The sequence below is a fragment of the Rattus norvegicus genome, chromosome 7 (genome assembly GCF_036323735.1).
Source record: "Rattus norvegicus strain BN/NHsdMcwi chromosome 7, GRCr8, whole genome shotgun sequence".
NCBI lineage: Eukaryota > Metazoa > Chordata > Mammalia > Rodentia > Muridae > Rattus > Rattus norvegicus.
The window spans coordinates 102,707,787-102,996,144 of NC_086025.1; the positions used below are offsets into that span (position 1 = coordinate 102,707,787).

Below are 288,358 nucleotides of genomic sequence, written 5' to 3' on the forward strand. Positions count from 1 at the left end.
TGGAGATAGCATGGACTTGCAGACAAGAAGTCCTAAGTTGTCCCATTTCTGCTCCTGGCCTTCTATGTCATTTCATCTTTGATCTGTGTCTTCCATAGGCTGGGAAATAAGATGCTTCCAGGTGCTCCTCAGTGCCTGGCATGTGTTCCTCTATGGCTTGCTCAGTGGATTAAAAATCAATGAAGGACGGAAGTTTATTTGGTTGATGGTGGAGAGAGGTAGGATTGATAACAGGGATACTCAGAGCCATAATCATTGGAAGGGAAAGAGCAGCCTTTTGGTTCACGTGGATTTCAGTTATACTCAAATGAAGTGGACTTTGAAAATGTGATTGCCTTTCTAAACTTGACATATAATCATACATGTAGATGTACATGACAAAGTATTAAGTAATTCAACACTATTTCTCACACAAACTTCTGGGTAAGCTCTGCAATATGATGCTTCTCCTGAGCACAAGAAAAGAATACCCTGCGTCTAAGTCTTCTCACCTCTACCTCCTTGAACATTCTCTATATAATAGCTCCAAGACATTTCTTTTTATACTACATGCGCAAACTAGTTGTCAGTATCGCTGTGTTTAAAACTATCAGAGCTCAGAACAAATCATCCTGGTATAAATTTGTTGGACATGAAATGTATGTTGATGGAGTAAAAGCTTACAGATCTTCAACCTCTTACATGAGGAATGTGCGAGCAATTGTGAGTATGTCTCTTGTATGGCTAAATAATGACAAGCTGTCGCTTTCTTTTTGAAAGATGAGCTCTAGTATATAAATTATGTGTATGAGTACATGTCTATGTGTGATGTGTGATGTGTGATGTGTGGGTAGGTACCTGAAAAGCCTAGAAGAGGGCATAAGGTCACCTAGAGTTGGAATTATAGGGAATTGTGAGCCACCTGACATGGCTGCTGTGAATCTAACTTGTCTTCTGGAAGAGAAAGCGTGGTAGGTTAGCCTAATGCTGCTTTTATTCTAATGCTAATTTGTCCCACCCCCACCCCAAGACTGGTGCCCCAGAGAGGAAAGAGTGCATACATAAGGTGCTGAGTGACCCCACCCCAGTTAATTTGTGATTGGTAAATATAGACGCCAATAGCCAGTAGCTCGGCAGAAAAGAGATAGGTGGGGTTGAGTTTTTGAGGGCTTGGAAGAAGAACGAGTAGGAGGGAGAAAGAGAGCTTCCATGAGCCGAACCATAAAAACATGGCCGTGTAGGCTGGCCAACTGGAGTTAAGAGCAGTACAGATAGAACATAGGAAATAGTAAATAATAACTCTGGATTATTGATAGGAAAGGAAATTCTAACAACATGGAGTGTAGGCAGCTGCTCAGCCATTGTGCTGTCTAAGGCTATTTAAAATTTACAGGCTGTGAGTGTGTCTCTCATCCTGGAACTCAATAATCAAGGCAGGGTAGATGTTCCAGGCCCGGATTTTAATAATCCATTACTACAAGAAGGAGCAGAACATACCCTTAACTGATGAATTATCTCTCTTTCCCCCAAGTTCTTTTTCTCATTGAACAAGGAGAAGTTGAGCTGGTGGCTACCTCACACCATTACCTCTACTCACTTGGGTTCATGGTCCAGGGATGCATGTTACTATAAAAGGAAGTTGAACACCAGCCCACTGTAAATCCTCTGGCCTACAATGGTCACCTGCCTGTATGATATGCTGGTACAATAGTGGCATAAAACCCAACTGTCATCTAATGAGATTTAAGGATCTCCATGAGATCAAAATGAATGGCTGACTGCTCAGCAGGTCAAAAACCTGAAACTAAATAGGCCATGGACCTAGGGGAAAACCAAATATTCCTGTTGCGCTAAAGGAACATAGCAATAAAATTACTCTTAATGACATTCTGCTGTATGCATAAATCAGCTGGGGATAATAAACAGCTTCACTTTATGTGGTGGTTTGCATGAGAATGGCCTCCACGGGATCATGTTTTATGAATGTTCAGTCCATGGTTAGAGGAACTGGTTTGGAAGAAATAGGAAGCATGGATTTGTTGGAAGATGTGTATCACCGGGTGGGGGGGGGGGGTCTTTGAGATTTCAAAAACCCACAGCATTACAACATAGTTCGGTCTCTCTGTCCCTCCTTCTCCCTGTCCCTCTCCCTGTCCCTCTCCCTGTCCCTCTTCCTCTCTGCCTCATGCTTATGAATAAAGATGCATGTTCTTAGCCACCGCTTAATGTCATGGTTATGGTCTCTGCACAACAATAGACCTGTAACTAAGACACGTTTTCAAAATGGATGCCATTGTCAGAGGAGGCACAGTACATCAGTGTGCACTTGAGAGGGACCCTGGAGTGACAAGGAGATCGTGGCATGTGTAGATACAGCTCAGGTGTACAATTATTGGGAACACTTGGACAATGAGTCAAGAAGACGTAACAGTTATTCTTGAAAGAGGTCTCATCATTTAAGCTAGCACCTCATAGACCTGAAAGCTGAGTAAACTTTGACCTAAATTTCTTTATCTGTGAAATAGAAGCCATGCATTCTTGATATTCTTGATATCACACACACACACACACACACACACACACACACACACACACACACACACACATGCATAGGGGGTAGGCCCCGAACCTGATTCCAATCTTTTGGCCTCTTTGCATATCCTCAGCTTGCTTATCAGAAGTGCGCCCTAATTCTTGCTCGAGAAAATGTGCCTTCTTCAGGGAAAGTACTTAATTCAGAGATTATTCAGACACTGCTTCCAGCTGTGAGGAAAGCATGCAATTCACTAGCAACAGAATCACTGGGATCATTTTTCTCTCCTTGTTCTCCCTTGCCTCTCATCCAGTGTTGTCAGGACTTGCCAATTTAGCAAGTCTGCAGCCCTGTGCAGCACACAAAAGGAGACAAAGGGGGAAAATGAATGAAAGACAAAAAGAAAGAAAGAAAGAAAGAAAGAAAGAAAGAAAGAAAGAAAGAAAGAAAGGTAGTGAGAAAAGAAGGGAGTAGGTGTTATTTCAGACCCTACAGGCATCTGAGAGTAAAGGTGGCCTGATTTTTTTTTCCAGATGAGATCAAAGGTCTGTAGTAATTCAGAATAGTCCTGGAAGATGTGGACAAAATCTTCCAGCAGGATTTGGCTTCATAGGTAGAAAAAGCCTCAGGAGAAATAGTAGAGGTAATGGGGTCAGAGTACGTAATCCAAGCTGAGGGATCCATTGTTGGCTAAGTTACCCCATCCTCAAGGACTTCTTTCCCTTCTTCTACCACCCCTCCAAATGGAGAACAGGTGGAAACCTGTTACGGACTGTATCAGTTACTTCTCTCACTGCTGTGACAAAATCACCAGAGGCAGCTTAAGATAGAAGAGATTCTTTTGGCTCACAGTTTGAAAGTGCAGTCCACCATGATAGGGAAGGCGTGGCAGTTGGAGGATGGGACAGCTTGTCACATTTCATGCTCTGTGAGGAAGCAGAGACAGATGGATGTCCCTGTGCACTTTCTCATTTGAATGGAGGCCAGGACTGCAACCCATGAAACGGTATCTACACCTTTAGGATCAAAGTTCCCATCTCAGCTAATTCAATGTAGAAAATACTTCACAGACATACTCCAAGACTTGCCTCTTAGTAGATTCTAGAGCCCATTAAGTTGACAATTCATATTGATCATCACATAAAATCATTTGAGGAGTGATTAGAGAAGTTACAGAAAAGGCTCCAGCCACACCCAAGTGTTTCACCTATCTGGCATTGCTAGGTCTCTGGTGTGACTGAGTGGTGATGTGCAAGCATTCAAGGTTGAGAGGTAGTCTATTGTAGTTGTGCACAGTCTGGGAATTGGGAATTGCCAGATTTGATGACTGCTTACACCTGAAGCAAATGGAGAGTCAGAGGGCAGCCATCTTTTGTTAATGCTGTTTATTGTGAAGGTTACTGCTTAGTATGCACAGGAGTTATTTTGTTTACAGAGAAGAGCTAGAGAGATGGCCCAGTGGGTAAGTGTCTGCTACTTAGGTGAAAGGGCCTGAGTTTTGTTTCCATAACTCTGCAAAGGAAACATCCTTGGTAGATCTCTCTCTCTCTCTCTCTCTCTCTCTCTCTCTCTCTCTCTCTCTCTCTCTCTCCCTCCCTCCCTCCCTCCCTCCCTCCCCCTTCCTCCCTTCTTCCCCATCCACCCATCCATCCATCCATCTATCTATCTATCTATCTATCTATCTATCTATCTATCTATCTATCTATTTATCTATCTAATCTATGTATCTATCTAGCTAATCTGTCTATCTAATCTATGTATCTATCTAATCTATGTATCTATCTAATCTATGTATCTATCTATCTATCTATCTAATCTATGTATCTATCTAGCTAATCTGTCTATCTAATCTATGTATCTATCTAATCTATGTATCTATCTAATCTATGTATCTATCTATCTATCTATCTATCTATCTATCTATCCATCCATCCATCCATCCATCTAGGATCGCTTACAGCCCAGGATAGCTTAATCTTACCATGTAGCTAAGGTTTGTCTTGAATTCTTGATCTGCCTGTTTGTACTGGAGTGCTTCTGGGATAATTGGTGTGCTCTCCCATATTCCAGTATCATTCTTTATCATTAACTCTGGATTTATCTTTTGAGAAAATCGAGTCTCGGTGAGAAATGTTACTGTGTTCTTTTACTCACATAACAAAATAGAAAGTCGTCACTGTTGAAGACATGCATTCCCTTTAGGTTGTTCTAAGTGCTAGTCTTGTACGCTTCCATTATGTTTCACACTAATCTTATGAGATTGGCACTTACAAATTGATACTTTATTTAATTTCAGCCCATAATAACACTGTGAGGATGACATTCACAGATCTGTTTTATAGACACTAGGTCTGTGGCATACGGAGGTTAAATAAGTCACTTCTTTAAGTTTATAGAGCTAGTTGTTGGCCTCTCTGTCTCCTCCAGTAGACTATAAGCTTTATGAAGGCAGAAACCCTGTTCCAAAGTCTGAAACAGTAAAGGGTAAGAAATGTGCACACTCTATACTGGGGTAAAACAGAAATAAACATTGAGAGAAAGAGTGCATAGAGGGGTTTTAGACCTAGTAAGAATTTTTTTTCCTGAATCAAGGGGCACCTGATTTTTTTATCTTTGAAAATAATTTTTTAGTGATTTATTATTTGTAAGGGGATTGATGGTTTGCCTACACTCATGTCTGCGTGGGGGTGTCAGATCCCCTGAAACTGGAGTTACAGACAGTTATGAGGTGCCATGTAGGTGCCGAGAATTGAAACTGCGTCCTCCAGAAGGGCAGCCATCTCTTTAGTCCCAGTGGCCACCTGATTTAAAGCATACTTTTTACTTGAGATTCTGGCTAAGGCTCTTTAGTCTTAGTAACTGTGTGTGTGTGTGTGTGTGTGTGTGTGTGTGAAGACAAATGGTCATGTGCACATTCACGTGTCAATGCATGCATGCCCACATTCTCGCATGTGTGCATGTGACAGAATGATCGGCTGACATTGTGAAAGCTCATTTAATATGTCTTATTTAGTTCTCCACCAAACTAGAAATGGAGATTATAGGTTGTACATATGCCTGGTATGTGCAAAGCCCCATGCTCTTTCCTTAGCTACCAAAAAGAGGAAACTTGAAACTCTCTAAGAAAAGAGGATAAGGAAAGAAAACAATGCAAAATAGGTTAATAGTGTCTTATGAATACTAAATCTTGATGATACTGTACATTATTACATTAGGAGATGCCCATCCAACTTATTGATGGTATATTCCACAAACACCAGGCTCTGTGTGGCTGCAGTGACATTAGAATAGGAAGGACCAAATCCTGCAGTCTGTTACTGGTTGAATAAAGAATCTGACCTTCATCTGAACCAACAGTGTGGGAGACGCTATAGAGCTTTAAGGGAGGAAAAAAAATAGACTTGCATTTTTAAAGATCAGTGTGGTGCAGCATGGGCAGTTGTTGAGAGGAATGCCAGAGATCATAGAATCAGAGAGAAAAGTGGACGATGAGATAGAAAGGGAGGGCTGGGGCAGGGACGGGGGAGTCCAGGGACTCTGAGAAGGAAAAAACCACAGGAATTGCAGACAAAGCTACCGGGGGTGTAGAGAAAGAGCAAGGCTTCCAGACCTCTGGAATAATAGAGGAATCATTCAAAGGAATAGAGAATCCCAAGAGAGGACAAAATTAGAGCTATTTGCTAGGGAAAGGACAACTGTTTCAGTAGACATAGGAACACAAAAGCAAGAACACAGCAGTTCCTTAATCGGAGACTCACTTGATTTAAGGACTCTTGGGCTAATTGAGGGGCCTGTTATAAAAGCAAATTTGACATCTTGGAGAAACCACCCAATGACTAACAATCTTTTCTGTGTGCAGTGTCGGATCCTCAGTTCGTTCTGAAGACCTGGCCAGAAGGCACATCCCCTGCACTGGGTTTCCCCTGCATGTTCTGTGAAATGAAATGCCCCCTTCAATTACAACAGGTTCCTCAGCACAAGTGGCCTTATTGCTTTGGTGTGTAACATTTTATTCCTCTCTGTATTTTAGAAAACCCAGAAAACAAATATTCATCACAGGAGCAAATTTATATAGATTTTAAAATACATATTTTGTACAGTTATTTGGTTTCGTAAGCAGCTGGGGTGGTTTGAATGAGAAATGCATCTTATAATCCTGGGCACCTGAACACTTGGTCCCCAGATGGTACTGCCGTTGGGGGAGGCTTAGGTGGTGCAGCACTGCTGGGCCAAGGACGACACTGGGGGCAGGCTTTGAGAGTAAAAAGCCAGAGCTCCTTCTAGTATGCTGTTTGCGGCTACAGTAAAGGATATGAGATCTCAGCCATGCCTGCTGCTTACTGCTATGCTTCTTAGCCCTCATGGACTCTTATCCCCCTGGAACCATAAGTCCAAATAAACTCTTTCTTCTGTATGTTGTTTAGGTTGTGGTATTGTACCATAGTCTCAGAATGTGACTAATACAACAGCCTGATTTTTGAAAGGTACTCATGAATTTACTACCACATCTGTCATTGGCTAAGACACTTCCTGTATGCAGGTGATTTAATGTGGGACTGTAATGGCCTAGGATTAAGAAGGGAGCATGGAGGACAGTATCAATCCTGAATACCTCAGATGAGGACAGCAGGAGTTGGCTCTCTACTCCCCCCCACCCTTGTGCCAGAAAGCCAACTGTCCCACCATCAACTGTAGTAAGAACTTATTATCTGACAGTTATCAGTTATCAGACTCTGCCTTTCTTGTTTGAACTCATAAGGTCCCTGTTGTGTCTCCTCCACTCCCACCCCCAGCCCCACCCCTGCCTTCCAGCCCCTGAGTATGCAGATGAGACATCTTCCAACACCCCCTATCCTGGTCAATTACACATGGCCACATAAGCCTTGCCCCAAAGACCCTGGTCACTTTCCCAGGGACATTAATACCCCTTACCCCTACTCCCATTGAACAGAGTCTGTTCTCCAAAGCTGTCCTCAGGTGTGTGCTTGTTGCCTGTGCACTCACTGATAAATACACCCCTAAGTTTCTCTCCTTCCACTCCAGTCCTGTGCACAATGGACCAGACTACCCCAAGACAAAGAAATGGACACGGCCAGCAATTTAAGTGCACAAAATTGCTCTATCTTGGTATTCCTACGAGGGAGACGTTAACACTGAGGAAATGGAGGCATAATGAGGCTCTGTCCTTGCTGAATTGTATCATAGCTTGGAGTTGAGAAGCCAAGCTCCAAAGTCTATGTTTCTACTGTGCCTCAGAAACACCTTAGGCATGATATCAGTGCATCACCAAGGGCTCAAAGCTTGAATCTTGGTTGGTGATGCCAGGAGACGGTGGGACCTGTATAACATGGGGCCTGGTGGAAGATCTTTAGATCTTTATCGGCCCTGTCTTCAAAAAGGTTAAAGCTATGTCCATGAGAACCCCGGGTACTGAGAAGGTTGCTAAGAAAGAGGAAGAAGAACTCTGCTCTAGTCTCTGGATCCTTTGAATTGTTTCTCTTCCGTGCACTCCCATCAACTCACCTTCTATGAAACCCTTATCATAGACTGAACTGACAGGACAATCAGATCTTGAAATTCCATCTTTAAAACTCCAAGCTAAGTAAACCTCCTTCTGTACAAAGTACTTAGCCTCAGTTATATAGTATAGAAACTGTAAACAGACTGAATTAGGCCCTCGGTATTGGCTTTTTGTCTTAAAGCAGAAAGGCAGAGTCTTCTTCTCCATAAGCAAGGTTAGGAGAAATCAAAAGCAAAGAAACATTTGGACATTATTTTTCTAACATAGTGATGCTGCATTAGCTAATGATCACCTATGGAATAGGTTTCAAAAAGTAACTCTTCCCTAGACTTCTTCATTCTTCACAGTTTTGTAATGAAAGACAAGGAGACTCCCTTCTTTTGCTGAGTGGATGTTCTGTGGTTGAAGGGACAGTTGATATGGGAATCACTGACCCCATTTCACAGTTGAAAAGGAGAAACAACTTGATTAGTTCCATTACATGTTGGTAATCCATGAGAAAGAGTTTCATTTGCAACCTGCAAAGTCCACTGCTCTTCTATAATGAGGGGGTATTGTTGGGGCCATTTGTTGTTGTTTGTTTGTTTGTCTATGAAAGAGAATGTCAAATCATTCCTAGGCCATGGAATGCTACACAGTAAATTTGAGGGACTTGTATCGATAAATCACTGCTTGATTTTTGATGACCTTAATCTTTTTCTTGGACATAGTTTTTAGTTGACTTCAACATTCAAGGGAGGGCAGTATTGCACACCAGTATCAAATATAAACAAAATAAAACAAAACAAAAACTAAAACCAACCAACTGATAAAAAGATCACCTGATCAAAATTTGTTTACTGAATTGGTCTTATTCTCTTTAACTCACTGTGTACCTGGCCATGTTGTAAACCATTCACTGTGTGGCAAGTCGTATTGTAAAGCACTCACTATGTGTCATATTGTGTTTTCAAATATTAACTAATTTTATCTTCACAATAATCCAATGAGGTAGGTGCTCGCCTTTGATGTTTGGGAGTCTGCAGGCTACTTAACCATTTAGTTTCTTAGGACCTTATCCAAAAACAGAGGAAAAATCACCCCACTACTTGAAATGGTTGTGTGAATGAAGTGAGGCACTAACCATGAGAAGTATTTGGGATAGTGTACAGCATTCAACATCTGCCCTTAGAAGCACAACACTGAACAACACACAGATACAGTTCAATTCCCTTCTTCCTACAAGTAGTCAAGGGAGAGGAGCCAATGAGTTCTAACAGTGGGGATTTAGAACCTGAAGAGACTAACTCCAGTAGCTAAACAGGAACCCCAGTGGAGGGATAAGGACACCATCCACCTACAAATTTTTCAACCCAAAATTGGCCCTGTCTAAAACAAATGCAAGGACAAAGTTGGAGTAGAGACTGGAAGAATGGTTGTCAGTGACCCATCCAACTTGGGATTCATCCCTGGAACCAATCCCTGACACTATTACTGATGCTATATTGCACTTGTAGGAAGGAGCCTAGCATAGGTGTCCTCTGAGAGGCTTTACCCAGCAGTTGACTGAGCCAGATGCAGATACTCACAGCCAAACATTTGATGGAGGTTGGCAATCCCTATGAAAGAGTTAGGGGAAAGTTAGAAGGCCCTGAGTGTAATGGCACCCACAGAAGAAGATCAACAGTGTCTACTTACCCATGGGAGCTCCCAAAGACTGAGATACCAACCAAAGAGCATATGTGAGCTGTCCCAAGGCCCGAAGAACATATATGCAGCAGAGGGCTGCCCTGTCGGGTCTCAGTAGATGTGCCTTAATCCTATAGAGACTTGATGCACCAGGGTAGGGGGATAGCCAGGGGATCCTCTCAGAAGTAAAAGGGAGATGGGGGATGAATCCTGAGAGGGGGGGCTGGGAAGGGGCAACATTTGTGAGATAAATATATAAATAAATTTTTATTAAAAAAAGTTAAAGGAGTGATCAGCACCAAGGGTGTGGACAGCACCCTGTTGGCCTTTTCCAGAGCAGGTATGGGTACAGTAGAGTCCAGGAGTAAGGGCTTGTTAGTCGTTGGGAGAGTAAACCCACAGGAATCACAGTTTCATACTTTGCCTAAGAAATACAGGGCCACTTAGCAAGAGCATACCTTAAGAAGCCAGCTTCTGCATGCCAATGTGACTTTGACAGTTATTTGGCACACTGAGCTCTTTTCAACAGGACCAGGCACACAGTGAGTTCTTTGCAAAGGATTCTTTAGATAAAGAGGATAATGCCAATTCAGTAAACAAATTTTGCTCAGTCGGTTCTTTGTTTGTTAGCTGTCTTCAGTCACATCTTTGTTGAAGGCTTTGTTCTACCTCTGTAGCTGGCAGATTTAGTTTTCTTTGCCTCACTGTTAGAGGCAGGATGGCCAGGTTTTCTGCTGATATCCCAGACTGCCTTCTTCCTGTTCAGTTTCTTTCTCCCCACCTTAACCTTGTAAATAACCTCTTTGTAAAATCCTGTTACAGCCCTTTTTGAGTACACAATTTCTTTCCTCTCAGGACTCTAATAAATTGAAAGGGAGTATAAGAAAAAAGAAAATAGAAAACTCACTGTGTGATAACATGGTAAGAGAAAACACTACACTATTACAATGGACATTTTCTGTGTGAGGACATAAGCTAAATCTGTGGGCACCTGTTCGTCTTATCCCTTCATTTGGGCTGTGAAGTGATTACATTAGTTGCCTTACAGTGAGACTTAGGTTTTAAGCACCCTTTTGAGAGCAAACCAGGTTATGCCTATATAATATTGAGGTTGACAGTGCATCTGTTCCTGCTTGATGATAAATGGGGACAGACTAAAGAGACAGGACATTAAAAGTCAGTGTCAGTAGAAGGTCTCAAAGCTGAATCTGATCCCATACAGTCATCTCTGATGCCTGTAAAAAAAATGACAACCCTCAATGGGCAGCACGCATTTGCCTTCTCTGGGTATTCGCTCAGTGGCTAGAAGCACAATCTCACCAGACAATAATTCCAACCCCAGTTTTTACTACATTCCTATAAAGCAGGTACCTCCTGCCTGCACTATATCCACAAAAGTCTGTTCCTCCACAGTCCTCACAGAAAGGGGGTCCATTCCTCCTCCCCTCTTATCCCACATACACTGATCCCAAGAGCTGTACTCAGATAAATTTTAAGATGAAAAGCCCTAAGGGGACTGATTTTCTTTAAATAGTGGAAACTACAAGAAACTATTGTTTTACATTTTGAAGATTGTGAGCCCCCCTTGGAGACTATCTGAGAGCTTGATTGTAGTAGTTCAGTGAGAGTAGTAGTATCAGCAATTGGCATAGCTGGGACGATTGCAGGTACAACCTCTTTGGAGGTGGTCAGTTGCTCACTTAGTATTCACCATCTCTTTTTCCTTACTAAAGGACTCCAGTTTTGTTGGTGATGGCAGTGTACCCACGTGTATGGGTTATTTTTTGCCAACTTAGCAAAAGGGGGAGTTATCGGGAAGGAGGAACCTCAGTTGAAATAATACTTCAGCAGACTGTCCTGAAGGCTAGTGTGGGGGAGGGCACATTTTTCTCATTATTGATTGATGATGATGTGGGGGACCCCAGACCACTGAAGGCAGTGTAATCCTTGGCTAGGCCAGGAGGTCCATGGCTGTAGAAGAAAGCAGACTGAGCAAGCCATGGAGAAGCCAGGAAATAGCACACCTCTACGGTTGCCTTGACTTTCCTCAGTGATGGCTATGATGTAGAATTGTAAGACAAATATAATCCTTCCAGCCCAAGTTATTTTGGTCAGTGATTTATCACAACAGAGAACCCTAACTAGAACATCTAACCCTAACCCTAACCCTAACCCTAACCCTAACCCTAACCCTAACCCTAACCAAGAAAGTACTGTGCCTGTCAACGGCCCCCTGCAAACAAGAATGCTTACTGAGGTATGCATCTTTAATGACACTTCATAGGGCTTCAGGAGAGCATCTCATCAGCAGGAAAGGGTGAGCAACTGCTAACCATTTTCTCCTTGGCCCTTCCTCAGTCCTTATTCCTGTCTGGGATGAGGTCATGATGCCCGAAGTAGAAGAGGATCAAATCTATCAGGCCTAGGATGGCGAAGGAAAGGAACTTAGCACATCAGTGGCATCTTGTAGCTGCCGCGCCAGCTGTACACACTACACGTTGGGACTTTGTGAGGGATGAGACAAAGCACATTTATTTGGTTAGGTACTGACAGCAGGGCTTTGATTCTGGATCACGTCCTGTCACTCTGCACTGTCCAATGTCAAAGCCATTGTCCACAGGTACATGGCTAATTAGCACATGAATGGGTGTTGTTAGTAGTAAGGAATTACTTATAATGCTATTCAATCAATTGAGTTTAAATTTTAAAATGGTGTAGCCCACGCTCCCATAAATTACAACTTTGTATTTTTTTGTTAATCATTGAAATTTTTGAATTGAATTATGATGTGCTGTGGAGGCAAAATATTAGATTCTAGAGATGTTACCAAAAAAAGAGTATTAAAGTCCATCAATATTTTTAGATTATTGATTACAATATTGAAATACATTCCAAATATATTGGGTTGAATAAATGACTTTGTCGTTTGTTTCTTTTTACATTGTTGGCTTCTAAACATTAAAGCTATGCACACAGCTCATATTACCCATCCCCCCAACATGGGACAGTGACGTTCTACTGAGGTGTGTGTCATGTGCCCATGGGTCCTGGGGTCACCACCTCACATTTATCTCATGAGGATCATAGAGTAACTTTTTTTTTTTTTGGTTCTTTTTTTCGGAGCTGGGGACCGAACCCAGGGCCTTGCGCTTCCTAGGTAAGCACTCTAACCACTGAGCTAAATCCCCAGCCCCTATAGAGTAACTTTTTGTAGAGAATTACCTTTCCTTCCTTTTCCTAAAGAAGCCTGAAGAAGCTGCTTTATCCCAAAGTCCCTAGCTGACTAGGGGGAGGCTGCTGGCTGTGTTTGGCTCTTTAGCAGGTGGATTCAACCAGTATGTGCTCCTGGGAGCTCAGCATGTATAACTGTACAAAGATCATTAAGCTTTGAACATTGGAATGGTGATTGATTGCAGACCAGTCTCCAGTAAGTGTAGCTAGAGAGCCCAAGTAGGACCCACTGAAAAGATACTATCAGCTCGAGGAATCTGGCGTACTGCTGTATGCCAACTGTCATCTGAGGCAGAATGAAGTTGATTAAGGATGTCCTGCCTCGTCCTCCATTAACAACAAGCAGGGGTTTGGGGAGAATATATCAACCTGGTATAACTCCCAGCAAAGTAGGGGTGACAACTCAGATGTGTGTGAACTAGCAGCGTACTGTAGAGAAAGCAAAGAATGAAATGTTGGCCACACATAGCTTCTCTTAAAGTTACTGTCACGAAGTCTACTTTTGTTCTGAAATATTTTCCCTGGGAATTCAGTGTTCTTACATGAATATACAACTTCATGTCTGCTCGTTCTCACAACCATTTTTAATAAACTTATCTCATCTTGCTTTAACTACAGAAAAAATTACAAGCCTGTATTCCTTTAAAAAAATAGTTTATTTTAGTTTTGATTACCTGTATATATGTATATATGTGAGTGTTGGTATGTGTGGATGAGTGCAGATGCCGGGCAAGTGGAGACCCCAAGAGGGTATCAGATGTCCTGCAACTAGAGTTATAAATAGTAATGAGCCCCCGACTTGGGTGCTGGCAACAGGACTCAGGTCTTCTGCAAGAGCTTCAAGTGTTCTTAACTGCTGAGCCATCTCTTTAGCCCCCAGCACATCCTATATGATGTGCAGTATATTGGACTTTAAAAATGTCATCACCTTACCAGCTTGTTATGCAAGTATAGATAGTCTGATGCTGCCAAAAAAATATTTTATTTCTGATTATTTTTTTTACCAAACTCAATATGTGCAGTTTTACTGAGCCCTCTACCCGCCAAAAAACCCACCATGCAGACAAAATTGTTTTGTGTGTATCTTTATGCATCCCAACATGAAACAGTGAGCTAGGAGATAGACGTGGATGTTTTTACTATCATGGCAGTAATGTTTTACATTTCAGCTGTGTTTTTCAAACCGGAGCATCTTACAAAGCGCCAGAGTGGGTGATAACTTTGTGCGCTCCACCACCACATATCACATTTTAGAACAGCATGTGAAAGATACAGGGCGGCTCCCACATCCAGGGAAATAACAAAACCCATTTCCACCATGACTAGCTCAGAGAACGCATGGCATTTTCCAAGGTCTTCTCTGTGAGTCTTATTGGTCCCATTGGATCTCAATCAAATAGGAGGAAAACAATTGCTACTTGTAACATTTTCCAGGCTTAGAATAGAGACAGGTCCTGATAAGGTCAAGTGGCTTTTCTGCACACACCTGGCTGTTATATCGAGGACCCTGGACATGTTGATTCTTGTTCCTTTGTTTACTTCCTTTGTGTGCCTACCTTTAAACACAGGAAGCCTTCTCTATGCCTGTTTCTCTGCTTTTCTGTGCGTTGTTTTTGTTTTTGGTTTTTTTTTTATTTTTCTTGCTGTTGTTGTCCCCTCCCCCATTTCATTATCTTCTTCCTCTTTCATTTCTTCACATTAGAACCCCCATCTATTACTTTCCTTCTCAGGCTGACATTACAGTCCTCCTTGGAGTTCCTTTCAGTGGAGGTCAAAACCCAAGTGGCTGTCATACAATAACTTTCCAGGGAATGTACTTCCGAATTTCTCCACGAGGGGGTGTGTGCACAATATCTGTGGCATCTTCCCTGCTGAACAGAGGTAGGATGGATGGTTTTGCTGCAGTAAAGTGAAATGTGCAAGAGGACCTGGACTTGCTATCCACCAGACAGAAAGAGGACAGACTTGCATGGAAAGCATGTGAATACAGAGCGAGCAGGCTAGGTGTCTCTGGGTATGTGAATGATTGAGCTGGAAAAGCTTGATTTTCCTGTCTTTGGACTGAGTGGAACAGAAATGATAGATTATCTGAGTGTGCACATCCGTGTATATGTGCATGTGCACATGTGTTTCTCTCTTTTTGTACATTTTATGTTCACGTGTGTATGCATGGGGACGTGAGAAAATGTATCTAATACTCCTTCCAGCTTCTGGACTATTGTAACTTTCTTAGCCTCACTTACTTGATGTCTGAGCTTCCTTCCTCTGCACTGAATATGCAAGGCCTCATGGAGTCACTCCTGATCTGTGGATGTGCTCTGTATTCTTGAGGGCCTCTGCCTTCCAAAGTTTCTCCTACCCTTCCAGTCACAGTCTACTGGAGTCGTTGACCAGAGTGGATCTTCTTGGTGACTTTTGCTGTAACAGGGTCATGATGGATTTCTAGGTGAGGCTATGCCATCTTTTGGTGTCCTCCTTACATGACAAAGCCATCGTCTCAAAGATTTGAGTAACAGTGATGTTAAGAGAACGGCTTTGTTAGGAGGAGGGATCGCTGAACAAATGACTGCTTGCATTGAACTGACTGCTCAACCAGACACTGGGCTAAGGAGCTGAGAAGGCTCCAAGGACAGCGAAGACAAAGACTCAGTGTGGTGAGCAAGAACAAGAGCATAAATAACGCTGCTGCCGAGAGGAGGAGGAGTCGGAAAACATTAACACTGTGTCTATGAGGAGGTTAGTGAGGGATAAATCTTAACTGACCCTGAAAGATGGGCGTCACCCTTTCCCTGTGCTCAGAGATAGTGCTTGCTGGGGCGAGATTGGTAGCTAGTAAGCAAGGGATCTGGGGGTCCAGAATGAGCCCTGATTCGGACTTTTCCACTCATGAGAATGTAGCATAGGGCTCACATCTCTTACACGTTCAAAGGGAGGTTTGCAATGCGGGCAGCAATCTTTAGAAGAAAACCAGCTCGCAGACACAGACTGTGTGTGGGGTGTGTGCCCTGATGATGTCTAGCACAGCAGCAGTGTCTGACTCACTGGAGCTAATGTCAGAGGCCAAGGATATATCATCTGTCTCTTCCTGGGAGAGAAGGGCTGGAAGTCAGTGGAGATTATAAAATGACAGCCGTCCCTCTGGGGTTGCAGAGACACGGCTGTGCTCCTCGGGTAGCCTGGGATGATGGGAAATACTCCTTACCTCTTTGGGACTGAGAGTCAAATCACTGACTTGGATCTGAGGAAAAGGTAGTTCTGGTTCCTTATGCCAGCCTAGGGACTCCAGGGAGTGTAGACAGGGTCTGTGGAGTCTTGGGTAACGTCAACAGTGACATTGTGCCCTTGCCCAGAGGTGCCGTTGGAGAAGGCCTCTTCGCCTCTACATCCAGAGCAGTCTCAGCACACAGAAGCAGAGTATTCTGAAGATATCTCTGGCTTAGAATCCCAAGGACCTGAACTTGTATCACTGCCTGCTGACGTTTGCAGAAAAGCTGTAACTTTCTCCAAGACCCGAGTCTTTTATTTTCTAAAGGTTTTGAAATTTCGAGACCACAGGATGGTGGGTTCATGAACAGCAGAGTAGGTAGCAAGACATGGCAGTGCCCTGTACTGGTCCAGCCAGACTGGAGGGTGGGGATGAGTTTCTGAGCCTCTTATAGGAACATCAGTCTTCTCCCCTGGAGGACCCGACATGGGCACTCACAGGGCTGGGCACCTGCCCTCTTGGAAGGCTTTGTGAGGAGGAGGGTCCCAAGCAGACGCTTCAGCATCTCTGTTGTCGGCCTCATGGTATACAGTCCTCCTCCCCAGCTGCTGGTGGGACATCTGTGCCAAAAACTCCAGTGGGGGTGGGACAGAGATCTAATCAGTCTCAGATCACTACCTGGGAAGGGTTGGGTGTGGGAAGGGTTTAGAATAGGAGGGCCTGGGATCTCAGATTGCTAGTGGTGGCACAGGTGGCAAAGTATAAAATTACTCAGCCTCGGAGATTTCTTGATGAGTAAATGGTGATAAACGGAATCTCTCCTGCAGGTATCAAGAGGACGATGGATAAAGCTGCCGGAGCAGCTTGGCACTTAGTAAATGCTTATAATAAAGATAATTAGTAAGTGCTTAATAAAGATAATTAGTAACTGCTTAATAAAGATATTCATCAGTGAAAGTTTAGACTACTACCGAGGCAGAAAATGGAAGACACAGTGCAAGGAGGCTGTTTTACCAGGTCCTCTGTCTACCTCTCCTCCTCAGGAGTGGTTGTCAGAGAACCACTGGAATTCAAGTCTAGGGAGACTAGAGCAAAAGGCACATGCTTCCATTTAGACATCAAGAACTTCCCCAACTTCCCCAACTGCCTTGAAGGATGGCTGACATTACCTAGGTGTTGGGGGTCCAGACGTGAGGCTCAGATTTGGGGCACAATGCACAAACAAACCAGCATGGGGCTCAGGGTCAGAAGCAGGATCTATCTACCCTTATGAGCTTACTCTGCTGGGGTTGTGCACCGAGTCCAGCATCGAGGACCACACAGATGGTGTTGCCTGCTGCCTTTTGAAGCTTCTGCTTCAGAGAGCCGCCATTCGAGGGAGACTGCCACAGAACAGTCTGGCTTTCATTTTGTGCCGGGATGCTGGTGAAATAGTACATTCTCATGACCTTACTAAGAAATGATTTTTTCTTATCTCCATGTGATAGGTGAAGAAACTGAGGCACAGATGACCTAAGTTTGCTAAAGGGTCACAACTAGTTAACCATTGTGTTTTACTGCCTCTTGCCCTTTCCATCCGAAAGAGAGACATGGGGGAGGTTGTTGCAGGAGGCTCTGGAGTCGCACCACCTTACCTGCAACCAAGTATATGCAAGGCTGGAACAAGGGATCAGATGCTTGGAGGATTCCTTCAGGAAACTTTTCTGGTGCGAAATCACCCCACAATCGTCCCAGACACCAGGTGTTGCAGACTTCTCCCTCAGACAAATTTGCAATTCTCCATGATAGCCCTAGGCTACCAAAAGCAGAATTGTGGTTCTGTGAATGGCTTTAGAGTTCAGGGAGAGGGAAAATGAAACAAGGCTTTTCTGGGAAAGTCTTTAGTACTGTCAAGGGACCCAGGTTATCAAGGTTGGGATGATGATATCCTCTGAGAGGAGGAGACTCAGAAGTCCTTGGCCTAGTGTGGGACACTTATTTCACAGACCTCAAAAGATCTACGAGGAGACTAGGAGAGCATTTGCTGGGGTTTGGTTGGGTGACTCGAGGGCGACAGAAGACATCACCACTTATGTGTGGTGTGGTAGGTTCCCTACTGGAGAGAGTTTAGAGGGGCTCATTCATCCATGTCCAGACACCGCCATGTAAGGAGAAGGGCAACCGGGAGCAAGTCTTGGAAGACAAAGACAGTCTGAAGGGCAGGCGCTTTTATGTAACCGACCTCTGCGCCAAGGGTCTCAGGAGGCTGGCGTTTCAAGTCCGGTCCGGCGCTATTTTCGTACAAATAGCAGCGGACAGCAAAGCGACCTAAGTTAGGCAAGTCCGCGGAGCTTTGGCGAACCAGGAGCCTGGTCTCCCTGCCGGTTCCCAGAGCCCAGCCTGATGAACTTGGGTTCCAAAGGCTCTGCCCTTGTCCCTCCTCCCTAGGACGGGTGACCTTGGACGCGCCACTTGACCTGTGAGCCTCAGTTTCCCAGACTGCACGTACAAGGCAGTGCTGGACGGCTTAGAGGTGCTCATCGGGGAGCCCGGGATGGAGACCCCAGGTCCGGGGACTAGAAGCGCCCCTACAATATCCCCGCCGCGGGTCCGCGCAGTCCCAGTGCCCCCACGAGGCGGCGCGCGCCAGGCGGTCGGCACAGCGCGCAGGCGCGGCGGGCGGGGCGGGGAGGGCGCGGGGCACTGCGCGGAGGCTCAGAGCGCGCGAGGCGGCGCGCGGGGCGGGTCGCAGCAGAGCCAGGCACGGTCGCCGCCAGCGGGCTAGTCCGGCCAGCGCTCCTCGGCTTCCCCGCCCGCTCCTTTAGCTCATCCCGCCGCCGTGCAGCCCGCGGCCCGCAGCGCGGTGATCTGGGGCTCCACGGGGCCGGGCTGAGCGGCCGCCGCCCGCCCCGAGCCGCCACCGCCGCCCGGCCGCCCGCCCGGCTTGGCCGCCGAGGCGCCTGGCGGGGTCCGCGCCGCCGCGGGCGGGCGGCTCGGGCTGCGGGGCGGCTGGCGCGCGCGCGCCTCGGGGCGGAGAAGCGGGCCCGGCGGCCGGCGAGCATGGAGGAGAAGTACCTGCCGGAGCTGATGGCGGAGAAGGACTCTCTGGACCCCTCCTTCACGCACGCCCTGCGCTTGGTGAACCGAGGTGAGCGCGCCGGCCGTTAACGGCACCCGAGTAGCCGGCTCCGGGGAGGAGGGAGGAGGCCCGACATCTGCATGGGACTGGAGGCGCTTCCGTGGGGACCCTGGTGGACCCAGGGGAAACTTCTGGGTGGAGGGCAGCGAGAGTGTAGGAGTCTGTGTCTAGACCGATCTTGGGTGAGCCCACCAGGGAGAGAGAGTGGGGCACCCTGGGACCAGGGGTGTTCGGGTGTCCAAGGAGCTAGAAGAAAGTGCTGCAGGGATACCGATGAGCTTGAGCGGATCGGCTGCGCAGGAGATGAAGGGAACAGGTGCTTGGGTTGTTAGTGAAGTTTGGGGACCTTGGAAGAGGTTTAGGGTCAGCTCCTTCAAGCACGATAAAGGGGAGGACTCCAGCGGCCCCGAGGGAGGAGCCCAGTCCCTCTCCCACGGTTTTTCTGTGTGTGCCTAGGCGGCCGCTGGCTGGGCAGTTTGCCGTTCCTGGGGGCGGGCACTCATGCCAGCCTGGCTGGCAGGCAGGCGGCCCTTGGAGGTCTCAGTTTGGGAGAGGAGGCCCGCCAGAGAGCCAGTTCTTGCTCGCCCTTTCTCTTTTTGAGACAAGCTGGGCGGGTGACCCTCATTGGTGTCAGGCTTAGGGTTGAACACATTGCCAAAGGAACCACCGCCTGTGCCATTTTTCACACTCCTCCAACCAGCGCGGGTGGAAAAGGAACCGGGAAGTGCCAAGGACAGGGACATTGGGGTTTATGGAGGCACGCCTACCCAAGGCAGTATTCTTCTGGTTTACTTCTCCTCTGGCTTCCTGAATCATCTGTTGGGATGGAAGGTAAATGAAGCTTGCCTTCCCCCAATCTATCTGCTACACCCGGGTCCAGCATGTTTCCCAGAAAGATGGTTAGGGAACCTCTGGTCTTTTTTTTTTTTTTTTTTTCTTTCTTCTTACTTCTTTTTTAGGGATATGGCAGAGACATCATCTGGTCAGATCTGTATCCTTTTTATGAATCACTTTGTGTAGTGGATCCTATGGTATGCTGTTCACAGTGCTGGTCCTGACTCTTATTGTTGGGAGAGAAAGATGAGGCAGACATATTCTATTTGTGTGTAGACACCTATGTTTTAGAACCACGACCCCTGCTCCTTGCCTGTTGTATACAGTTGTCAGGAGCAGGCTGTTGTCCTTTGTGCGGGTGGTGGAGAGACTTACCTTCTCCAAGAATTTAAGCTTCTTTCAATTGTTGAACAGAGATATGTTCGCCAGCCTCTCCCGTTAATGGCATGCTTATTTTGATTTCTTTCATGTAACGGGGCTTGTGAAAAAGTAATGGGCGTTCACTCTTAAATTGGCGAAAAAGAATTTTAAGTTTTACTGCCTGGTTCCTCTGAACAGTCTTGTAGTTAGGTCCCTGCAGTTAGGTTACAATTGTACTCCCCACTCCCTGTGATTTACGTGTATCATTTGCTGCTTGCCCGGGCTGTCGTCTCTGTAAGAAAATTCTTTGTACGTTGTGTGAGATCAGTGGCTTAGAAATGGTGTGGACTGTGAAACCAAGTACAGTTTTCCTGGTGAAGAGACTAAATCAAACTTGGGTTCTCCTCCACCAGGGAAACTGGTTTGAAAAGATAATGAGTTCTTTTAAAAGTCCGGCTTGTTTTCCCGTACTGTGTTGTCGTAGCCGAGTGCTGTTAAGATGTCCACAATTCTGTCGGTTCCTGTGTGTCTGCTGGGGGTAATGGTGGCCTGGGAGGTGTTTTCCGGACTTGTTTGGCTTTAACTTGGTTGCCTTGCTTTTCATCAGGACGGTAATTCTTGTGAGAAGTGCATTTCTTACTGGTGAAGGAAACGCTGCTGCTAGGATGCTCCCGTTACTGCGGGTTCTTACATGACTTGAGATGGAGCCTGGTATCCAGGACACAGTGCTCTGTCATTTAAAATATTAATTATGGTCTGTTACGTAACTCCTAACATTACAAGTGCCTTTAAAAAAAAAAAAAACAACCATCAGGTCTAAAGTCAGCATTCGGGTGAATTTTGGCAAAGTTTCATTTGAAATCTGATAGCTACCCTCTCACTGGTCATATGAAAGTGTTGTTATTCTTATTTTGCTGTGTAATTTTTGCTCCAAGAAAAGCCTTTTTAGAGTTATGCTGGAATCTCCCACAGGTGGGAATGGTCGGTACGGAGATGAACCTTTACCATGTGTGGTGTGTGGCACGTAAGAGACACTCTGCAGCTCCTGTCTCAGAGGCTGATGGTCCTTAGGGTTTTGCACAGTTTGCAAAGTTTCCACAGCACTTGAGCACTTGCTGTCTAGTTCTATCCTCATACTTCCAGGCCTGCAGGCAAGACAATCAGTGCTTTCTGAGAGGCTACTGGGACCCCTACTGCGCATCAGCCTGTAGGTATTGAGAATTAATTTGAACTCACATCTTCTGTCTTGAATGGCATTCTTCTTTCTATATGTGACTTGCGCCCCCCCCCAAAAGTTGAAATGAACTCTTCTTGAGTATCAATTTAAACCACTATTGAAATCAATACAGTGAGTATGATTGTACATGGTTAATTTAATATGAGAGGGAAGTACTATGTCCTTTAAAAAGATTGACACTGTTGTAAGAGACAAGGGGCTCTTTCTGCATTTTGAAGAAGCAGACCTCCATTGTAGACTTCGGAAGGATTTAGTTCCCCAGCCAAGGCACCTGTGAATTAAAGCCCTCCCGTGACCAGTATTTTAGTTTAGTAATCAGCACCGTACCATAATGAGACAGATTATAAATGAGACATAGTTATTTCAGAATGCGGTATTCATAAACATCGATCTGCGCCCTGGCTGAGTTATCGCTGTTGCTACAGTCTTTAAGTAAGGACTGGAGCAGATAGCCCTCAGGTGAGACCTCGGCTAGTGCGGGTGCACGGCTGCCTTTTGTCCAGGTTCATGATGGACATGAGTTACCCAGGTGACTTTTAATTTCCAAAGGAAGCTGCTTCTCTCTCGTTGCCCCAGTGTAAAATTTCATTCGACAACAAAAGTAAGGCTAGTGCTTAATTGGCATTGAAGACAAAAGAAGTCAGGCTTGGTAAGAAAGGAAAGAAATTGGCCTTGGCGTTCGCTCACTGTGCCCTGCTTGGTCCCCCAGTCATGCCTACAATGGGAACTGCTGTGCTTCTTGTTATGGAGGTCAGTTAGACTACAGGGGTGGTGCTTGCCCTGTGTTACATTTGCCAGAAAGAGATATTCCGACCTATAAAATCCCTCTCCAGGATGTCTTTCTTGTGTCATGATTTAATCTCACATTTTGGTTTGGATGGCTCGCTGTTCAAGTCTGTCCAAGGCATAACCCCGTGTTTTTAATTATCTAATAATGTAAAGATTGGTGGCTATTCTCAGCCAAGTTATATTTAGTTGTTGTTGGTTACAGGAGGAAGCAGAGTGAAGTGAGGCTGTCTGTGAGCCCACACTGATAAGCCCTTTGTTGCTATTTCAAAATAATGGTTTTCGTGTGCCCTCAGCTTCTCAAATATTAGGGCTTTTTGCGTTATTTAAGCAAAAAGGTGTGAGCCTATGTATGTGCAGAAAGAGAGTCATTAGCCCGTAGTTCCTTGTACTGAACAAAACTCCATGGTGAAGCTTCCGTTTTGGGGAGTCCCTTTTGGAAAATCGTTTGGCTCTGGTTGAGTGCGCTCTGACCTGCACAGAGAGGGCTCAGCACGGAGATTAGCAGAGTGCTGTCTAGGCGTGGCACCCATATTCTTCCGAGTGAGCTTCCCTACCTCATCCAGAAGAGGCTGCCATTAGTTCTTGTTTGTTTGTTTCTCTTCTGGTTGTGAGTATTTGGGTTTACATTTGTAGGACATGGATGTAGTGACTCAGTTTGAGGTCAGTGACTTCTGAATTTTGTGCAATGCCTCACAGAGAGATACAGTGTTCTGGCACTTGGACCCTTGGGGACTAAAAGTGCCAGGCTTTTTGTGCTGACTGCTGGAGAAGAGGTGAGGAACCAGAAGCCCCGTATTCTACTTTAGGAGAGAATGAGTTTCAGGTTTATAGATGTCTTCTTTCCTCAGAACTCAGTCCCCAGCTGTTCTTTGGAGATACAGAGTGATCCGAGGTTCGGATGAACTGGAATAATGTTTCTGAGAGCCTTCTGTCCCAGGTGATGCTTGTATTTTAATTACTGCCAGCACCGCAGGGATGGAGAGGTCTTTGGGCCAGGATTTCAGTTGTAGAACCTGTCTGAAATAGCACACTTCGAGGGCGTCAGAGAGAAGCCAAAAGTAGGTTGTCCGGTTTGCCAGACTACTCTGTTCTGACCCTCGGAGGTCTGGGAAGTGAGGTTGCTGTCCAGTGTTGGCTAGCAACAAGCGCAGACTCGGAAAGCCTCGCCTCCTGATGTGCAGTTCCTTGTCTTGCTCCCTGACCACATTGGGTTGAAAGATGCATTGTCTATTTTTACTCGTCTCCCTGCAGGTTTCCTCTCCCCACCGAAGGGCAGAGCTCATTGCCTTTTTCTTATCTGCAGTGATGCCCACCTCCTCCCTGGTGTGATGCTGGGGTTTAGTTCTCTTTACTCACTGGAAGAGTGGACCTGTCTTACCTGTCCTCCTGCCTTCACTGGGCTGGGGATTCAGAGCCACTGAGAACTCTGCTCCTATCCTCTGTAGACCACCAGGCCTGAGGTGTGGGGATGAGGTCTCTGATGTGCACACTGATGAGGAAGGAGGGAAGATTCCAAGTGAAATGGGGTGTTAAAACCAGCAGGAGAGCATGCCAGGATCCTAAGTGTGGAGGAACAGTAGGGGTCTTTTTCAGGAGATAATGAGATGTTGTTGTCAGATCTGTTTAGAATCAGATGTTTACTTACTTTTTTTCTTTCCTGGGGAACTTGTTAAGCCAGTGCACTCCAGTGCAATCAGTCTTCCTTCTGAAATCCATAATGGGATTTTTTTCTAAATAAATAGAGTCAAACAAGAATCAATAGAATCCTTAAAGCTCATGACACAAGTCTTATAAATCTTACCTGAAGGAGTTAATTTGCAATTCCAGGTACCAGCCAGAAACTTTCTTTCCTTCCTTTCCTCCCTCACTCCCTCCCTTCCCTCCCTCTCTTCCCTTACTCCCTCCCTTCCCTCCCTCTCTTCCCTCACTCCCTCCCTTCCCTCCCTCTCTTCCCTCTCTCCCTCCCTTCTTCCCTCCTTCCTTCCCCCCCTTTTTTTTCTTTTTTTAGACAGGGTTTCACTATGTAGCCCTGAGTGGCCTAGAACTCACAATGTAGACCATGCTGGCCTCGTGTTCATAGAGATCTGCCTGCCTGCCTGCCTGCCTTACTTACTGAGGGCTAGGATTAAAGGTTTATACCACTGGGGCCAGGCTTAGCCAGAAACAGGAAGTCAGAGAATAACTGAGCTGCTCTGAATGCCAGCTTCAACTCGGGTATGCAGAGATCCCTTTACCACTCGACTTCTGTCCCACTGAAGGGAGAGAGAATGGCATACATATTTATTAAAACAGTAAGCAGGGTGTTCTTAGCTCTGGGACAGTGCTTACAAATGGTCAGAATACAAGCAACCACATGGAGGGCCTCTTGGTGCCAGGTGCTTCCAGGGCACTCTCTCTGACCCACACAGGATCTTGCCAGGTTGGTAGTTTTATCTCTGTCTTGCCTTGTGTGTGTGTGTTCTGTAATGAGGCATCTCAGGCTCCAAAATGGAAAGGAGGTGGCGCTGTAGTCAGATTGGAACTCTTCAATGCTTAGAAAGGATACTTTAAGAAAGGATCTAAAAGGCCGTTACTCAGCGTTGTTCTTAAATGAAAGTTTTATTATGGTAGAAGCCCATTGGGAATTTCAGTTGGTGATGATGAATTTTTAAAAGAGGTGTCTGAAAATGTGCTTTAGCAGAAAGGCCACCCACTGTGTCCTGAGCTTTCCAGCAACACTAGTGCCTTGATGGCTGTTCAGCATGAGGAGTCTGACATGTGTATGCATGCCGGGAGTCAGAGAAAGCAGGACAATGTGGCCTAGAAAGAGCACAAGTGAAATCTTCTCTCAGGTCCTGCCGGGTGAAGGAGTCCTGTAGAACTTGCAGACAGAGCTTTCTGTTTTTAATTCTTGGTCACCAAGGAATCAACTGGTTCAGTGTGTATTAGATTCTTACTTAGTTTGTGGTATAATGAGAAAGTCCTTTTTCTTTTTTTTTTTTTTTTTTTTTTTTTTTTTTTTTTTTTTTTTTTTTTCTTTTTTCTTTTTTTTTATTAACTTGAGTATTTCTTATATACATTTCGAGTGTTATTCCCTTTCCCGGTTTCCGGGCAAACATCCCCCTCCCCCCTCCCCTTCCTTATGGGTGTTCCCCTCCCAACCCTCCCCCCATTGCCGCCCTCCCCCCATAGACTAGTTCACTGGGGGTTCAGTCTTAGCAGGACCCAGAGCTTCCCCTTCCACTGGTGCTCTTACTAGGATATTCATTGCTACCTATGGGGTCAGAGTCCAGGGTCAGTCCATGTATAGTCTTTAGGTAGTGGCTTAGTCCCTGGAAGCTCTGGTTGCTTGGCATTGTTGTACTTTTGGGGTCTCGAGTCCCTTCAAGCTCTTCCAGTTCTTTCTCTGATTCCTTCAATAGGGGACCTATTCTCAGTTCAGTGGTTTGCTGCTGGCATTCGCCTCTGTATTTGCTGTATTCTGGCTGTGTCTCTCAGGAGCGATCTACATCCGGCTCCTGTCGGTCTGCACTTCTTTGCTTCATCCATCTTGTCTAATTGGGTGGCTGTATATGTATGGGCCACATGTGGGGCAGGCTCTGAATGGGTGTTCGTTCAGTCTCTGTTTTAATCTTTGCCTCTCCCTTCCCTGCCAAGGGTATTCTTTTTCCTCATTTAAAGAAGGAGTGAAGCATTCACATTTTGATCATCCGTCTTGAGTTTCGTTTGTTCTAGGGATCTAGGGTAATTCAAGCATTTGGGCTAATAGCCACTTATCAATGAGTGCATACCATGTATGTCTTTCTGTGATTGGGTTAGCTCACTCAGGATGATATTTTCCAGTTCCAACCATTTGCCTACGAATTTCATAAACTCGTTGTTTTTGATAGCTGAGTAATATTCCATTGTGTAGATGTACCACATTTTCTGTATCCATTCCTCTGTTGAAGGGCATCTGGGTTCTTTCCATTTTCTGGCTATTATAAATAAGGCTGCGATGAACATAGTGGAGCACGTGTCTCTTTTATATGTTGAGGCATCTTTTGGGTATATGCCCAAGAGAGGTATAGCTGGATCCTCAGGCAGTTCAATGTCCAATTTTCTGAGGAACCTCCAGACTGATTTCCAGAATGGTTTTACCAGTCTGCAATCCCACCAACAATGGAGGAGTGTTCCTCTTTCTCCACATCCTCGCCAGCATCTGCTGTCACCTGAGTTTTTGATCTTAGCCAATCGCACTGGTGTGAGGTGAAATCTCAGGGTTGTTTTGATTTGCATTTCCCTTATGACTAAAGATGTTGAACATTTCTTTAGGTGTTTCTCCGCCATTCGGCATTCCTCAGCTGTGAATTCTTTGTTTAGCTCTGAACCCCATTTTTTAATAGGGTTATTTGTTTCCCTGCGGTCTAACTTCTTGAGTTCTTTGTATATTTTGGATATAAGGCCTCTATCTGTTGTAGGATTGGTAAAGATCTTTTCCCAATCTGTTGGTTGCCGTTTTGTCCTAACCACAGTGTCCTTTGCCTTACAGAAGCTTTGCAGTTTTATGAGATCCCATTTGTCGATTCTTGATCTTAGAGCATAAGCCATTGGTGTTTTGTTCAGGAAATTTTTTCCAGTGCCCATGTGTTCCAGATGCTTCCCTAGTTTTTCTTCTATTAGTTTGAGTGTGTCTGGTTTGATGTGGAGGTCCTTGATCCACTTGGACTTAAGCTTTGTACAGGGTGATAAGCATGGATCGATCTGCATTCTTCTACATGTTGCCCTCCAGTTGAACCAGCACCATTTGCTGAAAATGCTATCTTTTTTCCATTTGATGGTTTTGGCTCCTTTGTCAAAAATCAAGTGACCATAGGTGTGTGGGTTCATTTCTGGGTCTTCAATTCTATTCCATTGGTCTATCTGTCTGTCTCTGTACCAATACCATGCAGTTTTTATCACTATTGCTCTGTAATACTGCTTGAGTTCAGGGATAGTGATTCCCCCTGAAGTCCTTTTATTGTTGAGGATAGCTTTAGCTATCCTGGGTTTTTTGTTATTCCAGATGAATTTGCAAATTGTTCTGTCTAACTCTTTGAAGAATTGGATTGGTATTTTGATGGGGATTGCATTGAATCTGTAGATTGCTTTTGGTAAAATGGCCATTTTTACTATATTAATCCTGCCAATCCATGAGCATGGGAGATCTTTCCATCTTCTGAGGTCTTCTTCAATTTCTTTCCTCAGTGTCTTGAAGTTCTTATTGTACAGATCTTTTACTTGCTTGGTTAAAGTCACACCGAGGTACTTTATATTATTTGGGTCTATTATGAAGGGTGTCGTTTCCCTAATTTCTTTCTCGGCTTGTTTCTCTTTTGTATAGAGGAAGGCAACTGATTTATTTGAGTTAATTTTATACCCAGCCACTTTGCTGAAGTTGTTTATCAGCTTTAGTAGTTCTCTGGTGGAACTTTTGGGATCACTTAAATATACTATCATGTCATCTGCAAATAGTGATATTTTGACCTCTTCTTTTCCGATCTGTATCCCTTTGATCTCCTTTTGTTGTCTGATTGCTCTGGCTAGAACTTCAAGAACTATATTGAATAAGTAGGGAGAGAGTGGGCAGCCTTGTCTAGTCCCTGATTTTAGTGGGATTGCTTCAAGTTTCTCTCCATTTAGTTTAATGTTAGCAACTGGTTTGCTGTATATGGCTTTTACTATGTTTAGGTATGGGCCTTGAATTCCTATTCTTTCTAGGACTTTTATCATGAAGGGGTGTTGAATTTTGTCAAATGCTTTCTCAGCATCTAATGAAATGATCATGTGGTTCTGTTCTTTCAGTTTGTTTATATAATGGATCACGTTGATGGTTTTCCGTATATTAAACCATCCCTGCATGCCTGGGATGAAGCCTACTTGATCATGATGGATGATTGTTTTGATGTGCTCTTGAATTCGGTTTGCCAGAATTTTATTGAGTATTTTTGCGTCGATATTCATAAGGGAAATTGGTCTGAAGTTCTCTTTCTTTGTTGTGTCTTTGTGTGGTTTAGGTATAAGAGTAATTGTGGCTTCGTAGAAGGAATTCGGTAGGGCTCCATCTGTTTCAATTTTGTGGAATAGTTTGGATAATATTGGTATGAGGTCTTCTATGAAGGTTTGATAGAATTCTGCACTAAACCCGTCTGGACCTGGGCTCTTTTTGGTTGGGAGACCTTTAATGACTGCTTCTATTTCCTTAGGAGTTATGGGGTTGTTTAACTGGTTTATCTGTTCCTGATTTAACTTCGATACCTGGTATCTGTCTAGGAAATTGTCCATTTCCTGAAGATTTTCAAATTTTGTTGAATATAGGTTTTTATAGTAAGATCTGATGATTTTTTGAATTTCCTCCGAATCTGTAGTTATGTCTCCCTTTTCATTTCTGATTTTGTTAATTTGGACACACTCTCTGTGTCCTCTCGTTAGTCTGGCTAAGGGTTTATCTATCTTGTTGATTTTCTCAAAGAACCAACTTTTGGTTCTGTTGATTCTTTCTATGGTCCTTTTTGTTTCTACTTGGTTGATTTCAGCTCTGAGTTTGATTATTTCCTGCCTTCTACTCCTCCTGGGTGTATTTGCTTCTTTTTGTTCTAGAGCTTTTAGGTGTGCTGTCAAGCTGCTGACATATGCTCTTTCCTGTTTCTTTCTGCAGGCACTCAGCGCTATGAGTTTTCCTCTTAGCACAGCTTTCATTGTGTCCCATAAGTTTGAGTATGTTGTATCTTCATTTTCATTAAATTCTAAAAAGTTTTTAATTTCTTTCTTTATTTCTTCCTTGACCAGGTTATCATTGAGTAGAGCATTGTTCAATTTCCACGTATATGTGGGCATTCTTCCCTTATTAATATTGAAGACCAGTTTTAGGCCGTGGTGGTCCGATAGCACGCATGGGATTATTTCTATCTTTCTGTACCTGTTGAGGCCCATTTTTTGACCAATTATATGGTCAATTTTGGAGAAAGTACCATGAGGAGCTGAGAAGAAGGTATATCCTTTTGCTTTAGGATAGAATGTTCTATAAATATCCGTTAAGTCCATTTGGCTCATGACTTCTCTTAGTCTGTCTACATCACTGTTTAATTTCTGTTTCCATGATCTGTCCATTGATGAGAGTGGGGTGTTGAAATCTCCCACTATTATTGTGTGAGGTGCAATGTGTGTTTTGAGCTTTAGTAAGGTTTCTTTTACGTATGTAGGTGCCCTTGTATTTGGGGCATAGATATTTAGGATTGAGAGTTCATCTTGGTTGATTTTTCCTTTGATGAATATGAAGTGTCCTTCCTTATCTTTTTTGATGACTTTTAGTTGGAAATTGATTTTATTTGATATTAGAATGGCTACTCCAGCTTGCTTCTTCTGACCATTTGCTTGGAAAGTTGTTTTCCAGCCTTTCACTCTGAGGTAGTGTCTGTCTTTGTCTCTGAGGTGTGTTTCCTGTAGGCAGCAGAATGCAGGGTCCTCGTTGCGTATCCAGTTTGTTAATCTATGTCTTTTTATTGGGGAGTTGAGGCCATTGATATTGAGAGATATTAAGGAATAGTGATTATTGCTTCCCGTTATATTCATATTTGGATGTGAGGTTATGTTTGTGTGCTTTCATTCTCTTTGTTTTGTTGCCTAGACGATTAGTTTCTTGCTTCTTCTAGGGTATAGCTTGCCTCCTTATGTTGGGCTTTACCATTTATTATCCTTTGTAGTGCTGGATTTGTAGAAAGATATTGTGTAAATTTGGTTTTGTCATGGAATATCTTGGTTTCTCCATCAATGTTAATTGAGAGTTTTGCTGGATACAGTAACCTGGGCTGGCATTTGTGTTCTCTTAGTGTCTGTATGACATCAGTCCAGGATCTTCTGGCCTTCATAGTTTCTGGCGAGAAGTCTGGTGTGATTCTGATAGGTCTCCCTTTATATGTTACTTGACCTTTTTCCCTTACTGCTTTTAATATTCTTTCTTTATTTTGTGCGTTTGGTGTTTTGACAATTATGTGACGGGAGGTGTTTCTTTTCTGGTCCAATCTATTTGGAGTTCTGTAGGCTTCTTGTATGTCTATGGGTATCTCTTTTTTTAGGTTAGGGAAGTTTTCTTCTATGATTTTGTTGAAGATATTTACTGGTCCTTTGAGCTGGGAGTCTTCACTCTCTTCTATACCTATTATCCTTAGGTTTGATCTTCTCATTGAGTCCTGGATTTCCTGTATGTTTTGGACCAGTAGCTTTTTCCGCTTTACATTATCTTTGACAGTTGAGTCAATGATTTCTATGGAATCTTCTGCTCCTGAGATTCTCTCTTCCATCTCTTGTATTCTGTTGGTGAAGCTTGTATCTACAGCTCCTTGTCTCTTCTTTTGGTTTTCTATATCCAGGGTTGTTTCCATGTGTTCTTTCTTGATTGCTTCTATTTCCATTTTTAATTCCTTCAACTGTTTGATTGTGTTTTCCTGGAATTCATTCAGGGATTTTTGTGATTCCTCTCTGTAGGCTTTTACTTGTTTATTAATGTTTTCCTGTGCTTCCCTAAGTGTGTTCATGTCTTTCTTGAAGTCCTCCAGCATCATGATCAAATATGATTTTGAAACTAGATCTTGCTTTTCTGGTGTGTTTGGATATTCCATGTTTGTTTTGGTGGGAGAATTGGGCTCCGATGATGGCATGTAGTCTTGGTTTCTGTTGCTTGGGTTCCTGCGCTTGCCTCTCGCCATCAGATTATCTCTAGTGTTACTTTGTTCTGCTGTTTCTGACAGTGGCTAGACTGTCCTATAAGCCTGTGTGTCAGGAGTGCTGTAGACCTGTTTTCCTTTCTTTCAGTCAGTTATGGGGACAGAGTGTTCTGCTTTCGGGCGTGTAGTTTTTCCTCTCTACAGGTCTTCAGCTGTTCCTGTGGGCCTGTGTCTTGAGGTCACCAGGCAGCTTTCTTGCAGCAGAAAATTTGGTCTTACCTGTGGTCCCGAGGCTCAGGTTTGCTCGTGGGGTGCTGCCCAGGGGCTCTCTGCAGGGGCAGCAACCAGGAAGACCTGTGCTGCCCCTTCCGGGAGCTTCAGTGCACCAGGGTTCCAGATGGTCTTTGGCTTTTTCCTCTGGCGTCCGAGATGTGTGTGCAGGGAGCAGTCTCTTCTGGTTTCCCAGGCTTGTCCGCCTCTCTGAAGGTTTAGCTCTCCCTCCCACGGGATTTGGGTGCAGAGAACTGTTTATCCGGTCTGTTTCCTTCAGGGTCCGGCGGGGTCCTGCCGCTCCTGGGCCCTCCCCCACGGGAGCCCAGAGGCCTTATACAGTTTCCTCTTGGGCCAGGGATGTGGGCAGGGGTGAGCAGTGTTGGTGGTCTCTTCCGCTCTGCAGCCTCAGGAGTGCCCACCTGACCAGGCGGTTGGGTCTCTCTCTCACCGGGTCTGGGAGCAGAGAGCTGCTGCGGGCCGGGATCCGCGGGTGGGGGACTTCCGGTAAACACAGAACGTGCTGGGTCCTAGAGAAATTCTGCTTCCATGTGTCCCAAGCTCACCAGGCAGCTTTCTTGCAGCAGAAAATTTGGTCTTACCTGTAGTCCCGAGGCTCAGGTTTGCTCGTGGGGTGCTGCCCAGGGGCTCTCTGCAGCGGCAGCAACCAGGAAGACCTGTGCCGCCCCTTCCGGGAGCTTCAGTGCACCAGGGTTCCAGATGGTCTTTGGCTTTTTCCTCTGGTGTCCGAGATGTGTGTGCAGGGAGCAGTCTCTTCTGGTTTCCCAGGCTTGTCCGCCTCTCTGAAGGTTTAGCTCTCCCTCCCAAGGGATTTGGGTGCAGAGAACTGTTTATCCGGTCTGTTTCCTTCAGGGTCCGGCGGGGTCCTGCCGCTCCTGGGCCCTCCCCCACGGGAGCCCAGAGGCCTTATACAGTTTCCTCTTGGGCCAGGGATGTGGGCAGGGGTGAGCTGTGTTGGTGGTCTCTTCCGCTCTGCAGCCTCAGGAGTGTCCACCTGACCAGGCGGTTGGGTTTCTCTCTCACCGGGTCTGCGAGAAATCTGTAAATACACAGAGCGAGATCTTTACATCAGCCTCCGTTGTCCTGCCATGGCTTCTCCGCCTCCTCCTCCTCTCTTCCTCAAGTCCTTTTTCTTTAAAGCCAGACTCAAAGAGAAGAAAGGAAGGGAGGGAGGGAGGTAGGGAATGTCAACACACAAGATCATATTCCTACAATCAATAGTCTTGGCTTTCTGGAAGGCAGTGTATTTAAACATATATGCTTTGTAATTACTAATTGTTGCAGCTGCTCTTTGTCAAGGGCCGTTTCTCATTTTCATGCTTTATGTATATTGTTTCATTTAATTCTTCTAACATTGCTAAGAATAAACCATGCTGGGCAGTCTTGGTACACACCTTTGATTCCAGCACTCTTTAAGTTTGAGGCCAGCCTGGTCTCCAGGACATCTAGAGCTACACAGAGAAACGCCATCTCAAAGAAAAAGAAAATTAAAAAAAACAAGCATAGCTCATTTTATAGGTGAGAAAAACATATTAGGAGGGTCAGATAATTATCCAAGGTCACTATGCGTTGCGCCTCTGGTAGTGTGCAAGCAGGCACTGTGACTGCTCTAACTACAGCGCTTAATTAACTGCAAAGCTTTGCACCAGTGATCTGCTGAGCAGTCAAGATTCCATGTGCTATCGAGGGGCAGACTGTGACTATGGCCAATGTGTCGACTGGTGGATGGGGGAATGCCATGTCCTTAGGGAATAGCTACACCTAACAAGGACCAAACTGTGCAGAAAGAGTCCTGTGATTATGCAAGGTGACACCCTTCAGATTTGTCCAATTGCTTAACTTCTCAATGATTGATGGTTTACACACGTGTAATGTAGAACACACAGTAGGTTCTAAATTATTATTGCCTGCTGTTGTGGGCTGGCCCAAGACAGATGTGTAGGAACTGTTGTCACTTTGCAGATACGGTGTGTCTAGTGATAACACACAGATCCTAGCCTTGTTATATATGGTGATCTTAGGATACTAGGATGATTTTAGTTGTCCAGCCCTGGAAGTTCTGGAAGAGAACTCCTGGCTTAGGAAGCTCCTTTGATTCCCATCAGAACCAGTTGATTTAATTATGCTAGTTGACGTACAGCACCCTAAGCCTAAATTTAACAAATGAAGTTCCATAGACCTTTTTATGTACATAGCTTAAAGCGTGTCTGGACAGCGCAGCCTCCCCAGCACAAGAGAGCTTGCTCTGAGTCGGGAGGCTGTAAATTTCCATGGCTTTCACCAATCAGCTTCTGCTGCTATTTTAAGGATTTTTAATGGTGTTCTGGCATATTATTGGTGCTCTTCCTTGGCATGGTAAAGGGCATGGGTGTGGGAGAGCAACCTCTTTGATCTCTCCTCTCAGCATAAATCCTACACTTGGGGTCACTACTGGCTCCAGGTCCCATTGAGAAATTGGAAGAACTGGGGAGGGGCAGTTTTCATTCTCATTTTTCAAGGCGGTTATCCCTGCTCCTGATACATGGCTGTGCTCTGCGTTTTGTCCACTAGATGGCGCTCCACATAGCGGCAGATCGTCTTCTACCCATCTAGCTTAACTCCTGAACTGAAATTAGTGCTGATGCACACGCTTGCCTGTCTTGGGGATTTCATGCGTTCCTACTATTTTTTTCTTCCAATGTAGTATACTTTCTCCAGCATTTCAGGATACAGTGAAGCGTTTTTGTCCATTTCCTGGTGTTTCTGAGTTTCTAAGGAGTGCTGTGCTCAATTGCTACTTTGCTTTTCGTGCATTCCTTTTTAGTCCTAGTATTACTGTGTGACGTTAACATTGTTCATCTCATTCTACAGATACAGTAATGGTGGTCACAGGGTCATCTGACTGAGTCATGAGGCTAACGTAGGGAAGGTCTGGATAGAACACTCAGATACTGGGATGTCTGGCTTGTGGCTATGGACCATTGTTGCAGTCTGTTCCTTCAAGGGGGAGTTACAGTTCTCAGAGTTAGTTTGCACTGGGGCATGTATATCAAAGTCCGAGACACACAGCTAGAGACAGTAAGGAAGGTCTGTGAGCTGGTGTGGGGTTTTCTGCCTGTCTTGTCTTCTGCAGCTATTGACCGGAGTGAGTTAGAGGGCCTGCCAGTGCCAGGTACAGAGCCACAGGATGGTTTAGAAAAACAAACATGGCTTTCCTTTGAAGTGACTTTTAACAGTGCTGAATACTGGGTCACCACATCTAGTGACTGTAAGAATTCCAAAAATCGGTTATCATTGATGCAGATAGTATGTGTTGACATATTTTGAAGTACTAAGTTGAACTGTGGATGTTTGAGTCTACTAAGCTGACCTGGAGCAGTTCTGTCTCTGCTTAGCTCATTCCGTTTCCTTGAGGTGAAGTGACGGTGCTATAATGTGAGGTCTTCTGATGATCTTCTTTGCTCCTCCCGAGTACCTGCTCTATCTGGGTTTTAGACCCCAGCCGTGTCCACTTGACCAGTGCGGAGTGAATGATTACCTGCTTTCTGTGGGAAGGGACTGGATTTTCTCGCTGCCCTCATTTCGCTGTCTCTTACTTTCAGTCCAGTTGTGCCCAGAGAGCATAAACAGAAGTTAACCACTTAGAAAAATCCCTTGCCTTAGCTCCTGCACTGCGTGCAAGCCAGTTAGCCGAAGTGATCCTGGGTCCAACTCAGGCTGTTGTGCAGAACAGGGCAGTTAAGTTTTGTGTCAGCCAAGTTGGGCTCACATCTTAGTGCTGCCCTTGTTGTGTTGTGGCTGTGGCTGAATCAACTCTGTCAGCCTCAGTTTCCTGTCTGCATAATGGTGACTAAACAGGTGTGTGTGCTCTGGGGTGTTCGTGGTGCTTGTGAGAGGCGCTGTGGCAGGCTGGCTGTGTAGAGAGCATAGAGCAAAATGGCTGTTGCTGCTGTCCTTCCCATCACCTTATTGTTATTTTGAAATAAACAAATTATTCCGCTTAATGATCTTTTCGATTTCTTTTGTGTGAATTTGCATGCGTGACTGTGGAATCCGTGGGAAGGCATCAGATTGCTTGAACCTGGTGTAGTGATCTTCCCAGTGTTGGTGCTGGGATCAGAATTTGGGTCCTTAGCAGGAGAAGCAAGAGTTCCTAAGCCCAGAGCTGTCTCCAGCCTCCTCCCTCTCCTTCCCCTTACATCTCATCGAATGTTCGAAACCCAGTCTGGGAGGTGAACATGGCTAACGAGCTGTTTGCAGAGTGGGTTATGTGCTGTGAAGCTCACGCCACTTTTCTCAGGACCAGGTGGCTTCGTGTTAATGAGATATGAAGCAGATGCTGCGTACCTTAGGGTCAGTGACATGGTGCTGGCGGCATCCTACATAACCTCTGACTTTGTTCTGTTGTTCCTCATCTTCCTGTCCCTGCCTTTGATGCTGGCTTGTAGTGATTTATCTGTCTCTTCTTCCTCCAACTTTCAAAGATTTCTTCTGGAACATTTTTACGCTCACACAGACGTTAAAAGGATAGTGCTAAGACTTCATTGCACCCTCTACCTGGATTCACCATTTAGGATTTGCTGTGCTGTCCTTCCTGAGCCTTCTGCTATGTTCATGACTCTGTTGATGGTGAGGTGTCTGTGTCACATGGCGTTGCCCTTTGTGTGTTTAACTTCTCTACCTACTTCCTAACTGGGAGGGGCTTTTCTTGTAGGCAGTTGAAGCTCACATGTGATGCTGCCGTCTCACTCAATTCCCTACCTGTCTTTGCCACTTATTCTATTTTTGCCCTGAGGAGACCAGATCTAGAGCAGCACACACTGCACCCAGCTGCCAGGTTTCCGGTGTTTTGATGGAGACAGCCTTCCTCTATCTCTGAAGACATGCCCGTGTTCATGGAAGAGCATCTGTATCTCTGGGCGCTCTGATTCCCTTGCACCGTTGTGGAAGAGAGAGTGCGTCCTCTGCCTGTGAGAGCACGCGGTGCCAGAGGTCTCACAGCACTGGCGGACAGTTTAGTGACTGCCCAGACCATGCTGGCCTATTCCTGAGAAGTAAACTGTCTCCTTTTGTAATACCTGGTGCTTTTCTTGGGATATACGTTGAGACTGAACGTTCCATTTTTGTTAAACTGACCCTCACGACCTTAGCACCCATTCATATTTTGCACAATGTGAAACATGGCTGTGCGTGGCTACCTTCTCTACTCCAGCTACATTCATTTATTGACATTCTACTGAGAGGGGACATTTCTTTTGCCCTCTCTCTGTCCCCACTCCTTCCCTCTACCTTCCTTTACCTTTATCTCATTTATCTTGTACACTCATGGATTCTTTAAATCAGTGAGTTATAAACCTTTACTGTATAAACTGATGCTTACATTGTCCCACATGTGCTTACTGCGAGCCCTTTCCCTGTACCCTTGGTCCTTTTGCTGGGATTATCACATGTGAGTATAGCTAGTTTGCCATATATCCATGGGCTATATATAACTAGTTGCTCTATATCCATCAATATTTCTTAACCAAAACATATAGAAATATTTGGAAAAAAAGAACCTTTATTAAACAGGTACATTTTTGTTATGTAAGTCCTACACGAGATTGTATAGTATTAGGTACCAGTATGTACTATAGTGATTGCTTAATGGACAGAGAGGACATGACTAGCTTAGTGTGAGCAAGCATTATCCTGTTTTATATACATTATCCTGTTTTATATACATTATCCTGTTTTATATACAGGGATTGAGCATCTGTGGATTTGGGTATTTGGGGCAGCGTCTTATTCCAGGGCTTATTTTATGTCGCCTTATGCTGAAATCAGCCCTGTCCCACACTGTGCCCTGATTTCTTCATGGTGGCATGTTCCTATAAACCATTGCTTCCAGGCCCTTGCTCAGAGGTCTGGGAAGCAGATTTGTGTCTGTAATCCCGTCTCTTGTTTTCATGCTAAACTCAGGCTTTTTCTGGAAAATAGCAAAGGTCAGATAGTTTAAAGTATGCCTTGCTTTAAGCTCCTGTTAGTAGATCAGGAAAGCAGAATGCAGAGTATATAAATGAGCATGTGTGCATTCTCATAAGGCTTTTAAAAACAATCGGGGTGCCCCATTAGTGGGCCAACACCCACCCCAATAATGCTCTTATGCTACAAACTAAGGACCAGATTTGGTAAATGTGTTGTTTTACCCTGTCACCCACAGGAGGGGCATAATAGAAGGTACCTGTGTGAATTTAAAATTGTTAACAGTGTACCGCATCTCCTGCAGACAGCTTAGACAACTCATTTCTCTTATGTAGGTCTTGCAACTTGACAATATACCTGCAAAATGAGTCTTTTAAAACTATCTTACATATATTATTCAGTGTTTTATGTATTATTATATTAGGAAAATAATTTTGTAAACTTATGAGAGTAAGTTTTCGTGGCCTTCTGTGTGTGGAGGGAGATGGGGCATGTGTTAGTGACATTTTTTCGGACAGGATCACTCATTGAAGCTGGAGTTTGCTGAACTGGGTGGCCAGCAGACACGTGGTTCCTTTAGTCTGCTTATCCAGTGCTAGGCCAACACGCATGTTGCTGCAGCTGCTTTTGGTTGGGTGCTGGGCATCCAAACTGAGGTCCTCATGCCTGCATGGCAAACACAAATGAAGCCATTTCCCCAGCCTGACCCTTTTTTAGTAAAGGCCTGGCTAGAAGCAGATCGCAATATGGGTTGTGGGTTATGGCCCTCCTGTGACTTTACAGGACTCTTTAAGTCTCAGCAGAGAGGCAAGATTTTGTGTGTGTGTGTGTGTGTGTGTGTGTGTGTGTGTGTGTGTGTGTGTGTGTGTCAGTCAATTGGATGAAAAAAGAAAATCCCCAAATTATACTTTTTTCTTGTTACAAGATAGACTTTTTCTTTCCTCACAGTTTTCTTAATGGAATATTTGCTTTAATGAATTTATAAAGTGACTTCTTGAGAGCAGTGACAAGAGGGTTTTATCAGGAGTATATTCTGTTATCAGAGGAAGGTATGTCATCCGGAAAGATCACCTGTTGAAGCTCACTGTCCTGGAGTGTGTTTGACACTGCAGTGGAGACCTGGTGGGCACAGCACTCAGAGTAGTTCACTGGGGAGGTGACCGCAGCCACTTCAGTCCCCACGGCTGTGAGCAAACTAGGCCTTTCCTAGGGTCTCGCTAGTTGATTATTTGTATTTACCATTATTCCTAGACATCAGAGGTCAGGTTGAAGCCTGGCTGGGAGGTTTTTTTTCTTCTTCATTGGCCCTCAGGTTTGTCTGGAGCAGCAGGAAGTGTCCTCAGCCCTGTCTTTGGATTGGCTCACAGGTTCTTAACCTACTGCCCTTAGAGACCCTGTTACACCCTCAGAGGTCCGCAGTCTGTTAGTAACTGTTTACTTCTCTTCTGTTTTTACCTGAAAAGCCTGAAGCTGCTCCTCCTAGGGGTCTCTACATCTCCAGACTACTTACACAAGCTGGCAAAAGATTTTCTCTGCTTTTTGACAGAATGCCCACCATTTAGTAGAACCTGAATCAGAATTCCCAAGGTTCAGTTAATTTCTTCAGTTCTGGAGGCAGAGTATGTCTGTGAAGCTCAGGCTGGTATCAGTTCCCTAGGGATCTGAGACTGATCTAGAATTCGGGATCTTTCTGCCGTAGTCTCCCAGTCCTGGAGTTACAGGACTGCACTAACAGGCCAAAATCTTGCTTGTATTTTCACAGTCTGTACAGTGACTTAAAAGCATACGGGGATAAGAATTAAGTATGATTTGCCAGTTGCTAGGTTGTGTTCTGAAAGATTCTGTCCTATAGTCCTTTCCTTTTCTCAGCCCTTGCCAGCTATGCTGTGGACTTGCTTTGGTGATGAGAATCACAGACTTCCCTGTCTTCATCCCTAAATGGTCTTGAGAGAATCTGTGAAATGCTAACACTGTTAGGTCTTTAAGGCAAGCTTCTACCTAGTCTAGTGAGCCAGCAGCATACCTATTCCTGTTCCCTCCTGTAGGGAGGTGGGCATAGAACCCTAGGCTCTAAGATTATGCTTCTCGGGTACTTCTTTGAGTTGCTTAGAAGAGGGTATAAGAGTCTGTGGCTGACCTGTTTCCAGAGCACACAGCGTTACTTCCAGTAAAGAATTTCTAGAGATAGCACTTGTGTGGGGTTGGTGAATTGGTCAGAGGAGAAGTATGGCTTTGCACTGAGGAAATCATAGCCTTCTAGAGGCACTCTAGCTGTCTGGGTGTGTCTTTCCCTAGTCTCCACAGACTAGTGGGTGGGGTCCATCCTTAAGCAGTGGGAGCATGGCAAGGCTGGGCTAAGTGCTGGCACGGAGCTGGCTAATACCTTATCCCTGCTTAAAGAGTTTCCAGCACAGTGGGGAAGCAGCCAAATTAAAAGACATTTATATTGTAGGGTGGTAAGTGTTGTATACTAAAGCAGCCTGGATACCGTGGCCTGCTTAGGAGCAAGTAGTGCATTATTCTAGTCAGGGGAGGGAAGCGGGACTTCAGAGTGACCCTGATGGAGTGCGGAAACATCCTGGGCACTGCTACTACTTGGCCTCTTTGAAGGCTGTAGGCTCCTTGTCTGCTGTGCAGCAGAATGGGCTTATGTCCTCTCTGTCTGTATTCCCAGAGCCCAATGTGGGTCTCTTCTCTAACAGTCATTTTAACTGATCCCACTGTGTCAGTCACAATGGAATTTGGAAGTTCCTTCTCTCAGGAGAACATGAGCACCTTTAGGCAAGGAATGTAACTTCCTGTGCTGTGTTGGGACCTCAGAATTTAGTCTGGAGTGGTGGGCACAGCACAGCTGTGTGTAGCACTGGGGACTAGTTGGTCCCTGTTTTTTCATTTAGGATCCCCTCTTTCAGGTTGCTTTGGTAAGGGGAGGCAGAAGATTATTTTCCTTTTGGGTGTCCAGCAACTAGCCTTCAGGAGATCTGTCATTTCTCAGACAGCCATGTCAGACTTGATCATCTCAACCTTTGTGGGTACATCATGACAGGACAGGGGTGGGCAGAAGGCAGGCCTCTTGTCACGTTTTCCTACCTTCATAAAGAGTATGTGATGCAAATTAAACTTACGAATGTGCTGCTTTTTACATGGGCTATAACGTCTGCTGCCACCGATGGTACTGATCCCAGCAGCTAAAGTGGACTAGAGCACCGTGGTACAGAGCCCAGGGTGTGGGGTGGATCATGGGCTCATTTCCCTAGAAGACTAAACAGCTCCTGGTAGTTTCTTTTCACCTGACTTTGTGTTGGCTCACACCTTGCCAGTTGACTTTATATTTCATGGTAGGCACCACGTAGTATGAATTCTTTGTGGATGCTTTTGATGTGTGTGACTGTATCATCTGTGAATGTGTAGGCCTGGATCTTTAGATCCTTGAACCTGAATCCTACTGCCTGCCTAGGCGTGGCTTCCTGGAGATCTGTGTGGAGTACAGAGGCCACAACCTTTGGCTTAGGAGCCACAAGAGATTAATGCTCCGCTCCTTTTCTTGGGCTTAGGGCTCAGTAGAAAGCTGACCTGGGCGGTGTCTTTTCTGCTGCCTTTCCCATGGGTTGCACTCTGGTTCTCGTTTGCTCAGTTGAGAGAAGCAGTGGCCTGATCCACAGTGGATAGTGTTCTTTCTTACGGCAAGAAGCCACACGAAGAAGCTGTTTAAAAACGGAGTTTGATGAGGAAAGATCGTTTTGTGGACATTATTTATTTATTCATTTAGTCATTCATTTGGTCATTTATTTATTTATTATCTAACTATCTACTTATTTATTTTGCTTCCCGTGTTGTTTGTACAGAAGCCCTACTGTATGTACTGTGGGCAGAGAAGTAGGTGTGTCAGAGAGTTGATTAGTATGGCTGTGGTTAAGGGAAAGGCAGAAACCCTTCCTTTACTTTACAGACTTGAGTATAGTGTACAATTCTTTTGCCCAAGTGAATTTTTGCTTCCTAGTGAATTAGTGGATGTGAGGAGACTAGCTACGACAGTCTTATAACTCAGGTAATGCACTTTAAATGAAAGTGGATTTCTATTTGAATGATCTGTAAGAGGCTCTTTTCCAGAATGTGTTTTGATCTGTCCTAACATGTCAATAATAAAGCTTTCCAATCAAATTGATTGGGCTTCTTTATATGAAGAGAAAATGTTGGTTTCAACAGATAGTCGATAGTCCATGGATATACATAGAGAAGTAGTATAGTTTCTGTTTAAAAACAAACTCACAGCAGATTTCAAACCATATATTGCCCTGAAACCTGCTTTGCTTCACTTTGTATTGCTGTAGCAAAATACCTGAAGCCAGTTCTCTTATGAAGAGGTTTATATGGTTCAGGACTTTATTGGCTGGAGAGTTCCAGGAGCGTGGCCCCCGATGCAGTGGTGTGGAACTCACGGCTGCATCCGTGAGGCAGAGAAGTGGAAGGGAAGCCCACTGCACAGAGGAGGAGCCAAACATCTAGGCAGCCTGTGGTATGGCTCGTTCTTAAAGAACTAGTCTAGACCTAAACCACTTTAGTGAGGTAGTGTCAGTGCACAAATGGGGTGGTTCTCCCTATGACCTATTTACTTTCAGAGGGTTGACCACTAAGGACCAAATTTTCACAGCACGATGTTTACAGGAGAAGCAAAATGTAACCTACAGCAAAACCTACTGGAGTTGCTTGAAGGTGGAAAAGTGCTCTGGGAAGTCGTGCAGAAAGAACTTCTTGCTTAGAGTCTGAAAATTGTGCTTCGGCGTGAATTGGCTCGTCCTCAGACCTGGTGTATTTCTGTGCTTGGTGTCTTAGCATCTCGACTTAGCACTGTTGCTGCAGTGTCACTGAGTACATCTGTGGTTTAACATCCCCTGAGTTATTTATGGACAGAACATGGAGTTGTCACAGTTAAGATCACTCCTTCACTGTAGTTCTGTAAAACCAATGTCCTTAAGAGATTTATTTTAATGAAAGGTGCGACTATATAGAGGAAGCAAAATTGTTTTCTGATTTGTTTTTCAGTTTTCAGATCTCCCAATCTGAAAAACTGGTCGTGTGTTTCTTTTCTATGGCCATTGTGACAAGTTACTATAAACACCGTGGCTTCGTTACCTCCCGGTCCTGAGATTGCTGTGGGTGCTGCTAAGTATTCTGGATGCTCTGTAGAGAATCTAGCTCTTCTCTTCTGACCTCTGGAAATTAGCCACGGAGTGCGCTTGTGGCTCCTTCCTGTGTCTGCAGAGGCAGCACCATGAGGCCATCATCTCTGTTTCCTTTTTCATTTGTGAGGCCTTTGTGGTTGTACTGGGCTCGCCAGGGTGATCTCTCCACTTTAAGGCCAGCTTAAGCCTCTCTCCAGCTGTTCTCCACACTACTTAATAATTGTGGGCTCGGGGAGTAAGGATGCAGATGTGTTTGGAGGAAGCCAATTTTCTGTCTACCACAGAGCGTTGGGCTGTGCAGCAGGAAATGAACGTTTATGGGGTGTCTGGAGTATCTGCAGCGGGCTTTAGAGATTTCACGTACACTGATTATCTCGTATTTGTGCACCAGGATCTTGGAGACATCTAATGAGTTGTCACTGCTACAGAATAACTACGAAAGCTGGGCTTTTAAAGCTGAGTTCCTGCTCCATGTCAGGGTGTGCTGGGAGATTGCCAGACTGCATTTGTCCAGTTCCCAGACCATCTTCTGAGATGGATGACATAAATCCTGACCTACCAGTGGGAAAGCAGGATCTCACAGGGGTGTGACTGTCCTAAAGTTGCATGGCTGGCTTGAAACTGAAGAGTGCCAGTGGAAGGCAGGCTGATTTCCAAACTCACTTGCTTACAGTCAAAATACCGTGAGGAAGAAGGAAAGGTTTTACAGAGTTAATTTCTCTTCCTTTCCACTTCATATAGAGGCCTTATTTGAATAATACTCAGAGTAACTGCCAGGGTGATTGCCACAGATTTGCATGCCAGGCTGACCAGTAGCTAACTGACTGACTTGGCAGATCCCTGCCTCCCTTTCCCCGTGTCTCTCCCTTTCAGCTCTGTGTCCATTGCACACCGCACCTTCCTTATTAAGGCTTATCTTTGTGCTTCCGTTTGACTACTACTTGTGTTTTCTCCTGAAGTAGTTTCTTCTAATCCTGCTCCTCTGCAGTCTGTGAGGTGGAAAGCATTGTTCTTTGTCGTCAACGGAAAGCTCACCTGTGAGTTGGCGGACGATAGCAGAGCGTCAGAAAGGCTTGGTTTGCCAAGGTTGCTAAGCACAGTGGAGGGACAAGACATCAGTTTGTGCCCATTTGCTTCCTAAGACCTTTTGGCTTCCCACATACTTGGGTGACTAAGATAGAAAAATAGAGCCAGAAGGAAAAAGGGAAATGCCATGTAGAGAGGTAGCTGCAGAAATGGTAAAGGTGGTGCCACTTGCCCTGTGAATTGCCCCAGGAGAAAACAATCCTGCATGCACTGCTGAGGACCTGGGGGAAAATGGTCTTCTTGTCCAGTCCCAAGTAGATAGCTCTGGGCTATCCCATAATAAGAACTAAAGCTTAAATGTCAGTGGTAGCTCCCACCGACCCTCTGTACAAGTTTAGGATCTATTTTCCAGACCGTTACTGTGTCTAGTCTTTGCAAGAGTCTCCTGCAGAGGGTACCGATGCCCCCATTTTAGAGAGAAAGCCACTGAGCCCGTGCGATGTTAGTGTAAGTGAAAAGCATATCGTTTCTGGAGTGGAAGACCTGTGTTCGTTTTGCTGTTCTATGTATCCTCTTTCAGCATAGTCAACATTACTGCTTTAGAGCAATTTCATAAGACTCAGGGAACTGTAGAGAGAGAAAGAGTACCGAAGGAACAGAAGCACATGCGATTTAAAGTAGGTAAAATGTGCTTGGCCCATACCACCCTGGATGTGCGCCAAGAGCTGGCAGCAGCGAGGACTCAGTTCTATGCATTTTTACCCGTCGTGCCTTGTTCTTGCGCTTAGTCATGTTGGGGCTGTTTCCTCCTTCCACGGTGTTTTTAGACATCCAACCTCTTTCCTCTGTCTCTGCCTCCTTACTGTTGAAAGAAGGGAAACCGTAGTGTGTTTTCTCTGTGGAAGTGCTGTGTGTGCTAATTAAACACGCTGCACCTGGCCCATGTTTGGAACTTGCTAATTACAGTTATGAACTCCTGCTCCACATTAAACATATGGTACAATGGTCAGGCCCGTCTGAAAATACCTTCTTAAAGCAATAATTATTATAGTCGCATTGTTGTACAACCTCAGACCTGGAGCCCAATGGATGGCAGCGAAGTGCTTCAGCTGCCATTAGTACCCGTGTTGTGGTTTGAAGCTCCCAGGGTCGAATGAAGTAGTCCTTAGGTTGTGGTAGAGTTAGCTGCTGTTGTGGTAGCTGTGGTGGGGAGAATGTGGCATTTTCTGTGCTTTGGAATCCTGGTCACTGATTAGCCTTTGGAAACTGATGGTCTAAAGAATATGGAGGAGTGGCCTGCATGGTTCCCATGGTTCCTTGCTTTTTTGTAAGGAAGGTTTTGGTAGAAAAGTATGCTGCTTCTGGTCTATTTCTGTCACTGTCTGCTTTCCTGCTGCCCCTCAGCCAAGCTTCCTTCAGGCCTCTCAGAACCCGAGGCCTTGATGTTTGAACACAATTGGAAGAAGCTCCTTCTCTCCTGATCCAGAGACTGCTTCTGGGTTCAGAACGATATGAGACATATTGTAGAGTATGAGCAGAAAATTCCATTTTGTTAGAATGCCACTTGGGAATGTCCACTGGTTTTGGAAGATGGTGTCGATGTAGGGATTAGAATTGGATCTGAGGTTTAGCCTGTCTCATTGCCCTGCTTCTTAGCTGTGTGTCCCGGAGCAAGTAACCACCTTGCCCTGAATTTCTTCATTTGGTTCACTATAAAGGTAGCCACCTTATAGGACTCTTGGAGAAGAGTAAATGTGCTAACATGTGTAAAACATTGTTGCCTGAATGGCAGCAACATTCAGTAAGTGTTATCTGTGGCTGTTATTATTTTACTAGTGTTGATTTGTTAATGTTGACTGTTAGGATCATAATTGTGACTAAGGTATAATAGTACTTGGCCTTAGAAAAGTAGTCTGTCTGGCATATATGGGAGAACTACACAGTCTTGCCAGTGTTGTACATAAAGCACCTCTCCTCCTCAGTTACCCACTTTACTCAGTTCCTGTGCCTTTTAGAGAATGCTTCTTTGTCATTCGACAAGACCCACCAATGTGCATATGTAGCTGAGAGTTAACACCATGTAAACAGAATCTTTTCAGCTACTCCCTTGTGATGGTTATTCAATGAACAATGCAGAATGAATGAACACTAGAGAGAAAATGGTCAGAGAAGGAGAAAAGGTGTAAAAAGGGAACTAAGGTCATCAAGATGTCTGGATGGAATTGTGCTGGGTGCTGGAAGAGCTGTTGTGGGATGTAACTCAGGGTGGGTTTGTTTGCAGGGAGCCTTCACAAGAATGGTGTGCTTGAGATGGGCATTTAAGGCTTGATGAGACTTAAGGAACGGGAGAGGATTCCAGGACATCCGGTGTCATGGGACTGAAATAGACAGCTGAGGAGTTTGGCACTATGAGGCCTTTGCAATTAGGTGGGAAGGATTGTTTTTAACGTCAGTGCCCTTTGCCTTACAGCCGGGCTGAGGAAATTATATCTTTAAAAACCAGTGTTCAGAATTTCGGCTTCAACTTATTTTCAGAAATTGTTACTGTGTGTGCAAATGAATAGATTCATGTGCATTTCCTTATATCATGTAGAATGCCAGGTTGCAGAAAATAACTCTATAGCATATGGGTATATTCATATGAAAGTTGCTTATGTATTTCCAAGCTGCATTTTTATTTGGTTACATATATTTGATATGCATATCTTATGCATATGGATCTCTGTCTCTTATCTATGTATCATCTGTCTGTTTCTCCCTCCCCCTCTCCTCTGTCTCTGTCTCTGTCTCTGTCTCCTATCTGATGTCACTTGATTACTTTCCAATACTGATTTTGTTTGTGATAGGGAGGCTATCAAAACACTGGTCTCAGAAACAGAATATTCAAAAGGCAGATCATTTTGCTATAGATCATGTAATTTTTGCCAAATTATGAAGCAAATAGCTTTATCAGGTAGACTTGGTTGGGTGTAAGAGAGACCATGTTTCTTTCAGTTAATGAGCTGGTAAGATAGCTTTGTAATTGGGAGCAGTTGTTAAGGCTTGGCAGAGTAGTTTAGAGATGCCTACTCTAGATTTATCGTACTAAGAAAAATGCTTTCTAGTGGGGCTTAATTTATGCCCTTATCTGTCTGTATTAGCGTTTGGCTTCAGCATCCATGGATTCGAGAAGCCCACGGATGGCTAATCTCAGCTTTGTTTCAGACACCCTTGAGAAAAGTTTTGTCATCCTTCACAGTCAAGGTGTGTGGGAAACAGACAAACTAAGGAAGCAGCACTATTAAGACATATAACAGGTCATATTATCTAAATAATTACTACATTATGTATATTGTTAATATATATTGACAGTGTTGTTATATACTGATGGCAAATTCTCTATTTGATTGGAGTCTACTTATTATGAGGTCCAATAAGAACCAGTGTTGAGGTTGTGGCTGTAGAGACTATATGTAGCAGTGTAACGGAGGTGGAGAGAAGGCATGTCTTGATCATTGTGGCTTCAGCACTTAGCGAGCTCCTCATCATAGTTGATGCTGCAGGACTATCCTTTGTATGCTCCAAACTGTAGTGTGATGATGATGTCTGTTTAAAACCTGTCACAGTCTAGCCAGTGACATGTTCAGAGGCCTTCCCTTTGGTGATTCTGTCCAACTCCTCCCCGTGTGTGTGTGTGTGTGTGTGTGTGTGTGTGTGTGTGTGTGTCTTGTTTCCCATGCTCAGTTCTAGGCTCAAGAAGACTGTGTTGGGTTTGTGTCTGTCATAGTGCTGGCCAGATGAAGGGGGTCAGGCTGTCAAGCTGTCAGGCTGGTGTAGACTGAGTTTCCAGACTGTACGCTGCTCCATCCTTTGCAGCTTTGGGCATTGGTGTTGAAGGCATCAGTGCAGTTGAGCAGAACTTACAGTGTACTTCCTCCTTGCTGGTTTTCTGGCCACTTAAGCCTCCGTGCTCTAAGTTGTCCATGCTCAGGCCAGTCCTCTCTTTATACTTGGGCCAGAATGAAGTCAGGAAAAGTCAGATGCAGGCTCAGGCTCCTTTCTGTTTGTTTCTTTTCTGCTGAGAGATGTAAGTGTCTTTTCTTACAGAGATTACATTTTAATTACTCTGAACTCAAGTTTTAGGTGCAGAGGTTAACATTTTCTTGTTCTGGATGGCCCCTCTCTCCCTACCCCAGGGATAAGGAATGCTCTGTTGTACCTGGAGAAAGCAAAGCTTTCGAGCTTTTTGCTGACAGAGAAGGCTTTGTGTCTGCAGGTGGAAGTGAGAAGTTTAAGGCTAAGGACTGGCTCATTTTTCTAGCTGTAAAGACTAAATAAGACCATGGCAGGGAGTGCTTAAAGACATGTCTGTGATTTAACGGTGAGGTCTGGAATTCATGAAGGGAGTGTGGCCCAGGAACAGTACTTCCAATCTCCCAAACTTAGTGGCAGATCAGGGGGTGAGAGTCGGCAAGATTTCCCCCCAAATGTGGTCTCCATTTGTAGGTGTTTGTTTTATTGAAATGTTATTTCTTAACTGTGGGTAGAATTATTTTTTATTTTATTGATTGATTAGACAGACAGACAGACAGACAGAACTATCTGAGTGTGTAATAGTTGAACTGTATCTGCACATCAGCTAAGCAGCTCAGAGATCTGGGCTAGTGGTTTTGGGGTTTTGTTTGCTTTATTCTTTGACGCTTGTTTCATTTCCTCTTAGTTGTGTTTCCATACAGAGTGTTCCAGAATTTTCTCTATTGTCCTTGGATGTTTGGGGCTCTGTGGTGCTGACCTCATTCACTTGGTAGTATAAATTCTGTTCCTCTCACCTCTTCCTCTTCCCTTCTTTTCCTTCTTTTTCTTCTTCATTTCTTTCCCTTCCTCCCCTCCCCATCTTGTCCCTTTCTGTTATCCCTAGACTGAGAGCAATTCTAAGAATACCTTACACCTTGCTCAGTGTTGTCTTCCAGTGTTTTAAGTTTTCCTGAAGTTTAATCTTATTTTATCAGCTTGTTTCTTGATCGGGGTTTACATTTGCTGCCTTTCAGTTTCTTCAGGTGACTCTTAGTTTGTGGATTTAGACCTAACAAAAATAGTAAAGTAACACAGTTCCTCTAGTGGCTACAGACTATGAAGTTTGTTCTATCCATTTTTTTTCTTTTTGACCAATGATTATTTGAAAGTGTTGTTTGTATCTTCTGTGTGTTTAAAGAATGTCCTACAATTCACTATGGACTTATAGTTTAATTCCAATGAGGTCACAGACAATGCTTTGTATGAGGTCAGTGTTTTGAGTCTGCCTAGGATTTCTGCATGGCTCAGGCATTCTTTGCTTTGGTGACTGCGCTTGATGCTATGAAAACACTATGTATTGCTTTGGTCGTGAGGATTCTAGAAATGTCAGTTTACCAGGTTGGTTGATGGTACTGTCAGTCAGTCTGTGTCTGCTTCTCTCTCTCTCTCTCTCTCTCTCTCTCCCCCCCCCCTCTCCCTCTCTCTCTCTCTCTCTCTCTCTCTCTCTCTCTCACACACACACACACACACACACACACACACACACACACAAGATATGACTACATAAAGCAGGTTACCTTGAAGCTCTTGATCCTCCTCCTTCAGCTCCTTTGAGTACTGGAACTGTAGACATGTGTTGTCATGTCTGCCTTAAAAATATTACTCGACATTCAAATTTACATAGAACTTCAATTACAGTGAACACAAATAAAGTTTTATTGGACCAGAAACATAACATTGACATACACATTGTAGCTGTCCTCTGAAGAAACCATATGGCTGTTCAAACACGGTCTCCTACTGTTACAGAAAGATCATAACCCATGTTCTGAGTCAAATTATTTCTAGCAACACTCCTAGAGAGTGAGTCACTGAGCTTTTCTGTCAGCACTGGATGTATAGCAGCAGTCTGCCATGCCACAGCTCTGTGAAATGTGGTTGGGAACCGGAAAGAGATTAGGAGACCAAATATTTTGGTTCTCATAAATACTTAAGGAAAGGTTATTTATTCTGTTTTTCCTTAGTTTCTAGGCTGATCTCTACATGTCTGCATGACTAAATAATACAGAAAATGTGGATTTCTAGTGTGGGATGATGTTTACAACCTCCTTGCCCCTGCCCCCACCCCCAGCCCTCATAGGGACTTCTCTTTGGATTTTAAAAAAAATTTCTTGTTTTTGAGGCTTCTGTCCATAATAGGATTTATAAGATCATTTTCTCATTTTTATAAAATAATTAAAGAAGGGTTGGCTGGCAGAACAGAGACTGGGGTTTGACTAGCCAGCCAGGTACAGGGCGACACAGCTTCTCTGGCAGGTGAGACTGCTGTGTGCACCTGTAAGTTGCTAACACATTTAACTCAGCATCCTGGGGTTTTTAATCTTGGGATTTCGGTTTCTTTTCTAATTGTGCTCATGCATGCATGTGTTTGTGTCCGGCTCAGAGAGAGAGAGAGTGGGGAGATCCATTTTGTGCACTAAAGGCGCTTTTGTCATATATGCAAGACCAAGGTCTGGGCAACAGAGGTTATCTTGGACCGTGGCGATGGTTGATAGCTGGAGAAGTGGATCCATAAAACAGGAACTGTGTGTGGGCCAAAGTGTGAAGCTCTGGAGGCCTCACAGACCCTCAGGCAGGACAGGCCTGCCGGCCAGAATGGAGGTTTCTGAAGTAAAGATGAGGAGGATCCTGAGGGTGAGGGTGAGCATGACGAAGGGGACGGTGCTTTTCGAGCCTTTTCCTGCGTTGACATTTTGAACTGATTCTGTTCGTAGGTTAAACTTCGGTTCCTTTAGCAGACACCACACAGTGGCACCAAAGCACGCAGAGCTAATTTTATTTGTCACTTCCAGATGCTTTGAGCTTCCAAAGCAGAAAGCAGGCTTCACCTAAGAATGACCTTGCTGGAGCTGGAGCCACTGTGGATGTTACTGAATGTCACCCCTTGCACAGACATTGACACAGCACTCTTTGTGACTGAAAGAAGCCAGCATACAGTGTTTCTGGATGCCATAGAAGAAAATTGTCTCAAGAAAACTATCTGAGAGAGAGTTGATAAGCGTTCATGAGAAGAGAAGGCCTCTTCCAATGCATAGACCTTCTGTGTGATCGGGTGTCCGGGTGAACAGCACAGCCTGTGGGGTGGGCAGCACTTACTCCAATTTGTAGTTTTGTGCTGAACTTTATGAGTCTTAAAGTAAAATCCATTTTACATTTCCTTAGACTGCACTTCAGATACTCTACTCATGTATCCCCAGAGCTAATGTACTCAGAGAGAGCTCTATGGTAAGAGCTATGATGTAGTGAAGAAAACTTACAGCAGGAAGGAGTGTAAGATCATTTTTCCACTTCAGGGTGGTTCTTGTGTATGATCAGGGTCAAGGTTGTCAGTGTGTGTCTAAGTGTGGGAGCACTGTGTCATGGACTCTCCTACATTGAAGTGCCCTCGGATCTGTAGCAAACACTAGTTAAGTGTAGCTCAGTTGTAAGATGCTTCACAGCATGTACAAGTTCCTGCGTTCTACATTGGCTTAGATCCTCATGGTTGTCCTTTTTAGTCATTTAAATATAGTGAGCCCTGTAGAGCTGTTTTCAAATGTTAAACCTTGTTACCTCCCTGAAGTGCTCCATGCTCTGAACTCATGTATTTAGATCTCCTAAGATTCTTTTGATATCTGTGTGGTACCTTTTCATCCAAAATCGTAAGGACTAATTAGGTGGATAGGTATAAGCTTGAAGGGTTTTTTTTCTCTCTCCTTCCTTCCTTCCTTCCTTCCTTCCTTCCTTCCTTCCTTCCTTCCTTCTCTCTCTCTTTCTCTCTCTCTCTCTCTCTCTTTCTCTCTTTCTTTCTTTCTTTCTTTCTCTCTCTTTCTCTTTCTCTCTTTCTTTCTCTCTTTCTCTCTCTTTCTTTCTTTCTTTCTTTCTTTCTTTCTTTCTTTCTTTCTTTCTTTCTTTCTTTCCTTTCTCCTTTTTGAAGAAAAGGTTTAACAGGTTTTTGTACCAGACTTATAAAATGGGCTTTTCATTTGTGTTTTCTCTCTGTTTTGTGATAGTCTGTGTCGAATTGATAGTGTTCTCCCTTCTAGGATTGGTAGAATCACCCATGTAGGCCTGTAGGCCTCAACTTTTCCAGAGTGCTTGATCGTGACCATAGCCTTATGTTAACAGTAGCTCTCCATGCATCTCTTACTTCTTGAGTAGCTTTTGACAATTTGTGGGGTTTGTGCCATTTGCTGTCTGAGCTGAATTATCAAATTTATTGGTATGACAACATTCTTTTTTCTTTTCTAAATTAACATAAGATGGGTGCTGGCATTCTTTACCTGATGTTAATAATTATGCATTTATTCTTTTTATTGAATAGAAATCTTCATTTTTGTCTTCTCTTTTTTATTTTTTATTTTTCATTTTTCAAATTAGGGTCTACGCAGCTTAAGTTGGCCTGGAGTTTACTATGTAGAATAGGCTGGCCTTGAATTTATGGTCATTCCTCTTAAGCCTTCCAAGTGCTGGGATTAAAGGTGTGATTCACCATACCCTTTGTTGAGATCTCTCTCTCTCTCTCTCTCTCTCTCTCCCTCTCCCTCTCCCTCTCTCTCTCTCTCTCTCTCTCTCTCTCTCTCTCTCTCTCTCTCTCTGTCTCTGGATGTGTGGGTACCTGTGGAGGCTGGAAGAGGGCATCTGATCCTCTGGAGCTGCTGGAACTTAGGCAGTTGTGAGCCACCTCACATGGGTGCTGAGAATCAAATTCCAGTCTTCTACATAAACAGCAAGCCTGTGCGTGCGTGTGAATGTGTTCGTGTGAATGTGTGTATGTGTGCATGTGTGTGCGCAGGTAGATGGTATAGACACAGAGGAGTGGGTAAGTGAATGGATCCTGGTAAGATGGTGAATTGGAGATGAGGAGAGCTCCTGAGCAGACTCTCTCTGTGTAAGTATCAAGGTTCGGGTAGAACCTGGAGATTCAAGTCATTCTTTACTTAAACTCCACATGCCATGATACTAATGTTGTCTGTTTCTAAATAATAAACCACCCCAATCTAAGTGGCTCAGAACCCTGTGTGTTATCTCACATAGTTCTGTGGTGAATGGGTTCTGCCCTAGAGATTCTTCCTTGGATTCCTTGTGGCTGTCAGACCAGTTGGGCTTGTTCCCAGCAGCACTTCACGGACCAGGCTGCTACATACATGCTCTCTAGGTAGGAGCTCATTGGCTGACATTGTGGCAGTCATTGCCATCAGAAGCTTTGCTGTGACTGGCACTACATCACAGCACAGTTCTGTGTTTCTTCATTTGCTCCCTGCTGTTGGGGCTCTAAAGTGAGTCTAGACGGAAGAGCATCCAGGTGCTGTCTCCTGGGGGAGTAACAGAAAGATTAGGACCACCATCACTGTTCAGACCATGATGAGTGCAAAGTGGGGTTCAGGAATTAGCAATGACTGCCCTTTGGAGTGCAGGTGCTGTTGGGTTTGGATGCTGACTCCTTCTGTGGCTCTGAGCACCTCTTGGGCCTTCAGAGTCAGCTCAGCTGTCGACCCACAAGCTTGACTAGAGACCTTAGTATTCTAGGGGGTCTGACACCCTATCTGACCTCTGCAAGAGAGGGCACACACATGGTGAATAGACATGCATGCAAAGCAAAGCATTCATACAATAAAGGTAAAAATATAAAATTAAAAACAAAAGAAGGGGGTTTCTTACAAGAAGGTGTTGTCTATGACCTCAGCAGCTTTGCCTTTTCATTTAAATCATCAATCATCATCATCATCATCATCATCATCATCATCTTGTTTTGTTTCTTTTTTGAAACCCTATTATTATTGAGACAGGCTCTCTCTTTATAGTCCTAGCTGTCCTGGAACTCACTCTGTACACCAGACTGGCTTCAAACTCAGAGATCCTCTGCCTTTTCTCTTCTTTGTCATGAGTTTTTGAGGGTGCTGTCAAGGCTTCTGGGGGCTGTGAAGGTTTGCTTTCTGCATGCATTCAAACTTACTGTCTTTTAACACCACATCTCTCGCCAATCAGAAGTGACATTCCTGAAAGCTCTTTGTCTAGGCTGGAGGAGTGAGCCACAGGGAGACTTAAGAACCCATAAAGTAAGCAGCCAAATGAAGAAGGCATTTTAGTGTTGCTATTCAAGTAACAGCTGTTCACCAGCACCCGCCCATCAGTGTCTGCTCAGCAGGTGCTCTTAAGCAGTGAGCTCTCCTGTCAGTAACCAGTCCAGTAAGTATCCTCACTCAACCTGTCTGTAAGCACATCATAGCATCAGTAATAGTGTCAGGCCATGGTGCCCACACCCCCATGAGGTAGATCCCAGGTTGGGGGGAGAGACTTGAGGCCCCAGGGCAGGGGGATGCTAGAGAGTCGGGGAGGGGGGTACACTCTTGGAGGCAAGTGGGGAAGAGGAATGAGGTGAGAGACTGTGTGAGGGGGACTTGGGCAATGGCTGGAATGTAAATAAATTAAAGAAAAAAAAAAGGAAACCACCACTGCTTCTCTTTTTTTCTCAGTAATCCTGGAGGTTTGCACATGCTAGGTCAACACTTAGTACACATGCAGATTATTTGTTCTCCACTTTAAAAATGGAGAAAATGATAATCAAATGAGCAAGTTGCATATTTGAGGTCATAAAGGTAGAAGCTGGAAATTCCTTTTGTGCTATTCCATCTGACTCCCCAAAATATATCATTCTGCTGATAGCAGGGTCACCATCTTGTGTCCTGCCCTCTGCACTGAGTTTCCTAGTGTGGTGGTGTTACGTCCTCCCCATCCGTCATGCTGCCTGTGGGGACTCAGTGATTTGAATCCTAAGAGCAGGCTGCATATGACAGGAAAGGCAGCTTCAGATGGCACAAACACAGACAAACACCCTGTATTGTGCTGCTGTGAGGGACTGAAGCCTGGATCCTGTCAGAGCCAAAACCTAGTCCCTGTCGTAAAGAGAAGATGAGATTTATTCTAGAGCCACACTTAAGTGGTCATGGCCCAGGAACACTGATGTGGTTTACTACAAATTCTGTGCTCCAACAAGAAGGCACTTTCATGAAGTTTTATAGTTTAACACAACTAAGAAAATGTCAGGTCAAGGTATGTTTAAAATCCATTGGTAGGTACATCAGAGAGGTGATGACAGCAAGATGGAGGGGGAGGGGCTGCCCTGTGGACTCGGATGCTCCTGATATACTTACTAGCTTTTGGGTTGGTGGAAACTAAGAGATCTGCTAAGTTAATAGGTGCCAAACGGTTTTATGTATTAGTCATGGGGCATTAGTTCTGCCACAGAGGAGGGTGAGGAATGGCTATTTAGGGGCTAAAGCTAGCCCAAGATAAGGTAATTGGCCTCCAGACCTGAAACATCCCAACTTCTCCACATCCCTGTGGTTCTAATCAGTCAGCCAGTCTTTGGAGACACAGCTTCTTTTCAGGAATTCTCCCTGACAGTCCATCAGACTTTCTTTGGGGAAACTAGAAACAATTTTAGTCATCACTAAGGTACCCCTTAGCAGAGGCCTCCAGAGCTGTCCTAATCCTGCACCCAGGCCTGCTCAGGTCAAGCTCTTGTGTTGAAAGCCTGGCAGCACCTCACAGATTTCTGTCTCCTCCTTTAACACGGAAGTGAACTGTTAAGAAGCCCATCTGATGATGTGTTTGTAGCTCAGTGTACCTGAGCTCACAACACTGATTGCCCTTCACTATAATTGTCTCTCAATGTCTGACTTCCCTACTTTAAGTTATGTGGTACAAACTATGTCTCGTCTCTGGGAGGACTCTGCAGCCTCTTAGCTCCAGCCTTGCCAGGCGTGTAGTAAGTAGGCATGTAAACATGGCTGCCAGCTGATGGTCACAGCTTCATTGCCTTATAAGGTTCATAACTAAGTGCTCATAGGGCACTCATGTACTCAGTGAGAAGCGGAGGACGGGGATTAAGACGTAAACCTGCTGTCCAGCTCATGTGAGAGAGAGAAAGTGAGCAAATACATCCTGGTGCATCCTGCCCAGATCAGTCTAGGGCCGCTGTCTAGACAGAACTTGTAGTAGCGTTTAACTATCACTGTGTGTGTGTGTGTGTGTGTGTGTGTACACGTGAGTGTGTGAATGTGTTTGTGCCTGTGTGGGCATGTGAATGTGTACCTGTGAGTGTGTGTGAATGTGTGCCTGTGTGTGTACATGCCAGTGTGTGTGCATTCAAGTGTGTGTGTACCTGAGGGTGTGTGCGTGTAAGTGAGTAGGTGGGTGCTAAGTGGTGTCTATTGCACTGGTTCTGCCCACTGTTCTCTTGAAACTGACTGGGTAAGGGATTTCTCTGACTCCACAAACACAGGCCGTTTGGTTACTGGTCCTAGAGGGCTGGCATCAGATGAGAAAGGAGAAGAGGTTAGAAGGCAACTTGTGTGTCGCAGTTGTGGTTGAGATGTGTAGGCTTGTTCAGGGCCTTCTTGCCCCCTTGTTTCTTAGTGTGTTACTTCAAAGAGCATACATGAAATGTCAAGACCGTAATAATCAGTAATACCTGCTATGGCTCGCGTGTATCAGCTCCTGTTTCAGATCATTACAGTGGTTTGCACATTATCATCTACACTCGTATTGCTAAAGAGGGAGGCAGGGTTTAAGTAACTTGGCAAGAGCCGTGGGGCAGCTGAGGGGCTGAGACTTAAACTGCATCTTATCTGCTCCTATACCAACTTTTCCAACACATGCTAATGCATTACAACTGCTGGGCTCTGTGCTGTTTTTATCCCGTGAAGTGAAGTTACAGACTCTTTCCACCTGAAGGTTGCTCTCAGTATAATCTGTCTCTCTCCCTGTCCCTCCCCCTCTCCCTCTCCCTCCCCCTCTCCCTCTCCCTCTTCCCCTCTCCCTCTCCGTCTCCGTCTCCGTCTCCGTCTCCGTCTCCGTCTCCGTCTCCGTCTCCGTCTCCGTCTCCCCTCAGATGTAGTATAGCTGGCAGGCCACACTTTGGTTAGGGCTTATCACCTGCACATCTCCGTTCCTCCTTTTATTGCAATTGTTTTGATGTCCTTAATTTCCACTCTGGAAACATCAGAGTGTTTTCAACACATTTATCTTATTTACTTTATCTTTCTGAGATTTAACCTTGCCAGGAGGAGAGACAGTTGCTGTGGATTTTTATTTGATCAAAGAGACTTTTTTATTATGTAGAAATGAAAAAAAAAATCCCTTTTATGGAGTCCTTATCCCCTCTGCTAACCCTAAATTGAAATGAAATAGAAAAAAAATTGTTTTGTTGCATTTAAGATAAAGCCTACCGTTAGTAGTTTTTAGCAGCTAAGGTTAACCTTTGGGATTTTAATATTACTTTTTTACAGAAAACCATTTTTGTACTTTTTGAGATAATAGCATCTGACGTGACTATAGGTGGTGTGCTGCTGAGGACAGAAATGTCACATCAGTGATCAGTCTTAAGCCTGCCAATTCCAGAAGAGGTGGGCAGAGAGTACAGAGGCCATTCTGGGACGCTCAGTCACTGTGAGGCCATATTTGCCAAGATCTGGCAGTTTGGCTACATCTGCTAAATAAATGGATGCTTACTATGTGGAGGATATCTGCTTTCTCTGAGCCTCTCTCGTGGTCCTTCCTCTGTTTCCTGAAGTGGTTTGCATTGGTTACATAAGCTAGAACTTCATTCATTAGCAGGCCAAGAGGTCTGAGGTTGATAGAAGATTAAGGAAAAGGTTTGAAGCTGAGGAGGTCTCCTAGAAAAGCAGCTGTCGGGGTTGGGGATTTAGCTCAGTGGTAGAGCGCTTGCCTAGCAAGCGCAAGGCCCTGGGTTTGGTCCCCAGCTCCAAAAAAAAGAAAAGAAAAGAAAAAAAAAAGAAAGAAAAGCAGGTGTCTGGGCAGAGGGCACACACCCACCTGCCCTCTTTTCAGGAGGCAGCTTTCAGGGAACTATGGGCTCGTCCTCATAGATAGAGCCAGGATGCTCATCAATGCCTAGGGATGAAGAGTGAACCGTAGCGAGGTCACTTAGCTAGTTCGTGGCTGAAATGGAAAAGGATTGCACATCTTAGGATTGCTTAAGGTGCCGTTGTGATCAGTATTCAGTGCTTGCTTCACTAATGTCTACCAGAACTTGCTGTCTAAGGCAGATCTTCCAGATTACCAGAAATATTACAAGGCACACACGGTAAGTGGCTTTGAAGGATGAGTCAAATGGTCAGCTGGGCAGTAGTAGAAACTTGGAGTAAGTTTATCATGCTTGGATTAGACATTCTCACTGAATGTGGTAGCCACGGCCCTGATCAAAAGCTTTCATTGGGAAGATGCAGAGCCCTGATGAGCAAGAAAGGGCCACTCTTTCTTTGTCACCTTCAAGGTTAATTGAGCCTGTGTGTTAGCATAGTTGAAATGTTTGTCTTCTCTTCAGTAGGTGCTCAGTAAAGATGGCTTCTCACTGCCTTCTGCCCTTCAGCTACGTCTGGCAGTTATGGCTGAACAGGCATTTAATTTATACAACAAAAGCAAAGCTGGTTGATTCTGGACTCTTTGTCTTTCATTCTATAGGTGTTTTTCTTAAAATGTAGGGCCTTTGAACATGGTAGTGTCGAATCCAGAATCCATAAAGGCATAAGCCTTGGCCTGCACATTGGAAAGCCCCAGTCACCTGGGGAAGCTTGTGTTAGGCAGTTGTTTCTTTAGTGTGATGATGCTGAGCTGTGGAAACCATTTCCTGAAGTGCTGAATGCATTTGAAAGAAGTAGTAGAGCCAACAGAGTTGAGAGGAAGAAATATGTTCTTAACCCACCAAACAGAAAGATTTATAATTGTGTTATCAGTTGTCCAAAAATACCTTTTAAATAATAAATTTCCAGGTTCAGTAGGGAACTGCTCTGAAGTGGATCAGGTCCTCCAATCACCAAAGTAGCCATAGTAGGAGAAGCTGGGATAGGAGATTCTACAACAGCTGTTTGAGAAAAAGGATACCTGACCTTGATAGACTTTAGAGGGAGGGGTCTCGGAGTTTAGCAGTAGTGAAGGTTCAAGGTAGGATTCAAGGTGTGGCTGATTCCCTCAGATAGGCACAGCCTCTGTGGCTCAACAAAGTGCATATTGCTGTTTGCTCCTGTGAGAAAGTTGAAGGGGGACAGTGTGGAAGAGCTCTTGGTTTTGATCTGTTGCTGGTGGCTCTTCTGAGACAGGCTCCTGTGGAAGCCATCCTCACATCAGCCTGCTGAGCAGAGAAATTACAGGCACGCGCCATCACACCCAACCCAGCCTAGGTGCTCTTCCCCCTTTTGCTCCAGTCTTTGCCATTTTGTGGGTTCTTCTTTTTCCACCCTTCTCCACCCCTTTTCCAGACTTCAACCCTCTAACACTAGGTAGGAGAGCAAAAGGGATAGAAAGTAAAGAGGGCAACTTCGTCTTTAGACTAACTACTTCCTGTTGACTAGGGGCAAGGGTCAAATTCCTTGGGCAAGTTTGATCTTAGGCTTCAGGATATCTAATTTCTTCTTTGTGCACTACTTAACTGGAGACCAATAACCCACCTACCTGTGGGGGCTGGGTATCATTTATATACCCTCTGAAAAGTCCCCAGAGTTCCAAATGTCATATAATCACAGAGACTATCACCCGCTGCCAGAGACAGTCTTACACAGCTCCAGATCCCCACACCTGGGATTAAAATGAAAGCACATTCTTATCTTTTTTTTTCTTTTAAGAAACCAAAATGCCAAAACTGTCACTGCATGTAATGAAAATTTCTTCCCTGTCCTCTTTAACCTCAGTCTGCCTATCTCTAAAGCAAGCTTGTAGTCACAGACACACACGCTGTGGTACTGTTTGGTGGCCTTCTCACCCTGTAGTCTTTCGTCCTCTGCAGCCTTATAGTTAGTATTCAAACACGGAATGTATGAATTCTTCACTGCAGTCCGTACAAGCACATCTCAAACGTGCAGAATGTCCTTAGACCGTTTCAGTGGTTAATGATTTCATGAGTTGTAGAGGATCTCAAAACCCCCTTTCTCCACCTAGACAAGTACCTCCCTAGATATCCTAAGCCATACTATAGAAGAATGTTTAGGCTAAACATTGGTGGGCCTTCCCATCTGTCTATAACTTGCCCCACCTTTCAGTTTTATCATTAGACACTAGATACTATGCCCTCTTACCTGTACCTTACATTTTTAAATTTGATTTTGATAGTTGTGTGTATGTAATGCATGCTGACTGCTTTCAGACACCCTCTTCTATCTACAGTCTGTCAGCCCCCCTCTTTTCCTAGAAGTCCCTTTCCCACACGGGGATGTTTAAGCTTTGGTTTTGGACCCACTGGGTTTTACCGTGGACATCGGCAAGACAATGGGTGCGGATCTGTTCACTGGAGTTTGGTGGGCTCTCTAGTCACTATGCAAATAAAGATGGCGATGACTCCCCTTCCTTCCTGCATCCATTAACAGCCAGTAGTGCCCCAGGTAGAGATAGGACTTCATTAGACCCCAATCTGCTCTTCCCAGAGCTTCTGGGAGACCTGGATTGCAATGTCGTAGGCGTATCCAGGAAGTAGAGTCCATAGCCCTCTTCACTATCGTCTGACTCTTACAGTTTTTCCTTTGCTTTTATGGTTCCTGGGCATTAGGGGTTGTAATATGGATGTCCAGCTTAGGACTGAGCACACAGCAGTCACCGATTCTTGGCACCCTGAGCAGCCTCTCCCTTTACCTGTATTTGCTGTAAATAGAAGCTTTTTCATCAAGGCCAACAGCAGCACTAATCTATGTGTATAAAGCATAAATGTTTAAAAGGCACTTGTACAACACAAGCATTCAGCAGAATAGCAGTAGTAATAGGTAGCCTGTAGGGTCCGTGATCTTCCCAGCTATGGATTTTTGACCAGGATTACAGTATCAGGTATGTATTCCTAACTCTAGTGCAGGGCTCTGATCTAGAAAGCAGTAGGTTGCCTTGACAACAGATGTGTTCCTGTTACACCACTGTGGCATAGTGGTGTCATAAAATGCAAGGTCCAGAGCTGCATAAACCAGTGCTATCTTTTCTCCCTTAGCAGCCTAGAGATCTCCCTGCAATGATGAGGGAGCTTTGAGATCAGTTCCAGCTTGGTTTCTCTGTATCCCACAGTCAAAGTGTGTGACATCTTCAGCAGTGGGTCTTACCGTCATCTTGGGGGCAGCCAAGAACACTGGCATTCCAGTACTGACCAGTAACTCATAACAAAAAAGGCATTTCCTACATCATGTTGGCATTTTCATTTGGTCATGAGAAGCATGAGTGCAAAAGGTGGAGATGGTTATGTAGGTTTCTAGGTGTGGTACCATTAGTCTTCAGGACTCTAAAGCCAGCAGTATTCCTGAGAGTGAAGGTGACTAGATGCCACCTGTCTGATGGCTTGTTTTTGTATTAAGAGCCAATTTGGAATTTGAAGCCACTTTTTTATACTTAAGTCATCTAAATTAAAGTCTTCTTTCCATATTATTAATGTATGCTCGCTTATTGCTTGTGTCAAAACAGAGATAGCTGTGCTTATCTGGAGGCTGTAGGTTAATAGGCAGTTCTGAGACGATATAAGCAAAACGGATGACTAAACAGCTCCGTCAAGCATTCACTTAGGGCTAGTTTTTGCGTTTTCCTCTAAACAACTTAATTTTACATTCAGCTTTGCCCATGTTTTGGCCTCATTTGTTCCCAGGCTTGGGATCTTAGAGTTTAAAGGACTTGGCTGGTCCCAGGGCTTGGATGTGATACCTGCAGTACAGTTCCATTGTCAGGAGTATAATTAACAATATGATTTATCCATCCACTGCCTTCTGCTAGTCACAACACAGTTTGTAAACTTAATTAGTTCTTGGAATAGCAAATGTTTTGGAGATGATAAACATTTTCTCTCTGAATAATGTGTTGAATGGCTATATATTCATAGACGTGTACTTGGCGCTCTGCACACTAGGAAGCTGGTAGGTATACTTCACAGGGTAAGCATCACCTGCAGCGGTGTAGTCTCAGATTATATTTTCTTCCTGTGCCTTTCACGGGGGGAAATCAGAAATTAGAATTTAGCCTTCAAGAATATTCATTCTGGTTCCATTCCATAGAGAACGTCTATGTTAATCTATGTCACTACGTAGATCGTATTTTCTTGAACACCAATAGAGACCGTTATGATATATCCTGGGTAGGAGGGGCAGTGACCCAACACAGTAGTAAGACAGTCTCCTGGTTACCCTCGGCACTTCACTTTCAAAGATGGAGATAGCCGAGGCTTAGGACTTTAGCAGGAAAGGACTCTGCAGCTTCTAGAGATGCCATAAAAATATCCTGTGTGACAGGGACATGTGCTGGACCTTTGCGTTAGCACCTCATTACCATTGATAAGTCACAAATCTTAAAAATAAAAGGAAATTATTTGGCTTTTCAAGAAGTATTGGGCTAGAAGAATCAAATCGGGTCTTTGATGTCATGAGAGCAGTAGGAAGGCAAAAATGCCTAGGAGGAAACCAGCGCTCATACATTCAAAAGATGCCTGCTGGGCGGAGAAGAGCAGACGGGGATTTCTTCAGGTCAGTACAATGAGACTTGATGACCAGAAAAGAATAGCCAAGATCGGAATTAACGAAATAGAAGTCGCTTGTCACTTCACTTCACAGGCAGACCTTGTCCCTTATTAAGCCCCTGATGCCTTACAGCTGGAGCTACTCTTTGTTGTTGAGCAGGGAGCCTCAAGTTCTCTGTTTTTTTAGCTAGCTGAAAGACCATATGCATTTGGGGGATCTTATAGAAATCTCATTCACTTCCTTTTCCTGCATAGCGCCAGTTTGAAAATGCGTAACCCCTAGTTGGGATAAGCCTAGATAGCCGACCGCTCTCTCCAGAGTTTCCCTGTGCCTTAGGATGCAGCTACCTTTATTTTCCTTCATTTGTGTTTTACTGGATTGCTTTCATCCTGCTCCTAACCCCGACCGCACAAATAATGACAACTCTTACTGTTGGGTAGCAGAGGGCGTGTTCCTTTCTATTTTATTTGTAGTCCCAGCATTTACAGGTGACCTGAAACTCTCCAGGCCATACCTACACACCCTTAGAAATCTATGACTGTTTTCCTCGGAGGACTCAGTCTTGCCCTTGGAGAGCTGTTCCTAGATCCTAGGATAACAAATAATGAGTCTTGGTTCCAGCTCCAGAACATTCTCTTTAAATCACTTCCTTTTGTTCTCACGACTTGCTGCAGTCGCCATGACTTGCTGCAGTCCCCGTAACTTGCTGCAGTCCCCATGACTTGCTGCAGTCCCCATGACTTGCTGCAGTCGCCATGACTTGCTGCAGTCCCCATGACTTGCTGCAGTCGCCATGACTTGCTGCAGTCCCCATGACTTGCTGCAGTCCCCGTAACTTGCTGCAGTCCCCGTGGCTTCAGTATTCTCCAGCTTCACACACCCAGAGCCTTCACACACCCAACCAATCCTTTCTGGTAGATCCTTTCAACGGAAGCAACTGGCATACTATCTACTTGGCTAGATCGTGATTAATAAACCCCTTGGACAATTCTTCAGGTAGTGGAAAGCATCCAGGAGTCAGCAGGCTGGAGTATTAGACGGCAAACACCATGCCAGAGGTTCCAGGGAGCCTCTGCAGTCCCTCACCCATGAGCACTGTAGAGGAGACATGGTTATGGGAAGGCAGATTGAGCTGGAGCCAGAAGATAGGGTTTACTGCTCACTGTTCTGCAACATGGCGCAGCTCGGTGGGTATATGTGGTCCTTCCTTCTCCCCAGAGTCATTGGCCACTGGCCCATGAGGGCTAAGGGAGCAGCATTGACAAACAGGGCTTTGGACGGCCTGTGAGTATGATGGAAATGACTTATCTCCTGGACCAGTTTTTAGAGAGGCAGCTCAATTTTATTTGAGGTAAATTATGTGTATATAAAACTTGGGGAGCAGGTAGGAATATCGAGGGTAGGCAAAGGTCATTGTCTGAAGAAGGCTGAAGGTATCATGGGGAGGCACTCCAGGAATCTCAGGTGCTTGCTGAATGAGAGTTGGATCTATAACTTCCCTAAAGGCTGCGTGACATTCCTCAGGTAGACAGTGTAGGGGTTTGGGGCTCTCTAGACAAGGTCAGAGAAGCCCTGCTGGCAAAGGGAGTCAGCCATTTTTGCACTGAGCTCAGTGCTTCCCAGTAACTTCAGCCTTCTCCATCCTTGCTAGCCGGACACAACAGGTATGAACTAAGACATACCTGTTTAATAACTGTCACTGGTCTATTTGGGGAACAGAGAGGAGTGACTTGTCCTCTGTTACTCTCAATCTTGGCTACTGTTTACTGGTTATCAAGCCTCACGTGCTACCCGGAGCAGTACGGTTGTTCATTGGTTCTCATCAACTCAACAGGTGTCCTTTGATGCATGCTTTCTGTGCTCCAAGTACAGGAGGTGGTTTTTTTCTTACGAAGATGAATGGCTCAGTTTTAAGTCTCTAGGAGCTAGTCAGTGAGACAGACTGTGAAAATGCGTGTAAATCTCAAGGTTGAAAGGAACCTTTATGTCCAGCTTGCTGTCAGATGATTGACGCTTTCCAGAACAGTGTTGAAAGGATGTACTAGCCTGGGCGTTTGGTGAACTTAAACATTTTAAAGTAGCCCCTTCTAGATTAGCCAAGTGCTGTTACATGTTAGACTCTGCAGGCCTGTAAATGGAGTTGATGCCCTTCTCCCTCTCAGTCCTGATTCTCCCACGCATCGTACTGTTTGTACTTAATCAACAGTACTTGTGTAAGTCTTGATCTCCTTGGATTGTGCACACTTACTGTAAGCCCTTGGAGCAATTTCAGTATCTTGGCATTGCTGACTCCCTCTCCCCTATTCTTGCCTGTTCTGTTGAACCTTTTTAGGCTTTTCCCCCTAATCATTTTCCTCTCTTAATGAAATAGTGAGACCTCAGCTATATTGTGCATTGGCCTTTGTGTTTTGGCTTTAGTGACCCAGCAGCTGTAGGCGGTGAACAGGGCACCTGCTCTAAAAGCACACCTTTGGGTCCCGGGCCCTGTTGGTTTTGGGGTGTTTATCTTAGTCCCTGGCTCATAGATCATCAGTTTGTACTTAGCATAGCAAACAGACAACAGGCCACAGTTAGTCACTGTTAGCTTGGGGCACTAAAAGCTCCGTATTTACTCTGGTTCTGAATCACTCGCCCAGACAGGCCATTGTAAGTAACGGGTGAGTCACACATTCAGCCTGAGAGTAGATTTGGCAAGTGAAACCTCTGGGTTGACATTCACGGAACTAAATCCTTTAAGGCTGAAAGACATAGTGAAAACTAATTGAGTGTCATTTTGCCCTGGCAATGCTGTTTCCTTTGTAAGATCCCCAGACAAGCCTCATGTACAGCTCAGTTTAGCATATGAAGATTTGTACCTTTTAACTTGACAGCCTGGTTGTCTGCTGTCAGTGGAGGCAGGCAGTGTACAACATGTGTCTGGAGGACCAGTAGAAGGGAGAGCTCTCTCCGGCTTTAGGATACAGTTGGGGCTGCTCATTCTCAACAGCTGTATACATCTGTACCTAGGTGGACCGTGTCCTCCGAGGCTGTGACTATTAAAGTATGTGCTAAGTGATTTTTCATAAGTATGGTAACTTTCTGTTACATTTATTAAATCAAATCCGAGGGACAGAATGCAGTTTGTACTGCAGTTTTGCTATTACGTATTTTATATTTCGGTAATTTTCAGGTGACTTAGATGAGTGGGATGATGTGTGTTTGGCACCAGTGTGCTTTGCAGCATTAAGGTGTGTTGGAAGGTTATGTATGTTGGGCAGGGTGGGGCGGGAGAGGGATTAGCTCTTAAAGGTCCCTTGGTGCCTTTTTGCTCTCTCTGCATGTTCCCTTTGGAATCTGGTCCTAGCGGAGGATCGTTATCTTTATCTTTAGAGTTCAGTTTTAAATAAAAGCTCCCTCTCCAGATAACATCATACAAAAGTGCTACTTAGTCTCCCGAGCTTCTTTTCAAATGTTTATTTGCCTTTACCCTCGGACAGATTATAGACCTGACCTAACCATGTGCGCTAACGAGATGATAAGTTCTGCTCTGATTTTATTTTGAATTCAGCCACTGTATGTGTTATTGTCCATCTAGCCAATAGAAAAATGCTCATTTGTAATATTATTAGATACGAATGTAATAGAGAGTAAAATGCTTGTGCGATATGGTTGTTATAGAATGTTATTAGTGCGGTCATATTTCTATCTCCACGTGTGATAATGCCAGCAGGAGAAATGAGAAAGACATTGAATCTTCACACAAAAGGAAATGGGTTTTATAATGAGTGTGGTCTGAACAGAACTAATCTCTTTCGTGGATCATTACTCCACCTAATCATAAAACTTTTTTTAATTCAGATCCTTGCAGGGTTCTAATTGGTGACCTCGGAGCCTGATAATTGTTTAAGATAGCTGGATCTTTGCAGAGTACTTAATGGTGTTTGCAATTAAAAGTGAGAAATGTGCTTTAACCCTGAGGCACAAGTAAAAGGTAGATTTTCCTTTTCTCAGACTTTAGTGGTAATTCTTGCTTTCTCCTGTAAGTTATTGACTTAAATCCTTACCAGCTCGAATTAACCAAACACAGCCTGTGGGCTTCCTGACTGACAAATGCTTTGGGTTTACTGAAGACAGTCTTCGGAGCAATCAAGGGCGGGGTTGTTGTGTTTAGGGGACAAGTTGTCATTTTCCAGTAGCTCCATCTGTCTGCTTGTCCTTTTCTGGTGGTTCTTTAAATCACTGAGTCAACTCCTACTACTTGATTCATTCGACAAATACTAATTGTAGACCTTCCTTTTGGTAGTCTTGGACATGAAGGTAGGTTTGAAGAAGAGAAATGTGCCTGAGTTCAATATTAGTACCAATAAAATTGTATGTGACCATAAGCCCGGCCACTCACCATCCCTCTCCTTGTGCACAGCTGGGACTGCAGTCCTCTCCTCAGCTGTCCTCCTCTCCTGCTGCTGCTTGGCTTCGTAAACAGCCAGTGGATGCAGACACCTCTGCTTTTTCCTCGGCAATAAACTTAGTCCATTTTGTTTGCTTACTGCTTGGAAGATTTTGTTTTGTCTCAAAGCCATCACATTGGCAGAGTAGTATTTTGTGAAACAGAAGAATTTTGACTCAGACAATCCCACAGGCAAACTTCAGCTCTGCAGTTTGAGGAGAAGGGAAGAGATAGTTTCTGTTCTGAGCAGTTTATAAGGACTTAAAAAAAATCCTGTATTGTTTAGGATATAGTAATTGCTGAATTAGTTAGATTGCTTCTACTATTAGGGTCCCTCATTTATCTGTACTGTTTAGCCATTGTTTCAAAATTGCAACAACCATTTTTTTTAATAACTTAGGGTTTGAGGGCCAGAACATGGTAACTTCTGAAGGAAAATAATTAGATTTCATTGGTGCAGTGAGCAGTGTATTTTTCTTTACTCTGTTGTGTGTGTGTGTGTGTGTGTGTGTGTGTGTGTGTGTGTGTTTCTGTCTGTCTGTCTAACTGTATATAATTGAGAAGAAGTTAAGGAGACAATACAAACAATGCAAAGACAAGTGCTGGCAGTGGTACAGAAGCTGTTCACACTCTTGAGGAAAATGTGAATAAAGAGTGAATAGAGATCTGAGCTACAGCTAGGGCTGCCATTGAGACCCGCATCCGTACAAGGGAAGTGCAGGCAGTAAGCAGAAGAGATGTCTACCTCCATGTTTCTCCTGGCACTACACACAGTAGTCAAGGTATGGGGTCAGCTGTGCATTAGCAGATGAAAATGAAAAATACACAAACTGCATCATGGAATGATGACTCAGGGAATACCCTCCAGCTGCTTATATGTGAATCGTGTATTAATTGCTGTGATGCCTCTAATGTTGGTACAGTTAGGGTTATATCTTTGGGGGAATTTAAAAATCTCCTGGAAAGCACAAGGAGAGTTTTATTAGCAGTCAGACAGGGTGGGGGTGCGGTCACACACAGGGCAGGGAAGTTAAAAATCCCACCATTCACCAGGAAGAATGGAGATGGAGGGAAAAAACATGTGTTTTAAGTTGGGCCTGGTGGTCAGAGAAACAGCTAGGAAGCCCAGAGTGTCACAGAAAGGAAGATTAGCAGTGCCTGGCCTGGAATCTGTGTTCAGAGAACTCTCAGGGCCAGGCCTCTTCTGTCCTAGGGCAAAGAATTGCACAAGGGACACGTGGCTGACTGCAGTAGAAGCAGAGGCAGCTTATCAAGATAGGGGAGGCAGAGTGTGGTGACAGTTAGTTCCATGCTACCGAGACAGAAAGGCAGCTGTGAGTTCAAGGCCAGCCTGGGCTATATATGGCACTTCAGGCCAGTCAGAACACACAGAATGGGGATTCTTTACTGAACGTAGGAAAGGACCTCAAAAATACTAGTTAGGACAGCCAAAAGCCCTCTCTCATTTTTGTCCTGTTCCTCAGATGAAGCCAAGACTGTTCTGACTAGTCTTGATGTTTCAGTCTCAGTCTCTACTCCTTTGCCACAACTGCATAATGCCATGGTGAGTGTCCCCAAGTGTAATAATCCAAAGTACCTTTCTTTTGTACTCACGGTAAAAATCACTCCTGAACAGTAATCATGACAGAGGAAGGAGAGAGACTGGGAGTCACACAGCCCCGCAGTGAGGTCTCAGGCCTGGGATGCTCAGGGTATCTTAGGCACTTTCTCCTGGGCATTAATGATTCTTCCTATCTTGTGGCATTATCTCAGGTATCGCTTGCCCGGGAAGTATTCTATAAATACATTTAGTGCCCAGTAGCTGTACTTGGCCTTCTTAATTACCCATAAGACGTGCAGTTAATAATTCATTCTCTTTTTCCGTTAGACAAATGTGTCTGTCATATCCTTATGTGTAGACTTTAACCTTCTGTATCTTCTCTAAAAATCTTTGTTCCGATTTATGAATATTGTGTTTCCAAGAGTACTTACTACTTAGAGTGTCGCTTTTTTCTCTATTAACAGTATGTTTGCGTGTGTTTATGATGAGCTTGTGCATCTTGACCAGGCAGTGACAGGTGTCTACTCTGCCATCATCTTTTTCTTATCATGAACACTATTTGCAAGATTATGAGCTAAATGAGTCAATGGAGGTTAGGCAGATTTTAGCATATTCAAGCCTGGTTTGGATGCAAGAGGGGTTCCTGTAGGCCTGTATTACTTAATTAAAATTATGTGTAATGAAAACATTTATGGAGCTGGAAGTTAAAGTTTTCTTTTCAGAGCTGCAGGTGCAGTAGCCCTGTAGTAATCTTCAAATACGATTTCTGATGGGTGGGGATGATGGCCGCTCATCTTTTAAGATCACTCTTAAATCCCACCTGGGTTGTTACTTTAAACTGGCTCTCTGAATGTCAGACACGCACTTCATTCTCCTTACATGAATTCCTCATTTTAGTATAGATTTTTTGATTAACGTTTTGGTTAAAAGCATTGGTTGGGGTGATTTGAAAGGCTGCATTTCACACTGTTCTTCTTTGTGTAGGCTGATCTGCATTAGCAGAGGCCCAGTTAATTTCACTGTAGTTCTTTGTGATGCTGGCTGATCTGTATTGTTCTCTCATAGGCCTCAGAATTCTTAACACAATACCTTTTAAAAACGACAAAGTCGTGACATTTAGAAGAACATTTCATCAGGGGCTACCACCTCCTTACACACTTGCACAGCTCATTCCAATCTATTTAAAACATCTATTCAGCCATGTAGAAACCATGCATGGAGCCTTTCCTGAGTGTCTTAGCTTGGGTTTTACTGCTGTGAAGAGACACCATGACCAAGGCAACTCTTATAAGGATAGCATTTAATTGGGGCTGGCTTACAGGTTCAGAGGTTCAATCCATTATCATCAAGGCAGGAGCCTGGCAGCATCCAGGCAGGCATGGTGCTGGAGGAGCTGAGAGTTCTACATCTTAGGCCAAAGGCAAACAGGTAGCTGGGGAGAAGGTCTTAAAGCCCATGCCCACAGTGACACACTTCCTCTAACAAGGACACACCTATTCTAACTGGGCCACACTTCTAGTAGTACCACTCCCTGGCCCAGCCATCACATTGTGCTAGAGGCTGGAGCACTGGAAAGGGAAAGGAACAGAGTTGTCTGTTTTCCATAGGGGGAGCTGAAGACTGTGAACATGGAGGACAGTGATACATTGTCTACAGACCTGGGATCGGGGAATGTTTTAACATTAGAGTTGGATACAGAACTGTGTTTTTTGTGTTGTTCAAGAACTATAAAGTTAAACTTGAAAAGAAATGCTATTCTTCAAGAGCTTCCTGTCTCAGGGGCCACTTTATTTGGCAAATATGAACTACTTAGGTTAAAGTTGCCTGTGTCGTGTTTTGTCATAACTTTTGAAGTGTTTTGTCATTCAGTCCTCATGTTGACCCTGTAGGATAGGTTCTGTGATCTCTTTTTTTCTTCCCTTTCCTGATGGTTAATCAGTGACACAGAGATAGTGACACCTGCCTCTTTTAGTGCCGTGGCTTATTCTGTTGATTTGTCTTCATATACTGTAAGGAACTTTGCCAGTAGAGGAATCTTTCTTTGCCTTTTCATTTGGGTTTGAGTCTTGATCAATTCTTGATGCCACACAGAATTCCTTTAGATTCACTTTTAAACCTCACAGGCAGTCACTGTCATTGAAGTTTTATCATTCCAAGCTTCTCCTGACAGGGAAACAGCACTTCTCACATGGAAGCCTCATTGCATCAGAGGAAAGGCTGAGGGAGGAGCAGATGTGTCTATATTCACAGGGCCTGGGGACACTTGGGGGTTACAGCTCTGAGAACACTGTTACATCTCATTTCAAAGGGGACAGAAATGTTAGTTATTGACAGTAGCTGATGTTGTGAGGTAAGTGCACTAGGGAACCCACAGATACTGGTAAAGCTGAATGAATAGGACATGCGTATTGCTGACTCTTGGCTGTGTGGGGAACTTGCCCAAATATTTTAGCCTCAAGCCTCACTGCTCTGTCTTCCAGCCACAAAAAGAACAGACTGGTTGTTTCATTATAGTTTTCTAGAGGCAGAACTACAGAAGCCAAAGGCAGGGTTAGTATATTTAGGGTCTTTTACATTGAGGAACTTTCCTGGAACCATTGATTTAGCCTTCCTGTTTTGGCAGGTGTTATAGTGGACATGCTGGGGTTCAAGGCCTGAATGATGCTTCTAAAACAACATGAGTTCTGCTAAGGTCCAGGGGCCTGTGGCTCTTGAGATATGGCAGAAACAGGCTGGTGAAGTAAAGAAGTACATATGTCACATGACAGCAAGGCTGAACATTGAGAGCACTGTAGTGAGTTACACACACAAATCCCAACAGGATGCTCTTGTGTGATTGCATGTGTGAGACAGTAGAGAAAAGGGCCTGTGTGGAATTGTTGTCAGACAGGTGTAGCGTTTCGTCTTTGCCAGAGGAAGAAAAGTTTATGTGTTGTGTAACAGTGTGAGTGTGCTTCACACGATTGAGCCGGACACTCACAAGTGGAATACTTAAATAGGATAAAATCCACGTGTGTTCTTTAAAGAGAAAAAGAAAAGGCTTGGCTTCCATTGTTAGGTCATCTGCATTGGAATCCTGATTCCCCCCTTCATTAGTCTGCTTTCGGCAGGCTCTCTAAGCATGGGTGTCCTGCTCTGTACAATGATGTAGGAGATGAAAAGTTCTAGATGGAAAGAGAACCCACAGTCAGATGCATGATGAATCATTGATCCCTAAGTCATAATAATCAATTGCCATTGCTCAGATCGATTTCCCGCCACTTCATGATTGCTCCTTGCCTTTACTTTGTGGCACTGTGTGTACTGAGCCCAAAGAGAGCTGTGTTAGAAGGGGCCCTCAGACCTTTTCCAGATTGCCAGAGTCCTTTCTTACATGTCTGTTGCATTCTGCCTTCTTTGCCTGTCCCTCAGAGGCGGGTGTGTCCTCCGGGGTCTTGTCACACTCATAACCATTCGCTTTCTGCTCCCGATGTAAGATGGGCAGCAGGGAGAAGGATCATCTGAGTATTTGACCTCTCTGTTCTTCTCCCTGTGTGTGCCTGAATTCAGCTGCCTCTCCCTGCAGAAGCTCCTCTCTGATGCTTCTCTCATATAACCTCTTCCTGTCTCCCCTAGCCTGTCTCCCACAGTTCCAAGTTTTACTCCTGATCCTTCCCTGCCCTTGTGCCCTCATTGGTTAGTCCTTTATTAAACCATTCTGATGACTCTGATTTATCTGTTTCTTTCTTGAGTCCCATTTTAAAAGGTCAGTTACTAAATAAGAAAGAAGCTCCAGCAAGGCCAAGTTGCAGTGTGGGAGCTTCAAGCTAATGGGTTTTATACAAAAATGTAAGTTCTGAATGTACTCGTGCCAGAACTCATGGCCTCCTTAATACTTGCCTTCCCATCCTATCTTGAAACAACAATCTCTAACCTAGGCTTGTGGATACACACACACACACACACACACACACACACACACACACACACACACACAAGATTCATTGGGCTGGTTCTCCTTCAAAACAAAACAAAGCAAAACATGTGACAGACCCTTGTAGCTGCATGTTAGGGAAGACCTGCATTTCTGAGTTCTGAAATGATCGTGGCAGATTGTAACACACCCAGTCCGAGATGTGGGGAGGACTGAGAACAAGTTGCTGAGGTGCACACTTTGGGATGCTTCCCTGCCTCAGCTGCTTCTTAGTGCACCTGCCTGCCTGGTGATGCTTGGGTATTGAGTCTCTGTAAGTCACCTGCAAGGCCCTCCAGAAGAGTGGGCATGAGGAAGTACTGGCAAACAGTCTGTGGGCTAAGACAGACTTCAAGTACAAAGCAACGGGAGGAATCATTGAGGAATAACGTGTAGGGACGTAGGAACGTAAAGGATGCTTTCCTAGGACGTGGAATTTCAGCTAGACACAGTGAATGGAGTTCAATTATAGGAAACAACTAGACACACAGTACTCCAGTGTGTTCCAGTAGAGGAAACAAGCTGACTGGGCGAGTGGTCCTGGTGGTGCAGCTCAGAGCAGGACAGAAGGGAGGCGGAGGTATCTGTGGGCAGTGATTTCAACAGGACATCCACCATTGGGTTCCACACCTCTCTGAACATTGTGCATAGCTCATTGGCAGCTCTCTGCTCAGTCCTCTGTCCACTCTTAAATGAACCAGAGTCAGCTCCCGTTTGCTACTCATTCTAAGCGTTAGCTACCACCTTTCCATGTCTTTATCCTCTGCATCGCTCAACCTGTCTGCTTTCCACTTTCTATGCCCTGCCCAATCTGGTCTTCTTTGGGATGCTTCCCTGCCTCATCTTAGTGCACCTCCCTGTCTGTTACTGAACTGTCACCATTTCATCTGGATGTGAAGAACCTGGCCGTCCTTGTCACACTTTTACCCTCCTTCCTCTTCTGCATGGAACAAAGGGACCCATCTCCTCACTTTTATCTGTCCATCCTTCTGTGAGAACCTGGGGCCAGCCATCAAGACCTAGCATCTATTTATTGCCTCTGATGTAAGCTTTGGGGACATTGTAAGAGACGCTATGAGACTTAGGACTCTCACAGTGTGCATGAGCCGCCCTGAGTGGTATTTTCACAGCCTACTCCCCTGGCTTAGAGATCCACATTCGACTACCCTTCCTCTCCTGAATCTTCTAAGTATTTTGGGCCTGGATTTTCCAGCTTTTTAAGCAAGCTTACATATTCCAAAGCTGTTAACTGACCCCATTGTGCAGCATTTTGTGCATCATATTAAATTTGTCTCTGCCTCGCTCTCTAAACTGTCCTGGTTCATTGGTATCTCAGAATTAAATAGACTTTAGATAAAAGCTAGTTAGTGTTCTCGGTTTGGGTGACTATAGTTCAGTGGATAGTACTGATTCTCAAAGGATTTTGCATGTAGTTTTCAATCTGTATTTAAGTGAGTTGCACTGCAGGGGAATGGCCCATCACAGTTTCAGTGGAAAACGTCAGGAAAGGACCAAGAGAGCTGTGTTTTAAGAGAGCACAACTTTTACACTCTGAGCCAATGTGCAAGACAAATGTGTGGCCAAAATTTATTTATAATTTTTTTCTAACTTAGAACAATTTTCTAAAACTTTAATTGATAATAATAGTCATATGATTAAAAAATACTAAAAGCTTCCTCTCCATGTCAGCAGGTTACATTTTTTTTTATTTACAGCAGGGAAATCAGGTGATCATGATCACAGCAAGTGCATAATATTAAGTGATAATATAGCTGAGTTTAGAGGTTTTTCTGTTGTAGTTGCACCACACACACACACACACACACACACACACACACACACACACATCATATTTTACAGGATCTCCTGAAAACATCAGACTACTCATAATTACCCAACATACATACATGTAATAAAACCTGTAGATGTTGGCCTGCAGAGATGAGATAGTTCAGAAAACCGATTGCCTTGAAAATGTGAAGGCCAGAGTTCAGATCTCCAGAAACTCGTGTAAGTGCTAGGTAGGTATGGCAGCCCATGTTTAGTTCCAGCCATAGAGGCAGAGATGGCATTCCCAGAGCAGCCTGGCTAAACAAGACTAGCACCATCAGTGAGTTCTGGGTTTGATTGAGACACCTTGCTTCAATAAATAAGTCAGGGAGGAGGCAGACTATGCAGGATGATTTCCTATACTAAACCTCTGTGTGTACATGAATATGTACACCCGCCCACACCTGTGCTCATACTCATGCAGAAGCATACATGCATGCATGCATGCATGTTATACCACTCACACATATAGGAAGAAAATGGGGAAGAATTAATTGTTTTAAAGGAAATTTTAGCTTACTTCACTCATTGACTTCTGTGTCAATGATTATTTCTAGTTATTACATAGCTAATAATGGATGGGATTTATTTTCTTTTATTACCTAAAGCTGAAGTCTTGTATTAGACTTAGTAAGCAACTGACTTGTGACTTATTTTATTGCTGTTTTATTTTTTAATTTTTTCTTTGAGATCTTTAACTATATATACAATTATGATCACATCCTCCTCCAATTCCTCCAGGTTCCCAACATGTCCCTCCCAACTTTATAACCTTTCTCTCTCTTTTTAAAAAAATCCACTAAGTCAAATTAATGTTGCCTGTACGTTCATGGGTGTGGGACATCCACTGGAGTGGTCAGTCTACCAGAGGCCACATCCCCAAGGATGATTCTCCCTCCCCAACTTCTATCACCTGCCCTTGGCTTATCCATTAGGAAGGAGGTTTTATGAGCTCCTCCCCCGTTTTTGTTGAATTCTGACTTGTTTTGTACAGGTAACTACAGCTGCTGTGAGCTCATAAGTGCAATGGTTGTGTCATGTCTAGAAAACTGCATTTTACAGCACTTCTTCCCATCCAGCTTCTTCCGGGCTTTCTGCCTCCTCTCCCAAGAGTCATGGAGAGTCGGGGTGGCGTTTAATAAACATGGTCTATTTTTGGCTGAATGCTCACAGTCTCCTATCTCAATACTCTGCCTCCCAATCCAAAAAAAAGTAAGGCTTTCTGATTGAGGCTGAGAGCAGCCTGGGATTTAGAGGGCAGTTTGACAGATGGCCATTTAGAAAAATCACAGCAGGTTCTACCCTAGGATGTGACTTTCCTCCCAAGTACCTCCTCTCCCCTTTTAGACAAGGATTATAATCCATACCAGGCATAAAGTCCCCTCCTGTAGGGCAGCACAAGTCAGAAAGCAGATGACTACTCTGTGACAGTCACACCCCTTCTGCACAAGTGACATATCTTCCTGGCCCATTGGCACTGCCTCCTGCAAGGTCCATTGCTGGGTAAGACCATTCATATTTTATATCCCAGCAACCTAAGGAGAGCTAGGCAGTAGCGAGAGGGTTTCTTCATAGGATTCATTGATTTCTTCATGTCCTTTGACCAACATGGTGGTGTCTTCAGCACCTGGGTCTTACTTTGTGGTTACTGTTGGTACCAAGAGCAGTGATGTAGCCTGTGCTATTTTATACATCTCTGGGGAGGCGTCTTGTGCCTGGCACTGTTGTTTTTATTTATTAGCCATGTTTTCTGGATTGAATTACTACTTAATAAACAAGCAAACAAACATAAAAGCACATTTTGAAATTGCCCTGCCTTTTTCCAGTAAGTTTCCATAAGGCTTTTTCGTACCCTTAGTCTCATCTCCCTCTCCCCACCCCTTTCATACTCACATCTTTGAACGCTCCCCACTACGTCACCCTCCTCTTTCATAGGTTACTTCTTCTACTTGTTGCTCCAATTACATTTTAATTGGGTTATACAATAGGTTTCCATATACCCTAACTCTAGAGCACCCCAAAGGAGTTAGTGCTTTTTATCGAAGACTAAAAATAATTAATTTATCACACTCTTATTATGCCATTGATCCTGAAATTTTCCACCTTTGGATTTAATTGTGGAAAAATGCCTGAATGTTTCTCACGTTCAGAGTCTTTCCTTTCTCTCTTTCTCCCCTAGCTCTCTAGTTCCCATTGCAGTATTATTGATAGAGTCAGACCTCTACTGTCAGCCAGGCGCCCAGTGACCCTGTTGAGATGGAGTCCGAGTAAGATGTGCATACCCATGCGCTTGTACTTATTGGGGAGAAAGTCCACAGTACCTACTTGTGGGAGCACTTGGCTGTACCTCTTGTACACAACCGAGTACTGTAGACAGTACACAAACTGAGTAAAAACATATGCTATTCCAGTTTCTGAAACTTGCAGCTGGCCGGTGGCAGGCAGTAGGTGTTTGTAGAAGTAGGCTTCACAGCAGAGAGACAGGGGCTCTGGTGAGAGATGCTACCTCTGTTTTGCCTACTTACAGTGATAGAGTTGTCTCTATATGCTCTGTGAGGGCCAGGCCAGGAGAGATTACTTTTCTTGTTCTGCTGCTTCCCCGAGGAAGGATAACCAGTGAGTTTCAGAGGGTTGAACGTTGAAAAGAGATCACCAGATGTAGGATACATTGCTGCAGACAGTCTGTTAACTTGGAGTGGACGGTGCTGTGTGAGAAGGTGGACTGGAGTTGGGGAACCTGCTGACCGCAGGCCATCTATATTTGTCAAACCAACTTAGAACCAATTTTTAAAAATTACAAAAAAATTGAAATAAAACATAATTACATTATTTCCCCCTTCTCTTTCCTCCTTCTACCTTCTCTCTTCTCCTCTTGTTCTTCAGATATGTGTCTTGGAGCCAGTTCCTGATAGTACAAACTCTAGAATGCCAGGCAAGAGCAGTAATTCAGTAGGTACTGGTGCCATGTAACACTGAACCGGGAACAGGACTGGGGATACTATTATTATTATTATTATTATTATTATTATTATTATTATTATTAATTTGTGGTTGTCCATTTTACCTTCATTAGCTGAGGGCTGCCTTGAGAGCCATACTTTGTGCATTTTTCATTTATGAAGATTTCCTTGGTAAAACATGTCTGCCATTACTTGAAACAATCCTGCTAACTTAGCAGTCATCATTTCTGCACTTGAGTTCCTTCCCAGTGGAGCTCACCAGACTCTACACCTGCAGTTCCGAGTCACATGCTTCATGGCTATCTTCTTGCCTCCACAGAAATAGAAAAGTTTCAGAAGGGAGAAGCCAAGGATGAAGAGAAGTACATTGATGTGGTGATAAACAAGAACATGAAGCTGGGACAGAAAGTGTTGATTCCTGTAAAGCAGTTTCCCAAGGTAAGGCGGGCGGGAGCTGGGGACCGCTGTTGCCCTGGGCCCAGCAGCAGACGCTGGACTAAGGGCTCTGGCCTTCACACACGTGAAGCTAATTAAAACTCTTTGGTAAATGGAGTGATTTGAATCCTTTGTTTGACTCCAGGATAAATTGTGAAGTCATAAGAAATATATTTATATCCTACTAGCCCTGTGCATAGCCTGCCTTTCTCTTTGTTTTCCTTGTTTAAAATATAAAATTGAGTGGTTTAGAAGTGAATTGTTGATATGAAATGCATAGAACAACATTGGACGTATGCATGTGAATGCTTGAGAAACCCCCATTGTCATAGACTTTGTTTCAGGTGTCTGTCTGTGGTTTAGACAGACATGCTGTGTTGTCCCCTTCTTTGTATTGTAGTCTTCATTCATTACCCAGTGTCTCAGAGCAAGTTAGATGGTTTTCAGTAGGATGTTGTTGTACATGACTTCATGCAATGCCATTTTATTACAAGGCATTTTACGACAGACATTTCCATTTGTGTGGCCAAAAGCCATGTATTGAAATTAAGCTATGTTCAATTTTTCAAAGAATTCCTCCTCCTCCTCCTCCTCCTCTTCGTTCCTCCTCTCCCTCCCCCTCCACCTCCCCCTCCACCTCCCCCTCCCTCTCCCCTCCCCTTCCCTCTCCCTCTCCCTCTCCCTCTCCCTCTCCCTCTCCCTCTCCCTCTCCCTCCTCTTCCTCCTCCTCCTGTCCCTTTTCCCACAAAATGATGGGATCATAGCTAAAGTATTTGATGGGGCCTTCCTGTGCCACATCTCTTCTTTAGTATGTCCCACTGTCAGGGGTTTATTACTATATGTTGTTGGTATTGCTCTTTTCTTGTGTTGTTAGCTTACATTTCCCTGATGAGTAATAATGTTGTATATTTGTGTCTGCTATTGTAAAGGTCACAACCTTTTTGACCCATTTATCTCTTGGCTACATGTGTTTTGGTGGCTGACTGGTAGGAACTATTTACATGGTTTAGGTACAAGTCCTTTTTTCAGCATGTATTTGGAAATATTTAGCTCAGTCTTTGGCGTACTGTATTTTGGTGGAATCTTACTTTGAGGAGTCTTTAATTTCTCCAGTATTTTGCTTTACAGTTATTTTCTTCAGTAAACTTAAGAAATCTTTATCAATCACAGAAAAATATTAAAATCACTACTAAAATGTAAATACATTCTCCTTTCCTCGTGAGAATTTCTTTTTTTATCATTTTTGCTTTTACATTAAGGGTGGTGGTGTATCTCAAATGGGTTTTGTGAATTGTGTGTAAGGTAGAGGTTAAATGTGTCTTCCAGCAATCCCTTTGTTAGAAACTTACCCCTCAACTTTACTGCCAATCACGTTTAGAGGTGGGACCTTTGGAAGGTGCTAAATTAGACAGTTCATTAATTGCTACATTGATGCAGGTGTTGCTTATAAAAGGAAGATGACACAGTGGGTGCAGTGTTTGTTACTCAGGTGTGAGGTCTTAGGTTCAGATCTCCAGCCCCATGTAAAGGCTGCCATAGCAGCACACTTTGTCTCTTTATCAGTGGTTGAGTAGATACTGGAAGCTAGTCAGTCTAGTCAAAACAATGAGCTATGGATCCCCTAAGAGATCCTGTCTCAAAAACTGAGTGGAAAACAACTGAGGAAGACAACAGACATTGATCACTGCTCAGACAGCCGTGGATATCTGTCTCACACACATACTGACATAAAAGGAGACCGAGGAGGAAGAGAGACCTAAGCTAGTGTGCATGCTCTCTGTGCGGGACGTCTGCATCCATGTTGAATAGTAGCATGAAGTTCCTCAGAATGGTAAGTTGACCATTCTCCAGTAGAAAGCCACAGTACCAAGAAAATTTGGCAGCCCAAATTAGTTTTGAAGAGTTTTCAAAGAGGAGGGGAGAAGGCAGACGGTGGTTGGGTAGGTTTGGAATGTGGATTAACTAAAACAAGATAAAACAAAACAAAAAAACCCCAAAATTGCAAATTCCAGTTCTCTGCTCTTGGATGTCTCAACCTACAGAACTGTTAGCCAATAAACTTCCATTCATTATCGGTTACCTATGTTGAAGTACGTTAGAGCAGCAGAACATGGAATGAGGCAAAAGTCACATCCGTGTTTCCCTCATGAGAGTATTTACTTTTCTCATCAGGACTTGATGCTTTCTGTCCCAGGATTCATTTAGCATTTTTGATGGAAGTCAAATGGCGTGGAAGTGCGGTTTATTGGAGTGCTCTGTTCAAACACATTGAAGTGTTTATGGATCCTAATGCCAGGACCACAGTCTTGTTAACTGAAGCTTTTCATGGAGAGCCATGATTTTAAAATTGCTCTAGTTTTGACCTTCTTTTCCGGGATTACTGACATATTCTGGATCTTTTCAGTTCCATGTACATTTATGAATCCGTTCATGGATCGCTACACAGTGACCTACTCTGCTCTGCTGCACTTGGGTTGTGTCTGTTGATGGCTCGTCCCAGCTCTGCCTGTCCCATGTCTGCGCGTGGAACGGTTGTCCGTTTCTGTAGAGAGGCTCAGATTCTTCTTAGCCGCCCTACTTACCTCCTGATACACTCATCTGTGCCTGTCTGAAGGTTCACAGTCGCTCACTACAGAAGGGGGATCTTTCAGCTCTTTATTGTCTGAGTTTGTAGCCATAGACCATTTTAATCTTTATTGTCTATTTCTTCTTTCTTTTGCTATATTACTAATTTTATTAGTTGTTTGATAGCTCCGTTATGAACTCTAGTTACATAGTCACACTGTATAAGTAGCTTTACTTCTTCCTTATTTGTATTTTTGGTAAAATACTCAACAGGGGCAGTGAAGCAGGAACCCTTTTCTTCTCAAAAAGAAGAAACATGTGCGATTCTATTTTATCTCTCATTGTTGTTTTATGTCTCTTGGTTAAGTTTATAAGAACGGATGAGCATGAACTTTTCATTTTCCTGCTCTTGCTTCTCCCAGTCAGTCTTTTGTTGAGCACACCTACCTGCCTCTGATGGTTGGGTATAGTCAGGGTAGAACTCAGATGTTCCTGTTGAACGCCCTGCTACCTACTTTTGTCACAGGTGACCTGCTCCATTTTTGTAATGCAGGAAGGTTGCTTAATAGGCAGATTAAGACAGTCTTAAATAATATTAGCTTTTTAAAATGCAAGGAAGTCTATATGATTTTTTTTCATAGATTTGTGAATGGTCAAAACTTGCAGCCTAATTGCCGAGATTCCACAAGTCTAAACTAGTCCTGAAGTTAAAGAATAAGGACGCTTGAGCAGCATGTGGTCTGAGACGCCAGCTGCAGACAGTGCTGAGCCTTGACTTTGCCCCTGACTGTAGTTCAGTTTTCCTCCTGAAGGTTGCTGGCAGTTCTTAAAGCACCAGCCTTTCATCTGATTAAAGGCTGTTATCAGACATCAGTTCATTTTTGACGGGGATTGTGTTGAATTTGCAGATTACTTTCAGTAAAATGGGCATTTTCCCTATGCTAACCCTACCAATCCAGGAGCACGTGTGATTGTTCCGTCTTCTGACATCTTCTTCAGTTTCCTTCTTCAAAGACTTATGCAAGTCTTTCACTTGCTTGGTTAGAGTTATCTCAAGATGGTTTACATTATTTGTGACTGTTATGAAGGGTGTTTCTGATTTCTTTCTCAGTCTGTCATTTGTATATAGGAGGACTACTGACTTTTTGAGGATATCTTTTATCCAGGCACTTTGCTGAAGATGTTCATCAGCTATCGGAGGTCTGTGGTAGAACTTTGATGTTACTTATGTACACTATCATATCATCTGCAATAGTGATCCTTTGACTTTCCTTTCCAATTTGTATCCCCTTCAGTTTTCTTACTGCTCTAGCTAGAACTCCAAGTACTATATTGAATAGATGAAGAGAGTGGACAGCCTTTTCTTGTTACTGATTTTAATGGGATTGTTTTGATTTTCTCTCTATTTCATTTGCTGTTGGCTCTCAGCTTGCTGTAAATTGCCTTTATTATTATGTTTAGGTGTGCTCATTTTATCAAGACTTTTACTGTGAAGGGGTGTTGGATTTGGTCAAAGGCTTTTTCAGCATCTAATGAGATGATCATGTGTTTTTTTTTCTTCTTTCAGTTCATTTATATGGTGGATTACATTGCTGGATTTTCATATGTTGGACCACCCCTGAGTTTCTGGGGTGATGCCCACTTGATCATGGTGGATGATGCTTTTTATGTGTTCTTGGATTTTGTTTGCTCGTATTTTATTGAGTATTTTTGCATCAATGTTCATGATGGAAATTGGTCTGTAATTCTTTCTCTGCTGAATATTTGTGTGGTTTGCCAATCAGGGTGACTGTGGCCTCAAAATAAATTTGGCAATTCTCCTTCTGTTTCTGTTTTATGGAATAATTTGAGGCATATTAACATTAGGTTAATAGCTTTCTTTGAAAGTCTTGTAGAATTCTGCCCTAAAATTGTAACTGGGCTTTTATGTTTGTTTGGGAAACTTTTAATGAATGATTCTATTTCCGTACAGGCTATAGGTCTATTTAAATGTTTGTGTGTGTGTGTGTGTGTGTGTGTGTGTGTGTGTGTGTGTGTGTGAGAGAGAGAGAGAGAGAGAGAGAGAGAGAGAGAGAGAGAGATGGAAACTCTTAATGCGTGTACATGGAGTTCAGAGGACAACCATAGGTGTGGGTCCTGGCCGGTCACCTTGTTCGAGACAGGCTGGCTCCCTTTTGAGTGGTCAAGGCTGCTTACTCCAGTGCATAGGCTTCTGGGGAATTTGTCTCTGCTTCCCATGTCGGGTTTGCTGATGGAGGCTGCTGTACTCAGCCTGACTTGGTTTCTGAGGGTAGGCCAGGTTTCCAACCCTACAAGTGTTACTTTATGCCATTGTGTGCACTTAAAGCCAGTGCTGGAATTCTTGGTCTTTTACTTCTGAAGTCATTTTCATCTCATCGTATTAGGCTGGACTCTCGTATTGTGGTGAAGAATTGTATTGTCTGTCATGTTGAGTAATTTTGGATTGTATCCTGGATACTGTAAATGGCAGCTCTCTGTTTGTTACGGTTCTCTGAAGGACACTGGTGCCTGCTTGGTAGCTAACTGACTAGATTGTATTCAGTCTGTAAACTGGAAATGAGTTGGGTTCTTTTGTTCACTTTGCTTCACATCAAATGCCAGAGACTAGTGTTTAGGGGCAGTCTAAGGTCTTGGCACATCGTCTGTTCTAACCCTTCCTGGGCTCCTTCCTTTGCATTTCAGTACCATGGTTGCCTCAGACCTTGCTTCTCGGGTGTAAAAGCTCTGAACTTAGAACATTTGTGCCCTGCTGTTTGTTTCAGGTCTTGACTGTATTTCAGAATCTGCCTGTTTTCTGTCACTGTTCAGGGCTCACAATAGTTGACTTTGGTATTTTGTTCAGACTTGGACAGTTTATGGTTGATACCTATAGGTGTCAGATTGTGATCATCTTTACTCAAAAACATAGATAGATACGTTTTTATATAAATAGAAAGCGAGTTTTGACCACTGCATGGACAAATTACTGAGCAGAAATGGTGCAAGCAATCCTTTTGCATGGATTCTTTGTGCCCACTGCGCAGTAGATGGAAAGAGGAGCAGACGTAGCAACTCACTTAATATTCCAAGATTAGATATCCTGGAATATGATAACTAATCGGAAATCGATACTTTGTTGTATATAAGTTCTTATGTGAAGTAGTAATACATGAATATGGTATCTCAGAGTCTCAAATATTCAAGTATTAGGTGTGAGCTGGGAAGACATGTAACTTCTGTGACTAACAGATCCGAGCACACCGCATTTGTTCACAGTGCCGGGGGCAGGCTGTTTAACTCCATCAGAATCACCTAGCCACCAACTTCAGGCTTTGCATGAGTGTCCATATGTGCTGTAGAAGCCCTCCTGCTAGTGGCAACTTCCTGTCAACTGGAGGAATGTAGAGGACTGACCCATGGGAGTCGCTCTGGGGGCAGCACAGTTCCTTGTGGAGTTGGTGCTGGCCGTGGGCCTTGAGCTGCTGCAGCAAGAGAAACCCCTGTGCAGAGTTCTCGTTAATGAGGAGGCTTCGGCTAACTCATCATTCTCTCCTGCTCACTGGTCTGATGTTTGATGTTTGAGCCTCTTTTCTGAGCCACATTTGTTGCTGGTAAAATGACAGTGATTAGGATTCCGTTATTGGTCTTAAGCTCAGTTGAGTGGAGAATCCAGGTGACCATTTAATGCTCAGAACACACCTGTGGCTTTAGCAGGACAGGAGGGTCATTTTGACACATGTAAGGAATGCTGCTTTGAGGAGGTTATCTCTTGGCAGAGGTCAGCTGGTCAGGATTACAAGTAGTAAGAAAGGTGAACATTTGGTGTTTCCTCCCAACGTGAGGACATGCTGTGTAGGTCAGATGCATTTGGGAAATCATGAGCCATTATATTTGATTAGGAAGATAAATTCAACAAGATCTGCCGATTTTAATAGGAGACGTGAAAGAATTGGTCACTGAGATTTACTTAAGCTAGTGGAACTGCATGCTCTTCTAGACTAGAGGGACTTTTGAGCTGTCTTAGAGGATGTGGGGTTCTGTGTTAGGAAGGAGGGCAGATGTAGTCTCATGTTGAAGAAAAAGCTGAGGGCTATGTCAAAAGATGGAGTTATAATGTTGAGTCACTCATGTCTTCATGTGCGGTTCTCTGGCTACGCAGTTGGCTGTGCCTGGCAAGGTATTCTGCTGGAGCCTGAGATGGCAGAGTGCTCGGCTTGTCTAGATTGTTCTCTGTATTCAGATGCATACACCTGTGGGAAAGTAGTTTGGCTTGAGGATCAGGCACAGTTCAAGATAAACAACAAAATTGAGGGATTATAATAATATGTCCTGCAAAAGCTACGTAAACTCATGAATGGTTTACTTCTAGAATGTTTTTTCATTACTAATTTTTGATTTGGGCCAGCTCTGGATTAATGGAATCTTCAGAATAAGACATAAAAAAGAGCGGAAACTCTTTATTTCCCTCCACTTTGGAATATTAAATAAATTTTTTCTAGCAGTTGTTAGCACGGAAAGATAAATAGCAATTCAAAAATATTTATTCTTTATTCTTGTCTCCCATATTACATCCTCATTGCAGCTTTCCCTTCATCATCCCATCCCAGCATCTGGCCCCCATGCCCCAGCCATTCCTCCATTTCCCTTCAGAAAAGTTCAGGCCTTCCAGGGATATCAACCGACATGGCATATCAAATTGCTAAAGACTGGTCACCTCCAAAAAGGAAATTCTTAATTTATTAATTTCGTGACTGTCTTAAACATCTCTTGGTATTCTAACATAGTCATTGCAATTTCTGGTTTAAAAAACCTTATTAAAAATCTGTGGTATTGTGTGTTGGCAGGGCAAGGTGGTTGCTGTTGTCACAGGTGAGCATGGGCTAAGGATCTTTGAGATGAGAGAGCCATAAACCGCCTCTGCTCTGTGTGGCAGTTAAGCTTCCTGTCTTTCTTTCTCCCTTGGAGCATGTTACAGGCAGTCTCAACCTCGTCTTCTCAGTGGCTCACGCAGTGGAAGTTGTTGGTTTAGTTTCTCCAGCTGGTGGATGTATGACATGTCAGTACATTAAAAGTTGCCTTTTCTGTAGCCCCGGGTTGATTTTCAAAGACAGCCCTCTCCCCAGAGGACCCTTTGCTTTAGTTTCACATTGATGATTTACCTGCAGAAATAGATAGGATGGCAATGCTTGGTTATCTCTGCTCCTTTAAATGAGAGTTGATTTACTTGTGGGGAACAGTGCAGTTTTTAGGAATTTAAGTTTTTGGACATGATGAGGCACCCCAGGCCTGAGCAGGCACTCCATGGTCCTCCACCCCTGCTCAGGATTCCTATGGAGGAGTTAGAGAAAGGACTGAAGGAGCTGCAACCCCATAGGGAGAACAACAATATCAACCAACCAGACACCCCAGAGCTTCCAGGGACTAAACCACCAACCAAAGAGTACACATGGGGGGACCCATGGCTCCAGCCTCATATGCAACAGAGGATGGCCTTGTCCAGCATCAGTGGGAGGAGAAGCCCTTGGTTCTGTGAAGGCTTGTTTTCTCAGTGTAGGGTAATGTCAGGGTGTTGAGGTAGGAGTGGTGGGTGGGAGGGGGGAGCATCCTCATAGAAGTAAGGGGAGGGGGTATGGGAGAGGGGAGAAACAGGAGAGGGGATAACATTTGAAATGTCAATATGTAAACTATCCAATAAAAATAAATGAATTAATTAATTTTTAAAAATGCATGGGACTGCAGTGTTGGGATCACATCCAACTAATTCACTGTCACTTTAAGCATCTGTCATTTCTTCCGCCCTCCCTTCTAACTATTTTGGCTCATCCATTGATAATTATATCACCTTGCTATGCAGATGATTGCATAGACTATTTCCTCCTGGTTAACCAGTGCTAACCAGGAATGTTAACCAGTGCTAGCATTTCCTTTCTTGCCTTTTCCCTACTCATCTCTTTTAGATTCCACACAGATAATGCCAGAGATTTGTGTCTCTGTAACTGGCTTATTTTATTGGGTATAAATCTCTTCATGCTCACCAATGTGATGTGGCTTTTTTTTTAATGCTTCACTGTATATATTTCCCATTTTTAAAATCCTCCGTTCATCGATGGGCATGTGGGTTATTTCTATACCATGGCAGTCATGGCTGAGGCAGTGAATGTGGAACGCACGCTTCTCATTAAGATGCTGATTCCGTCTTTATCCGTATTAGAATTTGTAGGGCTCTGATGAAATGCCCAGCGCCTAGGGCTGTAGGGAGAGGATTTGGGACACAGCTGCAGAGATTTCCATCCATCCTGATGCGCACAACAGGCAGAGCAGCTCACACTGTGGGGCCTAGAAGCAGAGACAAGGAGAGGTGGACAAGGAGAGGTAGAAAGTATACCTGAACCACAAGCCTCTGCTTTCCACTGTAATTTCTACCATGAACTAAACCTGAACACGCACCAAAGCAAGTAATTACTCCCTGACTACACAACGTAAGGCACACGGAGTGCTTTATGATGAGAAGCTTGTTTGCAGATGGAGAGAAACTTGTGTTAGGAACTAGTGCGGCTTTGTCTTGTGTGCACCTCTTGTGCTCATTAGCTCTTGGCATGTGAGCGTTTCTGTAAATATCCCAGCAAACACCTTGTTGGCTGCTCCATGTGCACGTACCATGGGCAGGCTTAATGGCCTTAACTGAACGGCACAGGTACTCTTGGCTGTTTGCATCTTTTCTTGTGGCTTTGCTTTTCTTCATTTCAGTGAACAGTGAGTCCTCCAGTCAAAGTCTATATCAGTGTCTGTGCCCAAGGGCATGGTTTTTGCCGACTCAGTATCACTTCATTAACCGCCATCTCACCCACCCCTCAAGTACCAGGCATTTGCTGCCTACCTTGACCTCCCCTTTATCTTTCCCTCTGTATTTTCTTGTCAGAATTTGTTTGCGAATGCTGCCGTCTCTCAGCTTCGCTCTTCTAAGAGCCTCTTGATCCGTATCAATTTCTCGCCTTTGATTTTAAATCCTGCAATTAATCCTCTGCATCTTTAATCAGATGGGTATCATCTCCGATTTTTTGGATTAAAAATTTCTAGCCATCTTCCATCTTCTGCTGGCAAATACAACATTGACTAAATAGTGATGAAGAAATATAAGGTAGAATTCTCTAAAGTGTGTGTCGCATGCACGTTACTGTCCACATCTTTGCTCCCTGCTCTTATAATCAGGCGAAGTTACTTGTAGGCTCCATTGATTTTCTTTACTTTGATTCTATACCATTCATAAGCACAGGGATATAGTCGGCCACCAATAATAGTTATAGTTACTAGGGAAATTAAGACACTTAAATAATAACAGTTATTGGTAGCTTAATTATATTGCCATAATCTCTGTAGTAAAGAAACTTACATAACCTGTTGACTAATATTAAGTATTTACTGAGAAGCCATTATGCAGGAAAGATAGAAAACAAAAGTGAGTTATACTTTAGCCCAAGAGAATTTATAATTTTATCAGTGGAAGGCATTCATTTAACCAAATAATATAGGCTAAAGGGTGAATTCTTGTAAAAGAGGCAGTGGGCCAGGATATGAAAAAGTGATGGGAGGTGTTTGGACAGAGAGTTGAGGTACAGTGGTGTGTGATAAGAGTTTCCTCACTAGAGACTACCTCTGTGTCTAGTTTCTGCCTGAGTCCCACCTGCTTTGTTACCACTGATTCTTCAACCAATGCTGGAATAGCAATGACCTTTTAATGTATAGAGGTAAATGTTTATGTTTATAACCCTTCATCCATGGAAGGTGAAGGGCCAGGGCGTGCATGAAGTGGTGATAAGCAGGTGTTTATGGTGGCCATCCCCACGCAGTGTACCTGATGGACCTGCTTGCATAGTCTCTTAAATTCATTTGCAATGTGTACTTTAAACTGTGTTCAAATATTTAAAAATTACCTGAACCTTCTTATTCTTGAATGTAGTTCAGCCTCGCCTTTAGAGAATATATTTACATTGTCTGATACTGTAGCTTAATTGTTTTATATTTTCCTGGGATATATATTCACTTTAAGAATTTTAAATACACATTAAGATTTTATAAGATCCTCAGGAAGAAGACACTCTCGGCTTGTTAGCACCAGTAGTCCATAAACCTGCTTCCTCTTTCAGTTTCTGTGGTGTATTCTATTCTTGATGGTATTTAAAGTCTCAGTTGTTACTGACAGAACCGGAGTTTTAATTGTGGCTGTATTTTCCACTCAATTTTGGGTTCATGAAATGTTGCTTGCCTCTTGTAAGCAAGGTTTTGTTCTCAGCTATTGTCAAAGTACAAAGATGAGTGAGACAGGGCCGTTAAACTCAGAGAGACTGCTACCCTGTCCCCAATTTGAGCAAGCAAAGCAAGTAGGCAGGGTCAGCCTTCCAAGTCTTAGAAAACACCATGTGTTTGAGGCGGTTAAGTCTGCCTAGTGGATGGCTAGTTATGGCTGCCTGGTCAGTTCCATGTGTGAAGGTGAAGGAAGCATGCTAGACTGTGCCACGTGACTCCAAACCTGCAGACATGTGCTTTGTCTGTCCTCATGGGGTTCCTGTACTAATAGCATGAGCAGGACGACTCAGTCAGAGGTCAGGCTTGAAGAACTGACAGTACGCTTTTCTACACTAACTGTCCAGCCCACTCTTGTAAGTGAAGTCCAAGACGCACAGCCAAAGCACAGTCAGTGAAACCAGTGCGGACCGTGGTTCCCAGTAGCCAGCAAGCATTGGCTTGTGAGCAGAGGGAATAAGGCATCCCAGAAGTGAATGTGTTTACCCCAATGGACCTGGCTATTGCATCAGGCTCTGCCAGCATCTCTTGCCTCCTACTTTCAAGGTTTTTTGTCTTTTATGAGATCCATGTGGAAAAATGGGTTTTTTCCCCTAGCAGTGTTGGGAGGTAGGGCTTTTAAAAAGGTGATGAGATCTTTAGCAAACAGTGAATTCTGGCTGGATTGCAGGTTAGGTTAGTACCAGGGGAGTCTGGCTCTTTGTATAACTGGGATTCACCTTATGCTGGTTCTTCCTGTCTGCTATCCTTCTGTGTTCTTACAGCGTCGGTTTGCAGTAAGGGGCCCTTTTCATGTTCAGCTGCCTTATCTCAAACATCCAGCATCCAGAACCTCCATCCTTTGAAAACCACCCAGTCTCAGACCATTAGCAACAGCAAATGGTCCAGCTGCCCCTTTTCCTCCTTTATAACTTTTTGAATTGTGAGCAAATAAATAGAATGGCTATTGTTCGACACTGTTAAATTTGTAGTAGTTTGAATGTAGCACATTTGAGCCAGATAATAGTAAAATAGAACCCTCCCAGTTTGTTTAGTGAAGTCATTAAGGCTAGGCAAAAACTGATTCCCACCTAAGCTTGTACACTTTCTTCTTAACTTCTATGTCTTGGAAAAGGTTTCAATATCTATCATAGAATAGAGCCTCATATTGTATGTAAGTGTGTTGGATCAAATTATTTAGTTCCATTTAAAATATACTGGGGCTACAGAGATGTCTTAGTGGATAAGAATATTTGCTGTTCTTCCTGAGACTTGAGTTCTGGTCCCAGTACCCATGTCTGGTGGTTCACAACTACCTATTCCAATCCTAATGGACCAAAGGGCATCAGATCTAGCAAGTGCTAGTAGAGGTGACCGCTGTGAGGAAACACACCAGAAACTTCTCAGTGCCAGTTAGCTCCTGAGCCGGTCCCTTTGATTAGCTTCAGGTCACCAAGTGGTTATGCTTCTGCTCGACTCTGGTGACCCTCAGCTCTTTATACTAGTGCTCCTTTCTAATGCTAACTTCATATAGTTATGTATAATGATGTTGTAGAACGGCCGAGGGATTGTTGAAGAAGAGACAGGGCTCAAGGTTACAAAAGCACCTGAAGAACTGATACAGATGCTTGGACAAGGGGGGCAGATAAGCACTGCTGAGGACGCACACAGAGCAGGGAAGGGGAGATGGACGTGTGTTTGGATTGTCTGCTTTATTCTCCTAACACAGGCCTATCATACTCTGTGCCTTTAAGTCTTTTTATTCAAGTTTTGAAATTACAGTGTGTGTGTGTGTGTGTGTGTGTGTGTGTGTGTGTGTGTGTGTGTGTGGTGTTAGTACATGCAATTGTAAAGGTCAAAAGAAAGATTTTGGAACTCTGTTCATTCCTTCTATGTATATCTAGAGAATTGACCACAGGTTGAGAAAGATATGGCTTTTCAGCATAAACAACAAAAGGCAGATATTCAGGTCAGATTCTCCTTTACAGGATCTTCCACCCATCCTTGGTCTAGTGTGTTCGGGTGTGAATTTTATGATAAGGTCAGTGACGTCTGACTATGTGTTGTATATAGGTGACCATGCTTTCCTTGTGTGGACACTGTAGCCATCCATCTAGAATGTGGTTTGTTTTAGGCAAAAGATGGCTGTCTGCTGCCACAAGCAATATGTAGAGTTAGTTATTCTCTTAGAACGTGGCTCAGAGTTGAGCCATTCAAGGCGAGACACAGCCTGGAGACCATTGTTTGATATACCGTGGACAGCTTAGGGCGAGCAGAACTCCTAACTCTGGAGGCACACTTACCGTATTGAAAATGTTGGTTGTTTTGTGCTGTCAGTGATCAAGCCTAAGGCCTTTTATGTGGTAGGCAAATGCTGACCCTCTGAGCATCAGTCCCAGTGACAGGACCTTCTGGTTTTGAAATTCTTTTTTAAAGTTCTTGTCCAAGTGAGTGTTTGTATGTTTTGCATCTTTGCTGATATAGATGTAGCTTTCCCAACATAAACAGCAAGAGATAGGTAGGTGCCCAGGTTCCTGGTCCTCAGATTATTACATGATTGCTTTAGGGTTGTGTGGTTGTAAAATTATATTAGGGGCTGTCTTTTACCCCCACTAGATCCGGCACCACAGTGCCCCAAGATATCTGCTAGATATCTTGCCAGAAACACACATCCCAACTCCGTGGCAGCCCAGTGTCTCTGCTGCCACACTGTCTCCCAAAGTCAAGTTGCCACAAGAAAGACACACAACGCAGTAACCTCTGATCCAATTGATCCGATATAATTGTCCACCTAAACATACAAAGCCCTGTACACATCCATCCCCTAAGAACAGTCTTAACAACCTGTAAATACACAGAGTGGAATCTTAATGTCGGCCTCCATGTTCTCTCGGCAGCTTCTCTCCTCCTCCAGTCTCCTCCTCTTCCCTCAAACTTTTCTCCCGCCCATCCTTCCTTCTCATCCAGTGACAGGCCTCATTCTATCTTGTACCTGCCTCACTTGTATGACATCATCCCACAGTGTTGGTTTATTTCTAGCAGTGCACGAAGGGTTAAGAAACAGACTGGGCATGGAGATTTTAAGTGTTGTATAAAATAAGTTCTGCAGTACCAAGAGTCCAAGGAAATGTCTTTAAATCATTTGGTTTGCATAGCAAGAAATGTAGGAGTAAGTGGCATTAAAATGTCAAGAGGGTGTTCTAGAAAACTGAATAGCAGCCCTGTAGACAGTCATGGTGCTCCAAGGAGGGCCTAGGCTGCTGCCCATGGCATTGCATTTTCACAACATTCATTCTTTCCATGTATTTGCCATTCTTAAAACATCAAATTCAGATTACTGTGAAAAATTTTGGACAGTGACCAAAATCCAATGGAAATGATTTCTGGACTCCCAGTGATGGGCAGAGGCCTGGCTGGATGTGTCTGTCCTTTGTTCTTCCCGGCAGCAATCACTGACTCGGTTCACCTGTTCCTCCATAATCTCCCTACTGATTCCTGTTGAAGAAGATCCTTTGAGTCTGAGGGCTTGCCTGTTCCCATGCCTTCTGACTAAGGTAAGGGTCTCACAACACAGCCTCTGCCTAATTGTCCCAGAGGCCATCAGTGCTTGCTCTCTGTCTTTCTCTTAGTAAACACCGTCATCATCATACAGACCCCAGTACTGGCAATGGGCTCTGGGCCGCTTTTGTTCTCACTCAACATGAAGTTCTTCCTGAAGGTGATTGATGGGTGTATCTCAGGAGTGACTGACTGCTTTGCACTTGTCCCCAGCTCATCAGGGAATTCTGGATTGAGTATTCTTACCTTTCTTCCCTGTGGGCTCTGGGGATAGAATGATCCTTGAAGAAAATGCCAGTCTTTATAATCCAGTGACTGAATTATACTCTCGCACTATCTCAGATGTCTTTGTGTCACGGCTGTCTGTGTGCCAGGGTTGCTGTCAGGTTAGAGTTTTCCTGGAATAGAGTGTTAATTTGGAGCAAGTACAGCTGTGTTTCCATTTTCAGAGCAGAAATAACTTTCTGTCCAGCTCTTTACAGCCAAGCTGCATGGGCTGTGCTGGGGCATGGTGGCTCCATCTATGCTGATTCTATGAGGAAGGTCTTCACGGCCAATGGTAAACACTAGGACATAGGATCTAAGATCAGTGATACCACTGCGCTCATATCTGAGACCTGCTGCTGGCAACATTCTCTTTCAAAAAGAGCCCTCTCTATTTATGGAAGGAAGGAGGGAAGAGAATATTTCCAGAGAGGCCCAAGTGGTTATGTATGAATGAATATAGCTGGCAGATGATTAGTTAAGGAGAGCCAAAGAAAAATGGACAGACTTAAGCATATTCCAGGTGAACTTGCTAGAAGTTAATCAATCAGTTCCTTAAACAGCATGCTCTATGCACAGGCATTGTAGGTAGAACAGTGCATGCAGGCCTGGCCAGTATTGAGGGCAAAGTCAGTCTGTAGGTTTGAACCACTGAGGTGCAGAGAGGTCGTGCCCTTGCTCTCTGGGGGCTCTGAAGAACACTCTTGAAATTATGATGGCAAAGCACTCTGAGTTCTGTGTGCTGAGGTAGAGTCAGTTACATTCATGTGTTGGGTCAGTCAAGTTTTTTTAAGTACCAATTAAGGGAAACCTTTTAACAGAAGCCCTATATCATGTTCTCAGGATAGTATGTTCTCAGTATAGTATCTAAACTATACTGAGAGATTTGGCTGTAGCTTTCCCCGGGGAAAATTTTCACATCACATGTGTAGAAGGGCAGTTGGCCTTCATCAGGGAAGGTCATGACTACTGCAGTTCATGTCCACTTTCTGTAGGAAAACAGTTACTCATCTCCATATGCCATGCCAGTGGTTGTGGAATGTTGCCTGTTTCCAGTGTGTGTGTGTGTGTGTGTGTGTGTGTGTGTGTGTGTGTGTGTGTGTGTGTAAGTGGCATCTGGAGAAGAATCATTGCTTCTAGAAATGTTTTTAATGCAGATGAACAAATTAAATTATTCAGTACGTGTTGACTTAGTGGAGAAAGGAGTGCTGAAATGCATTAGTTCGTACTCTCTGTCTTGAAAACATAGCTGCTATACTAAAAATTGAACCCTGAATGTAGAAAGGAGAGACTGTGTTTGTAAAAGTCATTGCAGGAGCCCAGAAAGAGACTGTTGCAGTGGGGACGAGTGGATGATGAAAATTTGGAACATAGACAATGCAATTCTATTTAGCTGCCAAGGGAAATACAATCATGAAATTTGCAGGTGAATGGGTAGAACTTAGAACATACTATACTGAGTTTGGTGACCCAGACTCAGAAAGACAAATGCTATGTGTTCTTTCTTATTTATGGATCTTACTCCAAATGTTTAGACTTGAGATGTAACCTGGAATAACTAAGAAGCCAGCAAAATAGAAAGGGACCATGATGAGGGACTGTAAGGATAGAGAATAGTGGGACATGGGTGCCGTGAATGGGAAAGGGGATGCTGTGGTGGGGAACTCCATTTCCCAAACAAACCAGTGTAATTTCTGAATGCATTCTAAGTACTCATCCACATACCTACACATAAGGGGCTCTCACCCTTCACCAAGCAGTCTTTTTTGCAGCACATGGCAGCGGCTAGTGCTATAGAGATCTGCAACTGGTCAAGATGAAGAGAATAAACGACTGTAGAGAGCCCTGTGTCAATTGACTCATCTACATGGTAGCCTCTACTCTTAATGCTTAGGGAACAGGAAGGCAGGAAGGTGGTAAGACGGTAAGACCAGAACACCATCTGGGAGATAGTATTTAATGGGCATGGCAAGGAAGCTGCATCAATGAAATATGAACAAAATGGTTACAGGACCTGAGCAGCGATGGCGCTGGTTAACATGACATTCTTGATGGGGAAAAAAATCTCACAAGGTTCTACCCATAAATGAAGAACTACAGGCAGCTGGGAGAGAAAGACTTAGTCTTCTCCTGTGGTGAACCCGTGGTAGGTTATTCAATCCCTAGCAGACAGAAGTTAACATGGATACATACCAACAGTGTTAAAGAACTTATCAGATTATGTCTGTGTAGATGGATGGATGGGTGGGTGGATGGATGGATGGATGGATGGACGGACAGGTGGACGGACGAGTGGACGGATAGATGGATGGTTATATGGTCAGATGGATGGACAGATGTAACAATAATAGTGTACATGAATTTATGTGGGGTGGATGAGAGAGATGGGTGAAAATTTAAAAAATCAATTTTCAAAAGAAAATTTTGTTACTAGTTAAGCATTTGATTGAAGAAATGAAGGCATCAGCATTATATAAGGAATATGGTTGTACACTCCAAGATGTCAAGTCAGGGAACATAAGAGAAACTTGGAGATCCAGCTCAGGAGATCACTGTCCAAACAATGGAAACGTCTAAAGAGATGATACAGAGAGTGGGTAGCAAGGACAGACAGACACAGGTGGATCAGGATGCTGATGCCTCTACTGAGCTAATTCCATATGAAAGTGAAAACTGCTCAAATTTTTATTGAAGCCAATAAAATTAAAATGCATATGAAAAACTGCCATTTTGATTTTTGAAGTATTAACTGATGTCAGAAAAGTCACTTGGACATAGTTAGATCAACTGCTAATGAACATACCTTCCTTAAAACATCAACAGACATTGTGTAGACCACTAAGACAGCACATGCTGTCCTGAGTAGACTCAGAAATCTTTCCAAACAGAAATAGTGACCTGCTCATTTCTTTTTTGCAGACAGAAATATTAGTAATTTATCTCAATTGCAGGAACGCTTTAGAGACATATACAGCATTTATCATGATAATTTTTTGTACAGGGTGTTTCTTATATGTGTGTTATTGCTAAGTATTTATTGTAAGTAAAAAATGATTGAATCTCACTGAACCACCCAGTCCTCAAAATGACCCTAGAAGCATGGCTCCTACCCTCATGACTGTCTGCTATACAGGAGAGTGAACCAAGCACTTATAGGGCAGAACACTTCTCCAGTGTAAACCATGGCAGCCTAACCTCAGAGGCTGTGTGCTCAGTAACTCACTTCCTCCCTGCTTATTAAATCAGAAACCACAGATACCTTATACATAAATTCCCTGCATTCTTACATCTAGTTATTTTGGAAGAGACTTATTTTGTTGTGATGTATTTTCGATCATGGACTGAGAATTCACTTGGGACAGTCTATTCATCAGGTCAGTAACTAAATCTAAATGCTGACAAAGGAGGAGAACCAGTGTGTCCCGTTCCAGGATCCCTGAATCATTATCTCTGTGCTAATCTTAGCCTTGCTTATAGATAGGAAATTCATAATCACTGAAATGGCTAGTGCAAAACATACCTTTTTAATTTTTACATCTTTGGTACCACTTTATATGGTCGAGAAAATATCACAGCATGATTTATGTAGCAAGAACATAAATACTTGTTACCTATGAGTGGTACTGGGCAGGGTTTGCCAATATTCAAAGCTGATAAACTACTTTTAAGATTTGAATGTTACAAATATGGCCGGTTTGTTTTTCCTAGTTCAACTTTGTGGGGAAGCTTTTGGGTCCACGTGGCAATTCCCTGAAGCGCTTACAAGAAGAAACGTTGACAAAAATGTCCATCCTTGGCAAAGGTTCCATGAGAGACAAGGCAAAGGTAATATTGGCCACAGACAGTGCTGGCCTTGTTGGCCATGTGCTGGTATGTCTGTTATGTCTGTTTGTTGCCTGCTGTGTTAATGCCGGTATCTAAGAGCTAAATAGAAGCTCAGATGGAATTAGAGGAAAATGTCATATGAGGTGATCAATACACATGGATGCTCTGTAGAAGACTGACTTTCTCTGGACAGTTCCTGGCAGATAGTATCTTACCACTTTTAGGTATTTAAGACTCATGTAAAAAAATTAAACAATAGTGATTACATTGTTTATTCTGAATGCAGCCTGTTACCTTTTATAATGAAGAGAAAGAGGAGTTACCTGTAGTTTCCCACCGTTGTGTTTTAAATTAGTTCCTTTGGGACTTTTTTCCTGTATATCTTTTACCCACCTCTATATGCTACACATGAGGATGTATGGGCCGTGGTGGACCACTTATGGCTGTGGTCTAGGATTCTGCTGCCCAGTGGCTGTGCTTGTGAGATGCTTCACAGTACTCAAAGGAGAATGCAGCTTGATCATGCCTTTCTCACAGGACCTTCCAGCCATCAGGTGGTCCATGCTGGGTCTTGGCATACACCTTGACCTCTTTCTCTGCCCTTAATTTGTAATGCTCATTTTATAACATTAAAAAATGACTTAAATGTTTTAATAACTGCTTTGTATCCTAAAAAGAAAATTTATTCTACGTGGTTACCGGTGTTCTATGCCCCATTGTTTTGAGAAGTTAAATGATTGAGTTACTTTTTTGATTAGTTGCTTCTACTTCTGAGGAATTTTTGTTTAACAGTGCCTCCTGCATTGTTCTTGGTTGTCACATCTCTTCCTGTCAGAGATTTGCATTACTGAGAACCAAATCCACATTCCTGAATCAAGCACTCTGAAACATTAGACAATGAGTTTTAGATTTAGATTTAAATGAAGCAAGTCTTGCCTTGTAGCCAAAGTCCATCTGAGTGCAGTTTTTCTAATACAAGAAACCTGCCTCTACTCAGTGCTATTCATAGGAAATACAATAGATGATAACATTTTCCTTGTTGTACATGTCAGGAACTTGGGTCATTATCTGGATCACCCAGCAGAATCAGCTATGCTATTAGGTTAACATTGAGTGAAGCCATGTGTGTCTGCCAGCACCACTAAGGAAAGTAGAAAGCATGGTGTGTACCAGACTCACACAAAGTTGTTTGACCCCAAACACTTCAGGGTAGAAATTCAGAGTGTTGCCAGCATCGGTGTGGAACTAACCCAGCAGACAGGTTAGCTTCACATGTCACCAAACCTGGCTGCTTGGTGTCATTGCTCGGATTCCCTGACACCTCTGTGTTGGCATTAGCTGGGAGTGAAACTGTGTACTAGTCAGTTAGTCAGAAATGATGTGGATCTCGTAAGAAAATTCTCAACACTTGCTGATGCACTAATTCATCGTCTCATAAGGCTGCTTGGCAGTCAGGCAAATGGCAGAAATGCCTGTTAGCAAGGGAGGTTCGGGCAGAAGCCCCGTTAATCCTGAACAGTGTAGAGAACTGAAGAAGTGAGGCCATACAGGTCTCACCCAATTATGAATGCATATACAAACATGGTCATAAAATGTGTCTGGCTGTCCTCTCAGTAAATGGGATCCAGACTATCTCCAGCTTGCTATCAAAGTTTAGCGATCCTTCTAAAGTATTCTGTCTAATCAGGCTGTGGTTGTCCTCTGCTGTTGACAGATTTGGCACCCAACACACGGACAGCAACCAGTCAGCCTCAAGAAGGAGTCTGTATTGTGAAATAATGATTTAAGCCCTGTCACTGTCACTCTGGTGACTCTGTAGACTGAGCAGCACTGAGCTGTCTGGAGAAGGAAGCACCCAGACGTGTGCCACAGTAGTTCCTCATAAATGCCTGTCACTGAGTGTCTCTGCACTTACTGTAAGGCCACCCTGTTTTCAACCTTGGGCCTCTCTCCAGAGTAGTCCCCACCCACTCAGAAATTTTTTTTTCTAAGCACATGGGTCCATGACCAAGTATGCGTGATGATTCTGCATTTAGCTGATCATTCTGTCAAGCTACAGGGTAACTAGGGGAAGGCTAGGGGTCTGGCTGTTATTGTGTGCCTAGGACCTGTTCCTCCAGACTCAGTGAGTAAGCCAGGCTATGCGTTAGTACCAGGGGGGGAAAGTAGCCATGACAAGTACTGTCTCCGGGGAGCAACCTCAGTGGTCCAGGTTCTTATAGCTAGATATGCCTGGTGTGAAAGACTCAGTTTTGTTTTGGCATTTGGATATTTAGAATTATTTGATTCTCTTCCCAAATGTCGCAAAGACAGTCCTCATGTTTTCACTGTTATCTAGACTTCAACCCACTTCTCGTACGAGAGACTGAACCGTGTATCTCTGGGCTGCCTCTAGTGCTTTCTTCTTGCTACAGGGAGGAAAACCTCCACAGGAACTTCTAGCTCTTCTGCGTTAGCTCACTATCAAGTAGCAACAATCAGCTTATGAGGGAAGAAAGGCTTATTTTGGCCCATGGTTTTGTTACACCATTGCTTGTGCATCTGTAGTAAGACAATATATCATGTCTCCCTCATGGCCAGCAAAAGTACTCCCTCATAGTCAGGAAGAGAGAGGGAGAGAGAGAGTGGCAAAGAGACAGAGAAGGGGGTGGAGCATACCTCTAATGACCTGAAGGCCACCTCTCCCAGTCACCTTTCTCAAGATCCCAGTCATGGCAGGCTCCGTGCTATACTCCTTTACAAAGCTCCCTCTTTACCCCAACCCAGCAGCCCCTTCTTCCTCCTCCTCGTCATGTCATGCTTGCTGCCCCCGTCATGTGATTTATCAGTTAACCCTTCAAAAACACCACGAAAAGCAACCACACGTGATTGCTTAAGTAGCAGGTTCCCCTTTAGGTGTGTAGTATCAGTATCCCGTCTGCTGACCTACAGCCAGCTCTTCCTGCCCAAATGCTTGGGTATTGATTACAGTTGATCCTTTTACTAGATTAACTTTAGCCTGCATAAATTCTCGGTTAATCATGTTTGTTTCTAGAGAGAGAGCCCTTTGTGTAAAAACTCCCATTTGAAAAGAAAAAGACATTAAATTCTTACAATGTTCACTCCTCTAGCAAATTTAAAATGAACTCATCTTCATTTACTTGCTAAACTGATGAAGTATGTTGATACCTGCCAGTGGCTGCTTTTCTTGTAACTGCCATGGTGTTCTGGTCTGGGCCTTCAGTTGATGTCGGGCCTCCTGCTGTACCTTTTGCCCACAGCGCACTAGACACTTTTCTAAAGAGTCTTCTGCCTTTAGCAGCCCCAGGAGATGACACCACACTAGGTCTGTCCCATGTGAAAATCCTTCTTGATAAGGTAAACTGCTTGATTGTCAAGCAGTCAGGGTGGGATTTGGTATGTGAGTGTAAAATCCCTGAGTCTGTTTCCCTCCCCGAACAGCACATTGCCTTTGTTAGGAAGCCATGGACAGTTGTTAGAACTCACTCTGAATTGCACAGCAACTAGTCATAAGACAGCCTTCATAACGTAGCTGAGGCTTGGGCCAGAAATGAGAAGTATAAACCAGCCCTTCACACACCATCGGACAAGACGGACATACAGGGTCTGCTCTCTGGCAGTCGCCTGCTAATAAGAGAAAACCAAAAAGAATGAAGCAAACTTGAAAGATTGTTGAATGTTTTGGATTGTGGTGAGTGCTTGGTGTCAGCATGCCTAAAATGGCAGGCATCTGCTGTAGAGAAATGAGCCGGGCACATAGCCAAGTCAAGATCAGAGGTTTGTGCATAGCTGGGGCGGTAATGGGGCAGGCTAGAGCTAACAGGAATCTGCAGGTAGCCAAGGGCAGATGATTCCTTATAGGCAGAGTCAGAGCAGAAGAGACCTTATCCCAGCAGGATAGGATGCCTGTCCAGGGTTCCTGAGAACCCGGGACAACAGGATCAAATCTATAGAATAAAGCCATCCCAGAGTGCTATTTGTTTTAGAGTCTTCCCTCACAAGCACACATCAAATAAGTTTTGTGTAATTTTTGCTTGTTTTTTCCTGCTCTAAATGACACATTTTAAATGTGATTATCTTCTTCAGGAGGAGGAGCTGAGGAAAAGTGGAGAAGCGAAGTACTTTCACCTCAATGACGACCTGCACGTGCTCATTGAAGTGTTCGCGCCCCCAGCGGAAGCTTATGCCCGGATGGGGCATGCCTTGGAAGAGATTAAGAAGTTCCTGATCCCTGTTAGTACCACTCGCTGCTCAGTGACTTGTGTGTTAAGGCTGAGTCTTTAGCCCATTCCTTGATGATCAAGAGCTTCCTGTCTGGCCTACATCGTAGACCTCACAATATTCTCTATGAGAATTCCTCGGCATAATTCCCTGCTTCCATTTAAAACAATGGGATTTTAGACAGATTATATACTGCCACCAGGTTATAAGGCTGAAAAATTGGAAGATCAGAATCACTAATTCAGATTTGGGAGCTCCAATATAAATTCTTACGTGATTCTGAAAATGTCACATAAATTCCGTGCTCTTCCTTAGTCATTAATGTCCTCTATATGCCTGGTCTGTGCTTGGTGTGGGGCATGGACACCTAAATAAGAACATTTTCTGTCCCCTGGAGTAGTTTAGCAGGAAATCAAAACCTTAGTGGGTAGTTAAGTATAGTTTGCAGATTGGATATGCCTGGGACGTCAAGTATTGCCATGAAAGTAATGATTTTAAAGAAATATGTTCCTGCCTTCCTTCTGAAAGATCATTTAAGTATTTGTATGTTAGTGATAAAAAGAGACTTTTTTTTCCAAAAGGAAAAAAAAGTAATAATAAATAATAATAAACTATATATGTTGATTCTATAGACACTTACTATAGAAAAGCTGGCACATCTGCTAGGCAACTGTCCACAGTGAGACTGTCCTTAGACGTCCTCAACTATGCTGGGAGAGTAACATGTACACAATAGATTATGATCATATCTGCTATTAAGAAACCAAATATTATACTTATATTGAAGTTTATTTAAGTATGTTTTTTCACTTAAAAGGTCGTATCATGAGCTATATCCTTAGCCATGTCTAAGAGTAATGCTCACTGTGTGGCAGACATTTGTAAACCATTGATGACAGCCCCTGCCCTCTAGAGTTTGTAGTTTAACGGGCAGGCCAGTAGGAATCATATATTCACATAGGTGACTGAAACTGGGATTATGGCACATGGGGCAGATTCCTTCTTCCATACATAGCTACAGTGGAACTTTCCATCCCATGGCCTTTACAGTCCTCCGTGAGGGGGTAGGGCCTATTTTTCTAACCCATGATCTGGACTGGCTAAAGATATGTCTAAAGCAACGTTACTGGTGTTTCCTGCTGTCTCCTTATGTTTAATAGTATTCTTTCCTTTAAGAATCATTTTGCTTTTGTGATGGTATATGCAGCAATGTTTTTAAACTCTACTTGAGGGGCAGAAGATCTCAGTTACTTCAAGGCCAATCTGGCCTACATACCAAGTTCCAGGCTGGCCAGGGCTACATCCTGTAACGCTGTCTCAGAACAAAGCAAAAGAACCTCATAAGATTCTTTCCATTTAAGTCACTTGGTGATGCTTTTGCACATGGCATGAGCAAAAATATACATTTGAATTTTTCTGTTGTCCTGTTGAATTCCCTAATGGAAGTCTATCTGGGACTCTCAGTTCTGCCCCAGTGATTTACAGTAAGCCTCTCCCAATTGAGTTACATACTTTTCCGTCAAACTTTCAGTGAACTTTGAAGTCTGGGTATATAAATTGTCCAACTTTCTGTTCCTTTCCTCCCTTTCCTAGTTAAAAATTCTTAGTAAGTTGGTTCAGGCACTGTCCTGTTGTAAGTCACATTCTCTCCCCAGTCTCAGTGTGGTAGGCACCCTGGTCTGTTTTCCTGTCTCAGAGTTGTTTTGATTCCTTTGCATTTCCATGTTCACTTTAGTATCAGCTTCCGACTTCTACAATGTTCAACAAGGATTTTGCCAGATGTTTTTTGAATCTGTAGATGAGCTTGGAGTTAACGTTTAACCGGTGTCTTTTATTCTGTGAATATCAAGTACTTCTCATTCTCAAAATCAATAGCTCGACTATTTTGTGGTGGTGAATGCCTTTAATCCCAACCACTTGGGAGGCAGAAGCAAGAGGACCTCTGAGTTCAAGGCCAGCCCGGTCTATGTAGTGAGTTCTAGGAGAGCCAAGGCTATACAGAAAAACCCTGTCTCAAACAAATAAACAAACAAAAAAACAAGACAACAAAAAAAAAGTTTTTTCCATAGCCTGGCACTTACTTTGTAAAATATATTTCCAAATATTAACAAAAGCACTTATGTTTATTTTATGTGTATGAGTGTTTTGCCTGCGTGTGTATCTGTGTACCACAAATGTGGAGTGCCTATAGGAATCAGAAGAGGGTGTTGGATCCTCTGGAACTGCAGTTTGTGAACTTCTTTGTGAGTCTTGGGAATCAAACCCTGGTCCTTTGCAAGAATCAAAAATACTCTTAAAACTGCTGAGTCATTTCCAAATATTTGATATTTTCTGATACTGTTACCAGTGGACCATTTATTTAGAGGTACAATTGATTTTCTTCATATTGATTTTGCTCTGTCTTTTTGGGATATTTTTTACTGTTTTTACATCACAATAAAAAGAGATATTAGGAAGATTAGATAAAACCTAGTTTATTAGGATTCTTTGACATCAGTGTCATGCTGTTACTAAACACCCCTGGCTTCTGTATCAGGGTGCCTGTGATACTTTCCCTGGTGTCCTGTCTTCTTTGCCCTGCTCATCCAATCCTGTGTGTTTTCCTACTAGGATGATCCTGTAGGTTTCCCTCCTCTATTCTACTAATAATAGCTCACCACATGAGTTGATTTTGGTATGGAGAGCCAAGTTTTCGTTTACTCCGTCTTTATATGCTGTCCTCTTGATTTGTTGCATGGTACGGTTTACTGTTAGTTAACGTTTACACGTTGGTAATCCTGAGAGACTGGCTTATAGCAAGTGTTTTTACACTTGTGTCTCTGGTGTTGCTCTCTGCATGATGAAGCTGCCTTACAGGACCTTTTCTTTTAAGCTGGTAGAACTGCCTTTAGTCTTTCTTGCAATGTAGACCTGCTTCTATCTTGATTTCTCTAGAAGTGAGTTTACCTGACCTACATGGAAAAGAGAAGGCTTATAAAAGTTGGCTGACAATTTGTACCCATAATCCTTTGGCTGTGTCTCTGCATGACTCAAAATAAACATGGTGTGGAGGGCGGGGGGCTGCATTTTGCTCCTGTGCATGGCACTTTGTTCTTTTGCTGTGTCTTGTGTTTGGTTTTAAGCAGTTTGTCCATCCCATGCCTGTAAACTTCCGTGACACATGGGATGTTTTCGGTTGTTATTTCTTTGAGTTTTCCATTCTCTTCCTTCCCTCCACCCATTTGGACCTACCCCTAAGTGCATCTTGGCTCCTGTCCTGCTGCCGTGGGTTTGTTTTTCTTCTTCCTTTCTCTCTTTGCCAGGCAGGGATGTTTAAAGGACCTGTTTCAGGTTCCCTGGCTCCACTATTTCAGTTCTGCCGGGCAGCTTCTCCAGCGACATTGCACAGCAGCGATGTCATTTTTCACCTGTCTTTCGCAAGTGTCACATCTGGCTCATGTCTGGGCTCTATCATGGTCTTCTCTGTAGAGCAGTGTGTTGCTGCTTCACTGGACACGGCAGCCTCAGGCTTGCTGGTTTGCTCTTTTATCCCCTAGTAAATTTTACTGCTGTTGATGCTGCTGCTGGCATGGCGGACTTTTACCATTATTCCAGAATAAGAGAGCTTCTCCTCAGCAGAGAAACGGGTTTTTCAGACTCAGGCTGAGGAGGAATGATGGTATTCCCTGCAAGAGTGCCACAGACTTGACTTTTCTAACCTGCAATTCAGCTAGTTTTTCATGAGTGATTTTATTGTGTTTTATTTTACTGTGTGGCTTGAATGCATTCTGAGACTCCTTACATGTTGTCTTTGATCCATTTTTCTTCCATTGTTCTTCTTAAGGAATTCAGAAATGCCATCTCTACTTCTTATTTTATGCTTCTTAAAATGTATGTGATTTTGTGTGTGTGTGTTTTTTTCCTGTGAGCGTATGTCCAGTTTCATGATACTATTTTTATTTCCGCCTTATATTGTTTGTATATTCCAGAGTTTATTTAGCCACTCTTCAAATAATGAGCATTACATTTGTTTCCTATAGATGTTAATGTCAACAAGGATGCTAGGAAAACTTTAAACATAAATATTGTGATATTTTGGTAAATAATTGTGAATAGGAAGTTATTGTCAGAGAAGAAATTGAATTCCAGTGTTACTTTTTATTGTTATGATTGATTTTTTAAAAAATCTTTTGAAGTGTGCGAGTATGTGCTGTGTGACTGCCAGGGGACAACTTGCAAGGGTGAGTTTTCTCCTTCCACCATATGGGTACCAGGGATTGAACTCAGGTCATCCGTCCTGATGGCCGACACCTTTGTTCTTGGAGGCAGCCCACCAGTCAGAGCTTTGGGGTTACTTTTAATGAGTCACTTAAAAACCTTCCCACATTCTCCAGGTTCACATAACAGATTAAACTCACTGTGTAGGAAAGTACACACATGATGGCATGTACATGTGTATAAATACACATACATACATGACTATAATTCTAATGCCCTTTCTAATCTTGACTATTGACAAAGTGTACATGTTTCAATAGTTTTATTTTTCACCTAAAGAGTTAAAGCTTGAGTGAGTATCAGTTGTTCCTATGGTGCATTATACCTGCCCATCTGATATTACAAGATTAAACTACCTAAGACATTCTTAAATTGACTTAAAAAATGCATGGCCATATATTTAATCACTTAATATCTGTGTATTTTGAAATAGTTTTGCCAAGCTTATTTTTAAAGTGGGATCCATTGTAGCATTGAACCTCACGGATATTGATTTTAACTTCAGTTTTTTAAATTTTACTGGTGTCTAAATAGTGCTTCAGCCACAATCTCTTAATCGAATCTATTTTTAGCATCTATAACTGAGTATCACACCTCCTAACAATTTTCTACAGGGAAGTATTAGCATTTTTCTAGCACATTTTATTTAGAATGTGCTTTGCAAATTATTTATTAATCTTCACACATTTTTAGCAAGATGGTTGATAAGATCTTAGCAGTCTTATTTTAGACAGTTTGGAGTGATGGGCCCATGCAGATAACAGCTCTGAGGCACAGAGCCCCAGGTAAGTCAGGGGGAGGGTCTGGGAGCACTAGTCCCACCCACACTCTGAGCTCGCCTGTTAAGGACCACAGCTTTTACTCTGTTGTGTTCTTCTCCTTCAGATGGTTTATTACAGCTTTCTTCTTGACGGTGCCCAAGGGCTTCCTCTAATGCCATGTGCCTACTTAGGTTTTTGCTTGATATTTGGGGAAAGTCAGGAAGAAAAGACGAATTTTTAGTTGTAAATATAGTGTTTCTTTGAGATTTTTAATTCAGGTCATAAATACTTCATCTGAATTCCCTGTCTACACTGAAATGTTTTCATGGTTTCCAGTTTGTTGTCCCCTCATGACTATGAGCCTACGATGCCTCTATCAGTGAGCGCTTCCTTGTAGCCAGACATCATGAGAAGCTCCTGCCTTCACTGTGGCTCTTAAGGCTCCTTCACCTCTATCTCACTGAGAGGGACTCCGTGACTGCCTTCTCCATCCATCTGCTCTGGTCAAGGGTGGCTTTCCTGTTATGGGTCCCCAGACTTCTCACTGGACTATGTGTTAGATCGTAACACAACACAGACCTTGTGTGGTTGTCCTCAGGTGACACCCTGAAACATTCACATTCTCCTGCCCTATTTGCAGTCTGAAAGTTTGTTCTGTGCTTTCCAGAACATAAACCTAAGTGTGAAGTTTGCTCCCAAAATCGTTATGGTGTCTCAGCAACCTTAGTTGTAATTATATTTAAACCACCTTTATGGTAATGGAAGGCTTTGCATGACTTGGCTTCTGCTCCCTAAGACTCCTTATTGTCTTCATAATTTTTCCATATAACACCATTTTTGATTATTTACTTATTTTTTATTGATTCATTCACTCTTTCTTTCATTCATTCATTCATTCATTCATTCATTCATTTTTGTGATAGTCTTACCTGTGTTCCAGGCTAGCCTAGAACTCAGTGAAACCTAGGCTGGTCTTAAAGTCAGGGTGGCCCATCTATCTGCCTTAGCTAGAGTCCCTGGTTTCTGGAATTTAACACTCATCAGTCCATCAGTCTTTTGATCTTCCTCTGTATGGAGCTTTGGGCTACCTCTCTGATAACTGGATCTCCCTTCCCCAGATGGCCCCTCTTAGAGAGACTCCTTTGGCTATTGTACAGCTAAATTATACTTCCTTCTTTGATTATAAATGTTTCTTTTTATTACAAAGCAGTGATGATAACGTTTTATCTGTTTATTCTGTGAGGATCATTACAAAGAGGAAGGAAGCAGGATAGAGTCCTAGTTTCAGAGTTTAATGTGTGGAGAAAAAAGTCCCGATTTTTCAGGAATCCGATTACTTATCAAATTTATAAATCTGGACGTTCCTTGTGTGTACAGAATTGTGGTACAGCATTGTGTCAACCTAGCACAAGTTAGAATTGACTACAACATGGGCCTCTGAACATATCTGTGCTAGGATTATTTTAATAATCGTGATTGTCATAGCTGAGGTGGGTAGACTCACTCACTCATTGTGGGTAGAACTGTTCCTTAGGCGTGAGGTCCCCGAGTTTGTGAAAAGGGTGAGCTAGGCATGCATGCGTGTAACTATGTTCACTGCCTCTCCCTGATATGCATGTGCTGTGATCACCTCCCTCAGGCCTTTCTGTCAGTCAGTAGGTAAATGTTTGGTGGCGATGAGTGAAAAGAGCTGTAAATAACCACGTCTATGTCATAGCTCTGTGGCCTTGTAGCATTGCAGATATCGCAAGTAGAAATTATGCATAAAAAAGGAGAGACAGTAGGTTACCTGTAATTTTAGTCTGGGGGAGGGAACTCATGATTTTCTTTTAAAAAAAAAAACACATTTTCATTTTTCTTTGAATAAATTTTCTATTTTAACTGTTTTCCTAACCTCATTTTCTTCAAAAAAAAAATGCTTGCTTTATATTCTAAGTGCTTTTCTATTGTCAATATCTTTTCTGTGCAGGACTATAATGATGAAATCAGGCAAGCACAGCTCCAGGAATTAACTTATTTGAATGGAGGTTCAGAAAATGCAGATGTCCCAGTGGTTCGAGGGAAATCAACTTTGCGTACGAGAGGTGTAACGACACCAGCAATAACCAGGTAGGTATAATTACTTTCTGTTTTTAAGTTGTCTTGCCATGGCAGCAGATTGAAAGTTGCTGTCATCAGAAGGTAGACATATTTGTCAGTGTGTCTTATAAACCTTTATTCTGATATTCATAGTCAGGGATTGACTTTAATGTGAGAAAAACTGAACCTAAACTTATATACATCCTGTACCACTTCCCAGCTAATAGTAGTTTGGTATACTGTTTTCCTCCCCAGTAGAGATTCAATAATTCCCTGAAATGAAGCTTGGTTTTAGGTCAGTTAGTAGTATAGGTATCATGAGAGGAAGATACCATGTGATCCTATGAGGATACCTTGTGTTTGTATTGACTGTGAGGATACCCTGTGTGTACTGACTGACGGTGAGGATACCCTGTGTGTACTGACTGACGGTGAGGATACCTTATGTGTCTCCTGACTGAGTATACCCTCTGTGTATACTTACTGCTCCATATTGAACTTTCCCCCATCAGTGCTAAGTACAGTGTTAGGCAACAAGAGGCTTTATGAATGCCTCTGCCTTTGTGTGCACTGTCAGACCGGAAGCTGCTGAAGAACTCCTGAGTGGCACACGGACACAAAGTTTTTATTTCTGTCTCTGAATTGTTGACTAGCTTATAATAGGGGAAAAATTGTTCCAAAAAAATTGAGCTGGCTCTTTAAATTGGTGGAGAAATTTTTTGTTGATATAGTTGTTTGGGGGGACAGTGCTTCCCCTCTGTCCTCTAGTTCTAGGGACATCATTTTTAGCTAGTAACTTAAGCTTTTCTGTTAAGCTTGAAACTATATAGAAATATCTCTTTCAGATAGAATATATGTTGGAATTTATAATAGTATTTATTTTCTATTTCCAAGCTCATTTGTGGAATAAAACTTAATTCCGGAGTATGCTAATCCAGTTATTTGTGTGACTGTTGTAAGCCAGGCCTGGGGGCCTGAGGGCCAGGTTCCTTCAGAGAAAGAGAGCTAATAAACATGTCTGTGGATGAGCTGTGAGGCACTGCACTGCTCAACAAATGAGTGTTCCTGCCCACCTTTGGTCTTGCTTGGAATAATTGCTTACTTGCTATAGTTTCCTGTGGTCACCATGACTAATTGTCACAAATCTGGTATCTTTCAGGTAGTTTTTTGTTGTTGTTTTCTGTTTTTTGGGGGGTTTTTTTTTGTTTTTTTTTGTTTTTTTTTTGCTTGTTTGTGTTCCTCACAGAACCAGAAGCTAGATGTCCAAATTCAGTGTCACTAAGCCAAGGATGAGGTTTTGACAAGGAGTCAGTCTTACCCCTGTCTCTTCTGTTCCTGGAGATTGCCAGGGTTTTATGATCTATGGCCCCATCATCACCTGTCGTCCATCTTCACAGTCTCTTCCTCTTGTCATTCCTCTCTGGCTCTCTTGTAGGGGATGTGTAACTGGATGGCAGGTTTTGGTAGCCTATTGTCATCATCCCATCAGGCCTTCTCCCATAATCTGGTTTCTGGGATTCAGGCAGCAGAATAGTGGTCAGCCTGACACTACTCAGCCTACTCCAATTACTGGTTTTGTCTTCACTCGATGGGAGCTAACACATTTGTACTATGTCACATGCAAAACAGTATGTTCGGTAGGTAGTTACGAAAGTCTTCCACCTTGTCCTGTCTATGCCTAGCCACTTCCTGCTGCCTGATGTGGTAACCTTGGTAACAGTGATATTAAACAAGGTATTATACTGACTGTCCTGCTGCCTGTTGCCATGTGGGGCAAGTAATGTGTTTTGTGCAGCATTGTTACAGCACAGATGCAGATTTTCCTTTGTGGACTGGAGGCAGCATGTACAGACAGATAAGAAATGGCCTCCCAGAACAGGCACTGCTGTGCCACCAGACAGATGCTTTGAGATGCAGTCCTGTAACATGTGAGATTGGTTTTATTAGAATATAATGCAGCTAAAACAAATTCCTATAGTCTAGTGGTACGGTAACCATGGTAACAGTGTTACAAACAAGGTGTTATACTGCCTGTCCTGTAAAAGCAGAGCGTGCACAACAATGTACACTAAGTGTACAGTATCTTCTGTCATCTAGTTTAAGCAAGTCTACATCAACTACATCTAACGAGGTCCCGGACTATCCATCATTTAGTGATGAAGGACCACATGTGGATGTAGAAATAAGTATCACCATCCTGGAATATAAGTCTCTAAGTGTTCTTTTCAGTGACACAAAGTGTCTACACAAATTCACATGTCCTGGGATTTTTTATATGTATTCACATATATAATAAATTTTGTTGTTTATCTAATAGCTTTTGCATACCACATTGTCAGGCAGTAACTCAGAATGAGTCTCCATTCTGGAGAATGTCACAATGGAGCATACTCAATACCAGTGCGTGGGAAGTCAGTGTCCCTTAAATCATTGACAGTTTCTAATTCAGAGCGCTTTCCATGAAAGTGTTGATGTTACCAAGAGTAAGAAGAGAAGCACTTTCTTTGCTCTATAGTGTAACAGTTAGAAAAACCTCTTCCTCTTTTCCTGGAAACCATGGTTAAGATGTGTATACTGCCATTTATTTGTTTACTACCTTTTATTTAAAGCTGTCCCCAGTTAGCGGTTAGGACTCAAATTTATCTTGAATTTTCTTTATGGCAAAAGATGAAGAAAGCCTAGGTACTGGCTACACAATATGTAAGTGTGAGAGGTCAGGATACAAAGCTAAACAGAGTAAACCAGTCCCTGGCAACTAGCACTTTCTAGTTCTAAAATGAGGTCAAGGTGTCAGGCCTATAACCTCAGAAGCCAGACTGCTCTGAATGGTAGCTTCTATGCCAGCTAGGGCTACATAGTGAGACCATGTCTCAAAATGGAAACCAACAGTTGTGTTTTTTTTAACTTCTTGTGATGCAGTAATATTTTAATAGCATTACAAGATCTTCAGTGGTTTCCCCAGGAGCTACTTCTTATTACCATGTCTTAGTTCCTCTCGTCTATCAAAATGAATGCATCTTATCTACATTGTCCTTGTTTATTCCCTATCACATGGTGAATTCATTCAGCCCTGTGTTTCATGCAGTAATGTTGACCGGTTAAAACTCTTCTCTTGTTTACATTTTTCTCACCTTGCATGAGTAAGTTGTTACGGCAAGTACATTATGGAGTCACTTTGAAGTCTCAAAGTAGAACACATTGGTTCCTAGAGTCTTCTATTGTTACCTCACTAATACCACGTCGGGATACATTTCAGAATGCATCTGAAGTTAAATCATACAGTAGGATGTAATAAATTGTAATAAAGCATTTCCACTTCATTGCAAAGAAAAGAACTAAGCTTATTCTTTAACACAAGTGATGTCTGTACCCAGAATCTGCCTGTGCACTTCCTCATTCCAACTGGGATTCAGGAAACCCCAGAGAGAGACTGGTAAACAACAAGAATGGAGGGTGTGTGTGCTGTAGACAGCACACCTTGCTCTACATGCGCAAGTGTCAAACCCCTCACCAGTGCCTGCTTCTGTTTCCTAAAAGCCTGTCCTATGTTGGTCATAGGTGGAACCGTAGCATACGTTATGAATCCCTACTTGGCTCTGTGTGTGTGTTTGCAGGCAAGTTTAAGATCTGCCCAAGTCTCAGTTTCTTTGTCCGATGATGAACAAGACAGGGCCCACTCATGTATTGGAGTCACATTTGGTGTCATTCTGGAACAGCATCATTTGTGCGGTCTCCCAGAAATCAAGAGTTTCCCACTATGACAACAATGAAGAAATTAAGCTGTGCCCAGGATATTTCCGACTTGTGCTGTGCGAGCTGCCTAGGTCCATGTTTATTTGCTGTGTTGTGCTTTGTGTTTGTCCTTACTACATCTTAGGGAAATGTAAAACAGTGAATTGTCTGAGATGTCAATGTATGTGAAGAATAACATGCTAGAAAATATGACAGATACTGCTAATTTGACCCTCTTGCTCACAGGGGAAGAGGAGGAGTCACAGCCAGGCCTGTTGCAGTTGGGGTACCACGTGGGACACCGACTCCCCGAGGAGTCCTTTCCACCCGAGGGCCAGTGAGCCGGGGAAGAGGACTTCTCACTCCCAGAGCAAGAGGTGTCCCCCCAACTGGATACAGACCTCCACCGCCACCCCCAACACAGGAGACCTATGGAGAGTATGTAAGTAAAGGTGATAGCTTCGGAGATCAAGTTGGTCAAGTCAGATAATGTGCCGGAGTTGCTTCTCCTGTCCACCTCCCCAGCCTAGCAAGTAGTTGACATTAAAGCCACTTAGCATGGAAATTCAAAAGTATAGGGTCGGTTTCAAGGCAGCTTGAAACTAAGGCAGAATCTCAGCCATGGGGAATTCAACATGGCATCACACAAATAGAGCTATTAAGCTCTTCCATGAGTTGACTAGAACATTCTTTTATATTCCATTTTGGGTTGTGTCTGAATAAGTCAGTCACTTGAAAAGAGATTGCCTAAAAATACGAAGATGGTGTCACCTTTTACTGTATCATTTTAATCTGCTTAGTAAAGCATAACTTTGTAAGAAAGTTCTGTTCCGTCAAAAAAATTAAAATTCCTTATGTTTTTGCATTGATTAGTCTTCTTTACCAGTTGAGATTCTCAGGTATGGCTTGTAGTTAAGGTAAGAGAAAGAAATAGAACTGTAAAAGTGGGACAGAAGGGAAGGGTCTCATTAAGGATGCCAGTGCTTCGAATTCTTGGTATAGCTTCCTTGCTGCCACAGATGGAGGGATTGAGAAGTCAGTAGATGTTCTCACTAAAAGGTAGTCGAGACAGTAGTGGCAGGAATCAGAGTCCAGGGACAGTAGTGGCAGGAATCAGAGTCCAGGGACAGTAGTGGCAGGAATCAGAGTCCAGGGACAGTAGTGGCAGGAATCAGAGTCCAGGGACAGTAGTGGCAGGAATCAGAGGCTCGCAGTGAGCTCTCTCATTCTGCTGTGTTTCTGAGGTACTGGGCATGTCTTTGCACAGTTTCTAAAAGGTTGCAGTTATCTTGGAGTCTCTAGACTCGTGTTTAGTGTCATCTGTGGCTGCTTTGACTTCCACATTCTGGACTGAACAGAAATCCATGAATGTTGCCTTTCTAGGCTTTTGGCCTAGACTGCCCTTCCCATATCATCTGCCTGCTCTTTCTGCTTCTGTGTAGGTCAGCTATTGCAGGAGAACCTCATCAGGGCAACTGCTGAGCTCGTGAGCGTTACAGCTGCTGTTACAGTCGCTTTTCCACATAAACTGAACATGTGGGTGGGCAGGGATGGAAAACACTTGGCTCCTTCGATTTCATGAGAGTCCTTCATTTATAACTCAGCACGCTGTTGTTCCCCATCAGACTCTCCGTTTTGCTATTTGGCCTTGTTCTTTCTCATCTCCTAAAATTGCTGGTTTTCCTGTTTCCTTATGTTCTTATAAAACTGACAGTGATGGCTATGCCTTGAGTTTTTTCACAAATGCTGACCCTTCCACAGGAGTAGGGGCAACAAAGACAAGGAATGCTGTTGACGTTCTTGTAGCTCTATGCCATAGTCACGTTGTTCCCACCTTAGCTTGACTGCTCTTGGATAAACATGGCTGGATGATATTCTAGAAATTGCCAGGCCAGGATTGTGGGGAATCAGATCATGGAATCTATTTCACTATCCATTTGAAATGAGTTTAATTTAACATTTGCTGGTTTCATAAGCACATGTTTAGTTACTGTCACTTTCAGTGTTCTAATTCATCCTTATACTCAATAAAGGACTGCTTGAGAGCCCTCTGTGAGACAGATCCACATTCCCTGCCCCAGTGTGTATATGCTGATCAGCCTAAAAATTAGATGAATAAATCCAAATATTTCTTGCCCAGAGGAAGAAATAAAAGCAAACAGACCCTTATTTTGGTCAGCATGCAGAGGGTGAAAGGGGTGTTGGTTGCCTATAGCTCTGATTTTTGTTCAATTTTTTTGATATTGGGAAAGTAATTGGACCAGTCAAATTAGTGAACTGATAAATATGTTGAATGAATTTACTTTGTTTGCCCTCAACTCCCATGCTAAATATTACTTGATTCATTTTCAGGAGCAAAGATTGGTGCTTTCCAAAGGAGAAAGAAACCTTCATTAATGGTTGAGTCCCCCACTCATACCTGTTCTCGCCAGGACACTTGAAGCTGGAATTTGTATATGGGGCCATTTGCTGCCTCTTGCTGTACCCACACCCCACTGTTGCATTTAAATTACTGACAGCTACTTCCTCTCATTGCTCTCACTTGCCTGGAAGGCATCAGCTAACTCTGCTAACTCCGTGTATGCCTGCTTTTCAGGCCTTTGGCAGGACCAGCAGAATGCAGGAAGCAAGCATTGTCATAGGCCCACACTTTCACCAGGAGACTCCTGCCGTGAAGGGTTCAGACTACAAATGTGATCACTTCATTTCACATCTGTTATTCATTGGAATACATTTTCAGATTAATAGCCAAACTGAAGGACTTTCCCCACTTAACCTAGCGTTTCGTAATCCCTTGACACAGTTAATGTAGAATGCTCGGCAGCTGTCTGCGGTAGGTTGGACATCACCGATGCAGAAAAGGGAAAGGCTTCCTCCACTCACTTATGGGAGCTTCCATTAGCAGCTTCTCAACTGTTCCCTCCGAACCTTATCCTGCTCTCTTGATCCAACTGCAACTTCATGGCCCTCTTCCAGTCATATCATGGTCGTCTCTGACATGTGTCTGGACGCTGGCCATTGTTCTTAACTGTTTGAAATCCTGAGAGCTAGTCAGTGTTTAGTTCTCATCACTGTATGTGTAAGGGTGTGTCATAAAAAATAAACAGCCTTACACTCTCTTCTTCCTCCTCTTCCCCCTCTTTCTCTTCCCATTTCCCCTCCCCTTCCTCCTACTCCTTGCTTCTCTCTTCCCCCTCCTTCCCCTTCTTCCCCCTCCTTCCCCTCCCCCTCCTCCTCCTCCCCTCCCCCTCTTCCTCCTCTTCCCCCTCCTTCCCCTTCTTCCTCCTCCTCCCCTCCCCCTCTTCCTCCTCCTCCCCCTCCTCCCCCTCCCCTCTTCCTCTTCCTCCTCCTCCTCCTCCTCCCCCTCTTCTTCTTCTTCTTCTTCTTCTTCTTCTTCTTCTTCCTCCTCCTCCTCCTCCTCCTCCTCCTCCTCCTCCTCCTCCTCCTCCTCCTCCTCCTTCTTCTTTTCTTCTTCATGGGATAAGCACACTAGAAAATAACAAACTTCAAATCTGGTAGCCCTGAGTGACAGGAAAAGTTGTTATTCATCTTATATCAAGTGGTAAGCAGTTTTATTAGGCCATCTGAAGAGCTGGTCCACTGTGGTGGAGTAACCATGAACCGGCTTGTAAACTCTGGGGAAAGGCTTCTTCCGCCATTCCTGCTCCTTATTTCCAGTACCTGGCATGTGTGGTCCACCAGGGCCCGGACTTTGGCAGTTGCTGCCTCCGTGGAAGGGCGTGGAATGATGCGTTCCATGAGGAAGGCCAGCCTTTAGAACGTTGCAAATGGCAGCTCTCTGCTGAGGGCTCTGGCCTGCAGCTGTTGATGCGGTGTCTCATGAGTTAGCGTTCAGCTATGGAGTACAAATATCTGTTTTCACCTGCCTGGGAGATCATTTGCTTTCATGAGGAGAAGCCATGTCCTCATTAGTTTTTCACTAGCCACTGGCAGTTTCTGGCACACTCTAAGAATTTGTTGGTTAAACAGCACTACCAAGCACGGTAACCTTTCTCTATGGAGGTCACCACTGATGTGATTAAGGGCAGTTTGTGTCCCTTTCTGTTTTTAGCACCTACCTGATTTATGGCACTTTAAGTTGGCAAGGGAAAATGAACAACTATGAAGAAGAAAGGGTGGGAATAAAGATTAAAGAAAACCAATAACCCGAAATAAATTAGAGCCCTTTTTGCTGTTTTAAGGACATCAGACCATCCCTCTGTCTGAGGAGAGTCCTTCAGCAATTCAGAAATGTAAATTCTAAAGGTATCCTTGAGGCTGGGGACTTAGCTTATTTGCACAGCATACATACAGCCTTGGATTTGATTCCTGACACTACAATGAATAAGAATTTTTGAAAGTTCTTAACAGATATTCAGTAAGAAAAAATCTTGATTTCCATAACCCTTGTTTGATGATATTTAAGCAGTCCAGTTTAATTTTTAAAAATTGATTAAGCACTCATTGTTTGTATGGTTATTTCTAGAGTATATATAAGGTGCCGGGGTATCACACAGTTGTTTTATTAACACCTAACCTGATGGAGGAATCCTGGTGTGTGTGTGTGTGTGTGTGTGTGTGTGTGTGTGTGTGTGTGTGTGTGTAAATTTGAAATCCTGGCATACTTGATACTTTGTTGAGAAAGCCTGTCTGAGGACTGGAGAGATGGCTCAGCCATTAAAGGCTAGGCTCACAACCAAAAATATAAGAGAAAGCCTGTCTGAATGCTTGAGACAGTGCATCTTCTTCATAACAAGTGTTATTCTAAAATAGAAAGGCTTTCTTATACAGGCCCAAGAAAGACACAGTTACTGGGCATGTTGTCACTAATTTTGCAATGCAGAGGACTCCTCTGAAGAATGTGGAAAGGGGCTGTCCAGGGATGTCCTGATGAAATTGGGTGGATTTTCCCTAGGTAGAGTGGTGGAGAGTTTGAGCATCTGAAGTGCCTCTGAGCCCAATGTTTTCCTCAGTCATCACAATCACAAAGGGTTCTCTGACTCTTCACCCAGAAGAGTGGCTGCTGTCTGATAGTGTGTGTCTGGGATTACCCTCGCTGAGGTGGAACATACAGGAGCCGCAGGTGGAGCTCACTAGCCATGGTCAGCTCAAAGCCTCCACCTTGAATAGACAGACAAATATTCCAGGAAAGCAAAGTAGTTCACCATTGCTATTTTTTTAAACATGCAGAGAATAGATAATGGGTGTGTTCTCAGTGTTTGAGTAGACCCCGGGGCCTTGCACTCTGCTTCAAGGTAGAAAAATTAGCCATAATTACAGTAACCCCACATCTCTTTTTCTGGAGAACAAGAAGTTCCTTTTTCCCTGTGACACCAACCTATTTCTTATGCCCAAATGATTATATGACTGAAAAGTTAATTAGTCTAACCTCTAGTGTTTTCCCTGTGAGCACTTTAACAATTCCAAGTGTGATCACACAGGAAGACAGGCCTGGCAGAGCCTAACATTCTTGCAGACTGGGGGTGTGCTGCTTTTTGGTTACAGTGAAAGAAAACACACTCGAGGGCAAGCATGCATTCCTGTTGTACTTCGGCAGCTCCCTTATCAATTATCTGCAACCAGCAGACTGCAAAAGGGAAAGGCTTTCTCGGAGCTGCTTTTATAGCAGATTGTCTTCTGTTTGCACAACCTAAGCACAACGCATGCTGAACGCTGCCCTGTTAGCCTCTAGGATTCATCATTAAATGGCACTAGTGTTTGGTATTTCTTATTACATTGAATGAACCCTCTAGTGTTTACTAAAAGTGGCTTAAGATAGTCCATTTTACTTCATTTACAAGGTGGGAGAGTCTGTGAGACCCAGCCAAGACCAGAGAATCAGATAGCACAGTCACAGCCAAGTTAGTCACCTTTGGTACTGGTAGGTGACATCTATAAACTGTCTGGCCGGAAGAAAGGCTTCTGCAAATGGAGATTTAAAAAAAGGAACAAATAAATAAATCCACAGTCAACAGCTCACAAAGCATAGTCAGAGAGCCAGATGCAGGGACGGGGCTAAGTGGCTAAGAGGGGACACAGCAAACAAACTGGAGCCCGGTGTCCTGGAAGACAGACAGCAGCCACTAATGCTCCAGTTCCTGTCACTGGCTCCGAGCTGCTTGTAAGGCCTGTGAAGTAACACCAGGTTAGGCAGACAAGTCACCAAGCTTTTGAAATGACTGGTGATAGTGGGCATGGATCCCCTTGGCCTTGCTCTTCATACAGCAAAGGAAACCAGGGGTAAGCCTTTGCACTGTTCTGTCTTGGCCCTTACCTCACAAGGAAAGTCTTCTGAAATGACCAATCTGCTTTTTCCTTTCTGGTTGTTTTCTTCTGTTCTTTTTATTGTGTGTCTATACAATGTTCACCTCCCCTGCTTGGCTCACTGTATGTGTACTCTATTTTATGGGATAAAGTATTATTCAGTTCCACTATTGAAAACAATAACAGCAATTCAGATCTTCAAAGTCAATTTTTTTGGGGGGGGGGCCTCAGACACTAACAATGCCTAATGAGGACAGAGGCTTCAGTTGGAGTAGGAGACTAAGACTAAAAAAGGCATTAAAGGAAGCCAAGAGCTGTGGAAATGTAATGCCCAGATGCTCAGGTCTGTGTGTGGTTGAGGGGTGCACAGCACAAAGCGGGGCCTGCACACTGACATGCTGTGAACAAAGGGCTGCTGATGGCCCAACAGTCAGCCATGGGACAGGACAGACACTCCGCTTCATCCTGAGGACAATTTCTAAACCAGTTTCTAAACCAGTTTTTCTCCTCTCTGTAGGAGTGACAGTGTATGTATGTATGTATGTATGTATGTATGTATGTATGTATGTATGTATGTATGTGTGTATTATGTATGTATGCATGTATGTAAAATCTGGCTATGAAGGTTTGCATAACCTGTGTCACTGCTGGTCATATCATTCATCATGACTTGAATCCATGCTTGTGACCAGAGGCTTACTTTTTTAAAGCAGAATGGTAACTTATGCCCAAAATAACACATCAGTCACACCAAATAATAAATTGGTAATAAGTCAGCAAGTCAGAGTGGCCAACTTGAACAGCTTAAGAGCTAACTGTGGCTCTTGCCATGTGCGGCCACGTCAGATAGAAACTATATTTAGCCAGAGGCCCATTGCCCACTTAGGACTGGATTTTGAAATGGAAGGGAAAGTGCTACGGGGTAACCTGTGTAACCTGTGCAATCCGTGATAACTTAAGAGAGCTGTGCTCAGTCGAGGTAAACTGTAAGATACCACTTACGGTCCACAGGGTTTGGTGCACCAGGGGATCCACATAAACAGAGCAGAAGTGCAGTCTGACGACAGCAGGAATGTGACCCTGACCAGGCGTCCTCCTCCCAGCACTGATCTGTTGTTTTTATCCTTGTCATGTAGCCTTTCTGGGATGGAGTCTTCTCTATCTGTAGATGCTACTGGTGGAGTAGATGGCAGCTCTGCAGTCTGTCTCCAGGTCTATAACTTGGCCCAGCTTGAGGAGCCCATAACGGGGGTGTTTCCATGGGCACTTGACTTCCTTTAGCAGCCCAAGAGAGGGCTAATGAACTAATTTCATCAGGTAGAAAGCCTGATTCGGAAAACCAAAAGCAAGTATTTTAATGGCAATAGAAACAAGCTGAAGCTGAGTAGCCGTGGATATTGGGAGTATTCAAATGGTTTTGAAAAAAAGGTTATTCGGTTTGTTGTATATGTGCGTACAGTTGCGTGTCAGCAGGCCAGAGGACAATTCACAGAAGTTAGTTCTCTCCTTCCTCTGTGTGGTTCCAGGAACAGAGCTTAGTCTGTCAGACTTGGCAGAGCGCCTTCACTCACAGAGCCTTCATGCTGGCCCCAGAAATCGCTTTAAAAAGTCAGATTTGTTGACTCCTTCATGATGCATAAACTTAAATTGTCTTAGAAATTCATATTATTCTGGTTCTCTGATTCATTTAATTATGATTGATTCACCTTTGAGTCCTGGGCAATGTCTCCTGCTGTCTTAATAAGTTACCGTCACTCAGTGTAGAAGCCTGAGCTGAGAGGTAAAGCTCCCGTGTCAGTTTGCGGGGAATTCCGTGTGCAGTCCTAGAAGTTGGTAAAAATAATGAAGGTCTTAGGTATGTTTCTGTTATCCAGCTCCAGCATGCTTGTTAAATGGAGGAGGAGACTGTCCTGAAATCGCCTTGTATGGCCTGTGTGGTCTTTCCTACTTGAGAAATGGTAAGGGAAGGCTGTGCTCTGTAAATTAAAGGGACAGCAAATGCTCCTGAAGTTGACAGCTCCGAATGGCAGAGCCAAGTGGCCTGATCCCTGCACCTTTCCTCCAGTTCCCAGGAGGTAGTGCGCAGGCATCTGTGTGCTCCAGGGGGATTTGGGTGAGTGGTGAGGGCTGTTGTAAGTTTCACTTGCATAATTATTTATGCTTCTCAGAGGAGCACTCCTGGCTGTGCCTCACCTGGAAAGGAAGGGCAGTGATAGCACCCAGCCATGCCACAGTGACTCCTGAGGGCGAAGGGGGAATGAAGAGCTAGGATTAGGTCCCTAGAGCAAAGCTTTTGTTTTCCATAGTCTCACTCACACAATGCTGTAGGCAAGAAGAAGTAAGAAAATGAGCAGAAGAGTGCAGGAGCCAGAGCTAGAGGCAAACTCATTAAGTGCAGCTGTGCACCTTCTGTTCCAGCTGCTGCCCTCAGGCTTGCTGAGCTGCCACCATAAAGCCAGTGACATCAGCACTCATTTGTGTTTACAGTGAATGGGCTGGTGGTACCTGGAGTAACCTCGTTTGTGAATGGCCACAGAACCAGTAGAGCAGCAAGCTCTCTTCAGTGATTCATGGATTCCATTCCAATTCAGGGACCTACCTATTTGTGTTCTGCAACTGCTTTGAATGAAGCAAGGCAGCTGCCCCTTATGTAGTGTCTGTGAAACCCCGCATATCAGGCATGCGGCTCGAGCATAGTATTTCCTCACAAGATGTCAGCTGTGGCTCAAACCCACTGAGAGTCAGAGATGCTTTTGAGTGGAAGCAAAGGCCCCACAGCCAGCCCCATTCTCTTACCTTATTATGCTCCATTCAAGCTGTCCTCCATGGAAATGGTTTGGAAGATCCCTGGTATCCTCACCTGTCCCTTGGGACACTTTACCTCTTCCTCCTTTGCTAGGAGTGAACTCTTTTGAAATCCCAGGGCAGGGATGCCAGGGCCGTTAGGGAAAGCCAGGCATGTTTGAAATTTACCGGTCACGCCTTAGCACAGACTGGGTGAAGTCAAGGAAGGAAGGCTGTTCCCATTCACACTTACCTGAAGCTTTGGGGTTTTGATTGTTGTCTTATTTGTTTTTTTATTGGTGTTGTTTCCGAGATAGCCTTACTGTGTGTCGCAGGGTGGCCTTCACTCAGAGTCCTGCTCCTCCCTGCCTCCCAAGTGCTATCTATGATCAAAGGTGTGTACCACTGACATGGCTTTACCTAAAACTAATGCTGACAGATTTTGGAACTTTGTGCAGAAGAGGGCTTTACTGCCTTTACCTTCCCCAGTGCAGCCTTTGCTGGATACTGTTGACAGGTAACTAAACCTGTCTGCTTCAGCCCCCTCGTTTTCCATAGTCAGCACTTTGATTAAAGCAGTGCAGATTGTGAGAAGGTTATTTATGAAAGTGGATTTCTTTATAATAACGGGATTTAAAAGCTCAGGGATACCTCATTTAGATAAAAGCACGAATGTTGGATGATTACTTACATTCCCTTTAACAGACGTAAGTAAAGAGCAAGAATCTAGTTTGTGGGAACTCTGTGTCAGGTACCTCACAAGTCAGGCTTCTTCCTAAACTGCCTGAATAGCTGGCTTGTTTCAGGAATGGAAACCAATACAGAATAACTCCGTAGATGAGTCTGCACAGTGGGCAGCCATTGTTTCTCTTATCTCCTTCATGGTCACTCCCTGTGCTAGTATCAGATGAGCCACAGGATGTGTGATCTCCTACAGTACGTACCCCCTCACTTTTATCTGCCTACAACCCGGATTCCTTCAGGTGGTCAGCCTCTTGTGTGGATGCATAGTCATCTTAACACGGATTTGATCTTTCCTGTCTGACAGTTTCCCAGTAAGTTATTGATGGCAGACACAATACCCCTTTTATCATCAGGGCCCAGTGTTTGGGAAAGATTCTGTGTGATTTTTTCTTGATACAGAGAAAGAACACAGTTGACTTTAAGGATAATAATACACATGGCTGACTTGTGTGTAAAGAATAGAGAGCGGAACAAAGACACGGGTTTATAAAGGATGTGGGATTACCCTCAGGGAGGGTAGACCAAAGACACAGGTTTATAAAGGATGTGGGATTACCCTCAGGGAGGGTAGACCAAAGACACAGGTTTATAAAGGATGTGGGATTACCCTCAGGGAGGGTAGACCAAGTACATCTGCTAGTACCCCCGGGATGGGGTAGCCTAGGTTAGCCCAGAGAGAGTTCTCTGGAGACTCCTGTACCCAGAGAAGGCTGTGTTGCACAGACTAGGAGTTTGATGGCAGATGTCACTGATGAAGTTTATTGCCCTCTTTATCCTCTTAGAGGTGTTTTTATGTGATATCGTTTATTTGAGGGTGAGTAGACATGTGGGTTGCATGACAGGACATTACAGAGCTATTGCACTTGGATTTGAATATTTAAAAAACAAAACCATTGGGTAACAGTTTAAAGTGCAACTACATCACATGATGGCTAGTGAAAAGCTCAGGGCAGACAGAGTAGTAAATCAGGGAACCTGGCTTGCCAGGCTCAGCTCCTAGGTATGCTATGGCGATTAGATTATCATATGAAAGGTACTCAGGATTCTATCTGTCGCCCACAATGAAACACCAAGTACATCTGCTGTTGATTCAGGCCGGGTCTTCCTTACCAGCTGAGCCTCATTTTTCAGAAGGGAAGAAAACGAGAACAGTTCATACCAGCCAGAGATAAACAGGGGAAAGGAGGTGATTTCAGGCCTGTGCCAAGATTTGGAATAGTAGGAGTGTGTTCTGCAGTGCTGTGGGAATGCAAATCTGTAGCCTGTGCTTGGAATACTTTTCTACACTGCTTAGAGCACCATCCTCCCCACTGCCAGGACCCGCAGTGCATCTGAAGAGGCTCCCAGCAGAGATACACAAGGGAGTACACCGGGAGGCTCTGTGGGAAACCCATAGGCAAAAACAAGCTAAAGACTGCTGACCCAGGGGGGAGTAGATAAACAACCGGCAGCCAGATCATGCACAACAGTGTTTGAAAGCTGTGGGAGGAAGCAGTGTGTGCCTTATACAGCAGTGTGAATGATTCCCTTATACTGAATGAAAGAAGCCTGGCCCTAAATAATAGTTATTCTGACTCTTCTTTGCATAAAACTCAAGTAACTAGAATCCTCAGATTGTGTTGAAAATCGTGATGAGGACGATAGTAATTGCAAAATGAAGCAGCAGTTCTCAGAGCTGTTGGTTCCAGTTCTTGATCTGGGTGGTCTGTGACCAGCTGAGCCCCCCTCAATGACAGCCTCTAAGCTGAGTACTTCGGGTTCTCATTTTATGACTCACTTTGCTTTTGAGTAAAACATTCAAACATTTGATCAACTTGCAAATTAAGAGAGTTCGACCTGAACTGCCTTTTGAAACAGAACAACTCATTGTCCTCCAGTGTGGGACTGGGTAGTGATCTAAAGGGTTCTTAGTGAGCTATGAAAATTGAGCAAGGAAAATTCTTACAGGACTTTAGAGCCGAATGCGTTCAGGTCCGCCTCTGCATTGCTGGACCAGCAGCACCTTCCTATCTCTGTAGAACTGACAGCACTGGGCCTGCCTTTTGGGCCAGTCATTACTCAGACGGAGTACACGTGGAAGCATGAGTGGGTCCGTAACATCCATCCGTGGCAGCCATGCATTCATTCAGAAAGTATTCCTTGGATGCTTACTTATGACAAACAATGGGAATAAAGCACCTGTACTCAGGAGTACTCATGCATACTGGGCAGACAAGACCTGGTTTAAATACTGGGTATCAGTAAGAATTGGCTCTCCTGCTGGGTTGCTCTGTGTACAACACATGAAGGAAAACTAGCAAACAAAGGAGGGTATTTAAATATATTAAAACTGAAAAAAAGAAAAGAGGGAGAAAGGTGGGGGAGTAAAGAAAGGTACCGGTTCACCACATAGACAAAAATGAGAGACCGAACAGTGAACTCATACTCCTTTCTCAGCCTGTCATTCTCTAAATTACAGAATATAATGATCTGTGTGATTATTCCCTCTGCTGTCTCAGGGGTGGCCCCTGATTGCTATCAGTCCAGATGCACAGGAGCAAAGCCGATCTTGTGTCTAGTGGGTGCCCTAGGATACCGATCTGGCTTTCGTCCTCTGGAACCCGGTTTGAGCAGCTGTGAGCTACTGTTAAATCCTAAGCAAGGTGGCAGAGAGGCTGATGGTATCTTGGAACAAATCAGAGCTTGGGAAGATTGAAGGGCCAACGGGTCTGGGTGAAGCAGGTAGTAAATCCTAGTGAATTAGAGTCCAGAATGTAGTTCCCCCCACAACAACTAAGAGAGTTGCTTTCTTTCATGCAAGAATCTCAGGTGCCCGATGACGGAGGGTTTGGGTTGATTCTGTTCATCAAGTTTTCCAACCGTGCTGGACGCATCATACACATTCAGGATCAGAAGGGAAACCTGTACACATCCATGTAACAGCCCTAAAGAGGCTAAGGCGAAAGGAACACAAGCTTGAGGCCAGCCTGAGCTAAGTAGTGAGTGAGACCCTATACGAACAGTAGGCCTTAGCATGGCACCACTTTAATACACGCTCAGAGAGATTATCTCCCCTCTTTCCTGTCATTATGACATTTCTAGTTTAACAATTTTTTCCCATTTATACTCATACCTTCCCCTTGCTTGTAAGATTTCTAGTTTAACTGTGTCACTATTTCTTGGTTCTGTGTTTTGAGTACCTAGAAAATCGAACCAATGTTCCTCTACTTTTGTTCGGTACAAAGTCAGAAAAAAAAACCACTCTGTTAGTGGCTGGCAGGCATATCTCTAAAGACCGTATCATGGTCTGTACAGAACCACAGTTAATCTTGACCTTCAGTTCTTTATTTACATCATAGTGTTTGCAAAGTGGAAATGCAGACCTTGCATCTCACGCAAGACTTTAAGACTTTCACAGAAGTCAGATTTGGATAGCTTTGATTTTTTTTTTTTCTGACTCAGTGGTTCTAGAGTTAAAAGGGTAAAGTATTTAAACGAACAGCCTTCTTTATTGGGAAAGTACTGTGCCAAACACATTCACCTACTTCTCTTTCTTGGTTAATCTTACACAAACATTGGAAGTAGTGGGAGCTGTGTTTTGTTTCCCACTTTGCAAATGGGAAGGTTGAGGTTCTGAGAGGTTAGTGATAACTCCACAGGTATGCACTCCACCCAGTGCCACAGGTGGATTTGCTATCACATCTGCAAAGGCTGATGGGAACAGCTTCTTGAGTCCCTTCTTATAACCGCAAGGTCAAACAGTTGCCCATGTCATCCCAGGGTTAAAAGTGAGGTTTGATGCAGATGATGTGGGAGGGCTTTTACTTAGGGGTAGCAGTACTTCAGTGTGTGACAAGACCATCTTGCTCCTATGTTCACTGTCATTAAAGATACTGTTGAAGCCACATTGCCAAGGATATTGGTGCCCAGGTCCCAGCTACAATTAATTTGTCAAGTCTTTCTTTATTTGTTTTATAAACTCAGGATATTCATTGTAAACCTTAAATTTGTTCACACTGCATCTGTGTGGAAACTTCTCGCATTTTGAAATGGCCAGTTGTCACCCTAGTTAAAGCGAAGTATTCATAATATAATTATCTCCCTTTACAAAGATGCCACACCGAAGCAGCAGTTTTAATCACTCTCAATTTAAAATGGTTGTCCCAGGTTTAAATATTATGCTTGATTTTACTTGTGACAAAAATAAAGGTATGCCATGCTGTTTCTTCTGTCCTGGAAGATGGCTTCAGAGCAAGTGTTCTTGTTATCTGGACCTATGCCCGGTTGGGAGTGGTACCGGAAGGTTTTCTACCTGTGTCACAGCTCCTTCCCTAGCCTTTTGTCCACTCAGGGGTCACTGTCCAGGTGCTGTTTCTAAGCAGAAACCTCAGATGTGTGCTTAGTGAGGGAGCAAGCTTTCTAGGTGCCAAAGATCTCGTGAGTGCAGGCGACCAGTTCATCCTTGTATGTATTTGAGCAGTTTTTTGATAACACCTTTCTGGCATTCAGAAGTAGACTAGAACTCCAAAGTCCTCATTTGCAGAGCACAGAAGTCTGATACTTAGTGTTCACCAAAAGTGGTGTAAATGCGGTCTGAGTATCAAGATTTTTAGCATTTTAATAAGCTCTGTGCCTGCTTTCTTCTGTAGTGCTGTCTTGCTTCACATTCATCTCAACAAATATTTATTATATTGTCTGCTAATGGGTCATCGACTCCAGTCATTCAGCAGATGTTGCCACATTGCCTGCACAGTGTCAGGTGGGGGAATGGCAGGGTTTGCTCCCCGTTCACACTCTCTTCTGTATGTACTTGGTTATCACCTCTATTTCACCCCTTGTAGGGCCTCTTTCTTCTCTCTCATGATCTCCCGTTTAGTCCTGTGACCTATGTACACATATATAAAGACATTTGTATGCACAGACATGCATAATTTTAAACCTAGTTTTCACATGTAAGAGAACACGAACTCTCTTCCTGAATTCTGGCCTATTTTGTTTAACTTAATGACTAACGGGAGAGGAAAGAACTGGCTTGAGGATATAGAGGAGGGCAGTGGGATACCAATAAGAACAAAGTATGATGCAATGTGAACATGAAGATGGGTTGGGGGATGGGAGAGCAGGAGAGGATCAGTGAGAAGAGAGGAAAGACTGATCCTGCCTCCCAGGAACTTTGTAGACTAGAGAGCAAAACAGAGTCAGTAAAATAATTACAGGTGCCAAATATATGTGAGTTATCACAGATGATGTCAAATATGATGTGAAATGGGATATCAAATACAATATCCCAAAATGATAATTCAGTTTTCAAGCTAACAGCTGAGAAGGCTCCAGAGGAGAGAGCATACGCAGAGGGACCAGCAATGAGAAGCAGACTGCTTCCTGGACCACACAGGGGCCAGTTTGATCTGTATCTTGTAGGAGGCAGCAGAACAGTGGAAGTCGGGAAACAGCAAGCCTGGCTTTGCATTTTAGCTAGGGACTTCTGGAGGAATGTTCAGATGAAGACACACTAAAGAGCCAAGTACAGAGTCCGTGCGCTTTTCCTTTGAAAGACTCTAAATGATCTGAAAGATTCTAAAGGTTCTGATGAACCTAATTATGAGGGGCGGACCTCAGGTTTCATATTGGAATGCAGAGGGAGCCGTGTGTATGAAGTAGGTTGAGGACATAGAAACATTCACTGGCTGATTCACAAGGTGAACCATCCAGCAGGAACAGCTACAGAGATGTGCTCATTATGTCAAATGCTGCCACAATGGATGTTTTGTATGGTTGAAATGTTGTAGCAGAACTGTAGCCACCCACTCGAACTTCAGCCTAGAACGCTGACTAGGCTAAGAGGCAGCAAGGGCAGAGAGAGGAGCCCGTGCAGACACCTGGTGAACTGGCTACCCCGGAGGCACAGAAGTGAGGCAGAGAAGTAGATGCCTACCTGTCATGTCGTGAAAGAGGACCATCTCCAAGGGGGAATGCAGAAGTGTGAGAAATAACACAACCATCTCTAGGGTAAAGAAATCCCTGTGCATCAGAGTAGTGCGGGTGCGGTGTAGTAAGCTCCTGTCTGGCTGGAGTCCTGCAATCCTGCAACACACAGTAGCTTAGATGTGTGGGACCCAACCACGCTCTCTGCATCTTTTCTTTGCTGATTTATTATCCCACTCAATTGCATGTTAAATTGGAGCACATAATGTACCCATTCCTGGTTTGTTTGTTTGTTTGTTTGTTTGAATTCTACTCTACCTACTGAAATATCTGAAAAGGAACATTTTAGTCTAAAAGTACACAAGCAAGAAAAAAAATGAGCAACCAGTTGCTTTGTACACTGGAAGATAAAATTTTAAAAAGAGAGAAAAGACAAGAAGACAGCTAAGTTGTAATATTAAACTGTCAGACAAAACACAGAAAGGCTGGCACACTGGCCCATGCCTCTCTTCCCAGCACTTGGGAGGTAGAGCCAGGAGTTCAAGGTCACTAGATAGTGAGTTTCAGGCCAGCCTGTGCTACTTGAGATAGTCTCAGGAAAAGAAATAGGAGGAAATAATGTTTGCAGAGCTAATGAGGTCCTTCATTCCTCAGCCACCCTTGTTCACTTGCTGGCCCAGCATCCTCTGGTTAATGCTCAACCTTGTTCTCGGTCTGAGAACTCTTATCCCCAGCCTTTCAGGAAAACCAGTAGGAGAGCATGGGAGTCAGTTGGCTGGCTGTTCCTTATTCTGTCATGCTTGTCTTTATGTGCCCCACATTCCCATATGCTGTCCATTGAGCAGATATCAATGCTATGATTGGAAGAAGTACAAAATATACCCCTCATAGCCAAGTCCAATAATGAAATCACGAAAGAGTCGCAGATTCATATTGTGAAATAGAAAACATCTATGTTAGTAATTCAGCGAGCTACCAATTTCATCCTTAAACAGTATTGCAATAACCTGGCAGAATGATTGAGCAAGGATCAAATAGCTATAGAAATAAAATACTTCACTGCATAGCATTTTAGCTAAAATTTTAAGTCATTTATAATCTTAAATATATGTCAAAACTCTTGACTTGAACTACACATTCTTTCCAGACATGGAAAGAATCTATCTAACATGTTAGTGAAGAAGCCATAACCTGTGTAGTTTCCAATGACCTTCTTGCACACGTGGCTTTGTAGGTTTTCCTTCCTTTTCTATAGTATTGCCAGACAGGAATTTTTGCAGCAAAAGGTAATTGTGTTACCCAGAACCCAGATGTGCATTCCTTAATTTGTCGTCCTTGATTCATCTCCTGGCTTCTCATCATCTCATTCCTGCTCTTGGCTTCCCTGGATGCACAGGTCTGTTTCCCGTCCTCCATTGCTGAACATCTTCAGTCCGCTCTGAAGGATTTTAATGACCTTTCTTTGAAAAGGAAAAACTAGCTTTTCTGTACATTAACATTGAGCTTCCTTTCCCCCTTTTAGCTCATCTGGTCTGTCTCACCTCAGCGTCTACCTTTGACATGATGAATTGTAAGGTTTGTTTTCCTTGCTTGTCTGTTGCATTGTATGCGAGCACACCATTAGACATTGGAAGATCTCCACCCACGGAGCTAGCACAGTGCCAGCAACAGGTTAGGAGCTACAAGGAGAGTTCCAGCAATGATTAGCTGGGCTCCTGTTATTAGTTATTTCCAGCTTTAGCTTAGTCCCTGGTCAGAATTCATGTCACTGTTTTGCTATGTCTTTGATAATGAAAATCATCTCAGCATTTGTTTTATGGCTAGTTTGCATTGGCCATTGGAAGATCCAGGCCCAGTTAGTCATTTACTATTAACTCTGAAGAGCATCGTGGCTTGCTTTGTGTTACAGTTTTATTCCTTTTATATGACTTCCCCCCATTTTATATTCATTTCTTCCTTTGAGATAAAACATTCAAATGTATATGCTAATCATATATAATTTACATAAGCCTTAGTTCTGCAAATTGGTAGTATCCATTTATGTTGATATATGTTTTATAAAATCAAAAAAAATTTGAAACAATCTATTTAGATAATTGCGTTTTTTTCTAAATAAAATAAAATGAGTCTGTAAATACTTTTTAAAAGTAAATCCATAATGACCAAGTCAAGGTAGTTAGCGTTTTGATGTCCTTAAATACAACTGTTCCTGCAAAACATATACAGTTATTATAACTATTTCTTTTTAATTTAAAAAATATTGAGGCTAAAGAGATGGTTCAGCAGTTATGAACATTTGCTTCTTTTGTAATGGACTGGAATTCTGTTACCCAAAATCATGTCAGACTGCCTGCACATGTCTGTAACTCCAGCTCCAAGCGATTGTGATGCCCTCTTCTGGCCTCCATGTGCACCTACATTCTCTCTCTCTCTCTCTCTCTCTCTCTCTCTCTCTCTCTCTCTTTCTCTCTCTCTCTCTCTCTCTCTCTCTCTCTCTCACACACACACACACACACACACACACCAGCATACATAAATACATAAATAAAAATAAAATATCTTAAGAGATACGTACATAATGGACTCTGTGCTGTAAGTTCTTTGACTACGTGGTACATATCCCTGCTTCCAGGAATTGGGTGTATACTTAAATTCTCTGAGTACTTGATCCTGATCTTCCAAGACATTGCTCACAGACTATCTACATATTAAAATGTTTAAATTTGATGACTCCAAAGCCACTGTGCAATTACACTGGGAGCATAGAGCCAGTTGTAGGACAAGATACATTGCTTTTGTGGCCTAATTTACTAATGGAGAATGTGTTTGTTTCCATTTATTTAAAAATATTGTTTTCCTTGGCTGTTTTAAAGTTCACAGTCTTTTAGAAACAACAGTGAGAGGCCGAGGCAAGAGGATCTCTTCTGAGTTGGAGACCAACCTTGTCTACACAGAGCCCTGTCTCAAAATGAGTCAATCAGCATGGACTGTGACCTCCACGATGACGGGGTGGATTTCTCTTGTAGTTACCGTCTTTTCCTTGTTGAGTTATGAGTTCTTGATGTACTGGAGAGTAGACCAAATCACATGTGTCATCTATAAATATTTTCTCTCATGCAGTGGATTATCTTTTCGTCTCTTTTAAATAGTGTCCTTGAAAGTTAAAAGCTTTGAATGTTTCGGAACTTCCATTCTCCATATTCCTTAGCTCTGTGCTCTCGCTAGCCTATCAAAGGAATCACTGATCCAAGGTTAGGGGGATGTATTCATGCTTACTTTGTTCTCGGAGTTCTCTATCTGCTCACAAAAGATATGGTTGGTGCATGTCGTGTTGATGTTTGCATATGATGTGTGGTTGGTATTCAATCTTATCTTAGGTACGTGTCTCTCTGGAGGCGTCCCAGCATTATTTATTGAAAAGTCTCCAGCAAGTTATCTTGGTGCTTTAGTTGACAATTGAGTTGCATTTAAATATGAATAGTAATTTCTGACTTTCTTTTTCTGCGATCCTGTCAGTGTTGTATTTCTTTGGTTACTGCAACTATTCATCAAATCCATGGAGTGCGTTCTTTGATCCACTGGCATGAAGGTGGTTTTGTTTTGATTGGATGCATTGCTCCGTAGATGTTCTTTAGAAGTACATATTTACAGTGCCCTTTATGTATATCTAAATGTGACTGCTTTTCGTGTGTCTGCAAGTGACTGATGGCTTCTCACTTCTCTGATGGCTCTTGTTGCTGTCTGCTAAATGAGTATCTACTACTGGTAAACTGGTAAACCCTGTTTATCTGCAAACGTACTCTTTGTCCTGTTCATCAAGGAGAGCTTCATTGGATATCAAATACTGTACCCAGTGCAGGTCAGATGCCAAGAAGTCCCGCCCACCCACTAGCTCTTCTTGCCGAAGCCCCCATTTTCTTTGGAATGTGCTTTCTCGTTGTCTTCTAGGCTCTGACCCTCCTGATAGTCAGGTGCTCCTGTGTCATGAGGTGCGTGTGTTCGGGAGGTTCAGGGTTTGCCTCTGCACTTGTGGTTGTGCATCTCTCCTTTTTTTCCCCCCTTTGGAAATGTTTAAGCTTCTTGGGTATGTAAAGTGTTTTCTTCAAATTGGGGAAGTTTTGAACTTGTTTCTGTGAATAGGTTTCGGCCCCTCCCCCTCCTCTTTCAGCATATCTCATTGTTCACAATCACACAGTTGGTGCCGCCCGTATTCTCTGATCCTAGGTTTTGTTCTCAGAGTATCTATCTGCAAGTTCAGTGACAGCTGTCTAGTGTGCCTGCTGATGAGACCAGTGAAGTTTCTGCTTTAATTACTGATTTTCAAGTCAAGCATTTACCTTGGCTTCTCTGTGTAGGACAGTCTCCACTTAGTGAGGTGATGCCCTCGGGCTTTATCCTAACAGTTTCTTTAGCCCCTTGTCTGTGTTCAGTGTCGGTTGGAGTTCTTGGCATAGCAGACTCCATGTCTCAGCTTCCTCAGAGACAATTTTTATTAGCAGCTATTTGTTCTTATAAAGACACCATATTTCTATGTTTCTTAAACATGTCTCAACTTCTTGTTTTAAACTAGACACAATATATTAATAATTCATCCGCTCTAGGAATCACATTCTTCAAGGATCTGTTATTTGTTTTTGTTTTATGTTTAGGGCTATTCAAAACAAATTCTGTGGAGTCTGTGAGCATCAGATGTTGTCTCTTCAGTCTCCCCCTCCCCCTCCCCCTCCCCCTCCCCCCTCCCCTCCTCCTCCCCCTCCCCCCTCCCCTCCTCCTCCCCCTCCCCCCTCCTCCCCCTCCTCCTCCCCCTCCCCCCTCCCCTCCTCCTCCCCCTCCCCCCTCCTCCCCCTCCCCCTCCCCCCTCCCCTCCTCCTCCTCCCCCTCCCCCCTCCCCTCCTCTTCCCCCTCCCCCCTCCCCTCCTCCTCCTCCCCCTCCCCCCTCCCCTCCTCTTCCCCCTCCCCCTCCTCCCCTCCTCCTCCCCCTCCCCCTCCTCCCCCTCCCCCTCCCCCTCCCCCCTCCTCCCCCTCCCCCTTCTCCTCTTCTTCCACCTTCCTACCTGGGTTCCCCTGGGATTGTTCTGGGTATAATTGACACTCATACCTGACACCCGGCCGGCCACTTTGCTCCTAACTCTCCTTTTGAAGCCCATTTCCTCCTTGTGCTGGATCTCTTGAGGTCAGCCAAAAGAAACAGCTTTGGGCCTAGGTCTTTTCTGAGTCATAGGATGTGGCACTGAGGTGGGTGTGTCCCTCTAGATTCCCAGGAATATGTTGGCCTTTTATGCTTGTCAATAACCCATTTGCCCAGTACTTCTCCACAGTCTCTAGCAGCTAGTATCTGAAACAAGCAGCTCTAACTGTTTTCTTCAGCTAACCCCTCAGGAGGGAGCCTGTAGTAAGGAGAGGACCAAGTCAGGATGAAGAGGGATGAAGACCACTCACTGGGAAGCATCCCTGACAGGGGTTCCACTTGCCTCACTGCACTCCAGTGGCTTCCAGGCTGCTGCAAGTGAAAATACTACATTGCTCTGTTCTTCTCAAGATTTTGCCATGGTTTCTTTGTTGGTGTGTTTGCTTTTAAATAAATATTGATTGACTCTCTGCAGCTCTATGGTTATGTTCCAGTCCTAACAGTGGTGATCTTAATAATTGTTTTCGGTGCTAGCTTGGTTTTTTTTTGTTTGTTTGTTTGTTTGTTTGTTTGGTTGGTTGGTTGGTTGGTTGGTTTGTTGGTTGGTTGGTTTGGGTTTTTCGGTGTTTTGTTTTGTTGGAGTTTCTTGGTCTGGGAGTTTTTTGCTCTGGACTTGTAATTGGACTGAAGCCACACGTGCGCTTCTCCTCACACCAAGGCCAGACTCAGTTTAACATCAACTAGTGCCTTGCAGTGACTGGAGGCAGAGTGCTCTTTCTTTCTACAGGATCTGCTGACTGTGTCTCCTTCTGGTGTGTTTCAGGACTATGACGATGGGTACAGTACAGCATATGATGACCAGAGCTACGACTCCTATGACAACAGCTACAGCACCCCAGCACAAAGGTAAGAGTCAGCCCATGCTGCAGGCCCTATGTCAGCTGGACCCAGGGCCCCTCCACTGAGAGGTGTGACAGTCAGCCAATGGGACTGATTTGACTTGCCGTTTGTTGTTTCTTCTGACTAGAGGATCCGCTTCCAAATAGCACGTGTTACCACAGGTGGATGCTGTCATTCCTCAGTATCCAGATATAAGAACTAAGTTTAATTTTATCTACTCTGAAAATTTGACGTAAGTGGTTAATATCATTTAAGGAAGGATAATGGCTTCAAAACAGGTAACCATTCAGTCCCCAAATTCCCAAATTCCATAGGAACTGTGAGCTTCCTGCCTTTCTAGCGTATGTAATGCCAGCACCTGGCTTGCTATTCACAGAACATTGCATCTTCTTAACAACAATGCTTCTGTCTCCCAGCAGCTTGAAATTCTGTAACTGTAGCAACTTTGTCCAGATCAGGCCCTCCTCACAGTAGATTCTATACAGTAAACACTGGTCCTACAGTGAGTGCAAACCCTAAACATAGACTGTACCTGTTGGAATGGAGCGTCCAGGCATATGCGTGGATATGGTCCCCTCCAGCTGTGAGGGACTACGTGGGTTCTCTTGCCTGTAAACTCTGATGCTGGGTACAGTTTTCATCTTTGCTCACGACATACTGCTGAGTGTATAACCGGTAACAAGTGGCCTGCAGACTTTGGCTGACAAGTGGTCTTTTTCTAAAAGGGGACGCATTGTTCTTCCTGTTCATACCATTAGTACTGGGGAAAATCACTCCCACAGTTTGTTGAAAGTGACAGGCAAAAGCTTCATGAGAATTGTTCGACAGCTCCTCCTGAAGTGTCCTCCTGTAAAGAACAAGGAGTAGTGTTCCAGAAGAAGTCATTTGTCCAAGATAACACCATAAATTGAATGTGGAAATGGGCCTTGAGTCGGATCTTCTAACACAAGGGCTGCTCTTTACAACTAGGCGTGTCTCGGCTTTGTTTTGTAAATGTCCATTTCAGTTTTTGGTATGAAGTGCCCTCGAGAAGCACATGCATCTCCCCCCTCATAACACTGGCTGAGTGTACAGTTTATGTCTGACCCTTTGTTCCTAAGGCCTGCACACACTGTGCCATTAAGAAAGGAGAGCAAATAACAAAGAGATTGATCACTGCTCAGCCACTCAATGGGTGGGAAGGGTTCCTTTCGAGCTTCACTGTACTCTTCAGTCAGTACTAGTCTCTTACATAGCTACTGTATATCACTGTAGAGTCCAGTGCTGCTGTCTCTTTTTGCTTCAGCTGGAAGTGTTCTAGAGAGTGTGCTAGTACTTTTTTATGCCCTTTTGTATACGTACTTCTAGTTAGTACACAGTTTTGTTTATTTAAGAAAAGTTTCATATATTTTGATTATATTCTTTCCAAAGTCCTCCCAAACCCTCAGTGACCTACCCACTTAACTTCATATTCCCTCTCCCTCTCCTCCCTCTCCCTCTCCTTCTCCTCCTTCTCTCTCAAACTGCAGATCAAAACAAACAAAAATTCAGTTAAAAAAAAAAGCAACATGAAACAAAAAGTGCAAGCATATGCTCAAACACGTGCGTGCGCGCACACACACACACACACACACACACACTAAAAACAGACTCCTTTTTGTGTTGGCCAACTATCTGGTTGATAGACTCAGGGACACTGGATTGGGAACTGATTTCCCTTTCCCAGCAGGTATTAATTGCATGATCTTCTTGATATAAAGAAGATTTATATCTGCATGATATAAATAGGACTGTGTGTCCACCTCCCCTCTTTAGTGCTGAGATTGTCTCTGCTTTAAATCGGTCTTCTGTATGCTGCCATGCTGTCTGTGAGTTCATTTGTATAGCAGTCCTTTTGTGTCTGGAGGATACTGTTTTCTAGGAGTCGTCTACCATCTCTGACTCTTACCATCTTTCTACCTCCTCTAACACAGATCCCTGAGCCTAGCTGGGAGGGTTTGATGAAGAGATCCTATTTAGGAATGAGTGTTTCAAAGCCTCTCATTCTCTGAACTTTGTCCATCTTAATCCATATCTACTTAATCTCTGTCTTAATCCATATCTACTGCAAGGAGCTCCTCTGATGAGGGTTGAATGATGCACCAGTCCATAGCTCTAGCCGTATGTCAGTAGGCATCATTTTATTGCTATGTTCCTTGGCAAACAATAGTGGTAGGTGTCCCCTAGGGCCCATGACCTATCGAGTCTCAGGTTCTTGGCCACTTAACCAGTGTCAAGCATTGATTTCATGTCATGCAGTGACTTTGTTTTATTTTTAGTTGATAATATAGTTACATAATTTCTCTTTCCCCCTTCCTTGCTCCAACTCATCCCATACACCCCTTCTTGCTCTCTTTCAAATTGATAGCCTCTTTCTTCATTAATTGTTTTTATATACATATGTGAACATGTCTGTATGTACACACACACACACACACACACACACACACACACACACACACACACACACACACATTTCTGAATATAGCCTGCTCAGTCTAATATTTCTTATATGTTTTCAGGGCTATTAGTTTGGTATAAGATAACCACTTGATGTGCTGTTCCCGGGGAAATGTAGTTTGTTTGTATAGGGTTGAGTCTTCATGGTATTCTTCCCTGTCCCTTCATGTTGGCCTGTCTTCGTTTGACTCATGTTTACATTGTCATGTTGCTGAGATCTTATGGGATTAGCTTCTGACAGTTCAGAAACTCCCTGACCCTCTGGCACTTACACTATTTCCACCGCATCGTCTGCTGTGTAGAAGTTGTTTTGTACATATAGCCCTGTGGGACTAGGCTTCACAGCTCTGCATTTTGATTGATTACAGTTTTCTGTAATAGTCGCCATGTGTTGCTAAGAGAAATTTCCTTGATAAAGGGTGAGAACTACTCTTTATCTTTCGGAATAAGGACAAGTTTTTAGAGTATAGTTAGGGATTATGCTGATTTAATAAAGTAGTGTTTGTAGATTTTTGTAGATTCTTCTCCAAGATCCATGACTTCTCTAGCCCAGGTAGTTTGCTAGGCTTCTAGTGCCAGTCATACTTTCTTTCTTATTAAGTATGTGTTAAGTCCACTTGGAGAGCTGTTGGTGACTGCCAAGGTGTGAGTGGCAGTATTGCACACTTAGGGTTATTATACCATACTGGTCATTAGTGTAGTTTATAGGCATCATATCTGGGTAGCAGTATTGATTGTATATTTCCCTTAGAAGTTTGCATGGCACCTTCTGGTCATTTCTAGTTCTGGTCATTTCCAACTGGCACTGGGTCAGTTCCAGTTCAGGGGCCATTGGGTCACACGGTGGACATTATAGTCAACTAAAAAATGATTGGTTGCTCCCATAACATTGTGCCACTAGTACAACAGTGTATTTTTGTAAGGTTGCTGTAGGTGACAGAGATTGTAACCAGGTGATACTGATGATTGATTATCTTTCTCCTCTGGTGGCAAAATCTTATAGCATCATGAACATTAATGAATAGAAGTAAAGCTTGGTCACCAGCTGGATTTCTCCATTTTCAATGATATGTGTAACTGTTGATAGCAATAAAGCCTTACATCAGGTTATGGAGCGGAACCAATAATTTTGGCAGTAGTCTCTGATATTTTGGGGTTTCCATGGGGATCTTTGACCAGTGAATCAACAAGATGCAACTCATTCTTGACACCAGAAGTTTTACTTGATGGTATAAAATGTCTAGTTGGGGCATTGTCTTTTCTATTATTTGGTGACTATTTTCATTTCTTTCATATATGTATATATTTTAGGAAACACCTGCAGTGTTAGGTTTCCATAGTGGCTTTTCAAAAGGCCATTATTATCAATTCTCACTCCTGTGTTTCCTCCTTTAGCCTGCCCTGCCACTCCCCTTCCCCATTTAAGCTTTGTGTTCTATCTTCTGCCTTACCTCTTTGCTTAACTCTGTGTCCTCGATCCCTTCCTTGAAAGATCCCCTTTCTCCCTGTACCTCCCATCCCTGATTTAGCTACCTAACATCTGTGGTTGTTTATTTTGAAACACATACCTGAAGTTTAAAAACTAACTAATTCACATTTGAGAGAAAATTGCCAATATCTGTCCTTTTAGGTCTGAGTTTCTTTACTCAGGATAATCTTCTCTTTGATAACCTGTAAGTTTCATAATCTTATTTTTCATAACAGTTGAAATAATATTCCATTGTATAAGTATACCACAATATATTTATTCATTCAATGCTTGATTGGTATCTAAGCTGTTTTCCAGTTTCTGGCTATTATGAATAGAGCCCCAGTCAGCGTGGGTGAGAAAAGGTGTAGAGTCTTTGGGGTTATGCCCAAGAGTTGTATAACTGGATCCTGAGGGAGATCTATCTCACCCTCCAGAGGAATCACCATATTGGTTTCCATAGTGGCTCTACAAGTTTACAGTCCCACCAACAATGGATGGATGTTCCCCTTACTCTACATCCTCACCAGAATGAGATGTCATTCGTTTTATTGATCTTGGCCATTCTGACTGGGACAAAATGAAATCTCAAAGTAGCTGTGGTTTCCATTTCATATTGAACATTTAGAAATGTGTTTCTCGGCAGTTTGGTTCGTTTTATCTTCTGAGAACTCTGTCTAGTTCTGTACCTTGTTTTTGAACTGGGTCATTTCCTTGATGTTTAGGTTTTTTGTTTGTTTGGGTGTTTGTGGTTGTTTGTTTTAGTTCTTTATATGTTCCAGATACAAGTATACATGTCTCTTGCATGTTTGGTAAACATCTTTTCACATTCTTTAGGCTACTGCTTGCTTGAACGGTGTTCTTTATTGTTCAGAAGACTTATCATCATAGCATCCCATTTGTTAACTGTTGGTCTTAGTGTGTGTGTGTTATCATTATCCTATTCTTTTTCTGGGCTGGCGAGTTCAAGCTTATTTTCCACTTTCTGTTCTATCAGATCCAGTACATCGGTTTTATATCGACGTCTTTGATCCATTTGGGGTTTTTTTTTTTTTTTTTTTTTTTTTTTTTTTTGGTAAGATAATCAACATTGGCCATCCAATTTGATGGACCCAATTGAACAAATTGTCTTTCTTCCAGTGTGTGTTCTTGGCTTCTTTGTCAAAAATCAGGTGTCCATAGGTCCATAAGCGTTTGCCCTTATATGAGTCTTCAGGGACATTCCATTGATCAACATGTCTGCTTTATGCTAGTACTGTGCAGTCTTTATTACTGTAGCTCTACAGTACAGCTTGACACCAGGGATGGTGATACTTCCAGCAGTCGTTCATTATTCAGTGTTTCTACCTGTGTGGAGTCCATTCATTCATTCATTCATTCATTCATTCTCTCTCTCCATATATATATATATATATATATATATATATATATATATATATATCCTTTCTTAATTTCTTTCTTTTTTAATTCTGTTAAGTACTGTGTTAAAATTTTGATGGAGATTGTACTGTATCTGTATCTGAAGATTTCTTTTGGTGGATGACCATTTCACTGTATTAATTCTGTTGATCCTTGGGCATGTGATATATTTCCATCTTCTGACATATTCTTCAATATCTTACGATTTTTATTATACAAATTTTTTACTTGCTTAGTTAAGAGTTATCTCAGGGCTTTTGCTTTAGTTTTTGTTTTGTTTTGAGGCTATCAAGAAAGGTACTATTTCCCAGATTTCTCAATCTATTTGCTTTTGCCTATAGGAAGGTTGCTGATTTTTTTTGTGTGTGTATTGTTTTTTGTTTGTTCGTTTGTTTTTGTATCCTCCAATTTTGTTAAGTGTGTTTGTTACCTATAAAAGTTTAGAGGTGAAGTTTTTAGGTTCTTCATGTATAAAATCACTTCATGTATAAAATCACGCAATCTGTACAACCTATAAATAAAAATACTTGGACTTTTTCCTTTCCTATTTGAATTTTCGTGACTCCTTCCAGTTATCTTATTGCTCTGGCTAACATTTCACGTCTTTCAATGAATAGGTGTGGAGAGAGTGGAAATCCTTGCTTTGTTCTTGCTCTGAACTTTAATCATGAAAGGGCGTTGGATTGTGTCAAAGGTCTTTTCTCCATCTAATGAGGTAGCTATGTGTAATTCTTTCAGTTTGTTTTATATGGATGTATGTTGAGTCATTCCTGCATATGTGGGATGAAGTCTACTTGATTACGGTAGATATTTTTGATGTATTCTCGGATGTGGTTTGTAAATATTTTATTGAGAATTTTACATATATGTTCATGAGAGAAATTGTTCCATGCTTTTCTTTTCCATTAGTTCTTTGTGTGGTTTTGGTGTTCACGTAACAGTGGCTTTGTAAAAAGAACTAGGGAGCCTTTCTGCAGTTTCTGTTTTTCGGACTAACTTGACAAATATTGGTGATTTTCTTTGACGGTTTGGTAGTCCTGTGACTCCATCTGGCCCTAGGATTCCTTGGGTTGCGAGATTTTTAATGACTGCTTCTATTTCACTAGGGATTATGGACCTGTTTAAATTGTTTGTTCTTTTTGACTTGATTTAATATTGGTAAATGGTATACAATTAAGAAATCACCCATTTGTTTTAGGTTTTCCAGTTCAGTAGAATTCAGACTTTTAAAATGTGTCATTATGTCTCTTGTAATGTCCTGCTTCCTTCTCTAATTTTAATTTAGTTCTTATCTCTCATCATTTGGTTAATTGGGACAAGAGTTTGTCAATACTGGTTTTTTTCCTCCCTCAAAAAAATCAACACTTCATTTTATTGATCCGTGGTTTTTGTTTGTCTATCTTGTCTGTTTACTTGATTTTCTTTCATTGATTTTTCTTCCCCAGTTTGGGTATTTCTTTCCATCTACTCATTTTGATATTATGTTTTCTTGTTTTTGTAGAGATTTCAAGTGTGTCATTGTTACCAATATAAAATCTCTCCAGCTTTTTCTTTAATGTACACATTTAATGCTATGATCTAGTGTCTCACAACTAATTCCCTTGTGTTCTATGGGTTTGGGTAGGCTGTGTTTTCATTTTCATTCCATTCTTAAAAGGTTTTCACTTTCTCTTGCTTCCTGCCCTGTTTTAATGCTGATCCATTCGTGAGTTCATCTACTTTCAACTGTTTCTATTACTGTTTATATCTAGCTTTAATCTATGGGGTCAACTATGATGTGTGGCATTACTTCATTTTCTTGTATATGTTGAGAGTTATATTGTGTCCTAATATGTGGTCAGTTTTGAAGAAGGTTTCATGGGGCTGCTCAGAAGCAAGCATGTTCTTTAATGTTTGGATAGAATGCTCTGTAGTTGTTTTTATAACATTATTATGGGTCCAGCATGTCTCTGTTTAGTTCTTGTCTTGAAGGACCTGCCTGGCAAGAGTGGACTGTCAAAGTCACCGACTATCACTGTGTTAGAGTCAGTATGATTTTACTTTCAGTAGTGTTTCCTTTATGAACTTGGGTGCTTTTATGTTTGATGCATAAATGTTTAGAATCCTAATATCCCTTGGTAGATTTTTTTTAACCTTTGATGAGTATGTACTGACCTCTCTTTTTGAGTAGTTTTAGTGTGCAATTTGTTTTGCTAGGTATTGAAATAGCTATATCTATTTGCTTCTTGGTTCCATTCGTTTGGAATATTTTTTTCATAGTTTTATCCTGAGTTGATGTCTACCTTGATGTTAAGGTGTGTTTCTTGGATGCGGCAGAAGGACAGATCCTATTTTTGCATGAATTCTGTTAGTCTGTGTCTTTTTATTGAGGAACTGAGACCATTAATAATGAGGGTTATCAACAAACAGCATTTATTAATTCCTGGTATTTTGTTGTTATGGTGTGAGATTCCACCCTTTATGACTAACTGTTCTGGGTTACTTACTTACTGTGTCTTCATGGCTATCATTAACCTTCTCTTTAAACTGAAGTTTTCCTTTAATTACCCTCTATAGAGTTGAACTGGTGGACAGATTTGTTTTTATTGTGAAATGTTTTACTTTTTCTCTTGATGTGATTGCTAGCTTGGCTGGTTATAGTAGCTGGGCTGGCATTTGTAGTCTCACAAGCTTGTAGAACATCCAGGCCCTGGCTCCTGGAGTCTCCTTTGAAATTTCTATATGAATTGGCCTTTTTCTCTAGGAACTTCTAATACTCTTTCTTTGTCCTATACATTTGATATTTTTATTTTTATGAGCTGATTTAATACTCTTTCTAGTCTATTTGATGGTCTGTATGTTTCTTGTATCAGGATAGAGGCATCTATTTAGGTTGGGGAACTTTTCTTCTAAGATTTTCTTTAAAATGTTTTTCTGTGCCGTTGACCTGGGTGCTTTTTTTCTTCCACTATCTCTTATTTGGTCTTTTCAAATTTTGTGCATGGAATTTTTTTAAATTTAATTTTATTAGATTTAGCATTTTCTTGTGATGGAACCATCCATTTCTTCTATTTCATCTTCAAGACCTGAAATTTTCTGTTCTATGTCTTGTACTCTATTAGTGAGGCTTGTCTCTGAGGTTTTGGTCTGACAGACTTGAGTTGTTCATTTCCAGTTTTACCCCAGTCTAGGTTTCCTTAGTAATTTCATATTTTGTTTGTTTTGTTAAATTCTATTTTATGTCTTAAATTAATTTTTTATTGAATTGTTTGTGCTTTCATGGTTTTCTTTAAGGGATCTATTCATATCCTCTTTAGGATCCTTGCTGCTTGAAGTCCTTGTCTGTGCTTCAGCTGAATTACTTTTCTCAGAACACATTACAATAGGGCTGTTGTTTCTGAAGGAGACATGTTGCCTTGGTTGTTCATCTTTGTGTCTTTTGACCTGTGATCGAGGCATTTGGAGTTCTGATCTTCGAATTGTTTCTTAGTGTAGATTTGTGGCCAAGATCTGTAGTCTATTGTATTGTTTCTACCACTCTGGGTCCTAGCCAAGTGTCACTATATGTACCTGCTAGAGTCTGGGCCTTAGCTAGTATGGCACCTGTGAGTCCTTGGTAGACAGAGCAGTTCTGTGGGTCAACAAGAGTCACAGAGGCATGGCAATGGGTTAGGAGTAAAGTCTGAAAGGAGCAGAGGGAAGAACTAGGGGGATTCTGGGTCTGCACCAAGAGGCCATGTCCCAAGGGACAGGAAGTGACTTTCCTATGTTTTGATTTTGGTTGTTCATGGGCACCAGTCCCATCCTACACAGTTACCAGTAGGTAATAGAGGAGAAAACACACACATCACTCTTCTTTTTGGTGTACCACCATGCAAGATTCAAGGCCAGATGATCTGTGTTCCTTCAGTTGCCATAAAGACCCAGATTTAAAGCCCCTGCCTGTCCTACTGGGCAATAATGTCACAGTGAGTATCTGGTAAGCAGACAGAATGAAAATCAAGTTACTGAGAGGAGACTCTTAAGTCAAGATTGGTGTTTAAGCATTACATCACTGGCAAGAGTCAGGCCTGGGCTGCTGCAGCTTGTAATCTCATTTTAAATGTGGTGATGCAGAACTATGAAGGGAAAACATCAGTCAGGGATTCTTGGACGTCTGCCATATAATAGGCACTGCTCTTCAAGTTTGATGCCCAAAGACTGTTAACGTAGAATAATCTGTCATTGGAACACTCACTGACTGTAAGGGGGAAAATGTAAATATTTAATTATAAAGTATTATGAGAAGCCTGAGAAGTTTCATGTTTTCATTCAGAAGACTACAGAATTCCAGTTCAGAATTCATGGATATATCTGGGAAAATAAAAGATGAGGACCAGTCCCCCAGATGATAATTAGGGAAGGGACCACATACCAAAGTGATGGGGGCACATGGGACAACAAGCAGAAGCAATGTGTCTTGTGTCAGAAACACTCATAATGGAATACGGATGGAGTATTCTCTCTGGGAGCTGAAACTGAAGACGGGGAAGCAACAGGGAGCCAAGAAAATGACGTGTTTAGACTTAATTTAGAGAAATTAATTAGTCGATAGTATAGAGAAGCTGGATTGGCAGATGCTTCGTGTAGCTAGGGGCAGAATCAGTTAAGAAGCTGCAACACTATAAATTACAAGCCCTTAAGAGTCAGGAAAGACTCGATAAAGCAAACAGCTGACATGGCAGTGCAGCCACCTCTGCAGTAGGGTTTTCAGGGCTACAGCTCACCTCACCCAGAGGAGCAAAGTCCCTGTGAATTGTATGTGTGCAGTGCAGAGGGAGCCAAGAGAAGTACACACTTCTTGAAGAAAACTATGGCTCAGACAATTAAGTCACTTTCCAAATATCATTCACCCCTAAAACTGAAGGCAAACATGCCCATTGGTTTGTCTGACTGGCTGACATCTGATATGCTTATGTAGCCTACTGCTGTACAGTAAATTCAAATGAAATGGCTGTTTTGCAGAGTTGGCTTGAAGAAAAAAAATCTGTGCTCTTATGTCAGTATGCTGGGATGTAACAAAGTAGTACAATACTGTTTTCTCGTGGCTCTGAAACCGAGGCTCAGAGTCAACATGTCAGCGGGTCCTACTCCACCAAAGAGGCCTTCCTCCTTTTGATTGCAGGGTAGCTACCTTTCCCCTGTGTGAGTACATCCTTGGTGTCTCTGTGTATCCAGAATTAGTTTTAGGAGAGCAGTAATCAGATTGGATTAGAAGCTATCCCTAGGCTTCATTTCAACTTAAACTACCTCTTTAAATGTCCTGTCTCCAATCACAGTCATGAATCAGTGGTTTGGGAACCTAGAGTTTCAACATGGGATTTTCGAGGAAGGATACACAAGCTGCCACATACCACAAAGGTACATGATATATGTACAGCATGTGTCTCAGAACTTAAAAACTTAAGTATCCCTGGCATCAAGTCTGTCTCTCCCTTCTCAGTATCCCCTAAAATACTGCTGCATTCAATCTCAAGGTTGAACTTATGCCGTCATTGCATAGGTTCAGAGAGCTCTTGTCTGGAGTCTCAGGGCCTCAAAAGCATGCAGAGTCCTCTTGGCTCCTATTTCACACTCCCTCCACCTTGTTGTGACTTCAGCTGTTCTCCCTAATTGCCATTTGAACATAGATGACTCTCTGGTGTGGCTAAGTGCTTGCCTCAGGAGGCTCCTGTGGGAAAGGCTTGAGCCACAGCTGCTACTACAGCTTTTTTAATTGATGAAAGCCACTTAGGCAGTGGGGCCTCCATGAAGGACATGGATAACTGCAGGTGGGTCTATGGGAGCACCCCAATCCCAGTCTCACTCTCTGCTCCCTGCTTCTATGAGGAAGAATCCTCCTCACAAGCTACTGCTCCCTTATGTTCTGCCTATCCCAGTGCCCCAGGTGATGACTAAAAGCTCTAAAAACAGTTTGCCAAAACAAGCCTTTCTTCCTCCTAAGTTGTTTTGTCAAGAGATTAAAAGCCTAACCCATAAAGCATTGAAAAACCCTAGTATTTAATGCCCTCAGATATCTTAAGGATTGTGTCTTGAAGCATTACTTTATCAGATCTGGATTATCTTAATCAACAAAACCTCACTTAATCACATCTTTAATATACAGGCTAAGACAGCACAATTAAGAATTCAAGTCTTCCAACTTAACTCTAGTTTCCTGCAGCCTATAGCACTTGCTGCTTCTGCTGGTGGTGAGCACTGAGCCTCAGGGCCATGTGGCACCCTATGTCTGTGTCTCAGCTATCTTACCATACACAGTGAAGTTTCTGGGAAAATATTTTTAATACTTCAATAATATTCTTGAACTCTGAAACTCATTCTATGCTACCATTGTAGTTGATTGTTGCTTCCAGGTTTCCTGCTTGGTCTCCTTGTAGAGAAGGTGGGAGTGGGGAGCAGAACTTGACAATGTACCATCCTCTGGAGCTACTACAGCATGAGCTCTAAAAGCCCAACATGTGGCCTCTGCCACCTGAGACTGTTGTAGCAGGCACGTCAGCCTCCAGTAGAAGCTCTATTAAAACCATCAAAAAAGTGGTGAAGGACTTTGACTTGCTGGATGGTCGCCATTTTCTTTCTCTTAGGCAGGGCTACTCTAAGTACTACTGGCTGCCTCTCGCCCTGTTAGGGGCCACACTGCAGAGAATTGGAGAACATCACATATATTAGTGTTTTCAAGCTTCCTCTTTGATGCGTGGTCCACTGCACATGTAACACACAGACACAGAGTGGTTCCAAATTCAAACTGCTTTGATTTCTGATTCAGGGACATTGTCTGAACATTTAGAGACCTGTGCCTGAGAGGTTCAGACTCTGATAGAACTGCACTTCCCTCCTCCCGCCCACACACACACACACACACACACACACACACACACACACACACACCACTTTCAGGCAGTTGATTCAAGCTTTCTAAGCCTCTGTTTATAAGGTAGATGACTGTTTTCCCTGTGGAGGTCTGAGCCATACTGATGTGAGACAAGGAGGTAAATATGTCATTCACTCTGTGCTCTGCTCCAGGACCAGTAGGGAGAACACTAGTGCTGTCTTCCATTCACACCTCCAAGTCACCTCTCATTTCACAGGTGGATGGCTGTAGGAAGCCTGCGTTCAGAAATCTGCAAGGACCCTATAGGTAGGTGTGTCCAAGCCATGAGGGAAGAGCAGGAAGGCCTCACTTAAGACCTCCCATCTGCTCTCCTAGATTTGCCATAATGGAGAGATTGGAAGATGGGTGGGATAGAGCAAGACAAGAGGTGACATCACCACCTGTCATACCTGCTGAGTGAAGGACTCTCTCCAGAAAAGGCTTTAAAGCTTGCTAAGTCCTGACCATCTTCCTCTGTTGTATCACAGTCAAGTGTTTGTCTGGAGGTCTTAGACAGTTGCTTGTTTCTTTCAATGTTAAGCATCTTGTCTTGGAATTAGACACTGTAGTATAAAACAGTGCAGTTCATTTAATTTCACACATTTAACTAGTATGATGTCAGCACAGTTACTAAAGCGAGAAATTTGACTGGTTGTTTTAATTGTCACTTACAGCTCATTGGAAAGTTTTGATTGATCCCTGTGGGTATACAACTTCCAAGTAGCTGTGGTGATGAATATAAGCAGATAATGCATGGCCTTTGCCATTAGACCCTGGCCCTGACCTGACCTGACTTGAGCATCCAGTTTCCTCTGTTTTGCTTCCTGGAAGCCCAGCTCCCAGATGTGATCCCTTCCATTCTGAAGCAAGTCAGATTAGTTTACATCTGACATCTTACCTACACCCTTAGGACAATTTTAGTCTGTATTTCTAAGCAGCTGTGAAGTAGCCAAAGAAATATCTAGCCCTTGTAATAATCACAAATATAAATAAAAGAAAAATTATCTCAAAAGGTACACATGACCTTGAGGGAGTCCAGCAATAGCATGTAACATCTGATGAATTAAATTTCCCACTGTACCCAGGGTTTTAAATACCTTCAAGTACACATTTCGTCTTCTCCCATCTCTTCTACCACAGAGATACTTTAAATTTCTGAGAACGCTATTAATAATGGAATCCCATTGTTGGGCAGTGAACTAAGTCTAGCATTGGTCATGCAAGTTAGTTGTGTATTATTTTGTGTCACGGTGACCTAAACGGTAGACTCTTCCACTTAAGGAATCTGAGGGTTAAGAGGTTTCACAACTATTCTGGGATGGCACAACCAAAGGGACTTAGACTTAGGCTTTTGCCTAACTCTAAAACTTTTATGGAGCCAAGAAAAGTTGTATTGAAAATTGTTGACTTGTTTCATCGCAGATAGGTAGAACTGTTAGAAGCTGAGAGTGCTGGGTGGGGTTTTAAATGGCAGCTGCTATCCTATGTGCCTAGTGTCCACTTTGTGGTGGTTTCCGTCAGTATCTTTAGCACCAAGGCACACCATGATCTCTAGAACTGGCCTGTGAACGTTGAGAATAGTTTGGAACTTTTATTTTGTAAATGCCGTTTAACTTAAGATGTGACCATTTAAGCACCAAGCAAACATTCTTGTATTGATAACAGCTAGTTATGACACCAAGGAGCCCTGTTTAAATACATAGTCTAAAGTTTGTTTACCATGCTTTATAAAATTGTCGCCAAATTTGTTGTTGGTGGTGGTGGGTGATGGTCATAGTGATTGATAGTGGCTGTGTTTGTGATGATGACTATGATTGTGATGTTGGCTGTGATTGTGATGGTGGTGGTGATGGTGGTGATGGTGATGGTGGTGGTGGTGGTGGTGGTGATAGTGGTGGTGGTGGTGGTGGTGATGGTGGTGGTGGTGGTGGTGGTGGTGGTGATGATGGTGGTGGTGGTGATGGTGATGGTGGTGATGGTGGTGATGGTGGTGGTGATGGTGGTGGTGGTGGTGGTGGTGGTGGTGATGGTGGTGGTGGTGATGGTGGTGGTGGTGATGATGGTGGTGGTGGTGGTGGTGATGGTGGTGGTGGTGGTGGTGATGATGGTGGTGGTGATTGATGGTGGTGGTGGTGGTGATGGTGGTGATGGTGGTGGTGATGGTGGTGGTGGTGATGGTGGTGGTGGTGGTGGTGGTGGTGATGGTGGTGGTGATGGTGGTGATGGTGGTGGTGGTGGTGGTGAAGGTATTTGAGGGGATGAGATCCACTGCATGCAGCGTGCCTGGCCCATCACACACACCTCGATACAGCTTAGCCCTTCAGACTTTTTTTTTAAGAAACCAAATTGAACATTAAAACTGTGAACACATACTGTAATACAGTATGAGACATACACTGACCAAAGAGATACCAACTGAAATTATACTCCTGACCAATAGATGACTTGTTCTTAGTGGAATACTCCATAAAAAAAGAAAAGGGGGTGGTGGTAATTAAAAACCTAATAAAAGAAATCAGTGACCCTTGAGAAAGTACAGCAAGGAAGCTTCATCCAGGGCAGTGAATGGATGGACTTCTGCATTGCAGGAGGCAGGCTGGGCTCCACTGTGAACACAGCAGAGAGGATGGAGACATGGGTGAAAGAGTCCTAATAGGTAGAGCAGATCTGTCTGAATCGACTGTCAGTCTGACAGGATGTCTGAAGGGCAGCTGGGAATGAGCAGAGGCCCTCAGCTGTGACTTTAGGGATGCCAAGGAGACTTCGAAGTGCAGAGGGACTGGCAAGGTGGCCAGAAAGCAGAGATGAGGAGGCCCTTTCCCCCGGCAAGGCAGGATCCTGATGACGTCCCCCGAGAGTGGCATAATCTTGTCAGTGAACTGCAAGTGACTGATATGGCGACTCCAGCGCCACAGTTAATAGTGCAGCAATAGTGCAGCAGTTAACGTGAAGCCCGCAGCCCCTGTCAGCGGCCTCCTCCATAGCGTAGCTTAGCAAACATGATGCTTTCGTTGCATTGAAAATGGTCCAAGAAATTCCTAAATGAAACAGAGAAAAGAATGTTCTCCCCATAGTTACATCAAAGGTGTGACGACATTCCTGACAAGCGTTGGTTACCATGATAGGTGCTGTCATGCTTGTCATCCAATTTGCCTGCCTGTCCTACATCTTAGAAGGAAATGCTGGGAACAGTCATCCTGCATCCCTGTCCAGTTCAGTTCGCAGCCCAGTCCTGCTTGCTAGTGCTAAAATGTTAAGTGTGTGGACGGAGAGCATGGCGAGAAGTGTACAGGCTACATGAACAGTGCTCACAGGTGGAATCGTTACACACTTCTTCCATAAGTGTATGGAGACTCTCTAGGGGCAAAGGCAGCCTCGTGGTAATAAATCAATTGCCACTGTCAGTTCACTGTTTAATGTTCTTGAGAATACATGAGATTTATCACCGAGGACTTGTAGAATAGCGGTAGAGTATGAAAACACAGTCCACCGGGGAGATGTACGACATCATTTGGATTTAGCGCTGCCATCTGCTTAATAGTGCTGAGAAAGATTGCAGTCGTACTTATGATCAGCCATTCATAGCAGTGACAGATGCTATGCTGGGTGAGCATACTGGGAAGAAGTTCCTTAGCACTGTGGACTGTGCGGTGAGCCATCTGAGCAGAGCGTGTGTTGGTTTCACACCCCAACTCTAATCCTTGGCTGCACAATCTCCCTGTCTTCTTTCTAATTTTCATACAACCTTAGAATGTGTTTCTATTGATTTATAAAAGAGCTTTCCTAATAAGTTTTACATTCATGTGATCTTTTTAAAGCAAAGTTAATGTTGCCTTGGTTAAAGGCGGGGGGGGGGAGGGGGAATGGTGTGACATAAGTAATGTGGCAGGATGGTTTAAAGAGGAGGGGGGAAGGGAGGGAGAGAGGGAGGGAGGGAGGAAATGAAGGACATTATGCATTCCCAGGACAAGCAGTGGTATGACCCTCTCGAGAGTCACCCATGCACCTATGTAGTCACTTAACTATGTTAACTAATGTTAACTTCCAACTGAACATGAAGGTTTAGTAAAGAAAATAGTGCCTGTGAATTTGTGTAGACCTAGGTTTAATTCTAGCTTCTTTACGCCCTTACCTGTATGAATTTGGCCAGGAAACAGAACTTCTTCGAGTCTTCTCACAAAAGTGTAGCACTAGAACTTCCTTGTGGCTGTGTGTTTAAATGAACTAGTACATGCGGTGTGCGTGGCAGTGCTCTGGTCAGTCACCGTAGCTGCGTGCAGGAGACAGCACACACTGCTGGAACCCCCTCACACCATTTCCTAGAAGGGGAACGACGGGGAGTTCAGCCTGTAGAAACCACTTTTCATGTCCAAAACCTTTGACAGCCTTTCCTCTCGATACAATACCAAGAAATAAGCAGTCTGCATATTCATAGTCCCCTAAGACATGCTTGAAAACTGTCGTGAAGTTAGATTGTTACAGAGCTCTCACGGCTGTCAGTAGGCCTGTGGTCAGAATTTGATGAGTTATAAAAAACAGGTCAGTGCCTGAATTCTTCAAAATGTATTTAAACCTCATTGGTTAAACAGTCTTTGTTGAACTGTTTCTATATTCTTTGGAAAGGGATTTTGCTATCAAGAAAGTTGTATTTATAGGTGTGCCTGGATTTAGAGCACTACAGTGAGCACTCCACGGTAGGAGCTCTATCAGAGAGATGGGGGCAAGGATTTCTGAGAGCATCCAGGTAAAGAGGATTAGATGAAGGACCTAGTTTCCTTCCCACGCGCTCTATTAAGACAGGAAATGATATACTTACTTTCAGTGAGGAATGCAGTCTGGGGTAAAGTCTCTTTGCGACATGTTGGTTTGTGGATGCAAGTGGAAGGGCAACACTTACATTACTTGATATGAAATAATTTATATTTAATAGCTTATCACACAGCTGGTAGCTATTGTTCTGTCCCAGTTATTGTCAATAATTACTTAAGTTTTAAGTAAGTGGGCTATAGTTTTATTTTTGGCATTGTCTTCTGTTAGTGTACCACAGAATATGTTCTCAGCAATGGAGAAGGTCAGGTAGAGCTCTCAGTGAAGCAGAAGTAGTAGAGATAAAAGTGTCCCAGGTAAGACTGAATCAAGACTTTATTGATTAGAAATAGTTGAGTGTTTTACCTGTCTTGCCTAGTATGTCTGCCTGGATTTTAACTGCCGACCTATTCTTTACTCACTGCCTGGGTCAGCTCTGAAATCCGTGCTGTAAGACTAAAAAACGGCAGCTACCTATTAGGACAGTTCCTGTGTGGAAGCAGTGTAGCTTCTGGAAGAATTGGTCAGAGGCTGGTTTCCATATTCAAATTAAAGCATAATTTGACAGGAGGTTTCTCGGACTCAAGAACAACATCTAAGTCCATGTCTGCTGCTATGACCGTCCTCACTGGGAACAGGAAGAAATGGCATGGAAAGTGTGAACACTCCCGTGCTCTCCACCTGGGCTCACAGAGGCCCGTGCAGCAATTACAAAGCTTGTGTCTGAGCAACACCTCTTTCTCATCTTCCAGTTGGGTCTTGGCGTAGGTTAGCTATCTATAAGTTTGTTTCTGTTTTTCTTTAACTTTACAGAACCTTTCCACAAGCAGCCATGGTTGAGGGCCACTCCTGCTGACCAGTAAGCACTGTGTAAATGGGGTGGTGCACATATTGAAAGAACTTGGCACAATCTAACAGAGTTACCTGCCCCCCAAATATAAATTCCTGTCATTTCTCTAGCGTCATCCATTCATTTGTTCATCAGATTGGCACAAGGTTTACTACACCTAAAATTGTTCTGGGTACTAAGGAAGCGTCAATGAGCAAAATGCCTAACACTCTCCACCCTTAAAGCCTAAGTTCTGATGGTAGCAATTATACATGAGTTAGGCATGTTTGACTTTGTTGAGAAGATTGATTTAAGATTGGAAAGCAATTCAAGAGCTTGCCTGAGTGAAAAGCATCTGTGAGAACAGTAGTCTGTGTGAGCGGAGTCCTCTGTGCAAAAGACCAGGAATGCACTGCGTCATGGATTGGGCCATCCAAGTACTGTGAGTTTCTTATTTGAACTCCAAAATCTTCAATAGAAAGTATTACATTTCCCTTTAAGATATTTCTAAGTAATTTGGTCTAAGAACTTTTAAAGACGATGTTACATTCATTTTCTGTCTAAACTAAGTAGCAATGCAATTGAAATAACTTACACATTTCAAACTTTGAAATTAGTCAGGTGGCAGAGGCAGGTGGGTTCTAGTCCAGCCAGGTCTCCACAGAAAGTTCCCGTCCATCCATAGCTACACACTGAGACCCTGTCTCAAAAAGACTTAAAGCTAACCAAAGGCTGTGGGGCTAGAGAGATAGCCTCATGTCCTGCTTTTAGAGAAACCAAGTTCATGAGTACAAGTTCAGTCCCCAGCACCTATGTTGGGTACCTCATAACTGCTTGTAAATCCACTCTCAAGGGATCCAATGCCCTCTTATGGAGAGTGTTGTTTGGACAACCAACATATCATCTGTGGCGGCAACTGTGTTTAGTAAAGCAGTAGCTGCCAAAGGTGTCCAGGCTCTGGTCCCCCAAATTGGCAAGTATGTCACTTCACATTGCAGGTGGGACTGTGTACGTGGGTTACTGTAAAGAATTGAATTGAGCAAATATCTGGGGGGTTATCATAATCACAGCAGAAAGAGAGAATGTGTAGCTGTGGAAGAAAGATAAAGTTGAATCAACGGTGCTGACTTTGAGGGTCAAGGGAGAAGCTACAAACAGATATTGCATGTTGGCTGCTTTGTTTGTAGTGCTCTCCTATGGAAAACACAGACACATCAGCACCCAGACCAAGGACTGCCCTCTGCATCTGTAGCTATTTCTGCATTCCCAGTTGTTTCTCACAAGACATTCAGCCATCAGTTAAATTTGTAAGAAAAGGAAATAATAATAATCAAAAGACTGTTCATTGCCAAGATTGATGTAATTAATCAATAAGTAAGGATATAAAAGGAAATAGCAAATCAGGAGTAAAGGATATTGAATGATACTATGAAACCCTCAGAAAATAAGCTAGAAAGGTGTCCTGACTCCCACTTACAGAAGGATGGCATGACATCAGACTGAATTTTCTCAAAGCCCGATGGGATGGCTGGCAAGCCACCTGACTGGAGTTTCCTCTTGGTATTCTTGCTGGTATCCCATTCCCTATCAGAATTCCCAGTCTGCACCGTGCTCCTACACAGTCTGTCACATGTAGCTGTCTATCCTGTAAGCTCATGCACAGACCACAAATACGGCAAGCACCACACTAGTGATGCTGACATACGTCTGTTCTTTGTAAATACACTTTTTAATCAGTCAGTAACTGTGCTAGCTTCTTCAGCAAACAGTTTTCATTCATCCCAAGTTCCTGAATCTGCCTTTGAGAAAAGAACTTGTGTTTTCCCTCTTTCTGGGATGAGTCATTTCCCAGAAGTCATTCCCCTCTTAATGTTACACTTTCCAGATTTCGTCTGCTGGAAAGAATATGAACACAAATGAGAAACTCATATATAAAAAGAAGTCTTCAACCTGCCCTATCGTGCAGCCATTCCAAACACCTATCGGTTCTCCAGAAAATGTACCAGAATTAATAGGAAGAAAAGTTAACAAAGAGACTTCATACACATTCAACCTTGGTCTCCCTTATACCACAGAGAGCACATGCAGGCCCTCACCTCAACTCCGATGTTGCCCCACAAAAAGGATTTTATGGTTTTGGAACTTGAACACATACTCTATTGTAGGATGATGTCACAGGTGAGGCAGGTACAGGATAGAAGGAGGCCTGTCATTGGAGGAGAAGGAAGGATGGGCGGGAGAGAAGTTTGAAGGAAGAGGAGACTAGGGGAGAGAGGAAGAGACAGGAGGGAGAGAGGGAGAGAAGCCGTGACAGGACAAGATGGCAGGTGATGTTAGGATTCTGCTCTGTGTATTTACAGGTTGTTATTAATGTTCCTAAGGGATGGATGGTACCGGGCTTTGTATGTTTAAGTGGGCAATTATATCTTACCAATTGGGTCAAAGATTATTGTGTTGCGTGTTCTTTGTGAGGGTTTGAGTGTAGAAAAGTGTGCCAAGATATCTAGCAGATATCTTGGACACCTCGGTACAGAGCTAGCGGGGTAAAAGACACCGTTACTCTTTATTAATTTTATATTTTTACAATAACACTCTATTCTTTCTATCGAAGCTCATTCTCAGCCACCTTCTGCTCCTCCAGAACGACTCTCAAACTCTGTTCCATGCTCTCCTCCCCTGAGGCCCACTTGTCACATTCTCCACCTTGCATCTTGTTGTTGCTTCTACCTAGAAAATCCTGTGTGCGGTTTGAGTACTGCGTGCAGCAAGGCCAGTTGTGGGTTCTGACTCTGCCATTGGCTGTGTGAGCACGAGCAGCGTGTGTTCCTCTGAAACCTTATATTTAACTGCTGGGATGGTGGAAGGGTGTGTCTTCTCCTGCACAAGCAGTGCAGTTAGGGAGTGACAGTGAGGTGCAGCCAGTATAAGACAATGTCCACTCTTGTTATTATCACTGGGTCTGTGTCATGATGTGAAAGCACTTTGCTCTCAGGCATCACTGCATGCTGACTGACTAGATCATGTGATATCAGTATTTCCAGGGAGAGAATATTGCTATAATACTGTTGACAGTGTCTCTGAGCAACCTCTCTGCCTCACTTACACTTTGCAGCACTCTCAAGAAAGATGAGCTTTTCCAAACAGTGCTCCTAATGAGAAAGTAGAATTAACTTTGCCTAAATTTGCACAAAGAAAACCGAAACCTGGCTTCTCCATTTACTTCAAAACCTGTCTCATGGTAACTGCTCCCTTGATCTCTTCTTCTGAAGTGGATGCAGTGAGATGGAAAGCACCAGTCTAAGGTGAAGACCTGGTTGTGCAGCTGTCCACCTGGCATTACCTAGCATCACAGTGATGATGCCTGTTCGTGGTCTGTGAAACGCATGGAGTGCACATTGGGAGGCTTCTGTACAGGGGTCACCAGGGTTACCTGGGCAGTGGTGGTCTTACCAACAAAGGATTGTTATCCTTTTACATGTTCGTTTTCTCGTGCTCTAGTTAAAACATAATTTCTCCAATTCTGCGGCGTTATCTGCATCCTTGAAGTAGCAAGTGCAGGACTCTTCTGTTCCCGTAGGAAGGGTGGCTGTGGTCTCTGGGTCAGGACTGAGGCACACCCATACCCTTCTCTCAGATCTTTTGAGCTGTGCTACCATGAATCAGCCCAATTGTTTGTTTGTTTATGAAGCAGACTGGAAAGTACTTCCTGGCTAATGAGAGGACATTTTGAAGCTTGAAGTCTAGGCTTCAGGTGTTCCTATCCATCCCTCTTCTCATCAGGTCAGTCTTCTAGTAGGATGCTTCCTGGAAGCTTCTCCTGTCTCCATGATGACTTCCTGTGTAACAGGAGCCGAGAAGCCGAGGACTGGGCAGAGAGGTTATCACTGGCTCCCATCCACAGCCCTAGCTCACCTGTCAGGAGTCCACTGATCAGGAAGAAGTGCAGCCTAAGAGATGACTCTGGCCACTCTTGGAAATGACAAAAAGTCAGGCCTCAGCAACCACACAGCAGCTTACAACCATCTCTAACGCCAGGAAATTGGTGCCCTCTTTTAGCCCCTGAAGGTACCAGGCACATGTAATACACATATACACATGCAAACAGAATATTCATACTAGTCTAATAAAAATAAATCTTAAAATAAAGAACATGTGCATGTTAGCAGGCAGCCTATCTTATTGGTTTTCTTTCTTGATGTATAAGTGAACTTATTTTATTTGCTAAGATAAAGTGTACTTACAGCAAAGAAATGTATACCTATCTGAAAGAACCAGCTGTGTGCCTGGTTTCATGGGTATGTGACCCAGAGGGGCTGTTTTCTGCACCTTGGAAGTGTCTCTGGCTTTTTCTGTTAGATTTGATCATGAGATTTTTAATTCCAGTAATCTCCTTTGTCAGCTGAAGTGACAGGCCTTCTTTTTAAAGCACTCAGACGTATCACAGATTAGACTGCCGTGATTGATGGTTAAATTAGATGTTAGTGAAAAGCAAGTCAGCGTAACTGGGCTTTTTCCCAACTTGTAGCCTTGCCACGGGCCTTGGATAGATCACTTTGTGTCTCTGAAACTGCTTCCTCATCCTGTGTCAGACTGTAAGTCTTCAGTTAGCATGCTTTCCCCCTCTTTGGCTTCTTTACTACTTGCCAACGCAGACCTTTGTTCTTCCTAGAAAACTTTCCATGTCCCCTACAACTGCTTGAGCAACCTTCCCCTCTCTGATCTGCACCACTCTAGAGTCCCAAGTTTTACATCACCACACTGGGCATACCCACTTGTTTGATCCGTATGAGGGACTGGACATTAGCCACATTTCATTTCAAAGACCAAGTCATGTTTGCTACTGCATCCCCAAGGTTGGCACATAGTAGGTGCCATGTATCAGTTCCACAAGCTTAGAATGAAGAGGATGCTGAAGAGCCATCAAGATCATCTCGCACCGCATAGTGTGGGAGCTGCGTGTGTCTTCAGTGATAGTGTGAAAGGTGTTGCTTTCAAACAGATTTCTACAATGAAATGGCCAAATCACTGGGAATGACCGAGTGTGTAGAAGACCGAGTGCAGTACATCATCTATAACGAGTTCTTCCATGATTACACTGCATTCCACATGTATTAGCTATGTTCCTGTTACTGTCATAAAATACCCTGACGAAAGCAACTTATGGGTTACTTTGACACATGGTTTGGGGGGAAGGCATCATGGCAGCTGACCACAGGACATCCAGTCTGGAAGTAGAGAATGATGGGTGGGGATGCTAGCTTGCCTTTATTCATTCCTGATTCCATTCCGTGGAATGTCTCTGCCTTCATTTACGCCCAGTCTTTTCACTGAGCCTAACAGGATGCCTCACAGCTGTGTCAGCAGGATTGTGGTAATTCTAGATCATATCAGACAGTTGTGGTTACAGCAGGTCCTCCATTAAGATAGGAGCCTTGGACGCAGGCATCTTGATGTGTTCTGAGGCGTGTGTCTTCCAGTGTGTAAACTGGTGCTTTTGTCCCTGTGGTGAACAGAGGAGAGGAAGAATGATTCGGAGGCTCTCTGGGGAGATGAACTTTAAACAGAGAGTGAAACCTTCCAGCAGATGCATTGGAGTGTGTCGCTGTGACAAGTGATCCAAGCTTAATATCTGAGAGTCTGAAAATAATCATTTCTATTCACTGATTTAAGATAGTGTAGCCTGAATGCCCATAGGTAGGCCACATGACCCTCCTAGATCACTTTCTTCTCTCTGATTTGACAAAGTACCAGGCAGCATGTTCATATCATTTATCGTGCAGGTGACACTTAAAGTGTTTCACAGAAGAAAGGGACCGCAGAAGGTAACTGGTATCTTTGATTGGCATTTAAAACATTTTTATTAGACAAAGTGATTATTACATCTGAAATGAGGCTTTACAACCTTAATTATAACAATCGGGTTAGGAACAGCAGCCGGCATTTATTTTGTATATAATGGCAGGCCAGTGAAAGTGCTTTGCATGTGTGAACTCTAATTACCCCACGTCATCATCAGCCTGTCATCTACACCACAGCTGCAGTGGTGGCTTATGAAGCATTACAAGACACTTTCCTTATTTAAGCATCCTTCCTTTCTGTCTTTGATTGAGCATTTCTTATGTCTGAGACACTTGTAAAAGTTGAATCTCCAGTCTGAGCTACCTACTCAGAACGGTGCTGCTTACAACAGGGAGAACAGGATCCGGTCCCAACTGAGACTTTAAGGCAAACCCTGGCATGTTAGCCCTTAGCAGTGCAGGGCTCCGTAACGGTTGCCTTTGTTCCTGAGTGCTTTACACCTAATAATAAAAAACCCTCCAACAGCTGTGTGAAACAGGTGGATGTGAGCTGGACAGGCATTGGTCTAAGGCACAAAGGCACAGGAGTGACCAACATGGACTTTGAAGATTCCAGTGGCTCCGGCAACATGTTCTCTAACCACTTGACAGGCTCATGTCACTTTATCTGTGAAAACCTACTCCTATGCAACTGTAAAGAACAATTTATAGAAAATCTATATGAGATTGGGAAAGGCTGACAGTATCCCTGGAGTCTGGCTACCATGATGGAGTAGTCGTGGGCAGAAACAGCTTTTGGGGTCCCTGTGCCCATACATAAAGTCCTAGGATCTATGCCCTGTGATGTGAGACCAATGCCAGAACATGTCATACCTTGGAGAGTGTATGGGCTAAAACCTGGGGTAGGGAAGGACATCCTGCTGCCATTTGCACCTTGCCTGAGTTAGGACTTTATGCTAGACTTCTGGGCATTCTGGGAAAGGTCTGGAAGGTCAGATGTTACTAACTTGGGGAATATAAGGCTCTGGGCTCAGAGAAATTGAGTAGGCTTTTCATTGACAGGGGTCTTAATCTCATCATGGCTTCACAGTTACCTAGTTTCATTACTCAAAGGACATATTTCTAAGTCTATAAAACCCACATTTTTCTGGTTTGTGAAATAGGAATTGAACCTAAAAGAATTTTTAAGTGTGTGTGTGTGTGTGTGTGTGTGTCTGTGTCTGTGTCTGTGTGAGGGTGTGTGTGTCTGTGTCTGTTTGGATATATTCAGGTGAGTACAGGTGCCCCAGGAAGCCAAAGAAAGTTCAGATCCCTTGGAACTGGAGGCACAGGGAGTTGTGAGCACCTTCACATGGGTTCTAGCGACTGACCCGTGTCTTGTGTTAGTGTAGCAGTATTCTTACTCACTGAGCCACTTCCCCAGCCCTGTTCAGTTTCTAAAGTATTTAGAAATCCTGAATATGATAAGTAAAGCAAATCATTTTGTTTTTCTGGAATAATAACAAGTAAATGGACTTTTTTCATATAAATTCATAGTGTATAAACTGACACTAATGCCATGTTAAAATTTATATTTTAATACCTCTCAGCTTTATAAAATAAATTTACTATTAAATATTTCAACATAATTTTATAATTTTAAAGGCTTTATTTTCATGTAAATTATATGTATGTGTATATATGAATATGTGCACATGAGTGCAGGGACCAATGGAGACTTAAGGCATTGGATCCCCTGGGGTTGGAGTCCCAGGCACTTGTAAGCTACCTGATATGGGAACCAACTCAGGTCCTTTGCAAGAACAGCATGCTCTCTTAACCACTGAATCATCTCTCCAACCAACACACCCTCTGTCTGTCTCTCTCTCTCTGTCTCTCTCTCTGTCTCTGTCTCTCTCTCTCTCTCTCTCTCTCTCTCTCTCTCTCTCTCTCTGTGTGTGTGTGTGTGTGTGTGTTCAGTTACTATGTATTATTGAGAGAGAAGGATTTTTGTTCTCTGTCATTTTTCATTATATTGTAAAATGGGTAAAACAGATTAACTATCACAGGTTTTTAAGTTCCTTATTTCCGAGTGTAAGAGTGAAATTTATAGATATGCTGCCTGCCTAACGTGCCCAAGATACCTACTTCTTATTTTTATTTTGTATCTTAAGAACAGTATGATAAAATTGTCTGACAGTTTCATTGTCCCTCCCATCAGCTCCACGGTGGATATTCTGAACAATGTGATATCTCCCAGCCAGGTTTAACAGTTCTGAAAGGTCTGTAATTCAGGAAACCGGACCTTCAATTTTCCAGACCTGATAGGGTGACTGCTCCTTTCTCTTAGAGACAGGGGGATTTCCTGATTAGACTATAAATTTGTCCTGGCCTTTTAAGTTGAACATTATTTAAATTGCTGGCATACAGTGGAACTGCTGTAGATTCAGTTTTAGACTGTAGAAATAAAGAGAGTTTGCAGTAAAGCAATCTCCAAGGTTCTCTTTCCCCGTGCAGGTATGTTATGCTGATGCTGTACTCTTGTCTGTTACGTGTGCAGAAGCATTATGCCTATAAAAACAATGTGCATTCCCTACTTAGAAAGGACTTCATGGCTCAAAATGCTAATACTGATGTGAGCAGTCAGTGAGTCATAATTATTATCTGTGCGTACGTGCGTGTGTGCATGCGCGCGTGTGTGGTAGAGAGTGTTTTGCTGCTACTGTCTTAATTATTGGTAAAGCACTGTGGTTTTACACACATGGTTTGGTGTAAATGTCAGCAGGGTGGAAAAGACAAATAGCATCTCAAGTTTTTATTATCATGACAACATTTTTACTTCATGAACCCTGGGGGTCCTCAGGACACACGTTGAAAGCTGTGGCTCTGAGCCATTTAAAAGATGTAACAGTAATCTGTAGGAGAGAGATGGATCTTCCCGGGGTCAAGCAGCACAGGGTGGAGCAATTTGTTTAAACTGTGTTATCTGTGTGCGTGCTTCTCAAGAAATGGATCGTCGTCTCATGCTAAGCTGTTGGTGGACAGAAGTGTCTGCTGTGCTTGTCTGTCGCAGGGAGCAGTATGAATGCAAGTGTGAGTCCTCCAGTGTAGAGGAGTATCATTCCCGTTTCACTTGAATACATTTTGCAAACACAGAAGACAGCCTTAAGTATGACAGTGCCATCTCCTCTCCCATACGAGGTGCCATCAGCCCTGTGGTGCAGGGTTCCTGTGGGGAAGCAGGTGAGGAGGAGTCCAGGAGAAGCTGAGAGGCAGCATGGCTGGGGCGAGTAGGCGAATCCAACTTCACTTATAGCCGCTTTCATCAATTGCTACAACCTGGTTTTGTGGCTTTTTATTCAACATCCTCCTGAGGAAATGCCATTAAATATTATGAAAGAACTTTTAGGTAAGGGAGGCTCTTATTGAAAGTAGATTGAAAAAATTTTTTTAGCTATTTACCCTGAAGGAATTTCAGATCTTCACTTACCTGTGATAATAGAAAAATAAGAATACTCCCAAAATTTCATTTGAAGTATTACTTTTCATTTATTCTGCGTTATCTATAGAAATTCATTGTTAGCATAAGGATTAATGGTTCTTGGTAGAATAGAAACACTGAGCAGGGAAGTTGCTCTAGATCAACTGCCTATGTCACATAATAAAAATTTACCAAGTATTGGCTTAAATATTAATTTGATGATAATATATTCAGAAAGATTTTCCTGAAAAAGACAAGTCAAATAATAGGAAAGAATCAGCCTTGTAAGTCTATTCCAAAGATGTAGTGTTAGTCACCAGACCTCGAAAGGGAATTCAGCAGTGCAGCAGTGAAAAGTTGTCAGAACCACAGGAACAAGGAATAGTTACAGAGCTCACTGAGATTCCACTGAGGTACAGACCACCTCTGGTCCCCATGCTCATGTCCAGCTGCAGGTATCCCTGATTTTGGAGTTCTAGTGTATGATGTCGTCGTCGTGGGGAGCAATGCGAATGGCAAGGTTTATGTCATCTGTCACATTGTTGTGATGATCAAACAGTGTGCCTCTTCTCAGACTTTGAGAATTAGGACTTGAGTGAGTAATAAATTGAACAGAATAAAAAGAAAAACACAGACCTAAATCAAAATATGCACCTGTTTCACTCCCTCCCCCCATCCTTCCTAGAGTCTTGTCCCATAAACTGTTAGAAGTTTTAAAAGATTCCCAAGGAAAGAAACAGATAAAACCACAGGGTGGGGCAGGGATGGCAAAATCACATTTAATACAAGGGTACTGTGAAGAAAGAGCAGCTAGGGGAGGGCCCTGACATACAAGGGTACTGTGAGAAAGAGCAGCTAGGGGAGGGCCCTGACATACAAGGGTACTGTGAGAAAGAGCAGCTAGGAGAAGGCCCTGACACAGGCAGCCAGGATTGAGGGAGCCTTCTAGTGCTTCCGAGAGCTGCTTCTGGAAGTTTCCATTGGTGGGTTTCCAGTGCCCACCAATGAAGAGGAGCAGTGTCTGCCCAAGACCATGGGTCTGGTAGCATCATGCTCTAGGAGAACCATGAAACCCTCCTCCCCAAACAGATAAGCAATTTGAATATCCCACTGAATATAATATTCTGACCCCTTTCTACCACAAGAAAGTATTTTAAGTAAGGGTGTGTGAGTGAGTGTGTATGTGTGCGTATATGGGTGTTGCATTGACAGACAAGCAAGTTGAGAATCTGAGAAGCAAGAATTCATGCATTGCCAAAATTTGCAAAGCTTTTTTGAAACACTAGACTCAGCATACTAAAAATGGCATACCTTGAGAGAACAGTTCTCATAGAATGGATGATTTTGTAATTAATATCCATGTGGCTAAGAAGACATGGCCCATAATGGCCAAACCAGCTCTGGAGTGGGATGGAAATGGTAAATCTATAAAAAGCACTAGGAAAAAAAAAGGGTACAGAGGCCAAGAGATGAAGGATTCATTCTTCTGCTTCAGAAGGAACTCGGCAGGACTACCAGAGTAGGAAAGCACAGTAAGGGATGTACGGTTGTCAATGGACAGGATCTAGGATCACCTGGGAAATGGGCCTCTCTGGCATGCTGTCAAGTTATATGAGAAGACTCATCTTAGTGGTAGACAGGGGTCTGAATGTGAAATGCACAAATGGAGCTGCGTACTAGCCTGCATTAATCCCTGTCTCCTGACTGCTCTGATCGTGTTGTCATGATGGACCACACACCCTGAACCAGAACCCATGTGAATCCTTTCTCCCTTAAATTGCCCTTGTCAGTGTATTTCATCACAGCAACACGGGGAAAGGAACTAAGGCAGGAAAAGAATGTTTATAAAGAAGACTTCTAAAAACAAAGATTGTTTTCTACCGGATACAAAGGGCATGACAGCTGCCAAAGATATAGGCTGGCCATGTGTTATATATACAGAAAGGTGGTGAAAAACTGTTAGCAACAAGCAGGCTACCTGCCACTCGGCTGTCCAAAGGGTACCTGCCAGACTCTGTAGTTTTGCAGGTGTGAGGGATGCAGCCTGCTGTGAGCATCAGGCTAACCCAACTGACCTTCCAGCCTCAGTCTTCTCATGGTTATCCTTGCACAGTAGGGTTAACCTGAGACAGATTGACTTTTGAAGAATAAAACAAAATTAATATTGTCTACTTAAGAGGTTTGTGGAGCAGTGTCTGACATCTGATATATATATATATATATATATATATATATATATATATATATATATGTGTGTGTGTGTGTGTGTGTGTGTGTGTATGGAATATATATATATATATATATATATATATATATATATATATATATATATCCATATAGTAGGTAAAAGAGTAGATTCAAGAGTCCAAGAAATACTTTGAAGTCTGACCCCATTCCCCTCTTCCAGCTCCCCTCCCACACTGTTCCCCAGCTCCTCTCAGACAACTGTGTTGAAGTCTTTCCTCTCCCTTCTTACCTCAGAAGAAGAGGCTGTGTGGCACATTCATACCCCCGTGCTGCTGACAGGAGCAGATGTAGCACCTTGTTTCTTTGTCGGAATTTTCAGCTCAGTGTCTAGCACACAAAGATCCCATTTGTGTTCTTTGAATGCCTGAGTCTGCTCAGGATCTAATTTTATTTTGTCAAGATCCTGCTACACTTACAAAGTAACAAGCTTTCTGCCTTTGCTTCTCATCCCGTGAGAAGGAGGAGGAAATAGATGCCTCTGGTTTAGCATTACCACTCATAACATTGTATCTTCCCAGATTGTCTCGGTACATAGTTTTTTCACCTATAATGTTACCATTCATTCATTCACTCACTCAGTATATTAGGCTAATATTAGGTGAGTTGTACTCCTGTGTCCTGGACATTGTTCTGAGGGAAATTGAGCCATATCACCATATCACATATGCATATGAATAGAGCAGACACACAGCCCTTTCTCATGGATCTTGCCTTCTCACCTAACAGAAGAAATGGCGAAGTGTTGTCCAGATCAGTTGGAGTGCTGTGCCCTAGAGTGAGATGAAGGGCAGAGTTGCCATGGTGAGATGGACTGCAGTCTTCCTGCAGCCCTGGCTGGCATGGTACAAGTATACTTGAAGGTGTAGAGCCGCACCGGAGTCTCTAGACTTTTGCTCTCAGCACACTAGACAGATGTGCTCTGGTTAAGACTTAGTGGTACTTGGGTGGGCAGATTGAGGAATGAGTTAAGAGGGCTGATGGAGTATGGAGGTTTTTTTTTAGTTTGGAGTATCTGTTAGAAGTTTAGATGTTAAAAGGCAGTCAGCACATGAATATAAATCTTAGAAGAAACACTGTAAAAGATGGTATAGAATTGAGAGGCTTGGGTGTTTAGATTTTACTTAAAGTGGCTATGGAAAATCATGAAGGGGTTCGTGTACATAAGAGGACTGAACTCAGATGTTCCAACCTGACAGGTCTAAGAGAAGAGTGATTGTCAGGTTTGTGGGCAAGGTGATGCCAGTGGTAGAAAAGAGCCAAGAAGTGCCTTGTTTTCCACAGAGCCAAATGTTTGAGGGGACAGGGGTGAGATGGTTCCAAAGACTGCCATGCCCTACCAGAAACAGAACTACTTTGTGTTTTAATGACATGCTGCTTAGGTGATTCATTAAGGGACAAGAAGAGTGCAGAGGACCTTCAGAGTAAAGGATTACGTATATAGATGCTGAGAGCAGTAGGCCTCAGGGTTGGTGACCTGCTGTGAGATATACTGAAGTGTTTGCACACAAGTGTAGTATTGTAGTTATGCATATGTGTTAGGAGACGTTGCGCTAATAAATAGTGCTTGCCTTTCCTGCCAGCTTCGGCTTCAGGCAGTGAACACATAACATAGGTGACTTCAAGGAAAAGCTGCCCTCAATTTCTCCTCGTGCAGAGTTTCAGAGACTGAGCTAGGGGAAGGATGAGGTGGCTGGAGCAAACGGTCCTTGAGGCCTGCTGACAGGGGTATGTCAACGTTGAGGGCTGCCTTTGCTGATGTAAATATAAGCAAGAGTCTAATAAAATGGCCCAGTGACTCTAAAATAGAAATTAGTGGAAAGGTCTAACCAGGAGGTTTAGGGACAGAGGAAGTTACCGTCGAGCATTCCTTCTTTACTCAAGGGATCTTGATCTGGGAAAAGGGAGGTTGACCTTTTGGAGTCTGTGCTCACTGCATGCTCTACCTGCTTATTCTGGAAAAAGGACAGAAGTGAGAGATTTTAGCCCGTGCCCTGAACTCTCTCAGAGGAGGTCAGAGGAGCATGCCATCTTGTAGCATTCAGGCCTGTTTGTTGACTTGGAGGATGGAAGCAAGAAACATTCTAAAAGTTTTAAGAATGAGTGAGATCATTCCTCGTCAACTGAGTCATAATGGGACGGAGCTGGTATGAGCTAGCCCATCACTGGGGAGGTGACCAGGAGAAGCCCACTCCTGACTTCTCAGCGAGGGAGGCCCTGACCTGCATCTTTAATGATGGAGTGTGGACTGTTCAGACTCACGGGTTTGCTTGTTTGTTTGTCTTGTTTTTTCTCTTTGTTTTTATTAATATTGTAGGTTGGGCCCTTTAATGGGATTTTCTTAGTGTTTGTCTCCCTTCTGCGATGCCATGGCTTTTAGTTTACCCACAGGAAATAGGACACATCTTTTGGTAATAGCAATGTGAGGTACACGGAATGAAACGCTAGGAAAGCAATTCTGACGAAGCTGACAGGAAGGAGAATGGGGCGCAGCTGCTCCAGCTTCACAGCCTGATGACAGTCATGCAATAAATAATCAGAAACCGGGTGAAGTGATAGCAAATGTCAATTTAAAGTTTTCACTTGTCAAAACTAAGATTGTCTTATCACCAAACCAATGCAGGGCCAAATTATGCTGCCTTTTATCTTCCTGATCACTGGAAAATATTCATGACCTGACCGCACCCTGAGTTGTATGTGTGCTCTCCACAGATAAATTCCCAGCCTGTGTGGATGTTCATTACCAGTGATGTTATTTAATGAAGGAGGTGGTTGTTACCCTCTTGGTTTATTAGTCGCAGTGCCTGTCTGTCATGTCTGCTCTGAGGTAACCGATTGGGAGTTGTCTTAGGAAATGAAGTCCTTTCGGTTTTAGAAAACGAAGTCCTTCCGGTTTTTGTGAAGGGCAGTCTGAGTTTATCTGTGTACCAGGTTAAAAATTTTAAGAACCATGAAGTTTATTTGTTTAAAGGAGCCATTATAATATTACCTCTGACTCTAGAAAAGAAAAACAAGACTCATTCAAATTTAGTTCCTTGATGGCATCTTTCATCCATTTATTTGCAACACAATAAAGTAGCTTGACTCATTTGAATTCATGTTCAGTGGCTGTGCCTTGAGGAGCACTGCAGGATCCAGCCAGTCCAGCACTTGGACCTTATACATGACAGTAACTTCACCAGGGACTTTGTAGACAGAGGCCAGAGTTCAGACACAGGGGTCTTGACTGATGTTTGAAGACATTAGCATTGCCTTCAAACCTTTGGCTGATCTGAGTTTCTGCTAAAGAAGAGAAAAAGTGTCATTTAAAGCAATAGCATGTTTTGTAGAAGAGCCTTGTTGGTTCTCTTGCTTGGTGTAGGGTTTTGGGGTCTTTTGTTGTTTTTTGTTTTGTTTCGTCTGTCTCTCTGAATGTAGAGGTCTATCTCTTTGTTCCAGCTAGTTCTTCTTACTGTAATTGTTCAGTGTGCCTCAGGGAAAGTTAGGCCTACAGGAGGAGGAGAGAGAGCAGAAGGCAGAGACAAATAATGCTGTGCGCAGTTACTGGGACTGAGTGGCATGGTCCCCGGGGACCCGTACATCTGGGCTGATTGTGGGGATGGGTCACGTGAACTCTAGGAGAGCAAAGGCATGTGGAAGAGTGAGCACCTGAGGAAAGGAAGGGAGTGGCGTTGGTCCTATACATGGCCGCAGAGCCTTGGTTATAGGAGCTACCACAAGCAAGTATAGCGCCTCAGCTTGTCCAAGGCTCATTGTCAGATGACAGTAAAAGCAGTTTCAGATGAGGTGGGATAGTGCCCACAGAGAAGCTGTCAATAAGTCAGCTGCTCAGGTTGTGTGTATGTGTGTTTCTGTGTATGTCTGTGTGTCTGTCCATGTCTGTGTATGTATATGTCTGTGTATGTATGTGTATATCTGCTTGTCTGTCTCTTGTTTGTCTCTGTGTGTGTATCTTTTTCCACACACTGGTCCCTCCGTGCCTGCTGTCAAAGCCTCTAGTATAGGCCAGGATGAGAGATGATGACAGTAACCAAGGATGGGAGCCAACTTGATTATGAATGGGAGAACTGTGACATTTAGGCTTGGAGGGTGAAAGAGAACTTGTAAGCTGAAGGAGCAGTAACAGGAAGCTGCATCTCAGTGGAACAGCACCTCTCTGCTGAGGTCTGAGGGGAGCCGGGTGTCTTCATGGTACCTATAGATTGTTAGGTGTATTTTACACAAGAAAGGCAACACGGGATGAGGGGTAACTGAGCTGTGCTATTACCAGTGAGGTTTTTAGGCTGGTTCTCTGGCATCCTTACCTGTAACTTGGATTGATAGCTCTCCTACCTTGTCTCAGAGCATGTGTATCTCAGCAGCCCACACAAGATGCCATGCTGTAAAGGTGTGGAATACAAGCTGGGTTCCATTGTGCTTGGAAGCCTCCTGTTTGGCCGTTGGAACTTGAAATTATGAAGGTGCTAGTATCTTGCAAAATTTGTGGGAAAGAAGAAAGACTAAGGGGATAAATGGAACCTAACCTCTTCCTCAGATACATGGCTCAGTAACCCAGTGTCTATGTGTAAAAACAACCAGAACCATCTACACTTCAAATGTGGTGCTACTGTTTTATATAGTTACTGCACAATCTTGGTGATGGCAGGCTCTCCTCACCATCTCAAGGTCATGGTAGACTAGACCCTAGACTTGCCCATCTGTTGGAAAGGCCTTACAACTCCCTGGGATGACTCATCTGCTCTCCCAGTGCACTCTCTCCAAGCACCCAGCGTGAGTTTTTGCCACTCCAATCGTAGTACAGTATGCTGACGAAGAAAAGCAGAAGCTCCCAGGCCTGATTAATAGATGAACAAAGTGCCCTCAACTGTCATAGTACCAAGTTCTGTGGAGAGTATGCCAGAGTCTAAGAAACCATCTCGGTCTTTAGGAAAGACTGGTGCTGGCTGCCTCCTGCCCCATCCTCCACAGCACCTGTTGGGAAGCCAGCCTTTGTTGTTGGCGTATAGTTCTCCGCCAGTCCCTCTGAGGACTCCTGCCTTTCATGCTCTGTGGGGCGGTTGGCCAGATAGATGTGCTTTGAATGGCAGCCTCCAGAGTTAAGAGTAGAGCTTTTGATAGTTAAAAAGTCTGTCTTCTCTCAGCATTCTGTCATGTCAGGAATTGATTCCACTTCAGCCCATTCTACTGTTAGTTTATCTGGTTTTGAGTACTTCGCTGGGTATGATTTCACCCCACAGCAGAAACATCTTGTGCTAACAATGTTTTCTTTTGTTCGTGCAGCGGAGCGGATTACTATGATTACGGGCATGGACTCGGCGAGGAGGCTTATGATTCCTATGGTGAGTGGCCATAGTACAAGAGAGAGAGGGCAAGTGGCCGTGGACAAGCCTTAAAGCTCCTGATTAGAAGACACAGCCACACTTGTTTAAATGACGAATTCATTTTGTGTGTGGACCCTCTTCTTCCTCCTATGTGCTCTGTGTGCGCCTTACTATTTCCAGAGGTTCACGTAATAGTTAAGCAAAACGTGTAAAGACCGCACGCTTAGGTGTTTTGTTTGGGTCGATGGCCATGCTGACCTTCTCACTGTTTTAACGGGTAGGTCGCCAGACCGCAGACACCTGCTGGCACGTGTCTTTGCTTCTTCCTAGAAAAGGAGATGACGCCTTTGAAATAATAGCCCACATGCTTCTTCCTCTCCCATCTTTACATTTTAATTCATTCCCAACCCCAAGACCTCAGAAAAATTATACAAAGAATCATTTCATAAAGGTCATAAAAGCTGAGCCCAGGAGGAGACACGGGGGTTTGTCAGGCTCATTAGGAGGTAACTGTTCTTAGTTCGAGGGAGCCCATAAAGGTGCTGGGCAATCCATGACCAGAGTCTCAATATGCAAAAGGGTGACAGGTTTAATTAACAGAATTGACGGCGGCGGCGACAGAAATGATAGTGAGAAGAGCCCTTGCTGCAGGGCAGAGGGATCAGGGAACAGGAAGCCTCTGTTGGTGGCAGAGCTCCAAGAATGCCTAGTGTCCTGTGCCTTTGAGTCAAGAGCCTGGGAACTTGACTCTGTGACATTTCCCTGACCTTAAATGAAAACCCATTTTCTGATACACTTTGAAGTGCATTTTATATCCCCTGCCAGGGGCTGGGGTGGCCTTATATTGGCCGTTTTTTTAATTTTCTTTTGTTGGTTGCCTTTTTTTTTTTTTTTAATTCATAACGCTTGAGAGAGATGCATGGGTTTAGTGAGTGCTATCTACTTAAGTTCACGTGAGTTTGCCAGAGGGAGTGACGTTGATTGCATGTTTGTATCAGAAGAGGTCATTTTAAGTATTTTTCTCTCACAGTCTTTTAAATTGGTCTCTGGGGACACATGGCTTTTTGATTGCTCTGTGTTACGGCAGGGACTTAACTGTTTGCTGTCTGAGAACTGGGGATACCTCAGAGAGTGTCCTGACACTGGACACTGGTGAAGTTCAGGGGGGCAAAGTAGTAGAGTGTCTATGGCTACTAACAGCTGTCCAGCATGCATGCTGTTCCTGATATGGTGTCACTGAAGGAATCCATGCCAGTGTGCCTCCTGCAGGCCCCGTGTGGAGAACCTGGAAAGAGGCTGCAGCTTTTCTCAGTCTACCATTTCCACTTTGATCTCTGTTTTTTCCTCTTTTTTCTTTGCCCAAATTATCTATTCTGTTTTGTCTTTTCTGTTGAAAGGAATTAGAATGGCCCTTTTTCATTCTCATCAGAGTTTGGTTAAAGGCTGCTGTCGGATTTGCCCCAGCAGGGAATTTTTCTTGTACTTAGTTGTTATTCCTAGCACAGAGGTCATTCTCTTCTCAAGGCCATCTTGTCGCTGATGTCACGATCATTTTGTGTTGTGTTCACAATATTTTTAAGTAAATCATTCTCTTTGTGGTTCTTTTATTAGTTCATCAGAGACATGTATCTCCTGTATGACATTCACCACTGGTTCTGACAGATGAAGCTCCTGGGACCTCATGACAGTGGCCTAATTATGATTCATCTTCCTGATTTTAGGGCAAGAGGACTGGACTAACTCAAGACATAAGGCTCCTTCGGCGAGGACAGCGAAGGGCGTCTACAGAGAGCAGCCATATGGCAGATACTGACTGTACTGTCTGATGTTGTGAAATAGCCAATCTCCACCGTCCTGTATACTGTTCAAAGTAATTGTTTTCTATGACCAATCCCTTTTTAAATAAATCAAAATGCTTAAAATCTGAACGGATGGAACTTAAAGCCACTTTGTTGAAGCATCCACTTGGCAGGGAGAAGAAGGACATGTAAAATTTTGTTATTTGCAGTCTGTATATGAAAGCTAGGTTATGAAAAGGAAAAAAAATAACTTTGATTAACTAGTGTTAAACAAAAAGATAGGTTTACTAAATATGTTAATCCATTCTTTAACATAAGCCTCACCTTTCATTTTAAAGGTTTCCATAGAATTTAGTTATTTTATCTTTCAGCCATATGCTAGTTTTTTTTTCTTTCTTTCTTTCTTTCTTGCCAACTTGCGTGAAAAGGGAGCCAATTACAAGTGCAGACAATGTGGTTTCTTTTGTAACTGAGTCCTGAAATGTTCTGTAGTGTTAGGCAAAGTCTCCTCTTGCTTGATACTAAATAAACTTTTGAAAGAAATTTCGTGTGTGTGAGCAAACGATTTCATGGTTTTTCTATTTAAAAAGTCCTTCATAAATAGCTGTAAACAGGGAAAGGGTTCCTCTAACAGCGCTTGTCATAAAAGGGTCACACTCAGTATTGTACAGCTTCCTTTAAAAGTGGTATAAAATTAAACGTGCCATGGTATACTCACCATAGGTTCCAATGCGGTCTAAAGAGTCCACACGGTATCGAACTGCTCAAGTGGCAAGTTAAACCCATGCAAACCAAACCTGACTTTAAAACTGGTTCTAAAATAACTACTGGATTTTCTGAAAAGGATGTGGTCAGTTTTCATCTTGTCGAGCGTTTTCTCACTAGTGCAACTTTGGATTTTTTATGAGACTTTTGGTACCTTAGTGAACACCTCGCTCCATGCTGGAAGCATAAGCACAGAGCTTTTAAAGACACTCTGACTTGACTAATTGAGGTCGCACTCGCCAAGGCTGAGGATGTGTAACCCTTAAACGGTCTTCATTTTCAAAGGTAAATGAATCAAATAAGATTTTAATCTCACTTAATTTATCTTAATATAACTAATAAAGCCAGGGAGATTACAACTTAGCCAGTGTCATTATCCATTTTAGAAAGGTTTTAACATCACCTAAATTCTCATTTTAAAAAGTTTAATTTGTTTTAGTAATCTAAAAAGCCTTAGTCTAGCCAGTTTAATTGGGGCCAATTCTTCCCTATTAAACAACTGTAAAACATCATAACTAGTTGTGTGTAATACATCTTTTGGTTAATAATTGAGGGCGTTCTTAAAAGTGACAAGGGTTTAATCAAGTTATTTGTTAACCATTTGGCTTAAGTTTTAATTGTAGATTATGTAAAATGTTTATCTTTTATTTTTCGGGGGGCTTCCTTATATTTATTTTGAGTAAACAGATTTCTTCTTTTGTTAGGAAATGTTGACCACCTTGGACTGTCAGAGGAGCTCCGTGTGACTTAGAGCAAACAAAGGTAAGCGCCTTTTGTCCATGATTCAGAGGTGCTGAGGAGAGGAGTTCTTGCTAATGCACTGGGATGAACCCTGGGGCCCCCACCACCTCTTCCCTTGTGACAGCACCCTGAGGTCCAGAGAGACCTCCTGGGGCAGCCAGGAGGCATTCACAGCATGAGTAGGGCAGAGGCTAGAAACAGGAGGCTCAGGCTGTCTCCACCTAGATTCCTAGCATAATTTTCAGTGAGAATAGAACAGTTTAGTGGACAATCTGCAAAGGTTTTTCTGAATCCTTAAGTTAAAGAAAGCAGTCTGTCTGCCAAACTGAATGTTAAATGTGAACCTTTCAGTTTTACACATATGTGTGAAAGCAAAAACTTACAGAAATATATATATATATATATGCAATTTTTCAAAGCCTGACCTTGGAGAACAGTGCTTTGTGCTTCTGAATCTCGAAAATTAGGGCTTTTATAAAATAAAATCAAACCAGGTGTTTCATACAATCTGTTTTTAACTCTGGAGATCTGTAAAGCAGGTATCTGTAAAGGAGTGATGGCATCGTTAATTTGATCTCACTCTGCAGACACACACCACTCAGGTCCTGGGCCACATGCTCTTTCTGATACTTCTCTTTTATGGTGTGATGTTTGAGGGTGTTATTGTGCGGTTTGGTACTTTGTTCTGTTTTCGTATTCTAAGATTCACTGTTATTCTGTGGCCATGGCTGGCCTGGAACTCATAGCCCGCATATACCACCTTGCCTGGCTGGCTGGCCTCAAGTGTTTATATTTAAGCTCTGGCACTCAGCTGTGCACTCTGGGCAAGTGTCCCTTCCTGTCAGTCCCTAGGAAATGATGCAGGCTGCAGTAGTCATGGTTCTCTGTCTTTCAGTAAGTGATCCTACTGTAGGCATTGTTTAACCAGACACTGATACAGTCACATACAGCTCAGTGGTCAGGATTGAATTCACATATCTAATATAGAGAAACATACAAGCTTTTCTTAATAGTCAGAATTAACTAAAATGCTTAAATTGCTCATAGAAAATGAATCTCCGCTCATAGAAAGAAATGAATCTCTTCTAATAGAGCAAAATGATGATATGTATTGTTTGCTGTTTGCCTGGGTTTGTTTTTTAAGTAGGGAAGGAATGTAACATGTCAGTGTCAGAGCTTTGGAGTCCTTTCTTTCTGAAGTATTCTTGGTTAGCAATTGGCAGAGCAAAGAATAAAGGTAGCCTTTTCTTTTTTTGTGGTTTACATAGCAAATAGAGTATTATCATAAAATTCTGTGGGTCAAAACTGTGACACAGGGCTATAGTCAGGGTGTTGGCAATGGTCCATTGTATAAGCTCTGGGAAAACCAACCCCTTCCCTGCAGGCCTTCGTGAAGTAGATGCACTCCCTTGCTCTCTCTGGCTCAGACCCTGTTCTGAGTCTAGAGTGTGTCAGTCCTCGGGTAGGCTTCTTCAATCAGGACTTGTGGGGTAGTCAGACAGGTTACCTGTTACCTATATTTCACTTTTACAGAGTCCGTAGCTCCATCAGTTGGTGAACGGGGATTACTCCAGGAAGTAGGAACTGTTCCTGTCTGTTTTGAGGGCTTCTACTGGCTGCTGCATTAGTAATACTTTGCTTCTCTGCAACCTATGACTTAAGGGAGGCCCTGACAGAGCTGCTTCTACCACAACAAGCAAGATTCAGAGCAGAGCAGAAGCAGGAAGGAGCTAGACACAGTCAGTCCCTGGATGAACAAGCCCCCAGGTCCACACTTCCCCCAACCAGGCTCGCCTTGCAGCATTCCATCATTTGCAGATAGTCTGTTCACAGTTTGAATCTCTCAGTGGATTAAGCTGTTGATTCACCAGAGCCATCCTGAAGTGATAGCCTCCCTCGTGTGCTTTTACTTCTCTCCTGGGCAATTCTCCATGCAGTCTGGCTGATAGAGTCGAGCATCACAGCTACAGGGCGGTCTCTTGGCTGGTCACTCCCTCCCACAAACCTGACTTCCTCTTGTTGCTATAAAGAGTGTCTGTCATGCCTCCATACTATGCTGTGCTCGTGTGCTCTGCTCCTGCCCTGTCTCTTCCTGTGTCCTCCTTCTGTCTCAGGTGATGACATTCCGTAGGATGAGTTCTGTCCTAGATGCAGATTAGCTAGTGGGGTCACAGTGATGTAAAAGATACAGGACCCTTCATTTAAGTCATTTGAAATCTGGTCATTTTAGTCAATCAGTATCCTATGCTCTTTTGCACATCCCTTCAGGACTCAACTCAGTATCCTGTTAACTCTCCCATCATCCTCTCTGAATTCAGCCAGGGTCCCCTCTGCTGGTAATTATATTGCCATCCTCTGCCCTCTCTGAAGAGCTGATTTTGTGATTGTTACTTCATTTCAGTCTTGATGCCGTTGCACAGTAGTTGCAAGCTGTATCAGTGGCCAAGCCTGTGCTTATCACTTCCTGTAAACTATTTCATTGAATTCTAATTACTTTAAGTGTTGCCGTCTGCATTTTATAGAGGCAGCGATGAAGCTTCGGAAGGTGAGGTCATTATGATAGCTCTAAGTCCTCATAATTGATAGAAGCCAGGTTTCCGTACAGATGCTGGGATCTACAGTCTTCAGGTTTTAAATCACTTCCTTTTCCGGTCTCCATGTTACACCGGTCTTGTCGTAGTGAAGGCTTCTTATAATGGGGAGCCGTCTGCTACCTTATATCCCACTGGGCATTCGCCAAACATGTGACTAGCACTGCTCCTCCCTTCCCTACCCCTGCCCCATGTTATTGCATAAGGAGATGCATTGACTTTTCAATGAAAACATCATGTCCCAATCATGTACTTTATTCCAAGTCAAATCACTTTTAGTATTCACGTGGGGTACCTGTCTTCTGAGTATCTGCTTAGCAACAGGTGGAAAGGTTATAGAGACAGAGACAGCTCCTGCCCTTCCAAGTGTCACAGGTCTGCTGTGAAAAATTAGAAAGCCAAGTGCCAACAAGCATGGCCTCGGACACATGCATGTAAGGTGCTTTATAGATGCCAGAAGAGGGATGCAATACCCAGGCAGGGTACTTAGAGAAAGGAAGTTGCCAATAGGGCCACAGGAACAGAACAGAACACGTTATAGGAGTATCCATGACCCAGCATGGTAACCTTGGATGAAACTTCCCCTTGGTAGGGTCACCACCCACGAAATGAACATAACAGAAATGTCTGCCTTCATAGAGCTATGTATCTACAAGGATGCCCAAAACAAGGTCAAAGTTCTTTCATTCTCCTGTTGCTGTGTGTTTGCATAAGACAGTGTGATCCTGGAGGAAATGTCAACCGTGTTGGATGATGAAAGGGAGAGATGAGCTAGGCTGGTAGGTGAGGGACATGGTGCATGTGCAGAAGCTCCCTTCCTGCCTGCTCTGCAGAGACCACACCTCCATGCACTAAATTCCACCCAGAACTCTGTACAAACCTCCTAGAGCCCAGCAAATTTAGCTCAAAACTACATAGAGATACTTATCATGGTGTACAGAGAAAGGTCCCATATAAAACTGATGGCTTTGAAATATATTGAGAAATCCAACTACCTGTAAGTCACTGTTTTCAACAGTCTGTGGTGAATAATAGGGACAGGAAGGAGAGAGCTCATCATTAGCATTAAAGTGGTCCTTTTCATCCTGGCTCTGTGCCCCTGTCTGGGAAAGCTGGAAGTCAGTTTCCCATCCCCTTCCATCGTCTTTATCTAATGGGAAATTACAGTCACTTAAGATGACTCTAATTCCCTGGACTCCTAGGTCAAGGAGCTTACCCCACCTCTAACCCTGACCACCTTCAGGGATCAGCTCCCAGGCTGAATTTATTTTCAGTTCTTCCAGTTAGTCCTCAGCTATGTGTGGATTCCCGTGTGGTCTTGCTGCTGTTTCTTCCTCTGTCTGCAGATGGGGTCACTCCTCACCTGCCCACTGCACTGAAGCCTTGCTGCTGTTCTGCAGACTCCTTACCCCTTGTGACACCTTCCTATCTGTGCCAGTTTCTCCCAGATCTCGAGTTCCCTTGCCCCATTGGTCCAGCTCATAATCTAGCACTGGCTGCCTATCAATTTCAGTAAGACTTGAAGCAGGACACACACAGGAAATCTTCCTCCTTGGCCAATATCTTTGTATCCAGTCACCATTCAGAGACCCTTGGAACATTGTGAATTCTGACACAAATGTTCTGTGACTAGGTGTTTACCCTTCTTTCCACCATCAAAATAATAAACATCTGTGGTACATTTCTTTGGTCTTCTTTTACAAGGTTGTAAAGTGGTGTGAGTGTTTGTGTGTGTGTGTGTGTGTGTGTGAGAGAGAGAGAGAGAGAGAGAGAGAGAGAGAGAGAGAGAGAGAGAGATGGGGGGAGGGCACACTCAGGTAATTCTTTCTCTGTGGGGTGCATGGCATCTGACATCCTGTGAGCTGGGGCCATTGTGAATGAGTGAGGAGAGATAGGAGTCTTGAATTCAGTGTAGATAGCCTTAGGTGTCCTTCTGTATGCCTTATAGGAGGGGTGGAATCCTCCTCACCCCTCATCAGACATGCATTCTCTCCTTCCAGGAGCCTGCTTAACAGATTCCTTTTAAGAGCCAGCATATTGAAAGGCAGGCTTTATACCAAACACACGTGAAGGACCTGGAGCCCCGAACCTCTTGAAGGAAACAGGCTTCACAGTGTCTTTGCCCATCTTCCCCTCTTTTCTCCTTTTCTGGATCCTGCCAGCTTGCCAAAGGCTTCCCTCTAATCTTCAGCCAAAAGAGTGCACTGTTTCTGCCAGAGATTACTGCCTGACAAGACTCAGTCCAGGGCCAATTTTGAGCTCCTGGCTTGATTATGTGGGTTGTCTTGCACCCGCCAGTAAGCTCCCAGGCAGACTTGAGCTAGTACGTTACATTTTATAAACCTGAAGCATTTAAAAGTCATCCGAGAAATGATCTTGATTAAAGGTCGGGAGACCTGCCATATTAAAAGTGTTTAACTCAACGTGTTAATCCTTTGGACCACAGTTTGCATCAGGTTCATCCACGCATCATATGCAGGTGGCCCCAATATGTTTGGGAAATAAAAGATTCAGACCCAGTGGCTGCAGAGGTGGTGCTGAGTGAGGGCGATGTACTGGGTCTGTGGAAGCAGTCAGGGGTTGAAGCTGAAATGGGGTTGTGAAAGTCAGTCATGCAAGTTGGGGGCCTGGGCGGGAGTGGGGGGATGACAGAGACATTGGGGCTGACAGACTGGTGTAGGTGGGAGGTGCAGAAGGCAGTAGGCTGCTTGGTCTTCTTGTGTGGTTTGGGACTTATTAGCTGTTGCTGGAACATGCTAAGTTGCCAGGAGACGTTTGGAGCAAGATGGTCTGGAAAGACCAGAAGGTGCTAGGTGTCTGCAAGCTAAGAACATGCCACTTTGTCCCCTAGCACAGGTGTGTGCAGTTGGAGCATGACACAGGGACCCCACACACACACTGGGGCTGCTGTACTCCTTCTGAATGTCACCTAGGTTTTGAACTAACCATTTTTCTATGGAAATAAGTAGTGTGGTGTTTGTTAATACAGGGGTTATTTAAACACCCAAACGTGTAGTCTCTCATTAGACAAGAATGAAAGGCAAGTGCCCAGGAAAGACCCATGAGAATTTCGCTGTTTATTTCCACAGTTGGTGTGGCATGTGATTGCCTTTCTGAACTCAGCCCTGAACACACAGTGCTCGGAGCCCCAGCAACACCATGCTGTTTATCTCGACATCCTCTCTACTCCACCAATGTTTTCTGCCTTCACTTCAGCCAGCCCCTGCTGCACTGGTTCTCATGTGTGTCCTGTGTGTGCTGGGTGCTCTGGCCTGAAAGCCACCATTTGACCCAGGTGCTACCATTGTTGCTTTGTTGATGTGTACAAACGATCTTCACCTTTTGTCTTTTTCAGGAACTGCTTCTGGGAAGGCTGCTTACGGACGGTCACCTCACCCTCGTGCCTACTCAGCAAATGAACCACCGGCTCTCGAACTTGACAGTCATCAATCGATTATTATTGTTTTGTCCCAGATTTATGGTTTTTGGAATGCTTTTATGAAACTGTGCTTTTTTTTAATTTAGAAGGTTTTTATTTCTTCTTAAAGAAAATTCTATTTTGTTGTGTGAGAAACAAAAACTGATTTGTATTGTAACTAATAAAGGCTCCCCATCAAAATCTCTTCTATTTTAATATAAATGAAGACCAAAAATCTAGTTATTCCTACACAGCGCTATAAAGCTTGCGTACTCAACAGCTTTGTACAACTCTGGCTCCCCACAAGACATCAAGAACGTACACAGACACCATATTGGAGAATGGTTTATCTATCTCTCTTATGGGCCAGTAAATGCTAGAGAGATAGATAGCACAAGAGAGTCCTGTGCTGTCCCAGGTTGTGATAAAGGCCTCTGTAGCGGTACATGGAGCAGAGCAGGGGCTTTGGTGCTGCCTGTGATTGGAAACAGAACACAGAGGTCACAGCGTCTGTGTTGTACACTCGGTTCATTGGCTGCTAGTGCGTTGTGATTTTAATTCTGTGCACCCTGAGAGCATGTGTTTCGTGCTGGAAGCTCACGCGGCGTACTTCCTGATCCTGGAATTTCCAAAGCAGTCTCACACGTCACGGGGGTGTTGCTTTCTGCCGGCATATGTTTCCTAGATGCTTCCTGGGTTTGGGACATTGTGTCAACACAGAATAACTTTGAATAGTTTAACTTTTTCATACCCTTTTATTACGCATCCCCCAAACACAGCTGTCTACTCCTGAAGTTCTGACCTTTATATTTATCACATGTACCGTTTTCCATCTTCCGACTGTGATGTGGCAGTTATGTGCTAGAGAACACACAGCAGTGCCCTACTGCTCACTATAAAAGAGGGTGAGAGCAGCAGCCTAGGGACAAGCTTGGGAAGGCCCTGGCAGTTCGGCATTCCCTTCAGTCCACTTAAACAAGTAGCAACCTCAGACTATCAGGCTATGATAAATGAGACTCTGCGCTCCCTCCTTGCTGACTCAAATGAAGCCCTGGGACTGTGAGCCTTCCAGGTGAACTCTGTCCTATCACCATGATTCCACTATTGATACCTGAACTCTGGCCTGTGACTTTACCACCTTCATTAAACACGTGTGTGCTTACTAAGAACAACTACATGCTGCTAACAACAGGGAAAGCAGAGAACAAACCAGAGGGAACCCACTCTGGAAGGGCTTACATTCTAGTGGAGACAGGCCTCCACCCACAAATGGAAGATCGGGTGGTGGTGGAACTGTGGCAACAGGAGAAAGCCCCACTTCACCAGGACTGGACGAAGAGTAAAACAATGCCCGAGCAGGCCAATAACAAGTAAACAAGAGTTTTACTGAGCAGTGGTGTGTGCAAAGGTCCTGAGGTGGAAGCGGTCCTAGTGCTAGAAAGACAGCTGGGATGCTCATGTAAGAAGTCGAAGAGTAAAGAGACAGTGGAAAAGAATTAAGCTAGGAAGATAGCTAAAGAAGATAGAGCATGGAGGACTAGCTTCGAATTTAATGGGTGCCATTAATGGGGTGAGCAGAAAAGTTGAAGCAAAGATCCAGTGTGTATTACCCCGCCTTGCTAATTATCAGGCAGTGAATTGGGTAGTATTCACAAAATAGGCTAAATCTCAGAAAGACAGTAGAAGGTAAAAGAAAGCCAAAATAATGCAGGCTGGCAGCAGCAGCCAGATTTCAGGAGAATTTTGAGAGGAGAGCCCTGAGGACTTATGATGAGATGGAAGAAATCAGCTGAATGATGCAAAGAATCTGGCCCAAAGCCATTGAGAAGTACTGTCTTCCTGAGCTGGGAATATTGGTGGTAGGAGGAACAGGTGGTGCTTGTTAGAGATGCACATCTGAAGGGGCCAAGCTCAGCTGGAGAGGAAAGCCTAGCAGACAGCCATCAGACAGTTTGATGCTACACTGTGAGGATGAATGTCTGAGAGGAGACCCATGGATCTGTAAGACTTGGAAGTAAGTAAAAGAGCACAGAGTGGAGCTGGTAGGGGCTGAGAGCAAGTGGACTGTGGTACTCCAGGCAAAACGGTCTCAAGGAAAAAGGCTTGTTCCCTCGTGCCAGGTGAGATAGGGAGTCCCAGGAATGGTGGCCATGAGAGTAAAGCAAAAAGCTTAGATTAGATCAAGAAAGAAAAAGAAAAAAAAAAAAAAAGAATGAGTCTATCAGCTCTCAAAGGACTTCACCAAGGCTATAGAGAGCTACAGAGATGAGAGGCTTGGAGCCTTGTGTGGAAAGCAGTTGCAGGGTTGTTTAACCTGGCAACCGGTGAGAGGTCTATGCTCAGGTGTTGGGCTTGACACAAGCAGTACAGGAAAGACATTGGCAAAGGTTGATGCAGGGAGGTGGGGTGAAATTGCACCCAGGTGAGCGAATGCATCCTGTGTCAATAGGGCTCTACACTTGAAGGAGTCTTCAGCCCTGCTGTCTCTTTTGCACTGGCTGTGTATCCAGTCACTTCACAGCGCTTCTTGCATCCTCAGGAACTCTACAGCTTACCACAGCTGTACATCTACACCTTATCTCCCACGTGCCTTTCTGGTGTGGGCCCCTACATGCTTATCTCTCACATAACTTCCTGCTCAGCTAACTATCGGGTAAACAACTTCTGAGTTCCTCTCTACCAGCAGTTGCTTCTTATTTGAGATTTCCCTGATCAGTAGAATAAGTAATTTCAACTATAGTGTAGACATTTGGGATATTGCATTCAAGGAGACAGGATCTCTTAGCTCCTGTTTAGGCTTCACTTTGGAGAAGGAGATATTGGTCCTGCCCAGTTTGTTTTTGGAAGGGACAAAGTAGGGAGAAAGTGGTCCTGGATTCCTACGGTCTTGTTGACATTGCTGGTAAGGAATAGAATTGGGAAATCTGGTTCATGGGAGCCTCTGGTGTGCTCGCAGTGGCAAACTGCATAGCTAGGCAGTAGCACCTGATACGCTCAATGGCATGGAGTAGGTTACCTCAGTCAGGTGAGGACGTCCCAGCTTCCCATAGCATCTTCATTAATGCCGCTAGGGTGGCATTGCTGCCGAGTAAACATGAAATTCACAGCTTTCTGTTCTGCCTGTGCAACCACACACTGCCTCCGTTCAGACTATATGTGTAGGTTGCCACACGGGCTGAGTTTTCTACGCGTCCCTCCTGTCATTTAACCAGCCAGACATGGCACACAAAGGAAATGACAATTGGCATGGCTCACCAGTCTTTCTAGAAGAGGCCTCCAGCCGCCCCTGGCTGCAGCAGCCTTGGATAAGTGCTACACCTGAAACCCATCAGAGTTGAGTAGTCATGGATGGCTTCCTTGACTGACCAGTCCCTGCGGCTTTGGGCACCTCCCTTCAAGTGCTCAACTCAAAATGCCCCATGCTGACTATCTATAAACAGTGGAGGCTGGGAGGTCCGCAGGCTCTTTCTACCCTTCTTCTTAGAAAAGGACAAGAGAACCTGCTCTAACCTGTAGATAAGGACAAATCCCAGTCAATTCCTGATTGTGTTCTCTGGCGCCACACCGGCATTAGGTTCTAGTGTTTGGGTTCTGGATGGACACCAACTTGGCAGGAGAAGTGGACTATCGGACACGATAGATGAACACAGGTGGTTGGTTTCCCTGACCCGGTCTACACCCTGGCCTCTAGTAAGTGCTGTTGGAATGTCGGCAGATTGAGGACAACCAGCTGTCCTTTTGGAAGGGGAAGGTGCCAGGGGAAGTTTCTCAGCATAGAGGGTTCAAAAGAGCTTCTCAATCTAAAAGGGTGACTTACCTTCTCTTTGGCTGAGTTAATTCTCGCAGGCCTTGGGGTCCCCAGCTGACGTCTTCTCATCAGTGGTTCTCAAGTGTGGAAGACCAAAAATAACCTTTCTACGGTTTGGTTTTAAAAGGATCTCAGCAGCTCCCTGTGGTTTTAAAAATAACAGCTACTGGCTTTTCTCCAAGTGCATTTAACTACATTAAACCCTAAAGCCCTATGTTCAAAGTGACAGTCTCATGGAGTTGTGAAAATGGTTGCTTTGGCTATTGCTGTAACAAAAGATTTTCTTGTTATTGGAGGATTCCTGCCTTAATGTGACCAGATTGGCTCAGTCTGGACTGAGCAAGTAGAGGTGCTGGCATGGTGATGTTTTCCATAGGCCCTAGCAGCTTTTCACTCCACTGCTTGGTGGAGATTTACAGCAATCCTTCATGTTGTCTGTGCCTGGGCAGTTTTCTCCGTCCTTTTTCCTAATTGCCACCTGTGCCCCCACTTACCAGTCATTGCCAAAATCTAATCCTATGGGTAAGAAGTTCCCGTCCATTCTACCCACAAAGCCCAGCCTTCTATTGCTCCCCCTGCCCCTAAATGCCTGTCTTGAACATATACCACTCATTTGAAAACTTCAGACTGGCCCACTGTCCTCACTGGAATAAATGCCTAATGTATGAGTTATGAGCTCTAAAGAAAAATTCCAGAACTCAGAAGTAAATGGTAGAATCATTTATGATTCAAGCTCTGGAGTTGGGAACTGGGAACCCTTCCATCCCAGAGTCTCAGCGGAACTCTGAGAAGATTCAACCTGGCTGTGTTTTCCACACCTCTCCCTTTCTTGTCATGTGGGTCCTCCTACAGCCTGCTTCAAAAAACCTTACAACTTGGTAGCAGTTTCCCCAACACAGCTGGTTTAAGAGAAAGACTTTGAGAGAAGGGAAGAGGAGAAAAGCCACAAACATTTCAACCCTATCTTCAGAAGTGACGTTACGTTATCTGTGGTACATGCTACTGGTCAAAAGCCACCCTGGTTGCAGGTAATAGCATGAAGTTATGAACCAGAGGGCATGACAACTAATGCCATCTATAAGCTGGCTTCCAAATGGCCAATCCCATTACACCTTTGTCCTCAGATAGGACAATAGAGCCTGTCTTATACGCTATGGGAAAATTATGGCATGCATACTGTCTTGTAGTAAAATCCTGAGGCACAGTGAGAACTGGGTCTGTATAACTATCACTTAAGTAGTACTTCTCCAATATCCACATGAGATATAGCATGTAGGTATAACCACTCCTTGACATCAGTCCCAATATCTGGTGCTCAGATCCCCAGTGTCTAAGTAAAGTTTCTATTGCTATGACGAAACATCATGACCAAAAAGAAAGTTGAAAAGGAAAGAATGTATTCTGCTTACACTTAACACATTGCTGTTTAACACCAAAGGAAGTCAGGACTAGATCTCAAGCATGGCAGGAAACTGTCAACAGGAACTGATGCAGAGGCCATGGAGGGGTGCTGCTTACTGACTTGTACCCCATGGCTTGCTCAGTCTGCTTTCCTAATAGAAACCAGAACTTTCAAACCAGGGATGGCACCACCTACAATGGATTGGGCCCTCCCATATTGATCAGTAATTGAAAAAAATGCCTTACAGCTGGATTTTGTGGAGGTATTTCAGCATCTGGGACTCCTTCCTCTCTGATGGCTCTAACTTGTATCAAGTTGACACACAAAACCAGCCAGCACCCCCAGCCTCACAGCCCTAACTGAAAGCTATTTCTGTAAGATCCTGTTGGAAGCATCACTTGATGCTCCTCCAGGTCTCCAGTCTTTAATCTGTGTTATCTCTCCTTACCCTGTTTTAGATTGACTTCCCTGGATTTCTAACCACCTCCACACTAAGCTCTTTTGATGCTATTTGTCGCTAGAGTGAAGTTCAAACTCCCTACATTCTGAGAGCCCTCTCCCTTCTTGGCTAACTTCCTTTCCCAGTGACTCTTTAGTCCCCCTCCTGCATTCTATAAGTAGGCCCTCATTGAACTCTTCCTGCTCATACAACCAACTTTACTCCTATCCTAGTTTTCAGGACTTGTTTCCCTTCTTGAGTCTATACTGTTCATGTCTCCAGTTTACACCATCATGAACTCTTTGCTTTTCTTTCAACCTGCTTCCCAAGAGTGTGGCACTGTCCCAAAGTGAGTTATCTCTCCCAAAAGCACTTCCCTTGTTCCTTTCTTATCCCTAGCCTCGCACCTGTGAAACACTGGTCACATCATCCCAACACCCACAATTAGGTCAATGGCATGGTGTTCTAACTGCAGAATATAGCAAACAGAGGAATTTGTGTGTGTTATACTCTTCCTGGGGCCCACAAAAGTGGAGCATTGTCCCTAGACCTACATAAAACTAGTGAGTGTGTGTGTGTGTGTGTGTGTGTGTGTGTGTGTGTGTGTGTGTGTATGATCTGAACTTGAAGAAGGACAGGATGATGCACCATTATCTTTCCCTGAGTCCCCAGTGGCCTAACCTGGAGGTGAGGTTAAGATGTGGTCATATTGACCCTATTTTGTGATCTTTTGGGGGGCATGTTGTTCTCAACCAAAGTGCAAGTTGGGTGCATTTGTAGAGTCACAGCTGACTTTACAAAGTGGAGGTGGTTTCAGCTTCAACAACGGCCACTTCTTCCTCTTTACTGAATTTGTTTCAGCTCCCACCTTTATACCCTCTGGGCCAGTGCTGGAGCTGCTCACAGTGGCTTTCAAAACATCCAGCATGCCTGAATTGTTGGCCATCCACTGGCCACGCTTGATAGTCAGTTTCCATTCTATCCAGGAGACATTTCTGGCCCTTAGGTCCTTCAGGATAATACCTTAAAAGATGGGGAGGAACAATAGGAACACACACAAGTTAAAAAAAATACCTTTGCAAGCCCTGCACTGTCCTGGGCCTGAAGTGGAAAGTTCTACTCAAGAACAACGGTGGCTTCCATGAGAGAAGATTCTGTGAAAGGAAGAATAGGAAAAGTGCCCAGGGGCCATTCTGCAGGGGTACAAGCTGGCCCACAAAGCGCGTTGGCAGCCTAGGAAACTTTGTCATTTTAGAAACTGCTACTCCATCCCTGTAGTGCCTTCCTTTGTCTGTTGTTCCTTGTCTTTAATTCATTGCCTCACCCTGTTATATCTCCCAAAGTCATCCAGCCAAGAGAGTGGTCCAGCTGCAATTGAACTCTAGCACTGCATGGGTCTCTTATTTGTATTTCCCCTGAGGCAGTAGCCTTTAATGGTAAAGGAGGGTGACCACCGTTCATGCCACTCACACTTGTACCATATGACTCACACACCTCCCCATCTTTGCTGGGATTTGCTCTCAATTTCCTTGGCTGCCTTGTGGTGCCCTTACTGACTAAGGACTTGGCTCTCCTGACTCTCTTCATTCCACTGGGATCCTAGCCACATTGGGAGCCAAGCAGTATGCTGGCCTCAGTCTCAGGCACGAGGCAGCCAGAGCCAAGCTCCAGTGGAGCCCAAGAGGTTCTTCTTTTTCTGCCAGTGTTGGACACTGGCTCCCATACAGAATGTGGCTTACCTGGCTCCTGATTTTGTATTTGAGGGCTGGTTCTCAGAAACCAGACTGTTCTAGTTTGTTTTCTGTTACTGTAATAAATATCACAACCTAAAGCAAGTATGGGGTGGAGAGGGTTTAATTGACTTTTGATTCTCGATCACAGCCCATCATTGAGGGAAGTTAGGACAGAAACTCAAGCAGAAACCATGGAAGGAGACTACTGATTGCCTTGCTCCCTGGCTCGTGTTGATGAAGAAGAGGATGGGGGTAAACAGAAGACACTCAGCCTATGGAGGACACATGCAGACACCTGTCTAATCCATGATGGCTTTCTATCTTTAGACGTCTGTCTGTGACCTGCTTTGCAAATAGATGTTTCACAGAATGAGCCATTCTGGTGGGCAGGAGGAAGGATGGTACAGGGGACAGGCAAATCATCAGGGCTGCAGCTTCCTTGTTCTCTAGAAGAACTGACCCTATGTGAAGAGCTGTAGAAAGGCCAGAAAGAGAAGATCATGGGGTGGAGGCCTGGATTCTGTCCCTTCCTGGGACCAGTTTGAGGGCATCATTTGAGCCAAATCAATGTTCTGGGTCTTGTAGAAATTACAGTATCCAAAAGGTAAGGAACCTTGGAATTGCGAAGATAGCTGAGTCTAAAGAGCTTGCTTCTCAAACATGAGAGCTTAGTTCAACTCTCAACACCCACATAAAAAGCCATCTGTCTTAGTCAGGGTTGCATACATCTTAGCCATAACCAAAAAGCAAGTTTGAGAGAAATGTCAGCTTACACATCAACATGGCTGCTCATCACCAAAGGAAGTCAGGACTGGAACTCAAGTAGGTCAGGAATCAGGAGCTGATGCAGAGGCCATGGAAGGATGCTACTTACTGGCTTCCTTCCCCTGGCTTGCTCAGCTCATTTTCTTATAGAACCCGAGACTAGCAGCCCAGGGTTGGCACCACCCACAATGGGCCCTCCCACCCTTGATCACTAATGTGACAATGCTTTACAGTTGCATCTCATAGAGGCATTTCCTCAAGGGAGGCTCCTTCCTCTGTGAAAACTCCAGTTTGTGTCAAGTTGCCATAAAACCAGCCAATACACCATTCATGGTGGCCTGCATTTGTAATCCTGGCACTGGGGAGGCAGACACTGGTGGATCTTGGGGTCAGTATAATCTTAACTCAAGGGTCTTTAAAAGAAGACATTGTGAGAATCAGTGGTGGAGAGAGAAGCCATAAGGAGATAGATGTGTCAGTGCAAGAAGGTTCCATGAGCTAGGGAGCATGGCAGAAACTATAGGGTAGCAGGATGGTGTATTTGCCATTGTGTCTAGAAAGCAGCAGGACACTCACCCTTGGGTTGTAGCTCATGAGACTAATAGTGAAATTATAACTTCCTGAGCTAGATCAAGGTCTGTGCTGTGACAAGCTTGGCTGCGGTAGACACAGATGCACACATCTATGAGGTGTCGGCAGTTCTGGGTATACAGGGAAGAGGCCCATTCTGGAGCTTGGCTGCCCTGCCTTGATGACCCTGCATTCGCTGTGAGCTGTAAAGCCTGGGTGCGCTCTGCCATCTGTCACTCCTAATTTTCTGACCTGGATTTGCAGATAGATTTTTTTTAAGGCTGTTTAAGAGGAACCTCAGCAGGAGATAAATGGTAGGGAGAAGTCAGGACAATTTATTTTTCATTTTCCTAAAATACCAACAACATTTTACATTGAGTGGGAAGAAAGCATGCTGTCTCATTGCCTCTCCAGAGAAATGTATTGTTCTTATTTGTTGCGTAATTGAATTCATAAAAGTTGGTGGACTTTTATCATTTAACTGACTGAATTCTGTGTTTTGTATTCTTTCTCTCTCTCTCTCTCTCTCTCTCTCTCTCTCTCTCTCTCTCTCTCTCTCACACACACACACACACACACACACACAGCTCCACTAAAGGATTGAGGGTGGTTTCTGTCAATGTATATTATAATGCAGAAGGATAGAAAGGAAGGATACGAAAGTGGAAGGAAGGTTATTGAGGTTGAAGAAATGATATTCAGTCAGAAGGTGAGACTGATGGCCACATGCCTGAACCAGGCCCTTGAGCATTCCAGCAGTTAAGATGAAAAAGACAAAGTGAATAAAACTTATTGTCCAGAAGAAATATTCCTCAGAGTGTGCCGAGGAACACAGGGAAACACTCCACCAGCCTAGGGGGAAGGGTTTTCAGGGAGGCGAGGAGTAAAGAATGGGGTAGGAAGGAAAGGAAGCGGTCTTAAAGGAGGTGAGACCTGGGCAATAGCTGGCAGTTAGAGGAGAGTAGGGAGGCCGGAATATCTATCCCAGTAGAGAGTGGGAACTGTGCCTGGTGGGGAGCAAATGTATGTGGTGGCATGGCAGTGCTCACACTGTTGAACAAGGTAAATCCAGGATATGTCAGGCCTCTTGCCATGTCCCAGACCTAGAAGATGCCCTGTGGTCAGTGAGGATCCTCAGGAGTGTAGGCCAGAGCATCAACAGCTCCAGCCATCATGGGCAGTGCTACAAGGCTCTAGCAACTATGCTGGAAGAGCACCCCTTGCAGCTTACCTATAACCTCAGGCCATCTGGTCAACTGAAGGATACCTATGATGGATAAACAATGACAGCACATACCTGTGTAGCTCTGGTTCTCTTGCAGTCAGGGGCTAGCAGCTTTCCTGGACCTTTGGGCCCACAGCCCTATTAAAAGGCCCCAGGGAAGTTGGTACCATGCTAGTAGTCATGAAGTATACATCTATCCCCACCTACTAGCAGCTCTGGATCAAAACTGGATCTGACCAAAGCCCAGAAAAAGTGTTCTTTTGCCTCCATGACATTCTTGGCATGGACCACTTGGTGTCAGGAGGAGGAGAATAAATGTAGACACTATGATTGATGCTCAACCTCAAGACCAAGTCCAATTCAAGATGAGCCCTAAAGCATCAGAGGTCACATCACTCTTGGGGACCTCGGCATCCTTATCTGTAGAATGAACTGCAAAAGAATGAGTTCAGAGTCATATAAGGGCCATATGGGAGAGCAGGTAGGAAAGCCTTAGAGCTGGGCTGGTGAATTGATAACTACTTCCTTGACTGTTTAGCTACCAAGAAGGTAGTGTGGCAGGGGTGGTGTATGTGTGTTCATCAGCCAGAATGAGGCCTTTCATATTAATAAGTTATATCATAGGCTAAGGGAGATGCTAGACTCCTGGTCATTCCTTCCTCCTCCCTGTCTTGGCCCATCCGAGCAAAGCTTTGGAAGTCTGACATTTTGGTTTACTTCTTGAACCATGCTTAGCAATCACTCTTGACCATATGGCTTTTTTACAGGAGTGGATAATCTTCAGGAAGTGGCCCCTTGTTGGAAAGAAAGAGAAAATGGATACTGTTAGAACACCAACAACTACTGCAGAGGAAGATGCTACATTGATCTCCACAGTGTTGACTCCCAAGCTTCTAGTTCCTACCTTGGACATGGAGAACTACAGTTTTTGCATCAGTTCCCTGGCCACCCAGAAGCTAGGAAGAAATGGAAGATTGCTCAAGCCGGGAGGAGTGCCTAGCCTTTCTTCTTGTTGCTTGTGCTCACCCCATTGGTAAGGAATCTTACCAATGTGGATAACTGGTAGAATTGGAGTCCTCAGGTGGAACCAGGGATCTAGAATTCACTCTGGATATACTCCCTCTCCAAGCCTTGAGAGACTAAAGGCTGTAAGAAGCAGTGCACTTTGCAGGACCCACTCTGCCCTGATAGCATCCCCTATCATGTGTCACCAAAGGGCTTTCAGCCACAGTCTCCACTTCCCTCAAGTCCCTCTTCTCCCTCATATTGCCTACATCCTTAACTGTCAGTCTTGTCTTTCTAGTTCCCTCCATCTTGAGCAAAGGCAGCCTCAGTGATGACCCACCCAGGGAAACCCTTAGAAGACAAAATAAAACCTAATAAAGCCTTGTCTCCTCCACCCCAGTGTCACTTTCCAGGTTCTACCCGAGTACATAGTCACACTGGTTCCTGGCTTCTTTTGGCTTTGAGCATGTCTGTGAGCTGATCAAGGTTTGTGTAGCACAGACGTGGAGACTCGGAACCTCTACCATTTCTTATCTTTCTATCAACACCCCATTAGGAGGGTCAAAGAGAAAGAACACCTCACACCTTTAGAGCAGTCTCTTTACTAATCCAGAGCCTCCTTCCAGCTCATGTAGATGCTGAAGTATATCTAAAACAGTGTATCCCAGAGCCTGGTAAGACAGCTTCCTACACAGAGGGGAACAAGGAGATGAAAGGGGCCAGACAGCAGTCAGGGCACTTGCCTTGAGTGACAGACACAAAAAAGGAATGAAAAAAATGCTTTGGAAAAGAGGCTTGTGTCTTCCTTATTTATTTATATGTTTATTCATTTATCATTTATATTCTGTCTACCCCTTAGAAAGGATTTGAGAAGTCTTACAATATTAAAACCCATATAACAGAAACACACACACACACACACACACACACACACACACACAAATCCACTACAAAAGCAAGATCATTTTAAAGAAAGAAAAAGAAAAAAACCTTGTAACCCTAAGGCTGAAGTTGGTTCTGCCTCTGAGCTATTAATCTAGTCCCAAGCTACCTAGAGGTAACTCCAGAGGGGTAGATGGTGCCACTCATGGTTGAAAGGAATAGCTCTGGGACCTGCCCCTTTATTTGGCCATCAGTGCCATGCCTGAAGTTGCCTTCAGAGGCTAGTGGATCACTGAGGAAGATGCTTTATAACAGGCATGAACTGCTTAGTCTAGTACTCCTCAACTGTTGTGATGGGCTGTGGCGGGACATAAGCCCCAGGGGACATGTGACTGCTAATGGTTTACAGACTGGAGTTTGTATATTTGTCTGCCTTGTGAAGATACTTGAGAACAACCTCCAGAGAATCTCTTCAGCAGCAACCAGAGGCACACAGTGGCAGACAAGGGGCTCTGAGAGGAGTGATGTTTGGATTCGGCCTAGGGGCCTCTAACACTTGATGAGAGAAGGAGAGATGGGAACAGCTCTGAAGGCTGGCAGGGACTCCTCATCCCAGGCTGCCCTTAAGAGAGCTGTGGAAAACACAAGTTTCTGACCACAGGTTTTTCAGGTGATAAGGCATCGGGAATGGTTGCCTCTGGTACTTCTGGTGGGCAGAGGAGGAGAAAGAAATGGAGGCTTTGTAAGGCTGCCTCAGAGCCAAGCTCTTGGCATTCTTTCACCATATTACCTTGGAGTGGACAGAGACCCCTCTTGGAAGTGGTTAGGTGCTGGGGGTGGGGATGACACTAAAACCTTACTGAAGCCCCCTGGAGACAGACCTTCTCACGTCCACTCCTGATTCAGCTCCCAGACCAGCATAGTTAAAGTGTTCCATGCTGGCACGACAACACAGCCAGCTGTGCAGGGTGCTCTGAGGCACATCCTGGGTTCTCCATAGAGGGATTCTATTCAGCGGGACTGGGATCAGGCCAGCCATTTATAGCCGAATAGTTAACATGACAACCGGTCTAGCTGTGCTGGAAACCGTCCATGCTGACTCTTCGGTGTGTTTGTCCAGGGAGCAGGAAAACATCTAGTGACAGGAAACTTGTTCTCTCTCCTGCAGTCCAGCCTACTGGCCAGCCCCTAAGCCCCCCCCCCCCCCCCCCGTCTCTCATCTCGATGATTCTGCTCATGGCTACTCAAAAACAGGTTCAAACAAATTAATGCCTTCTCTTCATAGTGTGGGCCTCAGAGGTTGCTTGGCTAGAGAACACTGACTTTTGGCTAAGACTTTGACAAATGTCTGATGTTTGATCATTCATTAACTCCTGGGAATGAATATGTCTTTGCAGGCAGTACAACCTACAGTCTTCTTCTGCCAACAAGGAAACAAGCGTGGTGAGTTTAAGGAACCCGCCAACATTTCATAGCAGAGATAAGCATCTCACTGCAGTCAGTCAGTGAGGTCGTAGCTCTCACAATATTGTCTGTGTTAATGCAGCCTCACCAGCTCATGTTATCTTGCTCCTTTTGTGTGACTGATCTGTTGCCCTCAGTAGTTGGGGTTTCCATCTCAACGCAGTCTAAGTCTCAAAAGAGTCACATAAGGCATAGCCATTATGTGTGTGTATCTGATGCCTAGCGGACATGGCTAAAGATGAAACTGTATGGATGGGACATGGGACATTACCATTGACAACTAACTCTACTGTGAAGGTGAGGTGAAGGCATAGAGAGTGGATTCCTGTCCTTGCTGGATGAAGCAGCCACTGGAATGAGAAACCCCGCCCCCCCTCCACCTCTACATACTATAAATCTTGAAGGACACTCAAGTTTAGAGTCAGGCCATCTGAGAGGTGGTGGGAGGCTAAAGGAACACATTAAGCACAGGTATGGGAAAGCCCTGGGTAGGTCCAGAGCATCAAGGGGTGTATTATGATTTGGGTTCAAGTGGCCCCCAAAGCAATGTGCTGAAGATTTAGTCACCACTGGCAGACAGTGCTCTGTGGAGATCACTAACAGAATGCTCTTGGAAGGCACCATGAGTCAGTGGCTCCCTCTCTTCCCCATCTCTGCATCTCATCTGCTAGAGGATGCCCCATTCTGAGCTCCATGTAGCTGGTTCTCTGACTCAACACAGATCTGACCAACAGGGTCAAAAGTCAATGAGCGAGCCCTCTGAGACCATGAGCCCAGACATGCCCCGCCTCCTTTAGGTTGACAATTTGACTACCTTGCCACCAGAATGGAACACACAATAATCGCCTTTGGCAGAAAATGCATCCCCAAATTCAGATGTATCAATATTACCTGAGTTTATCCTCTCAGGGGTGCTGGGTAGTCTCCAGGGCTTCAGATTTTCTGAGCCTGATGGTGCTGATGTTGCTGGGCCAGAGTCAGAGACAGTCTTAGATGAGGAGTGTATCGGGGCACTCAGCAGATTATACTTCTGTGCTTACTGAGGATGTAAGTCTGGAGAGGGAAGGATGGATGAATAGATTGAGAAGAAGACTGGGAATATGAAGTGTGGTCTTGTTAAGTTCCCCCTACTCCAAGTCACCCTGTCCTGAAACAATGGCCCTGGAGTCAAGTATGCCTCCCTCTCATACAATCACATTGAAACTGGATCCTGGCATTTCAAAATTGCTTGAAGACTGACATGAGAAAAGAGACATGAGAATTTACCCAATGCAGGAAAATTCCTGCTGGTTTTCCTATAGATAAAGGCTGCTGATTCCGTGGAGAGCTGGGTATTAGAACAGCAGTGCAGCAGGTGAGATGGGAGAACTGCTCAGGAGTAAAGAAGGGTAGAGCACTTGGCATTGAAATGTACTCCTGGGGCTTGTCCTAGTGAGGTTGGCCTGCAACGTGCAGAAACAGAGGCTCCATGAGGCCCAAAGACCCTGGTGCTCTTCCCTGGTATCTCACTGATGCTTTGTATGAAGTTGGGTATGTGTTCATTTAGGATTTCAATGGCTCATGTAGACAGGACTGGAAGCTTGGGGCTGTCCTTCCACAATAAGCATGTGTGGACCTGCTAACATGGTGAAATGCTGGCAATTAGTAATTCTTTTGCCAGAAGTACATGGTCGAAAATTAGCAGATTTTTACTGCCCACCCTCAACCTTAAGCCACCCATGAATGATGATTCAGTTATCCGCTGAGGCCTATCTACAATGATGTGGCTGAGGAAGGTCACCTCACATTTTTTGAGCTTGTCTTTTCATGAGTCATGTGTAACTAATTCTGTTTACTTGCAAGACTGATGGGAGAACTGAATGTCACAGCTCTGATGAACACATCTAACACTGCCATGATAACCAAATCAAGAGAAAAGGCAAACACACAAGGGTACTATGCCCAAAGACAGTGCTGGCCTTATTGTGTTGTGTGTATTGTTTTATTTATTTATTTTCATACTTAAAGCAATGGCTGTAAGTCAGGCACCACCCCAAGAGCTTTGAATTTCTTCACCTGGTCCTGATTGTGCTATGTGCCAAGCATAACTCATCCTTTTGCATACAAGGAAGATGCTGGGACCTCTGTTTCACATTCCCATCCCATCTTCCCACCTGCGTATCTCCCTGTCAACCCACAGTCCCACCATCCCTGGCTGATTATGCACTGAAAGGCTGCATGACGCATTCTTTGCCAGAGGTCCAGCTCGGCGTATGCTCAGTGACCAGGAAGGGAGGAGGTGGATGTGCTTTCCCAGCCAGCAACCATTCCTCCCCACCTAGTTCTCTCTGCAGCCACTTTTCCAGCCCCAGCTTATGAAGACACATGAGCTTCATTAGGCTGGGCCCAAGCCCTAATTCATCATCATCCACACACCTTTCAGAAAGCCACATGTGTTCTGAGAAGAGTGGACTTGGTGTCAGGCAGCGCTGTTCTGATTAGAAACAACAAGCAAGACTTAGAATCGATCCGGGCATTGGAGTCTGACTCCTTGCAGAAGTTTCCCAGGCAGTGACTCAGAGGGCGGGATGACCAGGTTGTAATGATGATGGATGATCTAGCCCTTGACTCTGAGCTTGAGGGCGGGGAGTTGGATCAAGGTCTTGAGATCTAGTGAGAGGCTGCCTGAATTTCTTTTCCTCAATCCCACCTGGTGTCCCCACAAAGGACCCCTCAAAGAATGGAAGGGGCACCTTTAACTCTGGGTGACAGGGATAAGCTGGAGGACTTGCACTGATGTACAGCAGTCACCTGTCTATCTGCAACTGGAGGTATGTTGGTCAGTCGTAGATGGTTATAGGCTAGCTTATCAGCAAAGGGCTCCTGTTTAAGAAGAGTTTAAGCTTTAAGAAGGCAATGATGAGGCCTGGATAAGAGTGGGGTACAATTTCCCTCCATTGTCTACAGAGACTAACCTTAGGACCATGCTTATGTGAGTGCACCCTGTCCTTCTTCAGGAACATTGAACATATGATTACCCTTCCAGCTCTCAGTTCCTTTTACTGTTGAAACAGCTCTAGCTTTAGCTAGTTATCCATTTGAGGCCACTAAAACAGATCAATTATATATCAACAGTGACAACTGACAAGTGGTTCTGACAGGATTCAAATCCAGTCACCCATCCAGAAACTCAATCTCTCCAGTTCCTGGAATCTCCAGGGCTTAGTGCTATAGGATACCTGTGGATGGAACAGGTCCTCTACTGTGACAGTGATTACTCAATGATTGTAGCATGAACCCTTTCTGTGTCTACTTGTTTCTTTAGACTATGATCTCCTTTGAGGAAGAAATCATATCTGGGGCTCTTTCCAAGCATTTAGTTCAACTGCCCTCTAAGACTGAGATCTGCTGATGTTATTGTAGTCCTGGGGGAAGAGGTAAGCACTCAACATTTCTTATTAGATTGTATAGGTATGACTGTCCATAAGACTTATGGATACATAAATATAAAGATAAATAGACAAATAGAATGAGATTTATTGGAGAGTTGGCTCAAATAACTATGGAGGCTAATAAAACCCCATGGCATGCCATCTACAAGGTAAAGAACCAAGGAGCCTGGCAGCAGAGTGCAATTTAAATCTGATGTTCTTGGAGCCAGGGAAGTTGCTGACACAACTTTTAGTCCAAGGAGGAAGGCCAAAGGACCCAGTAATAACTATGAGAGGTTTCTGAGCCCAAAGATGGAGACCAAGAGTTCTGTTACCCAACAGCACAAGTGTGTGCGTTCTGGAACACAGAAACAGAGATTACACTTTCCTTTTTTGTTCCTTCTGGGATCCCAGCATACTACTGGTTGGTGCCCAGCCACAGTTTGGATAGATCATCCCTGCTATCTCCAAGTCCTTTCCTATGTTACACTCTAGAAACATGCCCATAGACTACTCACAAATGAGGCGAGCAATTCACAAAACTGTGCCTTAATCCAGCTACCAATAATGAGCCATTTTGCATGACACCCACAGGAAATAATCTTGACAGGACTCTCAGTAATTAAAAGTAAACTAGACGCTTCTTCAAATTATCTGAAGAGGTGAATTCCCTCCTGACCATAGTGGATACACAGGGCCTGGTGCTGGTCACACAAGAACTCAATTTCCATTGCAACTTTCCCAGCACATGGACCACTGTTTCTTTGGTGGATCTGCCCTACATATGCAATCTGCTCATTGGTCACTCAGATATTCCAGTGATAATCTTGGCTGTGATGCAATCAGAAAACTATTGTTTCAGGTCAATGTTTTAATTAATGATGCTCTTAAACTATAAGACTCACAACACCGGTGATCTCATTAGAGTATGTCTTTGTGGTTATTGCATTTTATTATCCTTATTTGTTGTTAATGCTTCATTGTGTCTAATTTAGTTGTATGCATATATGAGTAAATATTGTGCAGTCATTCATCCCTTCATGACAGGGATTTGCTCTGAGAACACATTAGTAGGGGATGTTGTCACTGTGTGAACATCATAGGATATTTATACAAATTAAGATGGCTACAGAGTCACTAGGTGATACAATGGGACTATCATTGTATATGCGGCTCATCATTGGCCAAAATGGGGCCATGCAGAACAGGACTCTATATAAAGGGTTTACTACTATCTGACTTTTCAGGCATTTTTTAGAGGTCCTGAGATAAGCGTCCCATCTACAGGGTGGGGTTCTTCTTTTCTATTTTGTGATGAAATTTGCTGATGTTTTCTAGAAGACACAGAGTTAATACGCAAATGTACATCTCATGTATGATGTGGTTTCTTGGTCTTTTTTTGAGCTTCTTCTTCTCACAATGTGCTTTAGATATAGTAATATGCACGTTCACAGTTCCACAAGCACTTCTTTGCCCTAGATGGGACTCTTCCCTGCCTAACTGTTCTTCCTTATAGCCTTTTCTAACCCTTCAACCATGTGGATTTCATTCTTGTCACCTGGGCAAGTTCAAGCCCTGGAGCCCCTTCCTCATCCTTGCCTGCCATCTGTTGTGGATTGCCTTCTCACTCTTTTACTGCATTCTAGAATATGGAAAGACTGGAAGCTTCAACCTCTGAGTCATTCAGCTTTTCCCTATGCTCCAAACAGTGTGGCTGATCATATGCATATGAATAATGGTTCTCCACCTAGATATGAGCACTCAGATCTATCATTTCTGCAAATATTTAAGGAAGATCTTCACAAAGAACTTGGTCTACTTTTTATAAGTTAAAAATATTCATGCCAGCAGGATAATGCAGACCTGTGAGTAGCATTTCAAAGAAAACAGTAGAAGTTGAGGACAATCATGTTGGACAATTGCACAGCATGTAGGGAAGTGGAAATAGCCTGGCTTTTGTTTGATCAGGAAGATGCACATGTATGTCCAAGAAGAAGGAACTCTAGTTCACTGAAGGACAGAATAGGATGACTCTTTGCTAACGCCAAGAAATATGGTAATATTTGCTCCAATGACACTCTCTCTCTCTCTCTCTCTCTCTCTCTCTCTCTCTCTCTCTCTCTCTCTTCTCTCTCTCTCTTCTCTCTCTCTTCCCCCCCCTCTCTCCCTCTCCTTCCTTTTCAATCTCATCAAAGTCTAATGTCTAATTCATGCTCCTTGACTATACCATATAGTTGAGTTCCCCTACTTTCTGCCCAATATAACTATTACGTGTGTATTGGAGGAAGGGTTGGTAGTGGGACCATTTATTTGCCCTTGTTAATGACTTTTTTATATATCCATTTGGGGGGGAAGGCTTGCCATTTATCTTGGTTCAGATGTTTTTTAGTGTGCCTTCCCCTGAAGGCTCATCCTTCTATAAGCCTTGATTTTCTGTTTGAAAATCTCCAAGCGGTCAGTGGAGCATCCTGTACAAAAGATCATGGTTTGTGCATAGATTAAGACCATGTAGCATTATGGGCATTCCACAAAGTAAGGATTGGGGCTCTGCACCATCTGCTTCTTCTTGGGTGCCCTCCTCTCTTTCTCCTTCTCTCAGGGGAGATGAAGGAAATCCTTTGCAAGTGGCATGTTTTCCTAGGGAGATTGTTACTGCTAAACCTTTGTCAGTATTTTTGTAAGTCATTATTCTTAACAGTATGTGCATTTGACATTCCTCTGAGATGATGTATTTAACTACAATGCATCATTTTCTCTTCTGCAAAAAATTTACTGGGTTCTTACTATATAAATGGGCCATAATGTATTTATCTAAAAAAAAAAAAAAAAAAAAGAAAGAAAATAGAAGCAGGTAATTCTGACTTCCAGAGCTCCCATGAAGATCTATCTTTGGAGCTAAGGACAGTGGCTGTGGAAATCAATGTCCGTTATAGTCTTAAGCTTTTGAATACTTGGTCCCCAGGTAATGGTAGTATTTGGGTAAGTTAAGAACTATGGTATAGGCCTTACTAGAGGAAGTATGTCACAGGGTGGGCTTTGAGAGCTAAAACAGCCCTATCTACTTCCACTTCACTCTCTGCTTTGCCCTCAGGTTCTTTCAACTGCTTCCATACCTGCCACTTGCTGCCATGCTTCTGCTCTGCCATCATAAACTCTTATCTTTCTGGAGCCATAAGCCCAAGGAAAATCCCTCCTCCTAAAGTTCCCTTTATCCTGGTATTTATCATAAGAACAGAAAGGTAACAAATTCAAGTGCCTTTGCCATTGTCATCTGTCTTACCAGAAGCATGCTGGACGCATTTCTTGCCCAACTGGGTAGAGATGGGTATTTCAAAGAAGCTAAGAGGCCGGCTTGAGTCCCCATTGGTGTGAGAAGACCAATAGACACATGTCCTGTCCTTTTACGTCACTGTCTTCCTCAAGCCCTTGCCAGTAGAAACTCAACATCTACGACAACATCAGGCCCTCTGAAACTCATGAATTCTACCCCTTTCTGTCTTTTTTGTTATGAAAATGAAGGTCTGTATGTGTGTTTAAAATAAATACCCCTTGAGTAAATTATTTTAAGTAAATTTGGGTATCTTTTAAAGTCTTAAGTCTATTTATCCTTTGAAATTTGCATACATGTATGTGATTTCCCTTGTGTATATCCACCCTTTATTCCTCTCCTCCAAAATCATTATTTATTTATTTGTTTATCAATTTTAATCATTTGCATTTGTTCATTCTTCTTTTGTCAACTCAGGAGTTGTCTTCTTAATTTTTTGTTCATCTGAATCCAAGTACTGTTTGCTGCCTGAGATCAGCCTCTGGGGGTCCAAAAAACTTACCAGTGGCTGTGCTACTAAGGAAAAGTGGCTCTTCTTCCCTCAAGAGCGAGCCATCAGCTGCCAAAAGTTCCTCAGATTGTGATGGGGCCTTGGGATTCTCCCCTTGCATGTTGCAACTTTTAACTGGCTTGATCTTAAACAAGTCTCATGCAGATAACCACTGCTGCTGTCAGTTCGTGTTGCTACATCATATCCAGAAGACAGCATTCAATAGGACCCTGTCAGTTCATGTGTATAGAGGCCATACGTTATCCAGAAGACAGTATTGAACAGGACCTCTTGCCATCCTCTGGTTCTTACGATCTGTCTGCCTCATCTTCCAGTATCTTCCCCGATTCTTTGGTGTTGGTGGCTGTGACTTTGATGTATGCACCCAACTCTGGCTGTGCACTGTCAATAGCTTATTCTCATCACTTTGGATAGTAATGTGTCTCTGCATTGAGTGCCTGCTGCAATAAGAACTATACATGTAATATTTAAAAGGAGTATAAATGGAGTTACCATGTAATAGGAGACAATGTTTCCCCAGACACTATTGACTATCAAATATAAATTCTAGTTCTGGCTAAGTGAGAGCTCCATAGACCCCCTGAATATTATAGTCTATTGCTATTTCTATTGATTATTCCCAAGAATTTTATGGTAAGACCCTATTGCTGAAGAAAACATATCTAAGTCATGGGACATGAAGAAATCAAACTGGTACTAATCTTTGAAGCAAACAGTGCTTCTCCAAAGAATACCATGGGCAATTGCTCATGCAATGGCTCTGCCTTATCCTTCCCCGTACAATCCTCTCCCATTCAACTCCACTCCACTTAAGGATTTTTGTACTAATCTTCACTATCTCTCCAAGAATACCTCTATGTCTCCCACACAAGCATCCTAAGCAGTCCCCTAAGACCTCTGCAAGTTGTTCTCATGGAAATAAAGTTTAGTATCTGGGTGGTCCCTATATAGTCCCGTTTATGTTAGCAATGGCTTTAGTACATTGTCATTACGCTGACTTGGGATTGGCAGAGACGAATTGGGAGACATGTATCATATCCTAACAGTATCAGAAAAAGACACAACAGCAGAAATGAAACCTGAACATTTGGAAATGTATTTATTAACTTTTTCTTTTGGTTAGCTCTGGTTTTAATTTCTAAACTCCCCCTTGAAATTCCAGTCCAAATGTTAGTTGTATCACACAATATGAAAATAAATAAGGGAGGAAAGTCAATATCCAATCAAAGTTTTGAAGGGACATGGTGCTTTATTTTAAAAATAAATGACAAAAGCCGAAGTAGAGAAAAGAAACAGGAAAACAGGACGGAGCGTTTAGTTTGAGTACTGAGCAAATGTTAATAATGAATAAAGAAAATTGTTAGTACTGATTTATTTCTCACGTTGGAAGAACAGATATAGGGCTTTAACGCAACTTATAATTTTCATGGTGAGTTAACCCAAAATACTGGATTTATAAGTTTAACTGTCTTAATACTGGAATTTTCATATCATTCACACTAATGTATATGAATTTGTGTGATAACTTGATTAATGTCTATTTTTTTCTGTTCATCTGAAAATTCCAAGGAAACAAGAAAGATACCTGTCTTCTCTTTCCTGTAGACAGCAGGATATTTTCTAAGTTATAAAAAAAAGAAAAAAAAAACCTTGTAAAAACGTGTCATTGAAAGAGTATAGAGGGACCGGAAGTGGAGTTATAGGTCACTGGGGCTGTGAATATGGAGTTGACTCTTACGAGGTCAGCACTTGTCAGAACTGCAACATGAACGTGGCAACTCTGAACAAATCAATGTCAGACAGAGTGAGGTCCTTGGTACCAGCATCTCAGGAAGACCTGGGAAGAATTTGCAGGTACTACAAGGCACTTTTTTTGGATAGAAGTCTTGGGGATGTGAGCCTGTAATAGTTCATCCATGGTTGCTCTGGAACTCACATCTATGGTGTTAAGTATAGATCGAAGGATTCAGCCATTGGCTCACATTGAGCCTTACTCTAGTCTACCTTGGGCTCTGAAGTCAAATGAGTATTTTAGGGTTGTTTAGATGTGAATCAAAGGAGATATGCTTTTTTATTTCTACCATTTACTTGCTAATGAATATGGAACAGCCGAGGAGATACCTTGAATGTGGACAAGGTAGCTTCCTTTAACCAAGGCAATTCCACAAGAGGAGTGTCTGAGGGTTTTTTTTTTTTTTTCTATGAAGCGACACTATGACCATGGTAATTCATATAAAGGAAAACATTTCACTGGGAGTGTCTTGTAGTTCAGAGATTTAGTCCATTATCATCATGGAGGGAAGGATGGCAGTGTGCAGGCCGACATGGTTCTGGAGAGGTAGCTGAGAGTTCTACAACTATATTGGCAGATAGCAGAAAGAGAGAGTAAGCCACTGTTCCAGGCTTGAACTTCTAAGACCACAGAGCCTACCCCTCAATGACATACTTTCTCCAACAAAGCTGTACCTACTCTAACAAGGCTATACTTCCTAAAAGTGCCACTCCCTGTGGGCCTATGGGGGTCATTTTATTCAAACCACCACAAGGATTATGAACTTAACAACATGTTCAGCACCTCAGACAGCAAGCAAGGTCTTCAGAACTGAAGGAGCATCTTAGTAGTTTCTAGTACAACTACCACAGACATATTGAGAATACTGGAGCAACAGTGGGAGGAGGAAACATTTTGTTTCCTACTACATGAATTTTGGGGTAGGAGAAGACCTCGTTCTAAGCAGTGTCAGGAATGATTCCTGTTCCTTAGAGACCAGGAACCCACAGGACTTGGGACCATGGATGTCATCTCAAACTTTAATCTATCTTATAAAGAAGGACAGTTTGCTCAGAATCAAAATTATAGCCTTAGGAGGGGGAGGGAAGCTCTTTCAGCAATTTCTCAGCTTCTACAAAACAAGATGACATCATGCTTAAGTGCTCGATTTTCATTCTGAAAATAATAGATGTCTTTTTTTGAAGGTCAGAAAAGTACAGAAATGTAGGGAACTATGTAGTTCCCTCAACAAATCCTGCTGTAGCCCTCCTAACTGGAAATAGTCATGAGAATTTGGGAATGTATTTTCTTCACTTTTAGTGTCTAGGTAGGGATCTTCATTGAATTAGTTAGATCTTAATCCTAATTATATACCCCAGCTATGAACTCTGTTATGTAGTAAACCATTGGTACTGGATGCATGCTATTTTACCAAATGGATATGCCATAAAATTTCTAATCAAACATTTGGATTATTTTCATATTATTCCTATTATAAACAATAATGTCATCATTTTGTGTGTAAATGCCTACAGGTATACAATTAGTTATTTTCTTAGGATGAATTCTAATTACAGAGGAGCTAGACCTAAATAGCTGACATTTCTAAATGTCTAAAGACAGTAGGCATTTCTACTGTCTTTCACTAAAACTTACTTTGAAGGTCTTGATTTGTTCACATGCACAGAAACATGCCAAAGGTACTTTGTTATAGCAACACTAACCAACTAATTCAGGGTCTTCAAAAGTACACCAAAAATAATGATTGAGTCTGGAGACATATGAGAGAGTTTGTGTGCTGCTATGGATTCTAGGGCATGCTTTGGTTCTCTGTACTTGTGGCTGAGGAAGGAGAGGTCATGACTGATGCTGCCTCTATGTTTCTAGGTCACATTTAAGGGGGAAAGCTCAACACTATGGGATTCTGTCTTCATTGAGACTTGCCTGTCAGCCTTCCTTCTTGTCTGTGACCCACCTCATAACACGGAGCTCCAACTCATCAAGGTACAGTAGCATTCCTAAGGAAAAGTGTTTTGGGTACTGACTGTCTAGTTTCTTCCCAAGCTCGACTCATATACACTGAGTATATGAGAAGCTGCTTGTATTGTTTGTAGTCACTATATAAAGGAGGATTTCTCTGGATGTCTAGTGTTACAATTCTGGTGGAGAGAGCTACCCTGAACTCAGAATTACATGGAGACAATCTCCACATCCCTGAAAGAGCTCTGTGCTCATAACTGTGACAGTTGTGTGGATGGGTGTGAGGGTGAAGTAATGTGGGAACTCCAAAAGAACCAATGAACCACAGTTCTTGTTTCCTTTGACCAGTGGGATACTGATTATGAGAATGTATTGATTATTAAAATTTTTAAAAGTGCATGTACATTTAGGCAGCACTAGCTGGAATGAGTGGGTTATGAAATAACACCCCACTCCCTAAAACCCGAGAGAGGCATGTAGCTGGTAGTAGGAGGGCTGGGGGAATATATAAGGAGTTGGAAGGTAGAAATGGGGATAGACATGATAATATTTCATTGTACACATGTATACATTTCCTAAAACTGAAAGATATCTGAAATACTGTATACTTTTCCTGTTGGAATCTAATTTCATGGAAATGTAAGCTTTTGATTGATGTGAGATATTGCCAATAGGGGCCCTAGATGAGGAGACACCCCATGGAAAATGGGATGGCTGGAGAAGTGAGGCTTTCTAGTCAAGCCCTCAGCTGGATAGGTCAGCAAATGCCACAGTTAGGATTAATGTCACCCAGCCAACCCAAAAGGGACTTCCGGGCCCTGGGAGCAGGCACAAAGGAGGAGTCTCACTCTGCATGCCTGCTTTTCTTATTGAGGGGGAAGCATGAAAAATGGTGAATGGATGCTGAGATGAGCCATTACACTTTGGGGTTATTTTCAACAAAAGAATAGATAAATAAGCAATTGGAGTGGCCTGTGCCTTCTGAATACCCCAGGTGTGGCACACCCAGGCAGAAGAATTAAATGAATGGTAGACAATTCACCATCTTGGCTTCCTATTGTCTTGACTTCCTGTTTCACACGCTCATGTTTTATGGAAGTGGGAAGGCTTCAGCTCCTCACTGGTGATTAAATTGAGACAATTCTCCCCAGGGGTCTAATTTTCTTCATTGTCAACAAGAAGGGTAGAGGCTAGGGGTTCTTTGAACAAAGCAGGTCCTTGGAATATTTGGTCTCCACATACCACCGAACATACTTTCCTCATACTGAGACATCAGGAAAGAAGAACAGAAGTCTTCATTTTCGAACACCTGAGTTTAGAATCCCTGTGGGCATATAATGCCATGGAGTCCAGTGACATCGCCAAAGGCCTGCTACTTCTTGGCTGATTCAGCAGTAAGCCTGTCAGACAATCAAGAAAGAGTCGGTCCTTTCCTCCATCTGCCCTGGATACTTCCAGGAACAGGATGGGCTTCACCTCCACCAGGTGGAGGCTGGATTGGCAGAAATCACTCTCTGGGATAGTGCTTTACAACTGAGAACTCCAGTGTGACATAACGATACTCCCCAACAGCCATGGACTTTAGTAGTTTCTAGAATCAAAGGATGACTAATGTTGCTCTGTGTGACAGTGGATTTTGCAATAAACTTGAGTAGGGTTGGAATTACCTGGGAAACAACTCATCTACCCACCCATATACACCTAACAGGAAAGAAATGCAGTACAATGCTTTTACAGATAAACCCGTCATGAAAGGATTATAGCATTTCATTAACATGTATGTCTCACATGGTTATTTTTTCTTTACTGAAGAAGTCACTTAAAATGTGTCTATCTATGCTGGAATTGTGACTGATTCGATCTTGTATGGGTCTTCTTTGCCCAATCACAGCCACTGTCAGTTTGCGAGCACCACAGCCATCTCTTATCCAGAATGTAGCATTTCACGGCACTCCCCATCATCCCCTGACACATTCCTTTTTATTCCCTTGGATTTTAGATACAGGATCTCACCATGCCACTTTGGCATGCCTGAAACTTACTATGTAGACCAAGCAGGGGCAGCTCATGAGACCCCACTCATTCGTTACTGGCAACTGATAGGCAATGGAGAAAAAAAAATCATCATTCTCTGGGTAGCATGTTCCTGTTGTAACGTATGGCTCCTTTCCCTTGCCCTGATGGGCATGACTAAAATAAGCTTAGTTCATTATTTTCAATTTATTTTAATTTTTGATATATTATTTAATTTTACTTGTATTCATATTTGTCTAAATGTATGCCTGTGCGACATGTGCGTGCAATAAATATATAGGCCTAAAACTCACAGAGTTCTCTGTCTACCTCTGCATCTTGAGAGCTGGTATGAAATGTGTATGCCACTGTGTCTGTCTCTTTTATTTTTGTGGCTCTACTTTGATGTTCTCTGAGCCTTAGGGGTGGATAAAGATGCTCTGTTTAGGGATGAATACTCATTATCAGCACGTTGACCCGTTTTAAGTCTTTAGATTAATTGCTGCCCATTGCAATAAGAAGTTCCTCCACTATAGTTGGGAGCAGCCAGGTCTGTGGTTATAAACATAAATATTTAGAGAGCAGTTTCACAACATGGCCATTTAGCAAAATAAGAACTATAGTTTCCTCCCCTAGAGCCAATGATCTCCCCGTCATGGGCTTTTGACTAGATTTACAGCACCAGACGTGCATCCCTCCTGTGAGGCAGGGATCAAATCTGATCAGAAAGCAGTGGGGTTCCCTATAACAGTCTTGGCACTGTTACAACTGTGAGCTCCTCTTGCCTGATCGGTCAGTATTTTAGCACACAGGATCCAACACTGGGTAAGACTATTGCTGTCTTTTCTCTCACAGCAGCCTACACCGAACCTTCTGGTACTATGAAAGTTACCTAGTAGGGAAGAGGTTTATCAGTAGTTTTTAAATTGATTTCTCTATGTCCTGTAGCTAGCATGTGTGGTATCTTGAGCAATGCAGTCTTACTACGCTGTTGGTGGAAACTACATGGTGTATAGGCACAATTCTTTATCCATTCATCTATTGACAGACGCTTTTCATGTTTCAGCTTGTTATAAATAGTGCTGCAATGGCCAAAATGACACAGAAATCAGACAACTCAATGGCAATAATAATAATGATGATGATGATGAAGATGATGAAGATGATGATGATGGTGGTGGTGGTGGTAAATTAAAGCAGGCAACAAATCTGATATGTATATCGTGAAGTGCATTTTAAAAAGGGACAAATAATCTCCCAAAGGTTTCCCATCCAGCTGAGTGCAACAAGGACAAAGGAACAGCCAAGTCTGCAAGAACTTCCTGGCTGTGCTGCTGGGAGGGGGAGGGGCGTGCATTTATACACATCAAGGTGTTAGAAAGAGAATCTCACATTTCCCTATGGGGAATACTGAGCCCTGCAATCATTATTACAGGCTGCCGTGTTGTTTCTTAGCCCATGTCAAGAACATCAATTAACTGAACTCCAAAGCTCCCGCACTCTGCAAACTTCAGTCACTGGGCAATTATCGAGTCTCTCAGCCTGGCAATTATTTTCTTGCTGGCCTCTTTCATGTATCCAGCTCCCTTGGTGCACTTGTGCAAGGTGGGGACCAGGTGACCCGCTGTAACAAGTTTCATGTCTCAGGGGCTCAGAGAGTTTGCATTAGGGATGAGTCGTATCCACAGTGGAGCTAGAAGGACAGGCCACAGTGAGCCAGGAGCCTGAGTGACAGCTAGGAAGCCAGAGCTAGGACTTTGCTTTGTCCTTTGGTCTCAATGGGCATGGCAACAACCTTGAAATAATGGTGGCAGGCTTGGCAGAAATGGAACATGGATTTCCTAGCAGGGCCCAGGCCTATTCCACTGTGAACCCTTAGTGCCTCCTCTGAAGACAGACAGAACTCACAGATCCAGTGGCTTCTCCAAGGCATTCTCTCTTTGTGTCTCTCTTTCTACCTGTCACACTCTCTGTCTCTGTCTCTGCCTCTCTGTCACTCTCATGTGTGCGTGTGTGTGTGTATGTGTGTGTCGCACGTATGTGTGTGTGCATGCATGTACACTCACATGCACATGTTGGGCACAGGCTCAAGGCACACTTGGACACCACATCATTGGTACCATTGAAACCTTCATCTTGAATTTTATTGCTGCAGGTTCATTGTACAAATGGAAATGTGGCCTCGCTCAGATACGATAGGTTCGATGTGCTCATGTATAAATGCATAAAAAGAAAGATTCTTTTCATACTTCATCTACTCCCTTGTCAGTCTCAGCTTCATTTTCAATTCCCTCCTTTAGTGCCCTAATTTCCTCCTTGATGGATTGCTTGATTCTATCTGTGGAGGCCCAGCTTAGTTGGTGGTGGTGGGGGGGTGTTGGGCTGGATGCTCAGTCTCTGTCTGTCTCCCTCCCTCCCTCTCTCCCTCTTTCCTGTCCCCTTTTCCCCTCTCCCCGTCCCCTCTCCATTATAAAATCCTGTCAGTAGCTGCCTTGAAATGTGGAAGTCATTCTGAAGCTGGAATTCAGACCCCCCCCACTATTCTACTGACTCTGGCCATGAAACCCAGAGTTCATAACTCTGGGGTGGGAGAGCAGATTGTGTGCAGTAGACCTCAAAATCGTGGGCGCTCAAGACATTCTCCTCTGTTAACCCATTGTACTTCCTTCTGCAGAAAATCCTTGTCTACTTACTCATTAGTTTTCTATACTTGCAGTGCTATTTGATCACTCTATGCTACTGTATTGCTCTTGACCTCTGCTCGTCCCTTCTCAGGATAAAAATGGGGATGTCCAGTGACTTCCCACTTGGCTGGAAGTTGTCTTCTGCTGTGTACCATATCAGCATCTTCTGGTAAAGTGGGCCTCACAATTCAGAAACATAAGGATGACTTTGGATCTCAGAGAGTATTGATAGTGGGAACCGGAGAACTCATTTTACAGGCAACCCTGCTATGTACCGCTTGTGAGCCACAGAGAAAAAGACATGGTTTTGAGACTCATCTGTAAGCTGGGTACACTGGATGTGTGGTGCTTATGAAGTAGACACAATAACATTGCTCTGGTTTCTTGCAATTGTTTTCTGAAGCTATGGCAAGAAGCCCTATTGTCTGAATGGCTTAAATAAACTACCTTATACTTCTGAAGACTAGAGACAAAAGTCACAATGTTTGGAGGGCCATTCTCCCTCAGAGAACAACAAAGACACTTACTTGAGCCCTCCTGGCTCATAGATGTTTGCTGGGCATCTTTTACATCTTGTATTATTTTCCTTACAGCCACATGATTGCATTCTTCTATCTTCTCTGTTTCTTTATTTTGTACATGTATGTGGCCATGCTCTCTTTCTTTGGATATCAAACAGATTGACCAAAGACTCCCAGTGATCTTAGTTTTAATTTGGTTACTTTTATAAAGGCTTTCAGAATTGTTGTTTTTGCTCACTCTTCTAATATGAAAGCTAATCTTTTTCCAGCACACAGAACTATCCTCCAGGATACTCTTAGAAGGGTGTTTCATCAACTAATTAACACATGACATTTACCCTCATAAAGGTTAGAGGGAACTTGGGGCAAAACCCTATTAGATCTTTCTCAGAATCCATACAATTAGAGGACTGAAGGGTGCTGATCCAGTTGAGGAAGGGAATGGGCATCTAGAGACACGATCAATAGCACAGTGCTTTCCCAACCTCAGAGTGTCAAAAGAATTGTCAACCTTGAGGTCTAGGTCTAATTGTGTGATATAGTGAAAGGCTTAATGTCTTAGATAGGTTCCTATTGCTGTGATGAAAACATGACCAAAAGGCAAGTTGGGGGAGGATAGCGTTTATTCAGCTTATACTAGCAGATCGTAGTCCATCACTGGAGGCACTCAGGACAGAACTCAAGCAGAGCTGGAACCTGGCGCCAGGATTGATACTGAAGCCACAGACAGGTGCTGGTTACTGACTTGCTTCACATGGCTTGCTCGATCTGCTTTCTTAGAGAACCCAGGACCAACAGACTGGGGATGGCACCACCCATCATTGAGAAAATGTCTTAGAGCTGGATCTCATGGAAGCATTTCCTCCCTGAGGCTCCTTCTTCTCAAATGACTCTAGCTTGTTTCAAGTTGACAACAAAATCAACCAGTACACCTAGATATACCAGGTAGCTTCTGCCGACTACCATCCTGTCCCTGATGACATGATGATGCTCAAAGGTGACAGAGATCACAAAAGAAGGCCTGCCTGAGTTCCTATCCTGAATTCCTCCAATGGTGGACTATGATCTGGAAGTGTAAGCTGAACAAAAGCTTTTCTCCCCAACTTGCTTTTTGGGTTATGATGTTTGTGTGCACCAGATTCAGGCAATGCCAGGTCAGAGATAGGAGGATGAAGCCATTAGTCTAGTACCTGAGAGGGTTGAATGGGCTAGATCATATCCAGAAGGTCTGGGCTGCTAACTGATGGACACAGGACCATGACAGGCTTGCATTCTCCTTGATAGAGTAGATCTTTAAATGGGGGCAATAAGACAACATTCGTGATATGTACAGTGGCATGGCAATTTTAAGTAGCAAAAAGAGAGAGAGAGAGAGAGAGAGAGAGAGAGAGAGAGAGAGAGAGAAAGAGAGAGAGATTCTCTTCAGGACGTCAGGTTTGCCCCTGGTCCTATGAGCCCCTGTGCCAAGATGCAGAAAGTTGAGTAGTTTGTTAAATGTTAAAATAAGCAGACCATATGTACTAGTGAGGAAGGCAGGTTTTTAAAATCCAAGTATCAGAGTTTTCTACATCCAAAAGACATCTGCTCATGATCCTGCCCATCTACAGACCTTCTAAACCTCACTTGTTCTCAAAGGGAAACCTTCAGATCCGCTGTGGTGAGATCACTCATCTATACCCGCTTGCTTCATTCATTCAACTCTACCCAAAGTTGCTCTGGGCTCAGTGTATCAGAGATCTAGTAGTCTATACAGGAAAGATGTGAGCTAAGGAAAGGAAACCACATGGGCGATATTAGCTGACTCATCATACACACCTAAATCTAGCAACTGTGTTCTATGTGATAAAAGAATGCCATGGAAAAGAACCTAAATAAGCTTTTGCTGAGTGATGGGACAAAGGGATGGAGAAGACCAGTACACAGACCAAGTAGGAGGGGGGAGTCTGTACAAGGTGTTATGGAAAAGTCCAGAACTCCTAGGGTGTGAAAGCAAAGAGGAGAGTGACCAAGGATGGCTTCCTTGATCACTCATCTTCTGAGGTTCCAGTAAGGAGTCTAACCTGACAGACTGACCTAAACTGCATCAAGGCCCCAAGCTGTGTTTTCCTGTCTTTAATCCAGTCAAGCCAGGCTTTCTAAAATGCCTCTCCCCAGGAAAATCCAGCAGTCTGTTATTTGTGGAGGAGATGCCTGATGGCCTGGAAGTTCTCCTACAGTGCCTACAAAATAGCAGTCATTGCTGCCTGTCGCTTGGGTGGAAATATGGCCACATGTATAGGATTGATTTACTACCAGAGGAAGGGGCATTAATCCACCCACAAATTCTCTCTGTGAGGACATGAGGTGGTAAATTATAGCTAGCTAGGCAGCGGTTCCAACTCTGTGGTGTGTGTGTGGGCGCGCGTGTCTGTGCACATGTACGTGTGTATGCTTTAATAAAGTGAACTCTTTCAGTCCTTAATTGACAATCACATTTTCCCATCTAAAAACCATAACAGATGATGAGACTGTAAGTACACAAAGCTCAGAAATGCCTTCTCCGGGTCCTTACTGACACTTTAAAACACAGTTAATTGAGTGAGTCTTTTTTGTCTGGAGTCAGGACATCCCATGGTTTTGAGTATCAAAAGAGAATTAACTCAACCAGAATAATTTATAGAACACTCATTGCATGCAAGGCAGCTTTCTAGGAACAAGGGATCATGATCACAGCCGTTAATATTATTACCTCTATAACTTACCGAATACCTCTTATGCACTGAGCACATTACATAGACATCTCCAAATTTTAAACAACTCTGAAATCTAGCTTCTAGTTTCTCATCGACTGAGGATGAACCATTGGTTCTCAGGACGGAAGTGGCATGTCCATGGCACAGGCAGATTTGAGCCATATGCAAAAATATTCTGACGATTTACCCATGCTAATTCATTCCTTCTTTTCTGCCAAGGAAAAGCCAAAATTCTCATTTTGCTAGAAGTGATGACCTGCTAAGAGGTTACACTTTTTAGCTACTGTGCAGTTGGTATTGGCAACAAGGCTGCATTTATACAGCGGGCATTTAGGCAGACATTGCTAGATAGACTCCTTGAGTTCTTCTAGCAAAGGCTATTTCCGAACTGAGGAGTCTTTCTTTATTCTTCACTTGCTTCCTTCCCGGTCTCTGGGTTGATGATATGTTGGCTACAGCCTAGTTATGTATGCTATGTGTACACAATGATTCTTGAGCTACCCCCAGCTGCAGACTGTGCTCCAGGGTCCCAAGCAGGCCCCCCACATCTTATCTGGAGCCGTACTGCTTTCCTGGTGTGGTCATTTGAATGTGCTTGGCACTGTGCTTCCCACCATATGAGAATGGACCGAACCTCTGAACTTATAAGCCAGAGCCAATTAAATGTTATCCTTTATAAGAGTAACCTTGCCCATGGTGTCTCTTCACAGCAATAAGACACCTAGGGCTTTCTTTCATCCCCTTTCTCTCAATAGATAACAGGCCAGCTCTAAACATGCATAAGAATCCTCATCTCAAACCCCAAGTCCTCCTTTGCTGTGAGGTCACTGGTCCTTATTCATCCAATTACTCACAGTTGTCTGCTTCCTGCCTGGCCTGGAAGGATCAGGACCGTAGAGTACAAAGTCCCATGCTGTGAATTTTCCCATAATTTGGGCCCGTCAATCGTAAGACGAGTCTGTAGATGAGCATGCTAGTTTAATGTCTTTGTAGATAAGAAAGGGGTATCAAAGTGGTTCTATGGCATTATCCATACACTTCATTTGTCCTTTAGTGCATACCAGGCGTTTCTTCATTGGCAATGTGATAGATGTGGATAATTCATCTGTTTAGTGTGTGTGTGTGTGTGTGTGTGTGTGTGTGTACCATGAATGCACGTGGAGGTGAGAAATGTGGTTCTCTCTTTCCTCTGGGATCGGAACTCAGGTGGACAACCTGGCATCAAGCACCATAACCAGTTGAGTCATCTCTCCAACCCTCAAATGAAGTATATAGATGGTATCTCTAGTGTTATCAGGTTTATGTTCTGGGGAAAGAAGATTCAGTGACATGTTAGAGGCATAGAGCCAGTAATTAGAATGTCTAGATGACTAAAACAAGGTGATGGCAAGAGTGTTTCTCCTAGTTCCTGCTGGCTGCATATAGTCCTGGAGGTGCTTTGCCTCAGTCTCTGCTGGTGTCTTCACATGATCTTCTCTGGTATGTTTGTGTCTCTTCTTCTAATAAGGACATTAATCATCACATTTAGGTTCCCCCCTCATATTAAAAGTCACACAGGATTAATAAGTTGTTAATCACTGGTCCAAACATAGGACCTCAATGTATTTTTTTCTGGATACACAGCTGAACCCACTATGCTGAATTCATTTAGTTTATGTTTGCCAATGGTGAATAGTTGTGCACCTCTCTGTATGGGACAGGCAGCACAGGAAAATGACCAGGGCTGTGTACTGGCTAGTTTTGTGTGTCAACTTGACACAAGTTAGAGTTATCACAGAGAAAAGAGCCTCCCTTGAGGAAATGCCTCCATGAGATCCAGCTGTAAGGCATTTTCTCAAGTAGTGATCAAGGCTTGAGGGCCCATTGCCATCCCTGGGCTGGTTGTCTTGGGCTCTATAAGAGAGGAAACTGAGCAAGCCAGGGGAAGGAAGCCAGTAAGTACCATCCCTCCATGGCCTCTGCATCAGCTCCTGCTTCCTGACCTGCTTGAGTTCCAGTCCTGACTTCCTTTGGTGGTGGAAGCATAAGATGAATGAACCCTTCCCTCCCCAACCTGCTTGTTTTACACAGAGTTTGTTATACAAACTCTGACTAAGACAGGCTGCAAATGTCATTCATATAAGAGACTCTCGGAATCTGGTCAAGGATAGGAGCAAAGGCCACACAAGTTGGGGGGATAGATTCAGGACACATTTTGGTGGCAGAATAGAATGGTCCTGCTGGGATGTATGAATGTGGCGGTATGAGATGTTTCTCTATCTGTAAAGAGAGACATCATGCATGGCACCTAAATGTTTACCTCAGGTTCCAGTGAGGTACAACTGAGAGAGATGAAGGGGACCAGCAGAGAGACATGCTTGTAGCATTTTTGCCTGAGTCACACTGGGGAATCTAAAGGTAGGGAAGATCATGTTAAAGTTACCTCCTAATATTGGAGGAAAGCTGTGACAATGTTATGTACAGTACCCAACCCTCGTCTTCATAGTCAGGACTCTGTGGTTCCAGTGGGCTGCAGTGGTGATGATGCAAAGACCCCCTCAGGTTTGGCTCATTTTGAAGCTGGACAAGTTCGAAAAGGCTAACGGTAAAAATGTTCCAAACATCCAAACTGAAAGCTCTTAATCTAATTCTGTGTCCCCTAGTGGACTGCGGTTGTGCGGGTCAGCCTTCTCAGTGCCTGTGCTGTCCGACTGAAGTTTTCTGTTCTCTTTTGCAAAAAATGAAGATCCTCAGGCATCAGAGCCTTGTGTGGGGGGTTGGGGCTGTTTCTATTGATTGTATGTTGCCTTAATGGCCCAGCATTGATCTGAGCGATCGACCTCTGGGTTTCAAATAACTGACACAGTTTCCAATGGATCCAGATAATTAAGACTTCTCAAATGGCAACTAATAATTTGCATGTGCAGGGCAACCATCCTCAGAGGCTTGGGAACCCATGCTGGTGAGAAATGAAAAGCAAAGCTCATCCTGGTGGTCGTCTGATCCTTGCTAATGGAGTCTTAGAAAAATCGTTTTGCCCTTCTGACCTCTCGCACCAGTGTTATCAAGTGACCTCAGGGAGTTATTTTCACTTATTGGAAAGCACTCAGGATCAGCTGGAAGCATTACAGGGTGTGATACGGTTCTGTTCTCTGCCTTTATCCCTGATGGCTCATCAGGGGCCCTGTAGAGCACCTGGAAGGTCCATGCCAACTGCCCTCTGCCTCCAATTCCTCCCTTCTCAAATGTGCTTTCTGAAGCCAAGCTGGGCCTCCATTCCTCTGTTCCCTGTGTCCACTGCATCCAGGAGTGAAGTCAAGATTCCTACAAGAGATGCCACTGTCTAAACATACTGTTATTCTCTATTCTTACCTTGATACAATGGGCATAGACCTTAAGCCTGGACCTGGGTCTAGGGCACTGAGATGACTGGACAAGCCCTCTGTGGAGTATCAGGTGCCCTTACCTGGTGGAACCCACCTTTTTTAGCTCTGGTTATTTGTCAGTGAGGGGAGTTTGCCTTGGATACTGCTGGCCCAAGAGGATAAAAACAAAAAAAAGAGAGACTATTGGGAAAAAATTTGCAAACTAGAACCTTTAGCCAGCCAACAAATGACACCCAATATAATTCACAACCCTCACAGCCTGCCCATGGGACCTGATTGTGCCAACAGTGTTATTGCGGGATGGCAGCTATGGGGCTTAGGAAGTGGCCCCTAATGTAATACCATTAGGGCAGTAGCTGGCAGGTAATCACCTTACTGTGTGGTGTCTATTTGTCTATGAGCTCATATCCCTTTACAACTAGTATGTCAAAGGTCAAGGCCATGCTCTTAAGTATATCCAAGTCTGTCCACAATAGATGCTCAGATATTGTCATTTGAGTGTAATTGTGTGAAAAACATAGAGGAAGAATAATGGAGAATGGAGGATTGGCTGCACCCGCCTATGTCTCATGGACAGCCGGGCCTATCGAGTGCTAACTGTGGGAAGCAGTGCTGTAACACTTTGAAAAACCATTCCTATTGACTGTTAATATCTGTCAGGCAAAGAATTGAGCTTAGGGAACTAAAGGGTTTCCTTAAAGCACCAGCCATAGAGGGAAGTTGAATTTCTTAGTTCTATTTCCAACACTGGGAGAAAGAGCTGATTGGCTTCTGTGGGGTGGGAAAAGAAGCCAGAGTTGAAGGACTGTTATGTGGCTTCCCAACCAAAAGCAGATGGAGCACAGATTTAAAATAGAGTACTTACAAACTATACCATCATAATGATAGCATGGAAACTCTCCGTGGTAGAATGGGGATGGAAAAGGCTGGAGTGAGAGAGTTCTAAGTGGGTACAGAGGGTTCCTTGTGCCAAGCAGCAGCAGGGTCATGGAAGGTAGGTCATATGATCCTGGGTGGAGCTTCTGGTGTGCAGACAGAGTTCCTTCAATTTAGATCTCAGTCAGTATGACTACACGGTGGTTAGCTTGCTCTTTTAGTTCATCTGATCTTCTAACAGGGCTCTATGCAGAGGCTCTGACTGCTACCCTAGTACACAATGTTTTTGTTTCATTTTTTAGTTCTCACAAGGCTCCTGAAGCAACTAAAGTGCATCTGTACCAACAGCCTTCTAACTTCTTTGTTCATCATTGGGCTCCCAGGCTGGCTGGCATGGTTTGGTGCAGTACTACACAGTGATAAGCATGTGCCAGAGATTGTTGTGAACTGCTCATCTACATGAGAGGTAGACACCATCACCCCCACTTTACAGGGGAGGAGATCAAGTTACAGAGAGATAGCAACTACACTCTTTTTCATTAGTAAGAAAAGTATAACAATGAAGATGAAAATCTCTCTCTCTCTCTCTCTCTCTCTCTCTCTCTCTCTCTCTCTCTCTGTTCTCATTTTGTGACTTACATAGCACTGATCCCTTAAGTTTCTCACTGCCACCTGCTGAGGAAATGGACATTCATAGCTGAATCTCTGGACTGGGAAATTTGCAACTTGTATAACTGATCTGGACATGAGTGTTAATCATAAAGTATGTAAGTGTTTTATGTGCACATGGAGGAAGTATGGTATGTGCACAGTATGTGTATATGGGATGTGAATTATGTAGGCATGTGTGGCTAATGTGTTTGTAGTATGTATGTGTGTGTGAATAAAGTACACACGTATACCGTGCATGCCATGTGTGCTTATGGTACATGTAGTTATAAGGCATGTGTGTCAGTGTGCATATCTGGTAGATAGAGGAATACATGCATGTATGGTATATGTATGATATGATATGCATATCTGTATGATATATATGGTGATATGTGTATATCATGTGTATGTATGTACAGTAGTCTTTATGGTTTCTGTGTGTTTTATCTGGTATGTGTGGAGTGTGTTATTAGGTATGTTGCATATGTATGGTCTCTGTGCGTGTGTCGTGTGTGCAGTCTGTGTGGTCCATGTTGTATGCTATGTGTATATTTTCTATATGTTTTCTGTGAGAGTTGTGTAGGGTATGTATGTATGGTGTGTTTTTGTCAAATGAGCCTTTGCTGGAATGTCCTATTAAATTGGCTTTTGTCATTGTCCCAGATTTATTGCTTTAATTTGTTTCGGTTCTTTGTACCAAAGAGCTGCATTTGTTCTGTTCTACCTCAGTTTGAACCTGCCTGTGGGGCAGAAAAATATACTTTTATATTTCACTCTCTATAGTTTTTTTTTCTCTAGTGACCAATGTTAACCAAGAAAATGATTTACCTTGGATTTGAGGGTCAGCAAACTGTTAAGCCATTTATATCAGTGGCATTTCCGTGTTTATGGGTAAAAGTGTGAAGACAGTAATCAGGGCCACTGAAGACCTTGGGACCCCTATGGAGAGACAATCTGCTGTTTTCCAAGGCCTGGTAGCTTCTTTCTATTCCTCTCCTGTCACCCCAACCCATGTCCTGTACCCTGCTAACTCCCCCACCCATGGCCAAGCAGACTTCTCTGAGATGTTTCCAATCAGTTCATCCTCACATTGGATCGCTTGAGAGGTGACCATGCATAGAAGTGTCTGACTGCTTTCCTCCCGCGCACATCTCCACGGAGGCCGCTGCTGACACTCCTCTATGAATCTGAATAAATGAATGAGGCATCATGGGACCATGACCATTTGAAACTATGATAAATCACATAAATAACATCTTGTGGAGAAGTCACTGGGGAGGGCAGAAATGAAAGAAAAGGGAGCAGATGGGAATGGTGAGAGGGTAGGAAAGGGAGACCTGGAGTCAGAGAACTGACTCTAGAAACAACTATGACTTTCAGTTCTTCTCCATGTGATCTGGGCCTGCCATATCTGAATCACTTCAGAGTGTGCGGCTGGTAGGGTTAGGTCACATGCTGCTTTCTCATATCGGGAAGGGGCCTGGAGGCCAGATCCTAGTTTCTAACCTGGTGAGATACAGCTTGGGGCAGATATGACAGGTGCTGAGGCAGTTGGATTTACAAATGGCCATGATCCACACCTTCCCATATCATCCCAACTCTCATCCCCAGTTGCCTTGCAGCCTGAAATTCCCTACTTCTCTCTGTTCATATTGTTCTCCTCTTCCAGATATTTCCCAATGGCCCTCAATGGAGGCAAGTCTGACCACAACTGCACTTTGTCACCTCTCTGTGTTCCTTTCATAGTGCCTTCTGGACCCACATTACATGGCTATATCCAGTTTTGATTTTAGTATGCAGTCCAGGTGTTGTCCGAGTGAGATAGGCTTGGGTATTAGAACTCTTGTTTCCTACTTGGCAGTGCTATTTGGGGCTAGAGGAAGTCAATCACTAGGGCAGGACTCAACGCTGCTTCCAATTTGCTGTCTTTGCCTCTTGAGGAGGTGAGGTCTCAGCTTCCTGCTTCAGTTGCTTGCTGACAAGCTTCTCTTCCTTGCTGGAATCTTCTGCCTTTGAAACCAAATAAAATACACTCTCTTCCTTAAGTTTCCTTGGTCACGGTACTCTTTCCAGCAACAGCAAAGTAATTAAGACAACAGAGGACTCATAGCCCTCATACTAACAATGGTTAACCAAATGGGGCTAAATCCTTGTCTTACTTTGATGTGGAGAGCAGGCACATGGCCAGGGGTATTCCAAAAGTACTTTGGCAATCAGGAAGGGCAAAACTGGAGTCCCTTCCCTATGAGGCCTTTTCTGTACACTTATTGTGTATCCCAGCTCTGCTAGGCTCTGATGTCAGCAGTGACAACCTTACTGAGGCATTTCTGTCCTGTCCTTTTCTCCACCTAGATGATTGCATTCTTTTAGGTGTTTTTGGAATGTTACTGAGTAGGACCTAGTTGTACAAAGTCATGCCTGGGAAGTGGGCTTCATGGATTATGGCCTGGCCCAGCTCCTTGATTAAGTCTCCTGCTTCCAATCCACTCAGTGGCTTAACATTTCTGCTTTTATATGAAGGCCTCTTCCTGCCATGATATCTCAGGTCTTCTATGAGATGCATGAAATTCAACATCATGCTTATATTGTATTAGGGCTGGTTTGGTAAGCATTGCTTCCTTGTGAGTCCACAAGTGTTATGTGTAACTACATCCTGACCTCAGTTTCTGACAGGTGTTCAGAACACACATGAGGGATGAGCAAGTGAAAGGTGTTTGTGGAATGAGGATGCTGTTTATCCCACATCTCAGAAGACCTGCAGGGTGTGTCTGGAAAGTTTATTGATTTCTCCTGACCCTTGCATGGCTGTGTAAGGTGTGTGTGTGTGTGTGTGTGTGTGTGTGTGTGTGTGAGAGAGAGAGAGAGAGAGAGAGAGACAGAGAGACAGAGAGACAGAGACAGAGAGAGACAGACAGAGAGAGAGAGAGAGAGAGAGAGAGAGAGAGAGAGAGAGAGAGAGAGACTGACTTAGTTCCTGCCCTTGGAGTATCACCAGGTCATTCATCCCTATAATCCCCAGTGTGCTGATGACTGTTGTTACCCTGAAACTGATCTACTATCTCTACTATTGTACTTTCAACCTCTGTTTCTGGGGAATATGCACCCCCCCCCAGAGCTAATCATGCCCTAATAAATGAAACAGATGTGTTTTCTCAGAAATGAGAAGAGGAGATGGTCATGAGGCTGTGGAGGATGAGGAACAGGCTTTCTGCTTGACCTTTAGGGCCATGGGAAAGCATCTAGGCAACATAGCCACAGAGGCCATAAAAGCCTACACGGTCCTTTGTAGAAATAGTTCATTGCCAGATTTGGCATTGAACTTGGAATTATGAGGCGATACATGTACCCACTGGTCCAATGACTGCTGCATTAATTAGTCAGAGTGAACTTGGGGACATCAAGGACAGTGGGTTAAAGTAGTCTCAAGAAGAAAAGGCATGAATGGGAAAAGAAGAAATTATAAAAACAAGCAAATGATAGATGGGGTTTCTTGAAGGAGAAATGCTTGTATGTTATCTAGAAATAAACAGTGTTAGAAGGAGAGTACAAACAGCTATGGGTGGGGAAACAGATTAGAGAATTAAGAGATAATCATATAAAAGGTTACTTCATTCTCCTACCTTTGAAGGGTTAAAGATGGCAATGCCTACTTTACTTGCATAAATTTTAAAATTTTGTAGGAAATCATTTTGACCATAGTAATCTACCACCTTTCTGTTCTTACATGAAAGTAGTTACTAAAGACTGCTGTCTCCTGTACCAGGAAACCACAAGAGCTGTGCCCAGATACCCGTGAAGAACAGGCTGCATAAAAACCATAAGGAAATGTGCTTTTGCTTTGTGTTTAGATTCTCTTTTAAGGGAGCATGGGTTGGAATTAATGATCCAGAGTTCATAAAATTTATGTAAGTTTAAGGATCTCTAAAAATATTATTAGTAATGTTCAAAGCCTTGATGATGTAACTTTACTAAATAAAAGACTGGGTTTAGGCTCTCTGGTCAGAAGAAGGTAAAATAATGAAAAGGGACAAAAAACACAAAGGGAGAAGGAAAAGGAATGAGAGAAAGAAAGAAAAGGAAAGAAAGAAGGAAGAATGATGAGAATCCTCAGAAAAAGAGAGATACTTGAACCGACAGCTTGCATCCACTACTTGACGCTGAGTCATTGAATTAGCACTGCTTGCACTCCTGCTTTTCACAGGACCCTTCTCACACTGAAGCTGGTCCTCAGCAACCCTTGTTCAGTCTTTGTAGCCAAAAAAATGGGGAACTGGTGTCACAGAGCTCTCACCAGCAGGCCCACCCCATTCTTGTGTACATGAGAGAAAGTCAGTACCCATGGTAAGGAGGCAGCGACTCAGTATGGGGCTGTGCTGGGAGCTGGCAGGGCTACTGAATGCTGTACATCCTGCTTCACTGGAGAGAACAAGGAGCACATGGCTGAGTTCTCTTAGCCTGAGAATGTGTGAGGACTACCTGAAGGCTAGTACTAAAGATGCCCCCACCTAAAACTACCTGGACTGGAAGTTCTTCACCATAAAGGTGTCCTGACAGGAGGTGGTCTTACCTCAAAGGACAATGTGTTCCCACTTAGAGTCCTCCCCTGAGATGCAGTAAATGAGGGGTATTTGCTTTTTACTTTAAAACAAAGACTGCTGAGGTTTCTAAGTCAAAGGGCAGATAGTAAATGTTTCATCCTTGAAGTCAGGGTCAGGAGGTTTCTTGCAACTGTTCAGCTCCACTGTTTAATTAGAGAAGCAGCCTCAGACAGTCAGGCATACGTGTACAGTGTGGGGTCTGAATGAAACTTCTTACAAGTGAGCAGGCTGAATTCTCTGGCCCAATATTCCATCTCTGTTCTACAATCATCTCAGGCAGATGGTATTTCAATCCCAGCACCCAGAACATCTCATGCTCAGCTAGTAGAAGGTCTCTTGTTATTAATATAATGTTTTATTGTGTTTTTGAGAATTTCATGCAATATGTTCTGACCATTTTATACCTAAGTCCTCCCTAACCCCCTTCACTTCATGTCTTTCCTTTCCTTTCCTTTCCTTTCCTTTCCTTTCCTTTCCTTTCCTTTCCTTTCCTTTCCTTTCCTTTCCTCTCCTCTCCTCTCCTCTCCTCTCCTCTCCTCTCCTCTCCTCTCTTTTCCTTTCCTTTCTCTCCTCTTCCTTCTCCATCTCTTCTTTAGAAGACATTATCTTGCAGTTAAAGACCTGGTCTATTGGCTCTTACAACCTTTCTGAACTCTCATGCACAATTTTCCCTGAGCCTTAGGTACAGAGGTGTATTGTAGATAGAACAAATGGGGATGAGCCCTCCGCGATCAGCTGTCCCCTGCATTTTGACATGTCATGATTTTCTGTAGTGGTCTCTGTCTGAACACATCTGAGCTTGCATGCTGCTGAAAAGCCAGACTTCCACCCCATGCACTATCCTATCTCCTTTCCTTCACCACTAGAGCAAAAGCCCACTGAAGCTATGCCTTCATAGGATGTGGCTTCTGGTCTTGACCCATCGTTTTTTGCTATGTGCTTTTGGCCAAGAGTACTCTTCAAGTTTAGGTCACTCATCAGCAGGGAGCTCTATGGAGATTCATAGACACCGGCACAGGGACACAAAGGAACAGGAGTCTGAGGTTGAGTTGCACAGGAAGGCTGATAAATGCAGATGGAGGTTACCTGATATACGGATTGGAACTTGCAAACCCTTAGAAGCATGAACTATGCACCTTTTCTGAGAGAAACAACTCTCTGAATAAAACACTGAACATACAGAAGAGGTTTCGCCCATTGATATGGCTCTGCAAATTTCTGGGATATTTCCTTGTGCTTGTGAAGCCCTGAAGAGACACAAGTATCGTGGAGACTCCAGGTAAGCAGAGACTAAAAGCCAGTGCCTGGAGCTATTGGATCTAGGAGCTGTTAGACTCGCAAGTGTTCCATTTGCCTGAGTTAGCTTTCTAGAGAAGGAAGCAGGCATGGGGACCAATACCGCACAGGATATCTCCCTTCTGACTGGGGACTGGAGTAACATCCTCAGCCCTTTACTTCACATTTGATAGTGGCTCAAGGAGGCAAGATGAAAGGTAAGCAGTCCCAGGAAAGAGGAGGGCTTTGTGAACAGGGCCTGTTCTCACAGCTTCCTTGTCCCCACCATGAAGGTATCTTCAAAGCAGGCAGAAGGAAGCAGGACTGAATCCTGAGCCCTGTGTGGCCCCTGCACACCTGCGGGTCAGGAAAGAGGCTCCTCTAAATGGTGGTGGTTTCTTAATCATGCATGTGGGTCCCAGAAGCAGTTTGAATTTGTTCTTAAAGGGACAGCACCTTCCTTCCTGTCTCTCCTTTAACAAGTCTGTTGAGAGCCTGCTCTCAAGGCCCTGGAACTCAGTGGCTACACTGTTTTCCTAGGCAGATGTAACAGATTACACACACCGAGTGTGCATAACATTCCGGTTACAGAGGGTACTGTACTGCTGGCAGGATTGGATGCTCCCAGAGTCTCTGAAGGAGAAGCCAGGCTTTTTAGCATCCTTTACCAGCAAGCCCCAGTTTTCCTTGGTTTTCAGATACATCACATTGAATTTCTGTTTCTATTTTCACAGCCTTCTCTTCATGTCTCAAATGTATCTCTCCTTTCTTTTAACAAAAATTTTGATTGGATTTAGGACCAACTTTCAATCAATTCTATTTCATACTGAGCATCTCAGCTTAATTGCCTCTGTGAAGACAGTTTCCAAGTAAGAGCATCTTCGTAGGCACTCACAGGGTCAGGACTGGAACATGTTTTCTCAGAGACACAATTAGGTGCACTACAGTGGTTTGGGCATCACAGAGGCTCCATATAGCCTCTTCCCCATCCTCAAGCTCCTTTAATACCCCTGCTTTATTCATTTCAAGATTGTCCCCCCACTCTTTAGAAATTCTGCTTTCTGGGTTTCTACTGGAGAGTGGCTAACAGCCAACAGCCCAGCATACTGGGCTTGGGGTGGGGAGGATTCTTAGCATGGCTGAGAGCCCTGATGGGGCGCCTGGAAGTCAGCAACATCCGATCCATTTGTCACTCTGAGAGTCTCTTCATCTGAGGGAAGATATCTTTTTCTCTGGGAGTAAGTTTTCCCAGAAAAGGTTTTCAAAATGACATCCTAAAAGCCTTTCTCAAAAACCACACCTAAAAACAGAATCGTTGTCTCTAGAACATCGTGGACTCTAAGCAACACAGAAGAAAAAAATATTAAAGGAAGTGGTGAGTGGTGTGAGTGGAGGGAAAAACATTCTAGAATAAGTTTTGGGCCAGGCTGGTCCCAGGAGGGAGCCTCCACCTTATCCCTTCCCAATGGTTAGTCAGGACCCTGTGTTTCACCTCATTTCTCTAACTGAATTGGGAATACAGGTATCAGTAAGAGTTTCTGTGAGTGAGTGCATGGTACAGTGCTACCTGACAGTAGCTTCTAGAATTTGTACTTACTGCTGTGGGCCACAGTTTCCTTGATTTTTTTTAGGACTGATGATTGTGTAGAAATTGATGATGGTGTAGAAAATGAGAAAGCAAGATGCAAAAGGTTGGAGCCTGGTGTCTGGCCCAGAACTGCATCTGTGTAGACCTGGTGTGTGTGTGTGGCCCTGCTGTGACTGCTGTGGCTGCTAGCATTTGTCTGGTTTTTCCTTCTGTAAAGCTGGGGTACATGATCAAGGGTGAAGCACAATTGAATGGGGATGTGTTGGAGGAGAATAATGGCTGCTTTTGTAGTCAGAGGTCTGGGGACATTGTCCAGACTCCATGCCCAGTGCATCCCAGGCTGGACTCTCTAGTTTGAGTTCTCACCTGTGGTCCTTGCTCATCATGTGTGAAATGGTAACACCTGTCCTCACTGCCTCAGGGTTAGAGAGCATAGAGAAGGAACAATGGGCCTTTCTGTGTATCAAATATCATAGTTTGTAAGTGACATGTTTGCAAATACACCATGAAAGGCACTAGGAAGCTGTTAAAATGCCCCATTCTAGTCTTGTCTCACAGGGTACCTGGGTAGACACAGTTCAAACATGCCTTAGTTCTGACTTAACATGTTTTGGGACTCTAGACGGGATGAACAACAGATATTTCCTGTTTCTTTCCTTTTCCCCAACCCCTGCACACAGTTCCAATGGAAAGGGTTAAATCTTAAATTATATGTAATATGCATGAATATATGTAATTTTATAATGTAGGTATGTTAATATTTAATATTCCGAAAGGGAGACAAGTCCCCCAGGTTGCCTGACATCCGTCCCTTGCAATTTCTCTCTTTTGGCTTCATGTAAGTCTAACCAGCCCTTCAATGTACAGGTGGGTCACATTCCTCTTCCCCTCCAACTTCTTTGCTGGGTGGGGCTTTCGTGTTTCCTCCCAGTACTCTGATGGGATGTCTGAACTTTGCTTGTCTGTTTTGCTGTCATGGATGAGCTTCTTGGATAAAATTTAGTTAGCTAGGACCACACCCCTGAATTCTTAGCCCCCATCGCAGCTATGCCCTGTGATGGGGAGGGTTGTGTCTCCTACGTGTCTTTACTGTGTCAAAGCTCCAAGGACTAGTCATAGACTCAAACATGCAAATCAAATAAATCTGCTTCAAATTAAGCCCATATTCTTGTCCAGTGGGGGTTGAGTTGTTTCGTAGGCAATAAATATTAATAAGAAAAATAAACCAATCTTTTAGGCTTCTTCCCTCTGGCTGCCACCCCAGGGTTATAAATTATGTACTGCCTGAGTCTGTTTTGACAGCTGTGATAAAGTGGGTTTCAGATTCAGAGAGCATTGCTCCTGAAAGAATGCAGCATCGTGCATTTTCAACACAATCACCAGCACCTTCTGCCCCCTCCTTTCCTGTCTGGAAGGAAGATTGGACTGGACTAGCTATTTTTCTACTTTGGGGTCTTCTCTTTTACCTCTGCCAAATAGAAATGGTGATTTTTTTAAACTTTATTTTCACTGTTATTACAGACCTCAGATGCAATTTAGTGGGAGAAAAAAAAAACCCCAAAAACCAAAACCAAAAAAAACATCACCACCACTCACAGCAACAAGACACCCTTCCTTCAGCCTGGACAGAATGGGAAGGGGATATAAATGGCCCTGCAGGCCTTCCTTCTTCAGGACCTGTCCAACCAAGCAAACTTCCGCCATACTCACCACCTTAGGGGTTAGAAGCTCCTTCTCCTGTGTGGCTCCTCTAGCCTCCCGTCATCTCTCTCTTTGCTCCTGTGTGGCTCCAGTCTGACTGACCCTTGAGCCTAATCCCTCCTCCATCACTTGCCATCTGGACAGCTTCCGACCTCACTCATTCCATTTCTCAGTAACTTACTTCTCCCTCTGCCCTCATCAATCTACTTCTGACTCCTCTTGGGCTCTCCTTTAGGCTCACCTGGTCTTGCCTGTTTCCACAGCAGGGCACATGCCTCCCTACACCCCTCCACAACAAATTTCCACATAAGGATAGAAAAAAGACCAACGTCCCAACAACCTCTCAGGTGTCCTCTTTACTGATAGCTGAAGGAATGATATTTTTAACCACTCTACCAAGTGACTGCCACATCCTCTTGAACTTCTTATGAATGGAGCAGCAGAGTAAACACTCTTGTCTACTTTTTAATGCTTTGAATTTACTGACATATCTAGGAAGAAAACCCGACCTATGGTGTCTAATAGATCCATATCATTACTAAAAAGTCTACCAAGAAGTATGTTTATAACATACTATATGTATTTACATATACACACTATGTATACCTTACACATACGTATGTACTATATAACTAAGATGACTTATTCATTCTATCATTGAGTCAAAAATAACCATTTTTTTTCTGATTAAAGCACCCAAACTTCTGTAGTTTGCTATGGCACTGCTCTGGACTTGTCTTAAATGCCACACTCAGGATGGCTCTAGTTCTAGTATCTAACACTATATCACAAATAACAAACCATCATTTGGTATTTCTCATAGTTTTGTGGTCTTCACTTATAGTCTTCCTCATGATCCCTGGTTTGTCTTCCATGGTTTGCAGTCATGGCATCTAGGACCGAGCTTGACTTGACTGCAGTAAGCATTGTGGTGACCGTTGCAACTATATAGTGACCTGGGCTGTGAGACGCATAACATCTGGAGACTGACTGTGCCTGGATTCTCCATCTAACTGGCCTGGGCTCTCTCACATCATGGGAGCCTCAAGGTCATCCAGCTATTTGTGCAGAACATTGTTTCTCCAAGCATGTCTGTTTTTTTTTTTCTGTTTTTATTTTATTTTATTTTTTTTTATTAACTTGAGTATTTCTTATATACATTTCGAGTGTTATTCCCTTTCCCGGTTTCCGGGCAAACATCCCCCTCCCCCCTCCCCTTCCTTATGGGTGTTCCCCTCCCAACCCTCCCCCCATTGCCGCCCTCCCCCCATAGACTAGTTCACTGTGGGTTCAGTCTTAGCAGGACCCAGGGCTTCCCCTTCCACTGGTGCTCTTACTAGGATATTCATTGCTACCTATGGGGTCAGAGTCCAGGGTCAGTCCATGTATAGTCTTTAGGTAGTGGCTTAGTCCCTGGAAGCTCTGGTTGCTTGGCATTGTTGTACTTTTGGGGTCTCGAGCCCCTTCAAGCTCTTCCAGTTCTTTCTCTGATTCCTTCAATAGGGGACCTATTCTCAGTTCACTGGTTTGCTGCTGGCATTCGCCTCTATATTTGCTGTATTCTGGCTGTGTCTCTCAGGAGCGATCTACATCCGGCTCCTGTCGGTCTGCACTTCTTTGCTTCATCCATCTTGTCTAATTGGGTGGCTGTATATGTATGGGCCACATGTGGGGCAGGCTCTGAATGGGTGTTCCTTCAGTCTCTGTTTTAATCTTTGCCTCTCCCTTCCCTGCCAAGGGTATTCTTTTTCCTCATTTAAAGAAGGAGTGAAGCATTCACATTTTGATCATCCGTCTTGAGTTTCGTTTGTTCTAGGGATCTAGGGTAATTCAAGCATTTGGGCTAATAGCCACTTATCAATGAGTGCATACCATGTATGTCTTTCTGTGATTGGGTTAGCTCACTCAGGATGATATTTTCCAGTTCCAACCATTTGCCTACGAATTTCATAAACTCGTTGTTTTTGATAGCTGAGTAATATTCCATTGTGTAGATGTACCACATTTTCTGTATCCATTCCTCTGTTGAAGGGCATCTGGGTTCTTTCCAGCTTCTGGCTATTATAAATAAGGCTGCGATGAACATAGTGGAGCACGTGTCTCTTTTATATGTTGAGGCATCTTTTGGGTATATGCCCAAGAGAGGTATGGCTGGCTCCTCAGGCAGTTCAATGTCCAATTTTCTGAGGAACCTCCAGACTGATTTCCAGAATGGTTTTACCAGTCTGCAATCCCACCAACAATGGAGGAGTGTTCCTCTTTCTCCACATCCTCGCCAGCATCTGCTGTCACCTGAGTTTTTGATCTTAGCCAATCGCACTGGTGTGAGGTGAAATCTCAGGGTTGTTTTGATTTGCATTTCCCTTATGACTAAAGATGTTGAACATTTCTTTAGGTGTTTCTCAGCCATTCGGCATTCCTCAGCTGTGAATTCTTTGTTTAGCTCTGAACCCCATTTTTTAATAGGGTTATTTGTTTCCCTGCGGTCTAACTTCTTGAGTTCTTTGTATATTTTGGAAATAAGGCCTCTATCTGTTGTAGGATTGGTAAAGATCTTTTCCCAATCTGTTGGTTGCCGTTTTGTCCTAACCACAGTGTCCTTTGCCTTACAGAAGCTTTGCAGTTTTATGAGATCCCATTTGTCGATTCTTGATCTTAGAGCATAAGCCATTGGTGTTTTGTTCAGGAAATTTTTTCCAGTGCCCATGTGTTCCAGATGCTTCCCTAGTTTTTCTTCTATTAGTTTGAGTGTGTCTGGTTTGATGTGGAGGTCCTTGATCCACTTGGACTTAAGCTTTGTACAGGGTGATAAGGATGGATCGATCTGCATTCTTCTACATGTTGCCCTCCAGTTGAACCAGCACCATTTGCTGAAAATACTATCTTTTTTCCATTGGATGGTTTTGGCTCCTTTGTCAAAAATCAAGTGACCATAGGTGTGTGGGTTCATTTCTGGGTCTTCAATTCTATTCCATTGGTCTATCTGTCTGTCTCTGTACCAATACCATGCAGTTTTTATCACTATTGCTCTGTAATACTGCTTGAGTTCAGGGATAGTGATTCCCCCTGAAGTCCTTTTATTGTTGAGGATAGCTTTAGCTATCCTGGGTTTTTGGTTATTCCAGATGAATTTGCAAATTGTTCTGTCTAACTCTTTGAAGAATTGGATTGGTATTTTGATGGGGATTGCATTGAATCTGTAGATTGCTTTTGGTAAAATGGCCATTTTTACCATATTAATCCTGCCAATCCATGAGCATGGGAGATCTTTCCATCTTCTGAGGTCTTCTTCAATTTCTTTCCTCAGTGTCTTGAAGTTCTTATTGTACAGATCTTTTACTTGCTTGGTTAAAGTCACACCGAGGTACTTTATATTATTTGGGTCTATTATGAAGGGTGTCGTTTCCCTAATTTCTTTCTCGGCTTGTTTCTCTTTTGTATAGAGGAAGGCAACTGATTTATTTGAGTTAATTTTATACCCAGCCACTTTGCTGAAGTTGTTTATCAGCTTTAGTAGTTCTCTGGTGGAACTTTTGGGATCACTTAAATATACTATCATGTCATCTGCAAATAGTGATATTTTGACCTCTTCTTTTCCGATCTGTATCCCTTTGATCTCCTTTTGTTGTCTGATTGCTCTGGCTAGAACTTCAAGAACTATATTGAATAAGTAGGGAGAGAGTGGGCAGCCTTGTCTAGTCCCTGATTTTAGTGGGATTGCTTCAAGTTTCTCTCCATTTAGTTTAATGTTAGCAACTGGTTTGCTGTATATGGCTTTTACTATGTTTAGGTATGGGCCTTGAATTCCTATTCTTTCCAGGACTTTTATCATGAAGGGGTGTTGAATTTTGTCAAATGCTTTCTCAGCATCTAATGAAATGATCATGTGGTTCTGTTCTTTCAGTTTGTTTATATAATGGATCACGTTGATGGTTTTCCGTATATTAAACCATCCCTGCATGCCTGGGATGAAGCCTACTTGATCGTGGTGGATGATTGTTTTGATGTGCTCTTGAATTCGGTTTGCCAGAATTTTATTGAGTATTTTTGCGTCGATATTCATAAGGGAAATTGGTCTGAAGTTCTCTTTCTTTGTTGTGTCTTTGTGTGGTTTAGGTATAAGAGTAATTGTGGCTTCGTAGAAGGAATTTGGTAGGGCTCCATCTGTTTCAATTTTGTGGAATAGTTTGGATTATATTGGTATGAGGTCTTCTATGAAGGTTTGATAGAATTCTGCACTAAACCCGTCTGGACCTGGGCTCTTTTTGCTTGGGAGACCTTTAATGACTGCTTCTATTTCCTTAGGAGTTATGGGGTTGTTTAACTGGTTTATCTGTTCCTGATTTAACTTCGATACCTGGTATCTGTCTAGGAAATTGTCCATTTCCTGAAGATTTTCAAATTTTGTTGAATATAGGTTTTTATAGTAAGATCTGATGATTTTTTGAATTTCCTCCGAATCTGTAGTTATGTCTCCCTTTTCATTTCTGATTTTGTTAATTTGGACACACTCTCTGTGTCCTCTCGTTAGTCTGGCTAAGGGTTTATCTATCTTGTTGATTTTCTCAAAGAACCAACTTTTGGTTCTGTTGATTCTTTCTATGGTCCTTTTTGTTTCTACTTGGTTGATTTCAGCTCTGAGTTTGATTATTTCCTGCCTTCTACTCCTCCTGGGTGTATTTGCTTCTTTTTGTTCTAGAGCTTTTAGGTGTGCTGTCAAGCTGCTGACATATGCTCTTTCCTGTTTCTTTCTGCAGGCACTCAGCGCTATGAGTTTTCCTCTTAGCACAGCTTTCATTGTGTCCCATAAGTTTGAGTATGTTGTATCTTCATTTTCATTAAATTCTAAAAAGTTTTTAATTTCTTTCTTTATTTCTTCCTTGACCAGGTTATCATTGAGTAGAGCATTGTTCAATTTCCACGTATATGTGGGCATTCTTCCCTTATTGTTATTGAAGACCAGTTTTAGGCCGTGGTGGTCCGATAGCACGCATGGGATTATTTCTATCTTTCTGTACCTGTTGAGGCCCGTTTTTTGACCAATTATATGGTCAATTTTGGAGAAAGTACCATGAGGAGCTGAGAAGAAGGTATATCCTTTTGCTTTAGGATAGAATGTTCTATAAATATCCGTTAAGTCCATTTGGCTCATGACTTCTCTTAGTCTGTCTACATCACTGTTTAATTTCTGTTTCCATGATCTGTCCATTGATGAGAGTGGGGTGTTGAAATCTCCCACTATTATTGTGTGAGGTGCAATGTGTGTTTTGAGCTTTAGTAAGGTTTCTTTTACAAAAGTAGGTGCCCTTGTATTTGGGGCATAGATATTTAGGATTGAGAGTTCATCTTGGTTGATTTTTCCTTTGATGAATATGAAGTGTCCTTCCTTATCTTTTTTGATGACTTTTAGTTGGAAATTGATTTTATTTGATATTAGAATGGCTACTCCAGCTTGCTTCTTCCAACCATTTGCTTGGAAAGTTGTTTTCCAGCCTTTCACTCTGAGGTAGTGTCTGTCTTTGTCTCTGAGGTGTGTTTCCTGTAGGCAGCAGAATGCAGGGTCCTCGTTGCGTATCCAGTTTGTTAATCTATGTCTTTTTATTGGGGAGTTGAGGCCATTGATATTGAGAGATATTAAGGAATAGTGATTATTGCTTCCCGTTATATTCATATTTGATGTGAGGTTATGTTTGTGTGCTTTCATTCTCTTTGTTTTGTTGCCAAGACGATTAGTTTCTTGCTTCTTCTAGGGTATAGCTTGCCTCCTTATGTTGGGCTTTACCATTTGTTATCCTTTGTAGTGCTGGATTTGTAGAAAGATATTGTGTAAATTTGGTTTTGTCATGGAATATCTTGGTTTCTCCATCAATGTTAATTGAGAGTTTTGCTGGATACAGTAACCTGGGCTGGCATTTGTGTTCTCTTAGGGTCTGTATAACATCAGTCCAGGATCTTCTGGCCTTCATAGTTTCTGGCGAGAAGTCTGGTGTGATTCTGATAGGTCTCCCTTTATATGTTACTTGACCTTTTTCCCTTACTGCTTTTAATATTCTTTCTTTATTTTGTGCGTTTGGTGTTTTGACAATTATGTGACGGGAGGTGTTTCTTTTCTGGTCCAATCTATTTGGAGTTCTGTAGGCTTCCTGTATGTCTATGGGTATCTCTTTTTTTAGGTTAGGGAAGTTTTCTTCTATGATTTTGTTGAAGATATTTACTGGTCCTTTGAGCTGGGAGTCTTCACTCTCTTCTATACCTATTATCCTTAGGTTTGATCTTCTCATTGAGTCCTGGATTTCCTGTATGTTTTGGACCAGTAGCTTTTTCCGCTTTACATTATCTTTGACAGTTGAGTCAATGATTTCTATGGAATCTTCTGCTCCTGAGATTCTCTCTTCCATCTCTTGTATTCTGTTGGTGAAGCTTGTATCTACAGCTCCTTGTCTCTTCTTTTGGTTTTCTATATCCAGGGTTGTTTCCATGTGTTCTTTCTTGATTGCTTCTATTTCCATTTTTAATTCCTTCAACTGTTTGATTGTGTTTTCCTGGAATTCTTTCAGGGATTTTTGCGATTCCTCTCTGTAGGCTTTTACTTGTTTATTAATGTTTTCCTGTGCTTCCCTAAGTGTGTTCAGGTCTTTCCTGAAGTCCTCCAGCATCATGATCAAATATGATTTTGAAACTAGATCTTGCTTTTCTGGTGTGTTTGGATATTCCATGTTTGTTTTGGTGGGAGAATTGGGCTCCGATGATGGCATGTAGTCTTGGTTTCTGTTGCTTGGGTTCCTGCGCTTGCCTCTCGCCATCAGATTATCTCTAGTGTTACTTTGTTCTGCTATTTCTGACAGTGGCTAGACTGTCCTATAAGCCTGTGTGTCAGGAGTGCTGTAGACCTGTTTTCCTCTCTTTCAGTCAGTTATGGGGACAGAGTGTTCTGCTTTCGGGCGTGTAGTTTTTCCTCTCTACAGGTCTTCAGCTGTTCCTGTGGGCCTGTGTCTTGAGTTCACCAGGCAGCTTTCTTGCAGCAGAAAATTTGGTCTTACCTGTGGTCCCGAGGCTCAGGTTTGCTCGTGGGGTGCTGTCCAGGGGCTCTCTGCAGCGGCAGCAACCAGGAAGACCTGTGCCGCCCCTTCCGGGAGCTTCAGTGCACCAGGGTTCCAGATGGTCTTTGGCTTTTTCCTCTGGCGTCCGAGATGTGTGTGCAGGGAGCAGTCTCTTCTGGTTTCCCAGGCTTGTCTGCCTCTCTGAAGGTTTAGCTCTCCCTCCCACGGGATTTGGGTGCAGAGAACTGTTTATCCGGTCTGTTTCCTTCAGGGTCCGGCGGTGTCTGTGGCAGGGGTCCTGCCGCTCCTGGGCCCTCCCCCACGGGAGCCCAGAGGCCTTATACAGTTTCCTCTTGGGCCAGGGATGTGGGCAGGGGTGAGCAGTGTTGGTGGTCTCTTCCGCTCTGCAGCCTCAGGAGTGCCCACCTGACCAGGCGGTTGGGTCTCTCTCTCACCGGGTCTGGGAGCAGAGAGCTGCTCAGCATGTCTGTTTTAAGCAGCAGTTGTAACATCTTTTCTTGATCTTGTCTCAGAAATCACAGAATGCCACTTCCTCTGTGATCTATTGGTTATAGTCACAAATAAGTTCAGATTTAAGGAACAAGAGAATGAACACTAAAGCACACTTTAGGACCCACTGAGTGGGTAGGCTACTGTGACTCTTTTTTGTATGCACCTCAGCAATGAAGGCTTGTCTCTGACCTCCCAGGGATCTAATGTGTATTAGCAAAGGAAACAAATTAGACCAGTATTTTAGTCTTCAGTAAATTTGCAGAGCCCAAGGTGGACTTCACGGGGACACAGTGACATGGTTCCTGCCTCTGGGACAGGGCCCTGGTGTGAGCCACCATGAATGTTTATAGCTGCTGTGGGTATAAGGCTTGTTTGGGTAATAATGCACAGATTTTCTGGAAACCTTTCCTTCCAAAGACTCTTTCCTTCCAAAAAATGTCCTCATGGTTAAAGTTAATGACTCCATGTGGGTTAGAAACAGTACAAATCCAGTAGTTGAGAATGTGGCTGTATGTCAGCAAAATGGTAAACACTGGGACGTTCAGGACAACTTTTAAGGCCATGGGAAAGAGCTCTAAATATATGAGCTCAAAAATATATAACTTTTGCAAACATAAGGATACAATACGAATTTTATGAGGGGCTTCACGATTCTAAGGGAGCAAAGTTGCTCTGTGAGCCAAAATGTTGGAACATTCCTGAGGAAGGAGATGAAGAGATTTAGGGAGTGGTGATTGCAGGAGATCCCACCCAGCTACATTTTTTGTTTATGCAAAAGGCAGATGGATTCCTGAGGTCAGAGTCAGAGTAAGACAGAGCAAGGTTAGGCCCAGATGTGGTAGGGATGGTAATTTCAGGGCAGGGTCCCACCCAACTAGTTTAGCATCTGTGCTTTATCAAGATCTCTGAATTCTTTTGCAATGTTAAGAAAAAAAAAGTAACTTGCTGTCTCCTAAGAAGATGTGGGATGCTGATTCACAGATAATCAGAAGGAAACCTGAAGTAAATGACTGAATTGATATGTAAATAAAAATACTGGGCTTTCTGTCTCATGAGATGAGCTAGCAGAAAACAATAGCAGTTTTTTTAAAAAAATTTTCTCTAGAGAGAGCTAAGCTGTCTGGAGATCTCTGGAGAGTAAAAATAGCTCTTCAACAATTTTTCTAATAGGATTTCTGGCTTGATTGGAAGATCCAATAATTTTTTATAGCAGCTTTTCTGAATTTGATTAGAAAAGCCCATGAGCTATTCAGATGGATTTCAGAAGTTTTCACTAGCTGTCTCAACCAGAGATTTTTGAATAGAGCAGAACACACACGCACACACACACACACACACACACACACACATACACTTGAGAGAGAATGAGAGAGAGAGAGAGAGAGAGAGAGAGAGAGAGAGAGAGAGAGAGCACAATCCAGAAAACCATCTGAGAAGAACCTAGGCTGCCAGCTTGGACCCACCATTAGACTTCGAGTCATTTGTTCCACTTTTCCCAGATACCCCTTCTGTCAGAACCCCTCTCCATGTTGGGGCTGGTCATTGGCATAAATTTCCTATTATCAAAACATCCGCTATCTTATATAACGAATCAAAATATTGAGATAAACCTAAAGGATGACCTATAACTGCTCCCTTGAATAACATCACATCAACAATATGCACACCTCATAAACTGTCACAGAACCTCTTGGCATAGAGACACATAGAAGCTGTACACATTTATCCAGAATATCACCAACTGTAAAATCTAAAACACAGGAAATCTCTAGTTTCCGGGTGTTATCTGGGAACTCAAGAAACACCATCATAATAAATTATCTCATTTCAATCACTTTGGAACAATCAACATTTTCATTGTGTATAATAGAACTGATTGATACTACCCACATAATAGACCAAAGACATATTGGATGGATGGAGTTTAAAACACACAGACTGATCCATACAAGGGAACAGCTCTTCTCTTGGTAAACCAATCCTGGATAATGTGATTCAGATGATTCTGTGTTGTGACAAAGTATTCCGTGTATTATGCAGCATGATTTAAACTACTTCTGGTAGTTTATACAGGCATCACTAATCAGCTAAGAGTGCCTATCTGCTACATTGAGGTGCAGGCTCACCATCTTCCACTCAGCACTCTATTAACTTGAGGCTCCAGATAACATCTCCATCTGAATATTTATCTGTTTTGCCTATCTGGAAGCCAGCAAGGTCTTAATGGTATCTTAGGCTGAACTTTGGCGATCTCTGTACAATGGAAAGGCTACTTCTTTAAGTAGAGAAGCTTTAATTATAAAGACTATTTATTTTACTTAACTTTATGACACACACACACACACACACACACACACACACACACAAGTCTGATTTTTCACCTTTCCACAAACATTTATTTTATTTTTATTTTATCTATGTGAGTATACTGTGGTTCTCTTCAGACACATCAGAAGATGGCTTCAGGTCCCATTACAGATGGTTGTGAGCCACCATGTGGTTGCTAGAAATTGAACTCAGGACCTCTGGAAGAGCAGTCAAGTGCTCTTAACCACTGCGCCATCCATCTCTTCAGTCCTCTGACACACATTTTAATATTTTTAACTCTGAGTTTTGTCTTAATGTCTATATGCCTATCTTTCCACTACTGAAACAATGGTACCTTGTTCAGATGGGAGAATCTTAGAAGTGAGAAATGATTCCATCCATCTATCAATATATGGTTCATTTGTCTAGTATGTGTTTGTGGTGACTGTAAAGCTAATAACAGATAGGCCATATTAAGGAATGTGATACAGACTAAAGAATTAAAGAATAGTGTTTCTCAGTCTTGGCAACACTGACATTTGAGGCTGAATAATAATAATAATAATAATAATAATAATAATAATAATATCTGTCCTTTTCATTTGTTCTGTACAGTCTGCATACAATATATCATTTTTATTTTAAAACTTTTGAAATGGGCAAGTTTATTAAGGATATGGCAAGCTAAAATGAAAGAATAGCAAATAGCAAGACAGAAAAACATATGGACAGCAAAACAATATCAACCAGGTACTTAAAACATCTTACTGAATCTGACTGGGGTTTTTCCAATAGAGTCCAGGAGGAAAGCAGAGAGAGAGAGAGAGAGAGAGAGAGAGAGAGAGAGAGAGAGAGAGAGAGAGAGAGAGAGACCTTGAGTGAAGCTTCCAAATAAAAACAAATATCAGAATTGGGGGCTCACAAACATTTAGCAGAATTCAACCAAGAAGGTTGGGGCATCCAACTGTAGTTTGATTGAGCTGTCTTTTGGTGGAGCCCATGGCTGGAATTTCTGTGGCTGGATTTTCAGCTTCTTTTCCTCACCGCAGCGATTTTTGCATACAGAATAAACTATAGTTACTTCTGTAATGGTTCGCCTTCTGGCTCTTTGCAAGGGCATGGTGTTTTCATTCTTGAGCTACTATTCTTTTGCTTCCCTCCCTTTTATAGAGTCAGGTGGAGTAGCCCAACCCCAAACAAGGGTCCTTGGAGAATACTGTGATGCAGATATACTTGTGCCTGAAATGGCAGATAAGGCATGGCTTTGCTTTAAGTCAGCTACTCAGTGAGTTGAAACAGCATATGACAATTTTCATTATAACCTTGTGGGTTGTTCAGCAAATTTCTTGGGATCTACACTATTCTAAATAATTGTAAGTTGTTATTTTAATGGTACCAACAAATTTAAAGTACAATGCAATTCTATTGTCTATCATCTATCTATCTATCTATCTATCTATCTATCTATCTATCTATCTATCTATCTATCTGTCAGCTCTATTATCTGTCATCTATTTATTGATCTAAAATCATTTTGATCTATCTTACTCTATAGGTTGTAATATTTAAATAGTGGCAATTAATATTTCCATCTCCTTCTTAAGATGTTGACTCACATAGTGAGACATATTTATGAGAAAGAATTTGCTATTTTGTTATGCTAGAAGTACTGATAAGATTGATGTAATATGTCCATGCCATTACCATGACTGCTTTGAGATTGGAGCCCTGATACCTCTCTTCTGCTGTTCACAATTTATATGTTAGGTTAGTATGAATCATGTTCCTCATTGTATTCAGTAACCAGGGTTGATGACTTTATTCTGACTGTATTTTGGTTTCTGTTATCTGATTTCCCCTTTTTGCTTCCCTCATTTCTTTCACTAGATTATGTGAAATAAGTCAGACACAGAGAGATAAATACCAGATCTTCTCTCACATGTGCATGCTAACAAAAGCTGATGTAAATACAGAGCCCAGAAGTCCTCATAAAGCAGTTATAATCCTGATCTCATTGATGCAGATCATACTGTCTTATTCAAATGAAGAAATGAAACCACAGTGGTTAAATATGTTGACAATACCACTGAATGAGCAACAGAGCCACAATTCAAAACTGTTCTGCCTAATCTTAAAGACAGTGGAAAATATGAATAGTGCTTGAAGATCTGCTCCAGGTCAGGGCTGTGGTGGGTATCTGAGCTGGCCACCTAGGAAGGACCAAAATTAGCAGGCAGCTGGAGTCAGAGGCTTACGTTGTCTTATTCAGTCAGGGTCACTGGAGGTCTTGGGTTAGAACACTCAGGATGACCCTGTGCAGCAAGGTAATAGAAAAACACTACAGACTGTGGCAAAAGTAAATGAGAAACACACAGAGAGAAGAGTGGAAAATAACAGATGAGAACCAATACCGAAGATATGGGCAAGCACAGCGCAGACTGTAACAGGCGAGTAAGGTCAGTACTCTCATCACAGCTTCTTTGCACATTTGTCTGACCCTGTGAACAGCCAATGATTTTGTTGAGTGTTGCTGTTTGGGTTGGCTTAGTTCTCACTGTGGTTCCCTTCCATGGGGCTTATGGAGAGCCAGCATTCCCAACACTATGGGGTTCACAGATCTGATTTGGGACTGAAGTGATTACTATGACTGCATGCTTTAACTGTCTGTGAGTGATCAGCCAGACTGCAGGGTTTCATGACCTTTGGATGTTGCTGCTTTGACAGAGGAAGAAGTATGGCAAATGAAAAGAAGTGATTTGAGCCCAGGGAGCATATCATGAAAGCATATCATGGAGGAATTGAGATTACCCAACATCCTATACTACTCTTCCCTCAGTGTTCATCCAGAAAGGCAGATGATTTCCACCATATATACTGTACATTTGGTCACTCTTTCATTCATGTGGTTGACTAATAATGTTATTGATAACTCATTTGTACTGGCCACCTGATTTCAGTATTAACCTCACATTATTTGAACAGCTGACTTTAGCTTGTGACTCTGTATCCTATGCTGTTTATGCCTCAGAAAATATCTATTGTGTATTTGCACTTGTCTAACTAGAGCTTAGTCACTGGGATTCTGTAGAATCTAGACTTGGTCCTACTCTCAGGAAGCTCCACTTTAGCTTGTGTGGTAATAGAATGGATATTTGTTTCATCAGGTAGTTAAAGTTTATACCACACAGAGAGTTCAATCACTTGTTGATTGATTTTCTTCAAGGAATGAATAGTTCTCTGCAAGGTAGTGGGTGTATCTTCTTTCATGTACCTTCCCAATGGAAACTTAGAGCTTAGGACACTATGACCTGACAGTTCCAATCTAATTAGCATAGACTTCATGTGGAAGCCAGAAAGATGAAGAGACAATACTGCTGAGAAATGACATAGTCGAGTAAGTCCAATGGTGTGCGGAGGTCTGGGATGGGGCTTGCATCTGAAAGGTCCCAGTGTATTTGTTAGCTTATATCTGAAAGATATTCATGCAAAACAAGCATTTATAAACCACATATTTTCAGTGTGTCTGTGTATGCATTTATGTTTTGTGTGTATCTCTCTCTCTCTCTCTCTCTCTCTCTCTCTCTCTCTCTCTCTCTCTCCTGTGTGTGTGTATGTGTGTATGTGTGTATACACGTGCTTGTGCAGTATGCTTGTATAAAGTGTGGAGGCCAGATGACAGATTCAAGTGTCTTTCCTTTGGTGCCTTCAAATTCTTTCTTTGAACACATCAAGTTCACTAGGCTGGCTGTCCAGTATGCTCTAGGAATCCTTCTGTCTCCATATTGCCAGTGCTAGAAGGACACCATTATCAGATTTAGAAAAGAATATGATTTATAAAAACTGAACTTAGGTACAAAAGACTATACTAACTAGGCTTTTTTGCCAAACCCTCAAAATACATCTTTAAAGGATTAATTACTGCTAAGGATTTAAAGGTTATTGTGTTTCTTTATGGTCTGACTGGACTTATGCAAGCCCCTATGATGAGTTGTGCTTCATGGAGATACCCTGTTATTCTGATCTGGACTCACCATTGGCTAGTTGCCCGAGCTAACATGGCCTTGGGATGGACAAGGTTCGGCTTTGCACATTATTTCTCTCCTCCCACCAGTCAGGTGTGATCCTAAAATAGGCACATGGCAATTTTCATTGCATGGCACACATCAAACCAGGTTACATGCCAGTCAATATTTAAGCTTGCAAGTAAACCCCAGCTTTTGTAGGAAGATCTGCAAAGTTATAGAGTAGACATTGGGAACCTGGGAAGGTTTAGGTGTTTCTTGTAATCATTAGACCACAGAGTTAGAGGTAGGTTGCAGGTTCTACTTCTGGTCGATTCATTTAGCTTGTAATGTGAACATAGGCAATTTTTGGAGACTTAAGTGTGAATGTTTGACTCCTACCTATAGAAGTGGGGGATTTGAATTGCTTGGGTCTCACCTAAGCAGACAAAGCTCTAAATTTTGTTATAATTCAAGTAGGACAGGAGGGATACTCCGAGTGGTGGTAGCTGTTTTTTTCCTGATTGCATCTTTCCTTGTGTGTGGAGGAAGCACAATTTCCCTCCTTTCCAGTGACAGTGCTAAGGCTTGCTATATTTCCTATTCTGCTTAGAATGGATTCAGGCAGCCCATTACAGGATAGAAATCATACTCTACTTTACAGGTCAGAAAGACCCAGGAAAGGTAGCATCCCATAATGGGTAGGGTATTTGTGTCTTTGAACTTCATGTAGAAATAGGGTGAGGATCCTAGCTTTTTATGATGCTATCGATTTGCTTTGGACAGATTATTTAGCCTTTGGGAGCCCCACTTTCTAACTCCCGAAAAGCAGATATATGGAATGGTTATCTCTATTTATAGTAATGCAATTTGAATAAAACAACAAAGAAAAGTGAATACTTCTAACAAATGTAAACACAACATATCACTTTAGGAAGATACTATCATTTTCAAGAATTAATTATCCAAGTGTTCAACTGTTAAATGAAAAAGAGTTTGGTCCTCAAATAAGAGAGAAAATAATGCAATGTTTGTTTTTCTGGGCTTAGGTTAACGTTACACTATACAGTATTTTCTAGGATTATCCATTTACATGAAAATTCTATGATTTCATTTTTTATAGCCCAGTGGAATTACATTGTGTGTGTGTGTGTGTGTGTGTGTGTGTGTGTGTATGTATGTATGTATGTACCACCTTTCCATTACTCATTCATCAGTTGATAGACATCTTTAATTTATTATTTATTTATTTTTTAATGGTTACTTTGTTTAAATTTCAAATGTTATCCCCTTTTCTGGTTTCCCATCCATGAACCCCTTATTCTATCCCCCCTCCTCCTGCTTCTATGAGAGTGTTCCCTACCCACACACCGCTTACTGCCTCCCCGCTCTGACATTCTCCTACACTTGGGGAGAAGGGGGTCCAGCCTTGGCGGGACAAAGGGCTTCTCCTCCCATTGATACCCAACAAGGCCATTTTGTGTTACATATGCAGCTGGACCCATGGGTCTATTCATGTGTACTCTTTGGGTAGTGGTTTAGTCCCTGGGCGCTCTGGTTGGTTTTTATTGTTGTTCATATGGGGTTGCAAACCCTTCAGCTCCTTCAATCCTTTCTCTAACTCTTCCATTGGGGACCCCATTCTCAGTCCAATGGTTAGCTGAGAGCATTCACCTCTGTATTTGTCACACTCTGGCAGAGCCTCTCAAGAGACAGCTATATCAGGTTCCTGTCAGCAAGCACTTCTTGGCATCAGCAATGTTGTCTGGGTTTGGTGGCTGTATATGGACTGGATTCCCAGGTAGGGCAGTCTCTGGATAGCCTTTCCTTTAGTCATGGTTCAAACTTTGTCTCCATATTTCCTTCTATGAATATTTTTGTTCATCCTTCCAAGAAGGACTGAAGCATCCGCACTTTGGTCTTCCTTCTTCTTGAGCTTCATGGGGTCTGTTAATTGTATCTTGGATAATCTGAGCTTTGGAGGTAATGTCCACTTATCAGTGAGTGCACACCGTGTGTGTGTGTGTGTGTGTGTGTGTGTGTGTGTGTGTGTGTGTGTGTGTGATTGGGTTACCTCACTCAGAATGATACTTTCTAGTTCTATCCATCTGCCTAAGAATTTCATGAAGTCATTTTTTTTTGTATTTTTTTATTAACTTGAGTATTTCTTATTTACATTTTGAGTGCTATTCCCTTTCCCGGATCCCGGGCAAACATCCCCCTAATCCCTCCCTCTCCCCTTCTTTATGGGTGTTCCCCTCCCCATCCTCCCCCCATTGCCGCCCTCCCCCCAACAATCACGTTCACTGGGGGTTCAGTCTTAGCAGGACCAAGGGCTTCCCCTTCCACTGGTGATCTTGCTACCTATGAGGTCAGAGTCCAGGGTCAGTCCATGTATAGTCTTTAGGTAGTGGCTTAGTCCCTGGAAGCTCTGGTTGCTTGGCATTGTTGTTCATAAGGGGTCTCGAGCTCCTTCAAGTTCTTCCAGTTCTTTCTCTGATTCCTTCAACGGGGGTCCTATTCTCAGTTCAGTGGTTTGCTGCTGGCATTCGCCTCTGTATTTGCTGTATTCTGGCTGTGTCTCTCAGGAGCGATCTACATCCAGCTCCTGTCGGTCTGCACTTCTTTGCGTCATCCATCTTGTCTAATTGGATGGCTGTATATGTATGGGCCACATGTGGGGCAGACTCTGAATGGGTGTTCCTTCTGTGTCTGTTTTAATCTTTGCCTCTCTATTCCCTGCCAAGGGTATTCTTGTTCCCCTTTTAAAGAAGGAGTGAAGCATTCACATTTTGATCATCCTTTTTGAGTTTCATTTGTTCTAGGCATCTAGGGTAATTCAAGCATTTGGGCTAAAGGCCACTTATCAATGAGTGCATACCATGTGTGTTTTTCTGTGATTGGGTTACCTCACTCAAGATGATATTTTCCAGTTCCAACCATTTGCCTATGAATTTCATAAAGTCATTGTTTTTGATAGCTGAGTAATATTCCATTGTGTAGATGTACCACATTTTCTGTATCCATTCCTCTGTTGAAGGGCATCTGGGTTCTTTCCAGCTTCTGGCTATTATAAATAAGGCTGCTATAAACATAGTGGAGCACGAGTCTATTTTATATGTTGGGGAATCTTTTGGGTACATGCCCAAGAGAGGTATAGCTGGATCCTCAGGCAGTTCAATGTCCAATTTTCTGAGGAACCTCCAGACTGATTTCCAGAATGGTTGTACCAGTCTGCAATCCCACCAACAATGGAGGAGTGTTCCTCTTTCTCCGCATCCTCGCCAGCATCTGCTGTCACCTGAGTTTTTGATCTTAGCCATTCTCACAGGTGTGAGGTGAAATCTCAGGGTTGTTTTGATTTGCATTTCCCTTATGACTAAAGATGTTGAACATTTCTTTAGGTGTTTCTCAGCCATTTGGCTTTCCTCAGCCGTGAATTCTTTGTTTCGCTCTGAACCCCATTTTTTAATAGGGTTATTTGTCTCCCTGCGGTCTAACTTCTTGAGTTCTTTGTATATTTTGGATATAAGGCCTCTATCTGTTGTAGGATTGGTAAAGATCTTTTCCCAATCTGTTGGTTGCCGTTTTGTCCTAACCAAAGTGTCCTTTGCCTTACAGAAGCTTTGCAGTTTTATGAGATCCCATTTGTCGACTCTTGATCTTAGAGCATAAGCCATTGGTGTTTTGTTCAGGAAATTTTTTCCAGTGCCCATGTGTTCCAGATGCTTCCCTAGTTTTTCTTCTATTAGTTTGAGTGTATCTGGTTTGATGTGGAGGTCCTTTATCCACTTGAACTTAAGCTTTGTACAGGTTGATAAGCATTGGATTGATCTGCATTCTTCTACATGTTGACCTCCAGTTGAACCAGCACCATTTGCTGAAAATGCTATCTTTTTTCCATTTGATGGTTTTGGCTCCTTTGTCAAAAATTAAGTGCCCATAGGTGTGTGGGTTCATTTCTGGGTCTTCAATTCTGTTCCATTGGTCTATCTGTCTGTCTCTGTACCAATACCATGCAGTTTTTATCACTATTGCTCTGTAATACTGCTTGAGTTCAGGGATAGTGATTCCCCCTGAAGTCCTTTTATTGTTGAGGATAGTTTTAGCTATCCTGGGTTTTTTGTTATTCCAGATGAATTTGCAAATTGTTCTGTCTAACTCTTTGAAGAATTGGATTGGTATTTTGATGGGGATTGCATTGAATCTGTAGATCGCTTTTGGTAGAATGGCCATTTTTGCTATATTAATCCTGCCAATCCATGAGCATGGGAGATCTTTCCATCTTCTGAGGTCTTCTTCAATTTCTTTCCTCAGTGTCTTGAAGTTCTTATTGTACAGATCTTTTACTTGCTTGGTTAAAGTCACACAAGATACTTTATATTATTTGAGTCTATTATGAAGGGTGTTGTTTCCCTAATTTCTTTCTCGGCTTGTTTCTCTTTTGTGTAGAGGAAGGCTACTGATTTATTTGAGTTAATTTTATACCCAACCACTTTGCTGAAGTTGTTTATCAGCTTTAGTACTTCTCTTGTGGAACTTTTGGGATCACTTAAATATACTATCATATCATCTGCAAATAGTGATATTTTGACTTCTTCTTTTCCGATCTGTATCCCCTTGACCTCCTTTTGTTGTCTGATTGCTCTGGCTAGAACTTCAAGAACTATATTGAATAAGTAGGGAGAGAGTGGGCAGCCTTGTCTAGTCCCTGATTTTAGTGGGATTGCTTCAAGTTTCTCTCCATTTAGTTTAATGTTAGCAACTGGTTTGCTGTATATGGCTTTTACTATGTTTAGGTATGGGCCTTGAATTCCTATTCTTTCCAGGACTTTTATCATGAAGGGGTGTTGAATTTTGTCAAATGCTTTCTCAGCATCTAATGAAATGATCATGTGGTTCTGTTCTTTCAGTTTGTTTATATAATGGATCACGTTGATGGTTTTCCATATATTAAACCATCCCTGCATGCCTGGGATGAAGCCTACTTGATCATGGTGGATGATTGTTTTGATGTGCTCTTGGATTCGGTTTGCCAGAATTTTATTGAGTATTTTTGCGTCGATATTCATAAGGGAAATTGGTCAGAAGTTCTCTTTCTTTGTTGGGTCTTTGTGTGGTTTAGGTATAAGAGTAATTGTGGCTTCATAGAAGGAATTTGGTAGTGTTCCATCTGTTTCAATTTTGTGGAATAGTTTGGATAATATTGGTATGAGGTCTTCTACGAAGGTCTGATAGAATTCTGCACTAAACCCGTCTGGACCTGGGCTCTTTTTGGTTGGGAGACCTTTAATGACTGCTTCTATTTCCTTAGGAGTTATGGGGTCGTTTAACTGGTTTATCTGTTCCTGATTTAACTTTGGTACCTGGTATCTGTCTAGGAAATTGTCCATTTCCTGCAGATTTTCAAGTTTTGTTGAATATAGGCTTTTATAGTAAGATCTGGTGATTTTTTGAATTTCCTCTGAATCTGTAGTTATGTCTCCCTTTTCATTTCTGATTTTGTTAATTTGGACACACTCTCTGTGTCCTCTTGTTAGTCTGGCTAAGGGTTTATTTATCTTGTTGATTTTCTCAAAGAACCAACTTTTGGTTCTGTTGATTCTTTCTATGGTCCTTTTTGTTTCTACTTGGTTGATTTCAGCTTTGAGTTTGATTATTTCCTGCCTTCTACTCCTCCTGGGTGTATTTACTTCTTTTTGTTCTAGAGCTTTTAGGTGTGCTGTCAAGCTGCTGATATATGCTCTCTCCTGTTTCTTTCTGCAGGCACTCAGAGTTCTGAGTTTTCCTCTTAGCACAGCTTTCATTGTGTCCCATAAGTTTGGGTATGTTGTACCTTCATTTTCATTAAATTCTAAAAAGTCTTTAATTTCTTTCTTTATTTCTTCCTTAACCAGGTTATCATTGAGTAGAGCATTGTTCAATTTCCACGTATATGTGGGCATTCTTCCCTTATTGTTATTGAAGACCAGCTTTAGGCCGTGGTGGTCTGATAGCACGCATGGGATTATTTCTATCTTTCTGTACCTATTGAGGCCTGTTTTTTGACCAATTATATGGTCAGTTTTGGAGAAAGTACCATGAGGATCTGAGAAGAAGGTATATCCTTTTGCTTTAGGATAGAATGTTATATAAATATCTGTTAAGTCTATTTGGCTCATGACTTCTTTTAGTCTGTCTATGTCTCTGTTTAATTTTGTTTCCATGATCTGTCCATTGATGAGAGTGGGGTGCTGAAATCTCCTACTATTATTGTGTGAGGTGCAATGTGTGTTTTCAGCTTTAGTAAGGTTTCTTTTACGTATGTAGGTGCCCTTGTATTTGGGATTGAGAGTTCATCATGGTGGATTTTTCCTTTGACGAATATGAAGTGTCCTTCCTTATCTTTTTTGATGACTTTTAGTTGAAAATTGATTTTATTTGATATTAGAATGGGTACTCCAGCTTGTTTCTTCCAACCATTTGCTTGGAAAGTTGTTTTCCAGCCTTTCACTCTGAGGTAGTGTCTGTCTTTGTCTCTGAGGTGTGTTTCCTGTAGGGAGCAGAATGCAGGGTCCTCGTTGCGTATCCAGCTTGTTAATCTATGTCTTTTTGTTGGGGAGTTGAGGCCATTGATGTTAAGAGATATTAAGGAATAATGATTATTGCTTCCTGTTATATTCATATTTGGATATGAGGTTATGTTTGTGTGCTTTTCTTCTCTTTGTTTTGTTGCCAAGACGATTAATTTCTTGCTTCTTCTAGGGTATAGCTTGCCTCCTTATGTTGGGCTTTACCATTTATTATCCTTTGTAGTGCTGGATTTGTAGAAAGATATTGTGTAAATTTGGTTTTGTCATGGAATATCTTGGTTTCTCCATCTATTTAATTGAGAGCTTTGCAGGATACAGTAACCTGGGCCGGCATTTGTGTTTTCTTAGGGTCTGTATGACATCTGTCCAGGATCTTCTGGCTTTCATAGTTTCTGGCGAAAAGTCTGGTGTGATTCTGATAGGTCTGCCTTTATATGTTACTTGACCTTTTTCCCTTACTGCTTTTAATATTCTTTCTTTATTTTGTGTGTTTGGTGTTTTGACTATTATGTGATGGGAGGTGTTTCTTTTCTGGTCCAATCTATTTGGAGTTCTGTAGGCTTCTTGTATGCTTATGGGTATCTCTTTCTTTAGCTTAGATATGTTTTCTTCTATGATTTTGTTGAAGATATTTACTGGTCCTTTGAGTTGGGAGTCTTCACTCTCTTCTATACCTATTATCCTTAGGTTTGATCTTCTCATTGAGTCCTGGATTTCCTGTATGTTTTGGACCAGTAGCTTTTTCCACTTTACATTATCTTTGACAGTTGAGTCGATGATTTCCATGGAATCTTCTGCTCCTGAGATTCTCTCTTCCATCTCTTGTATTCTGTTGGTGAAGCTCATATCTACAGCTCCTTGTCTCTTATTTTGGTTTTCTATATCCAGGGTTGTTTCCATGTGTTCTTTCTTGATTGCTTCTATTTCCATTTTTATTTCCTTCAACTGTTTGATTGTGTTTTCCTGGAATTCTTTCAGGGATTTTTTTGACTCCTCTCTGTGGGCTTCCACTTGTTTATTTATGTTTTCCTGGAATTCTTTTAGGGATTTTTGTGATTCCTCTTTGTAGGCTTCTACTTGTTCTCTAAGGGAGTTCTTCTCATCTTTCTTGTTGTCCTCCAGCATCATGATCAAATATGATTTTGAAACTAGATCTTGCTTTTCTGGTGTGTGTGGATATTCCGTGTTTGCTTTGGTGGTAGAATTGGGCTCTGATGATGCCATGTAGTCTTGGTTTCTGTTGCTTGGGTTCCTGAGCTTGCCTCTTGCCATCAGATTATCTCTAGTGTTACTTTGTTCTGCTATTTCTGACAGTGGTTAGACTGTCCTATAAGCCTGTGTTTCAGGAGTGCTGTAGACCTGTTTTCCTGTTTTCTTTCAGCCAGTTATGGGGGCAGAGTGTTCTGCTTTCGGGTGTGTAGTTTTTCCTATCTACAGGTCTTCAGCTGTTCCTGTGGGCCTGTGTCTTGAGTTCACCAGGCAGGTCGCTTGCAGCACAAAAGTTGATTTTACCTGTGGTCCTGAGGCTCAAGTTTGCTCGTGGGGTGTTACTTATGAGCTCTCCTCGGCCACAGCAACCAGGAAGATCTGCGCCGCCCTTTCCGGGAGCTTCTGTGCACCAGGGTTCCAGATGGCGTTTGGTGTTTTCCTCTGGAATCAGTAATATGTGCAGAGTGCAGTCTCTTCTGGTTTCCCAGGCGTGTCTGCCTCTCTGAAGGTTTAGCTCTCCCTCCCACGGGATTTGGGTGCAGAGAACTTTTTATCTGGTCTGTCCCTTCAGGTTCAGGCAGTGTCTCAGATGCAGCAGACCTGTTCCTCCTGGGCCCTCCTCTATGGGAACCCAGAGGCCGTATACAGTTTCCTCTTGGGCCAGGGATGTGGGCAGGGGTGGGCAGTGTTGGTGGTCTGTTCTGCTCTGCAGCCTCAGGAGTGACCACCTGACCAGGCGGTGAGCTCTCTCTCCCACAGGGTTTGGGAGCAGAGAGCTGTTGCGGGCAGGGATCCGCCGGTTTGGGACTCCAGCTAAATACCGGAAGTGTCTGGTCCTAGAGGAATTTTGCCTCTGTGTGTCCTGAGTTCACCAGGCAGGTCTCTTGCAGCAGAAAAGTCGGTCTTATCTGTGGCCCCGAGGCTCAAGTTTGCTCGTGGGGTGTTGCTTATGAGCTCTCCTCGGCCACAGCAACCAGGAAGATTGAAGTCACTGTTTTTAATAGTTGAATAGTAGTCCATTGTGTAAATGTAGCACATTTTCTGTAGCCATTCCTCTGTTGAAGGGCATTTGGGTTCTTTCCAGCGTCTGACTATTATAAATAAGACTGCTGTAAACATACTGGAGCATGAGTCCTTGTTATATGTTGGACCATCTTTTGTGTATATGTCCAGGAGTGGTATACTTGGGTCCTCAGGTAGTGCTATGTCCAATTTCTGACGAACCTCCAGACTGATTTCCAGAATGACTGTACCAGCTTGCAATCCCACCAACAATGGAGGAGTGTTCCTCTTCCTCCACATCCTCACTAGCATCTGTTTTCACCTAAGTTTTGGATCTTAGCCATGCTCACTGGTGTGAGGTGGAATCTCAGGGTTGTTTTGCATTGACATTCATAAGGGAAATTGTTCTGAAGTTTTCTTTCTTTGTCAGGTCTTCATGTGGTTTAGGTATAAACTAATTCTGGCTTCATAGAAGGAATTGGGGAATGTTCTTTCTGTTTCTATTGTGTGGAATAGTTTGGAGAGTATTGGCATGAGTTCTATGAAGTTCTGATAGAATCATGCACTAAACCCTTCTGGTCTTGGGCTCTAGTTAGTTGGGAGATTTTTAATGACTGCTTCCATTTCTTTGCAAGTTATGGGACTGTTTAGATGGTTTACCTGATCATGATTTAACTTTGGTACCTGGTATCAGTCTAGGAAATTGTCCATTTCATCCAGATTTTCCAGTTTTTTTGAATATAAGTTTTTGTAGTAGGATCTGATGATTTTTTTTAATTTCCTCAGTTTCTGTTGTTATGTGTCCCTTTTTATTTCTGGTTTTGTTAATTTGGATACTCTTTCTGTGACCTCTACTTAGTCTGGCTAAAGATTTATCTATCTTGTTGATTTTCTCAAAGAACCAGCTTCTGGATTTGTTGATTCTTTGTATAGTTCTTTTTGTTTCTACTTGGTTGATTTCATCCCTGAGTTTGATTATCTCCTGCAGTCTACTCCTCTTGGGTGTATGTGCTTCTTTTTGTTCTAGAAATTTTAGGTGTGCTGTCAAACTGCTAATATATGCTCTCTCCACTTTCTTTTTGAAGGCACTCAGAGTTATGAGTTTTCCTCTTAGGAGTTCAGTGTTCCATAAGTTTGGGTATGTTGTGCTTTCATTTTCATTAAATTCTAAAAAGTCTTTACTTTTTTATTTCTTCCTTGAATGAGTTATCATTGAGTAGAGTGTTGTTCAATTTCCATGAATATGTGGGCTTTCTGTCGTTTTTGTTGTTATTGAAGACCAGTTTTAATCTGTGGTGATCTGATAGGGTGCATGAGATTATTTCAAACTTTTTATACCTGTTGAAGCCTATTTTGTGACCGATTATATGGTCAATTTTGGAGAAGGTACCATGAGGTGCTGAGAAGAGGGAATATTCTTTTGTTTTAAGATGAAATGTTCTATAAATATCTGTCAAATCCATTTGGTTCATAACTTCTGTAGATGTCTCTACATCTCTGTTTAATTTCTGTTTTCATGATCTGTCCATTGATGAGAGTGAGGTGTTGCAGTCTCCCACTAGTATTGTGTGAGGCACAATGTGTGATCTGAGCTTTAGTAAGGTTTCTTTTATGAATATAGGTACCCTTGCAGTTAGACCATAGGTATTCAGGATTGTGAGATTATCTTGGTGGATTTTTTCCTTTGATGAATATGAAGTGTCCTTCCTTATCTTTTTAAATAACTTTTGGTTGAAAGTGGATTTTATTCCTTATTAGAATGGCTACTGTAGCTTGTTCCTTGGGACCACTTGCTTAGAAAGTTGTTTTCCAGCCTTTCACTCTGAGGTAGTGTCTGTCTTTGTCACTGAGGTGTGTTTCCTGTATGGAGCAAAATGTTGGATCCTCTTTCTTTTTTTTTTTTTTTTTTTGGATCCTCTTTCTATATCCAGTCTGTTAGCCTATGTCTTTTTATTGTGGAATTCATTTCATTGATGTTGAGATATGAGGGAATAATGATTTTTGTTGTCTGCTATTGTTGTTAGAGGTGGAATTATTTTTGTGTGACTCTCTTCCTTTGGTTCTATTGCAAGGAGATTACTTTCTTGCTTTTTCTAGGGTGTAGTTTCCCTCCTTGTGTTGGAGTTTTCCGTCTATTATCATTTAGGGTTGGATTTGTAGAAAGATATTGTGTAAATTTGGTTTTGTCATGGAATATTTTGGTTTATTCATCTAGATTAATTGAGAGTTTTAGTGGATATAGTAGCCTGGGCTGGCATTTGTGTTCTCTTAGTGTCTGTATGACATCTTCCCAGTATCTTCTGGCTTTCATAGTCTCTGGTGAGAAGTCTGGTGTAATTCTATAGGTCTGCCTTTATATGTTACTTGACCTTTTTCATTTACTGCTTTTAATATTCTTTCTTTGTTTTGTGCAGTTGGCATTTTGACTATTATGTAATGGAAGGAATTTCTTTTCTGGTCCAGTCTATTGGAGTTCTGTAGGCTTCTTGTATGTTTATGGGCGTCTCTTTCTTTAGGTTTGGGAAGTTTTCTTCTATAATTTTGTTGCATGTATTTACTGATGCTTTAAGTTGGAAGTTTTGCTTTCTTCTATACCCATTATCCTTATGTTTAATCTTCTCATTTTGTTCTGGATTCCCTGAATATTTGGGGTTAGGAGCCTTTTGCACTTTACATTATCTTTAACAGTTGTGTCAATATTTTCTCTGGTATCTTTAGCTCCTGAAATTCTCCCTTTATCTCTTGTATTGTGTCGGTGATCTTTGTGTCATGACTCCTGATCTCTTTTCTAGGTTTTCTATATCCAGGGTTGTCTCCCTTTTTGATTTCTTTATTGTTTCTATTTTCATTTTTAAACTCTGAATGGTTTTGTTCAATTCCTTCACCTGTTTGGTTGTATTTTCCTGTAATTCTTTAAGGGATTCATTTGTTTCCTCTTTAAGGGCTTCTACTTGTTTACCTGTGTTGTCCTGTATTTCTTTAAGGGAGTTATTTATGTCCTTCTTAAAGTCCTCTATTATCATCATGAGATGTGACTTTAAATACAAATCTTGCTTTTCCAGTGTGTTTGGATATCAGGTATTTGCTTTGGTGGGAGAACTGGGCTCTGATGATGTCATGTAGTCTTGGTTTCTGTTACTTAGGTTCCTTGCTTGCCTCTGACCACCAGATTGTCCCTGGTGTTAGCTTGTCTTGCTGTCTCTGACAGTGACTTGACACTCCTGTAAGCCTGTGTGTCAGCACTCCTGTAGATCTGTTTTCTTTCAGCCTGATTCAGAACAGAGTGCTGCTCCTGTGTTTTCGAGTCCTGAAGCCTCCAGGGAGGTCGCTTGCAGAAGAAGAGTTGATTTACCTCGTCTTTCAGGTGTGTTGGTGCTCCTGGTGGCTGATTTTCCACTCTGGGCACAGGCAGAAACTGGAAGAGTCTGCCCCTGACTTCTCCTAGGTTCCAGTGCCCAGAGGGCACAAAGGGCACTAGGTGGGTTCTTCTTGGGTCAGAAATGTGAGCAGAGGTAGTTGTCTCCTCTGATCTCTCAGGATTGTCTGCACTTCTGAGAGTCCAGCTCTCTTCCCCATGGGATTTGGGTACAGAGAGCTGTGGAACCTGTTCAGTGCCCAGAATGGCAGTTTCTATTAGATTCTCAAATGGGATTCAGCACTGTGTCTGTTACACTATCATGAAGTATTGTGCTATGTGCCCAAAACTGCAGGTTTTCATTTCACCAGAAAGTGCCAACTCTGAACATAAATGAGCAAAGTAAGAGTTCTCCTTTCAAGGCCCCAATGTTGATGAGAAGGGTTATTGTCACACATGTGCTTACTTAGGAAATAAACGCAAGCATCTATTCAGCTTCTGCTTTTTCAGACTCTTGATAGGAATGTGTCAGTCTTTTTAGTAACATCATAAAGTATTATAATTGTGCCTGGTTTACATAGTGGGTCATCTCCCTTTTTCTCATCACTGTTTCAAGTTTCCTTTCATTAGCAGTTAATTTTGTTTTACCTTATTTTGTGCTGTTGTGACAGAATCCCACAGACCCAGTTATTATAATGATTGGAAATGTATTAGCTTCCATCTCCTCAGACTGATAATCTGATATCAAAAGAATATCTGGAAGCTTGGGAGACAACTCACTTGGTAGACTGCTTGCTTCTTAAGTAGGAAGATCTGTGCTTGATCCCAGAACCTGCATTTAATTATATTTTAAAAACAAGTTTAGGCATGATGGTGAAAACTTATAATTCCAGCACTGGTGGGGACAGGTGTATCTCTGGGGTTCACTGACTAGTTAGCCTAGCTAACTTGGAAAGTACCAGGACAGTGAGTTTCTTGTCTTAAATTAAAAATGGTAAAAAGTGCCTGAGGAACAACTCAAGGTTGTTTTATTAGCCTACACACACACACACACACACACACACACAGAGAGAGAGAGAGAGAGAGAGAGAGCAGAGACAGAGATAGACAGACAGACACAGAGAGACAAAAAGAGAGACAGAGACCCCAGCATCTATCAAAGTCTTTCCTACTATGTCATAATTTTATAATATAACAGAAGTCATCCTAGGATGGAGTGAAGGGGATGGCAGGAGGGGCAAAAGAGAGAGAGAGAGAGAGAGAGAGAGAGAGAGAGAGAGAGAAGGAGAGGAAGCAAGGGAGAAATGGAAGGAGGAAAAGGGAGAAGGAGAAGAAAGGAGGGAAAGAAAATGCTCCTGATATAGTGGTGACAGCATTATTGCCAATGTTAGAGCAGAGTGTTCATGGCCTAAGGCCTTCTCTTTAAGTTCACATGCACATGACAATTAGACATCAGCATGAGCTTCGGGGAACATTTCATTCATACCAAGCTGTGACTGCTGTCCCCCTTTTAGAGATGCTGAAGCTGAAGCCCGAGGGTGAAGCACTGGCACACCTCTGACTTTAGATGTCTGTGTGATTTTCATATATACACACGGATTAGACTTCTCTATAGCCTTCTTGCGTCACAAACCCTGAGTCTCAGCTTGTGTTGACCTCTGTAGAAATCCTTTCCTGAACTCTCCTAGGCACAGCATGTGGGCGATGAAGCTACTCTGGTAAGGCATCTCTCATTCATGCTATCTAGTCAGTTTCCCATGGTCAAGTTCCCAATCACCCCCAACCCCTGACGGACTTTCTCTGGTATAGTATTGTTCCATGCTAAGATATTCTGAGAATGGCAGTGAATTTGTGAGGTAAATGATACACTGTGCTCCTGTCTTGCTTGTGCACTTTTTCCCTGTTATCATATGATTAGGACACTCAGGCAGCCTTGTGGAGAAGCCACATGGCAGGAGCTGGGGCCTGCCTGCCTTCAACAACTAGACCCAATAATTAGTATAGTTTGAGCATGGTCTCTCAGAAACAGATACTTAAGTACCTTACCCAACCGACCGTATAAGAAAGTCTGGTCAAAACCGCCTCATGGCACATAATTCATAATTCATGGCACAGGGAAAAGAAAGTCGTAACTTGAGCCAAAGCATTAATAATTAGCTAAACTATTACCTTTAAAACAGTAACTTCACTTGACAATATTTTCTTGATATGACATGGAAAATAAAAACATATTTGACACAATGACCAATTAAGGTGGGAGAGCTTTCACGACAGAGTGTTAAAGGGCCTACTGGTTTCCTTCTGGTGTGTATAAGTTAAAGGTAAAGAAAATCAGTTGCAAAACAAGATATGCATGAAAGAAAATGATCTGAAAACCCAATTGATAAGTTTCTTAGCAAACTTCTAAGTGGTTGAGAATGCTGATTTGGAAAGCTAAGCCCCTCTAACTCCGAGCCTAAGGAAAGAAGACTCAGGAAGGAAGGTTTCCTGAGTCAAGATCACCTCAGGCTAATGGGAAAAGACATTAGTTAAAACATGAGGTGCTCTAAGATGCTCTCCCATTACCACACTCAGTCAGGGAAATATAAAGCCTTCTATGGGTCAGGGAGATGAATGAACGGGGAAAGGCACCTGGTACCCAGCCTGAGAACCTGAATTCAAGCCCCTCTCAAGGAAATCTGGTAGTAGGAGAAAACAGACTCCTGAAAACTGTCTTCTGATTGCTGTGCAATTGTCACATGAATGTGCTTCCCCCCAAAACACACTAAATTTTAAATGTAACTTAAAATGTTCCAAATGATCTCTTGTGCAACTTTTAGACATCCCTATAGTCCATCTTTATTAAAAGATAAAAATAAAAAGGCCTTCTTGGTACAGCAACCCTCTGTTGAATGTAAGGAGAGAAATGTGTCCCTTTGAGACTCACCTTTGCCTATTGTGGAAGTTATAAGTAGATAAAGAAGAAGCACACAGGATGTTTAATACACTGTGTCCTTGTAGGTAGAGAATGAATATTTGGGATGAAAAGAGACTTTTGGATCCTTCCTTGTTATGTCCAGAGAGCAGAATGTATTACTCTCTGAAAACTCTTGTGTCACCTTTTATGGGGCATGAAGGATGAATCAGAGTGGAATTAGAATCTAGGAGCTGAGGAATGATGAAGGAGAGTACCTCCGAGGAAAGAAGAGAAGCACTAAACCCACACCAGCCACATGTGACACAGAGATAGATGTCTCTGGACCACGTCAATCTTGAGTTCTGCTGAGTCCATATTCATAGGGTTTGGAAGAATTAACAAATCTTTTTGTCATAACTAGGACCATGGTTTAAAAACAAAACCTATAAGTTGGGGCATTGTGGTGTCTCCATTTTTTTGGTAAGGAATTTACAAAAGAGAATTATGAAAATTCTGATACTGAAAAGAATTAATAAACACTTACTGAGCTCAGAGTAGGTGCCGCCATGGGATATAGTTAGATAAGAATACCATCCCATAATACCTTTTTGGGAAACATCAGTGCAAAACAGTGTGCCTCATTTTATAGAGAAAGGAACTAAAGTTAAGGGGAAAACATATCATATGACAAAGTTTTCCCATTCAGAAAGAAAGTGGAAAAGCAGAATGCCAATCTCACATGACTAACTCCAAAGACTGTATCCTAAGGTAACGTAGATGTGAAGAATAAATGTGAAGATAATTAGCTGCTGTCCATAAGGAAGCCCATACCATCACTAACCCCAGCCTGTGACACTCTACTCTCTCTTCCATGTATGATCATGTTCTATATGTGTGTCAACTTAAAAACTGGAATTTAATAATTTATAAATTATTTTTCCAATAAACTTTGTGTTATATAACATGTTTTGATCAAATCTACTCCCCATTTCCTCACCTCTAATTCTCCACCTATATTTCCTATTACTTCTTATTTTTAAAGTGGGGACAGGCCCCAGTACTATTACTTTTCTTCAGCCTCAGAGATGCAGGCTCAGGTTGTCTGCTTGAGGAAGGTGCATGGGATTGGAGTTCAACCAGCTTAACAATGGTGCCACGATTGTCATAGGAAGAAGGTCCAGTGTTTGAAGGAAGGAGCTGGGACACTTTATGGAGTCAGTACTGCTAACATGAAAAGTACCATGTTGTGATCTCCTTCCTCTGAGCATCCTTTCCCTTTTCCTCACCAGTGCTATTCTTCATGAACTATCTCCAGGGGCTGAAACCTCATAGGCAGTTGGTGATGTGCATCTAACATATCACTTTGTTCATAGCCTGTGACTTTTCTTTCTGGTTTTAAATGTTCATTCTCACTATTAATGGTTACTTTTGCTTCTGTATACATCATATCCCCAGAAATTGTCCCTGCAATAATGTTCTGGCTGCTGTCCATGTTTCTGTGGCTTTGGCTCTGTCCTATGTGTGACAACTCTCCTGTCTAGTTTTCCATATCAGTAGGTGCTGAGGGTATTATTATTATATGGAGTGGACTGGGAGAATATTTATTGGGAAGTACTAGAATGAACACAGGTCTCAGAACTCAGGCATTGTGGGGCACCAGAAGTACTCTCCAGTCTGTGCTTCTCAAGGCTGCACATTTGCACTCTTAGGAACAGCATGTCTTTATCATTCTACTGGGAGAAGAGGGGCTAAATTTGTAGGTGGTGGGATAGTGAGTCAGGACCTGCTGTTGCCATCCATGGGAACACTTTATGTTGTATTATATGTTATATCATATGATATTAACTCATACACAATGGCTCTGGTGGCTTTACTTGGTCCTTGATTTCTGCCATAGATGATAAAGATATTTTGTTCCAATGCAGTATGGGAGACAGGTAGGAACAACAACAAATCCATTTTCTTGTCCAAGTCTTCAGATCCTGATTCCATTTTCAACACACAGGCATGTAGATCCAACACTGTACTCCATAGGGAGTTCTATGGGGATTTTTTTGTTTTGGTTTAAATATAACTACATCATTTCTCCTTCCCCCTCCAACACTCCCTACAAAAACACTTTGCTTTTGTTCTCTCTCTCTCTCTCTCTCTCTCTCTCTCTCTCTACCTCTATTTCTTAAATATTATTTTACACACACACACACACACACACACACACACACACACACACCCCACAAGAACAAGTGACTATGTCACACCCATCCCAGCTGATACATCTACAACACATCTCCAGTATTCCAGCTTTTAAGGCTCATGGATCATAGCAAAAGGTGTGTGTGTGGGGGGGGTTGGATTATTTCACTAATTAATAGATCAATGCAAGTTGGAAATAATTTTAAAAGTATTTTATTTCTTATGCATATTTCACATTAATTGAATGAATATATATTTGAAATTATAGATTATATGAAAATGAAAGTCTGTGGATAGGTAGAGGCAAGAGAAGGAAAAACAGAAAAAAGATTGATTGAGGGAGGGAAGAAAGGAAAGTGGGAGAAATGGGGAGAAGCAGGGAGACAGGAAGGGAGGGAGACAGGGAAGGGGGAGATAGGGAGGGAAGGAGACAAGGAGGGGGGAGAGAGGGAGGAAGGGAGACAGAGAAGGAGGGAGAGAGGGGAGGAAGAAGAGAGGGAGGGAAGGAGGAAGACAGAATCTTCCCACTGTAAAATTAAGACTTGGCTGGTCAAGCTAATCAATAGGAGGAACCCAAGCATTATAAGCAAAAGTATAAAACCAAGACAAGAGCAAATCATGATAAGGATTGTGAGAAACGGAAATGAAAAGCTGGAAAGAGGAGGAACTGACAAGCAAAGGAAATCACAATGTGGACATCCATCTGTGTGGGGTTAACAGCAGCGCCTGCTACAAAGCCTGTGATCTTTCATGATAACCTTATACCAAGTGTCATTTAAGGAAACATGCTTCTATCTCTAAAACCACTGTCTTCTCAATCTCACGACCACAGTAACATTTATTTTTTAAAGAGCAACAGAATATGCAATGAATAGAAATTGTTTTTCTGAGAAATATATATTTTTTAAAAATGAATAAATAGCTAAATTTCTGTGTTGTGGCTGCTCTGCTTTAATACTACTAGCTGGGTTGTAGTGTGCATGGTCACAAGGTTCGCAGTGAACCAGACTCCACATGCTGCTCCAGTATTGTGGGTTCTCCATTGGACGTAACTAACCTTTGCCTACAGTAAATATCCAGAGTTAGTCTTTTAAAGAAAATCCTGCATGAAAAATGCAACACTTACTGAATGATAGTTATCCATCAATGTAAAACTGTTTCAGGACTCTGTAAGTTGCTCTTGAGTAGTACGAATTGCCTGTCCTATGAAAACACTGCTATTATAGAAAATAAAAATCTCCATGTCCGCTTAAAAACATGTCAATCAAAACAAAACAAAACAAAACAAAACAAAACAAAACAAACAAGCAAGGAAGAGGCTGGGAATGTGGCTTGATTGTTAAAGTACCTGCCTAGCATGCATGAAGTCCTTTGTTTGATAGCTGGCACTGAAAATTCAGGATTGTCAAGATAATCTTGGAGCAATGGACCTAATGGGATATCACAATTCCAGATTTCAGGTTATACTACAGAGCTATAGTAATTAACATTTCTTTCTAGTAACATAAAAACAGATATATTGATCAACAGAGCAGATTTAAGAACCCACATGTAAACCCACAAATCTACATCTCCGAGTACTGGGTTATTGACAAAGAAATCGACAATACATTTTGGAGAAAAGAACGAATCTTCAAGAAATGATGTTGTTCAAACTTGATAATTATATAGAGAGGAAATGAAACTAGATACTTATCTATTTTCCTGCAAAAAACTTGCTCTGAATGGATCAAGAACCTTATCAGGAGACTTGAGGTTCTGAATCTAATAAGAGAAGAAATAATACATATGTGAAGTCACTGATACAGAAGTGAGATTTCTGAATAGGACCCCAATAGCATAGGCATTAGACTAACGATTACTAAACAAACTCATAAAACTAAAAGGGTTCTCTACATCAAAGAATACCATCAATTGAGTAAAGATACATCCTTAAAACAGTAAAACAATCCTTACCAATCAAGAGAGAAATGACATCTAGAATATACAATAAAAAATTAACCCCCAAGAGAACAACCCATTTAAATAGTGGTCCACAGAGTTAAACAGAAAGATCTGAAAAATAAAATAAAAAATGTGTGAGAAAATATCTGACATTCTTGGGTATCAAAAATATGCAAATTAAAACCATTTTTGAGATTTTGTCTTAACCAATTCTGAATGCTTAAGATTAAATAATAAAAATAAGACATCAAAGGCTAGCATGAGTGTGTTGAAATGGGAACATTTATTTACTATTAGTGGGAGTGAAAATTGGTACAGCCACTATGGAAATCAGAGTAGACATTCCTCAAAGAGCTAGAACTAGATCTACCATATGATCTCTTTATACCATGGTTGGGAATATACCTGAAGGACTCTGTATTCTGCCACAGAGATACCTGATCATCCATGTTCACAAGAGCCATGAAATAGAAACAGCCTAATAGTCCATCAACTGATAAATGAGTAAAGAAAATGTGGTACATTTGCTGAGGGAATATTTTCAGCTGTTGCGTGAAATGAAATTAGAAAGTGTAACCTTATTAGAGAAAGTGTGTCACTGAGGGTGGGCTTTGCAGTGTTAAAGGTTTTAAAATCCCATTCCATCTCCAGCAGTTCTCTCTCTCTCTCTCTCTCTCTCTCTCTTTCTCTCTCTCTCTCCCTCTCTCTCTCTGTTTCTATCTTACTATTTCTTCTTCTTCTTCTTCTTCTTCTTCTTCTTCTTCTTCTTCTTCTTCTTCTTCTTCTTCTTCTTCTTCTTCTTCTTCTTCTTCTGTCTCTCTCTTTCTCTCTCTTTTCATGGGGTTCTTCTCAGCAATAGTGACTAAAAAAGATTGAAGGAGCCAGAGGTTGTTGATAACTACAAGGACAGAAATGCTGATATGCCTATGAACTAACAGTAGTTGAAACCAGGTACACAAGACCTGTACAAACTCAAGGAGGACAAAATCCTGTCACGGAGAGGGGATCTGAGCATGAAATCCATCCTCAGATTAGGGGCTACTTGGAACAGATGTCTCCTGGGAGAAGAGTCAGTTTTCTTTAAGAGTTGTCCACACTCTAGTAGAAGGCCATATTGCCAGGTGCATACGAGCAGCATCAGATATACAGTATTTTTTAAAGTTAAAAAAGGGATCACCGTGCTTACTAAATAGGGAATGATACTGGGCCTTGGAGAAGCCAGGAAAGAGTATGGATTTGATAAAAATATATTGTATAAATTTCTCAAAAACTGGTTAAAGAATGAAAAAGAAAACACTAAAGGAAATCAATAAGATTATAACAGGAAAAACCTACACTGAGATTTCATCTCACTTTTCTCAGGATGGTTATCATTAAAAATAAAAGTAGTAACAAATCCTGTCACGGATATAGAGGAAGGGGAACTTTTATATTTTCCTAGTAGGAATGTATGGTACAGACACTGTGAAATCAGTATGAAAATGCCTCATAACTCTGAAAAAAGAACTACCATATCATCTATGCATAAATATGCCCAAAGGAATATAAATTAGACCACTATAGCAACAGACACCTGCTCATTCACTGTTTTTTTGTCACAGTTATGGAAAATAGTCTAGCTGTCCATCTATAGCTGAATGACTAAGTAAAATGTGTTGTATATATGAATAAACAGAGTATTATTTTATTCTGCAATAAAGAAGGAAACTGAAATTTGTAGGGAAATGGTTGGAACTGGTGAGTATTATGCTAAGCAAAATAAGTAACACTTAAACAAATATATGTTTCCTCTCATAGGCAGAATCTAGATTTAAAGATGAAATGTAGAGATGACTAGCTACTTGTACAATAGATGATAGATAGGTAGATAGATAGATAGATAGATAGATGATAGATACATAGATTGATAGATAATATGATGATGTAGTTGATAGATACAGGTAGATGATAGATAAATAAATGAGATAGACATATGTATAGCATGCATGCTCTGTGTGTGTGTGTGTGTGTGTGTGTGTGTTTGTGTGTGTGTGACACATATGGGAGAGAAGCAGAAATTGCACTGAAACATAGAGACAGCAGCTAACAACAGAGGATCAGTTCACATGTGTTTGGGAAAAAATGAGGAAGTATTTCAGAGGAGAAAGAAGACCCGAAGTTTACAGAGAGCAGGGATGAGAAAAGGCAGTTAGAGAAAGAGTGCATAAGGACAAAATATATATGTATGAAGCTGTCATAATGAAACCCATTGTTTTGAATAAATAAATTAGTTGAGCACTTTAAAATGTCACAGCTTGTATATTGGGAATCTCCTTGCTTCCCCTTGTTGCAGAATATGTCTCCACAGCACTGGGCTGATGGTGACTCTGGTATTCCACTAAACTCAGAAATTTCTTTCCAAGTTCAACTTCTTGGTGTGTTATTTCATATATATTCATGCCTATTCGGGATTTCCTTTTCAGAATTTCAGAGGCTAATGTGGTCTGGTCATTATCCAGCTTTTCAAAACTTATCTGTAAGTCCAATAATATTTTTAAAACACTGATAGACTTTTTTGGAAACACAAAGAAAAGCCTGGCCACAAAAAATTTTTAATTGATAAATTATATTTTAACTGTAATTTGAAAAAGCAGTGTGAAATATTTTCCAAAAGCAAGAGATAACTTATAGGCTCTTCAAATGTATGTTTGTAAACAACACATTCTTATATCATCTTAGATCTGTATATTAAAAAGATCAAAATTCAATTAAAAATTAATGGAAAGAAAATTAAAATTTGAAGGTGAAAAGCAATCAAATTCATCTTGACATTTAGAAACAAATTATCACATAAATTATTCTCAGATCACCAAAATATGATTAGGTACTACATGTAAAAGTGAGCCCACTTACAGCAGCAATGCCACCCTTTGAGTATAACTGCTGTAGACCAATGAATTACTAGTATACACCAAAAATATACCCAAGTTATGGCTGCTTTGAAACAAAATTCAGTCTCCAACAGTTACCAAGAAACTCAAAGTACCCAACTAGAAGAGGACACCATTGGCAAGATGGCTAATGAGAGTCAGCAACTCAAAGATAATGTAATATTTAGTTCTTTCACATAAAAAATCTGAAAATGTTCTAAAATTTTACACATTATTTATGGGATAATTTTCTTGGCATTTTCCCCAAAATAATTCCAAGTATTTAGATGACATGGCAAAAACATGACTCAAAGGCTTGAAAACATTTTTCATAAACTATCAGCTTTAACATCTTAATCAACCATGCTTGAAGAAAGATTATTTTAAACTTTCTATTGTTCAATCAGAAATTATTATAAAACCAACCCATGAAGAGTCAAAGAGTATACACTTCAAATCTAAGAAGAAATATACAATAGAGCTGTGTACTCTTAAAATTTTTCAATTAGTTATTTTTCTGGATTTCGTTTGAGTGTGCAGATTGTGTAGATTTCAGGATACCTAATTTGTTACCACTGTTATCATTCCATACATAGATTGATTGATGGGGACAAATGATATGTAGGTAGAGAGAGAGATAGAGAGATAAAGAGATAGAGAGAGATACACAAGCAGGCAGGCTGACAGACAGATGATAGGTCGGTTTTAAGAAAGGTTCTCGTCTGTTTCAAACTGACCTCAAATTTCCTCTACACCTGAGGATGACTCTAAACTTCTAATGCCTCCTCCGTTCTCATGTTAAGATTGCAAAAGCTTGCTACCACACTAGCTCACACCATGGTGAAGCTCAACCTCAAGTGCTTCATGAGTATTACGCAAGCATTCTATCGACTGAGGTGTATAGCCTACTCAAAATATTCATTTTATTTCTATACCTCTATTTTGAAAACCTTTATTATAGTTCTCAATAAACCTCGGTTTGCCAGTGGCCAGGTGATGAAGCAGAAAAGGATGTCCTCCTCACCACCCTCCTTAAATCCCTCCCACCAAGTCCTTTGTTGCACTTAGAATTGCAACATAGTCATTGTTCCCTTATAACAGAAGTTCAATAAGGACAACAGTGCTTTCTACTCCGCAGCACACCCCTGCTTCCTGGAGCACTCCTTATACGCATGATGACCAATATGCATTGGTAGAACCAGAGAGTATTAAGAGAGGGTATAAGCATATTTGGAGAATATAAAACATATATGTTTGTACCTAGAGAACCATATGGAACAATAGAAAGAAAACAGAAGGCCTAGATCCGAAGAACCAGGTTCTCACCATCTGACTTACCCTGTTCAAATTACATGTGTTTCAAATTTCATTTGAGAAATAGTAATGATTATGATATTTTCTTTATTCATGTTGATTGTCCTATCAAATTTGAAAGGTGGCAAAATACTTAGGAGTTATTAACATTAGACCAACAATGTCAAAAGAACAGCACACTCCTATGTATGATCATTCCAAGGAGAGAGGGACTGTGACGCAAAGCATGATGTAAGAGTTTGCAGAGATGAAGGTGAGAACTCCGCTGACCACTGCTGCCATTAAGTTGCTTTAGTCTTCCACTTCGGCCTTTCATTTTCTCTACTCACAACTCAGATCCCAGGTTCCTCCTCATCCTTCACAAAACCTCCCCTCTATTGTGTCTGGCCAATCATAAAAATTTCAGTCCAAATTTCTGAGCTTCTCTTGAATCATGTGCCTACAATATCCTGCAGATCACACAAAGGGCCTTACTCCCTCTTACCTAGAACCATATATCTTAGGATATTACTGATGAAAGATTTTTTTCAGTATTCATTACTGAATCATTTTCCACAGGATGCCTGTCCATCTGAAGAAGGTATGGATGAAAAAGAGAAATGATAGTCTTTGGTGACAAGTTAAGGATATGTTCCCAATACTGACAGCTTGCGGATCACAGCATCTTCTACATTGCATCAGTAGACACAAAGCTCATTTCTGACACTTTTGGTACAAGATTCTCCAAGGGCATTTCATAAAATCTCAATGACTTGTTGTGTTTTGTGTTTTTGGAGATAGGATTTCTCTACATTACAGCCCTAGCTGTTCTAGAACTGGCTTTGTAGACCAGGATGGCCTCAAACTCACAGAGAGCCTTCCTTCAGTTGCCTCGTTTCTTCTGGGATTGAAAGCATGTACCACCATACCTGGCTTAAGTGACTTTAAACTGGTAATAACTAGGTGATACATAGACATTGTAAGTTCATGGATTGGAAGAATGAACATTATGAACATGACCATCCTACCAAAAGCAAGTTATAGAGTCAATGCAATCTCTTTCAAAATTCTAATACTCTGTTTCATAAACATGAGGGGAAAACTACCTAAAAATGTAAATGGAGTAACAAAACACCAAAGACAGACAGAACAGTCCTTAGAAAAAAAGACCGCAGGAGTTATCACCGTACCTGATTTTAAGTTATACAATGGAACTATGATCATAAAATCCGCATGGTACAGACACAAATGAATGGAATAAGTCTATATCATCCCAGACTATAGTCTGGAAAAGACATCTTCTTCCACAAGTAGTACTGGGAAAACCAGATTACAACTGTGAAAACAAAACAAAACAAAAACACCAGCTTAATCTATACCCAAGGGGAGGATTAGAGAAGACTTGATTTAAGCTCTAAACATGTGAAAGGCTCTTCCCCCTGCTCTATTTAGATTTGCTCCTGCTCTCACTAGTTTGCAATCATCTCCCTGTGGATGTATCCCGTGTGCTTCTCGTAAACACCATGAGCACAACTTGGTAAAGAAAGCTTTTCAGCTTACAGGTCCTTCACCAGTGGATTTGAAGCAAGAGCTCAATCATGAGGAAAAGAAAGGAAATCGCAGGAATGCAGATTGCAGGCTTGCTCTCAGGTTCACAATTTACTTACGTTCCTTATTCAGCCCAGACCCACCAACCTCCAGATATCACTGGTCACAGCTGAAAGGCCCACCTCCATCAATTAACAATCAAAATAATGTCCCCAGACATGCCCATAGGCCAATCTGATTTGATGGGAGGCAATTCCTTAGTTGAGGAATTAGTCAACTAATTAGTTAGTCTTTCCTCCCATGTGTGTCCAGTTAACAACTAAGATTAACTGCTAAATATGTTATAACAAATACTATATATAGGTCTATGGAATAGTATAATAAACCTGTCAGCAGATGACATGTGCCTCCACAATTGGGTATATCAGTACACCCAGAAGTGGATGTGGAAGAATTTCGTGGTAGAATGGCTATAAACCAGAAAACATGGAGTCTCTGAAGCATTTAGACAAGTGAATTCAATTTTTTGAGCCAGCCTGATATATGCAGTTTCTCCCTGATAGGATTCTCATGAGGTAAGTCATGTGAAAATACCTAGCATACTCTCTGCCCCAAAATAGAGGCTCCTGTGCAATAACAGTCTTTATCATAAATTTTTATGAAAATATTCTATGTGCTTTCTTTCTCACTAAACTCTAAATGTCTTGGAAGATTTGAGCTACTCATGGTTGCTTATCTTTCTTTTCCAAGTTCTGAGCACCTGGTACATAGTAGATAGTCAACAGCTACTCATTCAGATAATGTCAAATGAAAAGTACGTACTGGAAATAGACAAATAGCATTTCTGTAAAAACTGTGTCTAGACCTTTAGCAGCAAGGTTTAGAGAAGGCAGACGAACAGAGGATCTCTCAAAGCACAATCAGCTTTCAAATGGCCACTGGGCAAAGGAAGGCAGGAGATTCAACTGGTATAATCTAGTGCCACTGGATGCAGAGTCCTGAGAAATTGGAGTGAATAAGATTCTTAATAAACAAGAAGCATCTACAAAATGAGAGAGATATTTGCAGGTCATGTAGTATAAAAGGCCTGTGTAGTTCATTTATCATACTCATTTATTCCCATCTGACATAGGAAACTTTCTTGGCCACTAATAAATGATAGGAATTGGGTCATTTACAACAAACTGTAGAAGGAGTCTTCCATATATCCCAGTGCTTGTAGAGAATCCAAGGTAATGTGTCTGGTGCTCTGGCAGTGGTGGATGTGTCCCATGTAAACCTTTCTAGTTCTGACCTTTAACACTTAGTGATGGTGGATCTGGACCAGGCTAAAATTTTCAGTTCTCAGCATTCCCCTTAACACACACATTTGATCCATACCTCAGGAAATATGTGTCATTTTTTGCATGACTAAGAATAAGACATTGAGACTCTAATAAGTCGCATGGCAGCATTTAGAATGATTTTTTAGTACTAGGAGAAATTTATTTATTTATTTGAAAATTTCATAGATATGTAGTATGTCTTAGTATGCACAACTGACTCTTTCCTTCTGTTCCCCTGAGTTCCCACAACATACCTCCCTCCCAACTTCATGCCCTTTTTATTCTTTAAAAACATCTCACTTATAATTTTTGTCCAATTAATGTTGCCTATATACTCCTGGGTATGGGGCCATCCATTGGAGCATGGGTAAGCCACCAATTGCCACCCTTACTAAGTAAAAGAGCTTCTTCATCCCTCAGCAGTCATCAACTGCCATAGCTCCTTAGCGAAGAGTGGAATGTTGAGAGCCCCTCCTCATTTCCTGCTGGAATTTTTAACTGACTTGATTTTGCACACATCTTCTACATGTAACCATAGCTTCTGTGAGTTCATGAGATTAGTGGCCATTGTCATGTCCAGAAGAAAGCATTACACAACATGCCTCCAAGTCTGCCAGCTCTTACATTCTTTCTGCACCCTCTTCCATGATTGGTAGTCACTAATTTTCAGCAATAGAAAAGCAACTACACTTTAGCCATAATAAATAATAGACACTGTCCACAGAAACATGAATTGCAGAAGTCATATCAGATTTACACCAAGCCATTGTGTTAAACTCTATTTCTTTTTAATATTTTATAAAGTTTTCATGAGTGTAAATTATTATAGTATGTACTAGGTCATATAGGAACATTTTCATACAAGCACACACAATGTAAAGTCAGACACTGCCTCTTAATCTCCCAGTACCAATGGCCACTGTTTGGCATTGTTCTTATTTTGTCTCCACAGTGCAAAATGGCCCCAATAGCTTGCTATTAATGGGGTCCTTGGAGCACTTGGCACAATAAAGATCAAGAGACTCTTTTTTTGATTACACTGGCAAATTTTGGGGAAGAAGTGTGATTGGCCTCTCCATATAGCCCTGAACTAGTCGTTAGGGCCAGATAATATATGTAACAGGTCTGTAAGACCAAGCAGAGGCTCAGAGAATTTCATCCCTCATTGATCATGTTGGATAAAAAGAATGGAAACCCAGCTAGTTTACAATCTTTCATTTTGACTTAACTTCAAGTTATATTAAAGAGCAATTGTAGTAAAATAGCACAATTCTAGTACTTGGACAGACATGTAGATAAATGGAACAGGAGAGGAGACTCAAATGTAAACACCTATAATTATACCCACTTGGTATTCCCCAACGATGACAAAACCGCATGCTGGAAAAACAACCATCATTTCCAAAGAAGGAAATTAGAGCAATATCTATCACTCTCCAACATATTAGATCCAATGGATAAAACATCTCTATTTGAACCCTGAGATGCTGAAACTGCTAGCTGAAATCAAATAGTACTGTGTGAGATACAGATAAGATACACAAAAAGACTTTGTAAGCATGACTCCACTGGCTCAGAAGTTGAAGTCAACAACTGAAAAATGGGGCTCTATAAAACTAAAAAGATTTTGTTCAGAAAAGGTAACAATAAACAAATTGGGAAGAAAACCCAAAGTGTTGAAAAGAATCCTTGTCAGCTAGACACCCACTAGAGGATTACTATCTAGAATATACAAAGAACCCCCAGAATCAAAAGACAAACAACCCAATTTAAAAAAAACAAACAAAAAAACAGGCTATAAGTGTGACCAAAATGTTCTCAAAAGAAGGAAAACACATACCCAAGGAATATCTTTAAAGGTGTTCAACATTCTTAGTAATCATGGATATTCATTAAACCAATGTGAGATTTCTTCTCACCTCATCCAGAAGGCTCAAGATCATTAAAACAATTGATGACAAAGGCTAACAGGTTTGTGGGGAAAAGGAACACTCATTTCACTACTGCTGGGATTGCAATCTGGCACAGACATTGTGAAAACCAGCTTGGAGATTTTCAGTGATTTACTGTTGTGATTTCAGCTACATCACTTCTTGACATACATCCAAAGACTCAAGGAGGTTATGGACTCCTGCCCCACAGATAACTTGTTCAGCTCTGTTCCTTGCCTCTCTTTTCACTAGAACCAGTGGGAATAGAAAACTTAAATGGCAGGAAATAATCAAACTCAGGGCTGAAATCAACCAAGTAGAAACAAAAAGAATCAACAAAACCAGGAGCTGGTTCTTAGAGAAAATCAACAGGATAGATAAAGACTTAGCCCGACTAACGAGAGGGCACAGAGAGTGTATCCATATTAACAAAATCAGAAATGAAAAGGGAGACATAACAACAGAAACTGAGGAAATTAAAAAAAAATCATCAGATCCTACTACAAAAGGCAATACTCAACAAAACTGGAAAATCTGGATGAAACGGACAATTTTCTAGACAGATACCAGGTACTGAAGTTAAATCAGGAGCAAATAAACCATCTAAACAGCCCCGTAACTCCTAAAGAAATAGAAGAAGCCATTAAAAATCTCCCAACCAAAAGAAGCTCAAGACCAGATGGGTTTAGTACATAATTCTATCAGACCTTGATACTAATACTCTCCAAAGTATTCCACACAATAGAAACAGAAGGAATACTCTCCAATTCTTTTTATGAAGCCACAATTGCACTTATACCTAAACCACACGAAGACCCAGCAAAGAATGAAAACTTTAGAACAATTTCCCTTATGAATGTCAATGCAAAACAACCCTGAAATTCCACCTCACAGTAGTCAGAATGACTGAGATCCAAAACTCAGGTAAAAACAGATGCTGGTGAGGATGTGGAGAAAGAGGAACACTCATCCATTGTTGGTGGGATTGCAAGCTGATACAATCACTCTGGAGATCAGTCTGGAGGGTCGTCAGAAAATTGGACATAGCACTACCTGAGGACCTAGCTATACCACTCCTGGACATATATCCAAAAAAAAAAAATCCTCCAACATATAATAAGGATTCATGCTCCACTATGTTCATAGCAGTCTTACTTATAATAGCCAGAAGCTGGAAAGAACCTAAATGCCCTTCAACAGAGGAATGGATACAGAAAATGTGGTACATTTACAGAGTGGAGTATTACTCAACTATTAAAAACAATGACTTCATGAAATTCTTAGGCAAATGGGTGGAACTAGAAAATAACATCCCGAGTGAGATAACCCAATCTCTCTCTCTCTCTCTCTCTCTCTCTCTCTCTCTCTCTCTCTCAGTGTGCACGCTCTAATAAGTGGATATTAGCCCTAAGCTTGGATTACCCAAGATACAATTCACAGACCACATGAAGCTCAAGAAGAAGAAAGACCAAAGTGTAGATTTTTCAGTTCTTCTTAGAAGGGTGAATAAAAATATTCATAGGAGGAGATAAGGAGACAAAGTTTGGAACAGAGAGTAAAGGACAGGCCATCCAGAGACTGCCCCACCTGAGGATGCAGTCCATATACAGGTACTAAACCCTGACAACATTGCTGAGGCCAAGTATATGCTGACAGGAACCTGATATAGCTGTCTCCTGAAAGGCTTTACCAGAGTGTGACAAATACAAAGGTGGATGCTCACAGATGGTTTGGACTGAGAATGTGGTCCCCAATGGAGAAGTTAGAGAAAAGATTGAAGGAGCTGAAGGGGTTTGCAACCCCTTAAGAATAACAATACAAACCAACCAGAGCTCCTAGGGACTAAACCACCATCCAAAGAGTACACATGAATAGACCCATGACTCCAGCTGCATTTGTAACAGAAAATGGCCTTGTTGAGCACCAATGGGAGGAGAAGCCCTTGGTCCTGCCAAGGCTGGACCCCCCCAGCGTAGGGGAATGCCAGGGCAGGGACGCGGGAAGGGGCATGTTTGGGAAGGGGAAACACCCTTATAGATGGCATAGGGGCCTTATGGACAGGAAACTGGGAAAGGGAACAACATTTGACTGTAAATTAAAAATATCCAATAAAAAAGAAAAGAAACTGTCATACGTCCTTTCAGACCACCTAGGAGTCCTCTTAGAATTAACTGGGGAGTCTAGAAGCCAAGAAAAGGGACAGAATTCCCTATGAGTGACACAACAGAGGTTCCAACTGGCTTTCTGCAGAAGGCATTCATTCTGCGTGCAGGACCCTGTTCTTCATTTAGATGTTGTAGATTGGCCCCATAAATTTGAGCTAATATTCAAGTTGAGTTTTATCTGATTTTAAAGGACAGGCTTTTTTTTAATGGTTTCTTGGGAATATATTCTCTGTAATATATTTTATATTTGAAAATAGGAACAATATCAAGAATTTAGTTAACTAATAATAGTATTAGCTTAAAAAAATTAAAACATGATGAGGTGATTTAATTGGATAAAATGCTTGCCCCTAAGTCTGAGAATCCAAGTTCAGATCCCCTGAACCTATGTAAAAAGCCAGTGTGAGAGATTGGAAAGACATTAGGCAAAGACACGTAGATCCTCGGCAGTTTTCAGACAGCTAGCCTGGTCTAGATGAGGTTCCAGGATGTAGGATCAAACCGGAGATGGCAGGTGACCATCAGTATTTGAGATTGTTGTATAATATGTGAACATATGACTACACCCAAATTTCCCTGTTGACATTCTGTTTGCTATCATGTAGGACATCTCTGGGGCTATGTGCTTCTCTAGAAAAACTGAAATTCATGCTACTGTGTCTCAGTTTAGTAAGTTGAGAAGCAAAATTTATACAACATTAAAATGATGAACATTAAAACAAATAAAATGATGAGGCAGTTCCAGTTGATACAGTGAACTTTATACACTGAACATTAAAAACTGGTACAGAAACAGCCAATAAATTTGACCAAATACTGTTCCTTCAGTGAACTTTAGCAAATGGTAAAAAGAAACAAGTAGATGCCTTTGATAATAAATAAATCCAGAGATAAGCAAAACATTAAAAACATTTAGTTTTCTTGTGCAGCTATAGTGTCCAAAGTAGCTGTAGTATCACAGAGTGCTGACATACTGGAAGCATGCAACGTCTAGAATTATTGCTATGGAAACTACTCATCAGACTTTGCCGGGTATGAGGGGAAGCATCATTCAGGAGGATATTCAATGTTCAAATTCTACCATCCAAACCAAAAAGGAAACTGATGATTTTGGAAAAGGTAAAGAAGAAAACTGGTCCATAACCACCTAAGGTATTATGCTTAGGAATGAACAGACTGCATTTTAACCTAGTTAAGAACAGAAACTGAGGAGCTTAGGCACAAATAGACATTTAAAAATGGGAGGAGAGATACCAATGGAAAGAACAGACATTTTCATTGTAAAATACTGCTTAAATCTGTGTAAACAGAATGAGAGAATGGTAAATAGGCTTCTTCTTCTTCCTCTTCTTCCTCTTCTTCCTCTTCTTCCTCTTCTTCCTCTTCTTCCTCTTCTTCCTCTTCTTCCTCTTCTTCCTCTTCTTCCTCTTCTTCCTCTTCTTCCTCTTCTTCCTCTTCTTCCTCTTCTTCCTCTTCTTCCTCTTCTTCCTCTTCCTCTTCCTCTTCCTCTTCCTCTTCTTCTTCTTCTCCTCCTCCTCCTCCTCTTCCTCCTCCTCTTCCTCCTCCTCTTCCTCCTCTTCCTCCTCTTCCTCCTTCTTCTATTTTCTCTAGAGAACATATGGTCCCTGAGATGAGCTAGATGAGATAAAAAGGAAAATTTGTTTGATAAAACAGAGAAAGTTGCCACAGGACAACTTTAGCCATCAATAAAGCACTGTTTTGTGTTACTGTATCAAAATACCTAGTAAAGTTGTCTATGAGGCAAAGGTTTATTTTGGCTCATGGTTTTGTGGGTCAGTAAATGGTTGCCTGAACATCATGGTGGCTGAAACACATGGTGGAAGGTAGCAGTTCACATCACAGTGTCACAGTGGACTGGAAGCAAAGAGATGGTAAAAGACTAGAAACAAACTTCCCTACAGAACTCTTCTCCAGGGACCCACTTCTTCCAGCCAGGTCCCATTTAAAGTTTTCTTCCCACAATTGGACCATTGGATGGGGACCAAATCCCTAACCCATAAACTCTTGAAGGGATGAATTTCTTATTCAAACTGTAACAAGCACCAAATCCAGATGCTTTCCCAGGGGCTTTCTACCAATTAAAGAGCAGATCCTCTTAATGCTCCTCAAAATTCTCCACGGTATCCTGTTTGTCATGAACACAGTATGCAATTCAGACATAAACAAATATTACACAGAAATGAAATTGCAAAAAAGCCACCCTCATTTGTGCAAATGATACAAAATCCTGAATAAAACATTAACACAAATGCAACAGTGCATTTTAAAAGGCCCAGCATGACTACGTGGTATTTATTTTAATAATTCAGGAATATTCCATTATAAGGCAATATGCTTAAATCATCATATTTATGTCTTATGGAATAGAATCTTGATAATCCTAAGACCCGAAGAGCTACCAGACAAAATTGGAAATCCATTCTTGATTCAAAATGGTTAATAAAACAGGAATTCACAAAAATGGTATCTGTACCTTGGAAAATTCTATAAAATGTAAAATGATATTTGTTTTGTTCCAAAGGCAGTTTGGATTACCCAAGACAGTTTTAGAATTGCTCCCTAAGTTCAGAGGATGCCCATTCAACACTATTGTATTTTATTATAATACTGGTTGTGGTCAGGGATATAGAATTTATGTTTTAAAGCCTGGATGAAGGAAATAAAATCAATAATTAAAATGGTACTACAATTTTATTAAAAATGAATAAAAGAGTAAACTATTTTGTAATGGCTCAAAATTAGTATGTAAAATTCACAATTATATGTACACAGGCATAAAGCTATTACATTGAAGATTTTCAGTTAAGATGTAATCTGGAAGTAAAACATGCCTGTCTACTTCAGACTATAGCATTTCTTTGTGTCAAACCAGTCTCTTGGTTTCTATGTTGTCATGGAACTACAGGGTTCTCTATTTACATGAGTCCAGAATTCCTGGAGATAAAACAAGGGTCATACCCCCACCTATCTGCCATGTAGGTATATATACACATCACACTAGGAATGTCAGGGCTGGGGAAAAAGCTTCCCATGTGGTAGGAGAAGCACGATATCACAGATTGAGAACAACCAGATCTCATGGTGATAATGCTGATGGTCATAGTGAAGAATCTTGGCTGAAGATAATAAGACATTGAGAGAGCCAGCTGTTAGTAGAAAGACAAGGTTTCCAGCCTAGGGGCACTGTAGGTTGACCAGTGGAGAATTGATGAGCTATTTGCTTTGGAAATCTGTTATAACCAAAAGCACCAGGCACCAAGGATATTGCAGATATGGGGGTTAGAAAGATAGTCCATAAGCTACTACCCAAAGACTATACATGGACTGACCCTGGACTCCAACTGCATAGGTAGCAATGAATAGCCTAGTAAGAGCACCAATGGAAGGGGAAGCCCTTGGTCATGCCAAGACTGAATCTCCAGTGAATGTGATTGTTGGGGGGAGGGTAGTAACGGGGGGGGGAGGATGGGGAGGGGAACACCCATAGAGAAGGGGAGGGGGAGGGGTTAGGGTGATGTTGGCCCGGGAATAACAATCGAAATGTAAATAAGAAATACTCAAGTTAATAAAGATGGAAAAAAATTAAAATAAGCTACTATAAAAAAAGAAAGAAAGAAAGAAAGATAGTCCAAAGGTTTAAGAACTTTTTGCTCTTGCAGAGGACCTGGGTTTGGTTCCTAGCACCCACATAGTAGCTTACAATCCTCTGTGACTCCAGTTCCAGAGGACTGTCATGGCCTCCTCTGACTTCTACAGGCACCAGTTGTATACTCATGGTGCACATATGTACACAGACGAATGCAGACAGAACATCCATGCCTATAAAATAACATTAAGAACTCGAAAGCCATTGAAAAAGCAATTATTGTAGCCACAAAACTGGATTGATTTTGGGTAATAGTTTATTTGACCCATAGTTGGAGGCTAAAACAACTGCTGTCATATCTTATTATATAACTTTCTTACCATATTACAATTCTTTTGCTCTTATTAATTTGACAAGTGGTAGAGAGCATGTTGGCATTTGTATCTTCCTTTCAAAGTTTTACTTATTCCCCTTAGTAGCTGTGCACTCTGTTCTTGTGACCATTAATTACCTTTAATTCACATCGAATTTCAAATATTTTTGATGAAGTATCTAGAAAGTTACTGCAGGAAGAAAAGCCCTATAGAATGGGTTGTAGGTAGAGACTGATAGAATGCATGAGGTTGGAACACTAAGCGTTTTGCAGGAATGCCTCATGCATTTGTTCAGCTCTGAACTTCAGCCTTATTTTCAGAGTGTGTTGGCGCTTTAAAGAAAGTATTTTGTGAGCATGGGAAACATAAGTTACTTTGAGAAATAAGAAAGGAAAAACGATGACAGGTGCTTCCCTGGGCTTGTTTATACAAATATGCAAGACTGCACTTACACCTTCAGTGATATTTTCTAGCAGTCACCTACCCATTGACATATGGGTTCATTTTTGCCAAATGAGCCACTCAAGATGGGATCCTAAATTCCGAAGAACATAAACTAAATTTATACCTTAAACAGTGGTCAGAAGCTAAGACATTAAAAAAAAAAACCACACAAAAGAACAAAAGCATGTTCCTTAGAGAAGTAGACTTTCACGAAATTTGAAAACTATGTTTGTAAAGTCATTAAGACCCAAACCTCTAGTTTTGAGGGTCTAGAGTTTTATAATCAAATTCAGGATTAGGGTACAGTTTATCACAAACTGGCTGAATTTGCCATCCTGCTTGCCCCAGTGAGAGTATATCTGCCTAATGAAATTCTGTCTCCAGTTTCTGACTGTCCTAGCAAGCACAGTGGATGCTTTAAAGAAGCTAAGTATCACTGTGACATAAACAGTCTCATTTTGCCTTAGTCTGGAATACTAAGCATCTATATCCTTGGAGAGGAAAAACATTCAGAAACAGTCTGATGTTGGAGTGAAAAATGGGCAATAAAAACAATTCTGGTAGATTTTGTGTGTTTAGTACCATTGATCTTTTGGAACCATAGCACTGCTTTGTATGGTCCAAAGAAATGAGAAGATGACTAAGTCTCCGGAGATGTGAGAATGATAATTTAACAGTATGGATGAGAATTAGTTCTCTGGCAAAGGAAAGTTGCTTTTCCACGATGTTACCCCAGGTCTGGTCCCTTGTTTTCTAATCAGCGAGCTGCTGACTTACTGGCACCCAATTCCCTCTGAATTGAGACCATACGGATTAGTGGGTCTAGGTAACCTGTTTGACTTTCAAACCTCTTTAGTGTTTTCATCCCCCCTCATTATGTTACAGACTGCACCAAAGGGGTAGAGAGTAAGATTAGATGTATAAAGTTGGACAGAGACAGTGTTGGGCTGGAAACATAGTTCATTAGGTTCAGTGTTTGCTTAGCATGCTCCAGATGATGGGTTCTCTTAGCAGAGCTGCATAAACTGTGTATATGATAAGCATGCCTATAATTTCAGCATTTGCGAGGAAGAAACAAAAAGATTGGAGTTTGCTGTCAATCTTGGCTCCATACCAAGTGTAAGGTTAACCTAGGCTACATGAATTTCAAATAGATAGATAGATAGATAGATAGATAGATAGATAGATAGATAGAGAATGAATGAGTGAAGAATGAAAAAATGGAAAAAAAGAGAAAAAGCAAGTTGGTGTTAGCTGTTCTCTGTCATTTGTCAGCTGACTGTGAATGTCTTTAATCAGTTTTCTGAATTTGAGCCTCATCAATAAGAGGAAGGCAATGCCTCAAGACTTGGGAGACTGAATGAGATATCTAGAGATGGTTCTTAGCATGGTGACGCAGTCACCTGTATTCTTGTCTCTTTTCCTTTCTCCCCTCTGGGAAGAACATTTTCTGTGTGAAGATGTTTCTTCTGACCAGTGCTTTGTGTGTGATAGGCTCTGTGCTGAACTTTCTGTGATCAATAAGATGCAAATTATCTTAGATTTATGCTAAACTCAGAATGGAAAAAACTTGGTTGATAACACAATCTGAAGATGAAACCAGTCACTTTTCTTGTATATTCCCATTCTAAATATTTATAAAATTATCAGATATTTAATGAGATGTGTTAGATTCTAAGTACAGTACAAGGTATATTAAATGTGACAATATTTTATTTAAAAATAATATTTTATAACATATATAGAGTTGTTAGGTTATAAAAATCTAAAATGTTGTCAATATAATTTTGAAAAGAATAACAGTTTAAATTTTCTCATGAATTGCCTAAATATCTGTTATTAAATTTTATGTAATTTTTAAACTTAAGCTGTTCCATAAGTATTTTTACAAATATATGCACCTCTCTCTTTCTCTCTCTCTCTCTCTCTCTCTCTCTCTCCCTCTCTCTCTCTCCCTCTCTCTCTCTCCCTCTCTCTCTCTCCCTCTCTCTCTCTCTGTCTCTGTATGTGTGTGTGGGGGAGAAGTTATATTAGAAAATGTAAATTTTAGAGACAAAAATGAAACCACACACTACTTGATAGGAGAAGAATGCCTTTTTCCCTCCATCATATATTATAAATTTTTTATGTCTTGTCTTCTATAACTTTTATTGTCTCTAATTCATTCACCACAGGCAATTCTGAGCCGAATGTTCTGCACCGCATTTGGTCAATGATTTCAAGCCTATACCCATAACTGCTGAGCCAACTCTTGAATCATGTGCTTCTATATCTGGAGGCAAGTTGCCTTCTGAAGCATGGTGCTAATTTACACACACACACACACACACACACACACACACACACACACACACACACACGGCTGAAAAACATGGTTTGTTACTTCAGGCCAGACTGCCTTCTGAGTCAGCTTTGAAAGTTAATATTCAACAGTTCAACAGTTCCAGTTATCAGTAGACTCTACTTTGACGTGTCGTATTCATGATAATGCTGAAATCCCTCACTCCTTACCTTATAGAATAAAGAAACACAGATTCCACGTGGGCTACTTCTTTAAGCTACTTCACAAATGTGGTTGTTTGCTAAGCCTCTTGTCTCTGCCTCCCAGATCTGTACTATAGCTGTCAAGGTCTCCCATCCCTTTGCAGGACTACTCACAGCTTAGTCTCTGCCATGCAATAGCTGTCTTTGCCCAAGGCTTCCTCGTGGGTTTTTTTTCCTCCATATTCTTATTTGTAACCTCTTCTTTACACTGTAGAAAGAAGGATGCTTTTAATGTTCAGGTCTCTTCATTTCCTAATATAGTCTTCGGTAGCCCCCTACTTTTGGTGTCTTAATTCAACAGCTAATATTGTCAATTAGGCCAGGCACTTACCGATGCAGTGTGGATGTAGCAATGAGCAAAATGACCAAAATTCTTGTTAAATGTTGTTTTCTTGACACAGAGAGAAAAATGTTTAAAGCATATTATATGGTTATAAACTGACATGAGCATAAATAGAAAGACTGAAAAGATTGGAAATCTGAGGAGCGATAGATAAAGATGACATAATTGTGAATGGTCATATTGTGTCTTGGGTCTTAAACATGAAATGCCTCCTGATGAAGGTTTGGTTTACAGTGTAGTAGTGCTCCTAAGTAGAGTCTTTGGAGTTGGTGAAATATAGATCACCAGAGTTTTGCCATTCTCAATGGTTGATATACTCATAGATTGCAGCCCAATGAGGTTAGGAAAGGAAGCTTTTGTATAAAGACAAATGCGTTGGCTAGTTTTTGTCAACATACCGAGGGGAGATAGAACCTCAGTTGAGAAAATGAGCCCATCACATTGGCCTGTAGAATGTCTTTGGGACATGTGGTTTTTTTGATTAATATGGGAGGGCACCATCCACCATGGGTAGTGATGTCCCTGTATGGGTGGTCCGTGGGACCGTGAAAGGCAGCCTGGTTCCTGGTTGAGTTAAGGCTAGAAACCTTGTGACTCTGAAGGCAAGGTAGGTATTTCGCCTGACTCCCAGGCACCAGACCCCTATCACTAGCCGCAGCCCTCCGTAGATTTGTGGCTATCAGTCACATACATAAGGACAACACCCTAAGCCCCACCACAGGTAGAAGGCATGACCACAAGTCACATAGGTTCAAGACAGATCTCCCTTTTAATGAGGTACTTAAAGGCTTAGCCAATAAACTTTTCTTCCTAGAAACTCCAAAAGAAGTTCCACATTGAGAAGTGGAGTATGGTTCTACACATCCGCTTCCCACCATGACAATAAATGTCGTAAAACTATGGACTACCTCTCTCCATCCGGATCCACCATGGGGAGCCATGGAGAAGGCCTTTACCTATAGAGCAGCTGTCTAATCGCTCAAAGAAGGCCTCTCTCTGTGCTCCGAGGCACCAAGCCCAAGCATTAAGTCTTCAAGGTAAGGACCCTCCTCCCCCAGCCCCCAACTCTGGAGCTGGAGCTCCCCTCTTTTCCCCCTTGACTCCGGATTAGATCCAGCCCACAGAGGTGAGGGGCACTTCGTTCTTAACCCTTCCACAGCATCCAGAGGTACCTGTATGCCCGAGAGCCTAAGAACCAGATGCCCGGGCTTCATCACAGTCCTGGGGACTCCCATGTCAGCTCTGGCTTTGTCCCGCACCTCAGTTGGTGCTTCTCCACCCAGGAGCAGTGTCCCACAGTGGCTTCCCTACAGCTCCACACGTGCCCCGGCGGTGACAGGGTTGGGTAAGCATGGTCAACTTACCACGTCCTGCCTCCCAGAGCAGCTGAGCCCTGTGGCAGAGCAGTTGTGGAACCCATAACCCTCCAGTTCTAGAAAGAATAAGAAAGGTAATTGACCATGAGCCTGGAGAACAGTCCAGTAAGCAGCATTTCTCCATGGTCTCTGCTTCAGTTCCTGCTTCTAGGTTCCTGTCCTCTTCAAATTCCTACTTTGGAATTCAGAGTGACAGACTGTAAGCCATGCAAAGCAAAACCACTTCTTTCTTCAAGTTGCTTTTAGTCACGGTCTTCATCATAGAAATAGATATCAAAAGGATATCAAGCGTTCCTGTTTCTTTCTTTTTTTCTTTTATTCATTCACTTTGCATCCAGCTCACTGCTCTTCCTCCTGGTCAACCCTTCACAGAATTCTATCCCCCATCTCCTCTCCCCTTCTCCTCTGAGAGGGTAAAGGCCCCTTTTGGGTATCCCTCCACCCTGGCACATCAAGTCTCTTCAAGGATAGGTGCATCCTCTCCCACTGAGGCCAGACAAGGAAGCCTAGCTAGAAGAACATATCCCACAGACATATCCCAACTTTTGGGATAGGCCCTGCTCTAGTTGTTTGGGGGACTCACATGAAGACTGAGCTTCACAGCTGCCATATATATTTGTGGCAGGGGCTAGGTCCAGCTCATCTATGCTCTTTGGTTGGTGGCTCAAGCTCTGAGAGTCCTAACTGTCCAGGTTAGTTGACTGTCTTGGTCTTTCTGTGGATTCCCTATCTTGTTTGGAGCCTGCAAACCTTCCCCTCTCTCTTCCATAAGCTTCATCCACTAAAGAGTGGAAGTGGGTCTCTTTATTCCTCTGAGTCAGCTGCTTGGTAGAACCTCTCAGAGGACAGTCATGCTAGACTCCTGTTTGCAAGCCTAACAGAGTATCATTAATAATGTCAGGGATTGGTGCTTGCCCATGGGATGGGTCTCAAGTTGGGCTGGTTATTGGTTAGCCTTTCCCTCAGTTTCTGCTCCATCACCTGTACCTTCATTTCTTGTAGACAGAATACATTTTGGGGTGAAAATTTTGTGGGTGGGTTGGTGTCCCTGTTATTCTTCTGGGGTCTCCTGGCTACAGGAGGTGGCTTCTTCAGGTTCCATATATCCAATGCTATGGGTCACAGCTAAGGTTACCCTCATTGATTCTTGGGTACCTCCCCTATTGCAGGTTTCATCAACCATCTCCCCACCCCCATCACTTGCAGATTTCCATTTATTCTTAGCCATCTGGCCCTTTCTCCTGTCCCTTTCCACATATGATCCTGAACGACCTCCCATTCCCATCTTCATCCCCTCTCCCACTCAGTTCCCTCCCTTCATTTGCCTCCTATGACTATTTTATATGCCTCTTCTAAGTGAGATTCAAGCATCCTTGCTTGGGCCTTCCTTATTGATCAACTTCTTTGGGTCTGTGGAGTGTATTATAGGTATCCTGTACTTTATGGTGAATATTCACTTATAAGTGAGTACATACCATTCATGTCCTTTTGGGACTGGGTTACCTCACTCAGGCTGATGTTCTCATGTTCCATCCATTTGTCTATAGAATCCATGATGTCTTTGTTTTAATACCTGGATACTCTTTCATTTGTTCCTTACACATATTTTCCCTTGCTGCCCTGCTGTAATGTCCTTTCTCACCATGGAGCCTACAATGGTGTGAGATTCCTTCCTGCTGTGGTGCACCGTCTTATGATTTTCTACATTTTAGGTAGTCTTATTTTGTTTTGTGTCCCTCTTGTTATGGGATAAGCTGCAGCAGGTCCCTGGACTACACAAAGATACAAAGAAGTGGGAAAGAACAAATTCATTTGAGATTACCCTTCAACCAACAAGGAATCAGTTATCTGGGGGATAGTCTATAACCACATTACAAGGATTTCCAGAAGATCAGTCCTTAGGTAACTATTATGGTTGATGGCTCAGGGATGTATAATGTATTTTTCCCTCTTTTCCTACCTGAATTTTCCTGGAGATTTACATCTTATGCTTTGCTTTTATGGCAGTGTATACTAAAACTGCATAGATTCTAGGAACGAGAAATGGTTACCTCCTCTTTAGATTTCTGTCCACAGTTTGCATTGTAATAATGGAAGAAGAAGTTCAGGCATTAAGTCCCTCAAAAGCATCCATTTGGATGATATTGCCATATGAAGTATGAACAGTTTTTCTGAGATGCTATTTCAGCAAAGTGCTATCACTCAAAGCATGCGATGTCCTCGTATATGCCAATTAGTGGTAGGTGAGCATTCTTCAGCGTGAAAGGCAGGTGGCTTTCCTGAGAGACAGGAACAAAGATCTTTGAGGATTGAACAAAAATTATCATAACGTATGATCCCTTGATACTAAATGTTTTAGGTTTTCTCTTTTTTATCACTATCATGGACACATGATAAATTATAAAGGTGGAAAGGTTTATTTTTGGTTCATAGTTTTAGAGCTTTTTGCTCATTTCTACTTAGCACTAGTATGTCAAGCTTATAGTCAAGCAGTGTCTCACAACCAGGGTTTAGATGAAGAAAGATGGACTAGAAAGGAAGAAAAAATGGGAGGGAGAGAGGAGATGAGAATATACAGAAGCAGAGAAGTCAGAGAGGAAGAAGCAATATTTCCAACCAGGGCATGCCCCGAAATTACTAGAAGACATCTAACTAGACACCCATTTTCCTAGTACCGTGGTCTAGGGACTAAATTTAAACACAGACAATTGCGAATCACTAGCATAGCCACAGCACCTTGAATTCATGAAGACGCGCCTGTCATTCACCTGTTTTTATCAATAACATGATAGGTTTCAGAAGCTCTGTTGGTAGAGTTAACTCCCCTTATCCTCCAAGATTCGGGTTGTGAACATAATTCTACAGGGGCAGAGTGATTGTGGACCTGTACCAGGGTGTTGGAGGAAGACAGGTTAAAACCTTATGCCAAGATTTGGTGATGATAGGCTATCTTACTTGCCTTTGAGTCACAGGTGAATTGGTTGGAGTATAAGTTGGAATATGAGGGGTGTATGGAAGAGAGATAGAAATAGAGAGGAATCTAAATGGAAGTTTTAAGAGTCATATTCTGCTACTGCCAAGCAGAGCCAGTGACAGGATGACTTGACGGGCTCATGTTTCTCACAACTTGGTGTTTCTTACAACGCCCTTTGATGCTTTGTGGTATTTCAGCTTTGAAACCTTGTGGGATGTCAGGACAGGGTAAGAAAGCAATGTTTGGAAGGCATTTCACCTTCCTCCGGCCTCTCACTGAGAAGTGCTCCTTGAAGTTAGCAAAAAGTTTGGGTTCTTGCTGGGACATAAGTTCAGGCCCTTAGAGGTTCTATTTTTAATAGGCAGGCATGGTTAAGTTTTTATAAATGAAAAAATCAGCAAGGCTTTGATATAAAGATTTCACTTGGCTTTGTTTCTTATATATTATTTTATGTTTTATTTTTTTATTTTTTTTTGGTCAAGAGTGAAAGTCACACTGTACCAAAAAATTTATGATCCGAGATGAAATGTATTTTCAGTGATGTTTTTGATCAGCTCAACACATACCAAAGGCTTTGAGGGGTTTGGAATCCTGCTGGAGCTGGAGCAGGCAGGTGGAAATGGAGTTTGTGCATCTGTTGGCTTTTTTGTGACTTTGTGATTATTTTAAGCTATCTGTTGGAAGTCAAAGTTTTCATGGTTTATTAAATTTAGAAATTGACAGAGCACACGTAATAAAAGGAACTCTCAATCCACAGGGCAGTGACTCTGTCTTCAGCCCAGTACACATCAATTGTTAGTCATTCTTACTGTCAAACCCCAGGGATGTGTCAACATGTCACTTCTTGGAGCACTTGGGTGGATCTCCACTCTCTTCAGGGCAGTCCTGCAGGACTGTATCATTCAGAAGTTCTTGGCTACAAATTAATGTTTTCAAGTTTAAGGTCTAGCAAAGCTACATGGTCATGCATCAGTCCCTCAGGTTGTCAGAACCTTCCTCAAGTGATTTCCAAGCTTATCTCAGATCCTTTGTTTGATTATTCTTTATGTCTAAAAATCTTAAACTCCTTCCCCCACACCACCAGTGCTGGTCCAGATGATGTGAGCTAGGGAGAGTTGGTGGGCTGACCAATTTAGCTACTGCCCAGATCCAGGGATTTAAGTTGACCACCCTACCATCTATTACATCTACGAACTGTAGGAACATGTGAAAGGGCAACTCTTGCAGAACCAAAGCTTCGGGATCTCCATAACATAGGGAAACAATAGGATATCTAAGAGGAGTCCTGGTGGATTCAGTGTTGATAGTGTAGCAGAACCCAGAGCCTTGAACCAGACCAATGATTCACTGCAATGAACATTTGCAAATTAAGCTCTTTGAGCAAAAGCATACACTGTGTGACACACTATCCACATGACAGCTTCCATAGCACAAACTTTTTTGTTTGTTTTTACTTTTAATTTATATTTATCTATTATGTATTTTGGTTTTGTTTTCTTTTAGGGGGAGGTTGCAAGAGTAATGGGTGCATATAGAGGGAGGGGAAGATGAGTGGGATTGTGATGTGAAATTTGAAAAGAATCAATAAAAAGTTAAGGTAAAAAAAGGAGAAACTAAAAACAAAGCTGTAAACTCAGATTTGCCAGATATCTAGTGTGTACAAAGAAAATGTAATACTTCCTCTTTTGATCTTTATATAATGAAAATACACATGTTAGAGGAAAAGAAAGCTGGATGTAAGCGCCCACAGGTGGGGGAGACTGAATGAGAGAGTTTAGGAGCAGTTTGATGCATTTCGAAGTGGTCATGCTCTCTTTGTCTTGCACACTGGCCAGTGATAGAAGAATGTTTAGAATGACATAACTGTGAGCAAATGCTTGCTCCAGCAGAAGAGGGAGTGAATTGAGTCTAGTCATTATTGAAGAAGCCCAGGATACTTGTGTTTTACAAAGATGATTTGCTCTAGAAATAATCATATATTAGCCACAAGTAAACTTGCTCCTGTTTTTCGTGCTCAGTAACACTGAACAGAGTTGCAAAACCAGGTTTTAGAAGCAGTGAATGTCCTTGTCATCTCTGTCACTAATTTACTGTGATAATTATTGTCTCATCTTTGTTAAGTATAATAAAATTCCAGGATCAGAGGTTCCTCATCAGTAAAATGAAGTAGTTAGACTTCAGATAATTTTTTTCTCATTTTCAGATGCTAGGACAGAATGGATAATATTATATTAGAAGAAGCTACAGACATTGAATTGGGATGATTTAAGGATACTTGAGGGCCTAGAATGGCCTGTTAGAATAGACTGGGGGCCTCAGTAAACTGAGAATTATCCAAGGAAAAGTTCTTTTAGCCTCCTCTAAAGGGATCTAGTGTTTACCCTTCTTGGCTAGTGTGCTTTCACCTGCTCTTTCTGCTGAGTAAATTGAAATGTTTCTGTGTCATTAAATAGGTTACTATTCAAACCCACACTTCTTCTGGCTGGTTCTTTTATCTATCTTTATAAACTGTTCTTTTCTTTACTTGAAATGAGACCACATGAACGCTGAGATTTCATGAGAAGTTCAACCATAATACTCCACTCTAAGGGACTTTCCCAACATTGTCTTGATTGTACATTCTAGCAAGGCACTCTGGTATCTTACTGGTATTTGACAGGGTTACTTCTTTACGAAGCTCTGAGCCTGGCCTCCTGCCTACCATTCAGAGCATTTCTCAGGGATCTTTTGAGGTTGCTATTTTCTCACCTTATGAAATGTTTTCATATATTTTTTTCCAAACGTCCTTAATGTTACTTGTTCTTCCCCATTATCTCATTTGCCCTATCTTCTCATCCCTCCCCTTACTTAAACTTCTTTTCCATTATTCCCATTGCCAACTTCTTTTTTTTCTTTTCTTTCTTTCTTTTTTTTTTTTTTTTGAGCTGGAAACCGAACCCAGGGCTTTGCGCTTGCTAGGCAAGCACTTTACCACTGAGCTAAATCCCCAACCCCCCCCCCCCCATTGCCAACTTCTTATCACTGATTTTTCTACTAGCCACCCTTAAGATCTTTACTTTCCCAGTGGGCTGTTTCTTGTTTCTTGGCTTCTACAAGTATTTCACGTCAAGCCCCAAGTCTACAGATTCTACACTAGGATCTCCATATCCACATGTAAGTGAGAACATGGACGTCTGTATTTGTGTTCTTGTTATCTCACTCATTGAAATATTTTCCAGATGTATCCATTTACCTGCAGAGCTGATAATTTCGCTCTTCTTCACAAATGACAGAATTGCATTGTGCATAGTTACCACATTTTTATTACCTATTCACCAGTTGATGGACATCTTGGCTTTTTCAAAGAGCTAGTTATTGTAATCAGAATGGCAAGAAGCATGGATAGACATGCTAGGAAGATATCCAGGGTGGTAGAGCAGACAAAACCTTAATTTGTCAAATGATACATTTAAACCAACTGTTGTTTTCCCATAAGTCTGAGCTCTGAGGCATTGATGTCCCTACTCTGAAGGTCAAGGGCTTACACTAGATATCTCTTACTGTCTTGTCTTCCTCAAACACTCGTTCTCATCTTCCATAACAGATCAGAGCCCTTTCTTCTCTGCTGAAGCCATACCTGTGTTTACCCCTGACAATCATTGTTTCCTTCTAGCTCTTCCTTCACTTATGTAGAACACGTTAAGGGGTAGTGGCCTCTACATTTGTTTATTCCCCCAGAAGCACACACAATATCTACTACATTCACCATAAATGTTTATGAAACAGTGATTGCCTCATTTAAACATGTTTTATATATTTGAAGTTTATCTACCTAGAAAAACAGCCACTGGTTAGAATACAAAATTAAGTATTTCCATGTCTGCTGTGCAGTAATTGCACTTCTACTTGAACATTGAAAAGAACCTTTTGCACACCTTTTCCTAGTATCATATTCAAGTAGGTTAACCAGCAACACCTTTTCTATATTTTACAATTACAAATAACCCCAGAGGCTTATTAAACAGTAGGAGCATGCATAGTGGTTATTTGCACAGTGGAATGTTACATTGCTCTGAAAATGAATGGAAAATGACCATGTCTAACAGAGGTAAATTGTGGTTCATTTTCTGCATTAGAAAATACAGGCTCAGTAACTTAATGAGTGTGACTATGCTTATGCAGTGATTTAAGGGCAGAGCTTGGTAGAAGTAACCATTGTCTAGCCCAGTGGTTCCTTTTCCTAGCTGTATGATGGACTCTTAAGAAGCCCTTATGGCATATTTGTGTCTAACCTCTATTATGATTTAATTAGTAGATGGGTGTTTTGAAGGAAACCCAAGGAGACCTGAATACACATTTCTGATGCCTCTTAAGCCCAGGCTATTCCTTCCAAGCTCTCGTGGCCTGGAGGACCCAGAGATTCATTGTCATGCCATGATAGGTTCTTTCATGCTCTGATGTGAGTCCCATGCTATGGACTCAGACCACCACAGAAACCACAAGGGGTAAATGGGTCTGAAACTCCAGGAGATGGTGGATTTGACACATGTGGGAAGAAGAGCTAAAGACTTCCACCCATGATGCATGTTGAAGAATGTAGCTTTCTTTTGAGCTTTATGGTTTTGTCTGGTTAATTTGAAAGGAGAAAATCATCATAAATCTTCCATTATTCAGTCATCTGAACTTTTAAGGATACAGAAACTCTAAAGATGGTGGTATTGTGGAAGTGATCCAGGTTTGACACCCTCTGTCCTTTCCTCTTACCTGCCTGCTCTCTTCTCTCTCTCTCTCTCTCTCTCTCTCTCTCTCTCTCTCTCTCTCTCTCTCCTCCCTTTCTTTTTTTCTCACTCCCTTCCTCTGTCCCTCAGCTCCTTTTTCTCAAAATACATAAGCTTTTGGCTTTGTGGACCAGACCAGTGACTGATGGGTTTTTAACCAAAAGGGGAAACTATACAACTAGCATCCAGTGAATGTTTCCACATTCACGCCTTTATAACTTGGCGAAACTTCCTCCCGATTCTTTGCCTGTTCAGTGCTTGCTAACTTGGTACATTAAGGGACCTTGGAGCATATAGCCCCAAACTGGTAAGAGAGTCAGTGTGAGGTATTTTGCTTTGTGCTGTCCCATCTTGAAAACCTATTCAAATATTAGTGATTTGAATCTGCTAAAAAGCAAAGCCAGTGGGCCAGGTTTGGTGAACTCTCCATTTCTACATTTATTGAATCTGGATGCTAGTTGTATAGTTTCCCCTTTTGGTTAAAAACCCATCAGTGTGGCTGGAGTTGGTGTTCTGAAGAACAGTCCTGGAGGAACACAGATTGAGGAAATTGATCTAGAATGTTTCTGTCCTAGTGTTGCTGAATCCTGGGGTCCAGAACTCCTGAGTGGAGTCAGTATTAATTATATAGGACTGTTTTCGATATCAATTGAAGTTCCCTCCTTTCAGTTAACTCTAGTTTATGTGTGAGTTCATATAAGAGTAGCTAGCATAGTCTACTGTGAAGGAGGCTTGGTAGCATCTGAACAGCTGAATAGAAAACTTCCTTGAGTTAAGTAGATTTAAGTTTGGGTTGAGAGCTTTAGATGACAACAGGTGGCAAGCACAATCAGCAAGACACATCCATGGTAGAGAAGGCACATGACATTGAAGTGAATCAGGCTGAAAATATTCTTCATTCCCTCCACCTCAAGCTTACTTCTGGAGATTAGGGATATTTAGAGTATGTTTAGGTTAAATCACCTCAGTGGACTGTTGGGTAAAATCACCATGTTGCTGGCCTTAAGACATTGTAGAACTTTTCAGAAGTGCTGTTTCCATACCAAGAGTTCTAGGCGATGACACAAGTGTGTTCTTGTTCTCTGAGCTCCACATATGCACTGGGGCACATGAACACCCCTATCCCTCACGACCAAACAAACAAACAAACAAACAAACAAACGTAACTAAAGATAGTTTGCAATAATAAAAGAGAAGGCAGACTATAGCCAGAACAACAAAGATACTTAAAAGATGCCCATGTCAGCTCCATGATTGCCACTTCAGTTTCTTCGAGCCCCTGTGAAACCTGCTTAGTTGTTTCTCTGGGCTGTGTTCTTCTGGTATCCTCAACCTCTCTATCAGGCAGGAATAGGTTATCATCTCTTATTGGACAGCAATTTTCCTGGGGAAGTGATGATCAGAAACGATGCTCATGAAGGACATCTGGTGTGAGCATTGGGTAGGAAAGGCACTTTCACAGCTTATTCAGATGTAGGAATTTGATCAATATTTTCTGTCTTTTGCAGATAGGATCATAGATTCAACTCAAAGTGCCACACTCTAAGTCAAGTAGGAGTCAGGCATCTGGTTCTTCCAAATCATCCTTCTTAGACTCAGAGTGACATGTTATTGGGGTTTACTGTAAATATATTTACTAATCGTGGCTATCATACTGATATTTACTACTGCAGATATGCTTGGGTTTTTACAGAGGAAACTTGCTGGCTGGCTGCCCCAGATCATCCAGATCACTGGATTAGGAGAGAGGGGAAGCTAGAAAAACTGTGAGGAGGTCAACATTCTTTTTTTACTTCACAATGCTAATACCGTCTGATGTCATTTGTAATGGTTCTTCACTAACGCCACTAAAACAAGGTTATTCCTGTATAGAAGAGGGAAAACAGGATAGATCAACCCACTTTCTGTTTTGTTAACATTGCAGGTGTAACGCTGGGCCAAAGCCTGTGCAGGAAAGGATGGTGATTCAGAGAAGCGGGTGTCCCTGGTGGCACCTCTAGAAACTGGCTGCTCAGAATGGAAGATGGCTGGTGGTTCTAATAATAGAGCAATGAAAGGGAGGGGGAGTCTCCCAGCTCTCAGATGAGCCCAGGTGGGAACTGTTGAAGGTGTATGATGGCAATGGAAAGAGCAGGAAAAGGGTTATGATCTGGAGATTGGGTCAACAGCCTTTGCTCACAACATGTGTGCTTCAGATGTATGTGACCCCATTGCATTGTGGAGGAGAAGGGGCTTGCTTCTATGCAGTTGCTATCACATGCTACCTTGGCAGTTATCTTGGAATAATCTCAAGCTGGGATCTTGACGAAAGATCTGCCATTGAAATTGGCTCTAAGCATTAGTAGCCCACATTTTCACCTTTGGCAACTGGGTAGAAAGTGATTTATTTAATTTGAGTGGAGAACATGAGAAGGGAGTGAATTGATAATGGATTAATAAAGATAACAGAGCTCCAGCATCAAGGGGCAGAGGGGAGGAAAGAACATTCAACTTGGTGCTGGACTTACTTTTAAGACTGTTTCGTGTTTCTATTACTACATGCAATCTTCTTCCCAATTCATAGAAAAGAAAACCACATCCCAAAGTGGCTGGTTAGGGGGTTATGGTTGAAATCTTGTAGGAAAGAATATAATTCCCTTTCTTTCTTTAGCATTCGAAACTATTGAGACGTTAGAAATGGGAAATGATGTTAAAAACTCCATCAAAATAGACGTAATCCAGATTACAGATTGTAGCTGAAGTGTTTAATCTACTGTTGGTATCCAAAGACTTAAGAATTTAATTTGGTCTTCTGTCCAATGATGTCTCTATCTAGAGCAGTAGTTCTCAATCATCCTAATGCTGTTACTTTTTTTTTTAAATACAGTTCCTCTTGTTTTGGTGATGCCCTAACCATAAAATTATTTTGTTGCTACTTCATAACTGTAATTTTGCTACTCGTATCAATCATAAAGTAAATATCTGATATGCAGAATAACTGTTATATGACACCAATAGGGGTCACTACCTTTAGGTAGTTGATATAAGATGGATAAGGAGGTTGACCCAAGGCCAGAGTGTATTATTTCTTGTATGCTAAAGATATTCGAATCAAATTATCACAAGTAAGTTTCTGCTTCTCCCTCAGAAATGGAACCAATGGAAAGTGGTTAGAGCTGTTTCTTTAGGGATATTTTTTCTTCATCAGTAGAATGGACACTTATACTTTCATGTCTATAATTCCAGTACTTGAGAGAGTAAGCCAGGATTATCATGGCACCAAAGTCAGTCTGAGATATGTAGAGAAGACTTATCTTAAAATAACCACAAAAATAAACAAGTAAAAATAGTTGGAAAACCAGTCAACTTTAGATGATGTCTAATCTGGAGTCTTTATCTAGCCCAAAGTGACTATTGAATTCATTTGTGACCTCTTGTGTTATAGAATAGCCATGTGTGACACAAACTACAGAACAATAACATCAGATATTTCCAGAAATACATTATTCCTTGTTGTTTGCTATCCCCCTTTCCAGTAGTGCCATGCTGCTTGAATACTGTTCTTGGTTTAATATCTAAACCAAGGCTCACTGTCCTTGATGAACATTTTGTATTGTTCCAGAACAGCATCAATACAATGGGTGAGTCAAGTGTATGTCATCACCTCCATTATATTTGGACTTAGTGTTTATTTTAGTAACAAGCAGAATCAAAACTGATTTTTCTTCTGTTACATATCACATGCCACACAGAATGCAATACCTCACTTCATTTCTGCTCCCCAGCATGAGCTTGAGGGATTCTTCCACATATACCACCAGTTCTTCCTGGGACGTAGTTGGGTAGCCTAACATTGAACTCAATTCTGGTACATGTTCCATGAATAGAGCATCGGGTCCTATGGGGTGCGCTTTCACTCATACAAACTAGTCCCCCATTTCAGAGAATTATTGAAAACCTTAGAAAGCCAATGCTTCTGATCAGTTAGCTCAGCTGCTATGTAACCACAACAGGTTGATAAAGTTTGATAGCACAGTTCACAAGGCTTGGGACAAACCTCATTTGGACGGACCTAGTTCTTTTTTGTTTGTTTGTTTGCATTTTGTTTTACACGCAAACACACACACACACACAGACACACACACACACACACCACACACAAACACACACACACAAACACATGGACATAAAAATGACACACACTTAAATATATTATATATTACATGTATTATACACATATATTCTTTTTTGTTTTCTTTCAGTTTTTCTTTATTGGTTATTTTATTTATTTACATTTCAAATGTTATCTCCTTTCCCTGTTTTCCCTCCGCAAATCCCTTATCCCCCTCCTTCCCCCTGATATTCTTATACATATAAATATATCCAACTCAGGCCATATACTGTCACCTGTAGGTATATATTTTTAGGGATGACTATTATGTATTGGATAAACTGGGATAGATTATTTCTTTATTTAAATTTTAATTTAATTTAATTTATATATTTTTATTGGACATTTTATGTATTTATATTTCAAACCCGGTTCTCTCCTCTCCCACCCTAATCTCCCTGCTTCTATGAGGATGCTCTCCTTCCCACACACTCCCACCTCAACACCCTGGCATTCCCCCACACTAGGAAAATGAGCCTTCACTGGACCAAGGGTCTCCCCTCCCCTTGTTGCCCCACAAGGCCATCCTCTGCTACATATCCAGCTGGAGTCATGGGTCACTACATGTGTACTCTTTGGTTGGTGGTTTAATCCTTGGGAGCTCTGGGGGAGTCTGCTTGGTTGATATTGTTGTTCTTATGGGATTGCAATCCCCTTTGCCTCCTTCAGGCTTTTCTCTAACTCCTCCATTGGGAAACCTGTGCTTACCAAGTTCTTATGAATGCTATTCC

At 42.7% G+C, this 288,358-nt stretch overlaps 1 protein-coding gene and 2 long non-coding RNA genes across 9 annotated transcripts; 2 read left to right on the top strand and 1 right to left on the bottom strand.

Annotated features, from left to right (window-relative positions):
- Positions 1 to 18,841: 18,841 nt before the first annotated feature.
- Positions 18,842 to 176,759, top strand: Khdrbs3 (KH RNA binding domain containing, signal transduction associated 3). Of its 6 annotated transcripts, none has more exons than XR_005486718.2 (11): positions 18,842 to 19,264; positions 77,151 to 77,269; positions 95,642 to 95,758; positions 99,845 to 99,991; positions 106,967 to 107,106; positions 111,055 to 111,250; positions 132,456 to 132,538; positions 167,204 to 167,262; positions 168,966 to 169,114; positions 170,513 to 170,570; positions 176,496 to 176,759. XR_005486718.2 is itself a non-coding variant. In NM_022249.2 (9 exons), the coding sequence occupies exons 1-9, from the start codon at positions 19,177 to 19,179 to the stop codon at positions 169,055 to 169,057; spliced, it is 1,041 nt and encodes a 346-aa protein (NP_071585.2). In that variant the 5' UTR covers positions 19,057 to 19,176; the 3' UTR covers positions 169,058 to 169,586. The 6 variants fall into 6 exon arrangements, 4 of the variants coding, with proteins under 4 accessions (NP_071585.2, XP_063120274.1, XP_063120272.1 ...); XR_010053039.1 differs by lacking the exon at positions 18,842 to 19,264 and adding an exon at positions 19,739 to 20,086; NM_022249.2 differs by lacking the exons at positions 170,513 to 170,570; positions 176,496 to 176,759 and having other exon boundaries at positions 19,057 to 19,264; positions 168,966 to 169,586.
- Positions 158,999 to 163,997, bottom strand: LOC108351507 (uncharacterized). Of its 2 annotated transcripts, none has more exons than XR_005487228.2 (3): positions 163,782 to 163,997; positions 162,646 to 162,696; positions 158,999 to 159,568 (listed from the first exon to the last, which is right to left on the bottom strand). It is a non-coding gene; the product is annotated as an uncharacterized LOC108351507 (long non-coding RNA). The 2 variants fall into 2 exon arrangements; XR_010053426.1 differs by having other exon boundaries at positions 162,646 to 162,938; positions 163,782 to 163,981.
- Positions 176,760 to 180,491: 3,732 nt separating the features above from the next.
- Positions 180,492 to 187,898, top strand: LOC134479745 (uncharacterized). Its single transcript, XR_010053427.1, has 2 exons — positions 180,492 to 181,394; positions 187,268 to 187,898. It is a non-coding gene; the product is annotated as an uncharacterized LOC134479745 (long non-coding RNA).
- The last annotated feature ends 100,460 nt before the right edge of the window (positions 187,899 to 288,358 follow it).

Excerpts from the sequence above, each read along its gene's own strand:
- Khdrbs3 (NM_022249.2), top strand. The coding sequence starts at position 19,177 with ATGGAGGAGAAGTACCTGCCGGAGCTGATGGCGGAGAAGGACTCTCTG. Across the intron at positions 99,992-106,966 it reads TTAAGAAGTTCCTGATCCCT|GACTATAATGATGAAATCAG; the intron begins GTTAGTACCACT and ends TTTTCTGTGCAG. Across the intron at positions 111,251-132,455 it reads AGGAGACCTATGGAGAGTAT|GACTATGACGATGGGTACAG; the intron begins GTAAGTAAAGGT and ends GGTGTGTTTCAG.